At 40.9% G+C, this 288,358-nt stretch overlaps 5 protein-coding genes, 4 long non-coding RNA genes and 1 pseudogene across 36 annotated transcripts; 5 read left to right on the top strand and 5 right to left on the bottom strand.

The window, feature by feature from the left end:
• The first annotated feature begins 40,699 nt into the window (after window positions 1-40,699).
• LOC146235986 (uncharacterized) lies at window positions 40,700-42,222 on the top strand. Of its 2 annotated transcripts, none has more exons than XR_014740852.1 (3): window positions 40,700-40,835; window positions 41,610-41,778; window positions 41,887-42,222. It is a non-coding gene; the product is annotated as an uncharacterized LOC146235986 (long non-coding RNA). The 2 variants fall into 2 exon arrangements; XR_014740853.1 differs by having other exon boundaries at window positions 40,702-40,835; window positions 41,610-41,769.
• Window positions 42,223-42,264: 42 nt separating this feature from the next.
• hspa5 (heat shock protein family A (Hsp70) member 5) lies at window positions 42,265-47,443 on the bottom strand. The gene is made up of 9 exons (XM_084686244.1): window positions 47,284-47,443; window positions 46,692-46,840; window positions 45,031-45,262; window positions 44,774-44,911; window positions 44,558-44,670; window positions 44,080-44,470; window positions 43,721-43,958; window positions 43,346-43,513; window positions 42,265-43,228 (listed from the first exon to the last, which is right to left on the bottom strand). The coding sequence occupies exons 2-9, from the start codon at window positions 46,802-46,804 to the stop codon at window positions 42,666-42,668; spliced, it is 1,956 nt and encodes a 651-aa protein (XP_084542370.1). The 5' UTR covers window positions 46,805-46,840; window positions 47,284-47,443; the 3' UTR covers window positions 42,265-42,665.
• Window positions 47,444-59,114: 11,671 nt separating this feature from the next.
• LOC146235984 (uncharacterized) lies at window positions 59,115-60,947 on the bottom strand. Its single transcript, XR_014741005.1, has 2 exons — window positions 59,517-60,947; window positions 59,115-59,284 (listed from the first exon to the last, which is right to left on the bottom strand). It is a non-coding gene; the product is annotated as an uncharacterized LOC146235984 (long non-coding RNA).
• Window positions 60,948-63,152: 2,205 nt separating this feature from the next.
• LOC146235983 (uncharacterized) lies at window positions 63,153-72,103 on the top strand. The gene is made up of 2 exons (XR_014740851.1): window positions 63,153-63,315; window positions 71,588-72,103. It is a non-coding gene; the product is annotated as an uncharacterized LOC146235983 (long non-coding RNA).
• A 489-nt stretch (window positions 72,104-72,592) lies between these two features.
• On the bottom strand, window positions 72,593-74,755 carry LOC146235982 (uncharacterized; annotated as a pseudogene).
• Window positions 74,756-81,927: 7,172 nt separating this feature from the next.
• haus4 (HAUS augmin-like complex, subunit 4) lies at window positions 81,928-84,851 on the top strand. Of its 4 annotated transcripts, none has more exons than XM_084686229.1 (9): window positions 81,928-82,239; window positions 82,467-82,606; window positions 82,720-82,851; window positions 83,091-83,231; window positions 83,338-83,431; window positions 83,539-83,684; window positions 83,865-83,995; window positions 84,086-84,154; window positions 84,261-84,851. In XM_084686229.1, the coding sequence occupies exons 1-9, from the start codon at window positions 82,170-82,172 to the stop codon at window positions 84,442-84,444; spliced, it is 1,107 nt and encodes a 368-aa protein (XP_084542355.1). In that variant the 5' UTR covers window positions 81,928-82,169; the 3' UTR covers window positions 84,445-84,851. The 4 variants fall into 4 exon arrangements, with proteins under 4 accessions (XP_084542355.1, XP_084542356.1, XP_084542358.1 ...); XM_084686230.1 differs by having other exon boundaries at window positions 82,025-82,239; window positions 83,542-83,684; window positions 84,261-84,590; XM_084686232.1 differs by having other exon boundaries at window positions 82,025-82,239; window positions 83,542-83,684; window positions 84,091-84,154; window positions 84,261-84,472.
• Window positions 84,852-86,773: 1,922 nt separating this feature from the next.
• On the top strand, window positions 86,774-228,961 carry golga2 (golgin A2). 15 transcript variants are annotated; one of them, XM_084686544.1, is made up of 28 exons: window positions 86,774-86,921; window positions 88,462-88,575; window positions 109,860-110,018; window positions 111,160-111,209; window positions 111,577-111,640; window positions 111,763-111,825; window positions 118,640-118,720; window positions 122,678-122,716; window positions 123,839-123,901; window positions 134,109-134,202; window positions 134,337-134,443; window positions 134,684-134,742; window positions 134,849-134,990; window positions 135,086-135,175; window positions 145,449-145,556; window positions 145,660-145,747; window positions 146,122-146,258; window positions 147,529-147,747; window positions 150,959-151,072; window positions 155,578-155,802; window positions 163,369-163,465; window positions 163,634-163,725; window positions 164,220-164,412; window positions 166,748-166,915; window positions 194,313-194,419; window positions 194,534-194,726; window positions 197,515-197,817; window positions 228,592-228,610. In XM_084686544.1, exons 1-27 carry the CDS (start codon window positions 86,874-86,876, stop codon window positions 197,796-197,798), a joined length of 3,198 nt encoding a protein of 1,065 aa, XP_084542670.1. In that variant the 5' UTR covers window positions 86,774-86,873; the 3' UTR covers window positions 197,799-197,817; window positions 228,592-228,610. The 15 variants fall into 15 exon arrangements, with proteins under 15 accessions (XP_084542670.1, XP_084542669.1, XP_084542677.1 ...); XM_084686543.1 differs by lacking the exon at window positions 228,592-228,610 and adding an exon at window positions 198,101-199,581; XM_084686551.1 differs by lacking the exon at window positions 197,515-197,817 and having other exon boundaries at window positions 228,592-228,961.
• naa25 (N-alpha-acetyltransferase 25, NatB auxiliary subunit) lies at window positions 206,337-246,910 on the bottom strand. Of its 6 annotated transcripts, XR_014740892.1 has the most exons (25): window positions 246,812-246,910; window positions 245,354-245,439; window positions 245,042-245,180; window positions 244,852-244,970; window positions 244,586-244,660; window positions 244,362-244,469; window positions 225,990-226,068; window positions 225,327-225,438; window positions 225,121-225,210; window positions 224,862-225,034; window positions 224,636-224,748; window positions 224,343-224,550; window positions 224,128-224,217; window positions 223,118-223,298; window positions 222,877-222,976; window positions 222,617-222,768; window positions 222,414-222,539; window positions 209,305-209,545; window positions 209,102-209,225; window positions 208,828-208,893; window positions 208,627-208,724; window positions 208,402-208,512; window positions 208,089-208,217; window positions 207,803-207,987; window positions 206,337-206,584 (listed from the first exon to the last, which is right to left on the bottom strand). XR_014740892.1 is itself a non-coding variant. In XM_084686557.1 (24 exons), the coding sequence occupies exons 1-24, from the start codon at window positions 246,867-246,869 to the stop codon at window positions 207,865-207,867; spliced, it is 2,901 nt and encodes a 966-aa protein (XP_084542683.1). In that variant the 5' UTR covers window positions 246,870-246,910; the 3' UTR covers window positions 206,337-207,864. The 6 variants fall into 6 exon arrangements, 5 of the variants coding, with proteins under 5 accessions (XP_084542683.1, XP_084542684.1, XP_084542686.1 ...); XM_084686557.1 differs by having other exon boundaries at window positions 206,337-207,987; XM_084686558.1 differs by lacking the exon at window positions 207,803-207,987.
• Window positions 246,911-253,996: 7,086 nt separating this feature from the next.
• Window positions 253,997-285,261, bottom strand: osbp2a (oxysterol binding protein 2a). 4 transcript variants are annotated; one of them, XM_084686704.1, is made up of 15 exons: window positions 283,225-285,261; window positions 282,985-283,099; window positions 279,095-279,300; window positions 261,235-261,485; window positions 260,865-261,033; window positions 260,630-260,756; window positions 260,427-260,493; window positions 260,059-260,196; window positions 259,722-259,967; window positions 257,638-257,758; window positions 257,292-257,395; window positions 256,818-256,913; window positions 256,464-256,648; window positions 256,095-256,315; window positions 253,997-255,981 (listed from the first exon to the last, which is right to left on the bottom strand). In XM_084686704.1, the coding sequence occupies exons 2-15, from the start codon at window positions 282,993-282,995 to the stop codon at window positions 255,839-255,841; spliced, it is 2,085 nt and encodes a 694-aa protein (XP_084542830.1). In that variant the 5' UTR covers window positions 282,996-283,099; window positions 283,225-285,261; the 3' UTR covers window positions 253,997-255,838. The 4 variants fall into 4 exon arrangements, 3 of the variants coding, with proteins under 3 accessions (XP_084542830.1, XP_084542831.1, XP_084542829.1); XM_084686705.1 differs by lacking the exon at window positions 282,985-283,099; XM_084686703.1 differs by lacking the exons at window positions 282,985-283,099; window positions 283,225-285,261 and adding an exon at window positions 280,440-281,008.
• LOC146235978 (uncharacterized) lies at window positions 256,287-261,608 on the top strand. Of its 2 annotated transcripts, XR_014740910.1 has the most exons (3): window positions 256,287-256,935; window positions 259,732-259,919; window positions 260,061-261,608. It is a non-coding gene; the product is annotated as an uncharacterized LOC146235978 (long non-coding RNA). The 2 variants fall into 2 exon arrangements; XR_014740909.1 differs by having other exon boundaries at window positions 259,732-261,608.
• Window positions 285,262-288,358: the final 3,097 nt, after the last annotated feature.

The raw sequence follows: 288,358 nt of genomic DNA, 5'->3' as shown, positions 1-288,358 counted from the left end.
ATCAATGTTTCAGGATTTTAGACCTTTTTACCATTGCATACAAAATCGGAAATGCAATACCATCAAGAGCCACATGGGCCTTTGCTAAAGACCAAGGAATGAGTGGGGGCTTGGTCAGCCCACACTCTCCTGAAATGTTGCGTGTGCGTCTTGGCCGCGCGTGTGTCAAGGGAAGGCTGAGTGTGTGTGAGATTTTGGAGCACGCGCGGGGAGGAGCAAGGGAGACATTCATTGGAAATTTGCCTAGAAATTAGCCAAGCAAGCATGTTTCAAATATTCACCAAAAATCGACCTTTCATCTTACAGTCAACTTTTTCACAGATTTGTGTTATGAACATTCTCAAGAGTTTTCATATGAACTTGTGATTGAATCAGAGTATCAGTTTTTGAATGGCTGATGTGTAAAGCATAATTTTAGCGTTAGCGATAAGTTCAATTTGCTTTATATCAATCATTTTTTGAGATATGAATTTGCCTTTGCACATGGTAACATGTTGTAGTGTCTTCCTCCGATCTACCAAGTTTAGTGTTGATATCTCAAAGATTTGCTGAGACATGACTTCACATCCTGTTTGGCGGCTTTTCTGATGAATTTGATTGGCTGTACCGGACAGACGGTTATGAGGATCAAAATTCCTTTGATAACTTTTGTGAGGCTTGGTCTGAAGATCATCTCTGGTGATTTTGAAGAAGATATGACAAAAATTGTAGGAGGAGTAGGCTTTCAAAGGTTTTTGATAAAACCGGAAATGGCGGGAAATCTATATAACCGGAAATTAACGCCATGGTGTGCGTTGAACTCGGCTTGATCCAGGGAATCCAATGGTACCTCATTTTTGAAAATGAGTCATACGGTTCAAAAGTTGCGTGTGTAAACACAAGTCCAACTTTGACCCATTGGTGGCGCTAGAGTGGTCTAATGGGAGACATGAAACTTGGTGTAGGTATAGAAGAAACTGTCCTTAATGAGTGTGCCAAATTTCACAAAAAGTTGTCGATGGGGTCTAGGGGCTGCCATTGACTCCCATGGTACAAGAATTACAAATAATAAAACCACCAATAACAATAGGTTTCCTCCTTACGGAGGAATCCTAAATATAGCTGCAGGCAGCAATGGCGGGTTCCTCCTTAACATTGCAAACCATTACCAAATTGACATGACACAGACATGTATTTCACACATGTACACAATATTCCAAGACAATTGGATCAGTGGCTGATTTTAAGTCATTTTCAAAAATTCTTCACAAATTGTCACTGTAGAGAAATGTCCATGCTGCCGACATTGTGGGTTCTTGATACTCTTTTGTTCCCCATGAGCAATATGAGGCATGCGTACCAACTTTTAGAAATTTTGGACAAACGGGGTTAAAATGCTGTTGTCGTCGTTGTCATCTACCGCTTGTCTGGGGGTCGGGTCGCTGGGGCAGCAACCTAAGCCGGCCCCGACTTCCCTCTCCCCGGCCACTTCCACCAGCTCCCCCTGGGGGACCCCGAGGCGTTCCCAGGCCAGCCAAGAGACAGTCCCTCCAGCGTGTCCTGGGTCTTCCCCGGGGCCCCTTCCCAGTGGGACGTGCCCAAAACACCTCACCAGGGAGGCGTCCAGGAGGCATCCTGATCAGATGCCCGAGCCACCTCAGCTGGCTCCTCTCGACGCAGAGGAGCAGCGGTTCTCCTCTGAGCCCCTCCCGGATGACCGAGCTTCTTACCCTATCTCTAAGGGAAAGCCCGGACACCCTGCGGAGAAAGCTCATTTCGGCCGCTTGTATTCGGTCACCGCCCATAGTTCGTGACCATTGGTGAGGGTAGGAACGTAGATCGACTGGTAAATAGCGAGCTTTGCCTTTCGACTCAGCTCCTTCTTCACCACGACGGACCGATGCAGAGCCCGCATCACTGCGAACGCCGCACCGATCCGCCTGTCGATCTTGCGCTGCATTCTTCCCTCGTGAACAAGACCCAGAGATACTTGAAGTCCTCGGCTTGGGTCAATGTGCCTTTCATCAACCCCAAGTTTGCGTGCTACAGGTCTGTTGCTGCTTGTGAGTGCTTTCTGCACAGCTTTCTGTTTGAAAGCTAAAATATAAGAATGTTTTGGCATGCTAATTCAGATTTCTACAAAAAGGAGAGACACGCGCAGCTTCAATTTTACACTCAGCGTTTGTTTGACCTCCTTGTCTAGTTGTTTGTCTGCAGCGTTTAATCAAAGAAATATGGTATATGACAGCAATATTTTGTATGTAACTGGCCTTTTTAACATCACAAGTGGCCGCAGCTTTGCCCCTTATGGTCTAGGACTTCCCCTAGCTGCATTGCAAATCAAGAATAGAGCTTTTCATTTGGCCCAGTGGCAGACTGTCTGAGGTTGTCAAATGTCACCACTCATGGAATGCTTCTTGTCCAATAAAATAGACTTACTTGAATGGAACTAATTGTTGTGCACACATTTATATTCCAGTTATAAACAAACATCAACCATATTGTACATGGACAAAGTTGCTTCCTAAACGCATTCACTCTTATTTCATAGTTTTTGTGATGTCAAAGTAGAATAACTACATATGTGTCTTACATAAACATACACACTGAATTTTAAATCAATTGTAGTCAGTGTAGTTACATGTGGTAATATGTCCATGTCATTGTTGTGTTGGAAATGTATGTGAATGCTGGGTGGTTGACTATTTCTTATTGTATGATCTGTTTGAGATGTAAGCAAGGTAAATATTCCGTGAGGTCTTAAGATAGATAGCAGTTTTAGAATAAACAAATACTTTATTAGCAATGAACAAAATTTACAAGTTAAAGGCAAATGAATAAGTAAAATGAATATAAGTAAAAGAACGTATGTCGAGCACACTCATGCTGTTTGAGGTTGTCAAATATCACCAGACATGGACTTCTGCCTAAATTGACATGCACCAACTCAGAGCAATGAGTTTCAACAACCATCAGCACAGTTATTCAATTTGTTGACTCTACTCTTAATGCAAGACTATGTTAAAGTTATTGTCTGACATTCTTTGTCGGCAACTGTTTATGGAGGAACCATCCCTCAACAAATTGCTTTGGTCATGCTTTCTTAAAAGTCTAGTCCTTAATTTAGATGTGCCAAAGAAGATGATAACATGACCAAGCTGTGTTTGGTTGATTCAACTGTATAGTTCTGAAGAAGAAGAAGACCTTCTGTTTCTTTTAACAGTAGAATTAGCTGTGGCCAAACTAATCACAGAATGCCTACTAGTCTAAAATGTCTACTAGACTAAGGAGTGAAGGTGGGAGCTTGGTACTGTTGGGGCCATGTACTGTTATGGTTTTTGAGTCAAACAACTTGCTAAATGATTAAATGTCAAATCCAACTTTAAATGTATAAAAGAGAGAATTAAACCTAGAGGTTTAAAAGGCTACATTTGTTTAAACAAACTACAGACAGGATTTGGGGTAAAAGCTCTAGAAATTAGCCAAGCATACATATTTTAAATATTCACAATTAATCTACTTTTCATCTTACATTAAACTATTTTTCAGATTTGTGGGGGTGCCGTTATAGGTTCGAGAGGCTTTTTTGCTCCTCATGAGAAATAAGGCATATGTAATGAATTTCAGAATTTTGGGACAAATGGGATGCAAATGGCATCACTTTGAAAATTGACAATTGGGGGGGTGGCCGTAGGGCCACCTATGGATAATGGTGGGTCATTGTGGTGTGGTAGTTACTCATGGCCTATACCATCAATGTTTCAGGATTTTGAGAACTTTTTACCTTTGCATACAAAATCGGAAATGCAATACCATCAAGATCCACAAGGCCTTTGCTAGAAACTAAGGAATGAGTGGGGGCTTGGTCAGCCCACACTCTGGAGATGTTGCGTGTGCGTCTTGTCAAGCCCGCGCGTGTGTCAAGGGAAGGCTGAGTGTGTGTGAGGATTTGGAGCACGCGCGGGCAGGAAGAGGGGAGAGAGGATTTAGCCAAAAATCACTGAAATTAGCCAAGCATGTATATTTAAAATATTCACTAAAAATCTACTTTTCATCTTACAACCAACTTTTTTTCAGATTTGAAGACTAAACATTCTCAAGAGTCTTCACAAGAACTAGTGATAGTATCAGAGTATCCGTTTTAGACAGGTGGATGTGTAAAGCATTATTTTAGCGTTAGCGATAAATTCGATTTGCTTTACATCAGTCATTTTTTAAGATATTAAGTCAATTTTTCACATGGGAACATGTTGTAGTGTCTTCCACCGATATACAAAGTTTGGGGTTGATATCTTAAAGATTTGCTGAGATTTGACCCAACTTCCTGTTTGGTTCCTTTGTTGATGATTTGGATTGGCTGTACCGGACAAACGGTTTTGAAAATCAAAAATCCTATTGATAACTTTTGTGAGGCTCAGTCTGGAGATCATGTCTGGCAACGTTGAAGAAAATTCGACCAAAAATGTAGGAGGAGTAGCGAAAAAACGTGTTTCCTCAATCTTTATTGTACAGAAAAATCCAATATGGCGGCCGTTATAGGTTCTAGAGGCTTTTTTGTTCCTCATAAGAAATAAGGCATCTGTAATAAATTTCAGCATTTTGGGACTTATGGCCTGCAAATGGCATCACTTTAAAAATTGACATTTTGGGGCGTGGCCTGTAGCGCCACCTATTGTCTCACATGGCCCATGTGTGGTATGGTAGTTACTAATGGTCTGCAGTTTCAACATGCCAAATTTCTCAATTTTTTACTATTGTGCTCTAGGGGCTGCCATTGACTCCCATGGGTAAAACATAATAATAATAATACCACCAATAACAATAGGGTTCCCTCCTACAGGAGGAACCCTAATAACAATAGGGTTCCCTCCTACCGGAGGAACCCTAATAACAATAGGTTTCCTCCTTACGGAGGAATCCTAAATATAACTGCAAGCAGTAATGGCGGATTCCTCCAAACATCGTGAACCATTGAATTTTTTTTATTCTTGACAAATTGTAACTGTATAGAAAAATCAATGCTGCAGACTTACCAAGGGGATACCAAATCTGACCAATTCCAAATATAGCTGCAAGCAGCAATGAGGTGGCCAAGCAGTCAAATAACCCAGAAAACATTTTAGACATCCTCAGAAGAGGGTAACAAGTACACGCAGCAAGTTTGGTGTGAATCCATCAAAGATTTGCTGAGATACAACCCAACTTCCTGTTTGCTGGCTTAACGGCACATTTTGATGCCAGTAAGTGAAGGAAGGGGGCTTGGTGAGCTTATCCATTCCAGAAAGCCTTGTATCTTTATGCATTAAGGCGTGGCCTGTAGCGCCACCTATGGGTAATGGTGGGCCATTTGTGGTGTGGTAGTTACTCTTGGCCTATACTATTAATGTTTCAGGATTTTAAAAACTTTTTACCATTGCATATAAAATCGGAAATGCAATACCAACAGGATCCACATGGGCTTTGGGTAAAGTGTGGTAGTTACTCTTGGCCTGTACTGTCAATGTGTCAGGATTTGGAGACCTTTTTACTATTGCATACAAAGTAGGAAATGCAATGACACCAAGGTCCTCAAGGGCCTATGCTGATATTCAAGGAATGAGTTGGGGCTTGGTCAGCCCACACAGTCCTGATATGTTGCGTGTATGTCTTGCCAAGCCCGCGCGTGTCAAGGGAAGAATGAGTGTGTGAGAATTTGGAGCATGCGCGGGGAGGAGCAGGGGACACATTTCATTGTAAATTTCCCTAGAAATTAGCCAAGCATGCATGTTTCAAAGATTCACCAAAAATCGACCTTTCATCTTAGAGTCAACTTTTTCACAGATTTGTGTTATGAACATTCTCAAGAGTCTTCATATGAACTTGTTTGACTGGCTTACATGTAAAGCATTGCGAACCATTGAAAAATGTATATTCTTGACAAATTGTAACTGTATAGAAAAATCAATGCTGCAGAATTTCCAATGGGATACCAAATCTGAAATGCAATAACATCAAGATCCACAAGGGCCTTTATTTCAAGCCAAGAAGTGAAGTGCTTTAATCTTCACAAGAAGTGAAGTGCTTTGTGCTTTAAGGCGTGGCCTGTAGCGACACCTATTGGTAATGGTGGGCCATTTGTGGTGTGGTAGTTACTCTTGGCCTATACTATCAATGTTTCAGGATGTTTTTAACTTTTTACCATTGCATACAAAATCGGAAAAATATACCAACAAGATCCACATGGGCTTTTGTTAAAGTGTTGTTGTTACTGTTGGCCTTTACTATCAATGTTTCAGGATTTGGAGAACTTTTTACCATGGCAAACAAAATCTGAAATGCAATACCATCAAGATCCACAAGGCCTTTGCAAAAGACCAAGGAATGAGTGGGGGCTTGGTAAGCCCACACTCTCCTGAAATGTTGCGTGTGCGTCTTGCCAAGCCCGCGCGTGTGTCAAGGGAAGACCTATGGGTAATAGTGGGCCATTTGTGGTGTGGTAGTTACTCTTGGTATATACTATCAATGTTTCAGGATTTTTATAACTTTTTACCATTGTATACAAAATCGGAAAAGCAATACCAACAAGATCCACATGGGCTTTTTGTTAAACTGTTTCTTTGCCTATACTATCTATGTTTCAGGATTTTGAGACCTTTTTACCATTGCATACAAAATCGGAAATGCAATACCATCAAGATCCACATGGGCCTTTTTTCAAGCCAATACGTGAAGGGAGGGGGCTTGGTGAACCTATCCATTCCAGAAAGCCTTGTATCTTTGTGCTTTTGGGCGTGGCCTATAGCGCCACCTATGGGTAATGGTGGGCCATTTGAGGTGTGGTATTTACTCTTGGTCTATACTATCAATGTTTCAGGATTTGAGACCTTTTTACCATTGCATACAAAATCGGAAATGCAATACCATCAAGAGCCACATGGGCCTTTGCTAAAGACCAAGGAATGAGTGGGGGCTTGGTCAGCCCACACTCTCCTGAAATGTTGCGTGTGCGTCTTGGCCGCGCGTGTGTCAAGGGAAGGCTGAGTGTGTGTGAGATTTTGGAGCACGCGCGGGGAGGAGCAGGGGAGACATTCATTGGAAATTTGCCTAGAAATTAGCCAAGCAAGCATGTTTCAAATATTCACCAAAAATCGACCTTTCATCTTACAGTCAACTTTTTCACAGATTTGTGTTATGAACATTCTCAAGAGTCTTCATATGAACTTGTGATTGAATCAGAGTATCAGTTTTTGACTGGCTGATGTGCAAAGCATTATTTTAGCGTTAGCGATAAGTTCAATTTGATTTATATCAATCATTTTTAGAGATATGAATTTGCCTTTGCACATGGTAATATGTTGTAGTGTCTTCCTCCGATCTACCAAGTTTAGTGTTGATATCTCAAAGATTTGCTGAGACATGACTTCACATCCTGTTTGGCGGCTTTTCTGATGAATTTGATTGGCTGTACCGGACAGACGGTTATGAGGATCAAAATTCCTTTGATAATTTTTGTGAGGCTTGGTCTGAAGATCATCTCTGGTGATTTTGAAGAAGATATGACAAAAATTGTAGGAGGAGTAGGCTTTCAAAGGTTTTTGATAAAACCGGAAATGGCGGGAAATCTATATAACCGGAAATTAACGCCATGGTGTGCGTTGAACTCGGCTTGATCCAGGGAATCCAATGGTACCTCATTTTTGAAAATGAGTCATACGGTTCAAAAGTTGCGTGTGTAAACACAAGTCCAACTTTGACCCATTGGTGGCGCTAGAGTGGTCTAATGGGAGACATGAAACTTGGTGTTGGTATAGAAGAAACTGTCCTTAATGAGTGTGCCAAATTTCACAAAAAGTTGTCGATGGGGTCTAGGGGCTGCCATTGACTCCCATGGTAAAAGAATTACAAATAATAAAACCACCAATAACAATAGGTTTCCTCCTTACGGAGGAATCCTAAATATAACTGCAAGCAGTAATGGCGGATTCCTCCAAACACTGCGAACCATTGAAAAATGTTTATTTTTGACAAATTGTAACTGTATAGAAAAATGTATGCTGCAGAATTACCAATGGCATACCAAATCTGAAATGCAATACCATCAAGATCCACAAGGGCCTTTATTTCAAGCCAGTAAGTGAAGGAAGGGGGCTTGGTGAGCTTATCCATTCCAGAAAGCCTTGTATCTTTATGCATTAAGGCGTGGCCTGTAGCGCCACCTATGGGTAATGGTGGACCATTTGTGGTGTGGTAGTTACTCTTGGCCTATACTATTAATGTTTCAGGATTTTAAAAACTTTTTACCATTGCATATAAAATCGGAAATGCAATACCAACAGGATCCACATGGGCTTTGGGTAAAGTGTGGTAGTTACTCTTGGCCTGTACTGTCAATGTGTCAGGATTTGGAGACCTTTTTACTATTGCATACAAAGTAGGAAATGCAATGACACCAAGGTCCTCAAGGGCCTATGCTGATATTCAAGGAATGAGTGGGGGCTTGGTCAGCCCACACAGTCCTGATATGTTGCGTGTGTGTCTTGCCAAGCCCGCGCGTGTCAAGGGAAGAATGAGTGTCTGAGAATTTGGAGCATGCGCGGGGAGGAGCAGGGGACACATTTCATTGTAAATTTCCCTAGAAATTAGCCAAGCATGCATGTTTCAAAGATTCACCAAAAATCGACCTTTCATCTTAGAGTCAACTTTTTCTCAGATTTGTGTACTAAACATTCTCAAGAGTCTTCATATGAACTTGTTTGACTGGCTTACGTGTAAAGCATTGCGAACCATTGAAAAATGTATATTCTTGACAAATTGTAACTGTATAGAAAAATCAATGCTGCAGAATTTCCAATGGGATACCAAATCTGAAATGCAATAACATCAACATCCACAAGGGCCTTTATTTCAAGCCAAGAAGTGAAGCGCTTTAATCTTCACAAGAAGTGAAGTGCTTTGTGCTTTAGGGCGTGGCCTGTAGCGACACCTATTGGTAATGGTGGGCCATTTGTGGTGTGGTAGTTACTCTTGGCCTATACTATCAATGTTTCAGGATGTTTTTAACTTTTTACCATTGCATACAAAATCGGAAATGCAATACCAACAAGATCCACATGGGCTTTTGTTAAAGTGTTGTTGTTACTGTTGGCCTTTACTATCAATGTTTCAGGATTTGGATAACTTTTTACCATGGCAAACAAAATCTGAAATGCAATACCATCAAGATCCACATGGCCTTTGCAAAAGACCAAGGAACACTCTCCTGAAATGTTGCGTGTGCGTCTTGCCAAGCCCGCGCGTGTGTCAAGGGAAGACCTATGGGTAATAGTGGGCCATTTGTGGTGTGGTAGTTACTTTTGGTCTATACTATCAATGTTTCAGGATTTTTATAACTTTTTACCATTGTATACAAAATCGGAAAAGCAATACCAACAAGATCCACATGGGCTTTTTGTTAAAGTGTTTCTTTGCCTATACTATCTATGTTTCAGGATTTTGAGACCTTTTTACCATTGCATACAAAATCGGAAATGCAATACCATCAAGAGCCACATGGGCCTTTTTTTCAAGCCAATAAGTGAAGGGAGGGGGCTTGGTGAGCCTATCCATTCCAGAAAGCCTTGTATATTTGTGCTTTTTGGCGTGGCCTGTAGCGCCACCTATGGGTAATGGTGGGCCATTTGTGGTGTGGTAGTTACTCTTGGTCTATACTATCAATGTTTCAGGATTTTTATAACTTTTTACCATTGCATACAAAATCGGAAATGCAATACCAACAAGATCCACATGGGCTTTTGTTAAAGTGTTTCTCGGCCTACACTATCAATGTTTCAGGATTTGAGACCTTTTTACCATTGCATACAAAATCGGAAATGCAATACCATCAAGAGCCACATGGGCCTTTGCTAAAGACCAAGGAATGAGTGGGGGCTTGGTCAGCCCACACTCTCCTGAAATGTTGCGTGTGCGTCTTGGCCGCGTCTATATAACCGGAAATTAACGCCATGGTGTGCGTTGAACTCGGCTTGATCCAGGGAATCCAATGGTACCTCATTTTTGAAAATGAGTCATACGGTTCAAAAGTTGCGTGTGTAAACACAAGTCCAACTTTGACCCATTGGTGGCGCTAGAGTGGTCTAATGGGAGACATGAAACTTGGTGTAGGTATAGAAGAAACTGTCCTTAATGAGTGTGCCAAATTTCACAAAAAGTTGTCGATGGGGTCTAGGGGCTGCCATTGACTCCCATGGTACAAGAATTACAAATAATAAAACCACCAATAACAATAGGTTTCCTCCTTACGGAGGAATCCTAAATATAACTGGGGGAGTCAGGTGGCTGAGCGGTTAGGGAATTGGGCTAGTGATCTGAAGGTCGCCAGTTCAATTCCCAGCCACGTCAAAATGACATTGTGTCCTTGGGCAAGGCACTTCACCCTACTTGCCTCGGGGGGAATGTCCCTGTACTTACTGTAAGTCGCTCTGGATAAGAGCGTCTGCTAAATGACTAAATGTAAATGTAAATGTAAATAACTGCAAGCAGTAATGGCGGATTCCTCCAAACACTGCGAACCATTGAAAAATGTTTATTCTTGACAAATTGTAACTGTATAGAAAAATGTATGCTGCAGAATTACCAATGGCATACCAAATCTGAAATGCAATACCATCAAGATCCACAAGGGCCTTAATTTCAAGCCAGTAAGTGAAGGAAGGGGGCTTGGTGAGCTTATCCATTCCAGAAAGCCTTGTATCTTTATGCATTAAGGCGTGGCCTGTAGCGCCACCTATGGGTAATGGTGGGCCATTTGTGGTGTGGTAGTTACTGTTGGCCTATACTATTAATGTTTCAGGATTTTAAAAACTTTTTACCATTGCATATAAAATCGGAAATGCAATACCAACAGGATCCACATGGGCTTTGGGTAAAGTGTGGTAGTTACTCTTGGCCTGTACTGTCAATGTGTCAGGATCTGGAGACCTTTTTACTATTTCATACAAAGTAGGAAATGCAATGACACCAAGGTCCTCAAGGGCCTATGCTGATATTCAAGGAATGAGTGGGGGCTTGGTCAGCCCACACAGTCCTGATATATTGCGTGTGTGTCTTGCCAAGCCCGCGCGTGTCAAGGGAAGAGTGAGTGTGTGAGAATTTGGAGCATGCGCGGGGAGGAGCGGGGGACACATTTCATTGTAAATTTCCCTAGAAATTAGCCAAGCATGCATGTTTCAAAGATTCACCAAAAATCGACCTTTCATCTTAGAGTCAACTTTTTCTCAGATTTGTGTACTAAACATTCTCAAGAGTCTTCATATGAACTTGTTTGACTGGCTTACGTGTAAAGCATTGCGAACCATTGAAAAATGTATATTCTTGACAAATTGTAACTGTATAGAAAAATCAATGCTGCAGAATTTCCAATGGGATACCAAATCTGAAATGCAATAACATCAACATCCACAAGGGCCTTTATTTCAAGCCAAGAAGTGAAGCGCTTTAATCTTCACAAGAAGTGAAGTGCTTTGTGCTTTAGGGCGTGGCCTGTAGCGACACCTATTGGTAATGGTGGGCCATTTGTGGTGTGGTAGTTACTCTTGGCCTATACTATCAATGTTTCAGGATGTTTTTAACTTTTTACCATTGCATACAAAATCGGAAATGCAATACCAACAAGATCCACATGGGCTTTTGTTAAAGTGTTGTTGTTACTGTTGGCCTTTACTATCAATGTTTCAGGATTTGGATAACTTTTTACCATGGCAAACAAAATCTGAAATGCAATACCATCAAGATCCACATGGCCTTTGCAAAAGACCAAGGAACACTCTCCTGAAATGTTGCGTGTGCGTCTTGCCAAGCCCGCGCGTGTGTCAAGGGAAGACCTATGGGTAATAGTGGGCCATTTGTGGTGTGGTAGTTACTCTTGGTCTATACTATCAATGTTTCAGGATTTTTATAACTTTTTACCATTGTATACAAAATCGGAAAAGCAATACCAACAAGATCCACATGGGCTTTTTGTTAAAGTGTTTCTTTGCCTATACTATCTATGTTTCAGGATTTTGAGACCTTTTTACCATTGCATACAAAATCGGAAATGCAATACCATCAAGAGCCACATGGGCCTTTTTTTCAAGCCAATAAGTGAAGGGAGGGGGCTTGGTGAGCCTATCCATTCCAGAAAGCCTTGTATATTTGTGCTTTTTGGCGTGGCCTGTAGCGCCACCTATGGGTAATGGTGGGCCATTTGTGGTGTGGTAGTACTCTTGGTCTATACTATCAATGTTTCAGGATTTTTATAACTTTTTACCATTGCATACAAAATCGGAAATGCAATACCAACAAGATCCACATGGGCTTTTGTTAAAGTGTTTCTCGGCCTACACTATCAATGTTTCAGGATTTGAGACCTTTTTACCATTGCATACAAAATCGGAAATGCAATACCATCAAGAGCCACATGGGCCTTTGCTAAAGACCAAGGAATGAGTGGGGGCTTGGTCAGCCCACACTCTCCTGAAATGTTGCGTGTGCGTCTTGGCCGCGCGTGTGTCAAGGGAAGGCTGAGTGTGTGTGAGATTTTGGAGCACGCGCGGGGAGGAGCAAGGGAGACATTCATTGGAAATTTGCCTAGAAATTAGCCAAGCAAGCATGTTTCAAATATTCACCAAAAATCGACCTTTCATCTTACAGTCAACTTTTTCACAGATTTGTGTTATGAACATTCTCAAGAGTTTTCATATGAACTTGTGATTGAATCAGAGTATCAGTTTTTGAATGGCTGATGTGTAAAGCATAATTTTAGCGTTAGCGATAAGTTCAATTTGCTTTATATCAATCATTTTTTGAGATATGAATTTGCCTTTGCACATGGTAACATGTTGTAGTGTCTTCCTCCGATCTACCAAGTTTAGTGTTGATATCTCAAAGATTTGCTGAGACATGACTTCACATCCTGTTTTGCGGCTTTTCTGATGAATTTGATTGGCTGTACCGGACAGACGGTTATGAGGATCAAAATTCCTTTGATAACTTTTGTGAGGCTTGGTCTGAAGATCATCTCTGGTGATTTTGAAGAAGATATGAAAAAAATTGTAGGAGGAGTAGGCTTTCAAAGGTTTTTGATAAAACCGGAAATGGCGGGAAATCTATATAATCGGAAATTAACGCCATGGTGTGCGTTGAACTCGGCTTGATCCAGGGAATCCAATGGTACCTCATTTTTGAAAATGAGTCATACGGTTCAAAAGTTGCGTGTGTAAACACAAGTCCAACTTTGACCCATTGGTGGCGCTAGAGTGGTCTAATGGGAGACATGAAACTTGGTGTAGGTATAGAAGAAACTGTCCTTAATGAGTGTGCCAAATTTCACAAAAAGTTGTCGATGGGGTCTAGGGGCTGCCATTGACTCCCATGGTACAAGAATTACAAATAATAAAACCACCAATAACAATAGGTTTCCTCCTTACGGAGGAATCCTAAATATAACTGCAAGCAGTAATGGCGGATTCCTCCAAACACTGCGAACCATTGAAAAATGTTTATTCTTGACAAATTGTAACTGTATAGAAAAATGTATGCTGCAGAATTACCAATGGCATACCAAATCTGAAATGCAATACCATCAAGATCCACAAGGGCCTTAATTTCAAGCCAGTAAGTGAAGGAAGGGGGCTTGGTGAGCTTATCCATTCCAGAAAGCCTTGTATCTTTATGCATTAAGGCGTGGCCTGTAGCGCCACCTATGGGTAATGGTGGGCCATTTGTGGTGTGGTAGTTACTGTTGGCCTATACTATTAATGTTTCAGGATTTTAAAAACTTTTTACCATTGCATATAAAATCGGAAATGCAATACCAACAGGATCCACATGGGCTTTGGGTAAAGTGTGGTAGTTACTCTTGGCCTGTACTGTCAATGTGTCAGGATCTGGAGACCTTTTTACTATTTCATACAAAGTAGGAAATGCAATGACACCAAGGTCCTCAAGGGCCTATGCTGATATTCAAGGAATGAGTGGGGGCTTGGTCAGCCCACACAGTCCTGATATATTGCGTGTGTGTCTTGCCAAGCCCGCGCGTGTCAAGGGAAGAGTGAGTGTGTGAGAATTTGGAGCATGCGCGGGGAGGAGCGGGGGACACATTTCATTGTAAATTTCCCTAGAAATTAGCCAAGCATGCATGTTTCAAAGATTCACCAAAAATCGACCTTTCATCTTAGAGTCAACTTTTTCTCAGATTTGTGTACTAAACATTCTCAAGAGTCTTCATATGAACTTGTTTGACTGGCTTACGTGTAAAGCATTGCGAACCATTGAAAAATGTATATTCTTGACAAATTGTAACTGTATAGAAAAATCAATGCTGCAGAATTTCCAATGGGATACCAAATCTGAAATGCAATAACATCAACATCCACAAGGGCCTTTATTTCAAGCCAAGAAGTGAAGCGCTTTAATCTTCACAAGAAGTGAAGTGCTTTGTGCTTTAGGGCGTGGCCTGTAGCGACACCTATTGGTAATGGTGGGCCATTTGTGGTGTGGTAGTTACTCTTGGCCTATACTATCAATGTTTCAGGATGTTTTTAACTTTTTACCATTGCATACAAAATCGGAAATGCAATACCAACAAGATCCACATGGGCTTTTGTTAAAGTGTTGTTGTTACTGTTGGCCTTTACTATCAATGTTTCAGGATTTGGATAACTTTTTACCATGGCAAACAAAATCTGAAATGCAATACCATCAAGATCCACATGGCCTTTGCAAAAGACCAAGGAACACTCTCCTGAAATGTTGCGTGTGCGTCTTGCCAAGCCCGCGCGTGTGTCAAGGGAAGACCTATGGGTAATAGTGGGCCATTTGTGGTGTGGTAGTTACTCTTGGTCTATACTATCAATGTTTCAGGATTTTTATAACTTTTTACCATTGTATACAAAATCGGAAAAGCAATACCAACAAGATCCACATGGGCTTTTTGTTAAAGTGTTTCTTTGCCTATACTATCTATGTTTCAGGATTTTGAGACCTTTTTACCATTGCATACAAAATCGGAAATGCAATACCATCAAGAGCCACATGGGCCTTTTTTTCAAGCCAATAAGTGAAGGGAGGGGGCTTGGTGAGCCTATCCATTCCAGAAAGCCTTGTATATTTGTGCTTTTTGGCGTGGCCTGTAGCGCCACCTATGGGTAATGGTGGGCCATTTGTGGTGTGGTAGTACTCTTGGTCTATACTATCAATGTTTCAGGATTTTTATAACTTTTTACCATTGCATACAAAATCGGAAATGCAATACCAACAAGATCCACATGGGCTTTTGTTAAAGTGTTTCTCGGCCTACACTATCAATGTTTCAGGATTTGAGACCTTTTTACCATTGCATACAAAATCGGAAATGCAATACCATCAAGAGCCACATGGGCCTTTGCTAAAGACCAAGGAATGAGTGGGGGCTTGGTCAGCCCACACTCTCCTGAAATGTTGCGTGTGCGTCTTGGCCGCGCGTGTGTCAAGGGAAGGCTGAGTGTGTGTGAGATTTTGGAGCACGCGCGGGGAGGAGCAAGGGAGACATTCATTGGAAATTTGCCTAGAAATTAGCCAAGCAAGCATGTTTCAAATATTCACCAAAAATCGACCTTTCATCTTACAGTCAACTTTTTCACAGATTTGTGTTATGAACATTCTCAAGAGTTTTCATATGAACTTGTGATTGAATCAGAGTATCAGTTTTTGAATGGCTGATGTGTAAAGCATAATTTTAGCGTTAGCGATAAGTTCAATTTGCTTTATATCAATCATTTTTTGAGATATGAATTTGCCTTTGCACATGGTAACATGTTGTAGTGTCTTCCTCCGATCTACCAAGTTTAGTGTTGATATCTCAAAGATTTGCTGAGACATGACTTCACATCCTGTTTTGCGGCTTTTCTGATGAATTTGATTGGCTGTACCGGACAGACGGTTATGAGGATCAAAATTCCTTTGATAACTTTTGTGAGGCTTGGTCTGAAGATCATCTCTGGTGATTTTGAAGAAGATATGAAAAAAATTGTAGGAGGAGTAGGCTTTCAAAGGTTTTTGATAAAACCGGAAATGGCGGGAAATCTATATAATCGGAAATTAACGCCATGGTGTGCGTTGAACTCGGCTTGATCCAGGGAATCCAATGGTACCTCATTTTTGAAAATGAGTCATACGGTTCAAAAGTTGCGTGTGTAAACACAAGTCCAACTTTGACCCATTGGTGGCGCTAGAGTGGTCTAATGGGAGACATGAAACTTGGTGTAGGTATAGAAGAAACTGTCCTTAATGAGTGTGCCAAATTTCACAAAAAGTTGTCGATGGGGTCTAGGGGCTGCCATTGACTCCCATGGTACAAGAATTACAAATAATAAAACCACCAATAACAATAGGTTTCCTCCTTACGGAGGAATCCTAAATATAACTGCAAGCAGTAATGGCGGATTCCTCCAAACACTGCGAACCATTGAAAAATGTTTATTCTTGACAAATTGTAACTGTATAGAAAAATGTATGCTGCAGAATTACCAATGGCATACCAAATCTGAAATGCAATACCATCAAGATCCACAAGGGCCTTAATTTCAAGCCAGTAAGTGAAGGAAGGGGGCTTGGTGAGCTTATCCATTCCAGAAAGCCTTGTATCTTTATGCATTAAGGCGTGGCCTGTAGCGCCACCTATGGGTAATGGTGGGCCATTTGTGGTGTGGTAGTTACTGTTGGCCTATACTATTAATGTTTCAGGATTTTAAAAACTTTTTACCATTGCATATAAAATCGGAAATGCAATACCAACAGGATCCACATGGGCTTTGGGTAAAGTGTGGTAGTTACTCTTGGCCTGTACTGTCAATGTGTCAGGATCTGGAGACCTTTTTACTATTTCATACAAAGTAGGAAATGCAATGACACCAAGGTCCTCAAGGGCCTATGCTGATATTCAAGGAATGAGTGGGGGCTTGGTCAGCCCACACAGTCCTGATATATTGCGTGTGTGTCTTGCCAAGCCCGCGCGTGTCAAGGGAAGAGTGAGTGTGTGAGAATTTGGAGCATGCGCGGGGAGGAGCGGGGGACACATTTCATTGTAAATTTCCCTAGAAATTAGCCAAGCATGCATGTTTCAAAGATTCACCAAAAATCGACCTTTCATCTTAGAGTCAACTTTTTCTCAGATTTGTGTACTAAACATTCTCAAGAGTCTTCATATGAACTTGTTTGACTGGCTTACGTGTAAAGCATTGCGAACCATTGAAAAATGTATATTCTTGACAAATTGTAACTGTATAGAAAAATCAATGCTGCAGAATTTCCAATGGGATACCAAATCTGAAATGCAATAACATCAACATCCACAAGGGCCTTTATTTCAAGCCAAGAAGTGAAGCGCTTTAATCTTCACAAGAAGTGAAGTGCTTTGTGCTTTAGGGCGTGGCCTGTAGCGACACCTATTGGTAATGGTGGGCCATTTGTGGTGTGGTAGTTACTCTTGGCCTATACTATCAATGTTTCAGGATGTTTTTAACTTTTTACCATTGCATACAAAATCGGAAATGCAATACCAACAAGATCCACATGGGCTTTTGTTAAAGTGTTGTTGTTACTGTTGGCCTTTACTATCAATGTTTCAGGATTTGGATAACTTTTTACCATGGCAAACAAAATCTGAAATGCAATACCATCAAGATCCACATGGCCTTTGCAAAAGACCAAGGAACACTCTCCTGAAATGTTGCGTGTGCGTCTTGCCAAGCCCGCGCGTGTGTCAAGGGAAGACCTATGGGTAATAGTGGGCCATTTGTGGTGTGGTAGTTACTCTTGGTCTATACTATCAATGTTTCAGGATTTTTATAACTTTTTACCATTGTATACAAAATCGGAAAAGCAATACCAACAAGATCCACATGGGCTTTTTGTTAAACTGTTTCTTTGCCTATACTATCTATGTTTCAGGATTTTGAGACCTTTTTACCATTGCATACAAAATCGGAAATGCAATACCATCAAGATCCACATGGGCCTTTTTTCAAGCCAATACGTGAAGGGAGGGGGCTTGGTGAACCTATCCTTTCCAGAAAGCCTTGTATCTTTGTGCTTTTGGGCGTGGCCTATAGCGCCACCTATGGGTAATGGTGGGCCATTTGAGGTGTGGTATTTACTCTTGGTCTATACTATCAATGTTTCAGGATTTGAGACCTTTTTACCATTGCATACAAAATCGGAAATGCAATACCATCAAGAGCCACATGGGCCTTTGCTAAAGACCAAGGAATGAGTGGGGGCTTGGTCAGCCCACACTCTCCTGAAATGTTGCGTGTGCGTCTTGGCCGCGCGTGTGTCAAGGGAAGGCTGAGTGTGTGTGAGATTTTGGAGCACGCGCGGGGAGGAGCAGGGGAGACATTCATTGGAAATTTGCCTAGAAATTAGCCAAGCAAGCATGTTTCAAATATTCACCAAAAATCGACCTTTCATCTTACAGTCAACTTTTTCACAGATTTGTGTTATGAACATTCTCAAGAGTCTTCATATGAACTTGTGATTGAATCAGAGTATCAGTTTTTGACTGGCTGATGTGCAAAGCATTATTTTAGCGTTAGCGATAAGTTCAATTTGATTTATATCAATCATTTTTAGAGATATGAATTTGCCTTTGCACATGGTAATATGTTGTAGTGTCTTCCTCCGATCTACCAAGTTTAGTGTTGATATCTCAAAGATTTGCTGAGACATGACTTCACATCCTGTTTGGCGGCTTTTCTGATGAATTTGATTGGCTGTACCGGACAGACGGTTATGAGGATCAAAATTCCTTTGATAACTTTTGTGAGGCTTGGTTTGAAGATCATCTCTGGTGATTTTGAAGAATATATGACAAAAATTGTAGGAGGAGTAGGCTTTCAAAGGTTTTTGATAAAACCGGAAATGGCGGGAAATCTATATAACCGGAAATTAACGCCATGGTGTGCGTTGAACTCGGCTTGATCCAGGGAATCCAATGGTACCTCATTTTTGAAAATTAGTCATACGGTTCAAAAGTTGCGTGTGTAAACACAAGTCCAACTTTGACCCATTGGTGGCGCTAGAGTGGTCTAATGGGAGACATGAAACTTGGTGTAGGTATAGAATAAACTGTCCTTAATGAGTGTGCCAAATTTCACAAAAAGTTGTCGATGGGGTCTAGGGGCTGCCATTGACTCCCATGGTACAAGAATTACAAATAATAAAACCACCAATAACAATAGGTTTCCTCCTTACGGAGGAATCCTAATAATAAATATAACTGCAAGCAGTAATGGCGGATTCCTCCAAACACTGCGAACCATTGAAAAATGTTTATTCTTGACAAATTGTAACTGTATACAAAAATGTATGCTGCAGAATTACCAATGGCATACCAAATCTGAAATGCAATACCATCAAGATCCACAAGGGCCTTTATTTCAAGCCAGTAAGTGTAGGAAGGGGGCTTGGTGAGCTTATCCATTCCAGAAAGCCTTGTATCTTTATGCATTAAGGCGTGGCCTGTAGCGCCACCTATGGGTAATGGTGGGCCATTTGTGGTGTGGTAGTTACTCTTGGCCTATACTATTAATGTTTCAGGATTTTAAAAACTTTTTACCATTGCATATAAAATCGGAAATGCAATACCAACAGGATCCACATGGGCTTTGGGTAAAGTGTGGTAGTTACTCTTGGCCTGTACTGTCAATGTGTCAGGATTTGGAGACCTTTTTACTATTGCATACAAAGTAGGAAATGCAATGACACCAAGGTCCTCAAGGGCCTATGCTGATATTCAAGGAATGAGTGGGGGCTTGGTCAGCCCACACAGTCCTGATATGTTGCGTGTGTGTCTTGCCAAGCCCGCGCGTGTCAAGGGAAGAATGAGTGTGTGAGAATTTGGAGCATGCAGGGGACACATTTCATTGTAAATTTCCCTAGAAATTAGCCAAGCATGCATGTTTCAAAGATTCACCAAAAATCGACCTTTCATCTTAGAGTCAACTTTTTCTCAGATTTGTGTACTAAACATTCTCAAGAGTCTTCATATGAACTTGTTTGACTGGCTTACGTGTAAAGCATTGCGAACCATTGAAAAATGTATATTCTTGACAAATTGTAACTGTATAGAAAAATCAATGCTGCAGAATTTCCAATGGGATACCAAATCTGAAATGCAATAACATCAAGATCCACAAGGGCCTTTATTTCAAGCCAAGAAGTGAAGTGCTTTAATCTTCACAAGAAGTGAAGTGCTTTGTGCTTTAGGGCGTGGCCTGTAGCGACACCTATTGGTAATGGTGGGCCATTTGTGGTGTGGTAGTTACTCTTGGCCTATACTATCAATGTTTCAGGATGTTTTTAACTTTTTACCATTGCGTACAAAATCGGAAATGCAATACCAACAAGATCCACATGGGCTTTTGTTAAAGTGTTGTTGTTACTGTTGGCCTTTACTATCAATGTTTCAGGATTTGGAGAACTTTTTACCATGGCAAACGAAATCTGAAATGCAATACCATCAAGATCCACAAGGCCTTTGCAAAAGACCAAGGAATGAGTGGGGGCTTGGTAAGCCCACACTCTCCTGAAATGTTGCGTGTGCGTCTTGCCAAGCCCGCGCGTGTGTCAAGGGAAGACCTATGGGTAATAGTGGGCCATTTGTGGTGTGGTAGTTACTCTTGGTCTATACTATCAATGTTTCAGGATTTTTATAACTTTTTACCATTGCATACAAAATCGGAAATGCAATACCATCAAGATCCACATGGGCCTTTTTTTCAAGCCAATAAGTGAAGGGAGGGGGCACGGAGGAAACCTAATAAAACGCAGCTTCGCTGCTTGGCCCCTAATAATAATAAGAAAAGGTAGAATTACTTATGTGGCTTCGCCACTTCGCGGCTTGGCCACCAAATATAGCTGCAAGCAGCAATGTGGTGGCCAAGCAGTCAAATGACCCATAAAATACTTGAGAAATCCTTCTGTTAGGGTTGGTCTGATGAAAATGTGTGCCAATTCTGACAGGCCTTGTGTTAGGGACCTTACTCTTATGACTAATAAAAAGTTCACTGGAAGCATAAAGACATTTGACAATATCATCTTACATGGCACTGAGCTCTTCAGCAAGATGTTTATCCTTGCAGTTCATATCTGTGCACATTAAGGCATCCCTAGGCAATTCAACATCACTAAGTAGGCTGTCAGTTAATAGAGAATATCTGTGCATAACCTCTTTGGTCAATTTTTACCAGTCCAGTTTTCTTGAGGGAGCAGCATTACCCTTGTTGGCCAAGGGTACACTCTCAACATTTAGCAGCACAGCAACTGGAATGTGATCAGTGGTGGCCGGCCCATAACACATCTCTATACTTTCCGGTGAGTCATGAGCATCGGCTGTGGTCACAATATGGTCTAGCCAGGAAGTTGTGTGCCAGGCTTCACTTACATAGGTAAAAGTTGTATCAGGCAATAACGCTTGATATAATTAATTTAGTTTCATTACAGAACTGCTGCAGATGTTGTGCGAATAAACACTTATCTGACATTTCAGCATTAAAATCACCCATGACATAGACACAACATGAACTATTGTCCTCTATGAAGGACTGAATAAAAGCTAAACTGTTATGAAATTCATCCTCATGGTCATAGGATTCATATGGTGTGTACACATTTAAAATTGTAAATTTATTTTCATTATGATTAAACTCCAACCCAATTGCCCAGTCAACGTTAAGCCACACCACCTTTACCCTTGGGTCATATTTGATGTTCCACAGTATAGCCACACCACCAGCTATCCTGCCACAAACCATCCTCATGATGAGATCGGTAGTGGACTCTCCAGCACCATGACAGTTCTTGTGTAGGGAGTTCAATTTGTCCGGATCATGCTTTGCCATCCAGGTTTCTTGAAGGCAGACAATGTCACTCTCGTCCAGCAATGTGTCCACCACCAAACGTCTTGCTCTATCAGCAGCAGTATGTCCTACTCGGAGGCTACGAGTGTTGTAGGATACAACCCGCATTAATGATCTACCACGGACCCATCAGGGCAGCTGGCCGGTGTGTCTGTCTCCCTGGTCTCTACAGATAGGCCTACATTCACCCCAGCATCATGACTGAGCTGAAGCTCAGTACCCTGAGAGCAGGGAGTTTGCTCTGGTCTAGCTTTTTTGATAGTATAGACCAAGAGTAACTACCATACCACAAATGGCCCACCATTACTCATAGGTGGCACTACAGGCCACGCCCTAAAGCACAAAGATACAAGGCTTTCTGGAATGGATAGGCTCACCAAGCCCCCTCCCTTCACTTCTTGGCTTGAAATAAAGGCCCTTGTGGATCTTGATGGTATTGCATTTCAGATTTGGTATCCCATTGGTAATTCTTCAGAATTGATTTTTTCATACAGTTACAATTTGTCAAGAATAAACTTTTTCAATGGTTTGCAGTGTTTGGAGGAATCCGCCATTACTGCTTGCAGTTATATTTATTAGGGGCCAAGCAGCGAAGTCTTAGGACTGGGTGTCTATGGCAGCCCCCATAAGCGCATGGTCGAAAGTTTTGAAATTTGGCACACTCATTGGGGACAATTGGTTCAATTCACAAAGTTTCATGTCCCATACTCGGTCACCAACGCCAGCGCCACCAACGGGTCAAATTTGGACCTGTGTTTACACACGCAACTTTTGAACCGTATGACCCATTTTCAAAAATGAGATACCGTTGGACTCCCTGGATCAAGCCGAGTTCAATGCACACGGCGTCAATTTCCGGTTATATAGAGTGTCCGCTATTTCCGGTTTTATCAAAAACCTTTGAAAGCCTACTCCTCCTACAATTTTTGTTAAATCTTCTTAAAAATTACCAGAGATGATCTTCAGACTAAGCCGCACAAAAGTAATGGTAGAGCATTTTGATCCCCACAACCGTTTGTCCGTGACAGCCAATCAAAGTCATCAGGAAAGCCACCAAACAGGAAATGAAGTCATATCTCAGCAGTTCTTTGAGACAGTGACACCAAATTTGGTACGCCTACTCGGAACCTTATTCCTCCAAATATTGTGTCATGTGACTAAAAGGGGGCGTGGCCGGAAGCATAAACGTGTTTTGGCTAATAACTATTTAAGTGTTTACCTTAATAAAGTAATTTCTTTGTCTGTTGATGTCTTGTGAGATATCGAGCTTGACCATCGATAATATTTCATAACAACCGAATTGACGCGGCCGCCGTCGTCGTCGTCGTCGTCATCTCCCGCTTGTCCGGGGATCGGGTCGCGGGGGCAACGACCTAAGCAGGGAGGCCCAGGCTTCCCTCTCCCCGGCCACTTCCACCACCTCTTCCTGGGGGACCCCGAGGCGTTCCCAGGCCAGCCGAGTGACATAGTCCCTCCAGCGTGTCCTGGGTCTTCCCCGGGGCCTCTTCCCAGTGGGACGTGCCCGGAACACCTCACCAGGAAGGCGTCCAGGAGGCATCCTAATCAGATGCCCGAGCCACCTCAGCTGGCTCCTCTCGACGCGGAGGAGCAGCGGTTCTACTCTGAGCCCCTCCCGGATGACCGAGCTTCTCACCCTATCTCTAAGGGAGAGCCCGGACACCCTGCGGAGAAAGCTCATTTCGGCCGCTTGTGTTCGCGATCTCGTTCTTTCGGTCACTACCCATAGTTCGTGACCATAGGTGAGGGTAGGAACGTAGATTGACTGGTAAATAGAGAGCTTCGTCTTTCGACTCAGCTCCTTCTTCACCACGACGGACCGATGCAGAGCCCGCATCACTGCGGACGCCGCACCGATCCGCCTGTCGACCTCGCGCTCCATTCTTCCCTCACTCGTGAACAAGACCCCGAGATACTTGAACTCCTCCACTTGGTTCAGGATCTCCTCCCCGACCCGGAGATGGCACTCCACCCTTTTCCGGTCGATAACCATGGCCTCAGATTTGGAGGTGCTGATTCGCATCCCAGCCGCTTCACATTCGGTTGCGAACCGCTCCAGTGAGAGCTGAAGGTCACGGCCCGATGAAGCCAACAGGACCACATCATCTGCAAAAAGCAGCGACCCGATCCCGAGGTCACCAAACCGGACCCCCTCAACACCCTGGCTGCCCCTAGAAATCCTGTCCATATAGGTAATGAACAGAATCGGTGACATAGGGCAGCCCTGGTGGAGTCCAACCCTCACCGGAAACAAGTTCGACTTACTACCGGCAATGCGGACCAAACTCTGGCACCGGTCGTACAGGGACCGGACCGCCCCGATCAGGGAATCCGGTACCCCGTACTCTCGGAGCACCCCCCACATGAGCCCCCGAGGGACACGGTCGAACGCCTTTTCCAAATCCACAAAACATGTGTAGACTGGTTGGGCGAACTCCCATGTACCCTCCAGGACGCGGCCGCCATTTTGGATTTAATGGGAAAGTGTAAAAACCTTTTGCACGCCCCAAATTTTGTCCAATGTTTACTAAATTTGGCACAGATTATCTTCAGACGAAGCTTCACAAAGATGTCGGATGGATTTTCCATTTTCAAAACCGTTTGTTCGGTAGAGCTGATCAAAGGCGGCGGCAAAGCCGCCAAAGACACGTGAGAGCATAACTCAGCAAAAATGTGTCAGATCATCACCAAACTTTGGTTCCTTCTGTATCAGAGAGTCCACAGACAAAGCATGGTACCATCCACACCTTCCCCTACCCCCGACAAGGGAAGGGTCCTTCCCCTTTGTCCTTATCTCCCAGAGTAGGAGCTTCAAATTCCTGACCCAGCATGGGGTCAGGAACAGAGACCATGGTCTCACATTGTCAGAACAAAGGGAATTACTTGAAGGAACTTTCTTATGTGGACTTACAAACATTTTCGAAAGGATTACATGGCTCATGGACACTAATTCAAGGACAGTAGTCGATGTGTTATAATGTGTTTGTCTCATTTACCTAGAACGTTGTTAATTGATGTTTGATTATAACTTCCCTTCAGGTATAGTTAAATCAGTCAATCTTGGTATCAAAATAATTGTATCATACTAACAAAACCAGTTATGAACGTTGTATTGTTATATTCTGAAGTTTGAGCATTCCATGGACATTTGAGATAATGGAACTCAAAACTATCAGCCACTTCACACCTCTGGGCAGGTCCCAGGACAACGCCCAGGTGGAAGTAACTGACCAATGAGAGAGGTCACCTTCACAGGGATGACCCCCTGTTCTTTGGGGTATTTAACCCCCAAACGTACAATCACCCCCGCTTGTTCGTAGGATAAACTTGTGGGTGAACGCGTCACTCTCTAACCTATTCCTCTCAACCTGCACCTTCACTGAGCGCCCGGAACTTTGACGAGAGATTCCGATTCTGTTCGTTGGACATAACGAACCATTTGACTCCGTTCTTCAAACCGACAAAAGTAACTGCGATTTGCAATATTTCTTACTTGTGACATATTGGCATGTTGTGATTGAATTGTTGATGTTTGATTGTATTCTACAAATGATTTGACTAAATCATCGTTGGGTCAGTTTCCATTGATCGTCCATTGTTACTATAGAAGCCTCTTCCTATCTTCTCCCCCTCCCCTGCACACGCGCTCTACGCAACCATTGTGTAGCGCGCTCTCATTAGAATTTAGGCCTACTGTACTGCTTTAGCCCAACTAACCCATAACTTGTCTGGTATGTGTTCACTATACTTACATTCTCTTAAATAAATCATTGTGTATAATACTCGCTTATCTCTCACGTTATATGATCTGCTCTACTTTCATAGAATTTACTACTTAAGATTAGACTGATTATTACGAGTGCTATTATTCGATATTATTAAACAAGGTTTCCTCTGTCCCTTTCACGAATCAGAGGTGGTGCCCCCAAGAACTACTATACTTTATTAGCTATTAATAATAGCTAACTATTTATGGGAAGAGGCCCCGGGGAAGACCCAGGACACGCTGGAGGGACTATGTCACTCGGCTGGCCTGGGAACGCCTCGGGGTCCCCCAGGAAGAGGTGGTGGAAGTGGCCGGGGAGAGGGAAGCCTGGGCCTCCCTGCTTAGGTCGTTGCCCCCGCGACCCGATCCCCGGACAAGCGGTAGATGACGACGACGTATTACTAATCTTAAACGAGCAAACCACGCTATACTTCGTTCCCACGAGGAGCAGAGGAGGCCTGTGGTTTTATACCAGAAAAAAAAACATTTGAATACTCAGTACTCTTGAACACAAACAGATATTTCAACCAAACTTGGTGTGTTGCATGAGTGCAACAGGTTGTTATGACTAAATTGTTGCGCAAGTGCTATGGAGGCCATGTCCTGCTCTGGACTGCTTGGCCCCTCCATTGCTGCTTGCAGCTATATTTATTATTATTATTGTAATTCATCTCATGAACACATTGGTAAAAAGTTTTGAAATTTGGCCCAAACACAGACTGGCCCACATCAGACCATAGGGGGCGCCACAGGCGACGCCCAAATGTCCACTTTTCAGATTGGTTGCATTTCCACCCCATTGCTCCAATTCTTCTGAAACTCTGTGTGCATGCCTCATTTTTCATGAGGAACAAAAAAGCACCAAGGACCCATAAGGTCCGCCGTGATGGATTTTCCTGTACAGTGATAATTTGGGAAAACATTCAAAATTCCTCTTTTCTTGAACCAAAGGTCTAATTGACTTGGAATTTGGTACTTATATGTATCATTGACTTATTGAAAAATGTTACTTAAGGCAATTGAATCAAGTACAAAATGGCTGAAAGGGGTGTATTTATGTAAATGTCCACATTAACTCAATATGTTTGTGTCACTAAATCAAATGTCATTTTCAATGATGGTTTTTCAAACCTAATAGGCTTTAAGGTGACATCACCTTAGAGCTGTTTCAACTTTCGCTTATGACAGGAGAAACAGCTTACTTTTTTAGACAGTAACTGAACGTGGAAACACTCAACACTGAGATTAGCTCACTGGGCTAGGACGGCGACCTGCAAAGCGTAAGGTCTTAGGATCAAATCCAGCCACAGTCATTTAGCTCGTCTTAAATTTGAATATATGTTTAGTTAAACAGGATGACATCGTTCTGAAGTGCCATGTGCAATTTCACCTTAATATGTCAAAAGATCATTGAATTACAGCTGTTTAAACTTGGGCCGAATCGAACAATCCATGCTGCAGGAGAAACGGCTTCCTTTTTTGATACAGAAACTGACCAGAATTTCTCAGCCTTGCAGGTAGCTCAATGGGTTGAAACGTTGTACTGTAAAGCATAAGGTCACAGGTTTTAATCCAAGCACTGTCTTTTGGCCTGGAATAATTTTGATTACTTGTTTAGTTAAACTGGCAGACATCATTCTGAAATACCATGCACAATTTCATGCAATTTAACCTTGAAATGTCAACCATTTCTTAACCTTTGTCCCAAAGCTGACAAAAAAATAATACTCATATCACGCAGTCGGAGCACTGCTGGATAATCAGCGTCAGCACCCTTGGGTACCCAGCATGCAGTGCGGCATGTCCAAAAACGCAAAGACTTGTGGAAAATAGTTTGGTTACAACAGCCTTGCGAGGGATTTCAGTTGTTGTGTTCGTTCAATTAGATGTTTGTAATGTTATTGTTGGTTAGTTAATATAATCTTGTTGGTCACCCTGAATGTGTATGTTGTGTAGTTTAATCGAACCAGAGAGTCGGCTGCTAAACCGTTACAGGCTATTCTTGCAAGGAGCTGAATGTGAACGCTGCCCTAGTCCAATTTCCCACATGACTTTAGTTAGTTGTACATTGACTGAGAGTCTGGAATTGTTTGTGGCCAAACATGAAGTCGTTTTGCTCTCTTGTTGTGCAAGTCTCAATCTTCTGCAGTGTACATGTTTATAATATTTTGTCATTTTGCGAAGGAACCTGCATCGCTGCTTGCTGCTATATTTATTATTAGGTTCCTCCGGTAGGAGGGAACCTAGTGTTATTGTTGGTATTCTTCTTATTATTTTTATTCTCCTTGCGCCCCAATATCTCAAAAAGTCCCCGGTAATAAATTTTCTAATTTGGCGCATTGATACTACATCCAAGTGGGTACCCCCACACCAAGTATGGGCCACATCGGACCATAGGGGGCGCCACAGGCCACGCCCAAAAGTCCGATTTTCAAAGTGATGGCATTTCCACCCCATTGCTCCAATTCTTCTGAAACTTGGTGTGCATGCCTCATTTTTCATGAGGAACAAAAAAGCCTCAAGGACCCATAAAGTCCGCCATGATGGATTTTCCTGTACTGTGATAATTTGGGAAAACCTTCAAAATTCCTCTTCTCTTGAACCAAAAGTGAAATTGACTTGAAATGTGGTACAGATATGTATCATTGCCGTATTTAAAAACGTTACTTAAGGCAATTGAATCAAGTACAAAATGGCTGAAATAGGTGTATTTATGTAAATGTCCACATTGCCTCAATATGTTTGTGTCACTAAATCAAATGTATTTTTGAAGGATGGTTCAAACCTAATAAGTTTAAGGTGACACGCCTCTGAAGTACCATGCAAAGTTTCACCTTGATATGTCAAAATACGACTGAATTACAGCTGTTTGAACTTGGACCAAATCTGACAATGCTCGCCATTGGAGGAACAGCTTTTTTTAATTATCCAGTTATTGAACTTTGTGTATTCCATGCCTGGGAATGGCTCAATTGGCTGAGATGTTGTGCTGGTAATCAAATCAAATCAAATCAAATTTATTTGTATAGCCCTTTTTACACGCAAGCATGTCACAGAGGGCTTCACATACGCCCATAGAACTGCCCCTCAACTAACCTAAACCCTCAAGGAAGACAAGGAAAAACTCCCAGAAAAACTCCCAACGGGAGAAAAAATGGAAGAAACCTTGGGAGGAGCAATTCAGAGAGGGATCCCCTCCTCCAGAGATGGTTGGCAAGAGAGAGGAGCAGAACACAAGCTAAACATAGTCATACAGTGTCAATGGGTTTTGAAACACCAAAAATACATTGTTTGGCTTTATAGACGTTGGATGGGACCTGGAAACTCGCTGTTGGCCGTCATGGAGGCTGGTTTCCGGTTGACGACCTGGTCCAGCGTTGGTAGACCAACGACCAGGCAGGTCCTGACAGCTCAGACCCCCCATACCACAAGGGATGTGTGGGGGGGGACAGAGAGGAGAACAGGGATTAGAGAATGCCAGGAGCAGCTAACAGTTTCAGTCGTAATAGAATGAGATCCCCACCGGTCAAGTGTGGACTAGTGCAGCAATTTAACAAAGCTAAGAGGGTATTTGATGCAGCCCCACACACCAAGACAGCGACAGCCCCCCTTGGTTGGAACATGAAATCTGTTCCAGGGGAAACAACTCTAAAATAGGTTATATTTATACGAATAAGGATGAAAACAACCAGCCCCCCGTTGTCTCCAACTAGTAAACTATAACAATTAAAATATACAGCAACGGAACTATTACAGTAACAATATACAATAACAGGTTTACTTTATTTGTAACATTTAAATGGGCAGTGTGAACATAAGCTAAAATTACAATTTAAAAGTTACATGTGATACACACATAGGCAAACGCACACCCCAGGTTTACATAGAAAGTACACACATTTAACAATCATAGGATTGACTAAACAAGAACGTTTTTAATCTAGTTTTAAAGGTCGAAACAGTATCAGCCTCCCTAATTGAGACAGGTAATTTGTTACAGAGAAGAGGTGCTCTATATGAGAACGCCCTACCTCCAGCAGTTTTTTTCTTAATTTTGGGTATTACCAGATAGCCGGCATCTTGAGATCTTAGAGTCCTTGCGGGGCAATAGGGTGCAAGGAGACCGGAGAGGTACAGTGGTGCCAATCCATGTAGAGATTTGTAAGTTAGTAGTAAAACTTTGAAATCAGCTCTGGCTTGGATAGGGAGCCAGTGTAAAGAGATAAGAGTAGAGGTTATATGATCAAACTTACTTGTTTTTGTCAATAGTCTAGCAGCAGCATTTTGTACCCGCTGTAAATTTTTCAAGTAGGTAATTGGGAGGCCAGAGAACAACACATTGCAGTAGTCCAATCGGGATGTAACAAAAGCATGTATTAGTTTTTCAGCATCATCCTTTGAGAGGAATTTTCGTATTTTGGCAATATTACGTAGATGGAAAAATGCAGTTCTGGTGATTTGTTTAATATGGTACTCAAACGAAAGGTCTGGGTCCAATGTGACTCCTAAATTTTTTACCAACTGGCTTTGAGATACTTTGACACCATCTAAATTTAAGGTCAGATTGGATAAATTATTTCTGTATTTTTTAGGGCCGAAAATTTGAACCTCGGTTTTATCCGAATTAAGAAGAAGGAAATTTGCTGTCATTCAAGTTCTCAACCCGGAAACACATTTTTCCATAGCATGTGGAAATTCTCCAGGCTTTATGGACGTGTATAGCTGAGTATCATCTGCATAACAGTGAAAATTTACCCCAGAGCTTCTAATTATGTTTCCTAAAGGCAACATATAGAGTGAAAATAACAGAGGGCCTAGAACTGAACCCTGTGGTACTCCGTATTTTACAGTAGTGCTCCTGGATGAGCAACCATCATAGTGGACATATTGTGATCTATCAGATAGATACGATCTAAACCACTGAAGTGAAGTACCAGAGATCCCAACATAGTTCTCCATACGCTCCAGGAGAATCTCATGATCCACAGTGTCAAATGCTGCACTAAGGTCTAGAAGAACCAGAACAGAGATAGAGCCCGCGTCAGAGGCTAATAATAGATCATTGACTACCTTAGCTAATGCAGTTTCAGTGCTGTGGTGAAGACGAAATCCAGACTGGAGAGGTTCATAAAGCTGATTTGAGGAGAGGTGCTCAGTGAGCTGTTGTGCCACAGCTTTTTCTAAAATTTTGGAGAGAAATGGCAAATTTGAAATTGGTCTATAATTGCTAATACAACCTGGATCCAGGTTTGGTTTTTAAGAAGGGGCTTAATAATAGCTTGTTGGAAATTGTCAGGGACTTGTCCAGTTACAATAGATTCATTAATAATACTAAGCATGGGAGGTCCAATAATAGGGAGAAGTTCCCTACAAAGTTTGGCAGGGAAGGGATCAAGAAGGCAGCTGATGGGTTTCGAGGAATCTACCAGCTCGATGAACGCTTCCATAGAAATAGGGTTAAAGTGAGTAAGAGCCTCAACATGCAGCATGCTGCGTATAGAGTCAAATTCCGTGTTGATGGCCACTCCTCCAGGCCTAGTCTGTAGTTTGTCCCTTATTGCATAGATTTTTTGGTCAAAGAAATCTAAGAAATCATTGGGAGAGAGATCTGAACTAACACAGAGTGTACTTTTCTTAGAGAGTTTTGCAACATTATCAAATAGGAACTTTGTGTTGTGTTTGTTCTTACTAATCAATTTCGAGAAATATTCTGATCTGGACCTGATGAGGACTTGCTTGTACTCAATTTGGCTGTCCTTCCAGGCCAGGCGGAAAACCTCCAATTTAGTGGTACGCCACTTATGCTCTAATTTTCGAGTGGACCTCTTGAGTGCGGCTTTCCTCTGAATACCATGGAGCCATTTTCTTGTCTTTTCTTTTCCTTGGTTTGAGTGGGGCAACAGAATCTAGGGATAACTGAAGAACCAAATTCAGATCCCTTGTTTTAGCATTTAATGATTTATTTGGGACGTCCAGTGCTTCTAGTGCAGCAGGTAGAATATTAGCGGCTAGTAGAAATATTCTGGGTGCCTCCAAGGCTCTGGCAGAGATCCATTTTAAAGGTAACCAGGCAGTGGTCTGATAATATAGGATTGTGGGGGTGGACAATTATGTCACTAATCTTGATTCCCCGTGTGAGAACTAAATCCAATGAATGCGAGTGAAGATGGGTAGGTTTAGAAACCACCTGAGTGAGACCTGTGGAATCCAATAGAGCAGTAAAGGCCTTACTTAGAGGATCTTTTGGGTCATCCACATGGATGTTAAAATCACCCATAATTAAGACATTATCAGTATATGTCACAAGATCAGCACTAAAATCTGCAAATTCCTCTAGGAAGAGGGAATACGGGCCGGGGGGCCGGTAGTAGAGTAACTAAACTAAATGAGGGAGGGGGGGCAATAGTAGAAGAATTAGTCCTTTTTAGAGTAGTTGGTGGTTTCATGCAAATTATCTCAAATGATTTAAAGGTATTTACAGATTTTAGGCTAAGGTTGAAGCTAGCTTTATATATCATAGCAACACCGCCACCTTTCTTTGAGACACGAGGGATGTGTAAGTACGCAAAATCCGGAGGCGATGCTTCATTCAGGGAGGAATATTCTTCAGGTTTTAACCAGGTTTCGGTGAGTCCAATCAGGTCCAGGTTGCATTCAGACATCAGATCATTAATCAAAACGGCCTTTGGGGATAGAGATCTGATGTTTAGGAGCCCAACATTCCAGTATGGGTTTTTGGCAGCTTTAGACGTAGGTAATCCTTCTGAAAAGGTGGCACTGCTATCACAGAACTTAGTAGGAAGAGCAACGGGGGAGCAAGGCTGAATACATATAAAATTGGTATAATTCCTAATAATTGAGGGCCAGAATTTGGAAAAATGGCGGGGGACAGACACCGTCTCAATGGGAGAAACAACATCAGCATCCACGCTGGCTACACTACAAGCTGAGCTATCGGGCCCCCAACAGCTCACAACATGCCTATCAACATATCTATCAGACTCTCTAAGAGACTGTGGCCCGGCTTGTTCTAGTGAGTGTCAGGCCTGCTCTAAAATAGCTTCAATATTCCTAGACAAAAGAAAAGCACCTCTCCAGCTAGGATGGAGCCCGTCACTTTTCAACAAGCCAGGTTTGGCCCAGAAACGAGACCAATTATCTACAAATCCTAAACCCTGCTCTGAGCAAAAGCGAGCCAACCAGCGGTTGAGAGAGACAAGCCTGCTGTAGATCTCGTCAGTCCCCATAACAGGTAGTGGGCCAGAGACTATTACTCGATGCCGACTCATCTTTTGTAATCAAGGTTCAATACCAGTCAGAGGCATAGTTTTTTATTTTTTATTCTGACAAAACGGTTTCTAGTCTTCCGATAAATCCTCCGGTTGTAAAACATAGCAATACGTGTTTATTTGAGCCCATCACAACACTCCAATCATCTGTTTAGCGAGACTGTGTGAACCACTGCAAAACAAGCCAGGTTCACCCAAGTAGCTAGCTACGCATGGAGATAAAGCTAATGGTTATCTCTAATGAAGTAAATTGATTGTTCAGGTGGATCCCTTGTCTGTTGCACAAATTCATTTCAGTAACCTAAGCCAGGACACATCCCCACTGATGCTAGGCATGATTTGAAATTCCCTTCCATGACAAGTTATGGCACTCCAAACAACTAAAAAAAAAAAACTATAAGTTATTCTTACAGCAACAACCCAGTCATCCCGTTGTCCCATTTTTATACGAAATCTACAAGCAGTTTCAACGTTGGCTGAATCTAACAACGCTTACCACAGGAGAAACAGCTTACTTTTTTTATACAGTTACTGAACATGACACTTCTCAACACTGAGAATAGCTCAATGGGCTGGAATGGTGACCTGTAAAGTATAAGGTAGTAGGTTGGAATCCAGCCATTATCAGATTGGCCTGTCAATATTTTGATTGTCTTGTTTAGTTGAACAGAATCATTCTGAAATACCGTGTGCAATTTCATGCATTTCCACTTTGAAATGACAACCGCTTCTTAACCCTTGTGTTCTCCTCGGGTCATTGTGACCCATCAGTCATTGTGACCAACCTTCGTTTGCGACAACTTTACCGCATACAAAAACAAACTGAAGCATTTTCTTTTAACCGTTGGGCTGTCTCAGACCCCCCACATTGCGAAAAGAAAATTATTTTTATTTGCTTTTGTATTGAGTAAAATTGGGTAAATACAACGACGGTTCGTTATGAACCTTTTGGTCATGTGACCCGAAGGCAGCGCGAGGGTTAACCTTTGTCCCAAAGCTAATACTTTGGCCTTCTTACTCTTACATTCTCAACAGTTGGTGTGTAGCAGAGAGGATAGAGAGGCTGCCTTGTAACCTTATGTCCATGAGTTCAAATCCCCATTCAGCCTGGCCAAACATTAAGTAGTTTTGCTCTTTTGTTGTCCAACTCTTGATCTTCTACAGTGTACATATTTATAATGTTTTGCAGAGGAACTCGCATCGCTGCTTGCATCTATATTTTAGCACTAGCGTTGCTACTTGCATATACCTACAGCTGGCAGCTGTGTTCCGCTTAGCTCCTATATTCAGACCTAGGCCGGGTAAATTGTAGAGCTAGCTAACTACTACACTTCTGCTGTGTTTGCTTTCTACCTTTTTAAAAACGTATCCATCGCCATGACCTGTCACATGCGTCATTAATTCTCTTGTCTCCAAGAAGGAATGAGGCAATTAGCTACCTGCTGCCACCCAGATTACATTACTCTGCTCGTCATTTACAGACACTCGACAACAGCATATTATTTGCAGATACTAATAAATGTTTACTTTTTTTAAGACAACGTGAAATTGGATCATTTCTCACGGCACTGTGACGATCTCTCACGGCACACTAGTGTGCCACGGCACAGTGGTTGAAAATCACTGCTGTACAGTACATGCATGAAGCGCAAGATTAAAACAAAACATTTTATAAATATAATAACTAGTAAGACTATTTTCTTCCCCTTCCAGTCAGGTTCACGTTCGTTTTGAGAAATTCTTCATATCAACAGTGTACAAGTATAAATAAATACAAGGAAATCCTATTTAATAAATAGGCTACAAATCATAGATCGTCTAGCAACGGTGAAGATTTTCCGCTACATATCCGATTTTTTTTGTTTGAGAATCGATGCAGAATTTCAAAAAACTGGATGGACATAACATTAACCCATATTATTGGGGAATTAACACACGTGTTTTGGGGTTGAAAAATATTTGAGGATGTAAGAAAATTATTACAGATACAACGCCGACCCACCCTTCCTTTATCCAATGGGAATGGTGCTCAAAACGTCCAATACTGCCGCGGATGGGTTTACATTGGAGTTAAGGCTGATTTATACTTCTGCGTTTTTACGCACACGGGGAACGTCCTCTCCGTCAAGAAACACCCTCTGCGTGTCCTCGCAGAGCCCTCGCAGATCTCTGCATGTACCTCCTGATTTTCCTGACTATCCGTCTGTCCGTGCGTCTTTTCTTATATTTAAAAGGTACATTATTTACAGGGCATAGGGGCCGCTAAAACACTAGTGTAATGACTTAAAAGCACTGAATCTAAATTGTAATTAAAAAGTGCCGGCTAAAACAACAGGGTGATCATAAATACAGCAGTGTTAAAAAGCCATAAAAGTTAGTTAAGAAATTTTTAAAGGAGTGTTTTACAATGTGTCGTTAAATATGTGACGTGTGTGTGTGACTATGTGTGTTTGCGCATATATGACTATGTGTCTTGTGTGGCTATGTGAGTGTTTGCGTGTGAGTGCATTTAAAAGTTCTGTTCTTCAATTGTGCAGGACCGGGATGAGCTTGTCTGGCTTGCCTCTACCTGCCCCGCTGAACAAGCTTCGAGTCCCCTCCCTCCGGGGCCCAGCGGAGATCCTCGACCTGGGCAGCCATTCCGGCGCAGCCAGGCCACTGCCGCTCGGACCACTTCACATGGGGGGGGCCCCTTCCGTATGGCGCGTGGGATGTACCACCCAAGGGTCTCTGCAGCCAGTTCCGCCGCTGCCTGGGTGGACATCTCCACGCGCTTCCCCGCCAGCAGGTTCCTGGAGGTCCAGAGGGCTTCTTTGAAGCATGTCAGGGTGAGCCAGAGTTGGCGGAATTGTCCAGGTGTCATGGTTCTCTGGCTCACCCTGTAGAGCACCAGCTTTGCGTTTAGGACCTCCTCTGCCGGCAGGCACGGGGTTATCAGGGGCCTGGCTAGGATCCACAGGTCTCGAGCGGCACTGCACTCCCAGAGCAGGTGCCTCCTGGTCTCCTCTCCGCCACAAGTCGGACGCGGGCACCTGGATGTTGTCGCCAGTCTCCGGGAGTGCATGACGGCTCTGACCGGGAGGATCTCATGGGCCACCATCCAGAAGAGGTGTCGGTGCTTGTTCAGCAGGGCAGGGTGGCTCACGTTCCGCCAGACTGTGGCCGACTCACCCAGGGCGAGTCGGCGCACTCGGCTCACTTCCTCCCGTTCCTGCACAAGAGAGAGAACAGAGCGGTGTATGGTTAAAACAGTGAGTGGTTCTTTCTCTAAAATGTGTGTCTTTAAAAACGTCTTAATAGAAAGGTAGGCCGGGGAGAGGTTAAAAGACACTGGCGTCCTCAGGTCTTTCGGGATCCACTGCAGGTGCCTGAGGTAGGACCCCATCCAGAATCTGGTCAGGGCCGCGGTCTTGTGGTTTCCGGATGGGGTCGTCGCCAGTGCCAGGTGGAGTGCGGTGTACCGGCTACCGAAGAACACTTTAAAATCCGGGAGTGCCTTCCCTCCGTTCCGTGGCGCTCTCTTCACTACTTCTCTTTTCAGGCGCTCCCACTTGGACCCCCAGATGAAATAAAACACCATCCTGTCAAGGACTAAAAGAATGGGTTTGGGGGGGATAAAAACAGAACAGATCAATAAGAGCAAGGGTAAAATCACTGCTTTAATGATTAAAACCTTGCCTTCAAATGTCAGTCGTCTGAGTCCCCAGAACGTCAGTCTCTGTCGGGTTTTTGTCAGTACTCCCTCCCAGTTTCCGCTCCCTCCCCCCTCCCGGTCGAACTGTACCCCGAGGATGCGGAGGTCAGTCTGGGTCGTCGTCATGGGAAGCCTAGTCATGTCTGTCCCAACCGACGGTCCGAAAAGTCTCCCCTCGGTCTTGTCCCTGTTAAGCTTGGCACCCGAAGCGAGGCCAAACCACTCAGTCCGGTCCAGGGTCCTGTCTACTGATAAAAGGTCAGTGCATAAAATGTTGATGTTGTCCATATATAAAATGCACTTGGCAGTCAGTCCCCCAGTCCCCGGGATCCCCAACCCACAAATGAGTTGGTCCCTTCTCAAGATCTGCACCAGCGGCTTTATGCAGCAGACATAGAGTAAGGGGGATAAGGGACACCCCTGACGGACGCCGCAGTTAACTTCCACTGCTTTGGATAAGAACCTGTTAACAAGGATTTTGCTGTTAATGTCCCCATACAGCAGTCCCACCCAAGCTAGGAATGTCCCCGGAAAACCCACTTTTTGCAGTACCTTGAAAAGGTACTGGTGCGGGACCGGATCAAAGGCTTTCTCAAAATCTAAATTTAGGACTACTAGCTGAATGTTTCTTTCTCTCGCAAAACAGATGGCGTCTCTGATCAGTACCAGGCTGTCCGTGATCCTCCTTCCCGGGATGGCGCAGGCTTGATCCGGGTGGATCAAGTCCCCTAAAACACAAGACATACGAGAGGTTAAAATCTTGCTAAAAAGTTTACAGTCAACGTTTAAAAGAGTGATAGGTCGCCAGTTCTTAAGGTTTGTTTTGTCGTTTTTGTTAAATAAAAGGGATACAATGCCCATCCTAAAACTGTCAGGTAGTCGGTCGAGTTGTTCAAAGTCCTTAAAAACAGTCAACAGGTCGTGTCTTAAAATATCCCAAAAGGTCAAATAAAATTCCAGGGGGAGCCCGTCCTCGCCTGGGGATTTTCCTTTTTTAAAACATCTAATGTTTTTGTCCATAAAAGCACGGTGTTTACAACTGTTTTGTCTAAAAAGCTTAAAACCTCGTCCATGACATGATTAAAAACAACTCATCATAAAATTCCTCCAACAGCTGTAATCTGTTGTGTGTCAGATTTTAAAATCCCATTTTTATCTTTGATACTCGTTAAAACGTTGCTCCTGCTGATTATTTTCTTTAAAAAGTACCTGGTGCATTTTTCTCCTTCTTCCAGGTCTCTCTCTTTGCTTCTTAAAATCACTCCTCTGCTCACCTCTTCCGCCATTAAAACCATTTCTTTTTTCACCTCTCTTATTTCATCATTAAAATCCAACCCTTCCTGTGTAAGTTTAAAATACCTCTCCAACCTTCTCTGCAGTCCCACCATGCGTCTCTCTGTTTTCATTCTTTTTTCCCTCCCTTTCCGTTTAAAAAAAGTATGTGTCCTGTGTTTTACTATTTCCCACCACTGTGCTCGTGTTTCGAACATGTCCTGAAGGGTCTGCCAGTTCCTGAACCGCTCCCTGTATGACCTTGTTATTCCTTCGTCCTCCAACAGGGAGCAGTTCAGTTTCCACAGACCCTTCCCTACCGTCACACCCGAGGTTAGTGAAAGGGTGCACGTGAGCATACAGTGGTCCGAAAAGAATACCGGGGTTAATCTAGCATCGGTTGGGGGGGCGTCCCGAGTCAGTACGTAGTTAATGCGAGAGGCTCTGGTACCATCGCCACTGGACCAGGTGAAGCCCTCCTCTCTGGGATGCAGGGATCTAAAACAGTCAACTAATTTAAAATCCCTACAAAGTCCGTGTAATAAAACCGACGATCTGTCTACTTTAAAAAGTTCCCCAGCTCCTTTCCTATCCTTCCTTGATAAAACACAGTTAAAATCCCCTCCCACCACTAGGGGATCCCTCCCTAGCAGGTGGGACTGCAGGTCATCTAAAAGGTCGCACTTTTCATTCTTGCTGCTAAAACCATACACATTTATCAGTTTAAAATCCTTCCCTAAAAAATTCAAGTTCAGTAAAAGCATACGTCTGTTGTGTAAAACTGTGCTCCCCTTCACCAAGATGTGTGCATTTTTTATTAAAACCGCCACTCCATTGTTCCTGTTGTTATTTGATCCGCTCCATACTGAGGGTCCGTGGCTCCACTTGCTCTCCCACTGTTGGTAAAAGGTTTTAAAAGGCAGTCCACACTCTTGGATTAAAACAATATCTGTCTGTACAGTACTTAAAAAGGTTAAAATGGACTGGGCTCTAAAACCTGACTTAATAGATCTTACATTAAGAGTGGTGATTGTGAGTGCCATAAAAAGGATGAAGGGGGTTAAAGGGGACGTGCGCATTACTAAAACCAGGGAATTGGGTTGGGTCTAAAAGGGGTGATCAATAAAACAATAAAACAGAGGGGTAATAATCAACAGTTAAAGAAAGCACTAAAACCGGACCTACAAAATGTCAACACTCTCTTGTTGTGGGGGAGGCCCGAGCTCTCCTTAGGGGATGATGTGACCAGGTTTACATTTTTAAAAGATTTGGTTCGGAGAGCTAGAAGGAAATACCCTGGAAGAGGAATCTGACTCTTCAGAGCTCACTTCGGGCCTCCCCCTCTTCCCGGCGTGATCGATGTCAAAGGACAGATCTTTGTGTCTTTCTTCCGCCGGGAACTGGCCACATGGCATTAAAACCTTGCTTTCGCCACTTTCGGCCGAGTCACGGGAGTCAGAGGAGGAGGTGGCGCTGGCGGCCTCTCCTGGGCTCTCCCCCTCCTCCTCTTCGCGCTCTTCCTGCCTCCCGTGCTCGGCTTCCTGGTTTAAAATGTTTAAAACCGGGACCGTTCTCTGTGCCATTTCCTCCTCCTGCACCTCTTTTTCCGCTCTTTCTCTCTCCTTTTCCGCTCTTTTGCCCTCCGCCACTTTCAAAATGATCTCTCTCACCGCCTCCTCTTCCACCCTTTCCTTCTCCGCTTCCTTCTCTCTCTCCTCTCTGGCTGGTCCCGCCGGCTCCACGGACGCCTTGACCGTCCGGAGCTTGTTGGCGAAGGACTGAGGACAGTCTCTGAACAGGTGGGAGAGCTCGCCGCACAGGTTGCAAGCCCTCCCATTTGGGCACTCCGCAAAGGCATGCCCCAGCTCCCGACATTTCCCGCACACGATTTCCTGGCACGCCTCCGCGAGGTGCCCAAGCTTCATACACTTTCTGCACAACTTTGGCTGTCCCTGGTAGTGTACAAAGCCCCTGTTCTCCCCCAACACGATCATTGTCTCAACCAAACACAGATATCTTCAGGGTTCACAGTCTCATTGAACATTCTGACAATCACCACTTTTAGTGTGTTGTCAGTCAGTTTCTCCAAAACAAAGGAGCAGGTAATTTTCTCTCTGCTGTTCTCATATCTGGTCCAAAATTCTTTCAATGCGTTGGCGGAGCTAAAACTGACATCAAAGCCCTGCCCGGAGGGCAAGGCTAAGATGCAATTCAGCTCCGCCGGAGAGAACTTCAAGACCTTTTGCAGCAGGTTCCTGGAGAAGTCCAATCTGGACATCTCCAGTTTCTTCCCACCACCATCCAGTTTGAACAAAAAACGAACACTGTTGTGCCTCCTCATGCCGGCACGGGCGGCCGACATTCTGGAGGCACAGCAACAGCAACAACAATTAGACTAGGGAGTGGGGGTGACACAGCAAGAGGTAACAGGGGGGGGGGGGGGGGGGGCACACCAGCACAATAGGAGAGGGGAAACAAACTGGTCGGGGGGAGGGGTAGGGGAGGGGGGGACTTACAAAACAAGTGGGGGTGGTGGTTACAAACAACAACTGGACAATACAAAAACTACCACCAACACCTAAAAAAAAATTCCAAAGGGGGATTAAGGGACTGGCCGGGGAAAATGAAACCAAAACACTTAACAAGACTGAGGACAAAAAAAAAACTGAGGTAACAAATAAACTAACCACAAGATGGAGACAAACACTCACACTGACAGTACACGGAAAAACACTGACACTAATCAACAGGACACACCTGCCACCAATCGGAGATTGGCTAGGCTACACCAAACAACACTAAAAACCACAGACTATGAACAATTTACACTTAACAAACACTCTAGGCCCTAAATTTTTTTTTACAGTATCTACAACCTGATCCCAGCCTTATACACAAAGCAGGTAAGCCTGGGTGTCACCCTGGTCCCTCCCCTCATATGCTAAAATCTGGAGTTGCTGTATGGCGTCTCTGCTTGATGAGTCTCACACCTCATTGTGTAACTTACTGTCACATTGCTAGTCATATGTTGATAAAGGTCCAGATGTGGTCAGATGGTTGTTCTTCAGTATAAAGGGAATTGTGAAGCATTGTTCTGTGGATTCTTCATCTACTGAGGGCTTCTCCTCAGCTCTGCCTTGTCCTACTCCTCTGTCCTCACCTCTTGCTTTCTCTCTCTGGTTTATAATAATCATGGTAGAGTAGGTAATATTTAAAGCCTTCATTTTGTAACATATTTGCCATGTAATTGCTTTCATTCATTTACAATGTTATTAAATGTATGTTTCACTTAACCTTACTTTGACAATTCTTAATTGGATGTAACCGATAGATTCAAATAACTGCAATTCTGTTGGTATTGGCGTTATTTGGTCAATGTTAATACACTGTTCAGGTTCCCTCTTCCTTTAAACAATAGGGGTATAGTTTCAGTTGTTTGGCACATATGAAACCCCCCACAGGCGTCCCCGTCAGGCATGGACATGTAGTGGTAGCAGTGGGTTCCAAACTGTGCAACCATTGAGACATGGCAAAGATGTTCTACAGTGAAATATATTCACTGGACACCACTAATATACACTTCCAACACAATCCCCTAAGACCATGTAAGGCTTCTAACGTAGTTTAGTCCTCAAGAAACAAGATTTGAGGTTCATTTTGTGCAATCCCTTTTGAAGATTACAAGGCGTGACTTCTTCATGCGGTTAGGATGAAATGGGAAAAGCTACTGGCGAACGGAGACCTCCAGGAGTGGCTGCCCACTCTTGTAGCCCTGGAGAGGAACATCTACATTTTTGGAGGAAGGACATCAGAGGGGGCAAGCAATGCCATGCACAGGTTTGACTGGTACATGAATATCTATTCTAAATGAATGCTGTTCATTGACATGCATGCCCATGAGTCCCACTCCCAACATGACAAAGTAATGCTTGAAAATTATCCTTTTGAAATCAGAGGCAATGGATTCTCATGAAATTCAAGAGCGACCCTCCACACAACAGGCTGGACCACTTCATGTGCATCACCCTGGAAGGTGAAGGCCAAAGTAGAGATGTTAGCCAGGCTCAGAGTTTGGCAGAACCAGTCACTGTCCATATGGCCTGTGTGTTCACTGGTATGGACACCGAGGGTGTCATACGCAGCGACTGTTGTAATACTGCTCTCCTGACCATGAGAGCGTTACAAATTGTATGATTTGCATGTAATGTTGAACATGAAAGTCCTACCAAATGAAAAGCATCTTAAACTGTCACCTGCATTAATGAATGAATAAAACTCAGATTCAGAAAATTCGTAATCAAGAATGATTGTTTAGCAATTATGTAAGCAAAATTGTGTTTTATCAAACATTTATTTTAATGTCTTTACAGTAGAAAGGCTTTTCTACAATGACCAGATTCAATAAATAATTGAGCATTTAACATCACCCCAACATCCCCATCTATATAGAACACCACCCCACTAGAAAACCTTTTGGACTGCTTAAGAACAGCAGTATGGAGCCTTGTATATGGGCTGACATCTCCGCCTCACAACGAAGAGAAAATAAATCTGTCAAATACACACACACACTTCTGTTTGAGTCTTGCCAGAAGATTAACCATGGTTGCGTTTGTCAACTCGCCAACCGGTTTCACTCTTTATGTCCAATATGTACATCTGTGCCGCTACCAGAGAGGCAATGGCCAACAGGAACAAAGATGTGCATTAATTATTCACCCTTCCTGACTACCTTACAACTCGTCTTTCTCATCCTGCGTTTCTCCCTCGGGTGGAGGTCCACCAGCACTTCCATACAGCTTACTGATAATAGGCTGGACCACCTCCTCCAACTCTTTTTTCTTGGCCTGGAAGTCCTCTAGCTCAGCATCTTGGTGGGACTCCATCCATTCAATCTTCTCCTCCACAGCCTTTTCAATAGTCTCTTTATCCTCATCAGACAGCTTGCCACCCAGCTTCTCCTTGTCGCCAATCTGATTTTTCAAAGAATAGGCATAGCTCTCCAGCTCATTACGGGCATCAATGCGATCCTTCAGCTTCTTGTCTTCATCAGCAAAGCGCTCAGCATCATTGACCATGCGCTCAATGTCCTCCGGTGTCAAGCGGTTTTGATCGTTGGTGATAGTAATCTTGTTCTTGTTGCCGGTGCCCTTGTCCTCGGCAGTCACACGCAAGATTCCATTAACATCTATCTCAAAGGTGACCTCGATTTGGGGCACTCCACGTGGAGCAGGGGGAATTCCAGTCAGGTCAAAAGTACCAAGCAGATGGTTGTCCTTTGTCAGAGGACGCTCACCTGAACAAGAAAGTATTACAAGACATAATTGTGAAAAACATCACTAACTCACCAATAATGCCCTGCATAATTTTGTTAAATAGTATTAAAATAATATTATAAGTGGTTAAAGGTTACCTTCATAGACTTTGATAGTGACAGTGGGCTGGTTGTCAGAGGCAGTGGAAAAAATCTGAGATTTCTTGGTGGGCACCACAGTGTTCCTAGGGATCAACTTGGTCATGACTCCTCCAACAGTTTCAATACCCAAGGTCAGAGGGCACACATCCAGAAGAACCAGGTCACCTACACAAAGACACACTTGAAGTTAACATATTTCTGAAAAGGGAAAAGGTGTTTCCTTTTAATTTGAAACTACTTGTCTTACAGTCAGAGTTCAAGTAACACAAATGTTAAGTTTCACTACACTGCAGGTACAACCTTTAACCTAGCATTGTCTAGTTACGTTTTTTTAACCGTTGATAACATCCAAGCATGGTTTCTTTGGGCTACCTGTATCCTCCTCTCCAGATAGGACACCCGCCTGCACAGCTGCTCCATAGGCCACAGCCTCGTCAGGGTTGATGCCCCTGGAGGGCTCCTTGCCATTGAAGAACTCCTTCACTAGCTGCTGAATCTTTGGGATACGAGTAGAACCTCCAACTAGAACAATCTCATCAATGTCAGGCTTCTTAAGGTCAGAGTCTTCCAGCACCTTCTGGACAGGCTTCATGGTGGAACGGAACAGATCCTGGATGATGAAAAAAAGCTATTCAATGAGGTGCAGTTGATTTAGGTCATCAATTAGGAAATGTAAGTGTAATTGTGGTTTTTACGTACTGCATTTTGATGATTTGTGAAGACTAACATACCATGTTGAGCTCTTCAAACTTGGCACGAGTCAGAGACTCCGAGAAATCTTCTCCCTCAAAGAAGGACTCAATCTCGATGCGGGCCTGATGCTGGGCAGATAGGGCTCTCTTGGCCTTTTCTACCTCACGTCGCAGTTTCTGCACAGCACGATTGTCTTTGCGCACATCCTTGCCAGTCTTCTTCTTGTAAAGCTTGATGAAGTGCTCCATGACACGCTGGTCAAAGTCTTCACCTCCCAGGTGAGTGTCTCCATTGGTGGCTACAACCTCAAACACGCCATTGTCAATGGTCAGGAGGGACACATCAAAAGTGCCACCACCAAGATCAAAGACAAGGATGTTTTTCTCGCCATCCTTCTTGTCCAGACCATAGGCAATGGCAGCAGCGGTTCTAAGGAAAACAGGAGTAAATGATCAAATCATTGGTAGGTTCTAACCCTGGTCATGAATGCAGACCGTTTATGGAACTTAAACTTACGGCTCATTGATAATTCTCATCACGTTCAGACCTGCAATGACGCCAGCATCCTTGGTGGCTTGACGCTGGGCATCATTGAAATAGGCAGGGACAGTCACCACAGCATGGGTAACCTGGAAAACAAAACCGGGTGTGACATCAAGACAATAGGAACAAGTTTAGTTATTGTAACACAATCTCTCAGTTGTATATTAAAAAGGTTTAAACTTGTGATACCTTCTTTCCCAGGTAGGCCTCGGCAGTTTCCTTCATTTTGGTGAGCACCATAGCTGAGATTTCCTCAGGAGCAAACGTCTTCATTTGACCACCACCGATGTCCACCTGAATATGGGGTTTTGTCTTCTTCTCAATAATCTAGAAACATTGAATGAGTCAATAACCATTCACCATAATAACAAACCATTCCATGGACTACTTATGAGGGACATTGTCAATCATTTCCTACTGCTGTGAAACATGTTTTTAAGGTGCACCTTGAAGGGCAGGAACTTGAGGTCCTGTTGAACAGAGGAGTCAGCCCATGCACGACCGATAAGCCTTTTAGCGTCAAATACTGTGTTTTCAGGATTGGAAGTCAGCTGGTTCTTGGCAGCATCACCGATCAGACGCTCACCCTCGGCTGTGAAAGCCACATAGGATGGGGTGATGCGGTTTCCCTGATCGTTCGCAATGATCTCAACACGACCATTCTTGAAAACGCCAACACTGAAAACAAGGAGTACAAAACTAAATGTCATAACCACAATAAAAAATACTAATAAATGCATTTTTATACATGCTATAAAACAGGTTGCACCATAATGATTATTTGCACTCACAAACGCTCTAAAATATTTTGAGGTTGCACAGACAATTTCTGTAGCATATACAACCAAAACGGTTGCAATTTCAAGCCCTGTATCCAAATCTTAATTTAATCTTCAGTTACAAGTACCCTGACGTAGCTGGTAAATTTAACAACAGTCAAGCTCAAGTATTACAACGTGGAATCATGTCAGCTATTTGGAATTTCTTTAAACAATAAGTTAAACTGCTTATTGTAATATGTGTAACAACAATTTCAAGGGGAGGCACAATGGACTACAGCAAGACATCTGATAAAAAAATTTGGCTTCCACAGCTTGGAACTTTGTATCAGCTCCATGCACTAGTTGACAGCAAACTTTTCGGCAAAGCTTCTCAAGTTTGTCTGAAGTATTGGTCTTAAGAAAAAGATATTGGTTAACCTCTACAAACAGTAACGGAGCATTTCCAACAGATCAGACCTATTCAATTGATGGCCCGCGGGCCGAATCTGGCCCTTTAACAACCTCAAACCTGCCCTCTGATCATTTATAAATATGGAAGATAATTTTATGTATTCCGGTTTATCAACGTAACTCATGCTAGTTACAGAGCGCTGACGTCAGTTCACATTCATCAATCTTACTATGAGAGCCATACAGAGCTAACGTGCTAACTAAGAATCCTACAGCAGTTTAGGATAGCCCGATGACATGTGAGCGTCCTCTACTCTAAAGGAGGCACTGTAGGAAGTGTTGTGTTCTGGACAGAGCACATTGAAGAGAAATTCCCAAATTCAAGAAGGTTGGCAGTTATCCTGGCTACCCCTTTAGGATCAGCATAGATGTGGTTTCTCACACAATGCCATTAAAACGAACAATCAATCCTTTGACAAATGATCACTTTCACTGTCTGCGGATTGATCCGACCACAAACGAACCAAACTTCTCATCTCTTGTACAATACAAAATGTGTCATTTCTGACAGAAATGTTTTTTAAGTTTAATAAATGCCAATTAGGTGCAGTGGTGAGACTTGGGCTTCTTTCATATAAAAAAAAGAAACAAGCAAATTACAGCACTAGCAAAGACAGGCAAGAAGTTTAACTGAATTTATAGACTGTTAAAAGCATTATCATTGTGTTCTAATTTAAATACGTTATTATTCTCTCAAAGGTTATGGGTGTGTACATAGTTTGACTACAAGATAAAAAAATGTAATAAATACAAATGGTATTAGCAGGACAGCCCATATACTAGTTCATAAATGTTTTCAAACACAGAAATACTTCTATATAAAAAATGTAAGGCCCTTTTTACAGCAATTGAATAGGCCGGTAATGGATGCTTACCAGGAATAAGTGGTGCCGAGGTCGATTCCTACCACTGTCCCAACGCTTTCCCTCTTGTCGTCGTCGGCAAACGCGGTGCCGGTAACCAAAAGTACCACCCACAGTAGCCTCATGTTCAACTCTTCACTCAACACAGCAAATCTTGTGATCTATGAGACAACAAATAGTTTTTAATGAATTTTGCACTAGTAGCCAATTCAATTAGCCAAACAGTCCGCCCCTCACTAGCCCCGGTTAGACCAACGTAAAATAAATCCAATGGGTGGAGACGGTGAGACTTCCTAACTAGCAAGCTAACATGCGTGCGTTCATTTAGTATTACACTGGTGCAAGTCAAGCTTTAACATTACATAGATAATCTCTGTAAACCTAGACCACGTTAAAACGTACTTATTACGCTAGCCAACTACCTAGCAAATGTTACAAGCCGGTACTCCTTATTTGACTACAGTAGACTATTGTACGAAAGATAGCCTGTAATTACTAGAGTAGAACTAGCTACCTAGGTTATCTAGACTAAGTACAGTAGCCTACTGTAGGTGGAAAAAATCCAGCTGAGAAAACTAGCTATTACATGAGTTATGTCACATACCTTTATGGACAATCTTATTGGAGATCCCACTTCCTACTTTGTTTCACGGTCGGTGTTTTACTGTAAAACGCCAACAGAGAGACGTCTTTCCTGAATTTGCAGATCTGTAAAATGATCTTGAATGATTGTTGTGCGCCGTATATAAGCCGTCACTTCTTCCCCATCGTGGAGGCTTACTATTGGTCAAGCGGCAGTTTGTTGGAAGGATTTAATTGGTGCCAGCAGACATGCTGGCCAGCGCTGATTTGCACACGTTTGGCCAAGTTAACGTCATGACCAGAGCCTTTGAAAGAGAGTTTTTCAATCAAAACCTATTGAAAGAAAATGAACAGACAATATACATCTGATTGTGTGTGTGTTTGTGCGTGTGTTTGTTTGTAGCAGGGTTCGCATTTTATGTTCATACTCTTCCAACAGCATAACATGAACTACATCCTGAAGGAAAGGAAAGAGAAAGAAATAGAAGGACAGCAAACCCAGCCCAGTGGCCTTTTGCTGCAAGGCCACCTCATTCCATAGGTCAAGTTTATAACAAATACATTTTCAATAAGATGTATATATCTAAATCTCTCATCAATTATAACAACAGTGATATGGACATTGATACACTCTCAACACTTTCTCATTAGCCACTTTACACACTGTCACTGTCAGTTACTCTACTATTTAAAGTTTTCACTCGTTCGACATTCCCGGACAGCAATACGTGCAGGTTGAATACTTTACGTGTTGCCTTCCCGGTCTGTTAAAATTGATGCTAAATAAGTAATTTTACGAAAACAACTAGCTAGCTGGCACCAGCTGTCGAACAACTTTAAATAGTAGAGTAGAATAAACTGGTTTAAATAAGCCTAAATACAAAACTTCCTATACCTAGTAACCAGTATAGCAACCATGATAATTTCCTGCTAGCACACGTAGATATCTCAGGAATTTAAGGTCGGCATTGCGGAACGGCATTGTGACGTCAGGTAGGACAGTATTTGGCCCTAGGACACTATTTGGCTTGACAGTGCCAGCAGCCTCCTACCACTAACCCCTGCTCTGCATCCAGTGCTGGACCCAGCCTCCTGCTCTGCATCCAGTGCTGGTCCCAGCCTCCTACCACTAACTCCTGCTCTGCATCCAACGCTGGGCCCAGCCTTCTACCACTAACCCCGGCTCTGCATCCAGTGCTGGTCCCAGCCTCCTACCACTGACCCCTGCTCAGGATCCAGCACTGCCCTGTATCTAGCGCTGGTCCTAGCCTCCTACCACTAACCCCTGCTCAAGATCCAGTGCTGGTGTCATCCTCCTATACCTCCTGCTCTGCACCCAGTACTGGTCCCAGCCTCCTACCCCTACCTCCTGCTCTGCATCCAGCTCTGGTCCCAGCCTCCTACCCCTACCTCCTGCTCTTCATCCAGAGCTGGGCCCAGCCTCCTAGCCCTACCTCCTGTTCTGCATCAAGCGCTGGTCCCAGCCTCCTACCACTAACCCCTGCTCAGAATCCAGGAGGTAAACATAAACTATAGTTCATATATAATGACACTAACACTTCGCTGGGACTACATTTCCATAATTGTCTTGTTTTTGTATTTAATTTAGCCCAATGTTAAATAATTCACCATAATAATACTCCATGCGCAAACTACACTTGCAAATGATACTGTTGTTCCACATAATGTTATTGCCCCACAGACTGAGTTGGTGTAACCTAAAGTAAACACCCCCTACCCATCCACCATTACAGATGTTGAAGCCCAGCCACCGGGCAGGTTGAGCAAGGTCATCCAGGACCATCAGGAGGCGCATGCATCCAAGTACAACAAGACTCTCACCTCCGCACATGCTCACCTTAACAAGAGCAACAGAAAGCAGAGTGGACAGGTGTGTGTGTGTGTGAGACAGAGAGAGACAGAGAGCGAGAGCAAGTATGGTCGGGTTTTTTTTAGGTTTGTGTGTGTTTGTGTGTGTGTAGAAGAGAGACAGTCTGTATGTGAAATAATGCATTTGTTTTGATTATCTGTGTATGTGTGTTTGTGTTGAGAACGGGGAGGGAGAGAGGGCAGCAGATGCCCCTTTAGAGCGCCCTCTGGAAGACAATCCATGGATGCCAACAGACAGTCAGAGAGAAGCACAGATGACAAGGACCTAAAGCCTAAAACGAGGCCTCTGACAGCAGGTGTACAGACCCTTCATCGGGACGGAATAAAAAATACTGTAGAAATAAAAATACTAATTCTCTAATAATCTAGACACCAAAAATAATTGTATTACATAACTATTGATACATTATTGAATAATAATTTGATTACATAAATAAATTATAAATATTTATTAAGATGTTGATGTTACAGAGCTGTTGATTTAGGTTCCCTCACCTTTTTCTCCACAGCTCCACCCTCACCTCCACCACCTAACCATCACCTCATTTATTTGTGTCATTTGAAAAGTAAAGATTTATTATTATCAACTTTAAATAGTTCATTCATTACCATTCAGTATTCCTCTTTTGTTTTGGCAAGAAATTTACAATCTCTGTAGTTAAGGGCCCATTAGCAATACCAAAGAAAGATTTTTTTTACCGTGATGAGGATCCATTAGTCATCGAAGGTTCACTGTATCTAATAGCGGGCTACTCCAGCAATGCTTCTTGTGTGAGTACGGAACGATAACGTCTTATGCTCGCCTTGATATCATAAAGGTTATAAGCAGGTAGGTAGGCTGTATAACTCATAAATTCACATTTGGGGGATAATAAACATGTGGTGTGATTTATACAAGTTTTTAAAGTAATTTCATATTTAATAACTATATCATCTGCGCTACAACCAAAGTCAACAAACCGGACTACAAATATGGTGCCTATTATTGTTCAAACTTGTTGGCGGCGATCTGAAAAATGTAGTTTTCTTTGTAAACTCGTTATTCTAAACATCTTTGTCAACAATTACAATTAAAATGTACATACAAGCCATAAATTGTCAATACTCGACAAATCAACATTTAACTGTCTTTGGCCGCGTTTCCCAGATTCGATCGTTCTTAAGGATTTAAGAAGGCTCTTAAGAAGGGTTCGGCTAAGAAGGAGTGCTAAGATAGGGGTGTTGCCCAGACACGTTCTTAACTGCCTTCTTAAGATCCCGCCAAAGAAGCCTCTTAAGAAGCTCTTAGTGGAAGCTGTCCACCACCGTGGTGTTGAAACTAAATCAATCGATGCCAGGAAAATCGATTACCCACCACTTTATCAGCGCACGAATCACACACAACACCGTGTAAGGCCGTAATCATAATACATATTGGGGGGACACATCCCCCCCACTATTCAAATCTGGTCAAAATGTCCCCCCCAATATATTGATATAAAAATATAAATGTGCTACGCTACGACAGACAACCACGCACGCTGTCCGAAATTATCATAAAAAATGTAATTCGTACCCCCCAATGTTGACTCCATGGCTACGGCCTTGAGCCCTATACATGATAGGCTAGTTGATGTGTGATGGTAGTGGTAGTGGGTTTATTGTTGGGAGTAGTGGATTGGGATCAGTGTGCCATCCACGACACCGAATACCCGGGGGATCCCAGCCATGGCATGAAATCCATTGTGGACCTGGCGGACCTCGTCCCGTGTGGTGGGCATTTGGATGTGTCCGGGCATGACGCAAGATGTCACGGCTGCCACACCCCGTGAAACCGATGCCTTGCTGAGGATGGTGCCGTCCCCCACCACATCCAGGAAGCTCCCCACTGCGTAAAAACGCAACAAGGCCAGGAGCTGCACCTCCGGGTTGAGGGCAAAATTGCAGCGGATTGCCTTCCGGATGTGTGGGGACTCTAACGTGACGAGGCGTTGGATCTCCATACGGGGAAGCCGGTACTTGAACTGGACAGCCCGGTCCAACAGCACATTCAGTGGGGAGAAGTGCTGACGCACATAGGCATTTATAAACTATCTGGCTTCGCGCACGGCGACGCTGTTGATTAGCAGTGAGAATATGCTATATTGCAGCCATGGTGTCTCACTCGCGCGGACTTCAGCAACGCCTTTATATATATACTGGCAGGTGGAGCCTCGCTTGATGAGGTTCCAGCCGAGTTCAATTACACCTGTCATTTTCCCTGATATCTGTGAAATACCACAGGGTTGTTGATGTTTTTATATCTAATGTAAACTCATGCAGATGCCGAATGTTTGTGAAAACGTAATGAGTGATAGTAATGATGATTCATTTTATTTATGTAGCTACAGGAACACATGGGCAATTATTTATTTTTATATCGTTATTTTTCTTCTTATGCTATTATTTTTCTTGCGTCAGTGTTCTGCAGCTGTGGGCGCACATTTATCATCACGCATGGTTTAAGTATTCCTTTGTGTCAGATATAACTTTCTCTGACGCGGCTGCAGTGAGCGTTTGGTCGCTAAGGGTGTTAAGAGTGGGTCAGGCTGATCTTACATTTCCTTCTTAGTGAAAGATCTTCTTAAGCTAAGAACAGCTCTGGGAAACACATCCTTCTTTCACGGCGCTCTTAAGAGCGCTCCTAAGAAGGTTTCAGCGCTTAACCCTTGTGTTCTCCTCGGGTCATTCTGACCCATCAGTCATTGTGATCCACCTTCGTTTGCGACAACTTTACCGCATACAAAATAAAGTGAAGCATTTTCTTTTAACCGTTGGACTGTCTCAGACCCCCCACATTGCGAAGGTTAAAATATATATATATTTTTTTGCTTCTGTATTGGGTAAAATTGGGTAAACACGACGATGGTTCGTTATGAACCTTTTGGTCATGTGACCCGAAGTAGAGCTTCTTAAGGAATCTGGGAAACGCGGCCTTTATATGTAACCTTCACTTAGCACTATTTAACACATTATCTTTGAAAGGGAATACAACGGCACCTAGGAATGATTTGCTGGACCTGATGTTAGTTAGTGGTAGGAGGCTGCTAGCACCAGCGCTGGATCCTGAGCAGGGGTTAGTGGTAGGAGGCTGGGACCAGCGCTTGATGCAGAGCAGGAGACTGGGACTGGGGCTGGGGCTGGATGCAGAGCAGGAGGTAGGGCTAGGTAGGCTGGTAGGCAGGAAGCACACTCAGGGTAAGCCTACCAGGGGTTGTGGACCTGAAAGGCAGGCTGATAAATAGTTGTTCTGCTTTGAGATTTGAGGATGGTCTGGTCATAATAAACACTGATAAACATTGGATATGTCTAAGCATGTAATAGGGCCTACAGATAGATGTTGATCCTACATGTAACTGAATGCAAAAAAGGTGACTAACAACATTGGCATTAACCCACTAACTAACAACATTAGCTAGTATCAAGGAGAACTCTGACGGCCTTATCAGTCATTAATTAAAAACTCGCAAAACAAATTGCTCTGCAAACAACTTCTGACTTCAAAAACGTACATATTTTGACAAAGCTTGCTACATAAAGTACCTGTTTTGTTTGATGACTGCTCATTCATTTCAGATATAAATTGCGATTTGCGCGGGTGTATTTTTCTGAATGCCATGGAACATAGCCATGGAAACCCTCTTGACAATCGATTTAAAGAGCCAAAGTAGCACGAACTCTCTTCATTTGAGTACGTCATTTCCTAATTTTCTATCCGGTGGTGTCTCCAATAGGGTCCAATTGCAGTGCTCCTTCCTCCTCAGGCCCAGAGTACAGTGTTCATTTTAGGACATCCTCAGATCTCAGACTCAATTGTCAGACTCAAACAAAAAGTCGTCAAGTCTCAGACCAAACGTCGTCAGACTCAGGCTAAACGGCTTCAGTCTCAGAAAAACCTCTGTCATTCTCAGACAAAACGCCCTCAAACTAAATGCCGTCAGAAAAACCTCTATCATTCTCAGACAAAACGCTCTCAAACCAAACGCCATCATTCTCAGCAGTGCTTGAAGTGGAGAAAAAAGGTGCCGGTATTCTCTTGCATTGGCAAATCATTATGGAATTTGAGATTTCTACAGAGAAAAACAAAACTTGGATTGCTGATACAACAACAATTTATTGTTAGCCTATTGTTATTTATTAACAACATAAATGCATAGCCTCGGGAACAAATTTTATGAGGGGGGTGGCTTAATGTTGCGGGGCGGCAGGGACGGACTGGGAGTAAAAATAGGCCCTGGACTTTTATCCCGACCAGCCCACCAGAACCGGCCCCTGTATAGCTATGCCACCACAGCTGCCTGCTAATGCATGCATAATCTGTGTTTGATGTGATGCTAGTATGGGAATTTGATACTTAAAGGCCAACTTTTTTGGCCTTTATTTGAGCGCAAAATAGTTTTTTGAGCCTTGTGTAAAATAAAAATGGCTGTTTTTTAATTGGTAAAACCTTGCCTTGTGAAAGTTATGTATTTTTTCTCTTTATTTTTCAGCCCCACCCTTACGTTCCTTATCCTCGTTTTCCATCGTTATTCTTCTCCCGGTGTTCTCGATGGCCAGTCCGCTACTGCGGGGCTATTCCGCAGTGGTGGATTTTAAAGTCATATCATTTTAAATTCTCGTGCTGTCAGGGGGTGCTGCAGCACCCTCCTCGTTCCCGCACCCATACATAAATTTATTTATTTAAACAAGTTTGAAACTCATGATTTGTAGCCTACCTGATGTTTCTGGTTGGACTTAGACCTCTGTTGACGTGTCTAGCTCTGGCACACGCGTTCTTTTAGTGCCTTTCTGAAGCCAGGCTAACATAATTAGGCTACTTACAAACGAAAGTTTGTAAACTACTATAAACTACTATAAACTAAAGTATTTTAGTTTATAGGTTTGAAAGCAGCATTGAAAAAACTGTTTTACTCAGGCATCAGTTGATGCTGTCTAAATAACGTTTTCGAATCTAGCGTACCGGCACGCAAGAAAAGGTGCCTGTACGCAAGAAAAGGTGCCGGTAGCTTAAGAGTAAAATGTAGAGGTGCCGGTACTGCGTACCGGTGAGTACCGGCCCACTTCGAGCACTGATTCTCAGACAAAACGCTCTCAAACCAAATGCCATCATTCTCAGACAAAACGCCCTCAAACTAAACGCTATCATTCTCAGACAAAACGCCCTCAAACTAAACTTTGTCAGAATTATTTTTGCAAAGTTAGCTAGATGGGGGAGCTGCTGACTAGCTTTCTGAATTAGCTAAAGTAGCAGCTTTTAAAGTGAATACCATGGTGTTTCTGTTAACTGGTACAGCAAGAAAACTTACTTTTGATATAGCTAATACAAAATAGTGGTTTTCTGCAAGCTAGTTCACACATGTAACGTAAACCCATGTGTAGTCCTCCGGTTGCTATGGATACTGGAAACAAACTTTGCTAAAGAATCATAAACGTCATCAACACGCGGCGCACAAGGGTTTTCTGATGCCGTTGAGTTTGACGTTGTTTTGTCTGAGTCTGAGATCTGAGAATGTCCTAAAATGAACACTAGGTCAGGTGTTCATTTTAGGACATGGTGGAGTTTATTTGTAGTATCCATGGCAACCAGAGGACTACACAGGGGTTTACGTTACACGAGTGAACTAGCTTGCACAAAACAACTATTTTGTATCAGCTATATCAAAAGTAAGTTGTTTTGCTGTACCAGTTAACAGAAACAACACCATGGTATTCACTTTAAAAGCTGCTACTTTAGCTAATTCAGAAAGGTAGTCAGCAGCTCCCCCATCTAGCTAACTTTGACAAAAACAATTCTGACAAAGTTTAGTTTGAGGGCGTTTTGTCTGAGAATGATGGTGTTTAGTTTGAGGGCGTTTTGTCTGAGAATGATGGCGTTTGGTTTGAGAGCGTTTTGTCTCAGAATGATGGCGTTTGGTTTGAGAGCGTTTTGTCTGACAATTACAGACAGGGGCGGTTTTAGGCACGGGCAGACCGGGCAGCCGCCCGGGGCGGCATTTTTTCATGTCACGTGGGGGGCGCACGAGCATGAAAAAAAAAGAAATCTCTGCGCGGTTTTCTCTTATCGATCATTTCAGTTTGTGGGGAATTAGCATATTGGCGCCCCCTTCAGGCAGCTGCAGGCACCCCTGCTTGCCATGCAGCAGTTTCGTTTTTGTTTGTCGCAGCCAGGTAGTAGCGGTGCTTGTTCTGAGGGCGCTGTCGGGGGGCGGCCGACGGGGTAGGGGGCGGCACACGATTTCTTCCTCCCGGGGGGGGGGGGGGGGGGGTCTGAGACTTGACGCCTTTTTGTTTGAGTCTGACAATTGAGTCTGAGATCTGAGGATGTCCTAAAATGAACACCGTACCATAGCCTTTATTAGACATTAGGTGCATTCAACATGACCCGACTTCATGCGGCGTTGCAGCCGGCTGCAGGCGGCTGACTTGAAACAGTGAGTTCTGGTTAGACTTTTTGTCCGACTTGAGACAGCGCCGAGGATACGTCACTGTGACGTCGCCATCAAAGTACTAGTGAGATCGATACAAGAACTGCCGGCTGTGTAGCCGAGCGCATTTTCTCAAGAGCAACTGCACGGGTTCAAGTGATGACACAGCTATTTCATAATTGGCCAGACTCACACACAACAACTTTGTCGCGTGTTTTGTAATATTTGGACACCTTCAGTTTCGCCAACGCTCAAAAAAGTTTAATTGAATAAAAAATTTGTTGAAGAAAGTGTTTTAATCAGCCTCTTCACTAACGGAAAGACTAAGTTTAATTATAAATAAAGTAAAGTAAGCAAACAGCGCTTGATCGGCCATGACTGACATCAACGTAGCAAACCACAACAAGCTGGAATGTCCGACTTCACAGAGCCGTTTTCAACTCCTCCCTGACTGCAAGCGGCTACTCTCGCCGGTCGTTTCATGCAGCCGCAGTCCATGTCGAACGCACCTACTGTTTAAAGCTAGACCCGAAGACACGGAAGTGAAAAGATGGTCGCGTCCAGTCTTGCGCTCTCGCTTGCCTGCGCCACTGCGCACTTTTCATAGAAATGAATGGGGACGCCATCTTGGAAGACAAAAGTAGCTTACTCTAGTTATATTAACTCTATGGTTTAAATGGAGCCTGCCCACTCCCTATTTAGCCCCATTGTACCGAATTTTGTTGCAGTTCCAGCAGAGTTCCACTGGGAGTGATCGCGGTCGAGTGCAAAATGAATGGGAGTCTATGGAGCTAAACGGCTACATTTGTCTGTTTCGCCTAATTGTCGTTGACAAATCTCAGATTTGATTGTAGTTTTTGCATGTTCAACATAGATTACAGGTCAAAAGTTGAATGAACGAGTACTTATGTCCTTTCGATTTCTTACAGGGTAAGTCGCTGTTGCCCATAACACGCTAGCATTCTGCTAATGAATGCTGATTGGTTAGTGAAGGACTGACTACGACCAGAGATCCCGCTTGATGGCATCCGAAGCCGAACCAGAATGTCAGAGCATTAGCAACATTAGCAACAACATTACAACATTAGCAAGCCAAAACAGACATCTGCTGGCAACTACAAACATGGCATAACTAACAGTGTTATAGCTAATTCAACATTACGATCTGAAGGATCCTTGTGGTTGAACGGAATTATTGCCGTCCTGCAATACAGATACCGTGGTAACAAATAGACAAGTTTACGCGTCAAAACCAGGGGGGCGCCATAACTCTACACATATGCAATTTATTTCCGCCGGAAGGGGTTTGCACAGCGTCTGCCGGTGTAAACACAGCGATTTGTCTATGCTAGCTTGGGATCACGGTTCTACTACTTTGACATACTTGTCGTTTGACATTTACTACTGGATAAGTTGCCAACGTTGTCGCTTGTACTTGTGGATAACGTCGTCGCCATACTTTTAAGTACATTGTAGAGTAGATTTATAGTTATAAAGCCTTTGCCAGTCCATCATTTTGGAGCTTTTTAACATGGAGCAAAGGCAATGTCAGAAGATGACTAGTCGGTGATTCATTAGAACATTTGTTGTCTAGCTCTTCAATCTCTCAGCAAACTGTAGGCTAATTATTTGGCTAAAGGATGCCACACGTATCAGACAGAAGTTGTTCTATAAATTTGTAGCCCGACATTAAAAACATTAATAGTCGGTTGACTGATCGTGTTGTTGTACCCAGTCCAGGGTTTTTCCTGCATAGAGCAAATTTTGCCGCGCGCCAAAGCTGTTTTCCCGAGCGCCGATGACAAATCCCAAGCGCCAGAGACAAAAAAAGAAGAAAAAGCTGTGTTCATCACGCGTGTAATGCAAGTCAGCGAATATGTTCTCAATAGAGTATGATTCAAGTAGGCTACAGCCAAACCCTCGTTCTGTTTTGATCAATAGTAATCGAGTTGATAAGCTTGTCTTCTTGTCTGATCAATACGCAACTGTGAGGTGAGAATCAACAGTGGCCACTAAAATATCGTTCCGCTCCGAGGTCCAGCCCGACGTGGACGAATATACCTGTACAAATGCAAATGAAATTTCCACTCAAAATCCTGGCAAAAGTTTGATTTAAGATTTCAAACTCAGCCTCCATTGGTGTTCTTAACCTGGAATGATAATATATAGTGCAGTGTTTCCTCTATGGCAAAATTTCTGCCGCCACGGTATCAGAAACCAGTCTGTACAAAATTATTGAAATCACGCTGCAATCAGGAATTTTGGGCCCCATGGCAAAAATTCAAAGTGCCCCCCCCCCTTTTTTTGTGGCAAAAAGTGCCTTTTGTCGCCAAAGGGAATCAGTGCAAACGCCCAACGTCACAACATCAGCACACGTTAGCAACGACGCATAACTACAACGTGCATAGATGTAGTAAGACTGTTGCGCACAGTGCTACTGGCAGCATCATACATTTTAGTAATTCAAGACTTGCATGTACAGTAAGTAATTTCACATTAAATAATGTATTTAAACTCAAGCTTGTGTGGTGTGTCGAAGTATTTACCCATTAACTATTTACTAACGTGCTGGTTATTACTGGGTAATTTTCACTGGTCCTAATTAGGTAAAGACAGAAGACAAAACTTAGTATTTACCTGGAAACTTATAAATATTACTATTTAAATACCGCTGGTAGTAAGTTGGTATCTACAGGAGATATATATGGTAAATTATAATGTGTTATTGGGTAAATACCACTGCTACTAAGTATGTAAAGACGGCCAAGCTCCAGCAGAATTACTAAAAAAATACTTTACTATTACCCTGCAGTTACCTAAGGTTAATGTCGGTAACAGTCCACGTCTAATGAGAATATAACATAGTACTTTCCAATAAAATACATTTTCAGATACATTTATCGATGATGGCCTCATTTACTTGGCTGGTATACCTACCTCCGCGGGAAGAGTTTCCTCTACTATCATGGTAAATCTTCTTGGTTACTGGGTATGTTCCTGCGCATGTTTGGACTATTTACTCAGTAAGTAATCTGAAACTGGACTGTAAAAGGAAGCCGTGTTTGTTTCCATGGTGTTACCAGGTTCTTACCATATTCTTTGTGAGCGTATACCACTTTGTCAATGTTACCCTTAGTATGAACTTGTACTATACGTTCCAAGGCGATACCAGGTAAAACGGCTATGTACTCAGTAAGTAATCTGAAACTGGACTGTAAAAGGAATCTGTGTTTGTTTCCATGGTGTTACCGGGCTCTTACCATATTCTTTGTAAGCGAATACCACTTTGTCAATGTTACCCTTAGTATGAACTTGTACTATACGTTCCAAGGCGATACCAGGTAAAACATGGCTATGTACTCAGTAAGTAATCTGAAACTGGACTGTAAAAGGAAGCTGTGTTTGTTTCCATGGCGTTACCAGTCTCTTACCATATTCTTTTCAACTGTTCATTACCTTTTCCATGCAATAAACACAAACTTGGATTATGTTACTAAGAAAAACATGACACTTCACTCTGTAAATTGTAACATTATTTTAAATTAGAGCACTGTTTCCATGGCATGACATGAACAAATACAAAGGTTAAATCACAATTGCCCCAATGATGGCAGTCATTTAGTTTTCGGCAGAGGGTCATACTCCTGGTGCGCCGAACACGATAGCGGTGGATATCCTCTGGACTGTGAACTACAAGACAGATCATAAAAAGAAAATAAACATGTTAGCAACGTGGACGAGCAACCAGGCAATGTCGACTGAGGTACTGTAGCTGTCTAGCAATGTGCTAACATTAGCCTAACTTTATTTTCAAAATACATGTTATTAGCACAAGATCAAAATACAATCATTTAATATGCATTTCTATACTTTATCTTGACAAATAAATGATGTAATTAGGCTGTGTTATTTTGTGACTTACCTAGTAATGCAAGACTGCTGCTGGAGTTATAGCTCACGAAACCAACCAACTGTCGAAACCACTTATTGATGACAGAAACTTTTCAGAATAAAACCCGGAACTTCCATATATTAGTTGGCAGGTGATTGGATGAACCATCGGTCTATTATCGTCCATTACCTACCAGTAGAACGATGATTGGTCCAAAACATTTTGAGGCAAAAATTTGCTTTTTTATCTTTGCTAGCCATTTTAATCTCACGATGCGTGATATCTGCGTCCACAGTTTTTCTCGCTAAGAAAACGAAGCTACTGAGTGCTAATACAACTTAAACTCATTGAACATCTGTTTTAGTAGTATGACATTTACAAAAATATTACTTCAGAGGACGGCTCAAGGCGGTAAAAGCTTAATAAGAAGGCTCCAAAGGGAAAGGCTGCTGGCAAGGAAAAAACGATGCCCAGTGTGCAACCACTTCTAAAGAACCAAAACTACCACAGCATCCTTGGCTACCACACAGGATACACTCAGATAAATGTGGCAATCGATTATTCTGTATTCTAAAATAAAATAGGTAGAATCTTAGATAATTGTATACTATGTTTTATGTTACAGGAGCTGTAGAAAGACAAACCATAGGGGCCAAACTAATACTGACGTGTTCTATGAAGTTATTGAATTTTTTGTTTTTATGTGGAGGTTTGTAAAGATTTAACCTTTGTATTTGTTCATGTTTGGTCAATAATGTTAAAATTTACAGAGTGAAGTGTCACGTTTTCCTTTGAAACATAATCCAAGTTTGTGTTTATTGCATGAAAAGGGAATGAACAGTTGAAAAGGAAAGAGCCTGGTAACACCATGGAAACAAACACAGCTTCCTTTTACAGTCCAGTTTCAGATTACTTACTGAGTACATAGCCATGTTTTACCTGGTATCGCCTTGGAACGTATAGTACAAGTTCATACTAAGGGTAACATTGACAAAGTGGTATTCGCTTACAAAGAATACGGTAAGAGCCCGGTAACACCGTGGTAACAAACACTGCTTCCTTTTACAGTCCAGTTTCAGATTACTTACTGAGTAAATAGTCCAAACATGCGCAGGAACATACCCAGTAACCAAGAAGATTTACCATGATAGTAGAGGAAACTCTTCCTACGGAGGTAGGTATACCAGCCAAGTAAATGAGGCCATCATCGATAAATGTATCTGAAAAGGTATTTTATTGGAAAGTACTATGTTATATTCTCATTAGACGTGGACTGTTACCGACATTAACCTTAGGTAATTGCAGGGTAATAGTAGAGTATTTTTTTAGTAATTCTGCTGGAGCTTGGCCGTCTTTACCTACTTAGTAGCAGTGGTATTTACCCAATAACACATTATAATTTACCATATATATCTCCTGTAGATACCAACTTACTACCAGCGGTATTTAAATAGTAATATTTATAAGTTTCCAGGTAAATACTAAGTTTTGTCTTCTGTCTTTACCTAATTAGGACCAGTGAAAATTACCCAGTAATAACCAGCACGTTAGTAAATGGTTAATGGGTAAATACTTCAAATTATCGCTGTATTTACCACCTTGGTACCAATCGGTAATACCCAATAAAACACAAAACATACCCTTTACTTTCTATGTAAATACCTAGTACTTAAGGGACTGTAAAAGGAAGGGTTACCAGCTAGTCTACCTTAGCACAATTTACCCAGGTCAGCTTCTCCACCGTGCAGGGTTCTAGTCTAAGATCAAATGGTCGTATTTGGCATTACTGACAATGATCGCTTCCAGCAAACTTCTTTTGAATTAGCCATTTCCCAATACATAAATGTCAAACTTATTTACGATTTTTGGGGGCATATTTTCAGTTACCAGATGGTACTGTTTCAATCGCTTTTCTATCTAATACTGCCGGTGACAACGTTGTTAGAATAACTTGTTCAAGGGGGTTCAGCTTGTTTCAAAGATGGTGGTGATGACACTGTACCCAGCTAACAAAATGACGTCCCCAGGACGTCCCTTGTTTGCTGGGTTAACGCACCAAAAAATTGCCAACTGAACAATCATCATAGTTATAATAATTATAATGCCAATATTATTTCAGTATAGAAATGTTAGGCACCTTTTAGGCATGTATATCACAACATAGGCAGAACAAGAGATATATTTAATTGCTCAAAAAAAGTTACGATGGTGCCCCCCCCCAAAAAAAAATAAACTTCCCAAGCTCGCCGTGGGTACAGGTGTTTGTATCACCCGATGCATGACTCTCTGGATTGGCACCCCCTTGCGGGAGCGCGCGCAATTCAAAGAGTGAAGGATTTCGTCTTGATATCGCATCCAAAAGAAGGGGAGACAGAAGTCTCACATTAAACCGTCTTTGTTGTTGAATTCAGGAGAAGGATGTCTGTTATCTGTGTAAATATCAGATGCTATTTTCAACACAAAATCCTTAAAATTCGTCATTCAAACGGTAACGAACGCGAACCAACATTCTTGCTCCACGACATCGCATTCTGAGAAAATATACCCCAGTATATGATCATGATTATTGCTACACAAAATGTATTTTGTGTAGCAGGTTCAAAGTATATCACATGGCATAGCTCTTCATACTAATGTATAGGTTCAAAGGCATGCGATTTTAATGCAGTTAGCCTGTGCGTAGGGTGGGTTACACATACAGGTCGAAAACAAAAACCTTCTGATCCAGAATAAGCTATCAGCTGTCCTGAAAAGGGACCAAAGGTCCCATCAAATAATTCTTACAGTACACTGAGGGCACTAGTTTGATTAACCACAGTAAGTTTCAGGCATGTCACACTGTCCTAGTCAGGGTTAACAGGGGGTTCATTGCACTTACATCTAATGGAAAACCTGCCATGAAATGTTCTCCCCCCGCATACGTTTCTATCCTTCTACGCCAGCATTATGTACATTTAATAGCATCAATTGAATACCAATACATGTGTATGTATAGGGTGGACAGGTCTGAAAACAGAATAGTCCATGGTAGGTGAGGGATTATTATGTTTTATTTTTTCATTTATTTCATTGACTCAAACAATAAGAATAATATTTCCTATCTTAAAAAAGGATTTGATGGTTCTTTTGATGTTGATACATGGTTGATACATTGTTTTTAGTACTTGTCTTTTGTAGGCTAGGCATGTGAACCTTTGGTCCCTTTTCAGGACAGCTGATTCTGCATCAGAAGGCTGTTGTTTTCGACCTGTCTGAGTAACCCAGCCTACGCACAGGCTAACTGCATTAAAATCGCATGCCTTTGAACCTATACATTAGTATGAAGAGCTATGCCATGTGAAATACTTTGAACCTGCAACACAAAATACATTTTGTGTAGCAATAATCATGATCATACTGGGGTATATTTCCTCAGAATGCGATGTCGTGGAGCAAGAATGTTGGTTCGCGTATACCGTTTGAATGACGAATTTTAAGGATTTTGTGTTGAAAATAGCATCTGATATTTACACAGATAACAGACATCCTTCTCTTGAATTCAACAACAAAGACGGTATAATGTGAGACTTCTGTCTCCCCTTCTTTTGGATGCAATATCAAGACGAAATCTTTCACTCTTTGAATCGCGCGCGCTCCCGCGAGGGGGTGCCAATCCAGAGAGTCATGCATCGGGTGATACAACACCTGCCTTTTCCTTCAGTGGCCTGACGAACTTTGACAGTAGGCTAGGTCAACTATTCGAAAATTGCCTCAAAAAGACAAGAGGAGTCAGGGGCAGAAAAAAGAAAGAGAAAGAAACTGCGAGATGATGCCCATGCATCACTTTCAGGTAAGTCCATGTTTATTCATTGTTAAATATGGGAAATGTGCTGCTAATTTAATGGTTAGCCTATGCATACACCTCGAACTAGCTGACGTTATTGCTAATGTTAGCACACTCAAATATGTTAGGTGCAAGCTAAATTGAGATTTTACTGTTAAACATAATCTATACGTTTTACAAGTAACTGACGCCAGCTAGCTGTTACTTTACATTCTATGATGCTTTTATATTAAATGTATCAAATAGTTTTAAAATGAGTAATAAAGGTGGAGAGCTCCTTATTGGCTGCTTTGAGTTGTAAATGTTTAGGAAAACCAGGCTAATAAATGTAAGGGTGGGGCTGAAAAGTCAAGAGACAAAAATACATCAACTTTACTAGACAAGGTTTTACCAATTGAAAATCGGCTGTTTATTTTACATGAAGCTCAAAAAACTATTTTGCGCTGAAATAAAGGCCAACGCTTGCGCGTGTTGCGCGCTCGTATTAAGTCGGAAACTCCGTAACTAGCATCATTAAACACAGAATGTGGATGCATTGGCAGCAGGGTTGCCAGGTCTGTGTGACAAAACCAGCCCAATGGCCAATCAAAACCAGCCAAATATCAGAACTCAAAATATGCCCCTGCTAAACCATATACACTGCTTTTAAAGTCCAACAGCATTGCTTTCATTGCCAAATCTATTGTAATATCTACAAAGTAACACCAAATGTTTAGTATGCCAGCATTAAAACCAGTTTTTAGAAGATTTTCTCAGAAGACTGAGTGCATTAGGCACGTCTGCACACGCACAGTGCGTGTGTGCATGTGTGCGTGCCCCATGTCCATGTGTGTATGTGCTGATCTGGAGTCAGTTTGGTAGGATTTGGGCATAAATACATTATTTCATTTAAAATATAAATTTCTAGTTAAAGATATTAATGTAATTTGCATGCAAAATATGTCTACCCGAACCAGCGGACAAAAAAATCAACCCGCGTCAACACTTCAAAAGTAGCCCAATTCCGCAGGAAAACCTTTGACCTGGCAAGACTGATTGGCAGGGCAGCTGTGGTGGTGTATACGGGGCTGGTTCTGGGGGTCCGGTTCTGGATCAAAGTCCAGGGCCTATTTTTTACTCCCAGTCCGTCCCTGCCAAGCCCTGATCAACCACCCTCAACCAGCTGTTTATGGACAGATACACAGCAGAGAACCACCACCTCTCAATAGGTGTTACATTGTGATGCTGCTGTTGTGTTAGGCTATTGGTATTGAGGTATATGTATAGTAATAAAAAGTTAAATTGGCAAAAACAATCGTTTTTTTCGGAGGGTGGGGGTGGGGGCATCATAAAGGAATTATGCTTAGGGCACCAAAATGGCTAGCAGCGGCACTGTCACTTATGCTTCTAAACTAGCTGACTTCCATCAAAACAATCATTCGCGCGTCTGAAACCGGAAGCTTTCAAGGGCCAAACTTGGCGAATGAAAATTCTAGAATGTTCATCAAAAAAGGTCTATTGGTCGTAGCTCGCTAAGCTGTTTAGCAAGCTAATTTTCAGGCTAAGATAAACTCGCCTCTTTTTGGTTACTGGAAGCAACTTTCGATAAATCACCATAGGAAACATATCAATTAGCACCAACCTGCTCCAGAGCAGGCTAACGTAAGTGTAGCTTGATAAGCTTGCCACACACCCCGAAAATAATTGGCAGCTCCCTTTTTGAGAGACCCAGTTGACCAAGGAGATATAGGCCTATTCTAGTTCGATTAGCTTTCCATACCAATAGAGTTCTTCGAGATCGCCTTTATTTCACACGGATGAGTTCTTGTTTGAGTGATATCGATTCAGAGATATGTTTTGATCAGTTTCAGCTTGGAAAATGACCTTTCAGCGCTTGCGACAGTCACGGGTAGGCCTATTGTCAGAAACCGAGGTGAAGTTAGTTTCATATTCGACATTCGACATTCGTCTCACATTCGGAAGACGCGACTTTGCAGCGTCGAGTTAGGGACCGGGTGAAAATTACCCATACAATTTTGAAAAATTATGACATTTATAATATTTGTATGACTATCAAACCTAAAAAAACAGCAGAGCATTCCAACAATGTCTGTCCTACTTCCACACCCTTTACTTTTTCAATAAAACATTTTTAAATGATAAGAAAATTGATAATCTCTGAAAATAGCATGAAATCTTCACTAATCTCAATATCTTTTCCAGACTTGTGTCAAAAAATGTCAAATACACAGCAGATTATTCCAATAGTGTCTGTCCTACTTCCACACCCTTTGCTTTTTCAATAATGTTTTTTTAAAAATGATAGAAAATCACTAATCTCTGAAAATAGCATGAAATCCTTTATAATCTCAATAACTTTTTCAATCTTGTTTAAAAAAATCTCGAATACACACCAGATTATTCTAATAGTGTCTGGGCTACTTCCACACCCTTTACTTTTTCAATAATGTTTTTTAAAAAATGATAGAAAATCGCTAATCTCTGAAAATAGCATGAAATCTTCACTAATCTCAACAACTTTTCCAGACTTGTGTCAAAGAATCTCAAATATACACCAGATTATTCTAATAGTGTCTGGCGTACTTCCACAACCTTTACTTTTTCAATAATGTTTTTTAAAAAATGATAGAAAATCGCTAATCTCTGAAAATAGCATGAAATCATTGATAATCTCAATAACTTTTTCAAACTTGTTTCAAAAAATCTCAAATATACACCAAATTATTTTAATAATGTCTGGCCTACTTCTACACCCTTTACTTTTAAATAAAACCTTTTAAGAAATAATAGAAAATCACTAATCTCTGAAAATAGCATGAAATCATTGATAATCTCAATGACTTTTTCAAACTTGTTTCAAAAAATCTCAAATATACACCAGATTATTCTAATAATGTCTGGCCTACTTGCACACCCTTACTTTTTCAATAAAGTTTTGAATAAAATTCAAATTAATCGCTAATATCTGAAAATAGCATTAAATCCCTCTGAAATTTTATAGAAGACGAGTAATCATGTCATACAGGAGGACAGGATCACAATCCACCACAACGGATCAATTGACAATCTAAGCTGTCAAGTCTTAGGTAAAACACTTTATATATAAGGAATATTTTTAATCCAGTCGATACTGACCTGACTGACTGATACTGAGAGAGAGAGAGACAGAGAGAGACACAGAGAGAGAGAGAGACAGAGACAGACAGACAGAGAGACAGAGAGAGACAGAGACAGAGAGAGACAGAGAGAGAGAGAGAGAGGAGAGAGAGAGACAGAGAGAGAGACAGAGAGAGAGACAGAGAGAGACAGAGACAGAGAGAGACAGAGAGAGAGACAGAGAGAGAGAGACAGAGAGAGAGAGACAGAGAGAGAGAGACAGAGAGAGAGAGACAGAGAGAGAGAGAGAGAGAGACAGAGAGAGAGAGAGACAGAGAGAGAGACAGACAGAGAGAGACAGACAGAGACAGACAGAGAGAGAGAGGTATGTGTAAGATTACTCTGTTGTAACCCCTTGACACACCCCATCACTCAGTGTCTGCCTGTCAGAAAAATTGAAGATGTAACTGTTTTATTCTGTGTTCAACATTCCTTGTGTGCAAAGAGAGGCCTACTCCCAAACCTGGGCGAGATGGAGACGTAAACTCTGGTGACCATTTGCTTGACACCTATATGGCTGACACCAGAACCAGAGATTCAACTAGGGTTAATGATGCAAACACTCACTCACACGCGCGCAAGGTCTATGCAAGGGAGCCAATGAAAGAAGAGTTTTGAAGAAATTGGGATTTCCTATGTGCTTACATTATTCACTTATCAATAGAACTAGTCATTGGATACTAGTTAGTAAGTTCTCATGTAAACTTGCTATTAATAAGAGTAGATTGTGTCTATGTATCAGGATTAATAGATGTTCGGGGCAGGAGAAAGTACTGGCTAAACGTTCCTTGTCATGACTACAAGTAGGACAGACACTATTAGAATAATATAGTGTACATTCGAGATTTTCTGAAACAAGTTTGAAAAAATTGTTGAGATTGTCAATGATTTCATGCTATTTTCAGAGATTAGCAAATTTCTATCAATTTTTTTTAAAACATTATTGAAAAAGTAAAGGGTGTGGAAGTAGGACAGACACTATTAGAATAATCTGCTGTTTATTTGAAATTTTTGGACACAAGTCTGGAATAGTTATTGAGATTAGTGAAGATTTCATGCTATTTTCAGAGATTAGCGATTTTCTATCATTTAAAAAAAGCATTGTTGAAAAAGTAAAGCGTGTGGAAGCAGGCCAGACACTATTAGAATAATCTGGTGTGTATTTGAGATTTTTTGACCCAAGTCTGGAAAAGTTATTGCGATTAGCAAGGATTTCATGCTATTTTCAGAGATTAGCGATTTTCTATCATTTTTTAAAACACATTATTGAAAAAGTAAAGGGTGTGGAAGTAGCCCAGACACTATTAGAATAATCTGGTGTATATTTGAGATTATTTGACACAAGTCTGGAAAGGTTATTGAGATTAGTGAAGATTTCATGCTATTTTCAGAGATTAGCGATTTTCTATCATTTCTTAAAAGGTTTTATTGAAAAAGTAAAGGGTGTGGAAGTAGGACAGACATTATTAGAATAATCTGGTGTATATTTGAGATTCTTTGACACAAGTCTGGAAAAGTTATTGAGATTAGTGAAGATTTCATGCTATTTTCAGAGATTAGCGTTTTCTATCATTTTTTTAAAAACATTTTTGAAAAAGGAAAGGGTGTGGAAGTAGGCCAGACACTATTAGAATAATCTGGTGTGTATTTGAGATTTTTTGACCCAAGTCTGGAAAAGTTATTGAGATTAGCAAGGATTTCATGCTATTTTCAGAGATTAGCGATTTTCTATCATTTTTTAAAACACATTATTGAAAAAGTAAAGGGTGTGGAAGTAGGCCAGACATTATCAGAATAATATGGTGTGTATTTGAGATTTTTGACCCAAGTCTGGAAAAGTTATTGAGATTATCAAGGATTTCATGCTATTTTCAGAGATTAGGGATTTTCTATCATTTTTTTAAAAACATTATTGAAAAAGTAAAGGGTGTGGAAGTAGCCCAGACACTATTAAAATAATCTGCTGTGTATTTGAAATTTTTTGACACAAGTCTGGAAAATATATTGAGATTAGTGAAGATTTCATGCTATTTTCAGAGATTAACGATTTTCTATCATTTAAAAAAAAAAATATTGAAAAAGTAAAGGGTGTGGAAGTAGGACAGACATTATAAAAATAATTTGGTGTATATAAATCTGGAAAAGTTACTGAGATTAGCAAGGATTTCATGCTACTTTCAGAGATTAGCGATTTTCTATCATTAAAAAGAAAACATAATTGAAAAAGTAAAGGGTGTGGAAGTAGGCCAGACACTATTAGAATAATCTGGTGTATTTTAGAGAGTTTTTGAAACAAGTTTGAAAAAGTTATTGAGATTATCAATGATTTCATGCTATTTTCAGAGATTAGTGATTTATTATCATTTAAAAAAGTTTTATTGAAAAAGTAAAGGGTGTGGAAGTAGGTCAGACATTGTTGGAATGCTCTGCTGGTTTTTATTAGGTTTTATAGTCATACAAATATTATAAATGTCATCATTTTTCCAAATTGTATGGGTAATTTTCACCCGGTCCCTAACTCGACGCTGCAAAGTAGCGTCTTCCGAATGTGAGACGAATGTCGAATGTCGAATATGAAACTAACTTCACCTCGGTCTGTCAGAAATAATTTTATGGCCGTGGCTACACCAGGCACACTTGATAGTATGGAGTTGTGTTTTATTATTAGCGTGTTCGCTAAATCATAAATGGAACCATTTTTGTCGTGTGAATCTTGTAGAAAGCAATGACTGTACGTTTTACACGATCATAATATGTATATAACTGAAATACAATGACTTATCGTAACTTTGATTATGTTTTTGTATGTTTAAATAGTCAAACGCAATCGCTGCAACTGCACGATACTGTCGCATACGTTATCATGTTTGCTAATAATGTCAGTTATGTAGGCCTATATATTTTATAATTAAGCACTTTTTCTACTTTCTCTTTTTTTGTAGATTCACTACATTTCAATGTTGTCAGCTTGATAGGAAGTCAATAAAGGAGCAAGGCTAATTTTCCTGGCTCTTGGAAAGGAGGCTCTGTTAACGCTAGGAAGCACAACACAGAGCAGTACAGCTGTCAAAGTATAGGCTAACGTTAGCTACGTGATACAGTAACGTTAGCTAACAGTACAATACCTGTCTCTTCTGGCAGATGAGTGCATCTGAGGTATGAAAAACAGTGTTGCCAAAATCCTACTCCCCTTCTAACGTTTACATTTTTGCAACTAGTATCAAAAGCTTTTTATGGCACACTCTACAGGACATGAGGAGCCACCAAAATAATTTGGGGGTATGTCAGATCTTATAGCCCCAATATATGGGGGGGAGTAGGATTTTGGCAGGTATGATGAACAGTGTTGCCAAAATCCTACTCCCCCTGTAAGTTGAATTGCTGCATCATTAAATAGTTGATACAAGAAGCAGTTGGTTTTTAGGTTGTTAAATTGGTGAGGTAGCGTTGGTGAGACATGTGTAGGCCTAGGCTATTCATCTGCAAACCGTTTGAGTGTTTTTTTCTTACAGAATACATTTTCCTCACAAGACAAGCTTGAGTTTTGATATCTTGCATTTATTACACGGCTCTTCAGAATGTTCCAAAAAGTTCAGTTGATCGCTTCGGGGTCCTGTTCATCCCGTCGGTATTTGTATTACATTATCCGTTACATATGTTGTGGGGGGGGGGGGTTAGGTTAAAGGCCGATTTATACTTCTGCGTTTTTACGCACACGCACACGAGGAACGCCCCCTCCGTCAAAAAATGGCCTCTGCGTGTCGACGCAGAGCCCTCGCAGAGCTCTGCGTGTGCCTTCTGATTTTCCTGACTGTCCGTCTGTCCGTGCGTCTTTTTACGGATACCCCTTGGCTATGATTGGTCCTTATTAAGAACCGTTTGCATCAGGGGTGGGGGCGGGGTTGCCGTGACCAACAAGAGAACAGAATCCTTTGACCGCCATTGTTGTAAGTTTTTACAACTCTTATTTCAGCTAAACAGTACATGTAAATCAGCATCTGAATTAAAATGTGACGAGAAATGGGCAGTGTAGTTGCTGAAAATGTGCTTATTTTATTGATGAAATGGTTCATTTGTTCATCTGCTCCGACCTTTCGATAACCTAGCTAGCATTGCAGTGCAGCGTCATCTACTGTTCTGGCGGTGAATTGTTTTCAACACGCAGAGCCAACGGAGTAGTATAAATTCAACCAGTCCGTCCGACTCCGTGCGTGCGTCTGTCCGTTAACGGAGACGCAGAAGTATAAATTGGCCTTAACCCTATTCTACGGGGGGGGCTCATGTGTTTCCGTTACGGGCCTTGCTACGTCCGATTACAGAACCTAGCACCAGTTTGTTGAGCAATCATTTCAAAATAAAAGAAAATACCATATAAAACGGGAAATAAACAGGAAACAAAGCACTATTCGAAAATGGTTGCTAAGTCGTTTACAAAAACCTAAGACAAAAGAATTATGAAAACATATTTGCCGACCCAATTTTCATCCCCACGGGTGGGTCGCGACCCAAACTTTGTAAAACACTGGTGTAGGCTACCACTCTGTATCAGCAGTCATTTAATAATTCCATACACTTAAGCATTCTACCGCCCTTATACTGTTTGCAGAACATTACAAAGTGTGGTAAAGATAGACCAGTACATCACAGTAAAACATATTTATTGTATGAAAATTACACAGTTCTCAAATATATATGTATGGTTTTAATGAATGAACGCGAAAATTAGACCATCACGTAGCCTTACAAAAATTAACGACATTGAATAATTAACGAGGCTAAGTACCGCCAGAAACTACTGGTACATCGCATTCAGTTGGTTTAAACGGCTGCTATAATTTTAGCTGACCACTAGATCAGTCACTGTGCTCTCAAATTTCAATGCGCCAATAGTTCGGCTCTTTGGTTCGGCACAATCCGGAAGAAACCACCAAAGCTTCACAAGGCATAGTTTGCCCATCCATAGTAATTTCCTAACCTTCAGAAATCCCACACATTTGATTTTTTAATCGGCTGTTCTTTTGTGTACCTCTGTCTAATTCACTTATTTACTGGTGATTAGAACAATTAGGAAATCAACATTTTAATTGTCACATACCTCTTGTTATATCTGTTTGCTTCATAGCTGAGGATCAGGGGCATGTAGATGACCAAGATGGCCTGCTTTCCATCACACCTGCCAGATTTCTACAGTGGATCACAGGCCAAGGTCATGTTCCACTTCTTCCCTCAAAGAAGAAGGATTTTGCTGTAACAATCAAGTTCAACCATGCATGAGTGCAGACTTTGGCCATCACTGTGTGTGTTACCCTGTTGTTTCAGCATGTGCCAATAATATTGTACTACCTGTCAGACACATGAGGCCTTATGACCAGTTAAAAAAATTTCTCATTGAGGCTTTTCATCTGGGCCAACAGCTTCTTAATAATACTGTTTCAGGACTAATCATTCAAGAGTAAACATTAAATATTTGTTTAGTGACAGTACTGTAGAGCATTTAATACAACTAGAAATCCTTTACATCTCATTTAGATGTCTGGCTAATTGGCATCACAATGTCTCATTAATAAGTTGATACCATACTGCACTCACAGCAGTTCAAGAATGTACATGAATGTCAATAATAAAAAACATAAAGTTGTGTCTTCTGGTGTTAAACTGATCATGAGAAAAGATGTTCATCTACGGTACGTGATTTAGCAAATAGTTCAACACAGCCAAATAAATGTCTCGCCCATAGGAATCTGATGGTGCTGTAACATCAATAGTGGCCGTAAGGTCTGGCATGTCCTGTTTAGAGAGAGGACATTCAATGGGTGGGAGAATCACTCCAGGACTGGTCACACCTTGCTCGCTGGCAGTGTTGAAATGGAGATCTGCATCCTCAATTTCCTACATTTAGAATAAAAAAGTTACTTAAATCAGGGAACATGAATTTATAAAAGCAAGCAGATTTTAAGAAGATTATTATACTTTCATTAATTTGACACTGGTGATTGGAAACCACATTTCAACATAAGTTTTTTTAAACAATATAAAATGATGCTACAAAATTAAGTTGATCTTCTCCAATTTTAATCATTAGTGTAATATACAGTGGAAAATAGAATTATACTTAATAGCTTTTTCATAGAATACGTTTTTAGGTATTTCTTTACAGTGTTGTAAAGCTGTGTAAACAATGCTTGTCTAAATGTGTTTTAATAAATGAGAATTGATATTCTATGATAAAGGATTTGTGGCCAAAACTATACCAATCAACACAAAATTAAATTAGTACATCTGCCGGGTCTGGAGCACCAACAGGATTCTGGAGGAGCCCAATCATCCACAGTTGTTGTGGGGAGAGATTGTGCTCGTTTTTCTCAGAGGGTGATTATCCCACCCCACCCTGAAGACATCAAGATCCCTCTGCAGATGTGGAAGAAACACATGCTGGGCACAGAACAGCTGGATGCCGTTAGAAGGGTCTGGAACACCTTCATCCTCAAGGCTGTGGAAGTGTCTCGTAGTGCACATTTGAAACAGTCATCCAAACATCTCGCCACAAACATTCTATTCTGTTAAAAGAAAACAGCAAATTACCTTCAAGTTTGTACAGTATATTTGAACTTGTAACAAAAGATAAACACACTCTGGCTCATTTTAGTTTAATTCATTACATAACCTTGGAATAGAACACAAATATAAAGATGCCATCATTAAATAACCCAAATGTTCTGGTCACATACTAATCACCTGATCCAGTGTAAATGTTAAGTGACCAGAGATACTAAGGGAGTGTGCAGACATTTCTATTGGACCTGCAACTGTCTTGAGCACTTGACGTGTGACCACTTCACAGTACATAAAGAAAACATAACTTTGGTTGTGTACGCTCTTTCCTGATATGAAACTCCCCCTTTCACTACCCCTAATGGTGAACATGCATTGTGCTATGGCAACGTTTTCCACTCCTTGGTCACCTCTCACTCTAAAAAGAATGTGTCACACATAAAGAAAACACTATGGAATGAGTACCACAGTGGGCCACACTTTTTTAGACTTACCTTAATGGAAAGCCATACTTCTGCACACCCTCCAAGAAGAAATCAAGTCCAGTGGATGCTTTATTGTTGGTTGCTGCGCCCAGGTACACATCTAGTGAAGAAAATATCATTCACTGGGAATTAAATAAAAGCATTTTTGTAAAATCCAGAAGTAAAACCATGTCTGTCTTTTTGATAAATACCCCCCCAACTCATTTAGTCTTAAGTAATGATTATAGGTTAAAAAAAAAGAAAAGAAATTACCTTTTGTGAGAAGCCATCAATCCCTCCAAAAATAACAAGGCCATATCTGTTGGAGACAAAAAAAACACTAACTTTCACGTATCTAAACACTAACAATCACTTTCACGTATTTGTCTTCATTTTTTGCTGATACAAAACAAGTGTTAAAAATGGGACTGAGTTTGTAAAAATATCACATTATTAATTTTGTATGTATCTTACTGTATTGAGCAAAAATATTTGACCTACCTGATGAGCTTATGGTTTGTGTCGATATGCACCAAGTGTAAAGGACCTTGGACAGAATACGTCCTTCTTGCAACACACCCCATCCTTATCATTCTTGATAGTACACCAACATAGTCTACACAATGCATGGATGAATACACTCTGCTCCACAGGACACGGTGACCCAAGGCCTGCAGGATTCCTTTCATCATTCTGCACCCTACATGTGGTGTCCTAGCCTTCACTGACCTCAACAAATCATCAAGTTGTTCATCTGTTAGGTTACTGTAGCCCTGCATTATGGAAAGTCCATGTTCATGCATGCGCTGTTTAACTGTCCTCACAGATACACCCAGATGTGTTGCAATACACGACACAGGTAGAGACATTTCTACAAGGCTTTGTAGTTGCTGAGGAGACACAACATACTTTGGCTGTCCCATTTCTGCTTGCATCACTGGCACCTGACACCGGCTCATATTAGAGCTGTCATCTGCATTGACAAGTATTGACAACTCTGTCAATGCATTCATAACATCTTGCGGCATCTCAACCTGGCCTGACAATGCCCTAAAAAGGACCATCTCCTGGTTGACTACAAACTGTAAATAGTTCACATCCAGCGGAAGTCTCTGTGTGGCCTTGGACAGTTTTGTTAAAAGTGTCGGAAGAAGGTCTCTTTTCATTTGTTCCTAGAATAGAATAGACAAATACAACTTTACATTAATGCTCTGGCCTGATAAATTACATTTTACACACTAAACAGAGGTTAACAAAGACACTTTGTTACAGAGGTTACACTACACATTAAAGTAAAAAAAAAGAACTGAGCTTGACTGACTGTAAAAATACCAGCTACGTACAGTACTATCAGAGGATGTCTAATATAGAGAGAACTGCCACTCTCGGGAAACTTCCGGGTTCTGAACTGGTTGAAGTTCCATGTGAGGGCGCTAACGAGCAAGTGCAGAATGACTAGAGGTCTATGGAGCGGTACCTCTCAAAATCCACTTTTCTCAGGATAGAATTTTAAGTCTAGTAATTTGAATTCTGAATTCGAAAGGGGAGGCAAAAAAAATACACACTGCTGGCTGTTAGATTGTTTTAAAGTCGCCTTTCTGTTCTAAAAAGCTTTTGAAAATGTCATTGACGTCATACACATCGTACAACCAGAGCTACTACTTTACGGCAAGCTCTGGTCAGTTACTTTTTTCTCTCAGGGCATCGACAACACAGCTGACAGGTTAGGCTCTCCCTGTCAATACACATGCTAGAAAGAGTTTTGGCTAGCTAATGTTGTTGCTAATGTTGCTAATGCTCTGACATTCTGATTCCGCTTCGGATGCCATCAAGCGGGAGCTCTGGTCGTATCAGTCCTTCACTATCCAATCAGCATTCATTAGCAGAATGCTAGCGTGTTAACAACGATTCACCCTGTAAGAAATCAAAAGGACATAAGTACTCGTTCATTCAACTTTCGACCTATAATCCATGTTGAACATGCAAAAACTACAATCAAATCTCTAGACTATATTGAGCCTCAGTTACTTCTAATTGTGAAATAATACAAGCAACTATTAATTAGGGATGGGCGTGGTTAATCGAATATCCGGATATCCTAAAGTAGCTTAGTATTCGAATACTTTTTTCGAATACTTATGAGCTTAATTTAATATAAAAAAGTTATTTTTAATGAAAAAACGCTGCGTTGTGTTGAGAATTCTAATAGTTGTGACGTTAGAAAGGATGAAAACCATCAAAAAGGGTAGGCTACATGACCCTGCGTTCTGCTGCGAGTGTCCTTTCATTTCATTTGGCGCTACAAGAAGCATAGTGTACTGGCTAAGCAGTAGTGTACCTCGCAGCAACCTCAGTTCCTGCAGAGTCTATTCTACGCCGGCCAAAATCGACTCCGTACTCGCCTCTCCCCTGAGCATGTTTATATGCTAATTTTACTGAATAAAAATGCGTGTGGCTAATGGTTTTGTGGCTTTTTTATTAACCAGCAGCCACGTAGAGCTAGCGTAATCGGCTATGTTTGCATTGTGTGGTGGCGCACCGAGGATTCCGGTTCCAAGTTAATATCCAAGTTAATATGCAATATTTCTCTATGTGTGTCTTTCGTTTTTATCGAGGATAGCCTACCTAATGTGTTAAATGTCTTCCAAAGTATTTCACGTTTTAATTTCACATAGTAATAAACTCAGCGCTATTCCGCCAATTTAAGAGCCTATACGTCTGGTGATGCAGCGTTTTTTCAAGTTCATTGTCTTTTCGTCATGTTGATGAAATGATGTTTCATTTGTTTTCTTTATTCAACCCTTATTTAATCTAATATCTTAATAGTCCAAATTATTGCCAGAATGTGTTGTGGTTCATGTGTTGACTGTATGCTTTGCGTCATGTCAGGCTAATGACATAACGGAACCGCATTAATAAAAATAGATTGTCCGGTTATTCGAAAATAATTTCTGATACTATTCGAATAGTGAAATCAGTTCAAATCTCCATCCCTACTTTTAATGTTTTATTTTCAAAAATGCTCAATTACAATCACTAAACGAGCGGTTCTCCGATACATGGTTCTATTTCACTGTTTCAAAGTATCCATAGTTATTCACTACTAGTTATAGCAATATGCTATCGTTATCTTTTGTTTCTCTAAACGCTAGGGGTTTACATTAGCCTGGCTGCCAGCCCAACTTCTCCCTGCCCACAAAAACATTTGGTCGGGAAGTTGGGTCTGGAGGGTCTCGTATTGGGAACAACTACATAAAACCAGGATCTGGGTGGACCAATGAAATTGCCAGGGCGGGCTTTATACGATGATGGACAGATGATCAACAGTAACGTAATCAACAACGTCACGAAAGAGCCCTTGGGTTGAATTTGTTTTTCAACAAACAACATATTACATTGCTCTGATTGGTTGTAGGTCTATCCAATTGAGCGTAGAGGCATTTGTTTTACGAGTTTGGTTGAAACACGCCCCATAGTCACAGCCCAACGGAGAGTTTTCAGACTCATATTCTGACTAGAATTATGAGTATGACAACGTCAGGCCAGGTTTACGTAACAATGTTAAGTGTAAAGCTTTATTTTTATATGCTAAACAGTTCAAGACAGATTTTTGATACTTTCAAGAATCACATTCTATTTCAAATGACGTTAATTTTTGGAAATCTCAATGGGGTAATTCCATATGGCTTTCTGATGGTACAGAACGTTCTGCGGGAGTGGCTACATTAAAGAATAGGTTTTGTGTAGAGGTTTTACTTACAAAATGTGATCCAGCTGGACACTTTATATGTCAATTGATTAAACACAAGAAGTTGATTTTTATTATTTGCAACATCTATGGATATAACACAAAAAAGGAGACTGAAGACCTGACTGGTATCTTAGAGAATATTCTGGAAGACTGGTTGGTTAAATTTCCTTGTGCCATTCTGTTATTGGGAGGGGACTTTAACAACATTTTAGATTGTCATATGGATAAATGGCCTCCTGGTAAGCCAAATAGAATAATACTAGTCTCATAGCAGTTATGGATAGAATTTATCTCATAGACATATGGAGAAAAAAATATCCTGATGATAAATCATTCACGTGGAGTAATAGTACAGGTTCGAGTCAGTCTAGAATTGATTTTTGGTTCATCTCTGGGAGTCTGAACAAAGATGCTGTAGAGGTGGATATATGCCCAACTCCTCTTACCGATCATAAGGCAATATGTTTTTGTTTAAAGTTATCCAATTTGAAAAGTGGGACTGCTCAGTCAAGGTATTGGAAACTCAATTGCTCTCTATTACAATATGATGATGTCAGAACAGAAGTTTTAAATCAGATTTCTTATTTTTGGTCAAAAGCTAAAGAAGAATAACAATTTAGTAGTAATTGGGAGCTATTTAAATTTGAGGTGGGAATTTTTATATGGCTCTATGAAGTCCAAATCTCAAAGATCTGCCGAATTAAGGGTAATAACAAGGATTACCTTTTTGTCAAATAAAAGCCCAAATACTTTATTAGACGAGGAAAAGGTTGAGTTCGTTTTAATAACTATAAATAATAGTTTGAAAAGAGCTCATTCCAATAACCAGAGTATTAATAGGTTGAATATTGATGGGGTTATTACAGATGACTTCAAAGTGAAGTCCAATTATTGTAGCAATTTTTATACAAAATTATATAGCTCTAAGTTTTGCCATAGAACTGCGGATAATTACCTGGACTCTCTAAATGTTAAAACTATTGATAAGAGTCAAATGGAGATGTGCAATAAGATTATCTCTCTACAGGAGATTAAGAATAATTTGGATCTGCTAAAAAACAACAAATCACCTGGTACTGGTGGGCTGACGTCAGAATTTTACAAGGCATTTGCCGATGAACAAGCTCAGTTTTTATTGGAGGTCTTTACGGAATCCTTAAAGAAAAATTGCCTCCCAACTACTATGACTCAAGGGGTGACTGTTTTAATTCCCAAACCCAACAAAGACAAACTGCTAATTGACAATTGGCGCCCAATTTGCTTACTTAACAATGATTATAAAATTCTAGCGATACTTTTGGCTAAAAGACTCAAGATGGTGTTGACTTCTATTATTTTGGATTATTCAAACGTGATTGATGATAATGGTTTTATTTTGTTTAGGGATTTTTACAAGGCCTTCGATACTGTGGAGCATCAATTTATTTTGCATTCTCTGAGAAAGTTTGGATTTGGTAATTATTTTTCTATGGCTATTAAAACTTTGTATATGCATAGTAATAGTTCTATTCAGTTAACAGGCGGCACATCCCCTAGATTCGAGGTGTCTAGAGGTATATGGCAGGGATGCCCTACCTCCCCCTATCTCTTCCTTTTAGTAGCTCAGTTGTTGGCTGACCATATTAAAGCTAATGCTGTGAAAGGTATTTCTCTACTTGGCAGTGAATTACTATTGACACAGCTGTCAGACGATACCACACTATTTCTGAAAAATCAGTTTCAAATTCCTGCTGCTATAAAAGCAATTAAAGAATTTTCAGAGGCATCTGGTCTACATTTGAATGTTAATAAGTGTGAACTTCTGTCTATTAAGGAGTGCACTTCCTCTTCTTGGGAGTTTTTCCTTGGCTTCCTTGAGGGTTTAGGTTGTTTGAGGGGCAGTTCTATGGGCGTATGTGAAGCCCTCTGTGACATGCTTGCGTGTAAAAAGGGCTATACAAATACATTTGATTTGATTTGATTCTCTTTACAATATTCCAATTAAAGATGAAGTTCTCTATTTGGGTATTGTAGTTACCAAAGACCAACATAAGAGAAGTCATTCCAATTTTTCTCCTATCATCAAAAAATCTCAAAAAAGATTTAATCAATGGCTGTTAAGAGATTTATCATTGAGAGGTAGAGTGTTGATTACTAAGGCAGAGGGTCTCTCTCGTTTGACTTATGCGGCTTTGGCATGGCATCTGGATAATAAGCTTCTAAAGGAGATAGACAAAATGATATTCAATTTCATCTGGAAAAACAAGACACATTATATAAGAAAGACTGTTCCTATGGATTCTTATGAAAATGGTGGACTAAATGTATTGGATTTTGGTATTTTAAATAATACTTTTAAGTTAAATTGTCTGAAACAGTTTTGAAACCCCTCCTCAGTTTGGAATATGATACCTCTCCATGTGTTGTCTTATCTTGGTGGCTTAGACCTTTTTCTTGCTTGTGACTATGACAAAATTCCTGTGAAATTATCTGCGTGTCATCGACAGTTTTTTTTTGGCTTGGTCTCTCATATACAAACACATTTTTTCTCCTCACAACTATTTGATCTGGACAACAAGAACATTTTATATAAACATAAATCTCTCTTTTTGGAAAATTGGGTCTGTAATAATATCTTGCTGGTAGATGAATTATTTAATGAGAAGGGTCGTCCTTTCACTTATGAGGAGTTTCTTGCTAAATACAGGATTCCAGTCACACCTGGGGATTATGCAAAAGTATTTGGCGCAATACCCTATTATTATCCTATTACCTATTATTACCCTAGTATTTGTATGCTTTTTAAATCTCAGTCAAGGGTTACACTCCAAAATTGTCCCCTTGCGCATAATCTTGTTACAGACTCCCCTATTATGGAGGACCAAACCTGCCATATTTTTAAATGAATGAATGAATAAATAAATGTCCACATCCATGCATTTAGACAGAAATAAACGAATATATATATTAATTAATGCACAATTGTCAATCCATAGTTACATATATTTGACATTTATGTATTTATTTATTTTGTATTGATTTATTTATTTATTTATTCATTCATTCATTCATTTATTTATTCATTTATTTATTCATTTATTTATTCATTTATTTATTCATTTATTTATTCATTTATTTATTCATTTATTCATTTATTCATTTATTCATTTATTCATTTATTCATTTATTCATTCATTCATTCATTCATTCATTGTTCCCAATATGATAATGAGAGGAGGCCAGTAGGCGTGGAAACTGATGTTCAGACATTGCAATCAATCCAGAGCCATAGATTCAATCTAGCTAACCTGGGACAGATTGGCTGCGAAGCGCCCTGGAGCGCCACAATATACTACGAATGGCACGATGCTGTTCACACTAGACGCGCATTTCTCCACGCCGGTCACCAAGCCTTTCACCTTCTCTGAGATTTTCTTTTCTACATGTAAAGCTGACATGTACATAAACATGGCATAGGCTACAGGCTATTTAGGCAACTTGTTGCTCCAACAATAACCGTCGCAACGGCATCCCATTCCCAACATAACGTGGCAACGTTTGGGTTTTGTTGCCGTAGTCTTTGTAAAATATGTGCTATGGGGCATACAACTCCATTTAGGACTAAGCTACTTTTCATCTTCGATGATTAACTTTGTGTCGTCAATCTTCACAAATTTCTCTTCTGCTTGATTGGGGGCTATATGTCAGATTGTCTATCTCGCTCTTACACACAGGACAAATATGTTGGTTTGACAATCAACAATCAGGATTTTTTATTTTAAAATGTTTACGTTTTTATCGGGGTAAACACATGGTTGGTCGGTCAGCGTAGTGAAGTTGGGTGTTAAGTGATAGCCCACAACTAACGTAGTAAAATCTTTATAACATGTTTGTTTATCCAAATATCATATATGGTGAATTAAATCTTTGTTTTCAACAAGGTCGGCCAGCCTGTCCATGTAGGCTATGTTGTCCATGACAGCAAGGATGGATGTAAGGCTACATAATCGAATACAAAGCGTGGAAAACGATTAGCCAATGGTGTGTCAAATACCGCCTACCTATTTTGATTGACACATCTCATTAACATATTGAGAAGAAGAAATACAGGAATGAATGAATGAATAAATGAATGAATAAATGAATGAATAAATGAATGAACACATGCATGAATAAATGAATGAATACATGAATGAATAAATAAATGAATAAATAAATGAATACACAAATAAATACATGTAAATTATAAGGTAATATTGATTGACAATTGTGCATTAATTAGTACATGTATTCATTTATTTATGTCTAAATGCATGGATGTGGACATTTATTTATTCATTCATTCATTTTTAAATATGGCAGGTTTGGTCCTCCATATCCGCGAGCACGTTTCCAGGCAACTTTTCTTGACGTAAGCAAATAAATGGGCTGCTAGTTTACCCATTTCGGATTGGTTTCAATCTTTGCAAAAATCAGGAAAAATTCTTCTATGAAAAAGCTAGTAGTATGAGCCAGGTTCGAGAATCTAACAAAAAATATTGGGGGAGATAGTTTTCGATATGTTGACTGGAGTTAATAGAATAAAAACGACCGGACGAGTCGGGTAGAAAATCGGAAATGCAATACCAACTACATCCATCGGGGCTGTTGCCTCAAGCCGAGAGTCGAGGGGTGGGGGCTTGGGCTTAATAGGGAGTGGCAAGGCTCTCCTTAAACAGGCTCTGGAGATACTAACGCTGCCTTTTTGTTGCAGCTACGCGACTTGAGAAAGTTAATGGATTAACTGTATCTGGCCAAAGTCTGTTATTTACAAATGAAAAGTTAATCTGACCGTTTATTAATCCAGTTTTAGGGTCGTTCTTGCAAGCTTACTGATAGAACAGGAACATTGCGAAGTTTGCAATCAAAGCGGATAGTCAGCTAACGTTAGCTAACCAGTTATAGTAGCCTACTCGGTTATGTCTGCAAATGCTGATTCTGGGAGTGTAGGCCCATCACTTTGTAAAGTGGACAACTTGCATCAGCAAGGTAATTAAACCACATAATTGAAGTTACTTAGAAGTATTTGTCACCAGCTACTGTAGGTATAATGGCTTTGTTGTAAACAGCGCATCACATTCGTCACTGCTTCCAAATTGAGGCACAGCCTACATGTTATATCAAAAAGGTCTACATATTGTGGTTCAGGAGTCTTTTGTTCTTTAAAAAACACTTTTTGTAAAATTTAAGTTTGGTATTTTCCTATCATTCCCTAGTCCTTGCCTCCTTTCCGATGTGCCAGATGATACCGGAAGTCTTGACCCAGAATCCACGATTCTGCAAGCTCCTGGCAATGCTGTCACAGCAAGTGAAATGCCATGGTCTGACTTTCAAACTGGAAAAAGATTTGGAAATGGTATGCACAGTTAGCTAGATGCCATTTGTAGGTGTCATGTCACTGCTGGTGTTGCTATTAACTTGTGTGTGTGTGTGTGGGGTTGGATTTTGCTATTCATCATTTTTATTTAGGCTGAGAGAGACCTGCAGACACAGAGGCTGAGGTGGCTGTGCTCAGAGAGCCTCCACAGGCTACTACGAGAAATGGTCCTTGAGCACTGTGTCAGAAAGCACCTCTACAATGTCCCAGTTGAGGATGACATGGTAAAGTCAGTCTTTGATTTGGTACTTTCCAGTTCAATAAACAACTCTATATAACATGTTTTGGAAAGCCTGTCTTACGTAATCAGAAGACACATAGTCATAACTTGTTTTTTTATTTGCCCAAATAATATCCATTACACCCTTAGGACATTTTAAAGTGGACATTTGTCTAAAATAAAGCCTTATCCAAGTTAATTTAAAGTATTTCCTGCTAGAAAATTCTTTTTTTTCCTTTACAGTTCTATGAGACAATGGAGCATAATTTGTTGGTTGGTCAGTGTGTCAGGCAGCTGGACCTTACTGATTATTTTAAGCAGGACTCACCCCCACTGCTAGGACTGGATGCCCAGCAGATTCTAGACCTTGCATCTACACAGAAGGTCTGCTGTCTTTATTTTTGTGTCTCTTTATCTGAGTATACACACATTTTCTGTAATGTTTTTGTTTCATGCAGTATGGTACAGTTTTGTCCATTTTTTTCTTTAGGATTTGTTGAAAACAAGGCAAAGACTGCCCAGAGAACTGGAGAAGCATCTCCTTAAGAAGTGTTTCAGCCTTCTGTCCTACTATCACCCTGGGGGTATGGATAGATTGATCTTACATTACTTGTGAGGCACATTTTTGAATGACTGTATTTGACCCATGTGTGCTTAAATAGTGATTTAAGTTTATCCTCTCTTTGTCCAGAAGATGAGAGAGAGGGAGTAAAGAACATGAAGCTGTTACGTCTTTCTGGGCAGCTGGATGGCAAGATAAAAAGAGTAGTGTGTTTGAAAGAAAAGAGCTATGAGAGCGTAGCCCTACTGCAACAGGAGACGTGCTGCTATATCTCTGTAAGTTACACATTCACATACATCTATGCATATGACCACAATTTCTACCACAGTTGACACCAGTGTGTGTCTCCATATGGTTTGGTCACTTTCCTTTGAATTGGGATAGATCATCACTTTCACATCACTTTTCTTGGCAATTGTTGTCCTTACATCACTCACAATTGTATTTCTTAAAAGGAGCTGTTTGGGTGCATCCAAATTCTGCAATCTCTGATCCTGGACAACAGGTTGAAAGCACAGAAGAAAATAGATAAGAATAAGATTGAATACTTTGAGGCCAAATGTGAGATTGTCATCCAGAAGATCCGGTATGATCCCTAATTCTCACTTTCAATGATTACAGCAGTGTTAATCTTTTGGCCGAGTCAGTGGTCCTTTAACTTAACTGTATTATTCAGAGCAGAGATGATGGAGATTCAGTTGGACACATACACCGAAGACACACTATCAGCCCACAGAAAAATCACGTGAGTTGGGCGATCTGTGTACACAGGAGGAAAGGATTACCCACGTTTTCCATTCTCACTGCTTCTCAAACGGTCTCTCATTAAGATTGTTGTGTCTTTACTCCAGAGAGAAGCTGGAAGCAGAGCTGAAGGCCTCCCAGGGAGAGAAACATGCAGTAGACTCAATGTTGTCTTCCTTTGAATTCTTTGGCAAGGAATTTGAGGTTTTGGCAGAGGAGTACTCCAGACTGCGCCAGGAGATAGACACCAAGAATTGGGCTTTAAAAGAATTCTCCTACCCCACAAACTAGGGAAACTGTCAATTGACAACAACTTGCCAAATGCCTGTTTAGAGCTCAGGCCCAAGCATCAATTTATTCACAGAAAAAGAGAAGCAGTGAAAGCTGTTGTAGGCTAATTAAAGAAAGTTACTTTTCCTCTTAACTAAATGAGTTCACCCTACAAATTCATCAACACAATTGATTCATAATTTGGCAAAATATTTCCTTGAGCAGTTAAACTTATAGTATGTAGATTCCATACAGTATGCCAGTCATTTTGTAGTTCAGTAAACTTGACACATTCAAATCAAAGATTTGAAACTGTACTGATGAAATGCATGCATTAACCCCATCAATAATTTTGTATAAATGTTTTGGAATATATAATTCAAATTGGTACTGGATATGAGTTTAAATAAATCTAAATGAAATCAAAATGTGAGGTTTGACATTCCAAGACAGAAGAGCTAGTATCCCTGTGAAAAAAACTAAAGAATATTATGAACTTTTTTTTTTTTTGAACATCTCAGAACTGTGGATTATCAACAAAAAGTGCAGTTACAAATTTAAGCATCTCTGAATTAACAAATTAATCTCTCAAAATGGTTTGGTTAGCTTCCTTTGTAAAGAGCAGTTAGGTTGTATAATGCATACGGGTCAATCCTGTTAACCGGTGCCTTTTAATGTCCCCAGGAAATCCTACTTCATAATTGCTGTAAAATGTTACAAATGTTTATTCTAAAAGGCTTTAATTATAGGTTTAGGTCTTCCTTATCATATAAATAACCAAAAAGTGTCTTTAAAACAATTAGTTTATATTTTAACCACTTTTGTATTTTGTACACATGTTCATTTTGCCATGTTTTGCCATGTCCGCATCACAAATGATCAACTCTTACAATAAATATCAGTCGTTAAATAATAAAATATTCAAATGATTTGCTCATTATGTTGTAGACCAAGTTAAAATCTTTCTACTTTTACATATTTTTTATTAAAAAAATAAATGTTAACCCTTTTTGGGGAGATTTACTTTGTGTCCCCCCAAAAAAGTTCCACCCTGTTAGATTGTAGTTTTTCCCTCTTAAGAAAATAGCCTACACTTCCCATGTCACAAAGTTCATGAAATGACATCATTTCCTGTGGCAGGAATTCAACTTGGCCAACTGAAGTTAGTATGAACTTTCAGATTTATCTTTTTTCCAAGTTTCATAATGTCAACCTGTTTGTCACAACCTTAAATTTCCACCCTGTTAGGCTACTTTGTTAAGAAAATAAATAACATTTTATATTTTCAAATATGGTTTTATATAAGAATTAAAAGGCTGTGTACATATAGGGTCTAATGCTAGCTAGATCATGATCACTCACAGAGTTAGGGCTAACATAGTTAACAAAATTCCCCCCTGTTAGGTTCCACCCTGTTAGGTGTGTACAGCTAACAGGGTGGAAATATTGTTAGAAAATGTAGTAACATAATAAGTTGCATACAATATTTGTCATGTATTTGCAACAAGGGACATATAATGGACAAGTAAAGGTAAATATTGTTATGCCTTTACATTTTTTTTACTTTGTGATTGTTATTCATATGTCTTAACAGGGTGGAATAATGTAATGGTCCATGTCTGAACCAAATGCCCATAATTATTAATGTGCTAGTGCATGAGCTTGGCCAATATGTTTTCCAAACGGTTAAACATATCTCTTTCCTGATTAAATGTTAAAAACATGAAAAATAAATAATTTTGTTTTCAGAAGTTACCAGGTCCAAAAGGCACCGGTTAACAGGATTGACCCATACACTTAATGATTAGCGTGCCTTACATTATGCCTACTTGTATTATATTTGTTACGAGTGTGAGCTGCTGTTGTGCGTCCAGATAAGGTTTTTACATGGGGTGAATTTGTGTAATCAGTTTTTTTTTTGGCATGCATTTTCTCATAGGAGCTTCCTGATTGACAATTGCCCTGCCTCTTTTTGTGATGCCACACCAAGTTGTGTGATTTCAGTCACATAACATCCATGCTAAACCTAGAGTAAAAATGCTGTGGACTAGACATGGTCATAGCAGGAAAAAAACACACAGTGGAGTTGAGGTGTCCCACATTGTCCAATGTCCCAGATTACCCAAATTCATCCTTGGTCTGTTTTACTGAAGGTTTTATGCAGAAGTTACCAAGGGTCTTGGTCTATTTGACTCATTTATTTAAAATAATCAAATGACTGACTGGTAGGCCTCGGCATCATCGAAGGTCTCTAATAGAGTGCAGCATTTACTCTTAGTTTGTGGTCTGAATGATTACAGTGACCTGTGTCTAAACAACAACTACAGCATGACAATTGCTGTAGTTTTGTCACTCGGGAGTTTTAGCGCTTTTAGCGGCGAGATGTTTATAACACCACGCACAGATCCCAAAGTGATGACGTGGGGCGATTCGCCTGCTGGACGCGAAGGATGGCCGACCAAAGCAGACAAATCAAACTCGCAGCTGCCAAGAAAAAGGTGAAATATGTTATTCTTTTTGGAATTGGGCATGTTTGTTATATGTAATTTCGTGTTTTCAGGATGGGTTAAATTGTCACCACACCACCCTCTTAACTTGTAAGCAGCCGGACTCGCCATTCTCAACTCTCATTTACTAGCCTCCTCCGACAACCGATCTACAAGCACACTGCGCACGCAAAACGGGGGTTTTGCATGGGCCTCGTTTAGCATTAGTTCGCCTTCTGACGAATAAATAGCATATTTAGGACAAGTAGCTACCTAGATAGGAACTGGTAAGATTATGTTGACTAGTGCTACCTTTTTTCGTTTAAATAGCCTCTTACTCAGTTGTTTCATCTTGATAGATGACTAACGTTAGCTCTAGTTATTTAGCTAGAGCCACAGTAGCTACTTAATGTGATTAAAACTAGGCTAGCCTTGTCAACTAGCTAGCTAGGTACAGTCAGCGGAGTAGACGCAAGCTACTGCACTGTCAGCAGTCAGAGTAAGGTGTAACTTCGTAGGCTTGGCAGCCTAGCAAAACTAAAAGTGAACCCGACCTTAAACTAGCTAGCGTTAGTTTGACTTTCCCAATCTGTAACCAACATTTTCTCAGTGCGCCAGCGTTGTTCGAATTCGACCTAGTGCTGTAGATGGTCAGGGCTTAAGGGTTTAGGGTGCTTCCAACTTTTAAAAGTTGGGAACACCAACAACAATTCAGGAGCACCAACCAAATATTAAGGAGCATCACAACAAAATGTGTTATAGATTAATTTAATTTAAAAACAACACCAGCTCTGGGGCTTTACACATTCTGCCGCTAGGGTTTGAAATTTGGTCTCCTGCTCCTGGCTCTCTGTTACTCCTCCATCCATCTCGACAGTAAGGCAGAGGCATTGAGCTAGCTAGTTATTAAGCTATCAAACTAGGTATCGCGCTAGTTAGCGCCATGTCACGTGGTAACGGGGGCCAGTGACAGTGATTGACGGATAATTTTAACCAATCTGAATTAAAGTTATGAACGTAAAGAAGTTTAATTGATTATGTAACGTGGGATGGTGACTCTCAAATGCCTCCAAATATTTTTTGAGGTCGCACAGATTTAGGCAATTTCGGGAGCATATATAAATGTAATTTCGATATGCTTGCAAATTGTAACCAAAATGGACGAGCCCTGTTTGTGCGGTTTTGACATCTAAACGCCCCACTCACCCGTTATGGTCACAGTTTCAGTTTGTGACAGGGATTTAGTTACCCATCTTCCACCATTACATGTTGTTTAAGAGAAAGTGAAAAAACGAACCAATACTGGGCATACAGTGAGCACTAGCCCAGGCTTTGTATGTGTAGTTGTGGTGATCACTACATGGTTGAGATGAGATGGCATTCCCTGTAGCTATTTGTTGGCCCATGACTGCTATCTACACAGACACTTTCTCTTGTCATTCCACATTTCAAACAGCGAATGTGTGTGTATTTATCGAAGTAGTACAGTACCAACAGTTAGTTAAACATTCAGAGATACTATTGTCCCTCCTCTTTTTGCTTTTGTTGCCAGCTTAAGGAGTTTCAGCTGAAGAGTTCCCCAGCCAATGGAGGAGGAGGTGCAAAGAAGAGGAGAAAGATGAAGGGAGGCAATGAGCCCTTGGGAGACAGACACTGTCTGGACAATGTGAGTCATGACTGCCTATATGTTGATTGTATGCCCCTTCCTTCCAAAGTAAATTCCTTGTCTGTGCAAACTTTAATGGCGGTTAAACCCCATTCTGATTAAGGGGTCTATTTGAAGCCAACATGTAGCATTATTTATTTAACTATTCTCAACAACAATGTATATTAAGTACAACAATGAAGAGATGATAAAATATCACAAATTAAAAACAACTGTTTATTTTGTGGCAGGAAACATGTTTAACATATCCCACTCTCTTTTAGAAGTGGGTGGTATACCGGTATGAACGCAAATACGGGTATTGCGTTGTGCCATGATATGGATTTTGTATCATGGATATCACGATATATTAATAAATGTATTAGTAAAGTGTTTCTGTTTGTTATAAAATATAAGTCAAGTGATACTGCCTAGTGAACAAGTTCAAATTTGTATCTTATCAAAAAAACATGCAGCATGTGCTGCCCGCATTGTGCCAGCCAATGAAAGTCAACAAACAGGCTAGCGCAATTCCAGAGGAAGCAATCATTCATATCAGTAAACTGCTCTTGATGGCAAGCATTAATGATGTCTGAAAATAACACCAGTTGGGTTGATTTGCCAGAGAAAGAAGAATTGTTAAAAAAAATGTTTAGCCTCTGTCATTTGGAAATGATTTGGTTTTAAGTTATCCGACATCGACCAAACATTAGCCTACTCTGTAAGTTGTGTCGTTGAATTGTGCTGGCCAAAGGTGGAAACACTAGCAATCTCTTTCACCACCTGAAAGCCATGCATGTGCACGAAAATGAATCTACCGTTTGACAAATCCAATGCCAAGTTGGTTAGAATTGTGTAGTGTTTGTTTATTGTAGGCCAACAGAATCGAGTATTCAGCCATGTAATTACCGTCAGTGCTTACAAATTATACCCAGGGTTGCCACGGGTCTGGAAAGTACTTGAATAATAAAAAAAAAAAGAAATCAAGACCTTGAATGTGCTTGAATTTATGAAGAGGTCCTTAAAAGTGCTTGGATTTAGCCTTTTTCCCCCAGATTTATCACACGCTCCACCAGCTCCTTCTGACTTAATCCAAAAATGTTACACGTTGATGGTATGAAAAAGTCTGTCAGGGCTTTCAGTAAAATGCATTTTTTTATGATTCCCGTGATTGGCTGGTTGGTCTATATCAATCTGGCAAGGTTTCATCCTGATCGAATAGGTTTTCCTTTACTTACTCCCGGGTGGTGCCACTGCCATCTAATTAAGGTAAACCATTCAAGTATTTGTATAGTATGATGCTGGGATAGACTGGTATATGTGAACATCTATGTGAATTATTGGCCCTTAATTTTGAAATAATTTATCTTTGAAAAGTGCTTGAAATGTATCATTACAAAAGAGTGGCAACCCTGTATACCGTGATAAACATTTTAGGCCATACCGCCCAGCCCCACTCTCTTTCTTAGAGACGCAACACAAACCATAGCAGCCTATGCTGGTTTATTAATAACCGCTTATAAATAAACAAATGTAACTATTCTGCCGAATAATAGTCTTTAAATATTTGAACTTTAGACTAAATTCTGCAACATAAAAGGCTATAGTCAAAATATTGTTTCACATCTTTTTCTTTAGGTAGGAGATAAAGGACAATGGGCAATAAAGTGCATGGCAAAAAAATGATATATATATATATATATATTTTAAAAAAAATCGGCTCTTTTAATCGGCCTTTACAATGAGTACCGATCTCTGAGTATATACCGATCGATCAAAGCACCCTTAATTATTTTGTTTGTAAAAATCTTGATTTGATTTGGGGATAATGACATGGCTGGATAGCTGGCTAGTCTTGTTGTTAATATGGCTGCAACAACAAATCGATTAAAATCGATTATTAAAAGCGTTGGCATCGAATTTCATTATTGATTTGTTGTGTTGCGCAATTATTACACCACTCTATAAGTCGCGGAGATGTTTGGAGTATAAAAAAAAAAAGTTTAGTAGAGCGCAGAGCGGAGGTAGAGCAAAGACCATGTTAGAGACGTTGTTGACTAACGTTGTTCTGAAACACATGGTGGAGAAATCAGTACAACTTAAGTCATCCAAGGTGTGCAGCATTTCACACTAAATACGTTGAAAAGGTTTGTTAATTGACCAAGTTGAAGTTAGTTTCATATTCGACATTCGTCTCACATTCTGAAGACGCTACTTTGCAGCTTCGCGTTAGGGACTGGGTGAAAACTACCCACACCATTTAAAAAAATGTAGACTTGTATAATATTTGTATGAATATAAAACCTCAAACAGACACCAGAGTATCTTAACAATGTCTGGTATACTTCCACAGCCTTTACTTTTTCAATTAAGTTTCAAATAAAACAATATAAAATCAGTAATCTTTGAAAATAGCTTAACTTTTTTTTTAATTGTGTCAAAAAATCTTACATATACACCAGATTATTCTAATAAAGTCTGGCCTACTTCCACAACCTTTCAATTTTCAAAAATGTTTTAAACAAAACTCAAATAAATTGCCAATCTCTGAAAATGGCATTAAATCCACGCTAATATTAATAACTTTTTCAAAATTGTGTGCCTGTTTGTGCACATTCTGAAGATTTTTTGCACTGTCAGTTCTGTTTTTGAATAAAGGGTTGGAAATTGATGCTTAAAAAAAGAGAATCGACAGATTAATCGATTACTAACATATCGTTAGTTGCAGCCCTAGTTGTTAAACATACTGTCAAATTACAATTACTGTTTGGAAAATATGTCAACTTTGATGCGATCATCTCACATCCATTTGCTATTAAACTACAGTACCAGTCAAAAGTTTGGACACATTTTCCCCATGTACTGTACTGTACGCACACACGCATACACACACGCATACACACACGCATACACACACGCATACACTTATATTCACACACAGATACACATACAGATACACATGCACACACACACACACACAAGCATAACACAGGTTGGCAAAGTATCACGTTGTTCACATCACGTACAGTGCCAGTCAAAAGCTTACACACATTTTCCCATTCAATGTGTCCAAACTTTTGACTGGTAACCCAGATAGCAAACTTCATTGAAACTATGCTGAATCAACATTCCGCTGTCAATGCTAATTTCATTGCACCAACGTCAGACTCTGATGTTGATTCAACATCATTTTGCACCCTTATTTAATATTGAAACAACGTTGAAATCACAACGCAAAATCAACGCGATATTAATGGTATTTCCACCAATATTACTATTGAAACAATGTTGTAATCATAACCTAACTATAGATCAACATGACTTCCATGGTATTTCAATCGATATTAAACCACAGAAAGCCTATAATAGGTGAAAATGTCCTACTAACAGCCAGGATAAATGTTATGAAGGCTATCCTACACATTAGGTTTAAGTGATATATAAATGAAAAAAAAAAAAAACTTTCACTCCTGCTCAGTTTGGCGTCCAGCCCCACTGTCTGGGGCATAGCGAAGTCATTTTTGTATGGCCTGAGCAAATGCAAATTCTGAGATTCCTGTCCCCATTTGCTGAGTTAGGGCATCTAAAACAGAAAACATACAAACAAACACAAATTTATAACTTTCAGTTGTGAATTTTTATGCTGATGAATGTTCTCTGTGTAATCAAGTCTGCATTCAAACTTTACAACGTTTCACCGCATTACAGTTACGACCGTTTCTTACGTTAATTTGTTAAAGATTTGCCACAGCAACTAAGAAAAGTAGCCTCCTACATTGATATATCTAAACACTATCTCAAACTAACAAAGTGTAGCCTATCATAATTGTATTGTGCAGCGTCAAACTTGACATTTCTCTATTGAAAGTGGCTGGGCTGTCGATCACGCCGGTAGGCGAGCCTAGCTCTATGTTAGCACAGTTTAGCTCTACCAAAATGAGAAAATGACGATTCCCGACATAACCATTGGATTTTTAAGCCGGAATGTTTTGAGCTTGGTATGTATACCTATTTAAGTACAATGTTTTGTCATAACGTTTTTTTTTTATATTCACACTTCGGACGGGACTAGAAATAGCTCTAGCCATTAGCACTAACTTGCTACAGTACCAGTAGAGAGTTGGTAAATTGGCTATACACATTCAAGAATACAATATTGATGGAAACTTGACTATGACTGAATTGAATACAGACAATGTAAATAAACGATAAACGTCTGCAAATATTACATTTGGTACAATTGCACATTAGTTCAATATTCTGCTTACCTGATGTGGATCCATAAATGAGAAGAACAAGTTCATCTGACGTTGATTTACCTAACTATGGTCTCCCGGTCAACTATAACTCAATGACTTTTCGATCATATTTCCCGGTCAACTATAACTCAATGACCTTTTGATCATATTTCCCGGTCATCTATAACTCAATGACTTTTCGATCATATTTCCTGGTCAACTATAACTCAATGACCTTTTGATCATATTACCCGGTCAACTATAATTCAATGACTTTTCAATCATTGTTCCCGGTCAACTAGCTCTATAATCATGTTTTCATTTACCAGTCAACTATAATTCAATGACTTTTTAACAATGTTGCTGTTTACCCGGTCAACTACAAATCGATGTTAAATCAATTAATCAGGACAACTATAAATCACTGTTATTCCAATGTACCCTATGTTTCATCGATATTGCAATGGTGATTCAACGTTTATTTAGCATTGAGATTTCAATCTCAACCATTCTGATGATTTAGATGGAAAATCAATATTAATTCAATGTCGTCTTGCTATCTGGGAATGCATTTCTATTGCAAAACGCATGAAAACATAAATTAATGTTTGTTAAAAAAAAAAAGTTTGTAAAAAAAATAAAATAATAATGTTGGCAAATTACCATGGTATAAGCTGGATAATGCCCAACGAAGTGTAAAATAACATCCAATAATGGATGATGTGGAGGTGTTTTTTGTGACAACACTAATGACAACATTAAAGTTTATATTTAGCTAACATTAGCTAGTTACATGTAAGCGGGGAGACTGAACTAACTTCTTTAGCAGTCATATGATGTGTCCGCAAAATGACTTGGTGTCTTGAATGCAGGCAGCCGGGAAAATTTCAGTGTGCTCGTTTGAGTGAGGGTTCACACGTACCGTGAGGGGACAGAGGGGTGTGATTGACTGGGAGTGAGAGATGCTTTGCTAAAGCAACGGTGCAAAACACAATGTTAGAGATTTTCTGTAACGAGAAGTATATTTTCGGATCATTTTGAAACTATGGCAGGACAAATGGCGAGCCGCCACGGTCTAGCCAATGAATGGGAAACACTGGTTAAGTACTAAACTATGGTAAGCACCAAATAATGTTTTTTAGATAGGTACGTATGCAATATATTGTTGGAAAGGTTCGATTCTTGTGATTCTATTGATGTAAACCATTTCAAGATCGAGATTCAACGGTGGGTGGTACAATCATCGTCTTTGTCCGACCACTAACATGTCAACAAAGCGAAACAAAAGAGGAAACTCACCTAAAGACCCTCACAGTTTTCCAGTTGTACAAATCATCCCAACAAAAATGGTTGCATTGTCAATGTTACAACTTATCCAGACAAGTAAAATATTTTGTCCAAAACAATGTATTACATCCATTAATGACCATGGACTCATGTTGCATTATTCTAAGTGAAACTCCTGTAAACTTGGTCGTAACTTCGGTTCCCATGTAAACTGCACTCTGACCTTTCGATTTGACCCAATAGGAGCTTCCATGACCTGTCCATAGCCTTCTAAAGCAAACCAGGTGCCTCTCAAGATCTGTGTTCTACCCCCTCCCCCTCTTTTTTGCAACCAAAAAAAAGAACAAAAAAAATACACTTGGCTTCAATTGGTTCACAAGTAAACTGGCAGACCGTATAGCCAATGAAATTCTGAAAACGGCAATATGCAGGTTTAGGGGTAACTTTTAAAATATTAATTTATTGTGGTATTACTATATAATGCCACAAAGAATGAATATTTGATTTAATATATACCATATTCCTTCGATTAAACGCTGCCCTCAAATAAACACAGCCCTCGAATAAACGCTGCACCAAAATAATCAGAAAACGGATAATAATCAGAAATTAAAACACTGTATTACACAAATAAATCACAAGTGTACTATAATTCCCTCGAAGCACTTGCAGACACAAGTGGCTTTCTTGCTACAGGTTTATTTGAAGCTTCTCCAAATCCACCGTGAACTAAACCCACTAGCCTGACGTTGTCATACTCATAAATGTATTCAGAATATGAGTCTGATACCTTCTTCTCTTGCTCTCGACGAAGGCGGTCACATTCTTTCTCTCCCTCCCCTCCCCTGACCTTCCCTGCTTGGCTTCTATCGTATTGTCTTGTATATACTCGAGAGACTCTCTGCATCACTCTCCGAAGCAAGAAGCATGAAATTGATTAGCTGGTCTCTCAACGCAATTGACACCATCTTCTCAAAGAGAAGCTCGGGTTTGTTGGAACCTAATTGTCCTGACGGGACGTTCGCAGCTGGGAACTAGATGGACGCGTGGGATGGTGTGTTGTGTGCCTAGTGGCGCTTTCCGTGGAGGACGTTGATGGAAGACATCTTTCTATTCGGAACCATGATTACAGGCTTTCTGCTGATTGGACTGGGCTCTGGCCTGGTATATCGGGAAAATTAAAGAAACTGCTGCAGCTGTAAAAACCCTGTAAGGCTGCCTGACATGATTGATGCGGTGGGCAGAGCTGGTGGCACTCAGACTGTGACTTTACAACTCGTTCAACGCAATTGGGATAACATCATAGAGAAGCTAGACGCTCTGCAAAGGAAAGTGAACTGACTTGGAGGCCATAATGATGAGTAGATGTGGAATTGAAGGCGCCTACTGGACCAAACTACCCCAATCTTATCTGCCTTCAGTCCCGTAACCAGTTCAGACCTTAGCCAAGGCCGTTGCTGGAACAACAACTCCCCTGGAGAGCGCTGCAGTGAGACTATGTAGTCTCTTCCCTTCCTCCTCCCACAGACACCTGTGGATTGCATCTCTGTCTTGGGTCATGACCAGGGATGAAAAAAATAAAAAAATAATCCACCGGCCACTGTGGCTGGTGGGTTTCAAAATCTACCAGCCACTCAATGTTTTTACCAGCCACTTTCTTGTTTTTAACCGACAATGTGTAACTGCATGTGAAAATTAATACTACAAGATCTACAATACTTTTGCAGTTTATTTAATCTCAAGTCTCAATGAAACGCTGACACTTTATCTTTATTTCTTATACATACACAAACCACGAACTGATATACATTTCATTAAATGAGTACGGCAGATTAAATGACAAACTAACATTCCTTCATCCATCCTCCCCACTCCCAGTACAATTTACTCCTGCTAATCAGAATCAGATTCTGAAGTCTCAGAGATGCGTTCCTGAGCGTTCTTCCACGACAGGGCGAACAGCAGAGTAGCTAGGCTCTAGGGCTGCAACAACGAATCGATTAAATCGGTTATTAAAAGCATTGGCAACGAATTTCGTTATTGATTCGTTGTGTCGCGCGATTATTACACCACTCAATAAGTCGCAGAGATGTTTGCGTATTAAGAAAAAAGATTAGTTGAGCGCGGAGCAAAGCGGAGGTAGAGGAAAGACCTTACTTTGCAGCGTCGCGCTAGGGACCGGGTGAAAACTACCCATACCATCCATCCATCATCTGCCGCTTGTCTGGGGATCGGGTCGCGGGGGCAGCGACCTAAGCAGGGAGGCCCAGACTTCCCTCTCCCCGGCCACTTCCACCAGCTCTTCCTGGGGGACCCCGAGGCGTTCCCAGGCCAGCCGAGAGACATAGTCCCTCCAGCGTATCCTGGGTCTTCCCCGGGGCCTCTTCCCAGTGGGACGTGCCTGGAACACCTCACCAGGGAGGCGTCCAGGAGGCATCCTAATCATATGCCCGAGCCACTTCAGCTGGCTCCTCTCGATGCGGAAGAGCAGCGGTTCTACTCTGAGCCCTTCCCGGATGACCGAGCTTCTCACCCTATCTCTAAGGGAGAGCCCGGACACCCTGCGGAGAAAGCTCATTTCGGCCGCTTGTATTCGCGATCTCGTTCTTTCGGTCACTACCCATAGTTCGTGACCATAGGTGAGGGTAGGAACGTAGATCGACTGGTAAATAGAGAGCTTTGCCTTTTGACTCAGCTCCTTCTTCACCACGACGGACCAATGCAGAGCCCGCATCACTGCGGACGCCGCACCGATCCGCCTGTCGACCTCGCGCTCCATTCTTCCCTCACTCGTGAACAAGACCCCGAGATACTTGAACTCCTCCGCTTGGTTCAGGATCTCCTCCCTGACCCTACCCATACCATTTTGAAAAATGTATACTTTTATAATATTTTTATGAATATAAAACCTCAGACAGACACCAGAGTATCTTAACAATGTTAGGTATACTTCCACAGCCTTTACTTTTTCAATTAAGTTTCAAATAAAATGATAGAAAATCACTGATCTTTGAAAATAGCTTAATCCTCGCAAATCTTAAAGGTCACATGACATGAAAAGTTCAATTTAGGAGGTTATTTAACATTAATATGAGTTCCCCTAGCCTGCCTTTGGTCCCCCAGTGGCTAGAATTTTCAATAGGTGTAAACTAAGCCCAGGGTGTTCTTCTCCGCCTTGGATAAAATGAAGGCTCAAACGCTCTGTTTGAAAATCTGCTCCTTTTGACGTCACAAGGAGCCTCTGCACATATTTTCGCTGGAAATGCGCCGACACAACCTCTCAAAGTTTTGCATGTCTGCGCCAAACATTTCAGCCACCACTGTTTCCTTAACTTGAGCCAATACAAAGTTATCCTTGCTGACCGTCTGAAATTAAATTCTGGATCAGTAGCCTACTCCTTGGTCCAGCTTCAAACCTCGGACAAGTAAGTCAACTAACGCTATATAATTTTGTTGCTTGCGATATGGTTACCTAGCTTGCTACCCTTAGAATCTGTCTGTAACATTAGCTCTGCAGCCATCAGCTGAGGTACTGTCGCTAATGTAAAGGTAGATAGCATCAAGTATGTGTGGGAATACACATTCTGTAACGCAGTGTTGTACGCTTCGTTATGTGGATAACGTTCTGCTGTTGGTGTTATGGCGCGTGCGATATCCGCCTTTGCCCACATTGAAATGACTGAGTGTGCAGCTCTGCCAACCCGGGTTATCAGATGAGAATGGGCAAATTCGAGGCATCTTACAGCAACGGGTCTACGAGCCATTGCGATACATCCACTGTAAACATTAGCTCATGGTGCTCTCCTCCTCATTTAGCATTTAAAGCTACAGACACAGAAACAGCGCGTTCTGAGGAAAGCTCATTGTGGGACTACTCATGGTAATTCTGCACCAACGCTGAATTTCAGGAAAGAGACTTTAGATACAGTATTAGGGAACCACTAATTCCTATATAAAAGCATCCAAAAACAGCATGTCATGTGACCTTTAACTTTTTTCAAAATTGTGTCAAAAAATCATACATATACACCAGATTATTTTAAGAAAGTCTGGCTTACTTCCACAACCTTTCCATTTTCAAAAATGTTTTAAACAAAACTCAAATAAATTGCTCATCTCTGAAAATGGCATTAAATCCACGCTAATATTAATAACTTTTTCAAAATTGTGTGCCTGTTTGTGCACATTCTGAAGATGTTTTGCACTGTGAATTTGCACTGTCAGTTCTGTTTTTGAATAAAGGGTTGGAAATCAATGCTTTTTTGTTTAGTTTTTTTATCCGATTCATCGATTAATCGAAAAAAGAATCGACAGATTTATCGATTACTAAAATAATTGTTAGTTGCAGCCCTACTTCGCTCTGAAGGGGCTTATTTTCCCGATAATGACAACGGCGTTCTATACATTATCCTGGTTATTACACGGCTACTTGCCTAGAAAATAACTCAAAACAGTGAGTCTTTTTACAATTTGTTACCATTTGTAGTGTTGATCAGCAGAGAAATACTTCGCCAAAGACGTTGAACTTCATAGACATTGAACATTCTTTAGGCTTTAAATCAGCTGACGTCGCTAAGCAACGGAGTACGCTGGGGTTGAAAAGTTACCGGACTACTTGCGGAGTACTACTTAAAACGTGAATCTGAGGCAAAAAGGCCACTTTTCTTGACAGCGGTCAGTCATACATAGCAAACGTCTGTTATCGAAAAATAATTGACCGCAGAACGTTGGGAAGCACCATTCAAGGGAATGGGGCATTCTGCAGCATTAATAACAGCCGTGTAATTTACCACAGTGGCCGGCGCCACAGTGGCCGGTAGCTGAAGCGAGTTTACCCGCCACAACACAAAATCACCCGCATTTGGCTGGTGGCGGGTGCTAATTTCCATCCCTGGTCATGACCAAGGATGCCTCCATGGCAATACTAACTGCAAACTGAGAATTGAACTGATTGTGGCCAAGGCGAAGGCACTAACCCAGGCACACTCATACACTAAATTTCATCTATTACAGATATGCTATGACTACCCTTCCCCCATCCAAAGACTTCGCTTGCTTGTTCCCAGGTGTGGCTGGCGGTTCTGTGACCTGTGCCTATTGTGGCTGCAGGTCCAGATGCTGCTTGTCCATACCCCTCCCCCCCTCCCCGTTTGGGAAGCACCATTCAAGGGAATGGGGCATTTTGCAGCATTAATAACAGCCGTGTAATTTACCACAGTGGCCGGCGCCACAGTGGCCGGTAGCTGAAGCGAGTTTACCCGCCACAACACAAAATCACCCGCATTTGGCTGGTGGCGGGTGCTAATTTCCATCCCTGGTCATGACCAAGGATGCCTCCATGGCAATACTAACTGCAAACTGAGAATTGAACTGATTGTGGCCAAGGCGAAGGCACTAACCCAGGCACACTCATACACTAAATTTCATCTATTACAGATATGCTATGACTACCCTTCCCCCATCCAAAGACTTCGCTTGCTTGTTCCCAGGTGTGGCTGGCGGTTCTGTGACCTGTGCCTATTGTGGCTGCAGGTCCAGATGCTGCTTGTCCATACCCCTCCCCCCCTCCCCGTTTGGGAAGCACCATTCAAGGGAATGGGGCATTCTGCAGCATTAATAACAGCCGTGTAATTTACCACAGTGGCCGGCGCCACAGTGGCCGGTAGCTGAAGCGAGTTTACCCGCCACAACACAAAATCACCCGCATTTGGCTGGTGGCGGGTGCTAATTTCCATCCCTGGTCATGACCAAGGATGCCTCCATGGCAATACTAACTGCAAACTGAGAATTGAACTGATTGTGGCCAAGGCGAAGGCACTAACCCAGGCACACTCATACACTAAATTTCATCTATTACAGATATGCTATGACTACCCTTCCCCCATCCAAAGACTTCGCTTGCTTGTTCCCAGGTGTGGCTGGCGGTTCTGTGACCTGTGCCTATTGTGGCTGCAGGTCCAGATGCTGCTTGTCCATACCCCTCCCCCTCCCCGTTTGGGAAGCACCATTCAAGGGAATGGGGCATTCTGCAGCATTAATAACAGCCGTGTAATTTACCACAGTGGCCGGCGCCACAGTGGCAGGTAGCTGAAGCGAGTTTACCCGCCACAACACAAAATCACCCGCATTTGGCTGGTGGCGGGTGCTAATTTCCATCCCTGGTCATGACCAAGGATGCCTCCATGGCAATACTAACTGCAAACTGAGAATTGAACTGATTGTGGCCAAGGCGAAGGCACTAACCCAGGCACACTCATACACTAAATTTCATCTATTACAGATATGCTATGACTACCCTTCCCCCATCCAAAGACTTCGCTTGCTTGTTCCCCGGTGTGGCTGGCGGTTCTGTGACCTGTGCCTATTGTGGCTGCAGGTCCAGATGCTGCTTGTCCATACCCCTCCCCCCCTCCCCGTTGCAAGTCATGTGGTTCTGTAATGTTGTACAATGTATGTGCTTATGTGCTGAGGTGTTTTTTGCCTGTTCCCACACTGTACTCCTCTAGGAGCATAGTCTGGGGGTTGCCTTTTCTCTTCATGTTATGCTGAAATTTAACCTTGTCTTCCCGTCCTGTCTACCCCCTTGTCATGTTTGTGTATTAGAAACTGCAAGTGGCAGCTTGGATCTAAGACAGATTCAAGAAACCGCAGATAGATTGCGGCTAGTTTGGTTTGTTATGTTTTAGATCAACACGTGTATTATTGTTTTTGTTTTTGTTGATTTTATGTAAAGCACTTTGAGCTGCAATTCTTGTATGAAAAGTGCTATATAAATAAAGTATTACTTACGTGCTTACCTCTCCGTTAGGCTGTGAGTATGGGGCGTGTTTCAACCGAACTCTTAAAAAAATGCCTCTTCAATCAATTGGATATACCTACAACCAATCAGAGCAACGTAGTATGTTGTTTGTTGAAAATGAATTAAACCCAAGCGCTCTTTGGTGAAGTGGTTGATTACGTTACTGTTGATCATCTATCCATCATCATATAAAGCCCGCCCTGACAATTTGATTGGTCCAAACAGCTCCTGTTTGGACATACTTTTTCCCCAAAACTAGCGACCCCAGACCCAACTTCCCAACCAATTTTTTTTGTGGGCGGGGCTAGGTTGGGCTGGCAGCCAGGCTATAAACCCACAGTATAAAGAGAAAATAAAGACCACATTAGCTTCATATGAACTTACATAAAATGCACAGCATGTAAATAACGTTCACCAAAGTAAAATACGGACATAAAACAACATACATAGTTGGCTGCATGCTGTAGGCCTACAGGTGCTAGAGATTATAAACACATCCCTAAGAACTTTCGTCTTCCCGGATGCCTTCAAAACGGCTGTTGTAAAGCCCCTATTAAAGAAACCCAAATTGGATAACAGTCTACTTGCAAATTACAGACCAATATCAAACCTTCCATTTATTAGTAAAGTACTAGAAAAGAGAGTTTTAGTCCAAGTACATTTTCTTGAAGAAAATAACATCCTGGAAGTCTCGCAGTCAGGTTTTAGGAAATATCACAGTACTGAAACTGCTCTCACCAAAATAATTAGCGACCTCAGACTAAACTCTGATGCAAATAAAGTCTCTATCCTTATCCTGCTAGATCTCAGTGCAGCATTTGATACCATTGATCACGACATCCTAATCAATAGACTGGAAAAGCTTATTGGGTTCACGGATAGTGTATTGAACATGAGAACTGCTATGGGGTTGCTCAAGGAAGCTGCTTGGGTCCATTACTTTTTTCTCTTTATATGTTACCACTCGGCGACATAATCAGAGAACAATATAGCTGCAAGCAGCAATGTGGTGGCCAAGCAGGTCAGATGACCCAGAAGAAAGTTTCGACATCTAGTGACTGCGGTGTGCCTGGCTTCTTTTGCAGTGGCTTACAGTCTCGCTAAACAGAGTATCAGAGACATGACAAGCTTGTCAGCTTTGGCTGGATTGGAACATCTGACGTTGACGTTTCCAGGACACCAATTTATCCTAGTGAGCTATTCTCAGTGCTGGAAATCCCAGATTTCACTTACTGGGTAAAAATATTAGCAGTTTTTCCTGTGGCAAGCGTGGTCAGATTTGGCCCAAGTTTAAACAGCTGTAATTCAGTTCTATTTTGACATCACAGTGATAGTGGTCTGAAGATAATCTGTGCCAAATTAGCTGAATTTTTGATATCACCAAAAACGTTTTATTCATTCATTCAGAATGGCGGCCACATCAATTCAGCTGGTATCACTATTTAACATGTGTCGGACATGGGATCGCCCCCTAGCGGTTAGATGACACAACCTTTTGTGGACCTCTTTGGAACACCTGTACCAAGTTTGATGTCAATTCAGAAAATATTTCCTGACATATTATCTCACTTCCTGTTTTGGTGGCTTCATCCCCGACTTTGATCAGCTTTACCGTAAAAACTGTTTTGAAAATCAAAAATCCTGTGAAAGCGTTTGTGAGGCTTGATCTGAAGATAATTTTTTTTGCTTATTGCAGCGCCACCTAGAGGTGAAATGGCATTACCTATTTTGGACTTCTTTAGAACAGGGTCCCTAGTCCCTATACCAAATTTGGTGTCAATGCAGTAAAGAGGTGCTGAGTTATGACCTCTCTTCTTTTATGGTGGCTTGGTTGACGACTTTGAATGGCTGATGACTTTGATTGGCTGTTCCAGTCAAAAAGTGTAGAAAAAAAAAAAACGTGATGTCTTTTGTGAGGCTTGATCTGAAGATAAATGGTGCCAAATTTTTGCTGATTGCAGCGCCCCCTAGAGGTGAAATGGCATTACCTATTTTGGACCTCTTTAGAACAGTGTCCCTAGTCCCTATACCAAATTTGGTGTCAATGTAGTAAAGAGGTGCTGAGATATGACCTCACTTGTTTTATGGTGGCTTGGTTGACGACTTTGTTTGGCTTTTCCAGTCAAAAGGTTTAGATAATCAAAAAAACATGTGATGTCCTTTGTAAGGCTTGGTCTGAAGATGATCTGTGCCAAATTTGGTGAAGATTGGACAAACCTTATAGGAGAGGTAGCGAAAAAACGTTATATTCAAAACGGCGGCCACATCAATTTGGCCACATCAATTCAGCCACATAAATTTGATGTGGCTGTAACTAAAAAACGATTTCGAAAATCAAAAATCCATGTGATAACTTTTGTGAGGCTTGGTCTGAAGATCATCTGTTGCAATTTTGAAGAAGCTTCGACAATAATTGTAGGAGGAGTAGCGAAAAAACACTTTTCCTTTAAATTCAAAATGGCGGAGAATCTATAGAACTGGGTATGATGTCATAGAGTGCGTTGATCCAGGGAATCCAACAATTGGACAATGGGGCATATTGTTCAAAAGTAACATGTGTAAACACACCTTCAACTTTGACCCATTGGTGGCGCTAAATGGTTGGAATGGGAGACATGAAACTTGGTGAAATTGATGAGGGGACTGGTCCCAAAGTGTGCCAAATTTCACAACTTCTGACCATGTGGTTGGGGCTGCCATAGACTCCCATGACAGATGTGTAATAATAATAAATATAACTGCAAGCAGTAATGGCGGATTCCGCCAAACACTGCAAACCATTGAAAAAGTTTATTCTTGACAAATTGTAACAGTATGAAAAAATCTATTCTGCAGAATTACTAATGGGATACCAAATCTGAAATGCAATACCATCAAGATCCACAAGGGCTTTTATTTCAAGCCAAGAAGTGAAGGGAGGGGGCTTGGTGAGCCTATCCATTCCAGAAAGCCTTGTATCTTTGTGCTTTAGGGCGTGGCCTGTAGCGCCACCTATGGGTAATGGTGGGCCATTTGTGGTATGGTAGTTACTCTTGGTCTATACTATCAAAAAAGCTAGACCAGAGCAAACCCCCCGCTCTCAGGGTACTGAGCTTCAGATCAGTCATGATGCTGGGGTGAATGTAGGCCTATCTGTAGAGACCAGGGAGACAGACACTCCTGCCAGCTGCCCTGATGGGTCCGTGGTAGATCATGAATGCGGGTTGTATTCTACAATGCTCGTGGCCTCCGAGTAGGACATACTGCTGCTGATAGAGCAAGACGTTTGGTGGTGGACACATTGCTGGACGAGAGTGACATTGTCTGCCTTCAAGATATCTGGATGGCAAAGCATGATTTGGACAAATTGAGCTCCCTACACAAGAACTTTCATGGTGCTGGAGAGTCCACTACCGATCTCATCATGAGAATGGTTTGTGGGAGGATAGTTGGTGGTGTAGCTATTAGGGATGGACATAATTAATCGACGATCGATTATCAATCATTAAGAATTTTGTTGATGACATTATTTGTTCATCGATAAAACTAATGCGTGTTCTGTAACGTAGTGTGAGTCTTGAAGGAATGCAATGGATTTTGCTATGTGGCAGCAATTAAACAATTTACCAAACAAAGCCAATGTTTGGAAAAAAACACCACAGGCCTACTCAGTTACCGGCAAGTTTCCATGTATTTCAAAAGTTAACATGAAGAGGTCACAGCGAAGTGTAGCGTGAGACCCTTTTGACTTAAAAATGACTTTGTTCACTGCCAACACTCCTCCACGACTCAAATGATGTACTACTTGAAGAACGTACATCCTCAGTGTTAGCACGGAGGAGCTGCGATGCACAACGAGCAGAGAAAATTACCCAACGGATCTGCAAGTCCATCGAGATGGACATGCAGCTTTGTTAATTAGCCGGAAAAAAAATAGGGTCAGTTGTGTTTGAGTGGCTTCTAGCTGTCGGCTCCGCTTCTAGGAGTTACAGAAATAGTTGTTCTTCTTGTATTAGCTACAGATCTCAATACGGAAACACGCTGTGTTTTCTATTCACTGCATTTTAATATAGCCTATAAATAGTGAATTTTAATATAAAAATGTTAATGATTAATCGGAAATCAATCTTTAATTCTCCCGACGATCGATTGAGACAATTTAATCGAATGCCCATCCCGAGTAGCTATACTGTGTAACATAAAATGACCCAAGGGTAAAGGTGGTGCGGCTTAACGTTGACTGGGCTATTGGGTTGGAGTTTAATCATAATGAAAAGAAATTTACTATTTTAAATGTGTACACACCATATGAATCCTATGACCATGAGGATGAATTTCAGAACAGATTAGCTTTTATTCAGTCCTTCATAGAGGACAATAGTTCATGTTGCATCTATGTCATGGGTGATTTTAATTCTGACATGTCAGATAAGTGTTTATTCGCACAACATCTGCAGCAGTTCTTTAATGAAACTAAATTAATTATATCAAGCGTTATTGCCTGATACAAGTTTTACCTATGTAAGTGAAGCGTGGCACACAACTTCCTGGCTAGACCATGTTGTGACCACAGCCGATGCTCATGACTCACTGGAAAGTATAGAGATGTGTTATGGGCTGGCCACCACTGATCACATACCAGTTGCTGTGCTGCTAAATGTTGAGAGTGTACCCTTGTTGGCCAACAAGGGTATTGTTGCTCCCTCAAGAAAACTGGACTGGTCAAAATTGACCAAAGAGGTTATGCACAGATATTCTCTATTATCTGACAGCTTACTTAGTGATGTTGAATTGCCTAGGGATGCCCTAATGTGCACGGATATGAACTGCAAGGATAAACATTAGGGATGGAGATTTGAACTGATTTCACTATTCGAATAGTATCCAAAATTATTTTCGAATATCCGGATAATCTATTTTGTTAATGTGGTTCCGTTATGTAATTAGCCTGACGTGACGCAAAGCATACAGTAAACACATGAACCACCACACATTCTGGCAATAATTGGGACTGTTAAACTATTAGATTAAGAGTTGAATAAAAAAAACAAATGAAAGATCAATTTATTAACATGACGAAAAGACAATGAACTTGAAAAAACGCTGCGTCTTCAGACTTAGGCTCTTAATTTTGCGGAAAAGCGATTAGCCTATTATTATGTGAAATAAAAAGTAGGCTACATTGGACTAAATTAAACACATTGGGTAGGCTATCCACCATAAAAACGAAAGACACACGGAGAAATATTGCATATTAACTTGGATATTAACTTGGAACCGGAATCCTATAGGATACGTTGCGCCACCACACAATGCAAACATAAACAGCCGATTACGCTAGCTCTACATGGCTACTGGTAAGAAAATAAATAAGCCACAACTGGATTAGCCATACGCATTTTTATTCAGGAGAATTAGCATGTAAACATGCTCAGGGGAGAGGCGAGTACGGAGTCGATTTACGAGCAGGCCGGCGTAGAAAAGACTGCAGGAACTGAGGTTGCTGCGAGGTACTGTTTAGCCAGGACACTATGCTTCTTGTAGCGCCAAATGAAATGAAAGGAGACTCGCAGCAGAACACAGGCGTAGCCTACCTTTTTTGATGGTTTTCATCATTTTCTAACGTCACAACTATTAGAATTCACAACACGACGCGACGGTTTTTCAAAAACATTTTTTAAAATCAAACTACTCATAAGTATTCGAAAAAAGTATTCGAATACAAACTTACTTTAGGATATCCGGATATTTGATTAACCACGCCCATCCCTAATAAACATCATGCTGAAAAGCTCAGTGCCATGTATGATGATATTGTCAAATGTCTTTATGCTTCCAGTGAACCTTTTATTAATCACAAGAGTAAGGTCCCTAACACACGGCCTGGCTGGAATGAGTTTGTGTCTGAGCAACATGCTGCTGCTAGAGAAGCCTTCAGAGTCTGGTCAGAGGCAGGCAGATACAGATCTCTGTATCTATGCTCTGAAGGAGATAAGGAGGAATTGTATCTCCCTTTTTGTTTAATGTGTATGTGGACAACTTATCAAGCCAGCTGAATAAGACAAATACAGGCTGTCTTGTTGGTGAATCTATTGTCAATTATCTGATGATCTGGTCCTACTCAGCCTGTTGCAACAGATGCTATGGGTGTGCTCTCGGTATGACTTAGATCATCATGTATTTTCCAATCATGTCATTTCTGATTGGACAGATGACAACGATATATATCGACAGCGCTGTAAAATATATTCTCAGGCCAATATGTTATTAAGGAAGTTTTCAATGTGCTCAGATTCAGTTAAATGTTCCCTGTTAAGAACCTACATAACACCATTGTACACTGCTCATTTGTGGTCTATGTACAGGAAAAGGAGTATACAGATACTGAAAGTAGCCTACAATTATGCTTTTGGATTGCTACTTAATGTGCCTAGGTGACATAGTGCTAGTCAGTTGTTTGTGTCTAAGCACGTACCAACCTGTAAGGCACTCTTGAGACAACTGATGAATGGTTTTATGTGTCGACTGGACAAGTCTGAGAACTGAATAGTAGAGGCTCTGGTCCACCCTCTAAAGAGCTGCTATCGATTTACTTGGAACTTTAGATGACATTAGCACAAAAGTCTTCCTACTTTTTAATACACTGTATTATCCATGTTTATCTTTTTGTTTTTCTCTCTTTTATAGCTCTATGTCTGTTATTTTATATGGAACTTGGCTTCTGAAATAAAGATTTCTATATATATATATATCTATCTATCTATCTATCAATGTTTCAGGATTTGTATAACTTTTTACCATTGCATACAAAATCGGAAATGCAATACCAACAAGATCAGCTTTTGTTAAGTGTTTCTTTGCCTTTACTATCAATGTTTAAGGATTTGGAGACCTTTTTACCATAGCATACAAAATCGGAAATGCAATACCATCAAGATCCACAAGGCCTTTGCTAGAGACTAAGGAATGAGTGGGGGCTTGGTCAGCCCACACTCTCTTGCAATGTTGCGTGTGCGTCTTGTCAAGTCCGCGCGTGTGTCACGGGAAGGCTGAGTGTGTGAGCACGCGCGCTGAGGAGGAGAGGGAGAGAAGATTTAGCAAAAAAGCTCTAGAAATTAGCCAAGCATGTATATTTAAAATATTCACTAAAAATCTACTTTTCATCTTACATTCAACTTTTTTTCAGATTTGAATACTAAACATTTCTCAAGAGTCTTCATATGAACTAGTGATAGCATCAGAGTATCCGTTTTAGACCGGTGGATGTGTATAGCATTATTTTAGCCTTGGCGATAAATTTGATTTGCTTTATATCAGTAATTTTTTAAGATATTAAGTACATTTTCACATGGTAACATGATGTAGTGTCTTCCACCGATATAGCAACTTTGGTTTTGATATCTCAAAGATTTGCTGAGATTTGATCCAATTTCCTGTTTGGTTGCTTTGTTGCCGAATTTGATTGGCTGTACCGGAAAAACGGTTGTGAGGATCAAAATTATTTTCGATAACTTTTGTGAGGCTTCGTCTGAAGATAATCTCTAGTCATTTTGAAGAAGATTTGACAAAAATTGTAGGAGGAGTAGGCTTTAAAATGTTTTTGATAAAACCGGAAATAGCAGAAAATCTATATAACCTGAAATTGACGCCATGGTGTGTGTTGAACTCGTCTTGATTCAGGGAATCCAATGGTGAATTTGTATTATAGACTTGGGCTGAATCCTAATACTCCCCCTTACCCCTTACCCTTACCCCTTCCCCCTTAGTTTTGCGCGTTCCCGTGAAAGCTAGTGGTGTCCCAATACTCTTTTTGAGCTAGGGGTAGGGCTAAGACTTAGGGGTAAACACCCCTTAAAACCAAGTAAGATTGGGAGCTTACTTGAAACCTAGGGATTTGTGAATACTGCGCGACCGGCAACAATGGTGGCCAGATCCTCCAGAATAAATGTAATATTTTTGGCTTAATTAATTGATAAAAACATTCCAGTCTTGTTTTGTGTTATACACAGTCCTGAATATATATATATATATATATATATATATATATATAATTTGCAACCATTTTCCTAATTGAAACGTTTCTAAAAATCACTAGTTTGGTACGCTAATGTTACAGTGCTGAATTGCACAACAGTGCCGCAATTCTTTGACTAGCATGTCTACAGTAAACTCCGTTAGCAGCGGATTTTGTTTAATATCAGTGCATAACACTACTTGCTTTAGAGATATTGATACGTGCTAGATGACGTACCTGCAACCAAGTGGTGTCCCATTTTTTAGGGATATGTAGCCCTTACCCCTCAGTTTTGAGCTAGGGGTAAACTAATAGCTAGGGGTAAGGGGGAGCCTTGGGATTCGGCCTGGGACTAGGTAAGGCTTCCTGCTGTGGTCCCACTGTCTTCCAGCTATTACCTCCTACTAATAGGCATCTGCAGGCATCTGTATGCAAAACAAATTCAGGCTGCAATAAAAACTTTGATTTATTTTCGATTCTATTACTCAAAACCAGTAGCACTTACAGGGATTCTGACGTGAAAAAAACGTGTCAACTTTCACAAGAGACCAAAACTGTACATGTACTCCAAATTGTTAAAGAAAAGCTTTCAATTTCCTTTGGGTATGCCTTGTTAAGGAGTTTTAGGTGAATTTGACAGGATTGGTTAAAAAAGGATTGTAACACTAGTTGTATTAGCTTGAGTCAAATTTTGACCAAATACACATTGCTCTAATTCAGTAATCTTTTCACATCAAAGTGTGTGTCACCTGTATTAGGTCACCTGGCTATCACACCTATATGAGTGTCTTGTACGCCCCCCCCATGACTATAACAGCTGCCTCTAAATAAAAAGTGGAGTTTTTATTTATTTGCGGAGTCAGTTAACACAACCTTTGGTCTAAATATGAGTTGGCAAGGTAGTTCCGCTACCCTCATCTTATTTTCTAGGTTACCCCCACAGACATTATACTGTTGATTTCATCACATTCTATGCGTGTTGCCTCAGACTTGTGTTAATAGGGAGAACAGAGGGTCCCCGGTTACCCATCTGCTAGAGGAGTCAAGCACAGAGTTGGACACTGGCTTTCCCTTCACTGGCCCTACTAGCACTAGTACCAAACCTGCTTCTAACTCGGAGTGTGTCAGCTGTGACACTGACTTACAGGTGCGTAAATGCATGTGTTCTGCTCTCTCTGTCTTCTATCATCTACATGTTGCTTTGTTTTTTGCCACTGTTGTTTCCAGAATTCAGTTGCCATGTATGATCGCACACACACACACCATTGTCATTATGGATGGGCGATACGGCCTCAAATCCATATTGCGATATACATTGCAGCCTCTTGCGATATATTAATTATAATAGAACCATTTCAGAACAGGTTACAGTGTTTCCCACACAGAGTAATTTGTGGCGATGCGCCACAGAATCAACACAGGCCGCCACATATTGCGTTTCATCATAATTTTAACAAGTAGCGTATTCGTTCAGCAGCATTTACTTTCCCTGCTCTCCCTCAGTCTCTCTGTCACTCACGCATTTCTCACATACACACGCACACGCAGTCATAACGTCAGCACACGCTAGCAACAACGGTATGCAATGTCAGCGAGCCTTCAGCATTAGTAGGCTACCATAGCTACAAATCTAGAAAAGTTGGTGACTTTTCGCTAGGTACCTACGAACATGTCTTCATCTGCTAAACAAGCGGGTTCGCCATCGTTCTTTTGGTGATCAGTCTCACGAGCCCTACTTACCCGGCATCATGGAGCCGACCAAATACTTATTTAGCACTAGCGTTGCTACCTGGATATATGCAGAAATTGTTTACAATATTTTGAGATTTCAACCAGTGCTGCTCAAGCAGAAAAACAGGGTCAGGTAGAGAACGAGATAGATTCGTTAGCCTTTTAAGAAAGAGTAGGAGAGGATATAATACAAACATATTTAATACAAAAAATTAAAAAAAAATTAAAAAAAAGATTAATACAATGGTGCGTTGCAGCTCATGGCTCTAAATTTCACGGGTAGATTACGTCCTAAATGCATTTATCGCGATAGTGCAATAGAATTTAAATCTCTATTGTAGGCCAATTTTGTATAGTTTACATTGCATATCGTTTATATCGCCCATTCCTAATGGTCATCTCTATATATTTAACTGGTTCTATATATTTCATTGTTCCAAGCATTGTATGGTCTGTAAAATGGGCTTCAGTGTCGTATTTAAATGCCCCATCACTCTATCATATTAGCTCATTAGTTTTTCTCTCTGTTCTTCTGTCTCCTTCTCTCCCCTGGGCAGCACTGTAACTCTGGCACCAATGACAATGAGAGCTTGGTAGAGGAAAATAGGTGGGTGACCTCTTCAGCAACACAATTGTGTGCCCTAGAGCTGGGGGATATTGTCAATGTTTTACACCTCACCATATTTCTGGATATTAAAATACAATACATGCTTAGTGCATCTCTGCTTTAATTGGATAGACAGTGAAAAATGAGAGGAACTGTAGGGAGAGAGGAAATGCAGGAAAAGTTGTGATCTGGATTAAAACCCAGGCTAAGCCCTCCCCCAAAAAATTGAGTGTGGCACGCAGTGCATTGATTCGCTCAGCCCCTCATTATTTCCCAGTTGTAATCTGCGCCATCGGTTACCCCCAGAAGCAATACAATGGGTTTTACTGCAGTGTTGGTTTATTTATATCTTTTGTGTGTTCTCCAGACCCCTTACATCCACAGAGAGTCTGCGCCAGCTCTCCCAGCAGCTCAATGGCCTGCTCTCAGAGGTACGCAATTTTTTGGGATCCAGGCTATATAAAACTGTAGACCCCCCCCCCCCCCCCCAAGTGCACCAAATAAAAATATCAGTTAACTGACAAATCAAGTTTCTGTTTTTGTGGCATTCCAGGCATCTACAATTTACGTGAATGGTGACAGTATTCCGTCGCCTGTCAATCAGAAAAAGCTGGAGGTAGGAAACATGATTCTAATGTATGTACAATACATGTGTGTTATACAACTGATGAATAACTCTGGTAAGACGATAAAAGAATTGTGAACATAGAATTCAGCCAGATAGGAGCAACTTTGAAGACTTTTCCTTCACACTAGAAGCGCTGAGCCTGTTTTCCCTACTTAAAGTGCGGACAGGGGTCATACCCCCGAGTCTTCAGACAGGAATGTTGTTCCTGACATGTAATGATCGCTGGATGGCGCTTCTTGTATGTAGCTAAGGCAAGGTTGGATAATATTCCTTATATCATTCAGAACATTTACATTTGTTAGCTACAGGATGTCCCACACGCTCTTCCCCAGAAAATGTTTTTCTATGGTTCTAGAGTAATGTAAGCTAACGTTAAACTAGCTGATGCTAGCTAGTTAATGAGCCGTGCCTCAGTCGGTTGCATGCCAATAGTACTATTCAAAGTTTATTTCACCTGTGCTAAACACACTCTCTTAACTTGTTGCAACCAGAGGGTTACTTTCTCCGCTGCGTAAAACCTAAGGGATTCCTCCACTTTCTGTATTTGACATCATTGGCTCATACCGTAGCAACAGTACAAAATTAGAGGTACCGTGTTTCTTCGATTAAACTCACCCTCTTGCTACTTGACTTCAGCCACCTCTGTAGTGCTGACAATGGTTTAGGCCTACTGCTAAAGCTATGGGCCTCCCGTTGAAATAAGGATCAGGTCCGAAAGGCATGAGGATGTGAGACTGCTGCGGACATCTGATTGTATTCTCTTTTGGGCACTGAAGGCTCTTTCGCAGCTGGCAAAGCTAATTAACAGTGCAAGAATAAACTAAACAAGGAACAGTAGGCTTTATCTGAAATTGTCTTGATGACAAACAAAAGTATTAAGCGTTTTCTGCTCAGACTGGATTTGTAGGCTAGCTTGTTTGCATCTCTTTGTGCGTGACGAGTGCCGTAAAATCAAGTCGATCTTTTTGTGAGACAAAGCCACAGAGCCTCTCATAATATTAAAACAGACAATGTCTATAAAAGTAGATACAGGTAGGATTAGAAGAAGTACAGTTTGGTGATATGAGACAGGGGGCCCTGTAATGGGGTGACTCCCTGTTAAGACAAACTGTCATAGTTAGTATAGAAGTAATAGATAAAAGTTGCTCCCCTGAACCTTCACCATTGATGCAGAGGTGCCCAATTGTCCTCTGAGAGCCATCAACCTGTAGGTTTTTTTCACAGGCAATTACTACATTTTGGACCATAGGTTTCATATCCCTATAAATAAAGTATATTATTTATAATACGATTAGTGTATACTTTTTGTCCATCATAAACAGACGTGTTCAAATCAAAGTATTTAAAAATAATGGGCAATGTCACAACAAGCACACACAAACACCCTGTTCAACGTTAAATACACCCCCAAGTGGCCAAAATTTTACATTACAGCAGTAGTGCTAAACGTGACAAACATTTGCATATTTGTGGTCTCGATTTAACATAATTATTTATAGCGAAGTACTGGACACCGCATTAGCTCGCAATGTACAAATAATGTAAGTCTGGATAAGAGCAGAGAATCTGATAAGAGCATCTGCTAAATGACAAATGTAAGTCATATTTCCCGCCTTGGCTGGAAGCAGAGCTCTGTGACGCAGAACAATGGCGTTCTTAAAGGGAGCTTGACAGCTTCTCGGTGCCACAAAACTCAAGGCTTAAAGCGGTGGAACGTTTCAAAAAATTACCTAAAATCACGCCTAAAAACTGGATTTATGAGAAAACTAATAGAGGTAACTGAAATCTGACTTCGGATTAGTTTAAGTTACGTTAGGTTACATACGGAATTGAAAGAAAAACGGAGCAAAACTGATTGGAAATTTTTGGTCTGTCCTCCCTAACAGAGGCAGTGTAGCGTTTTACCTTCCCTAGCAACAAAAATCTAGCAACGAGCGTCAAATCTAGCTACTTTCCATTACTTTGGCAATCTCCATTTTCGTTGTTGAGCAGCAGCAAAATAACGAATTGTACGTCTGCTGTCATAGCAGCCAATCATGTTAACTCGCAGTCAAGCGACGGTGCGTCATTGAAATCTGCACTAAATGTATTATTTGCCTCTAACTCAGTCACAGGCGAGTTAAATTGAACAATTTACTATCCATTGGCTAATTAAAGAACATTTTTAGTCGCCCAGCGTGAAATGTGGTCGCCTATGCGTGTGATTTACTCGCATTGTAGAGGGTTGCAAATCTTCAGTCCATCGATAACAAAATGGACGAACTAAATGCACGCGTCAAATTCCAACGGGACATCAGAAACTGCTGTGTACTGGCGTTCGTCGAAACATGGCTCGTCCCGGAGATCTCCGAAACAGCGGTTACCCCATCGGGATTCAACATATAGGCTACCAACAGGACAGCTGATTCAGGCAAGCGGAGGGGTCTGTGTTACGGTTAACTTTCTATGGGCCACGGATGTAGTGGTACTAGCATCTCACTGCTCTCCTGTCCTTGAGCTATTAATTCTAAAAATCAGACCCTCCTATCTACCTCGGGAGTCTACTTCAGTCGTAATGAGTGCAGTCTACATCCCCCCCAAGCAGATAAGGCCACTGCTTTGGATGAACAGTATGAGATTATCAATGGTCCAATGATCCAAAGACTCGTAGAAAGACTGAGTTGGGAAATGAATGAATTGTTCGTTTCCTCTAGCTACCAGTACAGAGCCTATGCAGGTCACGTGAAAAATGATCAAAAGACTCGTAGAGAAATGAACGAATCGTTCGTTTCCTCTAGCTACCAGTACAAAGCCTATGCAGGTCACGTGAAAAATTATCCAAAGACTCGTAGAAAGGCAGAGTCAGGAAATGAATAAATCATTTCTGTTTACTTTGACGAGCCTATGCAACAGTCCCGATGCACGGCCACGAGAAAATGAACGAATCACTCTGAGCGGACTCGTTACTCCTGAACGAATCGTTCACGAACGACACATCACTAGTAAGTAGGGCTCGTGTACGGTGTTCATTTTAGGACATCCTCAGACTCAAACGAAAAGGCGTCAAGTCTCAGACCAAAACGCCCTCAAACCAAACGCCATCGTTCTCAGACAAAACGCCCTCAAACCAAACGCCATCGTTCTTAGACAAAACGCTCTCAAATTAAACGCCATTGTTCTCAGACAAAACGCCCTCAAACTAAACGTTGTCAGATTTTTTGTTATCAAAGTTAGCTAGATGGGGGGAGCTGCTGACTAGCTTTCTGAATTAGCTGAAGTAGCAGCTTTTAAAGTGAATACCATGGTGTTGTTTCTGTTAACTGGTACAGCAAGAAAAATTACTTTTGATATAGCTATTACAAAATAGTTGTTTTCTGCAAGCTAACGTCACTGTGTCCAATCCCGACCGGTTTTTAGCTAACATTCTGATAAAATGCCACTTCAAATATTGATAAAAAATGATTGTATCACGTTTTCAGCTGATTTACTGATTTCACGTTAAGCTTTAACTTCTTAACTTTCGAACTAAATATTGTAAAAAAAATTAGAGTTAGCTTATCCTTTACTAGAGCCGGTAAAAAGACGCTGGCGCCGGTAAATTAGCCGTGCGCTACCCTTGTCCAAACCCGACCGCACTTATACTCGTAGTAAACACTCGTTGCTGCTGTTTTTCCGGGTATATTAACTTGATCCAGGGTCACCAAACTTACTATAATGCTGTCAATATATACGGGGACAATAAGATATCACGCTTCGACATCTCCAAACTATGCGATAAAATCTCAATTTGACTGTTTACCACCACCTGCTGGATGTTTTGTTGAACTCTTCTCATGTCATAGTAAAAAGCGTCGCCCGAGCGTCACCCGAGTGGTCTTTCGGCTTTCTCTCATCAATGTAACTTTCCTAAATTATTTAGACATGTAAACTTCCATATATGTTTATGAAATTTGACACGTAGATTGTTTGGTATGCCTAAAATAATATTACTTACACTTTGCTAGCAATTGCAAAAGAAAATGGTGGCAAAAAGACCGGAAACTGGGTGTCCAAACCCCGTTCGGGTTTGGACAATAGTAGTTTACAGCGGTCGGGATTGGACACAGTGACGCTAGTTCACTCGTGTAATGTAAACCCATGTGTAGTCCTTCGGTTGCCATGGATACTACAAACTCCACCATTCTCAGACAAAACGACGTCAAACCAAACGGCATCAGAAAACCCTTGTGCGCCGCGTGTTGATGATGTTTATGGTTCTTTACCAAAGTTTGTTTGCAGTACCAAAGTTTGTTTGCAGGTACCTAGCAAAAAGTCACCAACTTTCCTAGACTTGTCGCTACGGTAGCCTACTAATGCTGAAGGCTCGCTGACATTGCATACCGTTGTTGCTAGCGTGTGCTGACGTTATGACTGCGTGTGCGTGTGTATCAAGCTCTCGGTTTGAGGCAACATCCCCGGTGGATGTAGGTGGTATTGCATTTCCGATTTTCTACCCGACTCGTCTGGTCGTTTTTATTCTATTAACTCCAGTCAACATATCTAAAACTATCTCCCCCAATAATTTTTGTTCGATTCTTGAACCTGGCTCATACAACTAGCTTTTTCATAGAATATTTTTTCCTGATTTTTGCTAAGTTTGAAACCAATCCGAAATGGGTAAACTAGCATCCCATTTATTTGCTTACGTCAAGAAAAGTTGCCTCGAAACGTGTTCGCAGATACGAACAGGGGACGAGCACAAAAGGGAACATCAGCAAATCGCTGATTTACCTGAGCTAAATCAGAACAAGGAGAAAGGGCTTGATAATCTACATTTGCTTGCCTTTATTGTAGCACGTTTTACAAATGGTTGCACACATACATGACGGTTGTTTGTAGAGTGTATGTCCGTTATTTTAAAGCAGATTTAACCATTTCGTAATGAACGTTATCATGCTCACGGCATGACAAACGTAATTATAGCATAATATAATTAGTTGTAATATCGTGGCATGTTACGGCGTCATTATTGATTGTTGACATGTTATTCTGGAGCAAAGACGAATATGAATAAATCATGTCTGATAGCCACAATATGGTCGTTATATTGTTATTTGTCACCACTAACGATGGCATTAATCATAAGCTAGTAATAGGAAACAACCCTCATCATCATTATAATAGTAACATAGGTTGCTATGCTTAATTTAGCTTGCTTTGCAAAGCTAGAACAATGACGGAGCCAGATATATAAGTTTACAGTTTTTTTAGGCTATCCGACACAATACAGCAGTCAAACTATAAACAAGAAGCAAAAAGAACAACGTATAGGCCCTGCACGTATAATACTACAGTACTAATAGTATTGATCTTCGTAACGTTCACATGTATCTGCTTCTTGATCGGACTTGTTGTACCACATTCTGACAGTTTTCTGCTATGCCTTAGCTCCAGCTCACAAGCTCACGACTGGTTGTCGCAAAGTATGACGTATACAGCTTGCACGAGTTTCGGAGCTAGGAACAAGCTTCTGCGCAAGTCCGGACGAGTTGGTCTGGAAAGATGGCGCGGTCCGTTAGGAGCTCTCGCTTGCCTCACTGCGCCACTGAACTCTTTTCGTAGAAATGAATGGAGACGCCATCTTGGAAGACAGAAGTAGCTGTCTCTAGTTATGTTAACTTTATGGTGTGTATGTGTGAGACGTGTGAGTGACAGAGACGGAGGGGAGAGCAGGGAAAGGAAATGCTGCTGAACGAATACGCTGCTTTTTTATATATATACATATATACATATATTATTATATATTATTATATATATATATATTTTTTTTTTATGTTCAAAATCACACTGGGCTAATATTTTGGTAATTTTTGGGTTTAATTCTGCCATATATATATTTTGGTAGATATCTTACTTATCTCAGTGATATAATATCTTAGATATCTCACGCTAGATATATTGGTAGTTCTAAAACTGGTTGTTGCCATCCTTGATTGTGATTGGCTATATCGCGTTCCATGCCGTTGTAAAATCCAGCATAACCTCACAGGTTGTCTCATAACATTCTTTAACATTCCATATTACTGTGCATCAAATATTTCAAATTGAAAAAGACGGCAAAGATGTCCATCTGGCTGTTGCGTGGCAACGATTTATGTAGGAACTATACTTTGTAGTAGCGAAAGAATTTGTAGGTTGTACCCCCAGGTAAGGGGGTTTTCGGATTTGTAGGTTGTACCCCCAGGTACTGTTCTAAAATCAGCGTAAACCACGGCCTCTTGGGGCTTATTGCTTAAATATCATACTTGGGCTTCATAACCTTTATCTGAATGACAGACTTGTGCAAGGGAACCCTTGCGAAATCTGATAGAAACGTGAATTGTAGCGTTGAAATGCAGGGGAAAGAATGGCAGAATTAAACCAAAATATTACCAAAATATTAGCCTAGTGTGATTTTGAACATAAAAAAAAAACTGGGTGATAAAACGCATATCTAAGAAAAGTCGAGAAAGCACGGTTCTGGAATTTGCGAAGATACAATAAAATTTATCTTCAGAAGTCAAATGACCGGCGCTTTTAGTGTTAAATCATGTTAATTCTTGAAATAGTTTATTCCCAAAATATGCTTGTCAACTATTCTATAGTTTTTATTTAGTTGGTTGAAGCATGTACAGTATCATAATTTTAAGTACAGTTTGTTGTGTTTTTTGCTTTTACATGAAGGATTTATAGTTTTAAACCTTCTCTTGTGTCCAACTATCTGCGTAAATTTTTTTTTATGTCACTCCCACAATCCCCTTTCCTTTTTTTCCCCCCCTTATCTTCAATGCATGATGAACTTCAGAGTCGGAACGATGAGCTAGCAGCCGCCCTGGACTCCAGCAACCTAGAAAACTTGCATCTCAATACCAAGCTTGACCAGCTGGTGAGTGAGGGAGGGATGGAGGGTGTGTGGGAAGGAGGGGCAGAGGAAGTGCAAGAGAAATCTAAGATGAGGGCAAGAAGTAAAGCACAGGATCATCACACTGGTAGAAACCACTAATCTTACCAAGTGTTCCCTCTTTCCTCAATCAGCTTGTTGCTGGAAAATAGAAGGCAAGTTAAAGAAAAGATTAAGTACATTTTACTCTACAAGCTCATCATATGGGCTCGCTATACATTTGCTTTTGCATTAACATCCTGTGCATATTCACTAACACTCCTTCACATATCATTTTGTATCCAATCATTTGTCATACAGAAATATGTTTTTACAATTGGAACTTCATCTGAACACCTGCATTTCTTTCTTGGTGCAAACAATGATCTAAATCAGTTTTGGCCCTAATGTTGAACTTCCAGGTGTCATTGGAAACTTAAAATACATTTTAAAAGGTTCTTATAGAGGATTGAATAACTTATACCAGTCAACAACTCATTTTCACTTGGAGTGTAATTCATCTGTGTTTGACCAACTTTTGTCCTTTTGGTCACGAGAGGGGGAAGTTGTGCAGGGCTCGACATAAACCTTTTGAGGCACTACATTAACGTTTCACTTGTCCATCCATAAGTCACTTGTATGGGTAAAGATTGGTCATTTTATATATATTTTGTTTATGTTGACGTTAGCTAGCGTCGGCAGCTGTGTACATAGCAAGCATTAGCAGAATTTGTATCAATTAAATGTATGGAGTTAAATATCCGCTAATATTCAACTGTAAAGTATACACCTTTTAAAGGATCCCTTGGTAAATCAGCCTCTGCTGGGTAGAAAGTGAAATTGTAGAAAAAATTCCAAGTTAAAGGTCACATGACATGCTGTTTTTGGATGCTTTTATATAGGCCTTAGTGGGTCCCTATTACTGTATCTGAAGTATCTTTCCTGAAATTCAGCCTTGGTGCATAATTACAGCCACTACCAGCAGTCCCACAATGAGCTTTCCTCAAAATGCGCTGTTTCTGTGTCTCTAGCTTTAAATGCTAGTGAGGAAGAGAGGGGTGGCAACATGCGCTAATGTTTACATTTTACATTCGATGTATCGCAATGGCTGGTTGCCCCTGTTGCTGTAAGATGCCTAGAATTTAGCCATTCTCATCTGATCACCCTGGTTTGCAGACATGCACACTCAGTCATTTCAATGAGGAGAAAGGCGGATATCGCGCGTGCCATAACGCCAACAGCCGGACAGTTATCCACACAACAAAGAAGTTTACAACACTTGCGATACAACGTGTATTCCCACACATACTTGATGCTATCTACCTTTACATTAGCAACAGTAACTCAACAGTTATCTGCAGAGTTTATGTTAAAGCCACATTCTAAGGCTAGCAAACTAGGTAAGCCATATACAGTGAAGCAACAAAATGATATAGCGTTAGTTAACTTACTTGTCCAAGGTTTGTAGCTTGACTAAAGAGAGTTGGTAAAAATCCATAATTTGATTTCAGCAAGGCCAGCTTTGTATTGGCTCAAGTTGAGGAAACAGTGGCTGAAATTTTCTCCAGCAAAAATAAAATTGAGATACTGGTTTTGCTGGGTGAAGGAACTAAAAAAATACTTTTGTTTGCATTTGTATATCCAAGCACGGTTATGCTTCATTTGTTTGCTAGCCATGAAGTCTCTCCAGGAAAAAAACGATATCGCACCCGCCCTTGCACGGTGGTAGCTCAGTTTCTCAGGGGCGGGCCAGCTGATCTGGGCGATCTGGTAAGAGAGAGGGGAGGTAACCTCAGAGATTTTCAAACAGAGCAATTGAGCCTTCATTTTCTCAATGGCGGAGAACAACATCCAAGGCTTGGTTTACACCCATCAAAAATTCTAGCCACTGGGGGACCAAAGGCAGGCTAGGGGAACTCATATTAATGTTAAATAACCTCCTAAAGTGAAGTTTTCATGTCATGTGACCTTTAACACCAACATTTAGTGGCAATATCCATTGTTATGTTGTTATGACCCAGGCGGGTGAAACAAATTTAAAAAGGGGACACAGGAGGCCAGACAGATGACATTACAAACTTGGTTTTATTTATTTTAGGAAATTCGCTTGTTCGTCTTATTTTCGCTGTACCAAACCCCCTCCCGTACCGCATAAGAAAAGCAAGTAACAAAGGAAATGATGGACCTGGTGAGCCCGCCAGAAATGAATGTAACAAAGGTGCGACAACGGGCCAACCCTGTACCGGGCTGTAGAAGCCAGCAACTAAACAAAGAAATAAACCGAAAACTAAACAGCCGGTCTCACCAGGCGACCAAAGAAACTAAGGCACACACTGGCTAACCGGCACCATCAGCTGCTGCTCACACCAGCGCTGAAACTGAGTGGCTTCGGAGCGGGAACAAGCAAGATCTCTAGACCGCCCTCTTAGGTGACCTTTAGAGGCTCCCGTGAGCCTCAAAAGATAATCGAACTCTCTCTTCCTAAAGAAACCAAAAAAAGGCGAGATGTGTAAACAAAATATAAACGAACTGCTAAAGTACAAAGAAACAATGAATCAAAATAAATATAATCCGGGGAAAGGTGCACCGGCACCTAACATGTCTACAAAATTATTGTTGTAGACATGTTTTACATATAGCAGCTTATAAGTTTAGCTAGCTTGCAAATCCTGATGTTGTTAGCAATATTAGCTAGCTAATAGCTAACGTTAGTTTGCTAGCTGTATATAACATTTCACTTGGTCTTGCAGCTGTTTGATTTACTGAAATTATCATGAAATGTTATGTTCTACTAGCCATTTGCCTACTTTAGCAAGTCACAGTCACAGTATTTCCAAGCCCTGATGGTGTAACTGAGACAACACAGTAAATAATTTATCTTTCAAATAATAAGCCCCTGTTCAAGTGTTGAGCATTAAGTTAGCTGCACTGTCTGTAGAGATCTTGGGACAAAGCCACTTTTTGTGTTTTGTTAATGCAGAATTCAGTAAAAAAAATCTACGTAATGAGTGGCACATGACGTGAAGTAACATGGCATTTTATTTTGTTTGAGTTTTAATTTGTCCAGTGGGGCAAGTACATTTCTCTTCCACGTGCCCTACAAAAAAATCCACTGGTCCCGGACAAGCCTGAATGTCGAGCCCTGTTGTGTATGTGTAAAGGGAGCACAGAGAATGTTAATGATAAATGGTGTGGAGGCGTTTCTCAAGGCATTCAAGTGAAGGCTCTAATTGAATTTTCTTTTGAAAGGCATATACTACATTTTGTCTGTAATATACAGTGGCCTACACACATTCTATGGAATTGTTTACCTTTAAAACATTTTGGAGATAAATGTTATGGCATTGAGGGAAGAAATCTTCCAGCAGATTAATTCTTTGACTAGCAGTGAATATAAAAAAAATGGACTCATAAAATGTATGTGTTTTGAATTAGGTTTATTTTTCTGTACATGGTAATCAGAGATGCTATTGGTATGTGTAAACCTTCTACACACTCTTTACTCACTGTTTTAAAAAGTAACTACTGACTTCAATAATGTGACTTAATTGTGCAGTAATTATATACATTTGTTTTATCTAGCATATAATGGGCATTAACATCTGTATAGGTTATCTAAAAAGGACTGACTGAATGTAGATATTTAATTTATTTTACTATGAGGCAAAGATGAGCATTGTGAAGAAAAATGCAAATATCTTCCAATTTTGCCAAGTGTTAACATGACATGTGTTTTGCCCGGTGCCATGATTTGAGATTATCAATTAGCACAGTCTTAATATCTGCAATATTTATAGTCTCATAGATTAACTGTAATGCCAAGCTGTCAGTCTAACCAGAAAATGACAGTACTTGCATCTCATTACAGTGAGATGTAAAAGGCATTAACTGCACAAAATATGAGCTTGGGTCACCAACATTGTCATGATGTCTTTGATTTCTTTCCTTCCTTTTGCCAATCAGACAAAGCAATTCCAGGAGATGACGGATCAACTTCAGAAGGTAACTCCTAACTGTTTCTTCATTCTCAGTCTTTACAAGGTTCCCACGGTAACCTTTCAGGAAAACCTGAAAAAGTCTTAACATTTGTTATTGTGATTAATAGGACTGGAGAAGTAATGGATTTTTGTTTTATTATTATAAAACGTATGTATCCTTGTGTGTACAGATGCCATCCCCAATTAGCGGCCCGGGGGCCAGATCCGGCCCACAAGAGCCAAATGTCTGGCCCACGCTGACAGCCTTAACTCTATTCATGCTGCCAGTTTTAATGCAAACTATCCAGAAAAATCTGACCAGCGCAAACAAAAAATTGCAAGCATGTTAACATCATACAAGCACTCGGTTTTAACTGTGTAAAACAACATTGGCACGAGAGCGCAACAGCTGCCTCGTTACCCGTTTCTTGGAAGGTTGCAAGAGCTAAGAAGCCATTGCAAACAATGTGCAATCGACATGGCTGCCGAAGTTTTAAACCAAGAGAAAAAAAAGAACAAAAATGTTGTTGAGCTGTTCCGCTGCAAGTTCCGCTCTCGGCTAACACGGCAACCAGAAGTGTTTTAGCGGAGGAGTGTTTTTCCAGTCTACTCACTGATTTGAGGAAAACGGAAGCATTCTCACTAGCAATAGACTTGTCCTGTGACCGAACCGACATGGATCAGCTGTGTCTATGTGCTGGAATTTTAGTTTGCTGACTGTTTGCACAGAATATGCTTTCAGGGCATTTCATAATTAAATAGTCGGTTTTGGACACATTTTGTTTCAAGAGTAGCCTAAATTGTTCTCTTGTGTGATTCCCAACACCACTACTAATAATTATAAAATCATAATAAAAGTAACATTTGCGCATACAACAGTCGCCAAAAAAAACCAAAAAACATGTTGGTTCTTGGCTTGGCATGCCTGACCAAAATTGGCTCTTTTGGTAATCTAATTCGGGAACCCTGGTGTAGAGTAATGTCTATTTGAAGGCCTGCTGTTGGTTAGCGACATTCATAGCTGGTCATGCAAATTCAGATTTTTGGTCATGAAAATTGGGTGAAGGTGAAAGGTTTCGGAAACCATGCTCTGCTTTCTCTAAAGGGTAGGGAGTGCCAATCTTAATTGTATGTTATTTTTCAACAGGAACGCAAAGAATTTGATCAGAAGTTTGGGAGAGAGCAAGGAGCAATGCGGGAACAGCTGCAGGTGTTAAGTCTCTCAAACACACACACACACACAAAAAGACGAATCATAAATATAGACGCAAGCAACGATTCCACTTTAACACTAGGGGTCATCTGACCCTAGTGAAAATTAAAAAAAAATATATATATTTTCGTACTCAATCAAATTCCAGGACCCTGCTTTCTTAACTTTCCATAGCGGTGCGTTTTATCACCCAGGCTATTTTGCTCATGTTTTGGTTAAAGTGCTGCCAGCTGCTCATTTTGCAAGTTTTTCCCTGCCTGCGTTTCTATCAGCAGATGTTGCAGGGGTTCCGTTCTTTCACCATTCTTAATGGTAAAATGCTAATATGTTTTGAAAAGCGGATACACATCATTCCTTTTGCCTATAGTAATTAGAGACATGGACAGACGACAGAGCTCCGTGACCCCTCGATGTGGCCGGCCACACTGTCTTCGCTGTCTTCAAACACGTCTTCTTCCTTCACAATCAAAGTCCCCCTTTTCTATACCCTGCCTAACATTATAACAGGCCACGCAATAAAATAGCTTACAATAGCATTGCTGAAATATTGAGGTATAAATTTGTATTTGACAACTTCTTAGATTTGGCTCCAATAAAGGCCCGTATTTTTTACAAAGAGTGTATGAACAATAAGCGAATTGTTAATCTTTTTGTTGAGCCGTGAGCAGCAGTTGGTACACCGTAAAGGAAGTTTTCCGACGACCCTGTATTTCTAGATTGATACGATTTGATGGATTGATACAAATTATTTATTCCAATACTACAGCCGTCTATACCTATGCTGTGACCCGTCTATACCGGAGGACGTAGTGCTACAATCGTTTGGCAGAGAGGTGGCGTTTACTATTCAGTCTTTTATAAACTTATAACATATGGCCATCTCTAGGCACCAATCAATCAATGTAGCTGTCCCTTGTCTCTTCTGTCATTGGCTCACTCCCTCAAAGAATACAATGTGTCAATATAAACGTCTGTCACATTCTTCTAACACAATACAGTGACAGTTGAAACCACAGAGCCTCAGGACCTGGGGTCTCATTTATAAAACTGTGCGTAGGATTCTTACTAAAAGTGTACGTATGCCCAAAAGCCAAAAATGGCGTACGCACACAAAAATTCAGATTTATAAAACCGTGCGTACGCACATCTGTACGCAATGTTTCCTTTATAAATCACAGATTACCCACAAGTGTGCGTACATGAATCAGCATTGTACCCCGCCCTGAACACGCCCATTTTTAACCATATATAGTCAATGCAAAGCACCTCATGAATGCTAATCTAGTATCTCATCATGACCCTGGCATACAATTGTTCTTTACAGTGAATCATAGCGCATGACAACTTCTCAGACACTGTTAGCCTATTGGTGGAGCCCGAAAACTCTGAAAATGTGGTGGCCGGTAGATCACCAATTAAAAAAAACTGCGGAGTGGCGTCAACTGTGGCAGTGATACTGCGAGTCGAGATACAATTTGAAAACAAAAGCGTTTTGTTATGAACAGTAATCTATTAAAGTCTGGACTGAGTGTAGCGATTGCGGGAGCTTAACGACTGTATTTCCAGTTTTTGACATATGAGGATATTTGCACAGTATTAAATAAATACATTTAGTTATACACTGTGTTCTGCAGTTATCTAAAGGTAGGATATGTGATGTTATCCTGTATTCCATGCAGTCGGGGAATCTCCCCCTCCTAAACTCCCTTAGTGGACAATCTGATGTTGAGGAAGCGCTGAATTTTTATTTAAAATTTGAGTTGGATTGTACAAGGTGTTTATGGAACAAGAATCACTCGGTACAAGCGCAAATAACACTGCTGGATGTAATCTTCATGACAATCATGAAATTAAATGGAAAAAAACGTGTGTGAGGAAAACAAAATATATAAATATTACGAGTAATGTTCTTCCCACATTCAATTTCTGCAGTCTGACTACAGTACGGTCATCTGCGTTGCCAATTCCAACTGTTTCCAAAATGTGCGTAGGCCTACGGAAGGGTCAGAGTTTGCGTGGAGGACTGCACATTCTCCCATCAAGTATTTTTTTTTAAAAATAAATCACAACCTTTGCGTGGAAAGTGGCATAAGCACATTTTTTGCCCAGTTTGCACAAAACGGGACTGAAAATGTGCGTTGGAATTGGCGACGCAGATGACCATACTGTAGTCAGACTGCAGAAAGTAAATGCGTGAAGAACGATTACTCGTAATATTTATTTATTTTGTTTTCCTCACGTTTTTTCCATTAAATGTCATCATTATCATGACAATTTAATCCAGCAGTATTATTTGAGCTTGTACTGAGTGATAATTGTTCCGTAAACACCTTGTACAATCCAACTCAAATTTTAAATCAAATCGCTGTCTCACCATCATATTGTCCACTACCGGAGTGCAGGAGGGGGAAATGCCCGACTGCATGGAATGCAGATAACATCACATATTCTATCTTTAAATAACTGCAGAACACAGTGCACAGTAAATATATGTATTTAGGATAATACTGTGCATATATCATCATATGTCAAAAACTGGAAATACAGTCGTTAAGATCCCACGCAATCATTACACTCTACATCCTCTAACAGTCCAGACTTTACTGTTCATAACAAAACGCTTTTGTTTTCAAATTGTATCACTGGCACAGTTGACGCCACTCTCACAGTTTTTTAAATTGGTGATCTACCGGCCACCAAATTTTTCACCAGAGTTTTCGGGCTCCACCAATAGGCTAACAGTGTCTGAGAAGATGTGATTCACCGTAAATAACAATTGCATGTCAGGGTCATGATGAGATACTAGATTAGCATTCATGAGGTGCTTTGCATTGACCGTTTATGGTAAAAAATGTGTTCAGGGCAGGGTACAATGCTGATTCATGTACGCACACTTGTGGGTAATCTGTGATTTATAAAGGGAACATTGCGTACAGGTGTGCGTACGCACAGTTTTATAAATCAGAATTTTTGTGTGCGTACGCCATTTTAGGCATTTGGGCGTGCGTAGACTTTTAGTAAGAATCCTACGCACAGTTTTATAAATGAGACCCCTGGTGTCTCTCCTGAATTTCTCTAGGTCAGAAAGTCATATAACTCCAGGAGGTATCTACCCCAAATGGTCAACTGTCCCTTTTTGGAATAGTCAGTTAGCTCAAGAGTAATTAAACCAATCTACTACAAACAAACCCCCAAGTCTTACAATCCTTTGAACTCAACTTAATTTTCTCCCCTTCCTTTAAAAGCAACATCTCCATTGTATCGATGGAAGGCCATAAAGATGCTCCACCCATCCTCCAGGGTAAACCGTCCCACAGAGGTTTCAGCACCTCAAATTAAGCAATAAGCCCCAAGAGGCCGTGTTTTGGGCTGATTTTAGAACAGGTAAGGGGAGTTGTTAGGCACAACACGAAACGGAGTGCCGATAACCCCCTTACCTGTTCTAAAATCAGCGCAAAACACAGACTCGCGGGGCTTATTGCTTTTCTAAAACTGTTACTACAAATGTTTGATATGGTTTCATAAATAAAAACAATTAGAGACAAAATAGTTTAATAATAAACCGTCATTCTTCCACCACTACAAAGTATAGTTCCTACATAAATCGTTGCCACGCAACAGCCAGATGGACACCTTTGCCGTGTTTTTTTATCTGAAATATTTGATGCGCAGTAATATGGAATGTTAAGGAATGTTATGAGGACAACCTGTAAGGTTATGCTGGATTTAATGGCTTGGAACGCGATATAGCCAATCACAATCAAGGATGGGAACAACCAGTTTTAGAACCTTACTTAAACTAGTCACTGGGTGTCCATTATTAATGAACAAAGGAGCTTTATAGTTTTTCCACATATTTATCCCAAAATTTCCACAACACCGCTACCGTGAATTTCTCTCCAGCGTGTGTTCACTGAGCAACAAACTGGATGAACTTCAGCTGCTGGTGGGGAAAACAGACTTTCATTTATCTTCCGTTTTGTGCTTCACGAAGACATGGCTGTGTGAATTGATCCCGGACTCTGCGCTACAACTGCCGAAATTCAACCTTGGTGCAGAATTATAGCCACCACGAGTAGTCCCACAATGAGCTTCCCTCAGAACGTGTTGTTTCTGTGTCTGTAGCTTTAAATGCTAAATGAGGAGGAGAGGCGGCACCATGCGCTAATGTTTACAGTGGATGTATCGCAATGGCTCGTAGACCCGTTGCTGTAAGATGCCTCGAATTTGCCCATTCTCATCTGATAATCCGGGTTTGCAGAGCTGCACACTCGGTCATTTCAATGTGGGGAAAGGCGGATATCGCACGTGCCATAACACCAACAGCAGAACGTTATCCACATAACAACGAAGCGTACAACACTGCGTTACAGAATGTGTATTCACCCACATACTTGATGCTATCTACCTTTACATTAGCAACAGTACCTCAGCTGATGGCTGCAGAGCTAATGTTACAGACAGATTCTAAGGGTAGCAAGCTAGGTAACCATATCGCAAGCAACAAAATTATACAGCGTTAGTTGACTTACTTGTCCGAGGTTTGAAGCTGGACCAAGGAGTAGGCTACTGATCCAGAATTTAATTTCAGACGGTCAGCAAGGCTAACTTTGTATTGGCTCAAGTTAAGGAAACAGTGGTGGCTGAAATGTTTGGCGCAGATATGCAAAACTTTGAGAGGTTGTGTCGGCGCATTTCCAGCGAAAATATGTGCAGAGGCTCCTTGTGACGTCAAAAGGAGCAGATTTTCAAACAGAGCGTTTGAGCCTTCATTTTATCCAAGGCGGAGAAGAACACCCTGGGCTTAGTTTACACCTATTGAAAATTCTAGCCGCTGGGGGACCAAAGGCAGGCTAGGGGAACTCATATTAATGTTAAATAACCTCCTAAATTGAACTTTTCATGTCATGTGACCTTTAAGATTTGCGAGGATTAAGCTATTTTCAAAGATCAGTGATTTTCTATCATTTTATTTGAAACTTAATTGAAAAAGTAAAGGCTGTGGAAGTATACCTAACATTGTTAAGATACTCTGGTGTCTGTCTGAGGTTTTATATTCATAAAAATATTATAAAAGTCCACATTTTTTCATTTTTTTTCAAAATGGTATGGGTAGTTTTCACCCGGTCCCTAGAGCAACGCTGAAAAGTAACGTCTTCCGAATGTGAGATGATTGTCGAATATGAAACTAACTTCACCCTGGTCAATTAACACACCTTTTCGACGTATTTAGTGTGAAATGCTCCCACACCTTGGATGACTTAGGTCGTACTGATTTCTCCGCCATGAGTTTCAGAACAACGTTACTCAACAACGACTCTCCGATGGTCTTTCCTCTACCTCCGCTTTGCTCCGCGCTCAACTAAACCTTTTTCTTAATACTCAAACATCTCCGCGACTTATTGAGTGGTGTAATAATCGCGCGACATAACGAATCGATAACGAAATTCGATGCCAACACTTAATAGCCGATTATAATCGATTTAATCGATTCGTTGTTGCAGCCCTAATAATGAAGTTGATTTGATGTTCAAAGTTTGTGCATATTTGCAATGTGCAAACAGTTTTGACATCATTAAAGACCTTTTTTTAAATACTTTTTGAAATTTAACCTTTATTCAACAAGGTGATCTGATTGAGAACATATTCTCATTTGCAACAATGACCTGGCAAAGACAAAGTGCAAATGTGCAAGACAACATAGTTACACAAAACTACAGGGCACAAAGTACAGATTGAGGTAGGAATTGAATGAAATACAAACAGTACATAATCCATATAGAGAGTGCAAAATTATGCCAAGATTACAGATGTGCGAGAAAGACAGGCTAAAATTGTAAAATGCCGTACAGAGCATTATACAGTATATTACAAGTAGCAGTGCAGATCAAAATGCAAGTCTGCCATGGCATTACAGAAATATAAGTAGGCAAGGTCAATGTGCGCATGATGGAAGAGAGCTAACACGTAGAATGAACGGTCAGTTGCTCTGACAGGCGTTTTTTTTTTAAGCATGAAAGGCTCTTCAATTTTAGTTTTTTTTTATTAATTACCATTCATTTATGTAACAAAATTCACTGATCTGTTCTGAAAGTTTCCACTTTATATTGTTGTTCTGTTAGCTAACCAGCATTTCATCGATAAAGGAAAACATAATATTTGTGCTCACCTGTCTACAAACAAACATCTATGTAGTGAAGCAAATGCACTTTAATAGAATTCAATACATTTTGCATAGGCAATATGTAAACTAAACTGTACTTTGCTATACATTTTATTTTTATTTTGGTTAAAACCATGTGATTAAATACTGCAAGGGAGCCCTTACGACATTCGTTGATAGAAAAGCGAATTGCAACCTTGAAAGCCAGGTAAAAAATGGCTGAATGTGCAACTGGCAGCAATTAAACAGAAACAGGAGAAAAATAGCTTTTTGACTTGCTTTTCCCGGTGTGATTTTGGAAAAGGAAGACTGGGTTATAAAACACACATATCAAGTTAAGAAAGCAGGATCATGGAATTTGATTGAATGCGAAGATATATCTTTTTCTCTTCACTGCGGTCAAATGCTTCTAATGATTAACACAAAAACAATCACACCCACAATGTGAAGACGTCAAAAGGTCTAGAATCATTCAAGGGGAATTTCTCTGCTTGAGCGTTCCAGGTTTACCAACATTCAGATTGGCATATCTTTTTAAACAATTTCGGACTTTAATGTATGACACATCATTTGAAAATTACAATCTGAACTTTCATGATCTGTAAAAAACTGAAAATGACCTTGGCTGACAGCAGCATCTGTTCACCAGATCCTGTCACATATTTTATCATGTAGCTAGTTGAGCGTTTACATGCGCACTCATCTAACCCCCCCTCTCAATTATTGAATGTGGCCCTTGAAGGATGTTATGAAGACTGAAATGTCTTCTCCAATCTCCACACAATGTATCTTGCTGATTGATAGCACACTAATACATCAGCTCAAAAACAATAAGGTTTCAGCCCATACCTAGCCTGGCTCTGCCCTCCTACGTACTTCCGCTCTATTTTCATTGTGCTTCTGTACTGCGTCTGGGCTTGAGGTATATTGGTCAGATGTCTCCAGAAACCTTTTACCGGTCCAATCAGCGAACAGAGGGAGTGGCTGAGAACGACAACGTTGATGTCCTGCGCTAGTTTGAGTTGTAGTTACGTAATGGCGGCGGAGAAAGATGCGAGCAAAGCCTTTCGGTCCATTGTGGCAACATTGCCGAATATCCAGAAGTTAAAGACGGAGCAAGAACGATCTTTGATCCCCATGGAGTTTGTTAGATTTTCCAGCTAGCTCCGTTAGTGGTGAAGGAGTTGGCTAAGGCGAAAGCTAACGATTGGTTATGCCAGATCCAGAGTGGCTCTGGGCAGATCCAATAGTTTTAAACTTCAACAGAGTACCCGCCTTCAAGGAAGTTAACACTTGTCAATGGATCGAGCCCAGACTCTATGTACAAATGCAATGTACTAGTCTGGTTCGGACCAGGCTAGCCCATACCGGCATAAATCCCTAATAACCTAACTCTCATCTCAAACTTTGTCAAACAATTCAAAGCTTGATAATCATTTTAAGACATAATAATATTGTGGGTTGAACATTGGAATGCAATCGTACTGAAACTTAGAACCAAACAAAATGCACATGCACAATAAAATGATCTAAGCAGCATAGACTTGCACCCCTGCTTTTTTTCCCTCAACCACAATGGGCCTCATTCTCGAAAGCAGTTAAGAAGAATTTAAAAAAGGAATTTCTTCTGAATTGGATTTAGGAAAAGATTTGGCATTCATGAAAGTTTTCTCATCTGGGATTTGTTCTGAAATTCAGAAGACTTTCCAAACTCGAAATTGCAGTCGTAAATCGGCCAGAGTTGTCTCAAATGCGATTCCTTAATCAGATATTAGTGCTGCCCCCTCCTCCCCCAGTTACTACGCACTAAATATGAACAAATATATTTTTTAGACTGCTACACATGTTATACATCAAAGCTACGATTCTTGTGCTTCCATTGAAATAAACCAATTCAAACCAATCAAGATTCACTCGCAACACCAAGTACCATCAACGTTTTTCTCCGGTGATCGTTGCTTCAGCAAAGTCACAGAAAAAAGTTACTACTTGCCTACGATTACTTCGGAATGTTCCAGGTATGCACACAACCCATCAAAACCTCATCTGCGTATTCCCAAAGGTCCAAAGTATCTAACCATGTCGAGAAGTTGTCCAAACAATGAATTATATCCACACAGCTGTGATCTTGTTGCTTCATTCTTCCTTCGCCAATCATTTTTATTTCAGTCTCTCACGCACTTTCGCTCATCGTGTACAAACGCGGGGGTAGTCTTAAAATGTCTGCTACACTCTGCCCTTTCGATTGACATCTTCTTTGACCCAATAGGAGCTTCCATGCCCCGTTGACAGCCCTCTAAAGCAAACTAGGTCTGTGCGTCCTGCCCCCCCCCCCCCCCCCCGCCCCCCCCACACTCATTCTAAACGAGTATTTCCAACTGGCTTCGTCTGGCTCTGAAATAAGCTAGTTAGCCTTGTAGCTTAGCGCTAGCTGTAAATAGTAATATCCCATTTGTTATGTTTTGGTGGAGCCTTCAAAATTAAAGTCGATTGCGCAATATGGTTGACAGAATCAGTGCCAATCCTGGGAATCAGATAAAGCACTCCAATGTGTTCATGCTTCAGTTTTTGTGTTTCAGTAATACTAATGTGGGATGTAGCTATTATACATGATAGTTCTAAGTACCACCTTTCATTAGAGATAACAATTATACCTTTTTATCCTAAGAATTTGACCTTGGTTACAAGGGTCATTCTGGAGTCTCCAAAAGGCCCTTTTAGAAAACGCCTGGATGAACTCTTATAAAAACGTGTCAAATATGAATATATTGTGGTATTATGTTTGACTTTTGATCTGAATTGGGTAAGGCTTCAACCTGTGGTCAAATTCTGTCTTCCAGCTAATACCTACCACCTCGAGGCCTCTTCAGGCCTCTGTTTTCACAACAAAATCTAGGCGGAAATAGAAACTTTCACTTTCCTTGTGTTCAAGCTTTTATTACTGAACACCAGTAGGACAGACAGGGGTCCTAACTTCAGAGTGTCAGCTTTCAAAAGAGACCATTTACATGCATGTACTCCAAATGGTTCTAGAACAGCTTTCAATTTACTTTGGGCTTGCTGTTTAGGCGTTTTTAGGCACATTTGAGAGGCTCCCAGAAAACCACAAGGATCAAAGGAATCACATTTAAGAAAACTCTGTTTCAAGTGTTATGAAGTTATAAGAAATCATTGGGGATTGCGTTCACATCAACTCTACAGACTATGCCAATCCGTTTTATCATTTAACCAATGAAGTCTTATATCCAAAATGCAAATTCTTGATATCAAGAATTGCATTTTTTATATCAAGAATTCGAATTTTGGATATCAACTATTCATTGGTTAAATCATATAACAGCTTGCCATATCAGACATCCTCGGATTTAAATAATTATAATAATTAAACTTGCTACGTATGCACACTGTTAGATCCCGTGGAGTACAATTCCACTGCTCCTCCTACTGGTATGATGTTGCACCTGTGCACCGGTTGGTTTTTGCTTGGACATAACTTGCCTTCCTGTTGCTTTCCTAATTGTGTAGATTCTGACTGCACACGTCACTGCTGTTGCGTGCCCTTATAAGGTCGGGGCGTGTATGTATGCAAATTCAGGAGCATGAGGACGCACTTTCAATTTAAGAAAACTATTCCCGGGGAGCACAGCTCAGATAACTTCTGCTGCGTAGGAACACATTTTCAAGCGTTCATGAATTTGGCGGATGTCTTTTTCTTACGTTGTTTTTCCGAAGCCTGTAAGAAACATTTCAGAAGAAACTTTAAAAAATGTTCGAGAATGAGGCCCAATATTTCCAGTAAGGTCTGTTTTAGTTGCACTGTATGGCTCAGGGTGATTTAGCATGTGCAATAATATGTCCTTTACTTTTTCAAGAAAGACCTTAAACTTCAGAGAACAAATTTTTTTTTGTCAAGATGCAGTTCATAAGATCTGTTTGCAAAATTTCAGTAAATATAAAATCTGTTAGTACATCAAATCTAAAATTGCAACACAAAATATCACTGAAGTGATAGTGAGTTATTTACATTTTTTGTCCTTCCAGGTACACATCCAGACAATAGGCATCCTGGTGTCTGAGAAATCTGAGTTGCAGACAGCATTGTCATACACTCAGCAGGCTGCTCGGCAGAAAACGGGTGTGTTAGTGTGCATGAGAGGATGTTGTTTATACAGCTTTGGTCATTCATTGCATTGTGTGTGTCTACGACGCATTCAATGGTGTGAGCTGATTGGTGTGAGCTGATCTGTCTGTGCATGTGTGCCTTTGCAGGGGATGCTGAAGAGCTGAGCAATCGTCTCCAGGCCACTAGGCAGAGAGTCTCTGAGCTTGAAAGAACACTCTCCTCCGTCTCCACACAACAAAAACAGTTGGAAAAGGCAAACACACACACATTCTCATGCTGTCACACAAACGCAATATGTTTTCATTTAAGTCAGGAAAAACCTTTATAAAAATCAAGGTTAATTTGTTTCTTTTTGAACAAACAGCTACCTCTGTGTACATGCAAGATTACGGAATGTGTTTTTTTAACTTTTGAATTACAAAAATGATATACAAATTTATATACAAAAATGTATTGAGGTGTTTATCATTCAATTATCATTCTTTTTTTGCAGCATCACAAAGAACTTGAAAAGGAGAAGGAGGACCTGAAGCTGGATGTGTCTAGACTCAAGTAAGTGCATGCATGCATGCATTTATACATTTATATGTGTTTGGATGTGTTTGAATGCTTAAGAGGGCGTGTGTGTCATTTGACTGACTGATGTTTCAATGTGCAGTAATGTGAGTGATGAGGCCAAGCAACAGAACTCTGAGCTGATAGAGCAGCTAAAGCTGAGTGTGAGCCAGAACAACACACTGAGACTGGAACTAGATGAGCTGCGCGAGAGGCTTGAGATGGCAGACACCATGCTGCAGCAGGTAAACACACATACCACTCATATACACACATTTTATGTATTTGTTTTAAAATTCTAAAAACAACTCCTCACCTCTTGTTAATTTTGGGTTTCCAGTTCTCTAGTCAGTCGGATCATTCCAATGCTAACCAACAAATACAGTTACTACTGGAGGAGAAACATCAGCTGGTGGCACACACCGCCCAGGTCTGTGTGAATGGCTATTTCGGTTTTTCCTGGTTTGTGCTAACAGGCATGTTCCAGTTGTTTTGACATATACACTATATAGACAAAAGTATTGGTAGACCTACACCTCATAAAGCGAGGTCAATACAGAAACCTTTTAGTGAGTTTGATGTGAAACACGACTGGCTTGCAAAGACCCATGTCATAAACACCAACAAACACATTTTGGACGCCATATGCAAGCCAACTCTAATCACCCAACAGCAGTGCCAAAACTGAATGGGCACATACTCCAAAATCTTGTTGGAAAGTGAAGACTCTTTGCACCATATTGCTGTGAAAGTACCAAGTTAATTTACAAATACAAGTTAAAGACAAAATCTAAAGTTTCTTTCAGATCTGTAAGGTGCAGGTGTCTGACACTCAAACTGAGCATCTCAGAGGCCTGGTCAAAGAATACAGGAATGAAGGGCAGTTAAATAGTATCTCAAAATGGCAGGTTTTACGCTCACTAGAAACGTCACAATCAACAGCCTTTGCAAGCACAGAAAGAAGATGCCGCATTCATGGTGCTAGATAGCTTTTGTTTCGTCTTTAGATAGGGCTCCTGGAAATGGCTTTGACGTTACTCTTATTTTACTTGTTCAAAGTTGTATGGCATTATACACTTTGGTTACAATCACTGCGTTTACATGGATTCGAATTACTGGCTTATTTGGACTGAAATAGAATTATTCTTTTCTTGTAAACACCTTTGTTTGAATAATTGCGGTCCAACTGCGATCTGATCGACACCCCAAGATAACTTGATCCGAGTCAGTTGATAATTCGGACATCGCATGCTTGTAAACGGTGAATTGGACTATGAACTGGACTCTGCATCTTTGCGCATGCTTGAGATCCCGTCGCACTCTCTCCCAGGTCTTAACCTGGAAATCGAAAACAACGCTAAGTTGTTTATGCCAGGCCGGCTCCCGGCAGCGACAATTTATCGTCTTTTTCGATTTAGAACCAAACACCGCGAGGCCAATAGCGCCGTTTACATTCACTGTACTCCTATTGTCATCATGCACGAAATGTAGAGGGACGTAGCTTCACCTTGCTCTCCGTTCGCCGTCTTTCTCGAAATGTTGTTGTTGTTGTTGTTGTTGGTAGTGGTGAAGAGGTCAAGCGGAAAGGGCTGTATCACCACTAGTTGTAATGAGGTGGTTCTCTTTGGCTCTTGACGGAGGCGGTCGCATTTCTCTCCTCCCCTTCCTGACCTTCCCTGCTTGGCTCTGTCTTGTCTTGTCTGTTTCAAGATACTCTCTCATCATCACTTTCCGAAACCAGAAGCATGGAATTAATTAGCTGGTCTCTCAATGCAATTGACACTATCTTCTCGAAGAGAAGCTCGGGTTCGGGGGAACCCAACTGTCCTGACGGGACGTTTGCAGCTGGCTAAACGATGGATGCGTGGGCAAATTGGCGTGTCGTGTGTCTAGCGGTGCTTTCCGTGGAGGACATTGAAGACATCTTTATATTCGGAACTGTATTTACAGGCTTTCTGCTGTTTGGAATAGGCGGTTGGTTTGTATATTGGAAAGTCAAGGAAACGGCTGCGGCCATCAAAAGCCCCGTTAGGCTGCCCGACCTGATTGATTCGGTGGGTAGAGCTGTTGGAGCTCTGATTGTGAACTTACAGCGCAATATGGATTACAACAGGGATACGTTTGCGGCTCTGCAAAGGAGGATCGAGGAGTTGGAGACCTTCCTGAAGGGTGGTCGTGAAAATTGAGTCGTAGCTACTCGTCAAAACAACTACACCAAATTTTAGGGGCATATGCGAGTGAAATAGTTGCACTGTTGAGCCCTGAATTGGCTTATTATTGTCAACGACGGAGACTCGCTACGAAGTTGTGGTGTGCTCACCAGATGATGGTCAGTCAGATTGACAGTCAAAGTACTGCTTTTTATCTTAATCTGATGCACAACGTTGAGGTGCTTTTTCATCGCTGTTGTTTCCCCCCCTTTACAAGAAATTACTTTAGAACATATATTGCACTTTGCTTCGTCTTTATCTTTGGCTTTAATAAAATGTAGCCAAGCCTTTGACCGTTTCGTGCGTTCTGCCATCGTAGCTAGCAACAAAATGATAAATGAAGCGAGGTAGCGCGTGAGGCAATAACATTATTCTTTGTTTAGTTTAAAGGCGGTTGGCAGGCCATTCAATTGAATTTAGTCATTTTATTAGTCAAACGTATGTTTGTGCACCAGCAATTTGATTTAAATAACATTACTTATTTCTCGAGACATAAGTCAACGTTACATTATATTATTTGGTCTTGATAGCGGTATCGATAAGCTTGGACCTTATTGATATTCGGGTTTTGAGAAATTTGGAACCGGGTCCTTACAGAACCAGTTCTCGATACCCATCCCTAGTTAGGGAGGATGTTCTCCTTTGGAGCAGTGTCTTATGTGTTACTTTTCAGAATTATTACGAGATTTATTTTCTTCACACTGCTCTCGTCTCACTTGGAGAGCAAGAAGGCTTGTGTTCTTCTGAAGGAGTCCCTTGAGGCGGTTGTCTCTGTGCTGGAGATTTCAGCTGCGGACGATGCCCCTGAGGACCCTACGGAGGCAGAATTTGGTCCCCAGGAAAGGGATCCTCTTGTGAAGGCCTTTTTCTCTCCCATTGAAGCTCCCTGACCTGTCGTCGGATGATGGAGAGGACGGCTGACTCCGGGGGGGGGGGTCAAAGGCAGAGGATACCAAAGACAGGCTAAATACACAAAAATACATACATAATAAGTAATAAAAATTATTGTATGGTATTAATAATGGGACTTATTCATTTTTTCTTTTTATTGTAACATTTTGCCATTTTCAGTTCACTCAGTAACGCGGTGTCTGCCTCCGTCCGTCCCATAGTTACAAAGCTCGAAATCGCCTGTGTGCCCTTGTGGGCCTCCGCAGCGCGACTGCCGTTGTGATTTCATGTGCTGCCGAACATAATTTTTCCCACCGTGTGCTATACTAAAATCGGCGTGATACACTTTGCTGCAGGCGTGGGAATTGTCGATGCGGCTTGCTGAAAATACATTTAATTCCTCCGGCATGCAACTTCTGTGCCTAATGTGATGCTAGTTAGGGGCTTCCACGCTTAATGCGAGCGTGCATAGCACGCAAGCTAATCTTTTGGGATGATTTGAGTGAAAAATCGTTTTTGGAGCTTTATGTAAAACAAACCGCTTTTTCCATTGGTAAAACATTGTCTAGTGAAGGTAATTAAGTTTACGTTTCTTGGCCTGGTTTTCCATCTTTATATTGTCTCTATTAGTAGCTAGCTTTCGATCTGTCAGTGTCACTGTTGTGGGCTGCATAGACATTCATTTGGAATAGACCAACCGTCCTGGTGGAAAGGGGGCCGTCCAACCGTGTTGCTGGCCAACCGTGTCGCTCAATCTTCTGCCGAAATTTGTAGTAAAAAAAAAATTATAAGGCAAGCGGCCCTCCGGCCCAGAAGTGCTTCGGTCCATCGTCAATTCTCCCAGTGCTCCCGATGGCCAGTCCGCTACTGTGTACTGTTAATTTGCAGCTATATATATATATTTTTTTTTGCCGTAGCACCACCTGAGACTTTAATTTCTACAAGTGATTCTGTATCAAAATTCAACCGTGTATTATACAAATTCTCCCGCCTACCTGCGTAGATATCAACAGCGCAACTATTGTAGGTTGCGGCAGAGAATGTCTAATATAGACGGGCTCTGGTTGCGGTCACAAATGGGTTGAAAATGTTATGATATGTAGCTATTATGTGAGTAGGATGGGTTTCATAGAAGATCTGACAACTGGACAACATTGAAATAATATATTGATGTGAATATTTATATAACGAGGATTGGCCACACAAATTACGGGAGTTTCACGGGAGAAATAAGAAAACGGGAGGGGGGCAGGAGATGGGTGTGAAATACGGTAGACTCCTGGGGAAAAAGGGAGTGCTGACAGGCATGGTTCCAACCGACCTGAGCCATTTGAGAGACTCACGAGTCATACCAAGTTTAAAATGGCAAAATGTGGCTCCAAATAACGGGTAGTTGAACATGGCATGTTTTCCATCTACACAGTTCACAACCAGAGGCAGAACATTTCAGAACATTTCTGTTTTTCATCTGATAGAACCTCTTCATGCACTTCTCATAGTCAGGTCCTTCAATGGCCACCTTGCAACACACATCCAAGTTCCTCTCCTTGTGCATGGGTGTCTTAACCTTTAAAAATTATACATTCATGCCTCAAGAAATTCTGGATTATTATTTATAGTCATGAATAGTGATGTTGTTCTCAATCATTACAATCTTGCATGCAGAAAATAGCCTCTCAACATCTGTGTTCTGAACAGGGACTGTGAGCCAATTGCAGCTGCAAGGCACAGGGTGGGCGACAGGTCAGATGATTCAGAAGATGCAAAACTACAGAAGTACCTCCTCCAGGGATTTGGAGGAGCAATTAATAAAAAACTCCAGGGAAGCAATTAATATAGCTGCAAGCAGCTATGAATGGGCCAAGCAGGACATAGCCTACATGGCACTTGTGCAACAAGCAGATAAAAAGCTATTGCACTCATAAAACACACCAAGTTTGGTTGAATGATATGTTTGCGTTCAAAGTGTTTTTCTGATATAGCGGCCACACATCTGTGAGGCTTGGTCTGATGATCATTTCTACCAATGTTGGTGAAGATCAGACCAGATTTTTGTGCTGTGAAAAGTGTTGACACTTTTCAATAAAATCCAATATGGCACTAACAGGATTGGTGACAAAGCGCAGCCCTGGCGGAGGCCAACCCCCACATGGAACAAACTCAACTGTGCAGAAGACCGGACACAGCTGTTTCTTTGGGTGTACAGGGATTGGATAGCCCTAAGAAGGGGGAACATCCTCACCCCGTACTCCCGCAACACCTTCCACTATCTCCCAGGGGAGGTCATATGCTTTCTCCAGATCCACAAAATGCATGTAGACCAGATGGGCATACTCCCAGGCCCCCTCCAGGAACCTTTCAAGAGTGAAGATCTGGTCTTTCGTTCCACTGCCAGAAAGGAACCCACATTGTTCCTTTTCAATCTGAGGTTCAACAATTGGCCTATCCCTCCTCTCCAGCACCTTAGTTAACTTTACCAGGAAGGCTGAGAAGTAGGGCTGGGGGAAAAAATCAATTCACATTTGAATTGCGATTCAGTCTTTTAGCAATTCACATCGATTCACAAATGTGATACCTCCGGTTCAGGCTGGTCCTCATCCTCAACACCTGCCTTTTTCAGTCGCGGAAAATACTTACGCGAAATACTCATCTGGATTGAAGCAGCAAACACTCAGTGTAAGAGTCAAATAAATTACATAACATTATTTATAATAAGTTTATTCGATCAGCTGCTACATATAGTGTTTTGACCTCGACAACCCAATGCATTTTACCGCAAACTTGCGACTAGTTAACTTTCTAAAGAAGGCGCAATTGCTTCTTTGCTAAGGGTCGGGACTCCAACATTAACACAGTGACAACATTGTATTCAGAATATAAAATAATGTTTTTAATGTATGATTGTGTAAAGGTGTTCGAGATACCAACATTTCTATGGAGCTAAATCAGGGCCAAATGTTTTGTTAATTCGAAAAACAAATTGTTAGTCAAAAAACTAAAGCGTGACATTGAAAATTTTCGTTTTGGTCGAAAACTTGAAAAAAAAAAAAAACAATGTATTCAAAGAAAAAAATTGTGTACCAATTTTTTTCAGGCTGAATAAAATTTTGATTACATTTTCCAATAATTTTGAGTTATTCATTTTCAGTTTTCACTTCCATATTTTCACATAGTTTCACATTTCATATTTTCAGATTTAAAGTTTTTTTTTTTTTACAGCTTCAAATTTTTTTTTTGTGAGTTTCAGGTATTATTTTTGTTTTGTTTCAGACTTTTGGCCCCGATTTTGCGTAGGGGGCGTGACTTCAACTCAGAGGCGGGAATTATGAATGACAGCCTAACAAAGATGCAGAAGACTCGGGTGTCCGCATGGCATCCAACACAGTCTCATACTTCTGCGTATCTATGACACAGGTTTACACATCTATTTTGCGTGCCATATATACACCAAATTGCTGTTTTGCGTGCAGTTTATACTCAAATTGCTCCCATCATTTCTATCAACACAAAATGCGTCTATCACACGCAGGCAGAACTTTATTAACTCTTTATCCATTATACGTCATCCTTCAGACTCAGATTTTACGGAGATTCACGATATTGAAGCTACCAAATGTATCTTTTATTGGTTTTCGTGGGGTAATTTTCACCTCAACCACCTTTAAATAACATCCAATAATTATTATTTACGCTTATTTTTTCTTTGAATACATTGTTTTATTTTTCAAGTTTTTGACAAAAACAAACATTTTCTATGTCAAGCTTTAGATTTTCGACTAAAAATTTTTTTCTTCGAATTAACAAAACATTTGGCCCTGATTTAGCTCCATACATTTCATGAAGTTGTGAATTTCACCAGCCGTCTTCTCTGCACCAAATAGGCCAAGCTTCCACGCTTCCAGGGATGATCTTGTTTTCATGGAGACAGACGCGGTGTGCACGGAGGGAAGGGGTTTGTGTGTGTGTGTGTGTGTGTTTGTGTATGTGAGAGAGACGCTTGAGTGACAGAGACTGAGGGAGAGCAGGGAAAGGAAATGCAGCTGAACGAATACGCTGCATGTTTTAAAAAGGGATAAAGAATAACGAAACGCAATATGTCGGCCGGTATTGATTCTGTGGCGCACCGCCACAAATTAGTCTGTGGGAAACACTGGTGTTGCATGTGAATGTTGGGTAAAGCCATTAACACCACTCATCACTCTGTCTTGACCCAAGGAAGTCCAATGCATCGCTCAAATTGAATAATATACAGTATATATCTTCTAAACACCAATGATTCAATATGTTACCACCTTGAAACATGTTCAACGCTATTCAGGATCCTATTTACTCTATTTGTGGTTTTTCATAAAGACTTGGATTAGACTTATATGGTAAATATTCAGTGTACATTAAAACGGAGTAGCAGGGGCACCGCCAGGAATTTTAGGCCCCATGACAAAAAATCTAATTGGGCGGCCTAACTGTCCCATCAAAAGTTTTACATAACTTTAATTAAAGGCTTGCAACTGTCTTGCTTCTTGTAGTTCAATACAAGTACTAGCACAATATTTACTGCTGGTGATTTGTACATGGAAGTCTGCATGTGTACATCATCATCTCTGCTGGCCAATGCCCTCACGAAAACCTCCCTGTCCCTGTCAGTCAAATCTGCTGGCCACAAACCTGGGTCAACATCCTTTTTATGACTTCTGTCTTCTTCCACCATGCATCTCTCATCACATCACTGTAACTGTCTTTCCCTTCTTCCTGTGCTTCCACACTTCTTCCTCCTTCTAGCTCTATCTGAGAGGGCCCTGGCTCTGTTGGATGTATACGTATGATATATACGTTTATTATATGGCAACAACGGTACAAGCTTTCTGATTGGCTAATGGGTAGTCATGCCAGACGCGTATTGCCCTCCTCAGCGGTCAATACGGCTCCGTATTGCGCTCTGACGTCATCTGCAAAATGAGCGACGAGTCAGCTGCTGAGTTTTACTATCCAGATGATGCTGAAAAGATTTGTCATCGAAACTGAGGATGAAAACTAGACTCTTTTAATCACTTGTCATTATTTTGTGTTGAAATTAAAGCCATTTTAGCAGAACCATTTTGTCCGCTTTCTATCAAAAGTAATGAGTTGCTAGGCAACACATGAAACACAGCGTGTGAAGACTTGAGAGCTAGCTACAATTAGCCAAGAGGTACCATTTATTTTCGTTTACAAAATGAAAAGAATCTAAAAATGCCATATAATAAAGTACTTACCAACCTCGACAGTTCGGTCATGCCGGGAAATATCAAACCTCGGCATTGTTCCAGCCTCAGTTTGATATTTCCCGGCATGACCTCACTCTCGGTTAGTAAGTAGTTAATATACTGTATATGTATACATATATACAGTATATGTGCTTACTGTAAGTTGCTCTGGATAAGAGCGTCTGCTAAATGACTAAATGTAAATTCAAGTATTAGTGCTGTCAGTTTAACGGCGTTAACGCAAACCCAAATTAACGGCGTAATTTTTTTTCTTCGCGCGATTAACGCTCTTTTTGGCCTAGCAAACTTTGTAGTTTTTTTCACATGCTGTTGCAACAACTACCGACGTTAGAAAAACTACAACACCACACTGGATCTAGCTAGACCGAAAAAAACAACAACAGGCGCGCCACAAACACTTGTTTGGCTTGCGAGCCGGCTAAAGAGTAGTAGCAGAGCCCGTTTACGGATATTACACATTCTCTGGTAGTAGGCTAACGTTACGTTTTTAGTGGATGGCGAGCGCGAGATGCCGAAATAAATGCCAATAAGATTCTGAATGGAGAGTTTACTTTTAAAAAGTTGCCAAATGGTTCCATTGACAAGACTGATCTGTGTGTTTTGTCGTTGTAAACTGAGCTATCATCACAGCACGTCCAGTCTGAAATACCACTTGATGGCCAAGCACACAGCTGATGCGAATTCTCCGCCCCCTCGTCAAAGCCAGGCAATTGCAATGTTGTTTTCAATAAAAAAAATATTTGCACGAAGCAATCCGAACCACTTTTCCATGTTGATAAGGGCATTACAATTTGAAAAAAGAATGTGACAAAAAGAAATCAAGGGACATTGAGAATAGATAAAAATGTGTGATTAATTGTGATTAATCGCGAGTTAACTATGACATTAATGCGATTAATCGCGATTAAATATTTTAATCGTTTGACAGCACTAGTAAGTATATATAAAAATATGCCAAATACCAATAAATGACATTAACACTACAGAACATTGACCCAAATTACCTCTATCAACACCACTTGATTACATACATTAGATCCAATTGAATTTTTTGGCTTCTCAAATAAATTGCCCTTCATGATGGGAATAATAAAGTCCATCTATAGATGTCATTTAACAGCCATACTTCAATCTAAATGAACGTATCAAACTGGATTATTTTTATATTGTCTGTAGTTTACATGCAGACTGAGGTAAGCTACTCCTGTTCCCAACTGTCCAGCATCCAGTACAGACAGTAGTTTTATTTATTTATTATTATTTCATGATGGTCATTGTCAGAAAATAATTAGTTTGAATTTCTTTCTTAAACAAATATTTGTTTCTTATTTGCTATGGAAAAAAGAGCAAGAGAGACAGAGAAATCCCCACAGACTCCCTGGAATGGTGCTAACTGGCATGTCGCTAACACAATGTTGCTCTCCTTCACTGGGACAGGGAGGGGTACAGTTATGGGGAGACTGGGATGCTGCTGACTCATCTGTTGTTAAGTCTGCTAAAAGGGGCAGGGAGTCGGGACAATGATTTAATATGAATATCTTGCTAAACGTTTCTGTGTACTGATTAAATGTTGGTGAAATGTAGGCTAACACAAGTCTGTAGCTAGCTACCTTATTTTACTATGGACAACAGTCAACAGGTTAATACCACAGACTACTGGCTACCCACCTTTCTTGGTGAAAAAAATGAGTTACAGATTGAAAACCTCATTTGTCTTTCCTCTCTTTTTTCTCTGACTCTTTTTAGAAAACCAGATCCATGTTTACTAGGCAACATTGTGATCACTATTTCTGGCGACTAGCCCATCTACAGACTGCAACTAAACACCGTCAGTGATAAGTGCTCTAAGGCAGGAACAGACCATGTCATGCCGCTACAAGGGGGTGGTCGGTCAATATGGATGTTCACTTTTTGGTCAATGGGAATATTTCACTTTTATAGCCAAACAAGTAAAAACAAAGAGATCATTAATTGTATTAATATATTTGAAATGTATACTCAATATACTCAATGATGATGGTTTATATGATATATAATATATATATATAATTTCATGAGCTTCTACCTGGTTTTGGGCCCCTGTCAGACAGCGGCCTTTAGAATTGTCTTAAACTTTTCCCCCCTATATGACGCCCCTGCCGAGTAGTCAGACGTATCAGTATATCTTTTTCTTCCATTTACTGTATGACAGTGGTCTGTCAATCCTGTTCAATAACATACTCCTAATGAATGTGTAGTTCTGTTACATGCTTGTCTGTGCCAACTGGCAGTTGTGTATTCAACTTGAATTCAAGCAGACTGGCAGGGGAAAATTCAGAATAAATCTGTTTTTGTGTAGCTGATGGAGTCAGTGGTACAGCTGCAAACAGAGAGAGACCGCTACAATGAGAAGATCCAAGAGGAGGGCCAAGTTTGGAAGGACAAGACTGAACAGTTGCTGTCTCAGGTCATCTAATGCAACTTTCTGAGAAAAAGCCTCTCAGCCATAACACATACTAACAGTATGTGTGAAACAATTCGATTGATGTTTGTCTGTGCGTCCTTTTCAGGTGGCCCTAGTTGCAGAGGAAAGAGACAGGAGAATCAACCAGGTCCAGGAACTTGAGGCTACCATTGTGGAGTTAAAGAATTCTGCATGTATGACCTTTAATCCACCAACTACATTTGGTAGTCAGCAATGTGTTGTGTTTAATATATATTTTTTGTTATCATTTTCAGTTTAGTTTTTTTTACACAACCGAGCACACCTTTTTTGAAGTCTTATAGAGACCCAATTTTTAGGAATGGAAATGCAATCATCCTTTTTGTTTGTCACAGTAATATTAAATAAACCAGATGCCATTTCTGCCTGGTCTATTCTTCTAAAGAGATTCTTAAACCAATCCAGGTAGAATGAAAGAGATTCAAATAAAATATGGCCATTAACAATGGACTGTTTGTAAAGCTTGTTATGGAGTGTATAACGTTTACGAAATAATTAAAACAACAGAAACTGTTTGCCTTATTCTCAGCGGAGCAGTCCCTGCAAGGCAAGGCCCAGGCAGACCCACTGTCCCAGGGGCCCTCAGAGAGAGAAATGTTCCTACAGGAGGCTCTGAGCAGCCTACAGCAGGAAAAGAAAGTCCTTGACATACACTACCAGGCTCAAGTGAGGAATACACCCACTCACTCTCTTTCTCTCTCACACATGCCAGGGTTCAACGTAAACTTTTTTTTCTCACTGACAGTATGTGTTGGTCTGAAATCTACTATCCAGGACTGAATCAAAACAATGTCATTATGTGCTGCTTTAGCCTATATAAAAGCATGATTTATGGTTGTGTGTGTTAGGCCCGGCACCACAAGAGGGCCCCCAGTTGTATTTGTAGAATTTCAGTATAACTTATCTGATCCAGTCTCTTCCCACTGCACAAACAGCATTAAAACAGTTGTATCGGACCACCATCAACAACGTTTATTATGCGTTATCTAGAGATTGAATGTAAACATATAAGCCTATTCATTAACATGTAGCCTAGATCAAACTCACAGCATCTCCACAAAAAAAAATCTCCACTTTATATTGTGTTAGTTTCTGCTAGTTATCTAGCCATAAAGAAAACCCTTCGAAACAAACTGATTCAACTACTGTGTCAGCCTTATCTATCTTATCTGAGAATAGGAAATTAGTTTATGCTAGGCTAAATAAAAGTATACCCAAAAAATCTAAATCATCAGATGTATTTTAGAAAGACTGTTTAACCTAAGTTTGCTGGAAATTTGTTTAGAGTAACTGCCAACTGACAATGTACGGGTTTCCCAGATTTGTTAAGAAGCTCTTAATGCTAAGAGCTTCTTAGGAGCGTTCTAAGAGCGTTTTAAGAGCGTTCTAGAGCGTTCTTAAGAAGGTCTTAGCATTGAGAGCTTCTTAACGAATCTTGGAAACCCGGACAATGTTGTCCAGCAAGTAGCCCAAGTAAGTTAATTCATGGCTAGCTAGGTACATCGCAAAAATGTAACTTTTCAGTTGAGATGCCATGTTTTGGTCCCGCTCTAAAATGCTAAATGATTGGTCAAAACAGACGTGCCATCAAATATGATTGGTCAAAAAGACAACACCGGTAGTATCACACACGAAGGGAGGAGAAGTACATAAGCATTTTTTATGGAATAAGCACAAATTGAAGCAGGAAAGGGGACAACCCAAACACTGACTACTTTTGTTTACTGGCCCGATGTTAGACTTTACTGGCCAATGGGCCAGCTTTAATGTTGAACCCTGCACACACACTATTGCAGTCTACTCGCCTTTTCTTACAATGACAAAACAACTAAAATGCACTTTTATAGTGAGTGCTAAAATACCATCATTACAAGCATCTCTCAGATATTGTTACCTCAATTTCATACAATTCTCTTTTTCCCCTCTGCTTCGGTAGCTGCGAGACAATGAGCAGCTCAGTCGTATGTGCTTGGAGCAGGAGGAACGTGTGGCAGAGCTGGAGAGGCATGCAGAACAGGAGGCAGGGGAAGCTGAAGACCGTCGGCGAATGCTGGACGACGTGCAGAGCGACAAGGCCACCATCAGCCGTGCACTAGCACAGAACCGCACACTCAAGGACCAACTGGCTGAGCTGCAAAATGGCTTTGTCAAACTGGTGAGACCTAGCAAGCTTGCTAGCTTTGTTTCCTAAATACCTATTTAAACAAAACCGCTCTTCAGTCATTGGTTCATACAACTGTCACATGGCTCTCCTTTCATTGGCTCCCTTGCATAGACCTTTGCATGCATGTGTGTTTGCCTGTGTGCATCCCTTGCAGTGGACCTTTACAACATCAACCCTACCCCCACTAGCTAACAGTCACCAGACCTAAGTCTCCCTTTTAGCTCTGTCAAACAGTATCTCCTTTAAACAAACCCCCAACTCTTCTTAGTCCTCAGCCCCAAGATAATTGTCTTGTATGTTACCTAAGCCTGGACCTTGCCTACAGTTTCATTTGGGGGTGGCTTCTCTACACACAAGGCTAAACAGTATCATTTCAGGGCTCTAGACTGACCAAATGGTCACATTTTGCGACCAGTTTTAGAGACAGTGCGAGCATTTTTTACAAACACTCGCGCACGTGCGACCTACAAATGTTGAATTCATTAGGTGTGCACAATGTCAGCACACGTTAGCAACAACGCATAGATACGACGTTAGTCAGACAGTGTTATCAGTGTTCCTTCTGTATTACTACCGTAGCTAAAAGTCATGGAAAGTTGAGGCAGTTTTTCACTAGGTACCTATAAACCTAGCTAAAAGTCTCGGGAAGTTTAGGCAATTTTTCGCAAGGTTCCTACGAACGTCGTAATCTGCCAGACAAGTGGGTTCCCCTTCGTTCTTTTGGTGAGCAGTTTCACAAGCTTTTCTTACCCGGCGTCATGGAGCCTAGCAACTAAATACTTATTTAGCACTCACGTTTGTCTCACTCTCAGTCGGTTTCAGCTCCAGACGTAAGCTCCAAGCTTACGTCTAAAGATAACGTTAAAATGAGACACATTAAGCACAGCCTCATGAGTAAGCTAATAATAATAACGCTACTAAACGAGACAAAATAGCGTTATAACATTTTGTCTCGTTTTTATTTTGTAAACTACATTTTGTCTCGTTTTTATTCGTCAACGATATTGCATTATACATTTAATTATAGTCATCGTTACATCACCAGCATTTACGTTGCGTCTCGTTTTCGTCACTTGATAAAGGTTTGTTGACGACGATATTTAGTCATAATTTTCGTTGACGAAAGCAACACTATCTGTAACAATGTCTGAAGACTATTTGAAGACCCAACGGTCATTAGACCCCTAACGGCGCTTAGTAGGGGAAAAACCCACCCCTTACTCCTCGGCTTGAGGCAAAGACTCCAGTGGATGTTGGTGGTATTGCATTTCTGATTAGGTACCCAGCTTGTCCGGTCGGTTTTATTCTATTAACTCAAGTCAACATATCCAAAACTATCTCCACCCAATAATTTTTCTATTCTCGAACCTCGCTCATACTACTAGCTTTTTCATAGAAGATTTTTGCCAAGTTTGAAACCAATCCAATATGGGTAAACTATTACCCCATTTATTTGTTTATTTCAAAAAAAGTTGCCTGGAACTGTGGTCGATTTACCTAAACTGACAGAGCAGAAGGAGAAAGGGCTTGATAATCTACAGTTGCCTGCCCTGCTGTTGCCAGGTGGCCATATGGTGGGCACACACATGAAATGTTGTTTATGTAGTTTATTCCCCTTATTTTTTTTTTTTTTTTGAAAGCAGATTAGATTTTTTGTTATAAATATTCTTACGTTCATGACATGATATAAAAGCAATTACTATATTATGTTAAAGTGTGAGAATAGACTTTTGACATGTCTGTCTGGTGCAAAATGAAGATTAATACATTAACTAACTACTAACCACAATATTGTTATGGTTATGCAATATTGTCGTTCAACACCACAACAATGTCATACAATAACAGTTTTGTAGGTTGCAGGCCACATTTATACACTAATGTTAAATTGAAGGCAAAGGAATCTTTTGTCAAAGTTACTGGGGGTCCAGTGAGTTGCTGATTGAGAAAGATAGGTCAGATGTGTTGTGAACACTTCCAAAGTTGGCGAATGTCAGTTTAACCCTTGTGCTGCCTTCGGGTTAGATGAGCCAAAGGTTCATAACGAACCATCATTTTACCCAATTTTACCCAATACAAAAACAAACTAAAATTATTTTCTTTTAACCGTCGCAATGTGGGGGGTCTGAGACAGCCCGACGGTTAGAAGAAAATGCTTCACTTTGTTTTTGTATGCGGTAAAGTTGTCGCAATACGACGGTGGGTCACAATGACTGATGGGTCGGAATGACCCGAAGATAACACAAGGGTTAAGCAGTGTTGGCCACAGGGCTGGAGTTGTGTGATCGCTGCAGCATCACAGGACAGCCAGGTAGATGGATGAACAGAAAGGGAAGGGACCAGGAACTTTCTTGCTGTCCATCGAAGGAAAGGGGAGGTGTGGAGGGGGGACAGAGAGAATTGAGCAGGAATGCAGAGGAGCATCAAACAGTTAAAATAACAGAAAGGGTGAGGTCTTCACCAGTCACGTATGAACTAGTGCATCAGTTTAGCAGACAAAAAGGGGTATTTGATGTAGCCCTAGACACCAAGACAGCGCCAACCCTCCAAAATTGGAACATAAAATCTGTTCCAGGGAAGAAAACGAAATAAGTGCCCTGTCCCCCGTCGTCTCAAGTTCAGGTTTACGTAATTTGTAAATTAAAGTTATATGATATCAATGCAGACAAAACGATACTTTATTTGAATTTAAAATTATATGATACATATACATAAACACACACTTGCGGTTTGCATTATTTGTAGTTATTTGTAAGTGTTAAACTAAACACAAGCACACACACAAACTACAGCTGCCATAAAAACTGTCCCTTTAAGACAGGCTGACTTTGCTCTTTCACATGCTTTGGAGTAAGAATTTTAATGTGGCACTTTGTCAGCGGTGGAGCAACTTTTCTACCATAGTTGTAGCAGTGCTAGTTAAGTTAGTTGGTTGGTTGGGAATACTTTTTGTAAAGGAAGATTACCCAAACCTGTGGAACTTGGAATAAACTGCTTTTGTACATCTTTTTTTACACCTAGTCCTGAGAAAGTATTTTCTATGCTTGCGGTTTCAAGTAACACCTGAACAACAATCACCAATCACACCAGTTATAGGGTGTGCTTGCTGTCAGCGTCTTGGGTTTTTATCTCTCCCCCCCACCACTTTATGTATTTCCTGACATAATTATTATATTGTTATTTCCTGTGATCCAATTCTTAGACTAATGAGAACATGGAGCTAACTAGTGCCATCCAATCGGAGCAGCATGTAAAAAAGGAGCTGGCAAGAAAAATGGGACAGCTGCAAGTGGACCTGCATAACTTCAAGGAGCAGGTGGGTGGGTGCACACACATTCTCACTCATGCACACATTTAATTGGTTAAGGGGTTACTGGGCATGAATAACAAATGTATTGTCAGCATCGTCATCCATCTTTTGCCTAAGCGGAGCCAGAGAGGATACCTATTTGATCCAAGATAGTGCTGCGAATGGCAGCCTTGGTGCGTGCTGTTTTGTCGCGTTTTGTCTTGTAACTCAGTGTTCTTCCAAGATTCCCTGAGTTCTCTGACAATGGACAAGCTCCTCAAGATCATGGAAACAACTACGGATTTAATTCCCACTTTTCTGCTTCCTATAGCAGAATTAGCAGACATTATAGTCAAAGCCACTCTCGGCTTTGTCCTCGCAGCGAAGCGTCGTAGGAGAGGTAAAAGGGTTGGTGCGACTTCAGGAAATCTCACCCATATACAGACCATTCATTAAATGCCCAACCAGAGAAGGGAACACTTTGGATCACTGCTACACTACAGTCAGTAGAGCCTACCCCCCGAGCAGCACTGGGGGACACTGACAATGCCATGGTCCACCTGATTCCTGCATACAGCCAGAAACTAAAGCTCTGTAAACCTGCAGTGAGGACATCAAAACAGTGAGGCTATGGAGGATTTGCAGGCATGCTTGGACTGTACTGACTGGGATATGTTCACAACTGCTACCAATAGTCTGGATGAGCTCAGAGGCTGTAACGTCATACATCATCTTCTGTGAGGACTGTGATGAAGAAAGTGTTTTTCCGTCTCTTCATAAACGGAGTGACTAAGTTCAGTTGAGTTCTGGATTTTAATAAGTATTTATCAATCTGCAGATTGGGAGAGAACCAGACCTCTGACAATAAATGACAACACAACACCAGGCTTAGGTCTCAATCAAGTCTCTCTCCGCTCTGAAGGCCAGAGGACCATCTTTTATAGGGCACAAGAATGTAAACATAGATAGTGACAGTCAGGCAGTAATGACGTTACAACAGTCTCAGAGAAAGAGATTCACAGCTCCCAACACATGACCACTCAAACTACAGAGTTCATAGTTGGAGCTCTCCTTGTAGTCATGACAAGGACCATTTAGCCAGTACTTTCTCCTGATCTCAAACATCTATTAACCCTGACACATAGACACAATCTACTCTTACTAATAGCAAGCTTACATGAGAACATACTAACTAGTATCCAATGACTAGTTCTCTTGATTAGTGAATAATGTAAGCACACAGGAAATCTAAATTTCTTCCACAACTGCAATATACCGACACGCACCAGGTTGATTTACAACAACGACAAACCCTGGTTCACAGCAAAACTCAGAAGGCTGAGGTTGGACAAGGAGGAAGTGTTTAGGAGTGGGGATTGAGGCAGATTCAAGGAGTTGAAGAACAGGTTTAGCAAGGCGGTGAGAGGCTAAACGACTACTCAGAGAGACTAAAACACCAGTTCTCAGCTAATGACTGCGTCTCTCTGGAGAGGGCTCAGGCAGATAAACTACAAGCACACCCAAATACATATGAGAGAATATAGGTTGAGCCTAGCCAGTTGGCAAGCACACCCAAATAAAAAAAATTAACGCTTACATTTTACGCCAACGCTTTACACATCCTCTAGTCTTAAAACAATACTCTGATTCAATCACAAGATCATATGAAGACTGTTGTCAATGTTTATTACACACCTGAGAAATTAAATGTTAGGTAAAAATCTGCTTTATTGTGAATATTTGAAATATGCATGCTTGGCAAAATGCTCGGGCCTCTTCCAATGACTGCCTTCCTTTCCTCACTTTGCGTGGTCCAAATTCTCACTGACAAATCCAGGCCCCTGACACGCGCAAGCTTGGAGCCACGCGCCTACATCCAAGGCTTTCTGGAAAGGGTGGCAGACTGTTAAGACATTCTGCGGCTAGTTTGGCCAAAGCTAATGTTAAGTCCAGAAGTCCAGAACTAAAGTTGAATCAACCGAACCTTGGTCATTTTTTCTTCTTCTTGGGCACAATGAAACTAAGGACTAGACTTACACTTTAAAAAAAAAAAAGCATGGGCCCAACCTGAGCATCAAAGCTGTGACTTTCAAAAGGATGACATTTTGACCCCATCAGGCCAAAATGTCTGAAAGTTGGAATGCATGTCTTATTGCTCATGGGGAACAAAAATGTCTCCAGAACCCATAATGTCTGCAGCATGGATTTTCTTCTACAGGGCAGCCCCTAGAACAGAAATGTAAAACTTTGTGAAATTTGAGACATTGAATTTACAGTCCACTATTAACTACTACTCCAAAAATGGCCCATGTGAGACAATAGCTGGCGCTACAGACCATGCCCCACTTTGTCAATTTTCAAAGTGATGCAATTTCCAGTGTAAGTCCACAAATTCTTAAACTTTGTACATATGCCTTATTTCTCTCACACCTTAAATTTTTTGCCTGACGATTACGCGAAAAAAATATATTGCCGTTAATCTATTCTCAAAGTAGGGTTGGGAGCTGGGTCTATACTACGCAAGCTATGATGACTTTCACCTTGGTATTTTAGCACGGATGTATACCTAGCAGAATTGCACTGTTTATTCCTTGTGTATGAAATTATCACATCAAATGTGACGTGCTAACACGGATGCAGCTATGAAGCCGCCTGGTTTGCTTCAGGGAAAATATATTTTTAAGAAACTTCCCAATGGAAACCTCGACAAGATTAAGGTTGTTTGCACCTTGTGCGGAATTAGTTTACTTTAGGAGTTCTTCCAGTCTCAAATACTACCTAAACGTAAAGCATTAGCTAATGCGGAAAATGCCGGGCCAAGCACTAATGTAGCGCAGGGGAAGAGTTGTCGTCAAACTACGTTACTATGTTTGAGTGCAACCGAGGCAAGCCGTCAGCACAGCTTTATCAGCCAAGCTAACTAATCTAATAAACAGTTAATAAACACAAGTACATCTTATTGAACATAATTTATTTTCATCACCAATTATCATAGTAGAACAGCTTTCTCAAGCAGTTTGTGATGCATTTTGGAAACAGGAGATGAGCCCCTAGTCTAATGCGCCACCTGGCTTGAGAAACCCGTTTTCAAAGACTTACTTTGTCATTATTTGGGTAGCACACATTCAAACGAGCCATTAACGCCAAGATTACAGTGATATTAATCTAGATTTAAAAAATGTATCTATGCCCACTACTACTATAATTATCTGCAAAATTACATGTTTGTGAATTCTATTAAGTGCTTTAGCTTTACAAGGGCGTTTGTGTTGACCGGTAAGCGCAATTTTTAAGTCAAGACATACCGGAAACAATAATTGTAATCGTAAAATGCAAATATGTTTTGTACAGCTGATAAACATCACTAATAAATGCATTTAGCATATTCACACATGAGCGAAACAAATCATATTATATGACTTTGATAGTTGACAACTATTTAGCAAATGGTCTAAACCATTTATGAATATAAGGTAGGCCTGAGGAGATGACGGCATGGGCTGTTATGGTCATTGGATTCACAAAATGTGTAACCGATTGGTCTTGAAGGCTCATTATTTATAATAGACGGACAGACTACAGGGCTCTGACTCCTCGATTTGGACGGTGTTGTGCCGGCCACACATTATTGTTTCCACTCTCTTCGACTTACTCCTTCACAATCAAAGTCCCCCTTTTCTTCTTAACATTATAACTGCCCACTCAATAAAATATCTTACAATAGCATTTCTGAAATATCGAGAAGTATAAATGAGTATTTTACAACCTCTTACATCTGGCTGCAATGGATGCCCATATTTTGTACAATGAGTGAGTGAACGTAACAAAAGCTGAAAACACAACAACATTAACACACAACACAGCGACATTAACAAAAACAAAACATTTATAAAAACGCTACATTTCAAAAACAATCTACTACTTACAACACAACAGCATTGGTTCACAGCACCAACATCAGCTGAGAACACCGCAGCATTAGCGGAGAACACCGCAGCATTAACCGAGAACACCGCAGCATTAGCCGAGAACACCGCAGCATTAGCACAAAACACAACAACATTTGCAGAAACGCTGCTTTTCAAGTTCACAACAAATTGTTCTCTTTGCACTGCCCCTAGTGGTCTGGAGAACGATTTGGTGTGAACTTGAAATGCAGCGTTTCTGCGAATGTCGTTGTGTTTTGTGCTAATGCAGCGGTGTTCTCGGCTAATGCTGCGGTGTTCTCAGCTGATGTTGCTGGTGTGAACCAATGCTGTTGTGTTGTAAGTAGTAGATTGATTTTGAAATGTAGCGTTTTTATAAATGTTTCGTTTTTGTTAATGGTGTTGTGTGTTAATGGTGTTGTGTTTTCAACATTTGTTTGCTTCGCTAATGTTGGTGTGGTGTGCACCCGTGGGCCACCGTAATTATGTGTCAGTAACAACGTCCCTGTCTGAAAACTCAGGGTTATTCAACCCCTATCTGCGCTAAAGGTAGGGAAATCCGGCTCGGTGCTTCTGGTGTTAAAAACCTCTTCTCCCTTCCCCAAGTTGGATCACAAGTCCAAGGAGTCGCAGGCACTGCAGGAACAGAGGGATCAGCTGTTGGCCTATCTTCAACAGTACTCTGCAGGCTACCAGAACCTGGCCACTGAGAGGGAGGAGCTGCACCAACACTACTTGCAGCACAGCCAGCTAATGGACCAGCTGCAGCACAATGAGGCCGAGGGACGGGTCCAGCTGGAGATGAACCAGAAGCGGCTGGAACAGACCCTGGTGAGAGGGATTTACTGTAATTGAATAATATGATGGGTATTATTTAGATGAAGATGAAGTAATGTTTAACCATATACAACCTCATCGTATTCTGTTATAAGGGTTTGTTGATGTTGATGAGGACATTGTGCCATCACATGTGAAATGTGGGTCCTAAGATAAAACAAACTAGTTGAACAATGCAGGGGAATTACCATCCCATCCCTGAGCCTCTCTCTTCTCTACAGAGTGCACAATAATGTAAGACTGGATATTAAGGAGCTATGTCAGCTGCTGCTGCTACATAGGATAGCTTTGATTCATGTAACAATGCATAATTATACGCCAATATAAGCAGGGCTCTAAAGTTTTGAAGACAGGCAAGAGTGACATTTCCCTCTCCCCCCCCCCCCATCAGGGTTTCAACATTAATGACATTTTTTCAAAAGTGACCTGTAACATTGACTATGCAAAACACTTAAATGTATTTAGTGCTAATACAATTATTCCGGGAAAGAGATGTTTATAATGTGACAATATGTCAGTCATTGTGTGATAACGAAAATATGACTAGGCCTAATATACGTAACAGGCGTGGGATTGCAAGCTCCGTGGGAGGTATCGGGCCTATATTAGTTTCGAACCTGCCACCTCTGACATCTCAAGCGCCACCACTACCAACTACGCCAACGAAAAGCTAACCATTGGTTGATGCGGGTGGCTTTTAATTACCTGAGCAGTTAGTTTCACCGATAAACACTGGCTACATTGATGGACTACTTGTTTATAGCAGGTGTTGTCAGTGAACAGGCTGTAAAACTGTTGGTTAAGTTACAGACACTCATAAAAAAACTGATGCTAATTATCTGGGAAACGTTTTCTAACAGCAGTCAAGTTGTCATTGTTTGTGTCAAACAATTTGTGAATTTGTTGTAACATTAAAACAGGAGATCATGACTGCTCAAAGTGATGCCCGAGCTACAGTGGTTTGCTCTGTAGATGAACGAAACTTTCGGAAGACGCTGTAGCAGAATCACGTGAAAAATTACAGGGTATGCTTTTTTTCCATTGGTTGTTGTATTAAATCTTACCCAGATACAATGGTGCTATTTTCCGATTGGCTATTGTGTAGACCCTTTCTTTTTTTTGATGCAAGGTAGCGTGACATGATGCAAATATTGCAAATATTATACACAACTGGATATATCTATTTTTTTACTATTCACAGGGCATTTCTCATTATATCCATTACTTCAAAAAGTCACGTTAAGTGAAAGGGTTTTCCCTCGAGCTTCACTCGCAGTGCACTGGCAAGAGAAGACAAACAATGTCATTTGACTTGGGGGCAGAGGGCGACGCTGACGTTATGGTGGCAAAATAAATGAACACAGAACTGGATGATATCGCAATCAAATGTTATTTAACATTACTAATGATGGGTTTATGGTATGCAGCTACAATAAAACAGGCTGTTGCCCGGGCAACAATAGCCCGTACCTGTGCATGTCCCTGTATGGAGTGCGGGAGAGAGCAGCGTTTAATGATTGGAAGTACCGACATTACTTTGAGTTTGACGCGGTAAAAAGTGACAAAAACATTAGCGTCCGCTGTACACTGCATGGGAAGAGAACTTTTATCTACAGCAAATAATGGTTTGTAAATCTGAGTATAAACCGCACTGGAATATATGCTGCACTTTATACAGGAACAATGATACCAAGCAATGCACGAGTATAGGCGATCTGACAGCATGCCGTTGTGTAACACTTGGGAAACAAAATTAAGTGCGTACGGTATGTTTTCTATTGCCCTGGAATTTAATAACTAATATTTTTAGACACGTGAGTTCTAAGTATTTCCAACGGTCCCCAAAGCGCAAGTTATTTTTCCCGAAAAGGTAGCTAGCTAGCTTTAGTTAGCTTTAGCTTGCATAATACTCATAGCAGTGCTACTACCATGCTAGTGTTACTATTTAGCCCTTTCATTAGTAAATTTTGAAGCCATACTAAAGCATTTGTGGCATAGTTTTTGTCCATCTGAAAATATTCAGTTTGAATGTTCGAAATCGCATATATGCAACGTTACGCTGTGAGACCTGCATTTGAACCATCACATATGTGATCTAAAAATATGCCTCCAAAACATAAATAAGCTTAATCTAGTTTTGAAAAACTGGCTAATATAACACATTTACTGGAAGCAATACTGAACAGTAACAACATCCCTGGTCTGAAGACACGGCGCTCATGTGACCGGCTATCTACGTTGTAAGGAGAAAGCACATTCAAGCACGTGTAAGAAAAAGCACATTCAACTTTGTCAGCTCTCTTAACCCTTAACACTCGCTCTATATCAGAACCTATACTCATTGATCCTGGTCCTTTTAGATGTTTATCTGCTCCAAATGACTGGGTTGTGAAATCAAAAGTTGGAAGCAAGATACCACTAATAAGTTTGTCCTTTGTGCACCTCCCCTCACCTGTCACTGAAGGTCAGTTACTGCTAACTTGTTGCTAGCCAACTTCCACTGAGGGGATTGTTTGAATACGCCGGTATTTCTATGTACAGTGGATATAAAAAGTCTACACACCCCAGTTAAAATGATCTGCAATAAAAATATTTGTCTGGGGGCGGGGTCCTCCAAATATACTAGTCTGTAATAGCAAGCTGTCATGAATATGTTTTCAAGCTTGTTGTTTGTCAACAATGTCAACATGACACGCACGCTTTTTATTTCGAGTCTTCGGGTCTGTAACTCCCAGAGCCCCAGACATGACAGCTGAAATTCGTAGTCACGAAATGCTAATTTGTGGCCACGAAATGCTATTTTCGGGATAATGATCTAGCCTACCTTTATTGCGGGCAGTTCAGTTATGTGTGGGGCACATAGGCTACCCAGCGCAAGCTAAAGGTGCAGTCATGGACATAGATGATTTGATTGTATTGTATTTTAGGCTTGTGAATGACCGTGGTAAAGTTGGTTTGAAGTTCGATATTTAACAGATATTCTGACGCCCAGTAGGCTATTGTGTTGTTTTAACTGGTGTTAGCACCGCTACGACCGGCCGCTTAGCCAATGATGTTGGCTGCCTAAACAACGTGTATGTTTAGGGACCATCAACAAATCACAAGTTTCAAAAGTCAATAGCTTCTCAACAACATGAACTAATACTGTTGAAATAATGTTAAACTGTTGAAGATGTATGCATTCATGCTGCAAAGCCTTTATTTTGTAAAGTTATTAAAAATAATTCTTTATTCAAAATAAACCTTCAAACTTCAATAGCTTTTTGGTCATGTTACCTATAATCCTCAAATTCATTTAAGTGTTCACTGACTATGCACATTTTATATATATATATATATATATATATTCCCCGAGGAGTATGCCCCGGACCCCCAAAGGGGTTCGGATCCTTGTCACCTTTTTCATCCCTGGTGAGTTTGCACCCCTTCTGGGGAACGAGGCGAACGACTGGCCCGTCTTAATTACGTGATATGCTGTTGTTATAAGCCGTTTTTTTTAATTTATTTTTTTATATGCCGTTGTTATAAGTCATTGAATAATACCTGACCAGCTTGGTCAACGGCCTGGAAGATGAAAATGGAAGACACCAGGTGCTGTCTGCTAGCATGGCTGGTCAGGGATTGTTTTCAAAAATTGTCGGTGCCAGTGTAAAAAGATCCACTTTTGTCTGCTTTAGAAGGGAAAATACAATAGACAACACAGTGCATCTTATTTCCATAAAAAAAGTTGCTTCCGTTTGAGCTCTTAGCTCTACTTTGCTGCCATCTTCACTTTATCTCGCGCCAGTCTCGCTCCAGTTGTTAAAAATGTATCAACATTATAGAATTACAATTTGACAACCACTCGTCACTCACTACTCAACTCTTGATTTGCAAACTGTGTGCCCTACGAGCTGCAAAGTTATTTATGCATTTAGCAAATAGCAAAACATATGAAGGATGTAAACTTTTATAATGCACTTTTATTTTTTCAATCAATAATTTGCAATGGCCCGATCGGGCCAGTGAGTTGCTAGTTTAACTGTCCCGACGTTACTTTTTACTGGCCCCGGGCCATCGTTATTGTCGAGCCCTGCCAGTTATTAGAGAGTGTGCACACTTATGCAATTCGGTAATTCTAGTTTGTTTTTCCCCTCAAAGATTTGTTTGTTTTTCAATTGAATTGTTCATGTTACAGGTCACATTAAAGGTGGAAAAAAGTTATGAATTGATTTATCTTTCTCAAATGTTTTTACATTTTAATTTTTTTTTCTCCTTTGACAAAACCTGGCATTTTAACGGGTGTGTAGACTTTTTATATCCATTGTATATTTGAGACTACACATTCGTAGATGTAGGCCTATGTTTCAACTATATGAAAACGGAATATGAGGTCAATCGGTTTAAATGAGTGAAAACAAGGCACAATTTTCTCTCTATCCATATGCTTTTAGTGCTGACGGGAGAGAAATGCCCGTGGAAGGCTAACTAGCTATATAGAGCGAAGGGCAGTTTGTAACGCTCAAAATGTACAGTAGTTCTAAAACAAGGGCACTCGTCGGACATAAATACAAACTGGAAAATGTTTGCTGAGCCCTATAGAGGAGACCTTTATGAACAGATTGTCAAAGTTTAGGTTGTGGCATTGGAAGTTCAGGTTAGTAGTTTTCACCAATTGAAAAATGTACGCTGTTCGTTGGCTTCCAGCGCTTTATTTATTTATTTTTTATTATTTTTTTAAACTAGTGTCGCGTACAACGTTATAGTGAGCTACACATACAGGTATCTAATGATTATTTCACCAACGAATCATTGACTTGTAATTAGGGCTGTGAAAATTAACGCTTTATGATTAAATTACAGGATTAATTCGTTATTTATGTTTAACGCATTTAACGTAAAATACCCACAATTCCACCCAATCTGCAACTTATGGATGAGAAGATCGTGTTCCAAAAAAACTACGATGGAACATCCAATAAAACCAAAGTGATATGCACACTCTGCGGAAATACGTTATTGCTCTGGATAAGAGCATCTGCTAAATGACTGAATGTTATCGTTTCACCGAAGCAATACCAGCCTAAAGTAACCTATACCACCTCAACGCGAAGCATGCATTGGTCGGCGAGGGGAGTTCAAGTAGAATGCGCCAAACCACCCTCACTGAACAGTGTAGAGCCCTCACTAAGTCTGCCTGTGACAAGGTGACTAGCACAGAGCCAAATGTATTGCAAAAAGCTGTAGACCGATTTATACTGTTGAGGACGAGGGGTTCACCAAAGTTTTGCGAGTGGCAACGGGTGACTCGAGCATCAAGGTACCGCAAAATCTAAGACGCACACTAATGACAAAAATTCGGAAAATCGGTAATATGTAATTAATCATGATTAATCCACAGAAACCTGTGATTAATTTGATAAAATGTTTTAATCATTTCACAGCCCTACTTGTAATGTCATTATCTAGAGTAATGTCATAATAAATCCTAAAACAAAAATGTATTTGTGAGGCATGTTTATTATTTTAACGACAAAAAACAAACCGCTGTCATGTGTTGTCCAACAGAGGCTAATGTCATGATGCTCACGCCTCACTGAAATTGCAGACAATAAAGTCAACTAAATATACCTGCAAGCAGCAATGAGGTGGCCAAGCAGTCAAATGACCCAGAAAACATTTTAGACCTCCTCAGAAGAGGGAACGAGTAAACGCAGCAAGTGTGGTGTGAACCATCAAAGATTTGCTGAAATACGACCCAACTTCCTGTTTGATGGCTTAACGGCACATTTTGATTGCCTGTACCGGGTAAACGGTTCTGAAAATCAAAAAATCATGCGAGGGCCTTTGTGAGGCTTGGTCTGAGGATACTCTCTGCCAGATTTGGTGAAGATTGGACAACATGTGTCGGAAGAGTAAAGAAAAAACGATGAATAAAAAATGGCGGCCGCATCAATTTGGCTATTATCACAAGTTATCATGTATCACACACGGGATGTCCCAAGATATCATGAGACAAAGGAATCACTAAATAAAAGCAAACAAATCAACAGTTATTGGCCAAAACACATTTTTGCTTCCTGCGGCCACGCCCAGTGATCCAAATATCCCTTCAAAATGTATAGTGAGGGTTGCTGTGACAATGATGTGTGCCAATTCTGGGGAAGATTTGACAAAAATTGGAGGAGAATCGAAAAAAGCCTTTTTCCTTAAGTTTCTAAATGGCGGAAAATTTATATAACCGGTCTGATGATAATGTGTGCCAATTCTGGGGAAGATTTGACAAAAATAGAAGTAATTGAAGCGAAAAAACGTGTTTCCTTAAAATTCAAAATGGTGGAAAATCTATAAAACCGGAAATTGACGTCATAGGGTGTGTTGAACTCGTCTTGACCCAGGGAATCCAATGAAACCTCATTTTTGAAAATCGGTCATACGGTTAAAAAGTTGTGTGAACACAACTCCAACTTGGACCCGTTGGTGGCGCTAGAACGCTCCAATGGGAGACATGAAACTTAGTGAAAATAAAGAGGGGACTGCAGGGCTCCAGACTAACTTTTTTACTAGGAGCACAGTAGCCCCTGACTGAAAATTTTAGGAGCGCAAGCAGAACATTTAGGGGCACACCTTATATTGACCTGCAATGCATTTATTAATGTAACTAGAGAGGCTACAATTTAGTGGCAATGGTTTAAACCCTTTTTAAGAGTGCTCAAGCACCCCTAAAGTAATCTCAGCACCCACAATATATTTGTAAAATATATTGTTTATTATCATTTGATGCTGGTAGTTCATGAAGAAAGGGACATCCTTAGTGTTTTCATTCAATATTTTGCATAATAATACATAAATGTATCATTCATGTTACATTCTCATTGGGGGCTGAGTCTGATCTTAAAATCGCCCCTGGGACAATTTCTGGGGAAATTGTGGGGTGTGACTGCGTCGGTTGCAGATGGGTCAGTTTTTTTTACTGTCATTTTTACAACTGATATACAGTGACACACCATATAAGCTTGAGTTTAAATACATTATTTAATGTGACATTACGTAGCCTACTGTACATGCAAGTCTTAGTTAATGACTTAAATGTATGATGCACTTTTCAATCAGTCCTCCGACACCACAACACGATACTTGCTGAGTATAACAGCACAACAGCTCAAACACAGGCAGGGATACAGTAGCAACACTAGTGCTAAATAAGTATAGCTGCTAGACTCCATGATGCCGGGTAAGAAAGGCTCGTGAAACTGTTTATCTGAGTTTGACACCCCTGGGCTAGGGAATCGGGCTAGTAATCAGAAGGTTGCCGGTTCAATTCCCGGCCATGCCAAATGATGTTGTGTCCTTGGGCAAGGCACTTCACCCTATGGGGGAATAATTATACTTACTGTAAGTCTCTCTGGATAAGAGCGTCTGCTAAATGTAAATGTAATGTAAATGTACACATGAAGCAAACAACTCTGAGGATTTCAGTGTATTTTAGCCAACCATCTTAGAATGCCTGACATGGCGGGTGTGTGTGTGTGTGTGAGAGAAAGTCAGTTTGTGTTCTTAGATGTTGGTTATTCCTGTCAGGAGACTCTGGAACATCTGACCAGAGACAACCAGCAGCTTAAGACAGAGGTGCAGGAGCTCAACAGCTCGACTTTGCCCACACCCCTCAGAGACCAAGGTTAGAGGCCAGTTATTGTCTGTGTCATTATGATAATACAATGTTGTCTTTAAAACATTGTCATTGAGATGTTGTATGAGACAACATTCAGAGGGTGTCTACTGTGTTTAAAAGAGACTTTTCTGTATAAACAAGTAAAATAATGTTACTTGTGGGTCTGCCACACAGGAGACGGAGTGGAGAGCCAATTGCCACAGGAAGTCCCTCAGAAGTCCTCCTCCATCATCCTACCAAAGGACTTTGAAAACGGGGAAGAGATGGTTAGGAGGACAGGCTGCCCATTGTTTTGCATATACTCATTGCCAACATTTAGTATAACCCCAGCTGAGAAAGTTCCAAATATTTCCAACAGTCCACACAGCGCAAGTTATTTTTCCTAAACCGTAGCTAGCTAGCTTAGTTAGCTGCCGGGCTAAGTTACCTAGCATTTTAATCTTAGCAATGCTACTACCATGTTAGTGTTTCCTAATAGCCTTCTATTTAGTACATTCTGAAGCGTTTGTCGCATGGTTATCGAAAAATTCAATTGGAATGTTCGAATCACATATTTGGGATGTTACACTCTGGCGCCATCTTTCAAATGCTCACACAATGTGACGCTACTCCTTAAAGGGTTAAGGACCTATTGTTGTTTATCCGTTTTGTATCCGCCTTGTATAAAAAAAAATCTTTCTTTTTTATTTAATCACGTATTATGTTTTTTGTTTTTTTACACTTCCTGTCTGCTGACTTTGTGTCGTGTGCTCTGGCCCAGGTGGAGATGGAGAGGGATGAGATGAGGAGCAGCCTGGAAAAGGAAACAAGCCTAGACACTCACCACCAGGCAGCAGAACTGAGCATAGAGCACCAACAACACAGTAACAGCCACGACTGTCACCTAGACTACAACCACTGTTCACATGACTATGAGCATGACATCAAACAAAGAAATAATCACAAACATACAGGTGAGCAACAGATAGGGTTCCATAGGCTTTGGAAGATACTGAAAGTTGAGAAATATATTTTTTATAAAAATAAGTCCTTGAATGTTTTTGAGAATGGATAATTGAATGTGTGTTGCTCAATGTTAAGTCAGCATGTCATGGTTGCATAAGAATTCCATACATGCATTTTAAATTCAGCGGACCATTTGTGACACGATCTCATGAAGAGGGTCCGTATTTTCTGCTTGGAACAAATATATATATTTTTTTTATGTTTAGTTTTCCTTTTTTTGTATATTACAAAAGTTATAGTGTTTAAGAAGTCACTCAATATAATAAACAACATGTTTAGGATCACTAAATACTTATAATTTGTTCTTGTTTACCTAAGCTTCGAGTTGAGCTGTGGGTACGTCATGCGTGATGTAATTTGATTTGCATCACGGTGCAGGCGGTTTTCCCTAGGCTATTTATAGCACAAATAGGGGGTCGATGGTCCCTAATGATTGCTGGATGGCTCTTGCACGCAGCCAAGGCAAAGTCGGAAACTGAAGTGGCCTTAGTCAATCTGTCATTTATTTCTGTGTTGATAGTCGGTGACTGTTTCATTAGAACGATTGTTGTCTATCCCTTCAATCATTCAACAAAATGTAATTTATTCAAACTTTTGACAGAGTGATGCTGGTCATAAAACATATTTTGTAGGCTATCAACATCTTGTCTTCCTCAGCAACAATCAATTAATAAAATGTCAGTCACATCCTTCTCCACAATGAACTCCTCGTCAAAGAACAGGCATACAGCTATCATGTTCCTTCCTATCATCAGCTTACTCCTAAAGCAATACAATCTAAATACAATGAGTTGAAACAACAGTCCCCTGAGACTTATAGTCTCAAACAGTCTTTATTATCCTTCCATTTCACAGGATTAGCAGCTCAGACCACATCATAATACTCCAGGGGGCATCCATCCCAAATAGTGAACTGTCTTTAGCAAAGATTGCCCATATTCTGTACAAAGAGTGCGTGAACATAACAATAAGCTAAATTACATGTTGTCTTGAGCTGTAAGTATCAGAATGAAATGCTCGAAACTGGATTTGAGTTGACAACGATGCAAGTACCTGAGACCAAATGCATTTATACACGATGCACTCAATTCTTAGAATGGGGGATGGCTATTGCACCTTTTCAAACAGCCTGAAAAATGCATTTACGGTTTACCAACTCAAAAAAGAAGAAATCCTGTGCACAACGCAATGTCCGAGATTACACTATTTATTATGTTTAGTCCGTAGATGTAAAGCAGGGGTGGGGAACCTTTTTTCTGCCAAGGGCCATTTGGATATTTATAAAATTGTTAGCAAAATTGAATAGGCTAAGCATGTAACATCAAGTAAGCCTATATCATTTCCTAACTAATTACACTTGGCTCTCATTTTTGCAATAGCCTTCTTGGACGTTGCCCTGAAAATAAATGAAGAACATTGCATGTTTTGCTAGTAGGATTGGATCTAATTAAACCATTGACCGTTTATGATGTCCCTTTGTGTTTCTACTTATGAGTGGGGACAACAACGCAATCAGTCAATTTTGATAATTTCGGGCTACTATATACCAACTGCAGTCTAACCCAATCTTAACGTTTGTGACATCCTTCAGCCAATAAACTATATTTTGCTGAATGATTGAACGAATAGACAACAAACATTGTAATGAAATAATCACCAACTAACAACATGGACATGAATGACAGATTGACAAGGCAAGTTAATTTTCTGACCTTGCCTTAAGCTCCATGCAAGAAGTGCCATCGAGCGATCGTTACGTGTCAGTAGCAATATCCCTGAAGAAGGTTCATTTGACCCCTAACAGCGCTATTAGTAGGGGAAAATGGCTGAACGCTTCTAGTGTTAAACAAAGTTTAGGCAACTAGCCCAGTTTAAAAATAAAAGCTCCAGAAGAACAAGACCCAGTTTTATAATAAACGCAAAAAAACTATACTGTAAGCCATATGGAAATTAAATTAAAACACCTTTTTCTTTTAAATTATATATTTTTAAAGTTACTTTATTTGTCTTAAATAATATAATCTACAATTTCTGTAGAACATTTTGTTAATTCAGCAATGATGATACAAGCGGGAATCAGATCTCACACTGCCATACGGCAGCTCGATTAAAAAAATCTTAGTCGACCAATAGTGTCGACCCGAAAATCGACTAGTTGACAGCCCTAGAAATTACTCGTCATCTAATACTGATTCTGAAGGTTGTCAACCCTTTAAAAAAGAGAAAGTATGCAGGATTTGGTGTTTGATGTAAATCTAACCGCGCACCACCTCTTCTCCCTAGACTTGGAAGGTGGAGTCCCAGTAGAAGTCTATGAGGCATTGAGGGTTTCTACAGAGAAACTTCAGATGCGCTTCACCTCCCTAATGCAGGAGAAGGCTGACCTGAAGGACAGAATGGAAGAACTAGAGCACCGCTGTATACAGCTGTCTGGAGAGACTGACACTATAGGTGAGACACCATTAGGACTGGGCGATATAAATAAAAGAATATATATCTCAGATGGGGGTCAGATGGCTGAGCGGTTAGGGAGTCGGGCTGTTAATCAAAAGGTTGTTGGTTCAATTCCCGGCCATGCAAATTACATTGTGTCCTTGCGCAAGTCACTTCACCCTACTTGCCTCAGGAAGAAGTTCACTATACTGACTGTAAGTCGCTCTGGATAAGAGCATCTACTAAATTAATGAATATCTCAATATTGTCAAAATGTTTACGATATTATATATTGCGATGTTTTCATTTGCATCTAAATACAAAAAAAACATGATTTTCTTTTGCCTTCATTAGAAAACAACAAAACAATTTAGATTGAACAGCTATTTTTACAAAGTACAAAATGTGTAGTGCAAATTTAAGCAGTTGCCATAACATGGTACTTGCAACTTGACAAAGTGGACCTCACATTCATGCAGAGGTCCTTATGTGACAGGACAAAAAGAGAGCAAAAGAGTGCCTGTGCAAGTGCAATTTTCAGTTTGTGCACATGCTCTTTGTAACTATTCTAGAGTCTCTGAACTCTGTGTGTGAACTCTCACAATTTGGGTCACCCACTAGATTTGGTTCTGTCATGTTTTTGTTTTTTTTCTTTTCAAATCTGGAGGTTATTGATGCATGTGTTTCTGACCATTATCCTATTTTGTTTGATTCTGAATGCTTTCTCCCGTCTTCTACTTGCCCTCAGCCTTCAGGTCTCTCTCGAGCTATTCATTCAAACACTGCAAATTTGTTTTCTTCACATTTTTCTTCACATTTTAATAATGATTTTCTGAATGAAACAGATACTGATGCTTAACTGAGATTGTATAAAGCATCGTCTATATCTATGGAAGCTGTTGCTCCGCTTAAGTGTAAAAATATGAAGGTTGCTGGTCAGCCGTGGTTAAATGATGTCACCCGCGCTTTCAGACAAGAGTGTCGAAAAGCGGAGCGAAAGTGGAAAAAAGATAGGCTACAGGTTTCTTTTGAGATTTTAAAATCAAGTCTGTTCAACTTTCAAGCGGCAGTAAAGAAGGCAAAATATAATTTATTTTCTCAATTAATTTCTGATAACGTAAAGCAACCAAAAGTCCTGTTTGATATGATTGACTCTATTCTAAACCCGACTACGACTATCCTATTTGAGACCTCTTTTGAGCTTTGTGAAGATTTTAAAAAAATATTTCACTCAAATTGATGGTATTAGTAGCTCCATTGTTCCCTATTGTGACCTATGTTGAAGAAACCTCAACTTGATCCAGAAATGTGCAAAAAATATCGACCGATCTCTTAACTGCCTTTTATCTCAAAGCTTTTAGAGAAAGTTGTTTTTTCACAGCTCCAGTTTAATTTGAATTCCTTTAATATCTTAGACAAGTTCCAATCTGGCTTTAGGTCATTACATAGCACTGAGTCAGCTCTGTTGAAGGTTAAAATGATATATTGCTTGCTTTAAATTCAGGTTCTTGTGTTGGGCTGGTTTTGTAAGACCTGAGCGCTAAATTTGGTACCATTGACCACAACATTATTCTTAAATGGCTAGAATACATGGTGGGTGTAACGGGCGCACTGTATTACAATGGTTTGCTTCCTACCTCAAAAAGAGGACTTTTTCTGTAAATTTAGGAAATGTTTCCTTGTCATCTGCGCCTGCTCTGTTTGGTGTGCCCCAGGGATCTATTTTGGGACCTTTATTGTTTTCTCTTTATATTCTTCCCCTTGGCCCTCATTTTTCAGAAGCATAACATTTCATATCACTGCAATGCAGATGATTTTCAGCTTTATATTCCAGTAAGGCTTGACAACACTGCTTCATTTGATGTGTTATTGGAATGTGTAGATGATATAAATAGGACAAACAAATTAGTGCTGTTATTAGAAGAAGCTTTTTCCATTTAATATCTATTGTATAGTTGAAAAATCTTCTTTCAAGCAAAGATTTAGAAGTTACATGCATTTCTAACATCATGATTAGACTATTGCAACTCTTTATTGTGGTCTTCTTCATGCTACACTATCTCGATGACTAGTTGTTCAAAATGCAGCTGTAAGACTTTTGACTGGGTCTAGAAAGAGGGATCATATTTCTCCTGTTTTGGCATCCCTTCACTGGATTCCCATTAAGTTTAGAGCTGATTTTAACATCCTTATGTTTGTTTATAAGGCGTTGTCTGGCTGTGCACCCACGTATATTTGTGATCTCATTGTGCCATACTGTCCTGCTAGGGCACTCAGATCTTCAAAACACTTGGATTTAAATGTATCATGATGTCGCTACAAATTAAAGGGTGATCAGGCTTTTTCTGTGGCTGGGCCAAAGCTTTGGAATGCTCTATCTTATCATGTGAGGTCTGCTCCTTCATTGGATATTTTAAAATCTACTCTAAAAACACTTTTTTATTCTTAACTTTTGGAAACTTTAAATTGTTGTTTTATGCGTAGTTTTACTATGCACTATTCACACCACTTTGGATCAATGTGCTTTATAAATAAACGTCGATTGATTGAGTCTAAGTATCTGAGTACTGAAGTCAAAGGCAGAGCTGCGTGCTTAGTTTGTGGAGAACAGGTTGCTGTGTTGAAGGATTACAATTTGAATTGACACTACGGGACTAAACACGTGGACAAATACAAGAACTAACTTGACTGATGCAGAGTGGGTGCGAGCCGCTGATGGTTTGCTAGTTAAGCTGCAGACCCTGATCATCATCTGTCAGCTGTCCTTCGCATATCTACCTCAGACATTTAACCAGACGTCAATGCACTTGTTCAAGCCCAAGACAGACTGGATTTTTCTCAATAAGAAAAACTGTACTAAACTGGTAAACATCTAAAGCACTTATTGCTTTTGTATAAGGTTAATAAATTGCTGAATACTGTACATCGTATGTATTTTTGTGAAGGTTTAAAGGTATGTAAAAAAATAAAAATACAATGACACTTGACATATATTTTCATAGCCTTATTTTCATAGCCTTTTTGTAACATGTATTACCTGTAGCAGCTCAAAACCATATAATTTACTTAAAAAAATAAATAATAAAGTAATCAAATTAATATTGAGCAGAATTAAGTACAGCCTATTGTTTTGGTCCGCCACAACAGCCCCAATTTCTCATGTGGCCTGTCGGGAAAATTAATTTCCCATCCCTGGTGTAGAAGCTGCAGTATGTGCTGATTGAGTCTTCTTCCACAACGACTTTATGTGCGCTGGTCTATAGACCTCCTAAGAGTGACAAAGCTTTTATTGTAGAATTCTCGAAATTCTTATCTCTGGTGGTCCCGCTGTATGACCGCTTGCTGCTGTTGGGGGATTTTTATATTCATGTGTGTTGTCCTGGTAAACCTTTGGTCTCTTAGTTTAATAATGTATTGAGTTATTGTGGTTTCACTCAGAATATTGCAGGTTCTACACATGTTTTTGGTCACACACTCGACCTGATTATGTCTTATGGTTTCCCCATTGAAAGTATTGAAATTAAGGATGCTAGTTTCTCAGATCATTTGCCTATTGTATTTAATATTTTTACGCACGGCCCTTTATCTACTGTTAGGTTCACTGGTCAGTATTCTCGTTTTATTAATTATACTACTGTAGCCAAATTGTCTGACATTTATCAGGAAAACGCGGCTGAATCATTGATCTTATCTACTGCTCAATACTGTTCTAACCTGGAGGAGTTGCTCTCATTATTCTACTCATCCTGCTTAACCATTTTGGACTCTATTGCTCTAATGAAGTTGAAACGAGCTAAAACAACAAAATCTTACCCTTGGCTAGATGATAATTCCCGATCTTTGAGGTGGGCCTGTCGTATAGCTGAGAGGAGATGGAAGAAGGACCGACATACTGTCTCTTATGAGATTTTTAATGACTGTTTGAGGAGCTTTCAGAGTGCATCTAAAATGGCTAGAATAAGATACCTCTCAGATTTAATTAATGCACACACTAATAGACCTAAGATTTTATTTGCTACCTTTAATTCTGTAATTAATCCAAGCTGTCATTATAAAGTAGCGCCTTCTGGTGAAATCTATGACAAATTTCTGTGTTTTTTCCTGGACAAAATTCAAACCATACGCTCTTCTCTTGATAAATCCCCTGTGGTTAATGTTCGACCTTTGGTTGCTGTTTCTACTGTTCTTTCCAGTTTCCAACATGTCTCCCTTCCTGACATGGTTAGTGGTATGAGGCCGTCCTCATGATATTGTCCCAGCGATAGTTTTGAAATCTTCATTTACATCACTTGGACTTAATATCCAGTCAATTATAAATTTGTCTCTGGATCACGGTGTTGCCCCTGCTTGTTTTAAACATACTGCTGTTCAACCTCTACTTAAGAAACCCAACTTGGATCAAGCCAGTCTGTACAGTTACCGACCTGTGTCTAGACTGCCTTTTCTGTCAAAATTAATGGAGAAAGTTCTGTTATCTCAACTACTTCCTTTTTTAAAGTCATCAGACATTTTTGAACTTCAATCAGGGTTCTCAGCTCACCATAGCACTGAATCAGCATTATTGAAAGTGTTTAATGATTTACTGTCTATTGTCGATTCTGGGAATAATGCTGTTATGATTTTATTGGATCTCACCGCTGCCTTTGATACGGTGGATCATGACATCCTCATTGCGAGGTTGGAACACTGGGCTGGGGTTAAGGGGACTGCACTACAGTGGTTCAGGTCCTATCTCACTGACAAGACCTTTTCAGTCACTGTAGATAGCTTTTCTTCTTCCGTAGCTCCTGTTTCCTCTGGGGTTCCGCAGGGGTCAATTCTGGGGCCGATTCTTTTTAATCTGTATATGCTTCTTCTAGGAGATATCATTAGGAAACACAACATCTTGTTTCATTTTTATGCTGATGACACACAACTTTATCTGCCTTTGAAACCCAATGATACTGTTCAACCTCTTTTAGACTGCATTTTGGATATAAAGAAATGGCTTTCAAGTAATTTTCTCCAACTAAACGAGGAAAAGACCGAAGTTGTTATTTTTGGTCCTGCTGGCTTGAGAGCTCATCTTGGTAACATGATTAGTAATTTTTTTCCTAGTGTCAGCTCTCATGTTAGGAACCTTGGGTTCATTATTGACTCGGACCTTGGGTTAGTCAAGCAGATTAACTCTGTGGTAAATAACAGTTTCTATCAGTTACGACTGATTTCCAAGGTTAAATCTGCATTGTCTTTTAAAGACCTTGAAACTGTCATCAATGCTTTTATCACCTCACGTTTAGATCATTGCAATTCCCTCTATAATGGTCTCCCCCAGTCCTCAATTGTCCGTCTTCAGATGGTGCATAATGCTGCTGCCAAAATTTTACCGTCCACTAGAAAGTTTGACCACATTACCCCAGTCTTTGCCTCTTTGCACTGGCTTCCTGTCCAGTTTAGAATACGTTTTAAAATGTTATTGTTTGTTTTTAAAGCTCTTAATGGACAGGCCCCTTCATATATCTCGGACCTTTTAAAATTGCACACACCCATTAGGTCACTGAGGTCTGCGGACAAGCTTCTTTTATACACTCCCCGATCACGCTGTGTACGCACACAGGGGCCTTTGCAGTTGCTGGTCCTAAGCTGTGGAATCAGCATCCCCTATCTATTAGGCAGGCTCCTTCATTGTCTGTTTTTAAATCTAGGCTTCAGACCCACCTTTATGTTCTGGCGTTTCCCACCACTTGACTTGTGCTGTTACTTGTTTTCTGTTGTTGACCTATGTATTTTGTTTTACTGTGTTTTTTATAGTGTTTTAATTTTTTAAAATTTTGATTCTGTTTTTGTGCTTTTGTTTGGCACCTCGGTCAGCCTTGCTGTGTTTTGAGTGTGCTTTATAATTAAAATGTACTTACTTACTTACTTACTAGAAGGTCAAGAGTTGGACAACAAGAGAGCAAAATTAATTAATGCTTGGCAAACAACAGGCTGAATGGAGATTCAAACTCAGAGTATGTGGTTGTAAGTCAGCCTCTATATCCCTGCTACACATCATCATCTGTTTTATGAATAGAAAGAGCAGAGTATTAGCTTTGGTACAAAGTTTAAGCAGCTGTAATTCAGTCATCTTTTGACATATCAAAGTGAAATTGTGCACGGTACTTCAGAGTAATGTCCTCTTGAAATCTGTTAGGTTTGTAAATTAATCAGTCAAAAGCATTTGCATTATTGACACATAGATATTGAGGTAATGTGTACATTTACAAAAATAGTCATTTTGTATTTCATACCTTATTCCTGATCACCCTATACGACATGTATCCTACACAATGAAAAACCCAGGCTTAAGTCAATTGGAGCTATGGTTTGAGGAGAAGATTTTTTGTAGGTTTTTATTTTTTTATTGTACAGCAAAATCTATCATGGTGGACCTTATTGGTCCTTGAGGCTTTTTTTGTTCCTAATGAGAAATAAGGCATGTACACCAAGTTTCTGAATAATTTAAATTGACATTTATTCATTTAGCAGAAGCTTTTATCCAAAGCGACTTCCAAGAGAGTTGACTTGTTGACTTGTGGGCGTGGCTAGTTGACTAATTGACTTATGGGCGTGGCCTGTGGGACCCCCTAAAGTCAAATGTGGCCCATATTTGATATGCGAGTACCCACTGGCCTGTAATGTCAATGTGCCAAATTGGAACATTTTTTACTTTTTTGATTTTTTTTATGTATCCGGGCGCAATGGCAGGTTCCTCCTTAACATTGCAAAATTGACATGATACAGACAGGTATTTCATACATGTACACAAATTCTTCACAAATTGTCACTGAAGAGCAGAGGTCTTCAACCCTGGTCCTCAGGGACCCCGTGTCCTGCACGTTTTAGATGTTTCCCTGCTCCAACACACCTGATTCAAATTGAATGGTCGTTAACAGGCTTCTGCCTAACTAAATAACGACCCATTCATTTGAATCAGGTGTGTTGGAGCAGGGAAACATCTAAAACGTGCAGGACAGGGGGTCCCTGAGGACCAGGGTTGAAGACCTCTGCTGTAGATAGAACTCCATGCTACCCACATTATGGGTTCTTGACACTTTTTGTTCCCCATGAGCAACAAAGTAGGCATCCCAACTTTGACATCTTGGCCTGATGGGGTCAAAACGCCATCCTTTTGAAAGTGACAACGTTGAACTTTTGACTCTGGTCAGGCCTATCATCCAGAGATCCATTCTTGAAAATCTTTGACTCAGGACTAGGAATGACATCACACCTGAGTTCAGGGTTGCCAGGTCCAGTAAAAAAGTTCAGCCCAACAAGTGCTCAAAACCAGCCAAATATTTTTTGGGTGTACAACGGAGGACTTACCACATTCATCCAATAGATGCCTCCATAGTTAAAATGTAAAAATGACTTGTGGATATTATTTTAATATTTTCCTTGTTTTCTGCTATTCTCACTTTTCATTGGTTCATTACAACAAATGATTTAAGCTTCCTATCACCACCGAACAGAGACGTAGAGCAACAATTACTTTATGAAAGTGACTTTATGACTGTCACTTTACCTCATACACTTTGCCACTTTAACACATTCAGTATTATAATTTGTTCTATATTATTGTATTCATCATATTTTATATTATATTGTATAGCCCTAGTATTTTATTTTGTAGTACATTTTCTACATTTTTATTTTGTTCATTATGTTTAAATGTTCACTGTATGCACCTGGCATTTTGTCGTGTCTACCTTCTGTGTGGAACAGATCAAGTCCGTAGGTCAATGTGGCACTTATTTATAGACACATGAAATATGTGCCACAGGTGAAAATTTTCCAGTAATTATTTGGCCATTTTGTAATATTCTTTATTGCTTCGCATCCTATAGGAAGAGACATGTTTCTTATTTTAAGTTAATCGGAGCTATGGTTCATGAGAAGATTTGTGTAGTTTTGGACAAATATTTATTGTACAGAAAAATACAATATGGTGGCCGTTATAGGTTCTTGAGGCTTTTTTGTTCCAATTTTCGTCGGAGGGTATTACGCATCCGTATTGACCTGTGAGTAGGTAACCTCACGGATGGCATGACTGTGCATCGGAACGCTCGTACTGTCGCTACCTCTAACTAATAGCCAGTAACGTCTTGTAGTACAGAACAATTACTATACCTGATATATACCGTAATCGTGATAAAACATTATTCATACCGTGATAGAAGATTTTGGCCATATCGCCCACCCCTACTGTCAAGTATCGCTTCAAGTAGACTTGTTAAAAACAGTTTTCCAAAAACAAATGTGAAGCTTATTTACATTTTTGGTGGCATATTTTCAGTTTGCAGTTACTGTTTGAATCGCGATTCCATCTGAAATACTGCCGGTGATAACGTTGTTAGAATAAGCGTGTTTCAAAGGGGGTTCTTTATTAATGAATGAATGCAATATGAGCAGGCTAAATGCTTGAAAATATCACTAGAAGGGAAAAACTTAAGGGACTTTTAAGTCAAAGAGGTTAGGACTAGGGATGGGCGTGGTTAATCGAATATCCGGATATCCTAAAGTAAGTTAGTATTCGAATACTTTTTTCGAATACTTATGAGCGTAGTTTGATAAAAAAAAAGAAGGTTTTATTGAAAAACCGTCGCGTCATGTTGTGAATTCTAATAGTTGTGACATTAGAAAATGATGAAAACCATCAAAAAAGGTAGGCTACGCCTGCGTTCTGCTGCGAGTCTCCTTTCATTTCATTTGGCGCTACAAGAAGCATAGTGTCCTGGCTAAACAGTACCTCGCAGCAACCTCAGTTCCTGCAGTGTTTTCTACGCCGGCCTGCTCGTAAATCGACTCCGTACTCGCCTCTCCCCTGAGCATGTTTACATGTTAATTCTCCTGAATAAAAATGCGTATGGCTAATGCAGTTGTGGCTTATTTATTTTCTTACCAGTAGCCATGTAGAGCTAGCGTAAACGGCTGTTTATGTTTGCATTGTGTGGTGGCGCACCGTATCCTATAGGATTCCGTTTCCAAGTTAATATCCAAGTTAATATGCAATATTTCTCCGTGTGTCTTTCATTTTTATGGTGGATAGCCCACCCAATGTGTTTAATTTAGTCCAATGTAGCCTACTTTTTATTTCACATAATAGGCTAATCGCTTTTCCGCAAAATTAAGAGCCTAAGTCTGAAGACACAGCGTTTTTTCAAGTTCATTGTCTTTTCGTCTAGTAATAAATTGATCTTTCATTTGTTTTCTTTATTCAACCCTTATTTAATCTAATAGTTTAACAGTCCCAATTATTGCCAGAATGTGTGGTGGTTCATGTGTTTACTGTATGCTTTGCGTCACGTCAGGCTAATTACATAACGGAACCACATTAACAAAATAGATTATCCGGATATTCGAAAATAATTTTGGATACTATTCGAATAGTGAAATCAGTTCAAATCTCCATCCCTATAGTTAATAGTATTGAATTTGGTGTTAATGTAGTACTACCTATTACTTCCTGCATAGCTACTTGTTAACAATGGACCATTATTCTAAAGTGTTACCGGCTGAAGTAATTGTTCAAGAATCTAACAAAGCTGAAGTTAAGGCAGAGTTGGCTGTTCCTGCAGGACAACGACCCGAAACAACTGCAATGTTCTGGAATTGCCATCCCAGTCCCCAGACTTGAATATAATTGAAAATCTATGGGATGACTTGAAGCGGGCGGTCCACGCTAGGCACCCATCAAACCTTACTGAGTTTAAGATTGAAAACTAAATGAAATATAAATACATTTGACTACTGAAACCTGTAGAAACCCCGTTGGTGCAAATCGCATCTTCCGAAAACAGGCTCAAAGATTTAATCACGGTTTATCAGGTCAAACAAAGAAAAATTAATCCTGTGCACAATGCAATGCCCATGATTAGCCTATTCATTCTATTTAATCCGTGGATGTAGGCTTAAACGAATGTATGACAAAAATTTACGCCAAACACAAAGAACACATGCTTGCAAGTTGGCACTTGTGAAACATTTATTTAAAGGTCACATGACATGAAAACTTCATTTTAGGAGGTTATTTAACATTAATATGAGTTCCCCTCGCCTGCCTTTGGTACCCCAGTATGGAAGCAAATCGTGACCAAAATTCAAATGAAAATGCATTTCCAGAAATGCATTTTCGTTTTCGTGTTCTGCCCGCAAAGAACTGCCCATAATCCGAAAACGAAAATGCATTCTGAGCGGCGCAGCAGAGTGACGTCAGTAGCCTCTCTTTTTCAGCTACCTGCTGACCGAGCTACCCATCTTGTTCGGTAGGGGGCGGTGTGCACATACGCATTGCATTACATGACCAAATTTGCCTAGAAATTGACTGAATTGCCGGCTATTTAGAGGACGCATCACAGATCATGGCGCTCCTTCAAATTGTGCATACACTGATAGAATTAGCTGAGCTGGTAGAAACTAATAATATATCTGAGTCTGATGCCCGTGACCGAGTAGAACAAACTGAGTTGCTAGTTGCTTGAGGAAGACCCAGATGGGATAGCACACATACTTCTTGCCGACGTCGGCCCGATGTGTATAAGATACGTCGGCAAGTTGTAGTATGGAGATAGTTGGTATTTGATCGAAACTGACTTCCAGATGATGTGTGGACGATGAATCAAATCACACCCGGCCGCAGTACAGATATATTCTGATAGATAACTCCTTATATGTTGCTAACTCCTTATATGTTGTTAAATAGGCTATGTCCAATCTCTCAGAAAGCAAATATTTCACTAACCATGACCGATATGAAATGTCACTTAGCAAATGAACATAGGCTGAACATTGACTTTGATAGGAATAAGGAGACAATGAAAAATATGCTTGACCATCCAAAATTGGCTATTAGCAATACAGTACTTGATTCAACCTGGATTTTCTGTGTGGGTATTATAATTAAGAGACACAATTGAAGTTCATGATTTTATATCAGGCTGGATGTTGATGGCATCAAGCTCTTAAAAGAACTCCAACACAGAAAAGAAAACAACGAAACATAAATATATAGGCTATGGCTTTGCCAGTTGTTCCACGTCTTCCATCGGTCTCCGCCGCCCTCCGAGTCTGTCTCGACTCACTTGGTAACAGTAACTGCAGATTTTGGCAAGGGAGAAGACACAAGTGTTTACAAGTTTCATAAGCACTTGCTCAATACTGTTCCTCCAATGAGCAACTGAGCTTGTGTTCTGAGGTAAAGTTCGGTCGTTCTGAAATCGTCTGCTTTTCCCTGTGAAAGCAAGCTGTTTCACCTTTGGCCTATTTCAGACAAAATCTGAATTTCCGCAATCTGAATCTGAATTTCAGCAATCAGAATTTCAAGAATCTGAATTTCAAGAATTTGAATTTCAAGAATCTGAATTTCAAGAATCAGAATTTTTGAAATGTGTATTTTTGGATCAAATAATTCCATTTAATTAAATTTGTCATACAAATAATTCAGATATTATATATTAAACAGCAAAATATTTCAGTTTTATGAAATTCGACACACAAATATTTCTTAACTTTCATATTCAAATTCAGATACCTTTGTCAGCTTTAGCTCCATACACTTTGTACATCTTTACTGTATCTCCCCCACACATAGCATTTCACTCCACTCACTTTCTTCCAACGTCAGAACCACACACCCCTGTCACAATAAAAGCACACAAGAAAATACCTTACAAGTATCAGCACAATTAGAGGGAGCGCCATAATCTGTGATGTGTCCTCTAAAGACTCGGCAATTCAGTAAATTTCCCGGCAAATGTTGTCATGTAAAGCAATGCGTATGTGCACACCGCCCCCTACCGAACAAGATGGGTAGCTCGGTCAGCAGGGAGCTGAAGAAGAGAGGCTACTGACGTCACTCTGCTGCGCCGCTCAGAATGCATTTTCGTTTTCGAATTATGGGCAGTTCTTTGCGGGCAGAACACGAAAACGAAAATGCATTTCTGGAAATGCATTTGAATTTGAATTGTGGTCACGATTTTGCAGCCATGTTCTTGAAAATGAAAAAGCATTACTGGAAATGCATTTGAATTTGAATTGTGGTCACGATTTTGCAGCGACGTTCTTAAAATGAAAACGCATTTCTGGAAATGCATTTTCATTTTCGAATTTTACATTTCAAATAAAATGTTGGTATCTATTTGCTGGGGCATATTTTGAAAATTAAATTTCAAATGTATTTTTCGTTTTCATTTTAATTAAGTGACAGAATGAGCAGTCTTAAAGAAGAAAATTAAAATGCAAATAGAATGATTGATTATTTGTTTTATTTATGAGTCAAATAATGCAGCCACATTCTTAAAATGAAAAAGCATTTCTGGAAATGCATTTTCATTTGAATTTTGGTCACGATTTGCTTCCATACCCCAGTGGCTAGAATCTTCGATAGGTCTAAACCAAGCCTTGGGTGTTCTTCTCCGCCTTTGACAAAATGACGGCTCAATTACTCTGTTTGAAAATCTCCTCCTAGTGACGTAGATAGGAACAAGGTTACCTCCCCTCTCCTGCTTTGCCCGCCCAGATCATCTGGCCCGTCCATGAGAAACTGAGCTACCACCGTGCAAGGGCGAGTGCGATATCGTTTTTTCCTGGAGAAACGTGACGAGCAAACAAACGAAGCATAACAGTTGCTCAGTGTTTGGATGTACAAATGCAAGCACAAATATTTTTTTTGTTCCTTCATCCGAGCCTCTGCACAACCAGTATCTTAATTGTATTTTCCCTGGAAATGCTCCGACACAATTCCCAAAGTTTTGTATGTCTGCGCCAAACATTTCAGCCACTACTGTTTCCTGAGCCAACGCAAAGCTGGCCTTGATGAAATTAAATTCTGGATTATTACTTAATCTCCTTGATCAAGCTACAAACCTTGCACCAGTAAATTAACTAACGCTATATCATTTTGTTGCTTTACTGTATATGATTACCTGCTACCCTTAGAATGTGGCTGTAACATTAGCTCTGCAGCTAACAGCTGAGTTACTCTTGCTAATATAAAGATAAATGGCATGAAGTGTGTGCGTGAATACAAACGCTGTAACGCTAGTGTTGTACACTTATTTGTTATTTGGATAACCGTTATGCTGTTGGTGTCATGGCGCGCGCGATATCCGCCTTTCCCCTCATGAAATTATTATGATTGTGAACCTCTGCAAACCAGGGTGATCAGATGAGAATGGGCAAATTCTAAGCATCTTACCGTAACGGGGCTACGAGCCAGCTGAGTTACTGTCGCTAATGTAAAGGTAGATGGCATCAAGTGTGTGTGTGTGAATACAAACGCTGTAGTGTTGTACACGACTTTGTTATTTGGATAACTGTTCTGCTGTTGGTGTTATGGATCGCGATATCCGCCTTTCTCCATTGAAATGACTGAGTGTGCACCTCTGCAGAAGCAGAAGCTTGTTCCTAGCTCCGCAACTAGCTGTATACGTCATACTTTGCGACAACCAGTCGCGAGCTTGTGAGCTAGAGCTAAGGCATTGCAGAAAACTGTCAGAATGTGGTACAAGTCCGATCAAGAAGCAGATAGCCTACATGTGAACTTTACAAATCAATATTAGTACTGTAGTATTATACGTGCAGGGCCTATACATTGTTCTTTTTGCTTATGTTTATAGTTTAACTGCTTATGTATTGTGTCGGATAAATAAACTGTAAACCTGAATATCTGGCTCCGTCGTTGTTCTAGCTTTGCAAAGCAAATTAAGCGTATACCTTTGTAACTATTATAATGATGATGAGTTTTGTTTACTATTACTAGCTTATTGTTAATGCCATCGTTGTGGTGTTAACTGACTTGAAGTTCTAACAATATATCAACCGTAACAATATGACGTTCAGACATGATTTATTGATCTTTGTCTTTGCCTCAGAATAACATGTCAACAATAAATTATGACGCCGTAACATGCCACGATATTATAAGTAATTATATTAGGCTATAATTACGTTTGTCATGCCATGAGCATATAGCGTTCATTACAAAATGGTTAAATCTGTTTAACCAGGAGTTAAAGGTCACATGAAATGCTGTTTTTGGATGCTTTTATATAGGCCTTAGTGGTTCCCTAATACTGTATCTGAAGTATCTTACACACTGCCATGCAACAGCACCAGATCACTCTCTAATGGCAATTAGGCAATCTGTCATTCATTTCCATGTTTGTCGGTGATTATGGATCTTGGCTAAAGAATGTCAAACACGTTGCAGGTTATAGACTGCAGTTGGTCTTGTAGCCCGACATATCAACATTTTATAGTTGGCTGACAAGATCGCGTTGTTGTCCCAAGTCAAAAGTATAAACAGACACACAGGGACATCATAAACAATCAATGGTCTAATTAGATCCAGTTATACTGGCAAAGCATGTCATGTTCTTCATTTAGTGTCAGAACACAGTCCAAGTATTGCCAAAATGGTAATTAATTATATATATATATATATTTTTTTTTAATTCTAAACTATAGACTTGATGTTAGCCTGTTGATGCTTAGCCTATTCAATTTAACAACTTTTGGAATGACAAGACCCAGTGGATAATATGTCCGAAATGATATCATACTGTTTGAGAATGTGCATTTTGGTTTCATGCAGGCTATTGTATCACTGTAACATTGAGACTTTCAAGTGTAGATGACGGGGTATGCAAGGGCAGTAGTGCATGTTAAACGAGAGTTGCATTTGATAAATCAATAGGCGGCCTATCTACTACAACTTGCCTGACAAATCATTTAGAATAGCTTACGTTTTGTTCCCTCTACATCTACGGACTAAATAGATTAAATAGGCTAATCTTGGGTAGCCTACTGCATTGTGCACAGGATTTTTTTTTTTTTCTTTAGCTGGTAACCCGTGGATGTATCTTTCAAAGATGCAATCCCATCCCTCCTAATAATCGATCGCGTTATGAATCAATGTATTTAGGCTCAACAGTTCCTTTCAAAGGTGTAGCTGTAGCTTACTCAAATCCCAACATTTCCCAACATTCCAAGCATTCCATTCTGATAGGTCTACTTACAGCTCAAGAATACATTTCATTTAGCTTACTGTATGCAGGGAATAGCATAACAGAGATGTGGTTTTGGTAGCCTAGCCGAGGTGGGGGTGGATAAAAGCAGTAGTAAATAAAATAGTCCAATGGTGTGTTCACACTTGGCAGGTTTGGTTCAATGAAAACAAATTTTGATGTGATTAATCTGTTAGCGGACCAAGACTATAGGCTATAATTAATATTTTTGGTCCCCATCAAGACATCCAAGAGAACTAAAAGTGTGAAAACGACAGTCATAAAATCTCCACCAGCAATGACCAGTAGCCTAATTAGAAAATATTTGGACCGTGCCCTGTCAATAAATAAACAGCAACTGTTTTGCCAGGATAACTAGATCTATCAGACCCTTGAATGTTTGAGACAATTTCATCAGCTCATTATATAGACCTACTGATCACAAACTGTACTTTGAGTATCCACTAGGGATGGGCATAATTAGTCGACGATCGATTATCGATCATTAAGAATTTTGTCGATGACATTATTTGTTCATCGATAAAACTAATGCGTGTTCCGTTGCGTAGTGTGAGTCTTGAAGGAATGCAATGGATTTCGCTATGTGGCAGGATTTAAACATTTTACCAAACAAAGCCAATGTTTGGAGAAAAAAAATGCCACAGGCCTACTCAGTTACCGGCGAGTTTCCATGTATTTCAAAAGTAAACATGATATGAGGTCACGGCAAAGTGTAGCGTGAGACATTTGACTTAAAAATTACTTTGTTCATTGCCAACACTGCAAAGCTGAGTAAATACAACTCCTCCACGACTCAAATGATGTAGGCCTACCACTTGAAGAACATACATCCGACCCTGGTTAGTGGCGGTGCATAGGCCTGTCGCGATAGTCAATATATTGACTTATCGCACGGTATATGGAAATGAGCGCAATAATTTTTGGTGCAGCGATATATTGCAACTGATCATTTTTATTTAAAAAAATTATGATTATATACATTTTTACAAAAGAACCAATATCACCAACATTTTAGTCGATCCCGCTGCCTCAGTCATCTTGTTTGCTTGACTAGCGTCTCCACAAACAGAGTGGACACCACCAGGTGAAGAGAAGGCGTGAACTCACTGTGTTATAAAGTATTCTGTTTCGTGACATCTACAGCTAGTTAGGAAGAACAAGTAAAAATTGACTTGGTTTCAAAGCCGCAATCTTCAGCTCCGGTGTGGGAACATTTTGACTTTAAGCCGAATGAGATGAGAGCCAATTAACATGAACGAGCCATTATGTCGACTTTGTTTAAAAACAGTGGAAACGAAAATAGGCAGCTAACCTAACATCTCACCTAGCAACATACAACTATCCCACCCAGTTTTTCAAACTGTGAACAACAACTGCAGCTGGAGCTGGAAAGGAGTCTTCCATACAGTTCTGTTACAGATGCCGTTTCCCGACAGTGTAAATATAAACGTGACAGCGCGAAATGGCGCACACTCACGGATAGCGTAACTCGCTATGTAGCCAAAGAGATGCAGCCATTGAAGACAGTCGAAAAAACTGTACTTACAAATATGCTGCAAACTGCTGACAAACACAGGGCTGCCAACTCTCACGCATTGGCCGTGAGACACACGCATTTCAACCATTTCACACGCTCTCACGCCACGCCTTGTATATCTCAAGCTGAAAAGGCAACGCCAACCAAGTAGCCCTGTTAACGTTGTAAACAATAAGGGATGATGAAGTGAAGCAACATAGACGCGCGAACAGCCGTGAAAACTCGCCTTGGGTAGGGGGGGGGGGGGGTGCAATAATATCGTTTATCACAATTAATTTTGGTGCAATATATCGCACAAGAAAAAGTAGTTATCGTGACAGCCCTAGCAGTGCATCCTGCTCTCGGTGTTAGCACAGAGGAGCTGCGATGCACAACGAGCAGAGAAAATTACCCAACGGATCTGCAAGTCCATCGAGATGGATATGCTACCCTTAAGTATTATTGAGAGCGAAGGTTTTTATGAAGCTTTGTTAATTAGCCGGAAAAATAACGAGGGTCAGTTGTTTGAGCACCGGCTTCTAGCTGTCGGCTCCGCTTCTAGGAGTTACAGAAATTGTTCTTCTTGTAATACAGATCTCAATGCGGAAACACTTTGTGTTTTTTCATTTTCACTGCATTTTGATATAGCCTATAAATAGTGAATATTAATATAACAATTTTAATGATTAATCGAAAATCGATCGTTAATTCTCCAGACGATCGATTAAGACAATTTAATGGAATGCCCATCCCTAGTATCCACTAATTCCCCTTACGTACGTTGATCAATTTTCATTGGTGATTTTATTGGCAGAAGACTCGCATACTTGTGACATCTTGTGACATCTGCTGATAAAGAATGGCAGCCTTGGAATGCAAGAAAAAAAGGTCCGAACACGCACCTGGCAGCTATTTACCAGTAAGCAGGAGTAAAATTAGCTTTTCCCAATGGGATTTTGAAAATGTTAATATACTGGGTGTGCAAAGATTAAAAAATTATATTATCTTCACTGGTTCAAAATGACCCCTCGGCACTTCTAGTGTTAACATGGCAAAAAACATATTTTATTGTGCGCGCAGAACATTGAGTTGGTCTGCCCCTTCTTGCCTCGCTGGAGTTCTCTCTCTCTCTCACTACAACTGATCCGTCTGTGAATAGCCCCCTCTCTTCGTGCATGATCTGAATTAATGCGCAGGACGAACAGCTTTTTCCCCTCAAAGATGGCCGGAGAATCATCCGGAGTTTACAAACGGTTCGGCCCAATCCCAAAGTTGACTTTGAGGCGCGTTCTTGCTAAGTCTGTGAAGGTTTACGGCTGTCCCACAGTGAAATCATCAAGTGCGCGAGGGCTCTTTTGCAAACATTTTGAGGTCTTTATCCACTCCTTTGCAGATCTTCTCCAAGTCATTACGGTTTCGAGGCTGACATTTGGCAACTCGAACCTTCAGCTTTCTCCAGAGATTTTCTATGGGATTAAGTTTTGGAGAGTCTAATGTGCTTCTTCTTGAGCCACTCCTTGGTTACCATGGCCGTGTGTTTTGGGTCATTGTCATGCTGGAATATCCATCCACAACCCATTTTCAATGCCCTGGCTGAGGAAAGGAGGTTCTCACCCAAGATTTGACGGTACATGTGACTGTCCATCGTCCCTTTGATGTGGTGAAGTTGTCCTGTCCCCTTAACAGAAAAACACCCCAAAATCTTAATGTTTACAACTCTGTGTTTGACGGTGGTGATGGTGTTCATAGGCAGTATTCCTCCTCCTCCAAACACAGCGAGTTGAGTTGATGCTCGATTTTGGTCTCAGCTGACCACAACACTTTCACCCAGTTCTATTCTGAATCATTCAGATGTTCATTGGCTTCAGACAGGCCTGTACATGTGCTTTTTTGAGCAGGGGGACTGCAAGGGGGCTGCAGGATTTCAGTCCTTTGAAGCGTAGTATGTTATCAATGGTTTTCTTGGTGACCATGGTCCCAGCTGCCTTGATCACTGACAAGATCCTCCTTGTAGTTCTGGGCCTCACCATTCTCAAGATCATTGCAACTCGACAAGGTGCGATCTTGCATGGAGCCCCAGACCGAGGGAGATTGGCAGTTCTTTGTCTTCCGTGTAGCTTGTATCATGTATCTTCCATTTGCAAATAATCGCACCAATTGTTGTCACCTCACTAAGGTGCTTGGCGATGGTCTTGTAGCCTATTCCAGCCTTGTTGTAGGTCTACAATCTTGTCCCTGACATTCTTGGACAGCTCTTTGGTCTTGGCCATCGTGGAGAGTTTTTAATCTGATTGATTTAGAGTGCTCCTAATCCAGTTTGTTACTTGTATAAAAGACACCTGGGAGGAAGAAATCTTTCTGATTGAAAAGGGGTCAAATACGTATTTCATTCATAAAAATGCAAATCAATTTATAAAAATGTTGACGTGTTTTTCTGGATTTTTTGGGTTATTTTGTGTCACTGTTCAAATAAACATACCATTAAAATGATAGACTGATCATTTCCTTGTCAGTGGGCAAATCTACATTTTTCCCGCACTGTAGTTAGAAATAAAAGTAAACATGTCAATTTAAACACGAAGCTCACTGATGGTTAATATGGACAGAACTGTGTGTAAATTGTCCTTTGATAATAAATTCCAAATATGCTTTCATTAGATTTGATCCGACAACATTACTATTTTGCCAATAATGCAGCAAAGTGCTCTCCTATTCCAATTTATAGCATTTTGAGCCCTTGCAGCCTCTTGCACTCAATCACTTACTAGGTGATGTTAAGTCTGAAGGGCTTAGGATTTAGGGGGGACATGGGATTGGGCCTTAGTATCGATAATTCTCCACAGAAATGTGGTCAAAACTGATACATTTACATTTATTGGGGTGTGCTTGCCTACTTTCGGAAACAGTAGTCTACTATTTCACTGAAGCATGAGCATCATGACATTAGCCTCTGTTGCCCGGGCAACACATACTACAGCGGTCTATGATGCATCTGTTTTCAATCGTTAAAATAAACATTCCTCACAATTACATTTTTGTTGTAGGATTTATTATGACATTACATTACAAGTAAACGATTTGTTGGTGAAATGATCATTACCTGTGGTTTCAAACCAGTATAGCTCACTGCAAAACTGTACTGTAGCCTATTCTAGTAGCTAAAAAAACATCTCCACAGCTGTTTCCAGTAGCCTATATAGGAAGTCAAACGGCGGCACATGTTCGACACTACCCTTACTTAAATCAAAAGTCTTTCAATAGGTGAAACTATCTGACTGGTGACTATTAACCTGAACTCCATTGCCACAGCCTAATTGAAAAATGAATGAAAGTAATATGAGTAGGCTAAATGCCTGAAAATATCATGAAGGGAAAAACTTAAAATGACGTTTAAGTCATAGCGATTAGGTACATTTTTACACCGGTCTGCCAAATGTATTTGTTTTGATTCAACTATGAGGTTGCTGATCACCATTCCCTCTTGCAGGGGAAATGAGAAGACAACTATTTCATTCTACTCTTCACTCTTAGTATTTTGAGTTGTAAATGAGCAGAAAAAAAATATTTATAAATAATAAGTAGGCTATACATTTTAATATAAAATATACAGAAATATCATTTGAAAAATGTAATTTAAATACAGACCCCTGCAACCAACGCAAGCAAGCACACCCTACAATTTCCCCAGAAATTGTACCCTCTCTAGTTCATTTAGGAGACGTTTTTATCTAAAGAGACTTCCAAGCGACTTACATTCAAGGTAAACATAATAATATTAATAGTGAAATACATTTGCCAAATATAACAATATGAGTCCAACGTAATGTTTACGTGCTCACATTACTTGTTGAACTGCCTATCTACACTTGCATCAAAACAATGCTAGGACCTAGGTTTGGGCTAAGCCCCTAATGTTTATAGGGTCTGGCTCTGCCCTTGCCTACCACCACAAATAGAATCAAATTATGTGGGAAACACTGCACTAAGTTATAATGCAGCCAGCACAGTGGAGACATACCTGTACCTGAAAATTTACCAACAGCATGAAACATTCAGAAGTCTTAGCAAACAATTCTTCTAGACATTTAATTTGCTTTCTTACACCCAAAGTGACTAACCAAATTACCCAAGCTAAGAGCTACCAACAACACAACAATCAAAACAAACACAACCTCAGTAATACACAATTAAACGATGCTTTCTCAAACGACATAAATCCCCCAACCTTATCCTTTTTGTGCTGCAGCAAGGCATGCTGGAAACCAAGAGCGTGTCCGCTACAATGCTATAGTGTTCTTATTGTGTTACACATACAAGTACATAAGGTTAATGTGACATTGATTTTGTTGTCGAAACAGTTGTCGGTTGCTCTTGTATGCATGTTTAAAGGTATATTTATAAAATAAGTATTGCTAAATACAAAAAAATAGGTAAAAGTTCCTACGACCTTCTGACTTGAATACATGCACCTTATCCATTACGCCACTGACCCTACTGTGTAATTGTAAGTTTTGTTTTTCATGATTTTGTTTCTGATCTGTCAACAGCGTATTGATTTTTTTCAAGTTTGCACAGCTCTAATTTAGTAATGTATTGATATATACAGGTGAAACTTTCCAGAATAGTTCAATGTCATGTCATATTCAAGTCTATCAAAGTTTCAAAACTATTGGTCAAAAAGGAAATATGTTTTCCTCTCCATGGCTATTGAGACCATATTGAAATGTACATAAATGCATACCATGCAGCCATTTTGTATTTAATTCCTTATCACCCTATAGAAAGGCATGTATCCTACAAATGCTAGTGCAAGATTTCTTAAGATTTTCTAAAATTGTGACTGTACAGAAAAATCCAATATGGCGGAATGAGGCATGTGTACCAAATTCCAACAATTTTGGACCATCGGGTGGAAATGCCAACACATTGAAAATGTGGGCGCATCCTATAGCGCCACCTATGCACCAATGTAGACCATTATTGATGTAGGAGTAATGAGTGGCATGTAGTATCAATCTGTCAAATTAGTAAAAATTAATTTAAGTTTTGAGGGCAGAGAAACTGAGAATAATAATAATACATATAGCAGGCAGCAATGGTGGATTCTTCCTCAACATTGCAAACCATTTCAAGACAATTAGAGAAACTGCTTATTTTAACAAATTGTGTGTATGTTTTAATTCTTCACAAATTTAGAGTAGAGAAAAATCCATGCTGCAGACATTATGGGTTCTTGAGACTTTTTCCCACTTCCCCATGAGCAATAAGGCATGGTTACCAGCTTTCAGACATTTTGGCCTGATGGGGTAAAAATGCCATCCTTTTGTACGTGAAAACTTTGTGATGTGGTCTGTAGGGCCACATATGCTCTGGTCAGGTGTTTGCATAAAAAAAGGTTTTGTCACTGATGCAGGGTGCAGCAGAGATCAATGTGAAACGGAAACAGAGAAATGCTAAGTATTTGATAGATATTCTATCTTCACAATCGACTCAGATAACGAGAAAGAAACACAGGCTGAAAAGGCGTTTTACAGACAAATATGCCAGCGCTAACTGTACCTTTCTCAGTTATCTACATTTTTACACCTTTCATGGTAACCTAGTGCTAAAACTGAGGGATGAGTAACGGTGTGTGGTGGGGTTTGCTCGTTTAAGATAGAAATACTTTACTTATAACAAAGTATCCCGTTATAATGGGACACCACCTTAATATTGGTTTTAGGACATTAAGGAATCCTATGTTTAATATGTAATAATCAGTCTCATCTTTAGTAATGAATTCTAAGAAAGTAGAGCATATCAAATAACATGAGGGATATCACGAGTATGATACAAAATGATTTATTTAAGAAAATTTACCAGAGAAGTTATGGGTTAGTCTTGAGTTCTAATAGTACAGTACACTATAATGAAAGTGCCACGTGAGAACAATTTCTACGCACGCTTGAGAAATTAGGCTCCAGAAGCTTTGAAGCTTCTCCTGGAAGATAAAATGGAAACCTGTATCTCTTGTCAGGGGTAGGAGAAGGGTGTGTAGTACCGTGTTTGTCTGTTTGCTCTGCGTTACAGGTGTATAAAATGATTAAATATAGCTGCAAGCAGCAATGGCAGATTCCTCCTGATTTACATGGTAGAGACATGTATTTCACACATTTATATGCATGTTTCCTTATTGCTAAATAACCAATAGGACAACATGTTTCCTACACATTTGTACCAAGTTTCAAGTCAACTGGTGCTATGGTTTATGTGAAGATGACTTTTTTGTAGGTTTTCCCAAATTTTCACCGTACATGGCGGACTGTATTGAATCAGAATCAGAATGGGATTTATTTGCCATGAAAGTTTGCACGGACAAGGAATTTGTTTTGGCAGGAAGGTGCATACAATTAACATATAGGAACCTAAAATTTAAATATGTGTACTATCTATACTAAGGGTATATAAAGTAGCAGTACTAAGTGGAATTAGAATTAAATAAAATGTACAATAAAATATAAGTTGCCGTTATTTACAATATAAAAATACAAATATTACAAAAAATACAAATGTTCAAGATACAATTTTGTAATGCAGTGCAAAATGCAGTGTGTTTCAAGCAGGAAGTCATTAGAGTCAGTGTGGACCCTTGGCCTTGTTGAAGAGGCCAACAGCGGAAGGGAAGAAACTTTTTTGTGAAGTGAGGTATTGGTCCTGATGGACCGCAGCCTTCTGCCGCAGGGAGTGACTGAAACAGGGAGTGTCCAGGGTGAGAAGAGTCGGCCACAATCTTCCTCACTCGCCTCAGGGTCCTTCGAGGTGTGCAGGTCCTCGAGAGTAAGCAGATTGCAGCCAATCACTTTCTCAGCAGTGCGGATGATACGCTGCAGCCTGCTCTTGTCCTTGGCAGTGGCAGCAGCGTTCCAGACGGTGATGGAGGAGGTGAGGATGGACTCAATGATGGCTGAGTAGAAGTGCACCATCATTGTCTTTGGCAGGCTGAATTTCTTCAACTGCCGAACTGCTCTGCTCTGTTGTGCTTTCTTAATGAGGGAGCCGATGTTCAGTTCCGACTTGAGGTCCTGGGAGAGGATAGTGCCCAGTTCCCTTTGAATCAGTTGTGCTGAAGCAGGGAAACATTTAAAAAATGCAGGACAGTGGCTCTCGAGGACCACCCATGGCCTATAGTTCCAATGTACTCAAATGTATAAACTTTTTACCATTGAGATACCAAATCGGAAATGCCCCGCCTCTTTCTTCCACACAGAATTTAAAACTACAGAAACACAAACAGCGCATACTGAGGAAAGCTCATTGTGGGACTGCTCCTAGTGCCTGTAATTCTGCACCAAGGCTGAATTTCGGGAAAGAGACTTCAGATACAGTATTAGGGGACCAGTAAGGTCTATATAAAAGCATTCAAAAACAGCATGTCAAGGGATCTTTAAAGCCAAGAAACGAGGGGTGAAGGCTTGGTCAGGCCAGCCTTGCCAGAAAGCTGAGGCTGTGTGTGTGTGTGACCCCAAGCTTGTGTCTGTCAGGCCTGGATGTGTCAGTTAGAATTTGTAGCACGTGCACGTAAGAGGGAGGCAGACTGTCATTGGCAGATGCAAGGGTCATTGGCATAGGCAAGCATGCATATTTCAAATATTCACACATTAATTTTCATCTTACATTCACCCATTTTTTGTTGTTGTTTATTAAACAACAAGAGTCTTCATATGAATTGGTGATTGAATCGGAATATTGGTTTACTACTAGAGGATGTGTAAAGAATTATTTTAGGGTTAGCGAAACATATTTCCTTAAATTTGACCATTTTTGGAGATGTGAAGTTGCCTTCGCACATGGTAACATTAGTGTCCTCATCATCGTGTATGGAACAGAAAGTCCATAGGTCAATGTGGCATTGATTTAAGGACACATTAAATGTGCAACAGGTGTAAATTTACCAATATGTTAAGAATACTAACAATTACATTAAGTTTTCCCCTGACAGAGGAACCTTAATAATAACTACAGAGGGTACCATTTCTGGGGAAATTGTGAGGTGTGCTTGCGGCAAGCAGATGGGTCCGTTTTATTACTTGAATTCTACAACTGATATTTCTGTGTATTATAAATAAGTATGGACCCAAATTATTTAAGTTTGCATACATTTAAAGAGCATACATGTGCCAGCCTCACATAGTTGAAAACTATGGGCAACTTGTGTAAAAATTGTCCTGACGATGACTTAAACTTCCCCTTAAGTTTTTAATATATTTTCTTAATATCTTTAAGCATTTACTCATATTGTATTCATTCATTCATTAATAAAGAACCCATTTGAAACAAGCTGATTCTAACAACATTGTCACGGGCAGTATTTTAGCTGGAATCGTGATTCAAACATTATCATCTGCGAACTAAAAAATATTGGCCAAAAAATTAAAGAAGCTTGAAATGTATTTTTGGCTAATATAATATGTTTACTAGAAGTGATCATTGTATCAATATCAATGTCTAGGGGGGTCATGTGATGTGGGTGGCTATCCGCGCTGTAAGTAGGGAAAACTCTTGCTTGTCTGCTTAAATCCTTCGGAATGGCATTGAGTTACAATGGGACCCATAACAGGTTATTTTCACAGGACTTATGTTCATCATTATACAGGGTGTTGATATCAAAGCCTGGAAATATAGCAAGCTACATGTTATCACCTGGCCTTTGCAGCTGTCTTGCTATTTTTGATAGCGAGCTATCTCCCAGAAGTTAATGAGCTAAACTAATGTTCTACTATTGGTAATCACACATGGGTTTATGAAGTTAGTGATGTTTGTGACTGTGGTTGCTAGTTAGCCACCATTAGCTTTACTTTTCTCCACAAAAAACAACAAAATAATGCCTAAACCGCCAAACTGAACATTTTCACAGATACAAGCGATGCAATCGGGACCAAGATGAACATTTTGACACCGACAACCATTTCTTTATTCAGACATTTAAAATGCCTCAGTATACCATTCCAGTGGGAATCTAGTGGGAAGGCTTGTAAGTCAATAGGTAGCGACCTAGACCAGTTAACCACTAGTAGTCCTGCTATGAGTGCTGCTACAAAGTATGGAGGAAGATTTGTGCCTAAATAATTAAAAAGTGAATTGTTACAATAAATAATTTAATGTAACGCACATAATTGTGTCCAAAGAGCTTATGAGATCAATCTTTGCACCAAACAGATTGTGTCCATATATTGTTTAACTCCCATGTAACATCCTTATAGAAGTCTGCAATGAACTGTCACAAGTTAACTTTATCATTTGATACCAGTCATATACTGTATTTCTTCGATTCAACGGCACAGCGTTTATTACACAATGATCATTTTTGGTGCAGCGTTTATTCGAGGGTGGCGTTTATTTGAGGGCCGCGTTTGATTACTAAGAGAAATTTATTGAATTGTAGCTTAGTGTAAAATTGAAGCATGCCGAAACATTCTTACACTTAGGCTTTAAAAATAAAAAAGCTGCACGAGGCATGTTTTGTGTCTGTATTTTACTTTGGTGATCATTAGGGTGAGGGTTTATTTTTCACGGTGGATTTGGAGAAGCTTCAAATAAACATGTAGCAAGAAAGCCACTCGTGTCTGCCAGTGCTTTGAAGGAATTATAGTACACTTGTGATTTACTTGTGTAATAAATAGTGTTTTAATTTAACCAATTAAATAACCGTTTTCAGAATTTTTTGGTGCAGTGTTTATTTTCACGATGTTCGTTTTTGGTGCAGTGTTTATTTGAGGGCGGGGTTTAATCGAAGGACTATATAAATATTTATATATATATATATATATGTTATAGGTATTTCTTTGATTAGTATACAAATGGGTGGATATCTTTGAAAATATCAATGACACCAACCATGTTACCAGCACGCTGTGTTCATACCTAAAGCTAGCGCTGATCTGTTTTAACTTCTCTTTCTTTTTACGTGATGAATGAGGTTAAGAACCAAAATTGGTTCAGCAGAAACACTTCAACAATATAGGCAAACAGTCGGTTCTTTGAATCTCGTTCAGTAAAATGAACAAATCTTTTTTCGAGTCATTCGTTCATTTCAGAGGGGGGGGGGGGCTATACGTCCACTGCAAACACTTATCATATTCTCATGTAGGTTAGTGCATGACATGTGCACCAGCAGACCCACAAGAGTTGGAGGACCCGCCGGCCTCTATAAGATTGCAAGTTTGGGAAAACTTTGGTTTCCCATTCAATTACAGTAGTACAGATGAGAGAGTGGTGGATAAGACGAGCACTGTGTGTCGGCGTTGTTCAGCAGTTGTGGGGTATGTGAGTGGAAATACATCTAACATGCTAACGCATATAACGCATCTGGATAAGAGAGTGTGTTAAATGACAAAAAATATCCAACGCCATCACCCAGGTGCGCCAATCACTGTAACGAGAAAAACTGTCCAACTTCTCCTCCCTACAGTGCTTAACCAGCCTTTAGATACACATACAAATAGGGCCAAAAAAATCACTGACTTAATCGGAATTTACATGTAATCTTCAATGCGCCCGTAGAGGAACCTGGTTTGTTTTGCTTTTCCCTCCGTTGTACAGAACTCGTACCGAACCGTAATGTAGGAACCAAACCGTGACTTCAGTGTACTGTTCCACCCCTATAACCAACACATGATGAAGACTGTTGTCCTGTCATCTGTTGGTTGGCTGTGGCATGGCTCATCTACCTGCAATAAGAGGGAATAGTTTGTTCCTGTAATGGTTAAAATACAGTATTCATGTTGAAAATGTTACAAAATTCTTAGTACTCCTAATCTCACACTCTCACGTTTCCAAATGAATTTGTGTGTGTGTGTGTGTGTGTGTGTGTGAATAGGGGAGTACATAGCCTTGTACCAGAACCAGAGAGCCATCATGAAGCAGAAACACATCGAAAAGGAGCAGTGCATCAGCATCCTTGCCCAAGACAAAGAGGAGATGAAAGTATGGTTCCAATACACACAAGCACCTCTTTTAAAGAAAAGGGAGCTGAATGGTATCCATTGCTAACCTGCTCAACCACAGACATAACATTCAAATTTTGCACTGCCACTGCAGGCCAAGTTGTTGGAGCTGCAGGACCTGGTGATGCGTCTGGTGGGGGAGAGGAACGAGTGGTACAGTCGCTACTTAGCCACCATAACAGACTTCAGTGCCAAAGCCAACCCCAACCCACTGCCTGGTGGAGAAGAGGCAAAAGAGGATCCCTTTGCTCAGAGCCACATGGAGCTGAACTCTGTGAACAGGCCAGGTACATACATTAGCACATACTATCTTGCAACTTCCACTTGCAACAGCAGTAATATTGTCATGGATTTATTTAATGGAATTTCCCCCTTGTCTGAAAGAATTGCAAGTTGAACACACTTGCATTTGGTTCTGCATGTCGGTGATGGTCATTTTTTATGAAAGTGCAGATAATAAATTATGTATGTAAAATAAAGTATCATCCATTGTAATTAAAACATATTTTAAAGGTCCTGTAAAGTGGAATTTAAAATGAGTTAAGTTCATCACACCACAGTTGTGAACTACCCATCCAAATTCGAATGGGAAAAAAACACAAGACAAGTATGCAGTCTTTTCTGCTTGAGACTGGGGGGGCATGTCGCCTGAATTAGATGAATCTCCGCCCCCTCAAATTCATTGAATTTAGCAACAGCAGCAACACTAGCTAAATCAATTGCATGTATCAGAACAGACCTACCTGCAGTCTAAGTGTTTTATGTATAAATTACTTTGTCTTTTCATCGTACCAGCTGAGTAACAGAATGCAACCGTCTGTGATCTGACGTAGATAGGTCGCTATGACGTAGATCGGTCGTGTTTTGGCTCCGCCTCTACAAAACCTGAGCTGAAAGCGGAAGAGAAACTGTTCAATGGTCCAACTCCACATTTCAGTGCAACAAAGTTTTCGCGCTTTGCACATGCTTTCAGGAACTCATTTCACATGTATGTTATGTACTGAGAAGCAAATCATGGAATTTGCTTTACAGGATCTTTAAGTAGAAATGCTTACTTGAATGTTAGATTCCTGAAATCAACTATTGAAGAAAATCCCCTTGAAAGACTTTGACCTTTTTCACACTTTATACAGGCAGCTTATGGAGAATGGGAACAATAATTGATTAACTATACCAGTGGTTCTCAAAGTGGGGGTCGTGAGACAGTGAGGGGAGTTGCGAGATGATTAGAGGTTGTGTTCGCGGCTTTGGAGAGGTGTTTTTGTCCTGGGCACAATGTACATTGTACAGTTACATTTTTGTTAGTTCGCGCAACTAATATGAAATAATGTGCATACCTCCATCCCTCAAAAGACGTCCTAAGTGACTCTGCCATTCTTGGGTTTCTTCTTGAACTCTGGGATTAAGTCAAATGATGAGTGTTACGCAAATACTTGTTTCTTTCTCCTCCCGATATGCAGATCGCAGTAATGCAAGTAACGAAATAAAAAATATATATTATTAACTGTAATGCAATTACTGAAGTTATCAACAGTAATGCGTTACATTACTGCGTTACAGACAAATGTAATCTGAACACAGTAACGCGTTACCCCCAACACTGACCATGTATGGGTAAAGGATGTAGCCTATTGAGTTGATAACGCAGACCAAATGGTGTTCATAAAAATCACCTACCAGAGTTCCCGCAGGGTCTTAAAAAAACTATGCACATCTATCCATTTAGACTGGATGTCTGCATTAATGTGTTTGTTATAATATGACTAGCTACGCAACATAGCAACCGCTAGGTACTTGAATTATATCCTTTACAACGAGCTAGATAGAAAAAACATCTGCTTGTGGAATACAACAGTTCATGCTTTCATCTCAAATCATTAATTGACATATCAATATCATCATCAATAGTATGTGTTTAAAGCTGGGTTAGGCAAGTTTTGCAATGCTAGCTATTTTAGCTTCTGTTTGACACGATTCAAACCAAAATATCAAAGCAGTAACGAGCATTGAGTGGAGGGGCAGAGTGCACGCAGGTAGGTTGATAAGTAGCCTGTCCAATCACAAAACTAGTCAGGGTACCCCTTCACGATTGATTGTGTTTATTACAGTATTGCAACACCCACAGATGCCAGAATTGTTTCATATTACCGTCAAACCTTTAGATATATTGGTTGCTATAAAGTTACTTTTGGCAGATATTACAAAAAAATATTTTCAACCATATTGCTTACCCTGGCTTTAACTTGTGGTTAAATATACTTTACTCAAAGTATACGCAAGACATCTGTGAATCGCAGCCTTGAAAGGCAGGGAAAAAATGGCCAAATGCGCAACCAGAGGAAAATTGCTTTAAACTAGCTTTTTTGATTTAAAAAATCATAAATTTACTCGGTGATAGAACACATATCTAGGATAAGTCAAAGCAGGAGCCTGGACTTTGAGTGCAAAGATATATATATATTTTTTTTTTTACTACAGTGAAATGACCGGCACTCTGCGCTTCTAATGATTAACACAAAAACAATAACAACCTGTCTGAATGCGTGAAAAAGTCTAGAATCTTTCAAGGGGGATTTCTCTGCCACAGCATTCCAAGTTTACCAACATTCAGCTATGCGTATCTTATTCAACTATTTTCAGATTTCAATATATGATACATTTTTGAAAGCTTACAATCAGCATTTTTACAATCTGTAAACATTTAGAAATTACAGCCTCTTTTCACCAGAGGGTGTCATAATGATGACTATGAAAAATCACTAATTTTGTTTTCTTTGGGTCAGCGCACATGTATTTCATTCTGCTAATCACATATAGCTGTGAAATTTAAAGTTGTTCTGACCGTCTCGTTGATAAGTTAACTTGGCTAACTGTTTGTTTTGACATCCATGTAAAATGACATTATGCAGTTGGATGAAAGTCTACAGAAAATGAAAATGTGCTACCGGCTTTTGCTAAGCAATGCTTTTCAGACATGAAAAGCTTGCATATACACAGCCTATCTCAGAACCCATACAAAATAAATTAACATTTTTCCATTTCTCTCATTACCTGGAAAACCTCCACCTTTCTCAGAAGCAATGGAGCACTGCACTGTCATTGATCCCGCCTCGTATCCTGCTCCAGGGTTCAGCATTAGCCTCACCCAGACCCAAGTCCCCTCAGTGGAGTTGATTGCGCCCAAGCCCCCTCACCTGCTGGGGGAGGATGTTACAGCCTGCCAGATCTTGAAGCTCCTGCAGGAGATCCGAAACCCCCAGGGGCCCACTCGCTCAACCCCTTTCTTAGGGGCCAACCCCTGCATCCCCTTCTTTTACAGGCCCGACGAGCAGGATGAGGTCAAGATCCTTGTCATCTAAGTCCCTGCTGATGGCACTGGTAGGAAAGAGGTGATGTTGAAGAGGTGGTATGTGTCCTATGAATCCTCACAGGTACAGAGTTAGTGAAGACAGTTGTGTTTTTGACTTGATACTCAATTTTGTCAGCATCTTTCCTCTTCCCCAGTCAGTCAAGAGACACACGTTTGTGTGTGGGTTGTTTGTTTTTTACTCTGTATTTTGGAGAGATTGACTTTCTATCTATCATATTCTTATTTGAGAATTTATAAATGATATTTCCACCTTTTCCTAATTCATGTCCTCTTCCATTCTTTGTCCTCCAGAACCCCAGTACATTTACAACCTCCATGATAAATCCTAGATGCAATAAAATGTCTCTGTAGACTTTTGTAGACAAATCAGCGGCAAATGCGGTTTGTTCTTATTTGTACTCGTAGTTTGTACTCACTGTGGCAGTTTTTATTTATTTATCAGACCCACATGCTTTTCCTGCCAAGAGCAAAAGGTTTGAATGTAGCAGATCCGTTTCACTGCATTCTTGTGAGATTGAATGGTGGATGGGAGTGTCTGCAAAGACTATTATTATGCCCGGGATTGCTGTGTGGGAGGGGGCAGCATGTACAGCAGTTGGACTAGAGGTGGGTTGGAGTCCCAGGGTAGAAGGATCTTTATCCTCAGTAGGCGTATAATAGAAGTCTTGGAAAAGTCAGAAAGGTGTTATGAAAACATTCTAAACTCTAGTATTTGGAGAAAGATTCGTTTTTTGGTTTAAGCACAGTTTAATAATGTCATGAAAGAAGACAATTATTTAAATGGTCCTAACCTACAACTATCTTTTCTATCCATCCTCTTTCAAAGAAGTAAACACTGAAGATCTGGATCTATACTGTAGAACCTAGCTTTTATTTATGTATCTGAATGAGCTAGGTAGGCCTTTATCCCACTTGTCACGATATGCATCTATGCATACTGTCCATATTTTGTGTCAGTGCACTCAGGGATGAGTGACATCAAGGCAGGGTCATCATCTCAATCCTTCTTTTCTGCTTTTTTGGTTGTTTCCCTTTCTTCATATCATGGATCCTTTGAAATGCTTACAAGGACTAGAGGAAGTTGAGATGTACTGTAGAAAGCTTTTGAAGATCACCGCTGTACCCTATGGCTGGACTGTAGTTTTCCTATAGTAAAGCCGCTCTATGGTCAAAGCGAAACCATGTGATTTTATAGGCTTTATATACTGCTGCCTATTCAGGCTGAGGTTTCCGTTTGTATCAAGACTAAAGAGATTAAACTAAACTGTGTGGGGGAAGAGTGCACAAATGACAAGTATGCATGCATGTAAATATTAACTGAGAGAGATGTATTAATTCTAATAATATACTGCATCAGGGAGTCTTCAGACAAGAGTGGGCCAATGTTCAATAGTTATTAGTTACTATAACACCCTACAGTTCTGGAAATATTCTTAGCAAAGTATTCATTAATGTTTTTTTTGATGCATCCATTTAGCATTACAGTTGAACCCATGTATGGAAGATCTCAATTAAGATGTGATCACCACTAAAATTGATTTTTTATTTAATTTTTTACTACATCACTGAGAGTTGTCATGATCATGGTTATTTGTATGACATCTTAGTTGAAGGGTACATAAGATATGCAGTTGTGTAGAAATGTGTGTGTTTACCTGGTCAACAGTGATGCAGCAACAATTATACCCTAAGCCCCAAAAGTTACTGGATTTGTTGTTTCTATTGAAATTGAATGTTCAACACTGTAATTAAATTCCTGATTTTCTTGTATACATATTTGTTTCGTTTTTCCTTTGAAAATATGAATTCCAAATTAAACCTTTTTTTGAGAGATGAGATCAAAATTAAATTAAAATGTTGTTCAAATATTTTATTAGCCCAAATGCATCAGCCTCCATTCATCTTCACAGTGTGTGTGACAGGTTTGGGATAAATGTATTAAGGCCACTGACTTTTGACCAATGACAGCTGGGGATGCTAGAGTACAAGAGTGGGGACTTGTGAGTGACCGGTGTCTGGCACGCCCTCTTGATTTATTGCCCGTTTGGACAGAATAAATTCAGCCCACAAAGGCCGTTGACTTTTTGACCAATGTCAGCAGACATATAGACAGTAGTCAGCTGCTAGTGGCTACTGTGTGTGATAAAGTGGGCAACATGATTGTTGACATGGCTGGCATTAGTGACATTTTGATTGAGGTGGATTATTGTCTTTCTCAGTAAAGCGATTTGGGACACACCGTCCAAACTTCCAAATTACACAATTATGTTTTGTATAAGTTGGTTTGAAAGAAAGGGCTGGCTAATGGCAAGTATAGCTACGAATGAGCTTTTCTGATGTAACTTGGTATCTCGGATGTCATTCTGCATTTGCTGCAGCGTGAACTATTGATGAATGTAGCCTATAATAGCCTACACTTTTTTAGCCCACCCAAAATCACGCTCAAATTGTATATTTTCCACACTACAAATGTTTTTTTTGTGTGCATTTTGAGCAAACTGGTTGGTGAAAGTCATCTAAAAGGTGTTTCTCTATGTAAAATATTTGTACATAGTGTAACTGTAACACATTATGTATATTCATTCTGCCATATGAATGCGTGCAGTTTACCATATTGCTAGCAGCCTAAACATAGAATACATAGTCCATATTATTTATGTTTCTGATCATCCCAGTGCTGTATATTTTTGTATGATTACAAAGATTTAAACAAAAATGTATCTGGCTAGTACCATCTTTGCCATCACCACCCTTTCATCTGTTTGTTGTCAAACAGACAATGCAAACCAGGGGCCTATTCCATAAAGGCCGCTCAAAAAAGCTAGACTTAAAGTCCTAAACCAGACTTGAATAAGTTTAATTAGTCAAGCGGGACTTAAGCGGTTCCATAAAGGCCAATTTCAGCTCACGCAGTCCTACTAATTCAAGTCAGATTTACGTAGGCAAGCTAATTGCGCGTGCACCCTATTTTTTAACAGCCCGAGAGGTAAAACATGGATCATACAATCCACTACGGCAAAAGCAATGCACACGGCCACATGACTTCTTTCAGAAAGAACGTCCCCTTTAAATCGTGTACAATGACAAGTAAAATGACACGCCGTGATTGACGTCATGAACGTAAACCTTCGTTGATTAAAAAATACCCTCTAAACTAATGTAAATTTACTTTTTTGACATTGTTTAAAATAAATAGCCAACTATTAATTAAAACATTATCCAGTAGCCTAGTGTTAACTTTTTAACATGGGTTTTGTGTCGGGGAAATGGGGGGCGGATTTAGGTTTGTTTTGCAATTGTAGGCTACTGTTAACAATTATATTGCTATGATAATTATACTCAGATAATTTAGATTGAGATGTAGGTCTATGCCTGATGCCTAAACATTTGAAATCACAAACTAACATCCATACATTTAACGGCTATGGTGCATAGCCTATCAATGCATTGTTCATCATTGTTTAATGCATTAGGCTAAATGTTGTAGCCTATGTAGGCTATTTACGTTGATTTTCTATCAATGTTGAACAGATGAGAATAAGAAAATGAGAATATACGTGGTAAATCATCGTCTTCCCGTTGGCTCAGTGTTAGGGACGTCTGGTTAAGCACCAAGTCACGCTAAGCCTGACAGTTAGTCTGACCCTGACCAGACTAGTTTCGTAGCCTAAATTGCCATAGTAACTGAGTTCGAACTACATTGAGCTAGCTTTATGGAACCGAATGAACAAGAAATGAGACCGACTAACTGACATAAGTCTGGCTTATTCGGTAAACTCGCTTTATGGAACAGGCCTCTGGACGCTAACAAATCTAGGTTAGCTGCACTTAGTTGCCAACTGTCAACGCTCACACAATTTGATTTTATGCTATGAGAGCATGAAAGCCAAGCGGGCACATGTGAATGCCCTATGAAGATTGAAGGTTGTTCAGAGAAACATGGCTTCCAACAGTCAAGTTCCTGATGGGATATAAATATAATTTAAAAGTCTCCCCCTCTCCTTAATCAAACCTATTGAGCAAAGTAAACTCACTTTTTGGTGCACCTTTGGTTTTCCTTTACAACTGTAACAATTGGTTATTAACAGATGTGTTGAATGTTGAGTATTTATTATATTAACCATGTTGTGTTTTATTATTATTGAAAAATAATATAAATAAATATAGCCACGTGTGGCATTTCCAGTGTCAAAGCATCCATTTACAATTCAGTACAACACTTTTAACAAGCGAACATCTAGCTAATTACAATAAATGACTTCAACATTTCTTTTAACCTATTTGGATAATATCAATTTTGTGAACTTACTGTGTCAGTTTCATGTAGCGATCATCACAGGCCATTTGCTATTCAACTCGCTAGACTACTATCTACTCCAGGCTGCAGCCAACAATGGCCGATAATTGGTGTCCAAGCTGTGAAGCTGCAAAGCCACCGTAATTGTTTCTACCTTTACCTATTATTAGGGTTTCTCCGGTAGGAGGAAACCTATTGTTTTGGTTAGTATTCTTATTATTATTTTTCTTCTCCTTGCGCCCCAATATCTCCAAAAGTCCCTTGTCATAAATTTTCTAATTTGGCACATTGATACTACATCCAAGTAGGTACCCCCACACCAAATATGGGCCACATTGGACCATAGGGGGCGCCACAGGCCACGCCCAAAAGTCAAATTTTCAAAGTTGTGGCATTTCCATACCATGGCTCCAATTCTTCTGAAACTTGGTGTGCATGCCTCATTTCTCATGAGGAACAAAAAAGCCTCAAGGACCCATAAGGTCTGCCATGATCGATTTTCCTGTACAGCGATAATTTTGGAAAACCTTAAGAATTCCTCTTCTCTTGAACCAAAGGTCTAATTGACTTGAAATGTTGTACATATATGTATCATTGACGTATTTAAAAATGTTACTTAAAGAAATTGAATCAAGTACGACATGGCTGAAAGGGGTGTATTTATGTAAATGTCCACATTGCCTAAATATGTTTGTGTCACTAAATCAAATGTATTTTTGAAGGATGGTTCAAACCTAATAGACTTTAAGGTGACATGCCTCTGAAGTACCATGCAAAGTTTCACCTTTATATGTCAAAATATGACTGAATTACAGCTGTTTGAACATGGACAGAATCTGACAATGCTCGCCATTGGAGAAACAGCTTTTTTTATTATCCAGTTATTGAACTTTATGTATTCCATGCCTGGGAATGGCTCAATTGGCTGAGATGTTGCGCTGGTAAGCAAAGGGTTGTAGGTTCAAAACCAGTTAGAGGCATAGTTTATTATTTTTTATTCTGACAAAACGGTTTGTAGTCTTCCGATCAATCCTCCGGTTGTAAAACATAGCAATGCGTGTTTATTTGAGCCCATCACAACACTCCAATCATCTGTTTAGCGAGACTGTGTAAACCACTGCAAAACAAGCCAGGTTCACCACAGTAGCTAGCTACTTGTAGTCTACGCATGGTAGAGATAACCATTAGCGTTATCTCTAATGAAGTAAATTGATTGTTCAGGTGGATCCCTTGTCTGTCGCACAAATTCATTTTAGTAACCTAAGCCAGGACACCCTTATCCCCACTGATGCAAGGCACGATTTGAAATTCCCTTCAATGACGAGTTATGGCACTCCAAACAACCTTTTAAACTATAAGTAAGTTATTCTTTACAACAGCAACCCAGTCGTCCCATTTTATAGGAAATGTACAAGCAGTTCCAACTGGCTGAATATAACAATGCTTACCACAGGAGAAACAGATTACTTTTTAATACAGTTACTGAACATGACACTGTTCAACACTGACAATAGCTCAATGGGCTGGGATGGTGACCTGTAAAGTATAAGGTAGTAGATTGGAATCCAGCCATTATCTTTTGGCCAGTCATAATTTTGATTTCTTGTTTAGTCAAACAGGCAGACATCCTTCTGAAATACCATGCGCAATTTCATGCAATTTCACCTTGAAATGTCAACCGTTTCTTAACCTTTGTCCCAAAGCTGACCAAAAACGAATACTCGTATCACGCAGTCGGAGCACAGCTAGATAATCAGCGTCAGCACCCTTGGGTACCCAGCCTGCAGTGCGGCATGTCAAAAAAACGTAAAGACTTGTGGAAAATAGTTTGGTTACAAAAGCCGTGTGAGGTATTTCAGTTGTGTTTGTTCAGTTTGATATTGGTTAGTTAATATAATCTTGTTGGTCATCCTGATTTTGTATGTTGTGTAGTTTAATGGGACCAGACAGTCGGCTGCTTTACCGTCACAGGCTATTCTTGCAAGAAGCTGAATATGAGCGCTGCCCTAGCCCAGTTGCCCATATGACTTGCTAGTTGTGCAGTGACTGAGAGTCTGGAAAGAGATCAACTCAAGAAGAGTTTCAAAATCCTATGAAATGTTAATACTCAGCCCTTACTAATTATAAAATCTCAGCAGTTGGTGTGTAGCAGAGAGGCCAGAGAGACTGACTTGTTACCTTATGCTCATGAGTTCAAATCCCTGTTCAGCCTATTTTTGTTGGCCAAACTTGAAGTCGTTTTGCTCTCTTGTTGTCCAGGTCTCGATCTTCTACAGCGTACATGTTTAATATTTTGCCATTTTGCGGAGGAACCCGCATTGCTGCTTGCAGCTATATTTATTATTATTACACATCTTCTGCCATGGGAGTCTATGGCAGCCCCTAGAACCGCATGGTCAGAAGTTGTGAAATTTGACACACTCTTTGGGGCCAGTCCCCTTATCAATTTCTCCAAGTTTCATGTCTCCCATTCAAACCCTGTAGCGCCACCCATGGGTCAAAGTTGAAGGTGTGGTTACACACGTTACCTTTGAACCATATGACGCATTTTCCAAAATGAGGTGTCATTGGATTCCCTGGATCGAGACGAGAAGTTCAACGCACTCCATGCTGTCATACCCACTCATATAGATTGTCCACCATTTTGTCCGCCCTATTATTAAGAGGTCCGAAAAAGGTAGTGTCATTTGAGCTCTAGGGGCCGCTACAATAGGACAAAATTGTGTTTTGACCAATAACTGTTGATTTGTTTGCCGTATTTAAGTGATTCTCATGTCTCACATCTTAGGAGATCCCGTGTCTGACGCATGATACCACTTGTGATACCAGACGAATTGATGAGGCCGCCATTTTGAATGAATGAATACAACTTTTTTCTCTACTGTGTATCCAATATACCCTCCAATGTATCCAATATTCACCAGATTTGGCACTGATTATCTAAAGACCACAATCACCTTGAGATGTCAAAATGGGACTGAATTGCAGCTGTTTAAACTTTGGCCAAATCTGACCATGCTTGCCACAGGAGAAACGGCTTACTTTTTGTATACAGTAACCGTACACAGCAATTCCCAGCACTGAGAATGGCTCATTGGGATAAGACGGGCTCCTTTGAAATGCAAGGTCGTAGGTTTGAATCCAGCCACAATCATCAAGCATGTCATGATACTGGTTTATCTGTTTAGTGAAGCCAGGTATGCCACAGTAGCTGTCTAGTAAAGTATAATCATAATGGTCACGATAATGTTTCATTCTCAGGGAATTTATACTCAGTCAGATTTATTGTGCTTTGTAGATATAATGATGCTACATCTTGCCAGCGCATCGGATTTCTTGCATCATAACGTCTGAACAGATTTGTCATAAATCACAAGGTTTGTCTCTTCTGATTCTACGTGGCATACCAAGTCAAAATATATCACATTGTCCTGTGTCGGCCAATTCGATTTGTCATAAAAACATACTTTTTTAACTCCTCGTTCGCCGTTGCTCCTATTTTCATGGACATGTAATCAAATCATTTTCAGCAAGTGACCATGGTATGGGTGGGATAAAACAATTTGAGGTTTCCATTATTATAAAATAACTAATGCACAGTGCCCATGATGACGTCAGTGATTTCTAGAATTATAGATGAGGGTAGTGCAGTGCCCATAATGCAGCTGGTGGACACAGTTCTTCTCAGTGGCTTTGATAGGCTACCTATATTTCTCAGATCACAATTGAAATTCTCTGTTATTTCGTAAATACTTCTTCAACCTACACATCTTTTCTACCGTATTTTTCGGAATTAAAACCGCGGCTTGTACCCCAATTTTACAGTTTTCTTGTCATACCTGCAAACTCTGAAGGGCTAAAAAAGGTGACACATTTATACACCTTGATCTTTTGACCTCGATCTTTAGCCAGGCCCAGCTCCATTTGCACCTCAGCCCAGAGTCAAGCTGTGCTATATAAATTTAATCCTTCTCTTTAAGCTCGCTCATTCCGGAAAACAATTGTCAATATTTTACATGCTGGACCAGGGCTACTTTTTCATGATCGGGTTAGGGTTTGCGCCAAGGTATTGGTAAAAAGCAAGGTTTTAAAAAGCTTAAGTTACTTGACCCCAGGTACGTTCAGCTTGACAGCTTCCTTCACCTTAGGTTTGCGACACGACAAGCACCAATAATCTTCTGACCACAGCTCGGAAATTCCTACCCAGTCAAAATAGTCACAAAACGTACATTTTAATTTACTTATTTTTTTTTATTTTTTAACTCCACAATATTCCAGTGTTTTTGTTTTCCATTTTCTAATAAAAGAAAGAAAAGGTATACAGGGTGGGATATCACTACAGATTGTCAACAACTTCTCCACACTATGACCTACTGTCAGTCCAGTCATCCTCTAGATGGGGCTTCCTTCAATCCCTTGGCTTCTTCAAATTTGAGCACAGGCATTTGTGTCTGTTTGCAGGTAAGAATTCACCATCTCTTTTTTCCATGACAAATAAAAAAAATAACATGAAAAAAATCAGTATACAGTTACTTCATTAAAAGAAGGTAAAATGCATCCATAATGGGCCATGTTCAGTGCGCCCTGGAGAATGTGAAAATTGCTACTCTCCCTTCTCAAGTTTCCTGTCAGGATCCATAATCTGTATAACTTTGCCAATTTGTGTGTCTATAAAAACCCTAATCAGGTTACAAATGTCATAGCAACAACATTACGTTTTTGGTGTACAATTTTTTATATATATATACACACAGGTTTGGCTTGTGGCAACTAACACCTGGTAAAATAGCACAAGAGAGTACTGACCAGTGTTCTACATACAGAGAAATCCACTGTTGATGGACATCAATGCAGCACACTTAAGTTCTTACCGACTTTAAATAAAAATGTAGCAGCCTAATTAAAGTGAAAAGTAATGTTGGCATTTAATCGCTGATAAAATCCATCCATTGAAGCTGATCCCAGTCTAAAAAGGTTCTTAACATATCTGTGCTGGGTAACTGGCTAACCTGATTGCTCACTATAAAAATCATTTCTGTCGAGGTACAAACACCATTGCCAGCATTTGTCTTTAGAAATGATGAAAAGAGTATTGTAATTTGAAATAAATGACTTTAAGGGGATTCTAACAGTATCAAAAAGAAAAACACAAAAGAAAAAATCTGAAGACAAGTTTCACAGCCACCAGGTGACAGGGTGGGTCTAAAATGTGTGTGTTTGCCAAGTGTCAGGTGTTGAAAGGTTAGTTGGGAAGCTTCAGTAAAAAATAAATATAAATGCAACACCCTGCCCAGGTCAGCAGAAGTTGGACAGACAAAAGTGTAGTGGCTTGTCCTTTTATTCTTGTTCAGTCAAGTTATTGTTGTATTTCATCTGCAGACTATGTACAATAATGTATTAATAGTTTACTTATTTTCCTATGGATTTCAGCGCTTTAACTTTGTAGAGCAGCTATGATCTTTTGTCCACTCATAATTGAATTATTCATTATCCCATGTAGTTCCAATGTTTTTGTGTTGGGAGAGCGGTGAGTCTCAGGGTGGGTGTTTGTACATGTACATGTGAGAGAAAATCCAAACAACAGAATCAGTATCCCAGCAGGGATATATGGGGGGGGAGATAGAGAGGAAAGAATAACAGGGTGTTTAAAGGGACAAGGATCAGGAAAAATGGGTGCCTATGTTTTTTAGATTTACAGTATGATGGTTGTGAGTCTTTCTGATGTCATCATTTTTAGGGTGATGGTGGTCAATAGCGTTCAGATCTTGAGGCTTTTTATAGTTTCTGCTCTCTTCTTTAGTAGATCTCCCAGCTCTTGCAGCGAGCGCAAGTAACTGTTCAGCACCTTGTCCATAGCAGCCTTAATGAAAGTCCCATCGTCCTGGACAACATCAAAGTCAAAGAATGAGGATAGATGGATAGATTTCTAGTTGTCGCCCTCCCCAAACAAACACACACACACACACACACACACACACTTACCTCTACAGTTAGACTGGCCAGTTTGAGGGACGTCAGGTTGGTTTCCTGCCCTCTGATGTACTCCAGGGCTTGGAAAAGGAGGCTCTGCAAGCTTCCTGACAACTCCTGGAACCCACATACCACTGCAGGCTGGAGGGGACAGATAACAGGTTGGACTAGAAGTTTCTTACTTGACAGCACATTATGCCCACCCAATTTTCTGCTAAGTCTGTAAGTTTAGTTTACTGGAGCAGTGCATAAGGGCTTTAGAAAAGTAAATGAAAACAAATAGTGTAAGTGGATTAAATTATAAATAGAAGAGATGACAATGCACCAGGGCTGTGTTTGTGTCCTTTTTCTTCTTTTTCTTCTTTTGAAGGTTGGATTTCAGTGGTCGAAGGATATTGGCACAGTAACTGGCTACCCAAAGGGTCAAGCACATCGTCTGAAAGACAGGGATGCAACCATAAGAGATTAGGGCTAACTCAATGGTTTTGGAAAACAAACATTTTAGAATTGCAAATTAGATGCATCTGTCATGTGTTAGTGAAAGTCTCACCTCAACAAAGAAGACAAGGTTTTCTAGTAAGGAGGGCTTGGTTTTTAACCGATTGTCCTTCATTTCCAATAAATCTCCTTTGCTCTTATTTAAGATTTCTGTAGAGACACGAGAAGCGCGGGGAAGGGAGGGGGGGTGTATATTAATTCCCATTAACAACCGTTTCTCTGGCTGCTGACGGGAACACCAGTGGTCTCTTACCTTGGAGCTGTGCAACTAATGATTTGAAACTGTTACAGATCTGGGTCTGCAGTTCTGAGGAGTCGTCTGAGTGGAAAAAATTGGAATAAAGCAAGCATTTAACTATAATGTTGATGACAAGTCTACAAGTCCCTCATTCTCTCCCTAGTCTTACCCTCTATCTTCCATGTCTGTCTAACCATACCTTCGTACCTCCAGACATCTGTGTAAGGCTGATAAGACAAGTCTAGCTACAATTGACCAGTCTTTCCTACCCTCCCAAGCTCCTCCTTACCGAGTCCAGCTGTCTCCAACTCCTGTAGTTTGACGGAAAGCTGTAGGGCAGCCGCTTGGCAATGGCAGCTCCCACTGGACAGTGCCTGCACCAGGCGAGTTGAGGGAGGGCCCAGGAATGGGTACTGGAACAGGACAAATGACTCAGATAAAGGACATTTCACAAATGTATACTGGTCTGCCCCGGTGTGTGGGTATTCTCACCTGTGTTGGTTTCTCGGCGATCTGGGCTGCAGCCTGTAGAGTCTGTTCCAACTGGGACAAGAGGTTGAGGCCCATGGTTTTGTCCATCACACCATTCTCATTGGTCTTGTCAGAGTTCCTTGGCGAGGGGGCATGCATAAGTAAGGCCAACGAAGCAATGAGGCGGAGTGTGAGAGATCGTATTCTCAGCCAGATGGACTCTTCCTCCACAGACAGACGCTTGTGCTCTTCAGTCAATTGTCTAGGAGGTGCACATGAGAAAAACATGAGAATACACACTCTACCATTAAGTTTGGAGTCACTTAGAAATACCTTTTTTCCTGAACAAAAAGACAATCTTTGGTCCGATAAAATATGAAGTACAGTGTAAACATTGTTAAAGTGGTTAATTACTATTTTAGCTGGAAACGGTTGATTTCTTACAGAATATACATATAGCCATACAGAGGCCCTTTATCAGAAAATATAAGTACTGTTTTTCAGTGGCATGTTCAGTTTCCTAATCCAAATTTATCATTTTAAAAGGATAATTAATCATTACAAAACCCTTTAGCAATTTTGTTAGCACAGCTAATAAATGATTCAAGAACCAACTATAGCTGCAAGCAGCAATGAGGGGGCCAAGCAGACCAAATACCTTTTGAGGCTTCGTCTGAAGATTTGGTGAACATTGGAAAAAAATTGTAGGAGTAGCAAAAAAACTGTCAGACTTGGGATCTACCATGATGTCACAAGACAAGACACATTTTTGCCTCCTGCTGCACCTCCCAGTGGTCACATTTGTTTTGATAAACACGGAAATAGCGGCATGGACTCAACTTTTCCCAGGCAATCCAGTGGTATTTCATTTTTTTAAATCGGGCATAGACTTAAAGTTGTGTGTGAACACACCTTCAACTTTTCTTAACTACATGTTCTTATGGTTCTTGCCTTTGGCACTTATTTTTGTTTTTTCACAATATGTGCTTCATGTTTTGGGGCTATCTTGTTGTCATTATCAGTGACCTCTGCGCTTTGTAAAGCTCTCTCTTGGAAGTCGCTTTGGATAAAAACGTCTGCTAATTGAATAAATATAAATGTAATGTAACTTTGACCTATTTTTGACGCTAGAGTGCTCCAATGGGAGACATAAAAAGGTGGTGAAATGGTGAAAAGGATAAGGGGACTGTCCCCCCAATGATACCCCCTTTCCACCAAAGTGAACCCGGGAGCTAGTTCGGAGCTGGTTCAAGAACGGAGCTTACCAAGAACCAGTTTGCTTTCCCACGGGCGAGAGCAACCACAGAGCCACGTCATTACGTCACTGTATACGTCTCATATTTCCCAGCAACGCAAGCGCGGTAGCGCCAAAAACAACATCAACAATGGCGGAAGTTTCGTTGCTGTTGTTGCTCATGCCAAACCTACATCGGCATCCAAACACGGCGCATCCGACGCGTTTGTTCAACTCGCCATTTGTTTAATCAATAAAATAAGCACATTTTCAGCAACTACACTGCCCACTTCTCGATACATTTTCATTCAGATTCTGATTTACAAGTACCGTTTAGCTGAAATATGAATTGTAAAAACTTAGAGCAATGGCGGCCAAAGCGTTTTGTTGGTCACGGTAACCCCGCCCGAAGCGGTTCTTTATTGGTTCGTAAACTAGACCAGCTCCGAAGTGGTGCTCGTTGCGAACCACGTACGGACCACTTTTCCGGTTCCCAGTCTGTCGAAAGAGAAAGAACTGGTTCGCGATTAGGCACCGGCTCCGAACCGGCAGCCAAAATGCGTTGGTGGAAAAGGGGTATGAGTGTGCCACATTTCCAACTTTATACCATACGGTTCTAGGGACTGTCCAATAGACTCCACTGGCAGAAGAGGACGCATAACAAATAAGATAAACAGACACAAGAAAATACAAAAGGTTGCCTATGCAGCTTTTCTGGTTGACCACCATTAAAACTGACCTTTAGACAAATTTAGTTTTGGAAGCATCAGCAATTTTGGGTTCAATTACAAGCTCAAAATTACAATTAAAACATTTTTGGTGCGGCGTTTAATTAATAAGAGAGATTTCGTGAATTGTAGCTGCAGTGCAACCATAGACAACTTTGTTGCTGGCATTGTGACAAATGAATCATGCAGCTAAAACGAAGGTTTCATTTACTACCGTTGACCTCGTCTTTTCTTTGTCTATGAGTGCGGAAACTCCCTTTCTCATCCATTAGGTATGCGTTGGTAGTACAACAACTGTCTCAAATACAAGTGTTCTATATTGTGTAGAAATCTGAAGCAGCATGCCGAAACGTTCATACACGTTAACATTCAAACAGAAAGCTGTGCAGAAAGTTACGTACAGTGCTCTGTGTAAATGAGTCCACCCCCTTTAAAAAGTAACATTTTAAACAATATCTCAATGAACGCAAAACAATTGTCCAAAATGCTGACAAGACTAACTCAAATTAGGGTGATGCAAAAATGAGTACACCCCACAACAAGTAGACTACATCTAGTACTTTGTATGGCCTCTAGGGCTGCAACAACGAATCGATTAAAATCAATTATTAAAAGCGTTGGCAACGAATTTCATTATCGATTCGTTGTGTCGCGCGATTATTACACCACTCAATAAGTCGCGGAGATGTGAGTATAAAAAAAAAAAAGGTTAGTTGAGCGCGGAGCAAAGCGGAGGTAGAGGAAAGACCATCGGAGAGACGTTGTTGAGTAACGTTGTTCTGAAACATATGGCAGAGAAATCAGTACGACCTAAGTCATCCAAGGTGTGGGAGCATTTCACACTAAATGCGTCGAAAAGGTGTGTTAATTGACGAGGGTGAAGTTAGTTTCATATTCGACATTCATCTCCTATTCGGAAGACGTTACTTTACAGCGTCGCGCTTGGGACCGGGTGAAAACTATCCATACCATTTTGAAAAATGTTGACTTTTATAATATTTTTATGAATATAAAACCTCAGACAGACACCTGAGTATCTTAACAATGTCTAGTATACTTCCACAGCCTTTACTTTTTCAATTAAGTTTCAAATGAAATGATAGAAAATCACTGATTGAAAATAGCTTAATCCTCGCCAATCTTAAAGGTCACATGACATGACAACTTCAATTTAGGAGGTTATTTAACATTAATATGAGTTCCCCTAGCCTGCCTTTGGTCCCCCAGTGGCTAGAATTTTCGATAGGTGTAAAATAAACGCCCTGGGTGTTCTTCTCCGCCTTGGAGAAAATGAAGGCTCAAACGCTCCGTTTGAAAATCTGCTCCTTTTGACGTCACAAGGAGACTCTGCACATATTTTCGCTGGAAATGCGCAGACACAACCTCTCAAAGTTTTGCATGTCTGCGCCAAACATTTCAGCCACCACTGTTTCCTTAACTTGAGCCTATACAAAGTTCGCCTTGCTGGGCGTCTGAAATTAAATTCTGGATCAGTAGCCTACTCCTTGGTTCAGCTACAAACCTCGGACATGTAAGTCAACTAACGCTATATCATTTTGTTGCTTGCGATATGGTTACCTAGCTTGCTACCATTAGAATCTGGCTGTAACATTAGCTCTGCAGCCATCAGCTGAGGTACTGTCGCTAATGTAAAGGTAGTTAGCATCAAGTATTTGTTAGGGCTGTCACGATAACTACTTTTTCTTGTGCGATATAGTGCACCAAAATTGATTGCGATAAACGATATTATTGCACACACGTCAATTGTAATTTTCAGTCCATTGTATGCCACTAATAATAATAATGATCCCCCCCCCCCCCAAGGTGAGTTTTCATGGCTGTTCGCGCGTCTATGTCGCTTCACTCCATCATCCCTTACTGTTTACAACGTTAACAGGGCTACTTGGTTGGTGTTTACTTTTTCTGCTTGAGAAGGTGTGGCGTGAGAGCGTGTGAAATGGTTGGAATGCGTGTGTCTCACGGCCAATGTGTGAGAGTTGGCAGCCCTGTGTTTGTCAAAAGTTTGCAGCATATTTGTAAATGCTGTTTTTTTGACTGTGTTTAATGGCTGCATCTCTTTGGCTATATAGCGAGTTACGCTATCCGTGAGTGTGCACCATTTCGCGCTGTCACGTTTACATTTGCACTGTCGGGAAAAGGCATCTGTAACAGAACTTTAAGGAAGACCCCTTTCCAGCTCCAGCTGCAGTTGTTGTTCACAGGTTGAAAAACTGGGTGGGATAGACAGTTATGTATTGCTAGGTGAGATGTTAGGTTAGTTGCCTCTTCGTTTCCACTTGTTTTAAACAAAGTTGACATACCGGCTCGTTGACGTTAATTGGCTCTCATCTCATTCGTCTTAAGGACAAAATGTTCCCACACCGGAGCTGAAGATTGCGGCTTTGAAACCAAGTCAATTTGAACTTGTTCTTCCTAATTAGCTGTAGATGTCACGAAACAGAATACTTTATAACACAGTGAGTTCACGCCTTCTCTTCACCTGTCGGTGTCCGCTCTGTGTGTGGAGACGCTAGTCCCGTCTACGCTTTCGACACAGAAAGCAGAGAAGATGACTGAGGCAGCGGGATTGACTAAAATGTTGGTGACATTCGTTCTTATGTAAAAATTAATGTAATCATTATTTGTTATAAAAATGATCAGTTGCAATATATTGCAGCACCAAAAATTATTGCGCTCATTTCCATATACCGTGCGATAAGTCAATATATTGACTATCGCGACAGGCCTAGTATTTGTGTGAATACACATTCTGTAACACAGTGTTGTACGCTTTGTTGTTATGTGGATAACGTTCTGCTTTTGGTGTTATGGCGCCGCAATATCCGCTTTACCCCACATTGAAATGACTGAGTGTGCAGCTCTGCAAACCCGGGTTATCAGATGAGAATGGGCAAATTCGAGGCATCTTACAGCAACGGGTCTACGAGCCATTACGATACATCCACTGTAAACATTAGCGCATGGTGCCGCCTCTCCTCATCATACATATGCACCAGATTATTTTAATAAAGTCTGGCCTACTTCCACAACCTTTCAATTTTCAAAACTGTTTTAAACAAAACTCAAATAAATTGTTCATCTCTGAAAATAACATTAAATCCACGCCAATATTAAAAACTTTTTCAAAATTGTGTGCCTGTTTGTGCACATTCTGAAGATGTTTTGCACTGTGAATTTGCACTGTCAGTTCTGTTTTTGAATAAAGGGTTGGAAATTATACTTTTTTTTTTTTTTATCCAATTCATCGATTAATCAAAAAAAGAATCGACAGATTAATCGATTACTAAAATAATCGTTAGTTGCAGCCCTAATGGCCTCCATGATTGTTAATGACAGCACCAAGTGTTCTAGGCATGGAATGAACAAGCTAAATTACTAAATGTAAACAACGTAAATGTTTAAATTAATTGTATACAATTATGACTATTACTACAAGTTTTTTACAATAGACTTACTCTATACTGCCCTGCGTTCATTGAGATATTGTGTAAAATGTTACTTTTCAAAGGGGGTGTACTACGCTGAGCACTGTACATGTGTAATAAATACTGGGGTTGTATTTAACCAATTTCCAACAGTTTAAAAAAAAATTTGGTGCAGCGTTTATTTAAGGGCGGCATTTATTACACAACGTTCATTTTTGGTGCGGCGTTTACTTGAGGGCGGCATTTATTCGAGGGCGGAGTTCATTAGAAGCATAACAATGGATTTTGCCACTAAATGAGTGACTTGGCATTATTTCTGGACATATTATCCACAACCGAAGTGTGTTACACAATTCTGTAAGATCGCCTATACTCGTGCATTGCTTGGTATTGTAGCGACAATACTCTTGGTACCCAGAATGCCCCACAGCAAGCTGAAAAGCTACGAAGTTAAGGGCATTAGCTTAGTTAGATAAGCAGTGTTCGGAGTTGCACATCTGTTGCACATCTGTTGTTGTGTTTCTTCTGTTTTGATACGTGTAATCGATAAATTACCTACCGTATTTTATGGAAAATAGGCTGCATTTTCTATAAGCAGCATCCCACCAGAATGGGAATTTGTGTTTGTAAATCTAGGCCGCGTCTAGGCCGTTCTGGAATACAAGCCGACTTTTTACTTATCCAGGAACATTCGTCATTGGACAACTAGACAACATTCCCATCAGGGTGAACACAAATTATGTATACTACTGTCTGTAGTTTAATGCTATGGTCTGTAGTTTACATGATTTGAGTGTTCACCCTGATGGGAATGTTGTCTAGTTGTCCAATGACGAATGTTCCTGGATAAGTAAAAAGTCTGTTTGTATTCCAGAGCGTCCTAGACTCGGCCTAGATTTACAAACACAAATTCCCATTCTGGTGGGATGCTGCTTATAGAAAATGCAGCCTATTTTCCATAAAATACGGTAGGTAATTTATCGATCCCCATGGGTAAATTGTAGGGTTGCAGCAGGCAAGAAGAGGAATATATAATATATATAATACAAATATATCCATTCATCCATCATCTGCCGCTTGTCCGGGGATCGGGGCGCGGGGGCGGCGACCTAAGCAGGGAGGCCCAGACTTCCCTCTCCCCGGCCACTTCCACCAGCTCTTCCTGGGGGACCCCGAGGCGTTCCCAGGCCAGCCGAGAGACATAGTCCCTCCAGCGTGTCCTGGGTCTTCCCCGGGGCCTCTTCCCAGTGGGACGTACCCGGAACACCTCACCAGGGAGGCGTCCAGGAGGCATCCTAATCAGATGCCCGAGCCACTTCAGCTGGCTCCTCTCGACGCAAAGGAGCAGCGGTTCTACTCTGAGCCTGTTACGACCCCCAGTCTGTGGTGTTGTATTTGGTATTTGTGTGTGTTCCCTGCTGTGCTGTTTGTTCCCCATAGGTGGCGCGTGGTGGTGCCTGCTTTGTGTTTAGTTGTGTGGATTCCCCTCTGTGCTAACCGTTGTCCTTTTGACTTGTTTTCCTTGTCCTGTTGTGTTGAGTTGCTTTGTTTGTAGTGTTAAGTGTTGTCCAGAACGTTTTCTTGTTCTTTTGTTCAGGTACTGGGGAGTAGTTTAGAGCTGCCCCGGGGTATACATCACCCGTAGGAACAAACTTACTGTCTATATACACCAGCTAGACCTGGGCAGACCACTGCTGTATTTTTGGTTAGGACACCTCATTCGTGTGTCAGTTGCTTTGTGTTTAGTTTTGGGAACTTATGTTGATTTATTTTCTTTGGTCCTGTCCAGCCCTCCCCTTTACCCTGTTTATTATTTTCCCCATTACCATTATTGTTTACTATACCGTGGTGGCAAAATAAAGCCTTAATATCCCATTGGTACCATTCGTTTGTGTCCTTAATCACATTCCTTGCTCTGCGCACCCTTTGCTGGCCTTTGAGGGTCTCTGAGCGGCGGCAGGGGTCAGGTTCCCTCCGTTACAGGCATAGGCTTTCAACAGAGCCCCTCCCGGATGACCGAGCTTCTCACCCTATATCTAAGGGAGAGCCCGGACACCCTGCGGAGAAAGCTCATTTCGGCCGCTTGTATTCGCGATCTCGTTCTTTTGGTCACTACCCATAGTTCGTGACCATAGGTGAGGGTAGGAACGTAGATCGACTGGTAAATAGAGAGCTTCGCCTTTCGACTCCTTCTTCACCACGACGGACCGATGCAGAGCCCGCATCACTGCGGACGCCGCACCGATCCGCCTGTCGACCTCGCGCTCCATTCTTCCCTCACTCGTGAACAAGACCCCGAGATACTTGAACTCCTCCGCTTGGTTCAGGATCTCCTCCCCAACCCGGAGATGGGTCGACAAATCAAAGTTTGAAGTGTTCACAATGAAGAACCTCTATGAGATGCAAAGTGAATGAACAGATATTGGAGTGATGCTTGACCCCATCTGTGAAGCATGGAGGCAATGTGATGGTATGGTGGTGATTCAGCAGTGGTAAAGTGGGAGATTTGTAAAGGGTAAAGGACATCAAGAAGAAGGAATGTTATCACTCCATTGTGCAATGTCATAGCCTGTGGACGGAGCTTAACTGGAGGCAATTTACTCTTAAACAAAGCCAAACAGGGCAATGACCAAAAGCACAGCTCCAAACTATGCAAACTATTTAGGGAAGAAGCCGTGTCTGGTGAACTGGGCACTGTTTTAAGTTGAAAATCAGAAAGTGTAATACTTAGAAAACAAGGACCCTGCAGTGTCGCATGTGAAGTTGTTTGGATACACGGATCACGACAACTAAATATATGAACACATTTGCCACCATGTTAAGTTGCACTAAACAATAGAGCCATGGATCTCGCAAGCCACCAACAGGCACTGAAGCCACAGCTGACAAGATCTTTGGAGACTTTGTGCTTAAGTTTAGATTTCCTTCCAAGTTGCACATGTTTTAGATGTTTCCCTGCTCCAGCACACCTGATTGAAATGAATGGTCTTTATCCAGCTTCCACAGAGCTTCATAACAACCCATTCATTTGAAACAGGTGTGCTGGAGCAGGGAAATATCTAAAACATGCAGGACAGGGCTCTCGAGGACCAGGGTTGTCCACTCCTGCCCTACAACAAGTGTTCAACACAGCGTTGTGACATGAAACACGTCTGCTAGGACCTGTTTAAAATGTCTGGCTCCGCCCCTGCCTACCACCACAAATAGAATCTAATTCTGTGGGAAACGCTGAATTACGATGTGCATAAGTGACGAGAATAGATGCGGAGGTTGATCAAGTATTTCAGAGATGACAGAATTTCAATTGTGATCTGAGAAAAAATAGGTACCAAAGCCACTGAGAAGAACTTGTCACCAGCTGCATGTGGGCACTGCACCATCTATAATTTCAGGAATGTGAGCATGTCACCAATTTTGTCATCTGCACTGTGCACTTTGTATTGTTAAAGTAATCTGTATTTGTGTGTTTCACTGACGTCTGAATCACTGACTGCATCACAGGCACTGTGCACTAGTACCTATAGTAATCCTAAATACACTTGCAGTCGTTTCATTTTTTTTTTCTTCCTGTGAGTTGTACGTATATAGACCTTGCAGATTGTACTTCCACCAGTTATTTTTGCTTTGCCCAAGACTTCTTTGTTAGCCAGATAAAGGGATGCAGACTGCTATCAATTTGTAAATAAAATGTTAAAACAAAGTGCAACAGTTGCTACTTTTACGTTTATTTACTTACTAAATTATTATATATTATGCTATATTCCTGTAATACTTGCAAGATGCTGGGCCAACAGTGCGTGTCAACTAGGCCCTATAACACTGGCATGAAAACATTGGCTGCGTTTCCCTGATTAGATCGTTTTTAAGGACTTAAGATGGCTCTTAAGAAGGGTTCGGCTAAGAAGGAGCGCTAAGATAGGGGTGTTTCCCAGACGCGTTCTTAACTGCCTTCTTAAGATCCCGCCAAAGAAGCTTCTTTAGAAGTTCTTAGTGGGAGCTGTCCACCCCCGTGGTATTGAAACTAAATCAATCGATGCCAGGAAAATCGATCACCCACCACTTTATCAGCGCATGAATCACGCACAACACCATGATATATTGATATAAAAATTTAAATGTGCTACGCTGCGATAGGCAACCAATCACGCTGTCCGAAATTATCATAAAAAATGAAATTCGTTCCGCCAAATGTTGACTCCATGGCTACGGCCTTGAGCCCTATAGTATAACATAGTATAGGGCTCAAGTTTATATGGGTTGTGTGATGGTAGTGGTAGTGGGTTTATTGTTGGGAGTAGGGTGGTGCTGATATCAGTGCTTGGTGACTGGTGGTGACGGGGTAGGGGCTGATAGACATCAAAAGAGATTGACAAGCTCCTCTTTGGTCTGGACACCACGACACCGATTACCCGGGGGATCCCAGCCATGACATGAAATCCACTGTGGACCTGGCGGCCCTCGTCCCATGTGGTGGGCATTTGGATGTGTGTCCGGGCATGGCGCAGGAGGATCGGTGTCACGGCCACACTCTGTGAAACCGATGCCTTGCTGAGGAAGCTCGCCACTGCGTAAAAACACAGCGCGGCCAGGAGCTGTACCTCCGGGCTGAGGGCAAAATGGCAGCGGGTTGCCCTCCGGATGTGTGGTGACACTAGCGTGACGAGGCATTGGATCTCCATACGGGGAAGCCGGTACTTGGACTGGACAGCCCGGTCCGACAGCACATTCAGTGGGGAGAAGTGCTGACGCACATAGGCATTTATATAAACTATCTGGCTTCGCGCGAGAATATGCTATATTGCAGCCATGGTGTCTCACTCGCGTGGACTTCAGCAACGCCTTTATATATAGACTGGCAGGTGGAGCCTCTCTTGATGAGGTTCCAGCCGAGTTCAATTACACCTGTCAGTTTCCCTGATATCTGTGAAATACCACAGGGTTGTTGATGTTTTTATATCTAATGTAAACTCATGCATAAGCCGAATGTTTGTGAAAACGTAATGAGTGATAGTAATGATGATTCATTTTATTTATGTAGCTGCAGGAACACATGGGCAATTATTTATTTTTATATAGTTATTTTTCTTCTTATGCTATAATTTTTCTTGTGCTGCAGCTGTGGGCGCACATTTATCATCACGCATGGTTTTAGTATTCCTTTGAGTGTCAGATATAACTTTCCCTGACCCGGCTGCAATGAGCGTTTGGTCGCTAAGAAGGCTGTTAAGAGTGGGTCAGGCTGATCTTACATTTCCTTCTAAGTGAAAGATCTTCTTAAGCCAAGAACGACTCTGGGAAACACGTCCTTCTTTCACAACGTTTTAAGAGCGCTCCTAAGAAGCCCTTAGCGCTTAAGAGCTTCTTAACGAATCTGGGAAACGCGGCCATTGCGAGTAATGCGGGGAAAGTTATTAATGTGTTTATTAATGAGCTCAAAGGATATTTTGCTTGATGTTTCTCACACCTCATTTTGACTACCTTTTGCATCAGTAGCCATGTAAGGGTGAAAATGTGGCCTGAATGGTTGTTCCTCACAGTTGATGGTTAAGTATAAAAGGGATTGTGGATGTTTAAAACCTGGGACAAATGGATATCCAGATTTATATGGGCTGGTAAGAGGCCAAGAGTAAAATATAAAACACTGCAGTTAAGTAAAGATGAGGGAGGATTATCTGTGCCTAATTTAAGGGAATACTTTTTTGCAGCGCAATTGAGGTTTTTAGTATGTGCATCCTGCCCTTTATACAATGCGAAATGGAAAGATATAGAAAATATCATAGAAACATTTCCAGTTCATGCTACATTAGGAGATAAAGGGAATAAATTACATCAAAACAGCCAAAATGAAATTATTAAACAAACATTGAATATTTGGTGTAAAATTGTTAAGAAGTACAACATGGAGGGAGATGCCAAAATATTAATCTGGCCGGCACTAGACCCTAAATTCAAACCAGGAACCATAGATGTCGGATTCAGACAATGGTGGGATAGGGGCATAACAGCGTTATGCACTTTGACCAAAGGGAATATATTTAAGAATTTTGGAGAACTACAGAAGGAATTTGAATTAGGAAATAGAGATTTTTACAAATATTTACAAATGAGAGATTATTATGATAAAGAGATCAAACCTGAATTATCTGAGGAAGGCAATGAAGTTATTAATGTTTTCATTAAAGCCTATAAAGAGGACAGTAAAAAAGTAATTTCCAAACTATATCAGGGTCTTCAAAAACAGAAAGGAAACAGTACTGAATATATTAAGCTAAAATGGGAAAAGGAATTAGAAATTGAAATATCCCAGGAGGATTGGCATTTAATTTGGGAAACACAACATTCAACAACATTCTCCAAGAGGTGGAGAGAATTTGGCTGGAAAAACCTGATCCGCTTCTTCATCACTTCATCAAAAAAGCGATTACAAGGAACTGGTACAAACCTGAGCCTCCAAGCCTTCAACAATGGAGGGATATAATCAAGGAGATCTTTACGATGGAAAGGATGACTTTTTCTCTAAGATCTAAAGGAGAAATTTTCCTCAGAAAATGGGAGAAATGGACTGCCTTTATATCAGAAGAATTGGACGCTTTTTCACTGTGAGAGTCTGTGGACATTTAAAGGTCATTTGACGTGGACATGTGGAATTATCTATGCTCAACTGTAGTGCCCCACGCTATGTTCTGTGTGTTGTTTGTACTTTGTGTAAACATTTAAAAATGCTATAAATAAAGAGTAAAAAAAAAAAAAAAGGGATTGTGGACCATTGTTCTTTAATTTTCCTTACTTTCTCCTTCTCTTTTGCTCTTCTACCTCTAGGCCAGGGTTTCCCAACCCTGGTCCTGAGGACCCCATGCCCTGCATGTTTTAGATGTTCCCCTGCTTCAACACACCTGATTCAAATGAGTCGTTATCAGGCCTCTTGAGTTTCGTGCCTGTACTATGTGACGCAGGTGCAGAGTAGGTCCCGTGTTGGTAGCTCAACTAGTAGGGTAAAGCGGACGTCATTTCATACACGTTGTACAATATGACGGACGTTGCCCAGGCAAGCAAAAGTAACTAAGGTGGCCAGGGCTTTTGCAAAAGTTAATAGGCTGCTAACAAGTCTCCTAACAAACACATGGAGACATTTGGTTGTACTACTCTCTGTTGGTTAGCCATGGTATGGTTGAATTAAAATTACAGTGTTTCCTGTATGTTGATTTTGGCATGGCGACCCGCCACGGCAAAATTTCAGTCGCCACGGTATCAGAGATATGGCTGTACAAAAGCCGTGTATCAGCAGTGATTGTTAAGAATGCATGTCGGAGAATAGCACGGACACACTTCACACCGCGACAGAATGCTTAGCCTATATGTCAAGATCGAATTAAGGCGACCGTGTACACGTGCTTTAGAGTGGCCTCCCTTAATCGATAGGCTACTTACCATTTACAGTAAGTTGTTACATCAAGTATTAATTGGCAGCATTTATGCCATTTACAACATACTTTGAGTGGAAGGGGTGTCTATAAGTAGCCTAACCTTATTGCTTTAGGGGAAATAGGATGAAAATATGTGCAATATTACATTAGCTATTAGACAGTAGCTAATGCATTAACCTGCTAAAAAAATCATTAAAGAAAGACTGATGTAAGAATACCAACTCCAACACCAACTCTTTTCATGGTGTATAACTTTATACACATGACTATAAGTTTGTTTGTGTCTGTTTTAACATACCTGTCCTTTGGTTCCCAGCTGGTGAACACAGTCAGGTCTCTGTTGTCCCTCATGTTGTCCCAAGGAATGTCATCCTCCTCTGGTGACATGCCCATGACCTTCACACTATCCTCCAGACTCAATGAGCTGAGGAGACATAGGAGGACTTTTAGCTGTGGTAAACAAACAAGCTTGTGTGCACATGTTCGTGTGTGGACACTCACATATCAGCCTCTAGGTAGAGGTCGAGAAGCATCCTCTCGGTGCGGACCTGAGCGAAGTGCAACGATTGGTTCAGCCGACTTCGGAAAGCAATGAACTCTGGGATCTTCTCGAAGGCTCCATATTTGTACGCCTGGATAATGTACTCTGAGGTCTGGAGCAAGAAAGAGAGAAGGATGGAATAAGGGAAGGAGGTTCAACAGAGAATTCCACTGCATGAGTCAGAAGGGTAACATGCTAATAGCCAAATAAAAACACGCACATCTTTCTGGTTGGAGTGGAAAAACCTGAGGGAGAAATTACAGGACTGGGAGGCAGCGGCAAATTGACCCAACGACTCAGCATAACGAGTTAACAGATACCTGAAAGAAAAACCAAAATAGAAAAAGAACAAGAGAGAAAGCCAACAAGAGTGTGAGCAAGCTAGCAAGCGAGAAATGTGGAAAGAAATAACAGAATATATACAAATTGCAAATGCACTTGGGGTGTGTTTGTGTACTGACCCTATGGTGTCATGCTGCACATGTTTGGCGTCAAGGCTGGAGTACAGGTCTACCACAGGTTCAAAGGCCCCAAGACGACAGAACAGGAGCAGTTGCAGCAGCTTGAACTGGGCGTTTGCTGGGCTGTGGGATAGACCCTCGTCTAAGAGCCCCAGGCACTGCCATACCATGTTCTCATCGCCTGCAACACACACACACACACACATCACCCTAAAGTCCACAATTTGCGGGTTTGATTGTAGACATGTAAAAACGTTTGACAATAATTCAGCATACGTTAACAGACACCTGAGAAAGAAAAAGAACAACCGAGAAAGGGGAGAGAAAGTGAACAACAGAGTGTGAGCGAGCGAGCAAGCATTGTGTTTGTGCACTAGGGATGAAACAGTTTCACAATAAACCGTGGGAAAATTCCCACATGGTTAGTGTTACCATTAAAAAACGTATAATAATTTAAACCGTTTTGATTAGCGCAGTTTTACAAATTCACATTAAATACTGTCCAGCATCAACCGAAGTTAGCAGTTAGCTATCTGACACAGGCATAAGATGCAACATGGTTTTTTGTGTGTGTGATAATATCGAGGAAGGTAGTGACAGCACTCTGGAGATTTTTCAGCCTTTTAAGGGCATGTATAGCGTTTTGCTCTGGCAGAAGAGCACTGGCAATTTTTATTAGCTCTTGGCCGCTGGCTAGATTAGTATCTTATACAATATTTGTGTTTTCTCTTTACTTATTTTATAACGGATTATAGAAGGATGTTTTAAACTCTCTGACTTGAGTGGCTATCTAGCTGAGAAGGAGCTTGAGTGACGACACCAGCGCCTTTCTGAAAAGTTCCCAAGTAGTTTCCAAGTAGCGGCCACAAAAAAAAGAAGTTGGAGGGCTCTGAATAATAAATAAAAATAAAAAAAAGGTGTATCACTTTTTCTCTAAGCATACACTCTCTCCTCATTGGTAACAATTGAAAATAAATGTTTCATCTCTAGCATGCACATTAGAGACTCACCTGTTTCAGTCCATAGGTCAATGTACACATGTGCTGCCATAAGGCAATACATGTCAGAGAACTGCAGCTCCGTCTTCAGACACGACTTCCCTACACGATCCGTCGGACACACATACACACGCAAATTGAGTGTGTTGGTGTGAGAAAGAGAGATACCATACAGTGAGAAATAAAGAGAAAAACTTGGAGAAACTTTGAGAAAATGTGGTTCCTACCAAACTGTAGCCCATGGTAATAGTGGGCTTTGAGCTCAGCGATGAGCCTCAGCTTCCCGTGTATGTCGAGTGTGTGGTGCACACCCAGTGCACGGGTCAGCTGAAACATACATTGGTGCCTCTGCAGATCCCGTGTTTCCCTTGGAAACACAAATCCCTCCTCCCTAGCTTCCCCCAATGGCACGAACTCTCCGAGACGGTTGATAAACTGAAGATTATTATTATTATTGTTTTGATCAGTTCACAAATTCTACCTCTAAGGAACACAATAATTGGGAGTATGTGGATGTTACCTGTACGTGTAGATCAGGGGGAATTAGATGCAGGTATATTTTAAGGTCGGTGATGCAGCAGGGTTTGTCTCCAAACTTCCCAAAGAATTGTGCAATTAGCTCTGTGGGATCACCTGCAAAGCCAATCAATGCATTGGATCACAAACCAGCCAATTACAGCTCTGTCAGCAACAGCAAAGGGTCAAATAAAACCATTCACAAAGGTGTGTCTGCGAGACATATGTACCTAACTGACTCTCCTCACAACAGCCCCTTGCTCCAAGTCTGTGTATGAGTTCCAGACGGGCGAGATAGGGTCCCCTGAGCGGACGAGATTGTTTAGCGTCCTCGACTGCAATCCTCTCTTGAATGAACTGTACCGCTTCAGCCATAGAGCAGTGCACTTTACCCTCCGCAGAACTGGGAAATGGACGAGACCAGCAGAAAAAAAAACAATTCAATGATCGTCACAATCATGCAAACAGCGAAAGACACCAACAACTTACTTGTCTCCCTCCTCTGGAGGGATCCATGACTGGTCCATCAGGTGGAAGAGAGAGTCAAAGTAGGAGAGATAAAACTGCCAATCATCTGGACTGGATAACAACAGACAAGAGTAGGTATAGGAAGAGATGTTAGATGCTAGTCATGCTACAGTATGTGAAAGAACTACACCAGCGAGAGTAGATAATCGATCAGGAGCACTGCTCACTTTTTGAGTAGTAGCTTACGAGCCAGGGCATTGGATTCCGGCCACTGTTGGAGTCGTTTGTACAGGATCATAGATTTAGTCTCTCGGCTCTGTAACTCGCTGGTCAGCTTCTCTACGGTAAGACACAAGCACAGGGTAAAGCCTAGTTTATACTTATGTCGCCGACACTTTTGAAATGGTCGCCGACGAAGACAAGTGTCGCTGAAGCTGCTGCATTTATACTTTGGCAAACACATAGCTATGGTTACATTGTTTACGTTTTGTAGCCTAGGTGATCGATCGGAAAAAAATGGCTGTAGCTAATTTTGAGAGGCATTATAAAGGTGTGGATATGTTCTAATTTGCTCTGCCAATCTCTCCTCTATTCCTTCCATTTAAAACAGCTGTTGAGCGTTCACTGAAAATTAAAAACAATGCAGTCAACGACGCGTGCCGTCTATCTAGCCAATCACACTTGCGCGACACTATGTGACGACATCAGCGCCAGTAGAAATTTCTCCAGGTAGGCGACACTTTCAAGCGACAGTTAAGTGTCGACCGTGATGCCATTTCTGTCGGCGACTTTTTCAAAAGTGTTTGCGACCTAAGTATAAATAGGGCTTAAGAGGTTGTGAGTAACTTGTTAATTTGCTATTCAGAATAGCACATGTACATGACACTTACCTCCCAGTGGACCCCTTACTACCTCTAGAGCTTCCACACACTTCCCCAGGCGCTCCAGGATCATAAAGTAAAGTTGTACCTACAGACATGCATTCAAATGATGATCATGTGAAGAAATAATGACACACTGAAATACATGTAGCAGATCTGTCCATCCATCAACATTTTTAAACTCACTCAGTATAAAAAACACTCAACTGTACCATTAATTTGCTAGCTTTTTGGTGGTGTAGCTGGCTAAAGCAGTGTTCATATAAAGCAGCTTTAGGGGGATACTGACCAGTGGCAGCTGGTGCATTTATTTCCAGGGGGGGCTATATATTGTGCTTCAAGATCCTAGCCTTGCTAGGGGGGTCCGGGGGCATGCCCCCCCGAAAAAAAAAGAAATCAATATTTTGGTGCATTCCTAAGTGTATTTGCTAATTTGTAAATTGAAGTGTTGAAATTGCACACTGTGTGTAGCTGCCATCAGAGAGGCAACTCTCATATTTGGTGGCCAAGCCGCGAAGCGGCGAAGCCACCTTAAGGGTTTCTACATATTATTATTAGGGTTCCTCCGGTAGGAAGAAACCTATTGTTTTTATTAGTATTTTTCTTATTATTATTTAATTTCTCCGCTAAATGGCCCAATAGCTCAAAAAGTCCTGGACCCGATTTTTTCCAATGTGGCCCAATGATACAACAGGTCACTCATTACTCCCAGACGGCTAGTGGCCCATGTGCCCCCATATGTGGCGCTATAAAACACGCCCAAAGTCTACGTGATTTCCCCAGCGCCCCATTACTCCAAAATGCCTGAAAATTGATATACATGCCTTATTTCTCATGGGGAACAAAAACGCCTCAAGGACCCATATTGTCAGACTTATGAATTTTCTTGTACTGTCCACATTTGGTACAACCTTAAACCCTTCTACTCATCAACCATAGACCCAATCGACTTGAAATTAGTTACAGATGTTTAGAATACATGTCTTTACATAGGGTGACATGGAGTAAGAAATGCAATACAAAATGGCTGAAAGAAGTGTATTTATGTAAATGTCCAAATTGCCTCAATATTTTTTTGTTAATAAATCAAATAGACTGATTGTTTTTCAAACCTAATAGGGTTCAAGACGACATCAATCTCTAGTACCATAAACAATTTCACCTTGGTATGTCAATATATTATTGAATTCAATTGAATTGCTCCACAGTGCTCACGCTCCAAATTCTCACAGACTCATCCTGCCCCTTGACACAAGGGTGACTACCTGTCCCGCTGTGCGTTGTGTCGCACAGCATTTTCAACCCTTGTTCCACACGTCGCATATTGAAAATGCTGTGCTGTACAGCGCAAAGAGGGACAGGTGGTCAACCTACTTGACACACGCGCAAGCTTGGCGAGATGCACACACATCCTTTCTGGAAATGGTCTGCTGACCAAGCCCCACCCTCAACCTCATCTTGCTTCCAATCGCAGCTCGCCGTTAAGAATATAAAAAAATTTGGGCGGCCATTGTTGTTTTCAACTGGAATCACCTGAAAGCCGTGTTGGAGGCAGCCACGTTCGGCAAGTCCTATTTTTACACATTTTAAGCTAGAATCAGTTATTGGGTTCGTGAAAGTACACTACTCTTGAATTATGGTAAAGGTTTGAGCACTTTGAGATCTTTAGATCGTGAGTTTGAAGTGACGGAAAACCGAACTCGAAAAGTAGCTAGCTTTTTCCCTCTGTGTAATTACTGAATCATGTCGGTTAACATCTCGGCGAATTCATCAAAAAGCTAGAGGGCAGCTTTTAGGAGAACAAGCAATTCCCCACAGACCTGTCAACTCAGAATTTTGATTTGGGTCGAAAAAGTCTTTGTAATAAGCCTGTGCGCCAGGGAGACCGCATAGGCTTAGGCGGCAGCCATGTTTTGGTCGCGTCATGTTCATAAGTTCACCATTTCACAGTTCTGTCAACACCAAAAATGTCGAGGAGGGCAGCCTTTAGGAGATGTGGGAATTGTGCTTTTAGCCAGATGCCCCGATTATTTTTGTGATTTGTGGAAAACTTGCAAGTGGAGTGAGACTGCGTCCCGAGGGTACATTGTTTTGACTTAAACTCAATGACAGACTCGGCTCGCTCACTCACTCACTGGCAGTGTGTAAACGATATCTTAATTCACTACATTTTAGTCCTAAAACGTCAGGGAGGGCTGCTTTTTGTAGAGTCTACTGAAGATAGCCAGTATATAGGATCCTTCAAAACAAGCCTATTTCATTTGTCATTTTCCTGAGAAAGTGACCTACGTTAGCCAGGCTAGTTTCACTCGGTCAGCGTATTGAAAGGTCTCTGACAGTCAGAATCACTGTTTACAGGCAAAGGTCGAGCTGGTCTTTGGTCAGATGTGTATATTGACCAGTTTGGAGCTAAATACTCTTGCCAGAGCCTGGAATCAAGCCAAATCTTTAGAGTTACTGCATGGCCAGGTCTCCATCAGTTCAACACATTTGGATTCAAGATCAAGTAATGCCACTGCATTTCACAGTCAAAACTGTAATTTATGTCAAGTGTAGATGTAAAAAGCTTCATTTTTCACAACTGACATGGATCCTTTCTTCACATTTACAGGTCTGGAGTTCAATAGAGGATGCTGAGAGAAAAACAGATCCCTTGCTGGACTACCCCTCTCTAGCTGGACAGCTTTTCTTCAGCCCTGACCCCAGGACAGCTTCATCCAGCTGGCCTGCCCTGACTGCCTGCAGGCCCTGCTTGCCCCTGCCTGTCAGCCCTCCAGAGACAGACAGTCACCCCACAGACACAGTAGCTCTGCAGACTGCTTTTTTGAGGACATTGATGAAAGTCCATGTCCCAGCATGCCAAGCTGCTGACTTTTAGTGTCTTAAGTAATGAAACCAGTTCAAGTTATAGACTTTTAACCTGAATCCAATGATTAGTCATCTGAATAAAAACCACTCAAGAGAAGTACTGCTTCTTGGATGATTTGTGCTCCACATCAGTTCATCTCACATTTGCCTTTGTTTCCATGGGATTCATGGAATTGCTAGTTTCTTCTCCACCATTGTGTAATAAAAAATATATATACTGTATATTTTTTATATTTATTTTGAGTTGTATTTCCATCGAAAATTTGGTCTTTAGTTTCAATTGGAAGTGTTATTAAAAGGTCTTAAGTCTTAAATGTAACTTGTTTACACCTGTAGACACCCTGTGAAGCCCCCACCCCCCACTCCAGAGACAGTTGGTGACAGAGAGGTGCAGACATTAAGTTAAACATAGTTATGCCTTAGGTGTAGAGTAAAAAATAGAGACTAATGGTAGATGTAAATGGATGTTGACACTCAGTTCTCTGGGTTGGTGCATGTCAGTTTAGGCAAAGGTTGTCTTTTAAACCTTTAGGAAAAGAATTCAGATTTGATTGGCACTCTCTCTTTTATACATTTATAGTTGGATTTGACATTCAACAGCCATTGAATTCATTAAGCAAGTTGTTTAACTCAAACAACCATAACACTGTACATGTGATATACAAAGCTGCAGTCAGATATGGCGAAATTGTTAGCTTGGATGTTATCTTGACATATACATAAGGTTTTGATGATGCGCACGCAGCTTCAAGGCAGAAAGACGCCTCCCATTTCAGGAGACTCCGAGACCTTAGCGCGTCACTAGCATCTCGTCATATCACACAGTCGGAGCACAGCTAGATCATCAGCGTCAGCGCCCCTTGGGTACCCAGCATGCAGTGCGGGATGTCAAATAGGCAAAGACTTAAAAAATTGTGCTGTTACAACAGCCGTGCGAGGGATTTCACTTTTGTGTTTGTTCAGTTAGATGTTTGTAATATTATTGTTTATCAGTTAATATAATCTTGTTGGTCACCCTGAGAGTGCATGTCGTGTGGTTTAATTGGTAGTGAGAGTCGGCCATTGTAAATTAATATTTGCAAGGAGTTGATCATGATTGGTGTCATAGAACTACTGCCTATGAGACTATTCTTGATTGTAAGATGACTATGGTTCTAGAAAGCGGTCTTCAAGCCATCTTTGAGAAACTCTGGAAACAGTGTTGCGATCAATGTGTTTTGATAGTGGGAGTCAAATTTTGGTCGACAACTAAACCTCATGCGTTCGCTATAGCATTTCTGGTTTGGCGGGACTTGCGCTAGGAGGGAGGTAAACGGCATAGATTGGAACAGTGTTCGGGTAGGTTTGTTTTTATATACGGTGAAATGGAATGAGAAATGTAATACAAAATGTCTGAAATGGGTGTATTTATGTAAATATCCACATTGCCTCAATATCTTTCTCAGTAAAACCAATATTATTTTGACTGATGGTTTTCAAACCTTATTGGGTTCAAGATGACACCACTCTGAAGTACCATCAACAATTTCACCTTGGTATGTCAAAATATGATTGAATTTGAGTAGTTTGAGTAGTTTGAACTTTGGCTGAATCAACTGGCTGAAACAACTCTTACCACAGAAGAAACAGCGTACTTTTTTAAACAGTAACTGAACATGACAATATACAACACTGAGAATAGCTCAATGGACTGGGACAGTGACCTGCAAAGTATAAGGTTGTAAGTGTGACTCCAGCAGCAGTCTTTTAGCCTGTTGTAAATTTGAATATCTGTTTAGTTAAACAGGATGACATCATTATGAAATACCATGTGCAATGTCATGCAATTTCACTGTGATATGTCAACCGCTTCTTAATCTTTGTCCCAAAGCTGACCAAAGCTAATACTGTGCCCTTTCTACTCATACAATGTCAACAGTTGGTGTGTAGCAGAGAGGATAAAGAGGCTGCCTTGTAACCTTATGCTCATGAGTTCAAATCACCATTCAGCCTATTGTAGTTGGCCCAATATAAAGTAATTTTGGTCTCTTGTTGTCCAACTCTTGACCTTCTACAATGTAATTTTTTATAATATTTTGCCATTTTGCGGAGGAACCCGCATCGCTGCTTGCAGCTATATTTAGGGGCCAAGCAGCGAAGCACCTATTGTAATTGGTAGTAGTATTATTAGGGACCAAGCAGCGAAGCTGCGAGGCACCTATTGTAATTGTTAGTATTATTAGGATTCTTCCGTAAGGAGGAAACCTATTGTTATTGGTGGTTTTATTATTTGTAATAATTGTGCCATGGGAGTCAATGGCAGCCCCTAGAACCCTTCGATAACTTTTTGTGAAATTTGGCACACTCATTAAGGAGTTTCTTTTATACCTACACCAAGTTTCATGTCTCCCATTAGACCACTCTGGCGCCACCAATGGGTCAAATTTGGACTTGTGTTTACACATGCAACTTTTGAACCGTATGACTCATTTTCAAAAATGAGGTACCATTGGATTCCCTGGATCCCTGGATACCCTCTTTTGAGATTGGAATTTTGATCCTCACAACCGTTTGTCCGGTACAGCCAATAAAATTTAGCAGAAAAGCAGCCAAACAGGAAGTGAAATCATATCTCAGCAAATCTTTGAGATATCAACACCAAACCTGGTATGATGACTCAGAACCCTCTTCTGAGGATATCTACACAATTTGGTGTCACGTGATCACTGGGCGTGGCCGCAGGAAGCAAAAATGTGTTTTGCCCAATAACTATTGATTTGTTTGCCTTTATTGAGTGATTCCTTTGTTTCATGATATCTTGGTACATCCCGTGTGTAAATCATAATTTGTGATAATAGCCGAATTGATGCGGCCGCCATTTTGAATTCATTGAAAAACGTTTTTTCTCTACTCCTCCTACACATGTTGTCCAATCTTCACCAAATTTAGCAGAGATTATCTTCAGACCAAGCCTCACAAAACCTAACACATGGTTTTCTGATTTTCGAAATCGTTTTTCCAATACAGGCAATCAAAATGTGCCGTTAGGCAAACAAACCGGAAGTTGGGTTGTATCTCAACAAATCTTTGATGGATTCACACCGAACTTGCTGCGTGTACTCGTTACCCTCTTCTGAAGATGGCTAAAATGTTTTCTGGGTTATTTGACTGCTTGGCCACCTCATTGCTGCTTGCAGCTATATTTGGAATTGGTCACATTTGGTATCCCATTGGTAATTCTGCAGAATTTATTTTTTCATACAGTTACAATTTGTCAAGAATAAACATTTTTCAATGGTCGCAGTGTTTGGAGGAATCCGCCATTACTGCTTGCAGTTATATTTAGGATTCCTCCGTCAGGAGGAAACCTATTGTTATTGTTAGTATTATTATTATTATTCTAGTACCATGGAAGTCAATGGCAGCCCCTAGAACCCTTATATAACTTTTTGTGAAATTTGGTACACTCATTAAGGACAGTTCCTTCTATACCTACACCAAGTTTGATGTCTCCCATTAGACCACTCTAGCGCCACCAATGGGTCAAAGTTGGACTTGTGTTTACACATGCAACTTTTGAACCGTATGACTCATTTTCAAAAATTAGCTACCATTGGATTCCCTGGATCAAGCCGAGTTCAACGCACACCATGGCGTTAATTTCCGGTTATATAGATTTCCCGCCATTTCCGGTTTTATCAAAAACCTTTGAAAGCCTACTCCTCCTACAATTTTTGTCATATCTTCTTCAAAATCACCAGAGATGATCTTCAGACCAAGCCTCACAAAAGTTATCAAAAGGAATTTTGATCCTCATAACCCTCTGTCCGGTACAGACAATCAAATTCATCAGAAAAGCCACCAAACAGGATGTGAAGTCATGTCTCAGCAAATCTTTGAGATATCAACACCAAACTTGTCATGACTCGGAACCCTCTTCTGAGGATATATACACAATTTGGTGTCATGTGATCACTGGGCGTGGCCGCAGGTAGCAAAAATGTGTTTTGGCCAATAACTATTGATTTATTTGCCTTTATTGAGTGATCCCTTTGTCTCATGATGTCTTGGGAAATCCCGTGTGTGACTCATAATAATTTGTGATAATAGCCGAATTGATGCGGCCGCCATTTTGAATTCATTGAAAAACGTTTTTTCTTGACTCCTCCTACAAATGTTGTCCAATCTTCACCAAATTTGGCAGAGATTATCTTCAGACCAAGCCTCACAAAAGCTTCACATGGGTTTTTTTTTTTCGAAACCGTTTGCCCGCTACGGGCAATCAAAATGTGCCATTAAGCAAGAAAACAGGAAGTTGGGTTGTATCTCAGCAAACCTTTGATGGATTCACACCAAACTTGCTGCGTGTACCCGATACCCTCTGGTTCGCAATTTTTGGAGGAATCCGCCATTACTGCTTGCAGTTATATTTATTAGGATTCCTCCGTAAGGAGGAAACCTATTGTTATTGTTAGTTTTATTCTTTTTTTTTTTATTCTAGTGCCATGGGAGTCAATGGCAGCCCCTAGACCCCTTCGACAACTTTTTGTAAAATTTGGCACACTCATTAAGGACAGTTCATTCTATACCTACACCAAGTTTCAGGTCTCCCATTAGACCACTCTAGCGCCACCAACTGGTCAAAGTTGGACTTGTGTTTACACACGCAACTTTTGAACCGTATGACCAATTTTCACAAATGAGGTACCATTGGATTCCCTGGATCAAGCCGAGTTCAACGCACACCATGGCGTCAATTTCCGGTTATATAGATTTTCCGCTATTTCCGGTTTTATCAAAAACCTTTGAAAGCCTACTCCTCCTACAATTCTTGTCAAATCTTCTTCAAAGTTACCAGAGATGACCTTCAGACCGAGCCTCACAAAAGTTATCGAAAATAATTTTGATCCTCACAACCGTTTGTCCGGTACAGCCAATCAAATTCATCAGAAAAGCCGCCAAACAGGATGTGAAGTCATGTCTCAGCAAATCTTTGAGATATCAACACCAAACTTGGTATGAAGACTCGGAACCCTCTTAGCCTATCTACACAATTTGGTGTCACGTGATCACTGGGCGTGGCCGCAGGAAGCAAAAATGTGTTTTGGCCAATAACTATTGATTTGTTTGCCTTTATTGAGTGATTCCTTTGTCTCATGATATCTTGGGACATTCCGTGTGTGACTCATAATAATTTGTGAAAATAGCCGAATTGATGCGGCCGTCATTTTGAATTCATTGAAAAACGTTTTTTCTCTACTCCTCCTTCAATTTTTTTCCAATCTTCCCCAGAATTGGCGTACATCATCAGCAGAGCAACTCTCACTCAGGCATTACTTTTATATTTGATATTCAAAACCGTTTGTCCGGTACAGCCAATCAAAATCAGCAACAAAGCAACCAAACAGGAATTTGGATAAAAACTCAGCAAATATTTGAGTTATCAACACTAAACTTGGTATATCGGTGGAAGACACTACAACATGTTACCATGTGCAAAGGCAACTTCATATCTCCACAAATGATTGATATAAAGCAAATTGAACTTATTGCTAACGCTAAAATAATGCTTTACACATCAGCCAGTCAAAAACTGATACTCTGATTCAATCACAAGTTCATATGAAGAAACCTGAGAATGTTTAGTACACAAATCTGTGAAAAAGTTGACTGTAAGATGAAAGGTCGATTTTTGATGAATATTTGAAACATGCATGCTTGGCTAATTTCTAGGGAAATTTCCAATGAAATGTGTCCCCTGCTCCTCCCCGCGCGCGCTCCAAATTCTCACACACTCAGCCTTCCCTTGACACACGCGCGGCCTTGGCAAGACGCACACGCAACATTTCAGGAGAGTGTGGGCTGACCAAGCCCCCACTCACCCTCAGCGCACGCTCCAAATTCTCACACACATACTGGCCCTTGACACATGGACAAGCTTGTGGGTTTACGGGTTTCTGTAAAGGGTGGGCTGACCAAGCACCTGCCTTCATTCCTTGGCCTAGTAGCCATTATGGACTAGTAGCCATTCAGTGGCTTATTTTTTATGTAGCTTAATTCAAAGTTAGCAACTTTATTTGTCAATCTTCTCAACTACCTAAACTCTCCAACCAACCAGAACTCGTGTATCATCTTGTTAGCTAATCAAATTGTTCGTAACAGGATCAGCTGATAGGAAAAACAACTTAAGTGACAATGTGTCAAGGAGCTAGCCTACATTCTGACTGGTTGTATCACAGTGTGGTATGGGAGCTGCACAGACAGGGACCGCAAGGCCCTACAAAGTGTGGTCCGTTCTGCTGAGTTCATCATCGGCAGGAAGCTCCCAGCCCTACAGGACATCTACCACACACGTTGCCTAAGGAAAGCCGGCAGGATTCTAAGAGACTGTTCCCACCCATCCTTCAGTCTCTTTACCCCGTTGCCTTCTGGCAGGCGTTACCGCAGCATCCGGTCGCGCACACGCAGACTGGACAACAGTTTCTACCCAAGGGCCATCAGGCTTCTGAATGGACTCTGATATGGACACTGATTTACTGCACACTAGTCACTTATACACTGTCACTTTAAGCTTCTGGTTGCACTATCAGTAACATTGCACTACTGTGCCTCACTGTACCGCCACCAGGCTCCTGTATGGTCATTGACATAGTCACTGATATGCATTTTGCACTATTGTATTGTACTCCACCTAGGTTAGAATAGGTTATAGGGTTGAAATAGGTTTTATGTGGCATTTAGGGCTAGTATAGTGTATTATTTATTGTTATCTGTAATTTAGGAAGTTTTAGTATTAGGGTTAGTATAGTCGATTATTTATTGCTATCTGTATATTTAGGCAGTTTCACTTATTTAAGCTCAGCATAGATGTAGATTATGTTCTGTGTACTTATATGTTATGTTATGCCAGGTGCTTGCGTTGTCTTGTCTTAAGAATTTCAGTGCCCAGTCTGACCTTGTGTTGTTCTGTGTACCTGACAATAAAAGACTTGAAACTTGAAGTTTCAGGCTTTGAAATAACAGTAAGTTGGTTGCTGAGCTTTAATTAAATATTGTCAAACCCTGTCAAAAGTAACACAACATTTGAGTTAGAGGTAGTTTTTAAACATCTGATGGTATAATGTGTTCAAGTTGGAGAGTGTAAGCTGTCTTGTTTCTTCCGCTTGTTGAGTGTACTGTAGATCGAGCTGGCTGGAGATGAGAGACTGAGCTGGCTGGAGATAGTAGACTGATCTGGCTGGAGATGGTAGACTGATATGGGATGGGAGATTTAGCTGACTAGTCCCTGAAGCTACTGAAGTGGTACTTTGCCTCTGAAGCAACCCGATCCCTACCACGGATATACAGTCAGAGGTTCTCATCCATTTGCCTCTCACCAGCAACTAGCAACTTGCCTCTCACCAGCAACTAGCAACTTGCCATATATGTGTGTATTACACGCTATACATTTTTACTTAGTCTCTTTCTGCTAAATGTCCGTTTGGTGTATGTTTCCCCTTTGCATATAATGCAGTTTAATGGGATGGCTAGCTCACTGTGATATACCAACTCTGGTAAGGCTTGAGCATAGGGCTCGAATTGTAGTTGCTGATTCCTCAGGTAAAGGTTGCTTTACGGCTTGTACCTCTTTGTATTACTAGACAAAAAGGAAGGAAAGAGAGTAGTTATTTTAGATCTCATTTATTGAACTATATATTTACTTATTATAAAAAAATATTCACATAAATGCACTTCCAATGAACGTAACATGAGTTGTGTGGTTGAATAGAGGGGGGCAGGATAATGTGTGTACAATCAAGAATACTTTGTCTTTCCTGCTACAGGCCTTCTTTGTCCTAACTGTCCACTGCCCTGTCCGTCCTGTCTGTGCCCTTATTAAGCATGCAATGTATGTCAACTGATTTTCTAATAAAATGTATGGTGCACATAGATTGTAACAGCAAAACTGATTCTGTAGTAAGTTATTTGTATACACTGACCCCACTGTACATTTTGCCATAACAAATATTGAATTTCATACAAAACTTCTGTTTTTAAAAACCTTCTGTAGCTTAGTTCAAAGTTAGCAACTTTATTTGTCAATCTTCTCAACTACCTAAACTCTCCAAACAACCAGAATAGGCCAAGAGTAACTACCACACCACAAATGGTGGTCGCTACAGGCCACGCCCTAAAGCACTTCACTTCTTGTGAAGATTAAAGCACTTCACTTCTTGGCTTGAAATAAGGGCCCTTGTGGATCTTGATGTTATTGCATTTCAGATTTGGTATCCCATTGGAAATTCTGCAGCATTGATTTTTCTATACAGTTACAATTTGTCAAGAATATACATTTTTCAATGGTTCGCAATGCTTTACACGTAAGCCAGTCAAACAAGTTCATATGAAGACTCTTGAGAATGTTTAGTACACAAATCTGAGAAAAAGTTGACTAAGATGAAAGGTCGATTTTTGGTGAATCTTTGAAACATGCATGCTTGGCTAATTTCTAGGGAAATTTACAATGAAATGTGTCCCCTGCTCCTCCCCGCGCAAGCTCCAAATTCTCACACACTCATTCTTCCCTTGACACGCGCGGGCTTGGCAAGACACACACGCAACATATCAGGACTGTGTGGGCTGACCAAGCACCCACTCATTCCTTGAATATCAGCATAGGCCCTTGAGGACCTTGGTGTCATTGCATTTCCTACTTTGTATGCAATAGTAAAAAGGTCTCCAAATCCTGACACATTGACAGTACAGGCCAAGAGTAACTACCACACTTTACCCAAAGCCCATGTGGAAAAAGTTTTTAAAATCCTGAAACATTAAAAGTATAGGCCAAGAGTAACTACCACACCACAAATGGCCCACCATTACCCATAGGTGGCGCTACAGGCCACGCCTTAATGCATAAAGATACAAGGCTTTGTGGAATGGATAAGCTCACCAAGCCCCCTTCCTTCACTTACTGGCTTGAAATAAAGGCCCTTGTGGATCTTGATGGTATTCCATTTCAGATTTGGTATGCCATTGGTAATTCTGCAGCATACATTTTTCTATACAGTTACAATTTGTCAAGAATAAACATTTTTCAATGGTTCGCAGTGTTTGGAGGAATCCGCCATTACTGCTTGCAGTTATATTTATTATTATTATTCTTAAGACTGGGTGTCTATGGCAGGCCCTAGAAGCGCTTGGTCGAAAGTTGTGAAATTTGGCACGCTCATTAGGGACAGTCCCCTGGTCCAATTCACAAAGTTTCATGTCCCATACTTTGGCACTCTAGCGCCACCAACGGGTCAAAGTTGGAGTTTGAACCGTATGTCCCATTTTCAAAAATGAGGTACCATTGGATTCCCTGGATCAAGCCGAGTGCAATGCACACCATGGCGTCAATTTCCGGTTATATAGATTTTCCGCTATTTCCGGTTTTATCAAAAACCTTTAAAAGCCTACTCCTCCTACAAATTTGGTCAAATCTTCTGCAAAATTACCAGATATGATCTTCAGACCAAGCCTCACAAAAGTAATCGAAGGATATTTGATTTTCAAAACCGTTTGTCCGGTACAGCCAATCAAATTCATCAGGAAGACCAAAAGGCAATTAAAAAAACGTGTGGCATTTGCCAAGGCCCACAGCCTGCTAAAAGGATGGACGCTGGAAAAGTGGCGGAAAGTGGGTTTCTCAGATGAATCTTCGGTGGAATTACATCACAGCCGCCGCAAAGATTGCAGGAGGCCTACTGGAGCGCGCATGGATCCGAGATTCACCCAGAAAACTGTTAAGTTTGGTGGCGGATAAATCATGGTCTGGGGTTACATCCAGTATGGGGGTGTGCGAGAGATTTGCAGGGTGGAAGGCAATATCAATAGCCTAAAATATCAAGATGTAATATAGCTGTAAGCAGCAATGTGGTGGCCAAGCAGGTCAGATGACCCAGAAGGAACTTTCGACATCTAGTGAATGCGGTGTACCTGGCTTCCTTTACAGTGGCTTACAGTCTCGCTAAACAGAGAATCAGAGACATGACAAGCTTGTCAGCTTTGGCTGGATTCGAACCTCTGACGTTGCCAGGACACCAACTTATCCTAGTGAGCTATTCTCAGTGCTGGAAATCACAGATTTCAGTTACTGGGTAAAAATTTGATTTGTCCAAAGTTTAAACAGCTGTAATTCAGTTATATTTTGACATGTAAAGGTGATTGTGGTCTGAAGATAATCTGTGCCAAATGAGGTGAATATTTGATATTTACCAAAAACAGTTCATTCATTTAAAATGGCGGCCACATCAATTCAGCTGGTATCACAATTTAACATGTGTCAGACACAGGATCGCCCCCTAGCAGTTAGATGACACAACCTTTTGTGGACCTCTTTGGAACACGGTCCTGAGCACCTGTACCAAGTTTGATGTCGTTTCAGCAAATATTTCCCGAGATATGATCTCACGTCCTGTTTTGGCGGCTTCATCGCCGAATTTGATCAGCTTTACCGAAATGTGAAAGGGTTTGTGAGGCTTGATCTGAAGATAAATGACAATTTTTTGCTTATTGCAGCGCCACCTAGAGGTGAAATGGCATGAACTATTTTGGACCTCTTTAGAACAGTGTCCCTAGTCCCTATACCAAATTTGGTGTCAATGCAGTAAAGAAGTGCTGAGATATGACCTCACTTCTTTTATGGTGGCTTGGTTGATGACTTTGATTGGCTGACGACTTTGATATGCTGTTCCAGTCAATAGGTTTAGATAATCAAAAAAACGGAGGGGAGGGGAGGAGGAGGAGGAGGAGAGGAAGAAGAAGAAGAAGAAGAAGAATACGTAGAAACACTTAAGGTGGCTTCGCCGCTTCGCGGCTTGGCCACCAATTAGCTACCTCTAACATTACCAACCATAAAAGGGGTCAAATTTTGCAGCAGGATGGTGCTCCATCACATACTTCCATCTATACATCAAAGTTCCTCAAGGCAAAGCAGATCAAGGTGCTCCAGGACTGGCCAGCCCAGTTACCCGACATGAACATCATTGACCATGTCTGGGGTAGAATGAAAGAGGAAGCATGGAAGATGCAACCAAAGAATCTTGATGAACTCTGTGAGGCATATAAGACTGCTTTCTTTGCTATTCCTGATGACTTCATCAATAAATTGTATGAATCATTGTCGAAACGCATGGATGCAGTCCTTCAAGCTCATGGAAGTCATACAATATATTAAATATGGATCTCAAAGCACCACTACTTCATTCACTTATGTTATGCAACATATTTTTGTATTTGAAGTAAATTATTTCTTTAATTTTCACATTACTTTCTGTAGACGACAAAACTTTTGTCTTGCCAATTTCTGACCTTTCTGTGTTCATTAAATGATCAATCTTCAGTGAAGCAAATTTATTTTAGTATATTAAACATAATTTGGGGGGGGGGTTTAGCTTTCATATGAGCCATTTCTAAAACCAATTGATTAATTAAAAGTCAGTCAATAGTTGTTTCTACAAAATGGATAAGTGACAAGACTTTTGTCAGGGACTGTAGATGTCGAAAGTTTCTTCTGGGTCATCTGACCTGCTTGGCCACCACATTGCTGCTTGCAGCTATACTTAGATATATTTTACTAGAGAATAATTCATTTTTCAATGAATGAGGAATGTATTTTCTGTTGGTGTATGTCGGTACATTTCTTGTTATGGATAGAACCATGGACAAAGGGGGAACCTATTTTTCTTTCCACTTTTAAATTGTTGATTGTTGCTGACAGGATGGGTTTGCCGGTGCACTACATCAAAAGAGACACACGAGGTGCTGTGCTGGTGGCATGTACGAGGTAGTTTATAAACAAAAAAGCCAACGCATAAAAGAAGTTACAGAAGTCAAATACGTTTTATTTTTAAGAATAAGCTGTCCACGTTTATTCCTCTAGAGGCCAATGAGGTGTTTGTCGTCTTAATTGCTTTTCTGTATGTGAACATGTGTAATTAGTCAATTAAGTGTACTTTTCGTATGTGTTTAATGTGCAGTTTATTATTTGTTTTGTATGTACAATTTGTTTATTCTGTGTAAAACACTTTAGAAAAGTAATTGAAGTTTATGTTTTTACTTTCTTAGTTCTGACGGCATTGTTGGGGAATTAACGCTACAATAAATGTCAGTTGAAACCGACAAACAACTTGGCCTTTCATTTAACCCGAGAGGAGTAACACTAAATGATAGTGTGTCTGACCACGCTCCTCATGTCAAACATTACAGGGATAATACAGAATGTAACAGTTTTAAATAAAGTGAAAAGGGCTTTATTCTGTATAATTCTGTTGTGAAACTCAACAATGTAGGTTATGTCTAGATAATTGTGAATGAAATCTGACAACACAAAACCCTGAGACAATAAACCTATGAACTTGAAATGAACACACTAAGGCATAATAGAACACAATTTTAGAAATTAAACATATACAAATTTAAATGTTATGTAAACTGACTCAAAGCCATATGACAGACTCCTTGTTTTTAACTTTTTTTGTGTTTAACTTTAGTACTGAAATTTTGCCCTTCTCTCCTTGACAGATGAAAATTTCTCGATGACTCTGTGGTTAAAGTTGGGGATGTTTTTGATGAGTTTCTTCTCCATAGAGAGCATGGCAAATGCATTGAGACGATCCTGTGACATTGTGTTCCTGAGGAAGGTCTTTATTCTCTTCAGTGTTGAGAAGCACCTCTTAGATTCAGCTGTAGTCATGGATTGTGATGAGGATCTTCAGCAGAGCCACAGTCTCCGAGAAGGTTTCCTGCAGGTTGTTCCCCATGAAGAGCTGGTACAGAGCCACAGCACCACTGCAGTTCTTGAACTCATCAGTGCTGTAGATGAGTGACAGTTCTGTTTTCAGCTTGTTCTTGTTCAGCAGTGGATAAGCCTCCATGGTGGTGTTCAGTGCTGCCTCAGGGAACTGTTTGTTGTACTGCTGGAATTTGTCTCCCTGCAGCAGTGTAGCACTGATCAGGTGTTTGGTGAATGCAAACCGCTGTTTTGCATAGCCCAAGATGGTGTCACAAACCTCTGTAGCTAACCTCTGAAGTTCACCTGGGCCCAGTGTGCGGCGTTTCTTGGCCAGCTGCTGCTCAGATACACTAGGTGTAGGGATAGAATTTCTGATTGTTTGTACGTTGTCTGTGAACTGCTGCATGATTCCCTGGACAAAGACTGAGTCTATGGTCAGCTTCTGAAGCTGACTGTAGAGAATGTCCACATGAGGCATGATGGAATGGAAGGGCTTCAGGAAGAAGCTAAAACTATCATTTTCCAGTTGCCTCACAAAAGCCCAGCTTCTCGCATAGTGGTAGGATCAAACTCGCCAGAGTCCCTGATAGCTTCAAAACACTCGAGGAGATCATCTTTGTGCTCAAACACAGTGTTCACAATGCGGCTGTGGAAGTTCCATCTTACTGTGCTTGCTCTCGGGAGTCTGTGTGCCACCACTCTTATCAAGCACGCTGGTTCTCTAGGGAGATCTTGAAAAAAAGGTGGAAAATCCAGCCAGGTCAGAGAAGAACTGACTAACTCCAGAAATGTGAGATGTCACCTGCTGCATGATAAGGTTGAGTTGGCGAGCATAGCAGTGGACATAGTGTGCATTTACATACACATCTTGCACCTTCTTCTGCACACCACCTGTGGCTCCTCTCATCACACTTGCACCATCATAAGCCTGAGCAATAAGCTTGCTCTTCTGGTCATCAGGGAGAATGGAGCTCAACCTATCCAGAAGGGATGTGGCAATGGAATCAGCTGTGGCTCTCTGGAGCGGTATAAACTCAAAAAACCTCTCTTGCACATCATGGGCTTTGTCAATGTAACGGATCACAAGCACCAATTGACACTGAGTGGAAATTTCTGTAGTTTCATCAGCCTGGATGGATAGAAAGTCCAAAAAAGTGATTTCTTCTCTTAAAACTGACAACATACAGTCAAGGAGTTCATTCTGTGCGGTCTTCGATGTTCCCTTAAACACAGTAGCAGTCTGCAGATGCTCTTGGAGAACTGCATCTAGTGATGCAACTAAATCTACCAATCCTCTAAAAACACCAGGATTTTCTGAGCTTTTACTCTCATCATGGCCACGCAGGGCTATTTCAAAGGCACCACAGAACTTTACACAGTCTATTATTTAGACAAGATGTGCCTTTTCAACCTCCTCATTGTGCTTACATATCCCCATACTGTAGCCTTCATCAAGTTCAGCAGATATGTTTATTTTTCCAAACATGGCTAGTCTCATTGCATTTTCCATGTGGACCCTTGTTTGCTCATGTTTTTTACTTTTTTCTGAAATGTGTTTCAGATCCCTCAATCCTGTCAGGGAAAACAAAATAAAGCATTTGTTTCTCCACAACCAGTTAGCCAACTTGTCTTGCTATAGCAGGTCCTTGAAAACGAGTGTATTTTCTTCCTCTGTCATTCGACTGTTGCTGAATTAATATGTCAGGCCGATCAGGTCCAAGCTCCTTCACTTTGAGCTTCTCTTGAAAGTTTATTTTTGAAAGGGCGTATTTTTTAGCGACTTTACTGAATTGTAAGTTTCCATCATCAGCTTGCTAGCTTTATAACATTAGAGCTCAATCGGTAGCTAGTTCAGTCAAAGAACGTATATTGACTATTGATTATAGTGCTTCTATACTCTTTGGTTCAGTTCTGAGAGAACACCATGACAACGTAAATACTACTTGTCTTGCTATAGCAGGTCCTTGAAAACGAGTGTATTTTCTTCCTCTGTCATTCGACTGTTGCTGAATCAATATGTCAGGCCGATCAGGTCCAAGCTCCTTCACTTTGAGCTTCTCTTGAAAGTTTATTTTTGAAAGGGCGTATTTTTTAGCGACTTTACTGAATTGTAAGTTTCCATCATCAGCTTGCTAGCTTTATAACATTAGAGCTCAATCGGTAGCTAGTTCAGTCAAAGAACGTATATTGACTATTGATTATAGTGCTTCTATACTCTTTGGTTCAGTTCTGAGAGAACACCATGACAACGTAAATAAACAACTTCTTAAATGTGTTGAGTGATGTGATTGGATGTGACAGACATAACAGGCCCTATCATAATGTATTTGAAAAGCCCTCTAGTAAATCAGCAGTTTGGGGTTCTGCGCCCCGACGAGGTCCTGTCTCTTGCATTGAGAGGAGCGAACTACGCATGTACAACTTATAGCGACAGTCAATGGGCTCCTTGAGCAAGTAACTTGCGCCCAGCCGGAAATACGTGGCCTATCAGCTAACTTTAGACAACGTAGATTTTTTTTCTTCCGCATTTTATAGCAGATTTAACATTCTATTAGCTATATATTATTGACTTTAGCTACTCATTAGACATGTTTTTCTTTCTTTTTAAGTCTTATTCAATAAGTTTCAGCTTTCAGGTTGGAATGTGATGCAGCAGTGGTGAGGCGGCGCCCTAGCGCCCTCTATGAGCCGGCCGCTGCTGATACTGACATCATGAAGTCATGTAACATCCACAAACAGGTTCTTAGCATCTATGGTTCAAAAACATGCCATTCTACCTCTGCCTCAGCCTCAATCTTGTCCTCCTTGACCATTTTCTCCACCATGCGCTCAGCAAGGGGCAGGAACATGGTCTGGGCCAGCTTCTCATCCTGTGCTGAGATTGCCTGAGAAAACACAAGAAGTACGTCCATGTTTAGAGTGATGACAAATACTGATTAATAAAATGCTGCAAATGTGTGTAATTAGGCTGTTCGTTTTTAGTTAGGAAGGACAACCATACCTGCATCACCAGGCTCATAACAGACCAAAAGTAATAGGGGTTCTTTGGAACAATCTTGTAGAGAGTCATTCCTGCCTGGAGAGAAGACCATAAATGGGTATAAAACCTCACAGATCCCACTGTTCCACCTTACTCAGACAATACTAATTCTGAACTAAACTCTATTTTATGGAGTACATAGATGTGTATTTCATTATTTCCATGTTTTTACAAGATTTCATTTAAGCTATTAAACATGTTCTTTTGTACAAAAATAAGACTCTAACCTGTTGCATCTTCTTATACTCCCCCACTCGAGCATAGGCCATGAATAAGTGAGAGTGATACTCCTCGCTCAGGGGAACCTTCTTCACTGCAGCCTCATACAGCTTTGTAACCAACTCAGCTACGCACACAGAGAAAGAGCATAACCACACATTTTCAACAGCTAAAATAATTGTGTGTGTGCATACTCACGGCGTTGCATCTCTCTGTACAGTATGGTAAGAGCCTGTAAGGAGTTGTCATCAGTGGGCTCCAAAGTGGCCACTTCCTGTGCCAGATTGAAGGCCTCATCTTGCTTTCCTGTCCGTTGAAGACCTATGGACTTTAGGACCTGGGTGAAGATAGCGGAGAGGATCAGCTATTAAAACAGCATCAATAGCAACGTTTTGCAAAGCTATGCTAGCCTGTGTAAAAAGTACAAGCCATTCAACACAATCCAGTTTCATCTGCAAGATCCTAACAACATAAAGGGGTCATAATGGAAATCAGAACAAGACTACATACCTTAGCACAGTGGAGATCCTTATGCTTCTTTAGCAGTTTGTCAGCTTGCTGGATTGCCATTTTGTTATTGCCATTGTCAAGGTAATCTGAGAAAAAGACAACAGATTCAGAGCACCAGCACATAGCCTACATAAAAACATGCAACCTTAGGTTACCCACGGTGTCCAAAGGAAGGATCGTTTAGTTTAGCAAAACTAGCAATTTTAGCTAGAATTTGGAAGGATTCAAACCTAAATATATTACCCCCTCCCTTCAAAGCCACTCAAAGCACAAGAACACGCTGCCTGACTACCACCAGGAGGTAGGCAGACAGACAAGTATCCCGTCCAATCACTGCAATCTGCCAAAATGCAGTCCGAACATTATAGTCGGTCTGAACTTAATGATTGGTCTAGTTTTTTACAGTCCTGTGATGCCTGCAGATTTCGGATTTATTTCATTTTACTGTCAAACCTTTAGATGTTGTGGTTGCTATAAGGATGGAAGGAACTTCATGTCAGCAAGGACAAAAAAAGTGTCTCAACAACATTACCGACCCTGCCTTTAAGACCATGAGTTATACACAACAGTAGCCTTTGGCCTTTTAGTATCGTCAAATAATGATAATATATCAGACCACAATGAAGGCACAAACTACATTTCCCCAGGTCACAATAAGTAGGGTCCAGAAAAAAATAAGTGTGCCACAGTGAACTGCTTATCTAAAATGAAGGGGAAAGGAGAGTGAAATGCCTAAAAGCTTTAACACTACAAGCTTAACTATGACTGAATGAAAATACGCTCTACCCTTAAACTTCATTACTAATAATTGACTCCCCGATTTGTCTTAAATCGCTGGTGTAGCTTGTCACTGCAGTAAACAACGATGTAATGTTGCTTACTAGGGCAACTAAGACACCAGATGAGAGGATGTTAGCTAATTAGCTATATAACTACGTTCGCTGGTTAACAATCTAGCTAGCTCTACATAGCTACTGCATCAACAGGTACATAGGTACATTATATATACATATTATCCCTTTCTGTGAGCAACAATTGCAACAAACAGTTCATTAACAAGTAGCCTAGCTAGCAGCATCAAAGTAGTTGTCAAATAAACCGAAGATACATGATTGAGACACCGTGGCAGATTCTGGTGTTGTGCTAGCGAGCTGAAAGTTTGTAGTTTCAGTTTGATCATTACGGATTACACCACCAGGTAATTTTACCAGTAAATTAGAAAACAGGCGCTGCTAACGCGTTGCTTCTATGAGCTATCTGTTGACTGACACACGCCAAGGTGCACTGTCATTCGGCGCTTCAGGGAAACTGTATCACTAAACGGGGCTAGCGCTTTAGGGGCCGCAGTGTTCCCCACCAGCCATCGAACGAAACCTGCCCAATGATGGGCACTATGATATGTTGCTAGAAACAAGTAATTAATCAGGCACTTATCAATTATTCCCTGTTAATCGTTACCGTAAATAGGCCTAAGTCTTCTGTCGTTAGGGTCTTGCACATGGCCTCTCGTCGCCATGTTGGAGGTTACATGGATAAATGTCGGAACATGCGCAAAAGCCAAGCTGACAATAAAGGAATATTTCACACAAATAAAATGTGTACGTTATTTTATTTTTTATCATTACTGTTTAAATCAGTTTAAATCTGCGGTGCCCCAATAAAATCTCGAGTTTGAGTTTGAACAATTTACTTTATTAGTAGTGTATTCGTTTAGATCGTTAATCCTAGAAAAAATGAAATGTATCTAAATGCAACGTAGTAGCCCAATCATATGGAAGCAAATCATGACCACAATTCAAATGAAAATGCATTTCCAGAAATGCATTTTCATTTTAAGAATGTGGCTGCATTATTTGACTCATAAATACAATTAGTAATCAATTATCCTATTTGCATTTTCTTCCTCAAGACTGCACATGTTATGCCATAATCAAAAAGAAAACAGAGCGGACATTGCATTTTCATTTTCGTGTTCTGCCCGCAAAGAACTGCCCATAATTCGAAAACGAAAATGCATTCTGAGCGGCGCAGCAGAGTGACGTCAGTAGGCGCTCTTCTTCAGCTCCCTGCTGACTGAGCTACCCATCTTGTTCGGTAGGGGGCGGTGTGCACATACGCATTGCATTACATGGCAAATGTGCCGGGAAATTGATTGAATTGCCGGGTCTTTGGAGGACGCATCACAGATCATGGCGCTCCTTCAAATTGTGCAGACACTAGCTGTTGTTTATCAATCCGAAGAACGCTGAGAACGCAAGTACATTCTTTTGAAGAACATTCTTGCAAGCGTCTTTGCGAGAATGGTCTTGCAAGGACGCAAGGACGGAGAATGAATTGAGACGGTTAAGGTTTTCCTGGACTCGCAGAATTATGATAACAAAGCTAAAAAATGGTCCCTCTACCTGTAATTTTACGTTTTCTGTAGCCCTTGCTAACTTACAGTACCTAATGTTAACTAGGTTATCGAAAAGTTGGAGCAAATTTACAAATTAGCCGTTTCATCAATAAAACAAGAACATTTTCAGCGACTACACTGTCTATTTCTCGTCACATTTTAATTCCGATGCTGATTTACAAGTAGTCTACTGTTCAGCTGAAATGTGAAAAGTAAAAAAATACAGTTGTGAGGTTTGTCCGCCTCGCCTGACATCTTGCAATGACTTCTGGGGAATCAGAAGCGTTCTCGCTGGTCAAGTCACCATCCGATGCATCCTCGATAAAAGGGGCGGATCAAGAACATTTCCGGGTATTTTTGGCGTTCTTGGTGACTTGTGTCAGAGAATGTCTAATATAGAGAGAACTGCCACTCTCTGGAAACTTCCGGGTTCTGAACTGGTTGCAATTCCATGTGAGGGCGCTAACGAGCGAGTGCAGAATGAATGGAGGTCTATGGAGCGGTACCCCTCAAAATCCACTTTTCTCAGGATATAATTTTTTGTCCAGTAATTTGAATTCTGAATTCGAAAGGGGAGGCCAAAAAAATACACACTGCCGGGTTTTAGATTTTTTGAAAGTCGTCTTTCTGTTCTAAAAAGCTTTTGAAAATGTCATTGACGTCATACACATCGTACGACCAGAGCTACTGCTTGACGGCAAGCTCTGGTCACTTACTTTTTTCTTTCAGGGCATCGACAACGCAGCTGACAGGTTAGGCTCTCCCTGTCAATACACATGCTAGAAAGAGTTTTGGCTTGCTAATGTTGTTGCTAATATTGCTTATGCTCTGACATTCTGATTCCGCTTCGGATGCCATCAAGCGGGAGCTCTGGTCTTATCAGTCCTTCACTAACCAATCAGCATTTATTAGCAGAATGCTAGCGTGTTATGTGCAACAACGACTCACCATGTAAGAAATCAAAAGGACATGAGTACTCGTTCATTCAACTTTCGACCTATAATCCATGTTGAACATGCACAAACTACAATCAAATCGGAGATTTTTCAACGACAATCAGGCGAAAGAGACAAATGTAGCCGTTTAGCTCCATAGACTCCCATTCAACATGCACTCGCTCGCGATCACCCCCAGTGGAACTCTGGTGGAACTGCAGCCAAATTCGGTACAATGGGGCTTAATAGGGAGTGGCAAGGCTCTCCTTAAACAGGCTCTGCTTGTGTTCTTTGGATTAGAACCGTACTTGGGCAATTAAGGTTGACGTCAAACGAGTTTGCAAGAACACAAGAACGGAAAAAATCGTGGATTGATAAACAGCCACTGATAGAATTAGCTGAGCTGGTAGAAACTAATAATATATTTGAGTCTGATGCCCGTGACCGAGTAGAACAAGTCACAGAGAGCTTGGCTGCATACTCTGCCGTCACAGACGTACACATTAATGAGGTTGACATAGTCAACCTCTCTTCAGTCCTGGAACGGCTGGATGCTGTGGAGCCTCAAATGGGACGGGAAACAGCTTGCTTTCACAGGGAAAAGTAGACGATTTCAGAACAACCGAATTTTACCTCAGAACAAAAGCTAAGTTGCTCGTTGGAGCAACTTAGCTTTTGCCAAAATCGGCAGTTACTGTTACCAAGTGAGTCGAGACAGAGTCGGAGGGCGGCGGAAACAGATGGAAGATGCGGAACAACTGGCAAAGCTATAGCCTATATATTTATGTTCCGTTGTTCTCTTTTCTGTGTTGGAGTTCTTTTAAGAGCTTGATGCCATCAACATCCAGCCTGATATAAAATCATGAACTTCATTTGTGTCTCAAATTATACCCACATAAAAAATCCAGGTTGAATCAAGTCACGCTAGTTACTGTATTGCTAATAGCCCATTTTGAATGGTCAAGCATATTTTTCCGGCCCATTTTAAATTGAATTTTGGTATCTATTTGCTGGGGCATATTTTGAAAATTACATTTCAAATCTCTTTTTTGTTTTCATTTTAATCAAGGGAAAGAATGAGCAGTCTTAAAGAAGAAAATTAAAATGCAAATAGGATGATTGATTACTAATTTCATTTATGAGTCAAAATAATGCAGCCACATTCTTAAAATGAAAAAGCATTTCTGGAAATGCATTTTCATTTGAATTGTGGTCACAATTTGCTTCCATACAATCAAGCAGTTTACGCTGAAAACACAAACAATGCGTGCTCGCAGAAATCCATGTCCGTGCGCGATTAGCCAATGCAGGGCAATTCCCTTGAAGGCCATATGGCAGGTTAACCACCACTGTCGATTAATGGGTACAAAAAGCACTCAAGATATGTATATTATTCAAGAAATCTCCAAATGGTGTCTCAAAATGGTGTTTAAGAACTGTTTTTGTCATTTTTTGTGTTAGCATTAGCATAATAGCGCAATTCGACAATGACATCACATTGGGGAGTCGTGGAGGAGAATAGCATCAGTCTACTAGAACTATGGCAACTGATCAGGATGAAGAAGAGGTGGCAAGAACCACTAATGTATATGATGGCCCGCAGGCCATCCGGTACTACCGGTAGCTCTATCTAGATCTGGAAGATATCATGCTAGCTATGGGCTAGCTATGGGCTAACTTGCCAGTCCCACCTGTAAAATCCCCCCAAGATCATCCCAAATTAAATATGTTCCCCAACCTTGTAAACACCTTTCCATTAGATGGCCCACGTTTTGATGGTACTAGCAGAGCCCATATTAGACATTCTCTGGTGTTTTTTCTAATCTTTTTTTTTTATTGCTCGAAAAGTACAAAGTATACAGATAATGGTACACAGGTACATTAAAATAAGATTGCCAGGGGTATTACAAAATAATTAAATGAGGTCCATATATTAAACGTTCTTAAGGCCTTTTTGTTGTGTTTTTCTTATCGATTTCAATGGTCTCCCCAAAGTGATGTAATGCAATGCATTGTGGGGAAAATAAAAATAATTGCAAAAAGTAGCTACGTTTTCATATTATATTGCGTTTTGTGACACCCAACAACATCAAATACAATGGATAACAGTTTAAATGTTTAATACCAACAAGCAAATAGCGCAAATTTGTTGGAACATTTACCTGCCATATGGACTTTAAAGGGGTGACACCGCGAGATGTAGGAGCGTCAGAGAATGTCTAATATAGAGAGAACTGCCACCACAGAATGACAAATATAGGGAGAACCATTGAATTCTGTCATTGGTGTCATACACATCGTACGATCAGAGCTATTGCTTGACGGCAAGCTCTGGTTACTTCCACTTTTCTCGCGAGGCATTGACAACACAGCTGACAGGTTTTCCCTGTCAATACACATACTAGAAAGAGTTTTGGCTTGCTAATGTAGTTGCTAATGCTCTGACATTCTGCTTCGGATGCCATCAAGCTGAATCTCTGGTCGTAGTCAGTCTTTCACTAACCAATCAGCATTCGTTAGCAGAATGCTAGCGTGTTATGGGCAACAACAACTTTTGTCTTTTTTACTTGTCTTCCAAGATGGCGTCCCCATTCATTCCTATGAAAAGTGCTCAGTGGCGCAGTGAGGCCATAGAGGGAATATAACTAGAGACAGCTACTTCTGTCTTCCAAGATGGCGTCCCCATTCATTTCTATGAAAAGTGCTCAGTGGCGCAGTGAGGCAAGTGAGAGCGCTAAATTGACCGTGCCATCTTTCCAGACCGACTTGTCCGGTCTTGCGCAGAAGCTTGTTCCTAGCTCCGAAACTCGTGCAAGCTGTATACGTCATACTTTGCGACAACAGAGTTGCAAGCTTGTGAGCTGGAGCCATAGAGTTGATAGGTGCGTTCGACTTCATGCAGCGCCAGCGGCGCCGACAGTGGGCTGCCTTGAAGCTGAGAATGCCATTGGCTGCTTCAAGTCAGCCGGGCTGCAGGCGGCTGCAGACGACACCGGCACTGCATGAAGTCGAACGCACCTAATATAACTAGAGTAAGCTACTTTTGTCTTCTGAGATGGCGTCCCCATTCATTTCTATGAAAAGTGCTCAGTGGCACAGTGAGGCAAGCGAGAGCGCGAGACTGGACGCAGCCATCTTTCCACTTCCGTGTCTTCCGGTCTAGCTTTAAACAGTGGCTCTTTTTTTCCCTAGCTCCGAGCAAGCCCCCACCCCTCGCCTCTCGGCTTGAGGCAACAGCCCCGGTGGATGTAGGTGGTATTGCATTCACGGTTAGGTTCCCGTGTCTTCCGGTCGTTTTTGTTCTATCAACTCCAGTCAACATTTACAAAACTATCCCCCCCAATAATTTTTGTTCGATTCTCGAACCTGGCTCATACTACTAGCTTTTTCATAGAATAGTTTTTCCAGATTTTTGCTAAGTTTGAAACCAATCCGAAATGGGTAAACTAGCACCCCATTTATTTGCCTACGTCAATAAAAGTTGCCTGCAAATATGCTTGCGGCAGAGCCTGTTTAAGGAGAGCCTTGCCACTCCCTATTAAGCCCCATTGTGCCGAATTTGGTTGCAGTTCCACCAGAGTTCCACTGGGGGTGATCGCGAGTGAGTGCATGTTGAATGGGAGTCTATGGAGCTAAACTGCTAAATTTGTCTCTTGCTTGATTGTCGTAGAGAAATCTCCGATTTGATTGTAGTTTTTGCATGTTCAACATGGATTATAGGTCGAAAGTTGAATGAACGAGTACTTATGTCCTTTTGATTTCTTACAGGGTGAGTCATTGTTGCCTATAACACGCTAGCATTCTGCTAATGAATTCTGATTGGTTAGTGAAGGACTGATACGACCAGAGCTCTTGCTTGATGGCATCCGAAGCGGAATCAGAATGTCAGAGCATTAGCAACATTAGCAACAACATTAGCAAGCCAAAACTCTTTCTAGCATGTGTATTGACAGGAAGAGCCTAACCTGTCAGCTGTGTTGTCATGCCCTGAGAGAAATAAGTAAGTGACCAGAGCTTGCCGTAAAGCAGTAGCTCTGGTCGTACGATGTGTATGACGTCAATTATATTTTCAAAAGCTTTTTAGAACAGAAAGGTGACTTTAAAAAAATCTAACAGCCAGCAGTGTGTATTTTTTTTTGCCTCCCCTTTCGAATTCAGAAATTCAATTTACTAGACAAAAAATTATATCCTGAGAAAAGTGGATTTTGAGGGGTATAGCTCCATAGACCTCCATTCCTTCGGCACTCGCTCGTTAGCGCCCTCACATGGAACTTCAACCAGTTCAGAACCCGGAAGTTTCCCGAGAGTGGCAGTTCTCATTCTCTGGGCGAACGATGCCTTGTGAAGCTTTGGTGGTTTCTTCCGAATTGTGCCGAACCAAAGAGCCGAACTATTGGTGCATTGAAATTGGAGAGCACAGTGACATCTAGTGGTCAGATAAAATTATAGCAGCCGTTTAAACCAACTGAATAAGATGTAGGCTACTTAGTTTCTGGCGGTACTTCGCCTCGTTAATTATTCGATGTCGTTCATTTTTGTAAGCCTACGTGATGGTCTAATTTTCGTGTTCATTCATTAAAACCATACATGTGTATTTGAGAACTGTGTAATTTTCATACAATAACTATGTTTTACTGTGATGTACTGGTCTACACCACACTTTGTAATGTTCTGCAAACAGTATAAAGGCGGTAGAATGCTTAAGTGTATGGAATTATTAAATGACTGCTGATACAGAGTGGTAGCCTACACAACCATTCTGCTTATATAGCTGTCTCATTCCTTACCATTGTAATATGTACTGTGAATCAGGTTTAGAAGGTTTAGAAGTGCGCCACAACTTTGAACCAGTTTGTGACGTCTGAAGCATTGAACGTCATCAAACACGTGGCATCGTCATTTGACACAAGCTCCAAACCGTTTTTTCGAAACTGTGCGTATTGGTTTTGCGCCACAAGCATCGATGCGTCAGTGCCATACGTCCCATCCCTATCGGCGAGCCTTCAGCATTAGTACCGTAGCTAAAGGTCTAGGAAAGTTTTGGCTACTTTTCGCTAGGTACCTATGGACCCGTCAAGTAGGTTCCCCCTTGTTCTTTTGGTGAGCAGTCTCAGGAGCCCTAGCTACTTACAGTGCGTGTCCACTGCAGCGACGCAAATCGCTTGCCATCGCTCGCTTTCCCACAGTTCACCACGCTCGGGGGCGTTTCAAACAGATGAATGTGGAATGTAGTTCTATAAAATCACTTGTAGTTGTCATGGCCAAGTGTGCAGAGTTGGGTTTACGTAGTTGCAACATCGATAAAAATACAACTTGTATACAAAATTGTTTAATAGACATACACGTTGACATGTGTAAAACACGTTTTACTATATTCCTCAGTCTCTGCTAATCTGTCGATACGACCAGGGAGTTCCAGCCGGGCTACTACTGTAACTAGCTAGAACAAAGTTACATCATGTGACGAGAGACTAAATTTGAAAGTACAGAAAACCCACCAGGAGCACCGACAACGTCGGCAAACCTGTGCCAGGCCTTTCTTTTTATTAATGTCTTTGTACAAATACAGGGACATATCGTACAGGACTGGATATACAGCAACACAGGCGATTAGCTTCTCCTCCATCTTAAAAACTGAAAGCTAGAAATGTTAACCATGGTTGCTACGTTACGAGAAAAAAGAAAACACAGCAATTGGCCATCGCTAGCGAAAATCGCTCCTCATTTGCATAAAGTTAAGAAAATCTCAACTCTGTCGCGTCGCTACCCACAATGCACCTCAAAAGCAATTCGCCTGGCTCGCATCGTGTCGCTGCAGTGTGAACGCAGGGTTACCCGGCGTCATGGAGCCGACCAGATAGTTATTTAACACTATTGCTACCAGAAATTGTTTGTTGTTGTTGTTGATTTTGTTAAGGTGTGAATAATTTTGGATTCATATTTAATATAATAAAGTTCTGTGTTATGAATTAACGAAGGAATTATTTTTAACTCCCCTCCCCCTGTCTGACATGAAACAATCCCCGCCCCCCGCCACAAATTGCTTTCTAATCTGTGGGAAACACTGAACTGTAATTCATACAATATGTTATTTCATTAGACAGGGTTTACATCCTGAAAGATTATTTCTGTATACACAGAATTCAACAACCCCAAATAGGAACACAGTCAATAGATGTAACACAATCAATATCTTTACCAATCGTGTGGGTTACAAGTTAATATATTATCCACAAAACTCATCTAACGATTTTGAACTGTACAAGTCCAAAGGTGCATGTGGTGTTAGCACACATGTGCTTATTCATGTTCAGCTAGGAAAAACACCATTGATTTGAATTCCTGTTTACCAGAGGAATGCACTCATGCTGCATTGCATATGGGGTGAGTTTCCCAAACGCACCCCATTTCATGTTACATATTTGCTATGTATATTATTAAGTCCAGGAGCCATTCAAGTTGTAGTTTTTAGTCTTTACTGTAGCTTAAATTTTTTTTTTTACTATATTGTTTTTCTGGCTTCTAGTAGTTGCTCTGGTCAGTCACAATGCAGAGTGAATGCAAACCTCTGAAATCTCCGGTAGGAGGAACATTCTGTTCAAAACCAAGAACAGGACATTCAACTGGCTCCTGTCATCAACCCCACCCACCCACCTTTCTCACACACACCTCCCTCCCTCACTCCCACATTGCCCCCAGCTAAAAGGCTTGACTACATATCTTAACCAATTAACTGACCCCATCAGCCTTTAAAACACGAGTTGCATTCACTTGTTAAATGACTATTGCTACACCTGCCATCCCAAAGGAACCTTGTGAAATAGATATTGGATCCATGCAATGTGTTTCTCTGACACCCTCTTTCTGACACACAGAATCTATTGATCACGCACACATACACAAATTATCACAAACTTAGTAATCATTAAGGTGAAGCTGGGGGAAACACTAGTAGGAAGGTAAATAAGGGTAAAAAAAAATTGTTTTACACTTGCAAATCTTTTTGACAAATTGACCTTCATACACAGGTGTTACGAAAAAAAAGTTTGTTTGTTCTGAGTCGTACATGAGTAAAGGGGAAGAAAGTGTGTTTATCTCAGTGCTTAATGTTTTCAGGGAGGGGCACACCGTCTGGGGTGCGGGGGGGGGGGGGATTTAGAAGATCTCTGGACATTGGCTCCAGTCCTGTATGTCCTTGGCCTCCCAGTACCCTCCCCTGTACACGTAACTGCTCTCTCCCGAAGAATCGTCTGTTCTCCTCTCAAACCACAGTGGCTGGTAGCCTTCTATTTCCTGGCCTGAGGGGGTCAGACACATACAGAGATTGATCAACATGCAATACTTCCATATACTCAAACATAAATGTATACTTTCTATTTTGACAGTGTAATTGTAATTGTCTTTCTCTCACCTTCCTCGAGAGCCTGGGTGGCCTGCGCCTCCCTTCTCTTCCTGTCTAGTCGCTGACACTCCTCCAGACGCTGTTTCTGGGTGTTGGCCTCATCCCACAACCCCGCCTCCATAAGGCGTTGGTCAGGCCGCAGGCGACTGTCTGTTGGGGCCACTCCGTCCTCTAGCTCATTCAGTGTCAGTGCCAGGGAAGAGAAAAAGTGCATGTTCTCAGCATTAGCCCTGTTGCGGTGGACAGAGAAGGAGAGCAGGAAAAAATAAAAGAGAGTGGAAATATAGATTGCCAGCATATCTGATATTACATAATGGCTGGGTGGTCTACATAAAGCCTAAAGTGAGTGTGCCGGAGTGACTAGCCAGCTGTTCTTACGGAAGAGGGTATTTTTTCCACAGCAGTTTGGGTTGGAGGGTCTGGTACACGGTCTTCTGTTTACCCTCTGATCCGCCACACCCCCGACTGCTTTCCACAATCTTTGCGCTTTCCATTTTGTCATCCCACGTGCCTGACAGGATGTAGTGAGCTATCCCCTCGCTGTTGGCCACTACCCCTGTAACCTGGAGATACGGGGAGATACAAGACACAACATCGAGATGAAGTGAGAGAGGGAGACAAAAAGAGAAAGAAGAGGACAGGTAAATATAGGAGGAAGACAAGAGAATAACTTCTTTTCTGCAGTGAGGATACAGAACAGTACACCGGAGTCCAATAGAGTACACAATGTACCTTGCGAGGGACGTCTCTGGAGAAGTAGCTGTAGGGAGAAAACTTGAGGTGGCAGGTGTCCTTGGTCCTGTGATTGGCAATTTCAATGTCCCCAGACTGAAGAAAAAGAAATCTCAAGGTAAAAACTACCTTCATACATAAAACATTCATAGTGTCATAAAATGCTATGAAAAACTAAATGCCATGGTCAACTTGTTATTCATCGTTCTGCTAAGTACTGTTGAGGTCACTGCATGAGTAAGAAAGAGAAAGAGATGGGGAGAAAGAGATTAAGAGACAGAAAGTGCAGTACAAATTAAGCATAAGACACCAATATTGGATTGGTTGTCTGTCAAACACGGTGAACTGATAAATCATGGGTAACCCATGTTGTCTGGGGGAAGCCACTAGGCTGATTCTGTCTAGTAACGGGCTGACAAAACAGACAAAGTGGACCAAACAAACAGAGACACTTAACGTCCAATACGCCCACACCTGGTCAATCCACAGTTTGCCCACAATGATGTTGTGCACTGTGGAGGTGATCTTGCTCCACACATAGTGGTTCCCACTGGAGTGGAACTGCAGGTGGATGCTGCCTACAGAGAGAAGGCAGGAAAGAGAAGTAAAACACAATTAAATCTTATTTGTATGCCCTCATTATACGTATAGCAATGTCACAGAGGGCTTTCCATAGAACTGCACCTATGATCTGCATAACAGGTTTTGGTATGGTATCAACCATAACAAATAACTCTATTAGCGTCAAACAGCCTATTCACATTGCTACTTCTGGACATAACCAGTGTTTGATGTTAAAAGTATGATGTTTGGGGCTCACCTAATGGCATGACAGATATGTACTTTCCCCGGAACTTGCTGTCAATGGTGATTTCCTGCCACAGGGTCCAGCCTCGTTGTGATGTCACATGGTGGGCAGCAGCTGGGGGGTGGTGGCTAACCTGAGCCGATATGAAGGGGAGAATAAGCACAGTATGCATATGTATTTATATGTGTGTGCATTTGCATGCGTATGTGTTCCAAGTGTGTGTGAGTACCCTTTCGAAAGGAAAACATATTGCCGTATATTGGAAAATATCATATGATATATTAGGCAATATATTTCCATATATGGGATTGAATATTTATATTTTACAATACATTGCAACATATTCAACATGAATATATAATATATGTGTTTATATATCCATCCAATATATGCAATTTTACATTTATAAATACCACCATAATGTATTACAATTTATATGGGAAAATGTATTGGTAATATATGTAAAGATATAGTGTCACATGTATGTTTATGGTAGAATATATTTTAAATATATGTAAAAAAATATAGCTGCAAGCAGCGATGGGGGACTCCTCCTTCAAAATGGCATAAAATTGTAAAATTGACATAAGATAGTTACACTGGGATTACCCCTTTGTTTACCAGCACAACCTCTAATCCGATTGAGCCATTCCCAGATCTAAACCTTGCCATGTTCAGTAACAAATATAATGAATAATAAAATAAGACGTTTCTCCTATGGCGAACATAGTCTGATTTGGTCCAAGCTCAAACAGCTCAAATGCGGTCATATTTTCACATATCAAGGTGAAACTTGATACTAGTTAGTATGTTCTCATGTAAGCTCGCTATTAATAAGAGTAGATTATGTTTGTGTCAGGGTTAATAGATGTTCGGGGTCAGGAGAAAGTACTGGGTAAATGCCCCTTGTCATGACTACTAGGATTATTAATAACAAGCTTACATGAGAACATACTAACTAGTATCCAATGACTAGTTCTATTGATTATTGAATAATGTAAGCACACAGGAAATCCCAATTTCTTCCACAATGGAAACTGTATTTCTTGATGGCAGTGACATCTTTAAGCAGGATAATGCACCATACCACAAAGCTAAAATGTTTCAAGAATGCAGAGCAGCCAGTAAACCGTTGTTCCGCTGCGAGGGCCAGCCAAACGTGCACGAATACACCTGTACAAATGCAAATGAAATTTCCACTCAAAATGCTGAGAAAAGTTTGATTAACGATTTCCAACGCAGCCTTCATTGGTATTCTTAACCTGGAATGATAATATATAGGCCTAGTTTAGGCACAAAGAAAATAAAAGGAAATTGCATAACACCTGGGAATAAATACATTGATTAGAAAATATAGATAAACTTGAATTTCATAATCTGTGTGTTCCATTTCTGATAACTGGTTAGTTCTAGATTCTATTGATATACATTTCAGTAGTTTGCATATATATGTAAAGAAGTAAGCCGTGATAATCTTTGAACTATACATGATAGCACAATGGGGCTTGGACTATTGCCATCTATTTTAATCTAAAGTAGAAGCAAAATGATTTTCTCCATTACTTATGAAATGGTAAAAAAACAAAAAAATAGATGTCTGCTAATAAGGTGACACGGTAAAACAGACTTTTTTGTTTTTCGTTTTGTTTTTTGGAGCACCAAAACCCATTTTGACCCAGGAAAAACACTGTAATGGTTTGAGGAACCCAACAATGAGTTGAAGGTGTTGACTAGGTCTTGAATAGGCCTCCAAATGGGATGTGCTGGACAAACAACACCGATCCATAGAGGCTCCACCTCGCAACTTGCATGACTTAAAGGATAAACTGCTAACATCATGGTGCCAGTTAACACAGTAAACCTTCAGAGGTCTAGTGGAGTCCATGCCTCGACGGATCAAGGCTGTTTTGGCGGCAAAAGGGGGACCTACACAATATTAGTCAGGTGGTGATAATGTTATGGCTGATTGGTGTATGTGTGTCTGTGTAAATATGTTTGATGTACTTGTAAATATGTTTTGTGTGTTGTGAATCACGGGCAGGTCATACAGTATTTGAGAAACAGACAAAAAACTTCTGTGCCTCTGATTGTCTAACCTGTTCACAGATGGAGCGATAGCCATATTCATCAAGGCGGTCCAGCTCATAGGTCTCTCCCAGCAGGGGGTTGAAGGGCTTTGCGGTGCGGTGGACAGTGGTGGAGTAGGAGGAGACAGAAAAGGCCGCCACCAGACACATCTGGTCCAAAGAAGAATCGCAGCGAGCTGCCCTATCCAAGATCTCACTATATTCCAGGTCCTCAGTCAGTCGCTGCAACATCGAAAGCGGCTCACTGAAATTGACCTTTAGGGGGGAAAACATTTTTTTGCATTGTGAATGAAAAATAGCATTCTTTTTTGGGAATGACAGCGTGTCCATTTCTGTCTTTTCTCACAGGCATGGGGATCTTGGATAGCTCCTTGCCAATGCAGTTCTTCATGATGCTCCACAGGTTGAGGGAGTAGTTTGGTTTATCTGGGATGCGGCTGCGTCGGGTCCTACATAGCTGCAGGTGGTTAGAACCTGACGAGTCCTGCGAAACATCCATAATAATTAAAAAAAGTAGTTTGATTCTGTCAATTTTTTGGGTTGCTTTGTATAGAAGAGTCTGCTAAATGAACTGTATGTAAATGTTAATGTACACAATCTTGACTAGGCTACTGCTCATATAGTCTCAGAGGAGAAGGAGTCTTATCCCTCTGCAGACTTGTCTCTCTTGAGTGTTGAAGTAATCTGGCTAAGATCATGATCATGCAGACTCACATTGTCATCGTGGCTCCATTCAGTAGGAACCCCTCCACTCATCATACTCTGGTTACTGCCTGAACGCCTGGGAACAATACACAATTGTTACAGATGTCAATTATATATAAATAGTAAAAATGCCTGTAAGGATCAGTGGAGCTGAAATCTTTAACTATGATTGTATGTGCCCATCGACAGTGATTTCCTCTTTATTGACTTACTTGTGCTGGGAGTGGTCAGTGGCCGTCACTGTGATAAAGGAGGGAGAGTCCTCCATGGCGTCAAAGAACTCTGTGTCTTCATTCTCGTCACTGTCATCCATCTCCTGATTGCTCCCAGCTCCCTCAGCTACACCACAGGTGGGTGTGTGCATGTGTCAAAAGAAGGAAGGAACGCGTGTCAAACAAAGGAATTTGTGTGTTCAACTTGTGCATGTCCAACTTATGCGTGTCTGACCTGTGTGTGCGCTGGGAGCCTCTCTCCAGGCTCGCTCCAGACTGTTGTGCTGCTTGGCTAGCTGCTCGATCGTCTCCTCCAGATGGTGGCGCTGTTCTCTTTCATACTGCAGGGCCCTCTGCCACCTACGGCTGTGTGTCTCTGCTACGTCCAGGAAGTCACGACATGCCTGCACACAGCCAATAACACAGATTAAATAAGCAACATCAGTTGCATTAAAGTAAAACATACAGTAAGTACACCTAATGTTAATATTATATTTGTATTGATGAGAGGATCAGAGTGGCTGGCTGGCTTTTGTCACACAGTGAGATGGACTCAGGTAAACAATAAAAACAACTCAAAGACAGCTGAGAGGCACAGTGCTCACGTTGATCATAGCATTTGAGGTGATTCGGAAGAGCGTGGCACGTTCGTTGACAGTCTTGAGTTTGTCGGTGCCATCGCTGGGGCCACGCAGGTCCTCAAGCTCGCTGAGGGAGCGCTGCAGAGCAGCACCGTGCTTGCCAATGAGCTCGTTGCAGGTGTTGAGGTCGTCCAGCTTACTGGCCAGGGTGTTGAGGGCCCCCTGGGTCAGGTTTCGGTCCTGCTGAAGCACAGGACCCTCGTCTCCTGAGTCATCTGCAACACCGGCCAGGAAGGACAAGCCGCCATTGTAAATAAGAATATGTTCTTAATGACTTCCTTGGTTGAATAAAGGTTAGATTAATTAAATAAATAAATGGACGGGGAAGCATTACACACCTTCATTAGTCAGACTGTAAGTGCTTTAATTCATACTGCCTCTGTGCTGTTAGGTTTCAATCAGTGCTCAAAGTGGGCTGGTACTCACCGGTACGCAGTACCGGCACCTCTACATTTTACTCTTAAGCGTACCGGCACCTTTTCTTGCGTACCGGTGTTGTATCACCCGATGCATGACTCTCTGGATTGGCACCCCCCCCGCGGGACAGTGAAAGATTTCGTCTTGATATCGCATCCAAAAGAAGGGGAGACAGAAGTCTCACATTAAACCGTCTTTGTTGTTGAATTCAAGAGAAGGATGTCTGTTATCTGTGTAAATATCAGATGCTATTTTCAACACAAAATCCTTAAAATTCGTCATTCAAACGGTATAGTAACGAACGCGAACCAACATTCTTGCTCCACGACATCGCATTCTGAGGAAATATACCCAGTATGATCATGATTATTGAGTAACCCACCCTACGCACAGGCTAACTGCATTAAAATCGCATGCCTTTGAACCTATACATTAGTATGAAGAGCTATGCCATGTGATATACTTTGAACCTGCTACATTTTGTGTAGCAGGTTCAAAGTATATCACATGGCATAGCTCTTCATACTAATGTATAGGTTCAAAGGTATGCGATTTTAATGCAGTTAGCCTGTGCGTAGGGTGGGTTACTCATACAGGTCGAAAACAACCTTCTGATCCAGAATAGGCTATCAGCTGTCCTGAAAAGGGACCAAAGGTTCACATGCCTAGCCTACAAAAGACAAGTACTAAAAACAATGTATCAACCATGTATCAACATCAAAAGAACCATCAAATCCTTTTTGAAGATAGGAAATATTATTCTTATTGTTTGAGTCAATGAAATAAATGAAAAAATAAAACATAATAATCCCTCACCTACCATGGACTATTCTGTTTTCAGACCTGTCCACCCTATACATACACATGCATTGGTATTCAATTGATGCTATTAAATGTACATAATGCTGGCGTAGAAGGATAGAAACGTATGCGGGGGGAGAGCATTTCATGGCAGGTTTTCCATTAGATGTAAGTGCAATGCACCCCCTGTTAACCCTGACTAGGACAGTGTGATATGCCTGAAACTTACTGTGCTTACTCATACTAGTGCCCTCAGTGTACAGTAAGAATCATTTGATGCTGGGATATACAGAACTTTGTAAAGATGTACCTCAATAAACATTAGTAACAAAGAAAATAACACAAAAGGAGTCACGTATTTATCATACACTAGATTGTATTGGTTATGCATACAACTACAACAGGACAGTGGTTGTCCTGTCAGCTCATTTGTACTGTTTCCAGAAATCAAAATACCTACCAGCAGGTAATATGGGACTGCAACTGCATTGCAAATAATAAAAGGTTTATATTATTTATTTGTATTCAATATCTTTAATTTTATAGTGTCTGTTATTCACAGAGTGTGTGCAGTGCACAATATGGGGCTAGTATGAGTAACCACAGCAAGTTTCAGGCATGTAACACTTTCCTAGTCAGGGTTAGCAGGGGGTGCATTAAGCCTGTCGTGAGATGCACCCCCCCTCTATTGTCTGTTTTGTATATCCTAGCATCAATTGATTCTTACTGTACACTGAGGGCACTAGTATCAGTAAGCACAGTAAGTTTCAGGCATGTGACACTTTCCTAGTCAGGGTTAGCGGGGGGTGCATTTTGTGACAAGAAGGAATGAAACAAGCCTGTCGTGAGATGCACCCCCCCTCGATTGTCTGTTCTGTATATCCCAGCATCAAATAATTCTTATTGTACACTAAGGGCACTAGTATGAGTAACCACAGTAAGTTTCAGGCATGTCACACTGTCCTGGTCAGGGTTAACAGGGGGTTCATTGCACTTACATCTAATGGGAAACCTGCCATGAAATGCTCTCCCCTTGCATACGTTTCTATCCTTCTACGCCAGCATTATGTACATTTAATAGCATAAATTGAATACCAATACATGTGTATGTATAGGGTGGACAGGTCTGAAAACAGAATAGTCCATGGTAGGTGAGGGATTATTATGTTTTATTTTTTCATTTATTTCATTTATTTAAACAATAAGAATAATATTTCCTATCTTAAAAAAGGATTCGATGGTTCTTTTGATGTTGATACATGGTTGATACATTGTTTTTAGTACTTGTCTTTTGTAGGCTAGGCATGTGAACCTTTGGTCCCTTTTCAGGACAGCTGATTCTGCATCAGAAGGCTGTTGTTTTCGACCTGTCTGAGTAACCCAGCCTACGCACAGGCTAACTGCATTAAAATCGCATGCCTTTGAACCTATACATTAGTATGAAGAGCTATGCCATGTGAAATACTTTGAACCTGCAACACAAAATACATTTTGTGTAGCAATAATCATGATCATACTGGGGTATATTTCCCCAGAATGCGATGTCGTGGAGCAAGAATGTTGGTTCGCGTATACCGTTTGAATGACGAATTTTAAGGATTTTGTGTTGAAAATAGCATCTGATATTTACACAGATAACAGACATCCTTCTCTTGAATTCAACAACAAAGACGGTATAATGTGAGACTTCTGTCTCCCCTTCTTTTGGATGCAATATCAAGACGAAATCTTTCACTCTTTGAATCGCGCGCGCTCCCGCGAGGGGTTGCCAATCCAGAGAGTCATGCATCGGGTGATACAACACCGGCACCTTTTCTTGCGTGCCGGTACGCTAGTTTCGAAAAAGTAATCTAGACAGCACCAACTGATGCCTGAGTAAAACAGATTTTTTACTGCTGCTTTCAAACCGAGAAATTAAACTACTTTCGTTTGTAAGTAATTATGTTAGCATGGCTTCAGAAAGGCACAAAAAGAACGCGTGTGCCACAGTCAGACACGTCAAACAGAGGTCCAAGTCCAACCAGAAACATCGGGTAGGCTACGAATCATGAGCTTCAAACTTGTTTAAATTAGGGATGCATGATCATATCTGCACGTCATCGGTATCCGCAGATTAAAGCTTCAACAGTTAATTATCGGCATCTGCAGATATGAAACTTTCTGCCGATGTACCTGGCCGATAAGGTGACCTGCAAATTATGCGCACGCGAAGCAAATGTTTAATTAAGCAACAAGCCCGTTGCGTTGTGCCTAACAACTCCCCTTACCTGTTCTAAAATCACCGCAAAACACGGCGGGCCTTAATGCTTTTCTAAAACTGTTACAACAACTATCTGATATGGTTTCATAAATAAAGACAATCTAATTTAGGAAACAAAATAGTTTAATAATAAACCGTCATTCTTCCGCCACTACAAAGTATAGTTCCTACATAAAACGTTGCCACGCAACAGATTAAAAACAGTGGACGGCCCATATCGTCTTTATAGTGCCTGCTTCATTCCATGCCTTTGCTAAAGCTTCGATTTCAGCCCCTGTCTTCTCTGCATGTCTCATTTATAAAACTGTGCGTAGGTTTCTTACTAAAAGTGTACGTACGCCCAAAAGCCTAAAATGGTGTACGTACACAAAAATTCAGATTTATAAAACCGTGCGTACGCACACCTGTAAGCAATGTTCCCTTTATAAATCACAGATTACCCACAAGTGTGCGTAAGTGAATCAGCGTTGTACCCCGCCCTGAACACGCCCATTTTTCACCATAAATAGTCAATGCAAAGCACCTCATGAATGCTTATCTAGTATCTCATCATGACCCTGGCATATGATTGTTCTTTCCGGTGAATCATAGCGCATGACAATTTCTCAGACACTGTTAGCCTATTGGTGGAGCCCGAAAACTCCGAAAATGTGGTGGCCGGTAGATCACCAATTTTAAAAAAACTCTGCGAGATGAGTCAACTGTGGCAGTGATACTGCGAGTCGAGATACAATTTGAAAACAAAAGCGTTTTGTTATGAACAGTAATCTATTAAATTCTGGACTGATAACGAGGACGTAGAGTGTAGCGATTGCACAGGGGCTTAACGACTGTATTTCCAGTTTTTGACAAATGAGGATATTTGCACAGTATTAAAGAAATATATTTAGTTATACGATGTGTTCTGCAGTTATCTAAAGGTAGGCTATGTGATGTATAAGGGATAATGTAAAGAACGCCGGTCTTCATCTGGAAAATAAGCTACACCCCTCCGCTTCGCGGAGTCTGTTCTGATCTGGTCTGTTCTGATAACAGACCGTTGCTATGAATAACAGACCGCTGTCAAGGAAAGTGGCCTTTTTGCTTTTGATTCACGTCTTTCGTAGCACTCCGCAAGTAGTCCGGTAACTTTTCAACCCCAGCGTACTCCGTTGCTTAGCGACGTCAGCTGATTTGAATACTTGTACAATCCAACTCAAATTTTAAATAAAAATTCAGCGCTTCCTCACCATCAGATTGTCCACTACGGGAGATCAGGAGGGGGAGATTCCCCGACTGCATGGAATACAGGGTAACATCACATATCCTACCTTTAGATAACTGCAGAACACAGTGTATAACTAAATATATTTATTTAATACTGTGCAAATATCCTCATATGTCAAAACCTGGAAATACAGTCGTCAAGCTCACATGCAATCGCTACACTCTACGTCCTCGTTATCAGTCCAGAATTTAATAGATTACTGTTCATAACAAAACGCTTTTGTTTTCAAATTGTATCTCGACTCGCAGTATCACTGCCACAGTTGACTCCACTCGCAGAGTTTTTTTAAAATTGGTGATCTACCGGCCACCACATTTTCGGAGTTTTCGGGCTCCACCAATAGGCTAACAGTGTCTGAGAAGTTGTCGTGCGCTATGATTCACCGTAAAGAACAATCGTATGCAAGGGTCATGATGAGATACTAGATTAGCATTCATGAGGTGCTTTGCATTGACTATATATGGTTAAAAATGGGCGTGTTCAGGGCGGGGTACAATGCTGATTCACGTACGCACACTTGTGGGTAATCTGTTATTTATAAAGGGAACATTGCGTACAGTTGTGCGTACGCACGGTTTTATAAATCTGAATTTTTGTGTGCGTACGCCATTTTAGGCTTTTGGGCGTACGTACACTTTTAGTAAGAATCCTACGCACAGTTTTATAAATGAGACCCCAGGTCTTTTTAAACTCTTTCTCCTCCATTCTGTTAATAGTCTCCCACCACTCCTCAAACGTCAGCCCACCCAGCAAATCAACATTCACAAAAAATGTTGCCATTCTCTTTACGACTAGGTTGCTTGCTACTGTGTAACGTCTTTTTTTATTTGAAATATTCGATGTGCAGTCATATGGAATGTTATGTTATGAGGACAACTTGAAAGGTCGTGCTGGATTTTACAACGGCATGGAACGCGATATAGCCAATCAGAATCAAGGATTTAGAAGTTACTATAAGCGCCAACAACATGATTCAACATGTTGGCTGTGAGGCAAGACTTCACAGTATCAAAGGATGATGGCAAAATGGCTATTTGTGGAATTTGTAAAGTGTCAGTGATGCGATAAATTTTAAGTTTACAGAGTTACAGTTGCATTTCTGTGCATGTGTCTAGAATGTGTCATTGTCAACAACACAGTTTAAGGAAACTGTAGTTGTTCTAGTTCAAGGAGGTACTGTTCAAGTATGAAAATTGTGACGTGAAAATATAAATAAATCTGCCATATTTGAAATCATTTCAATAGTTTTCATGAGTGAATGTCTATTTCTAAAATGATACAAATCAAGTTTTTAATGTCCCGTATCTGCAGCAAGTACCCCCATCATAACAGATTAATTCTCGTACAGGAGAGACTTTTCAATAATTAAAAAGCAGAGGTGTATATATCGGTATCCGCATCGGCAATAGGCAAAAAATGAGCTTGTAAATATCGGCATATTGAATATCGGCTAAAATTCAATATCATGCATCCCTAGTTTAAATAAATACATACACGTATGTATTGCTGTGGGAACTAAGGGTGCTGCAGCACCCCCTGACAGCACAAGAATTTAAAATGATATGACTTAAAAATCCACCACCGTGGCACAGCTCCGCAGTAGCGGACTGGCCATCGGGAGCACCGGGAGAAGAATAACTATGGAAAACGAGGATAAGAAACGGAAGGGTGGGGCTGAAAAATAGAGAAAAAAAGACATCACTTTCACTAGACAAGGTTTTACCAATTAAAAAAACAGCAATTTTTATTTTACACAAGCCTCAAAAAACTTTTGTGCTCAAATAAAGGTCAAAGGTTGGCCTTAAAGTATCAAACTCCCGAACTAGCATCACATCAAACACAGACTGTCAAGTTGTCAGAGTTTTTTGGGTGTGCTATTCCCCAACTTGAAAAAGGGACTGAGCTGTCTACATGGAGGTGTGGGTAACTGGATTCCACTCGAGTTGCTGAATGACTGAGTCCCAGGCAGTAGCTATGTTTCCACTTTTCCTTTTTATTTCCATTAGTCACTCAGCCATTGGCCATTTAGCAGATAGGTAAAAAACCTTCAAAGACAAACATAGAACACACAAGTTTTCAGCAAAATGCACACAACAGTACACAAACACCACCATGCGCAAAATACTGATTTCAATGACTAAAAACACAAACCAACGATGCAGGAGGAAGTAAGATTTAAAGTTCATTCTCTCACAGGCTGCCTCTCCAAACTTTGTAGACTCAGATCTCGCACAACACTCCACAAACAGCAGCACGGTTTGCTGCCGTTTCAATTACTCTCTCGTGCCTGCTTGGAGCCCAATTAGGCACCTAATATCCTCCTCTGCGTCGCGCTGATTTGACTTTGATTGACTTCAGCTGGTTAATCTGCTGCTCCCGATTTAAAGTGAAAGCGTCACCACCCTTTTTTTCCCAGTTTTTTTTTCCCCGTGTATACACAATTCTCTTAAAATCAAACAAGTGAAATTCTAAAACCACAGTTTGACTCGACACAGACTATGCATGCATTAGCAGGCAGCTGTGGTGGTGTAGCTATACGGGGGCCGGTTCTGGTGGGCTGGTCTGGATAAAAGTCCAGACCCTATTTTTACTCCCAGTCCGTCCCTGCCTCCCCGCAACATTAAGCCACCCCCCTAATAAAATATGTTCCCGAGGATATGCATTTATGTTGTTAATAAATAGGCTAGGCTAACAATAAATTGTTTTACCAGCAATCCAAGTTTTGTTTTTCAATGTGGAAATCTCAAATTCCATAATGATTTGCCAATGCAAGAGAGCTCCCCTGCTCTTGTGATGGTGGCCATTCTTATCACCCAGATTCCAATACATAATAAAATAAAAAGGTAGACAAAAGCACAAAAGTGCAGCTGAAGAGAGGGAGGCAGAGAGCAATGAAAAGCTCCTCAAAGCTCCCATCCGCTCTACCAGGAAACTGTGAATGAAAAATGGTTACCATGGGAACACTCGCACACACAAATGTGAAAGCAGTGTTTTTTTTAGCTGCAATGTGAGAAAAAAATTATGAAGCACTTTCACTTCCCCCTTCGCCCATTTTCCTGAGCTGGAATAAGCTGGACCATTTGTTTCAGGGAGCTTTGTGGAGGAAGAGACGAAGGGAGATGAATGCCCAGGCATCTGCCACCAGTGTAGACCGGCTCCTGCTACTGAGAGATGAGTGATCATCAACGTCACAGGGGACCCATACGTAAATCAGACAAATACAGAGGAGCTGTACTCCTTAGACCAGTTTCACAGTAAGCAGAACTCACAGCAACTCACTGTGAGTAGGTAGCTCACAGCTGGCGCTCATTCCTTAATGAGGCCCACGATAGTAGTAGGAGTAGTACTGGGGCCCGTTCTCCGTACGTCGCTTATTACATCCGAGATCAAATGACACATCCAAGATGACATAATCTTGCTAATCATGAATGAGCTGGCTAATTCGGTTCTTTGAACACCCATGTTGTTTATAATTGGTATAGCTGGATTGAGTTATGCGTTGGTCTAAAAAGGGGTATGTATCGATAGTAGAAACCTTGATCAGCAACGCTGCTATTGGCTGCTCACATAAGTCTATGGCTGCTCACTGTGGCCAAAAGGAGCACCCTGTTTTTCCGCAACAGAGCAACAGCTTGCTCGAAGGTTACTTAGAATTTGAAGATTTAATCAGAACGCCAGGGAACACGTCAAAGTCTGCAAAATCCAAGAACGAGGGCTGGCAAAAAGTAGCAGACCAAATTAAATGTATAGTAGTGACCACGTTAGATGTTTTATCGCTTATTACAGTAATTATTATAATTATTATCGCTTATTACAGTCATACTTTGTTTATCATCTTCAATGTCATAATGTGGTTTCAACAAATTTATGATGTAAATGACACCCTCACAAAAAAAGTATAGGCCATCTCTCAAAAAGTATAGGCTACTAGCATATCGCACTGTGCTTAAGGATCTAGCCTATCTACACGCAATGAACAATTAATTTTGTTTCATGTTAAATTCTGCTAATTATTATTGCACCTTCCGCAACAGGTTCCTGTAGTAAAAACGGGCAAGACATGGCTGTGACAGAAGTCCTGTATCACCTCTGCTTATAAAGCCTCAATCTAATCGTATTTACATAAAATAAACCTGCTCCCGAGCAGGTTTGAGCTTATGGACCTGTTGCTATGACAGCAAGTCCAGGATGAGCTTCGAAAAACCAAATAATCCAAGATAATGACAAATTGTCAACAATCAAATCCAGCTTACTGAGTCAGTGACGTAGGGAAAATGGGCCCCTGGAGGCAATTGTTTGCTGTTTGGGTAACTAATGCTTTAGGCATCAGTTCCAAAGATTCAGCGGGATATTGACGGTGATCAAGTGAGTTGGGGGGTCTAAACGCAACAGCAGTCGGTGTTTAGTGCCTGCCACTGTTTTTCCTACATTTTGGTTTATGTTTTGTTTTCAAGTTGTTTTGTTTGAGGAGTGGTTTGATGTGCTTACCTCGTGTGCTTTGGTCGTGTTGGCTTGCCGTGAATTATTTTTACAATGTCTATCATGAAGACCGTTTTATTTTAGGCCTACTATTGTGTGTATATTATTTTTGATACCACCGTCTCTGTTACGGTTCATTTGATTGGACAGGACGTGTGTAGGAAACTTAGCCTGAAGTTAAAGTATTCTCGACTGAGGGTCTCTCACCCCATTTGTGAGAGTGGCGTAGTCGGAAGCACCCCTCCACACAATATAAAAAAATATTTCCGAACAAGTTGTTTGTAGTGGATTTAGGCCAGTGTCCGAGCTGCTCATTGCTTTATTATCGAAATAATTTGAGACTTCTGTGGGGAGGGGGATTAATGAGCTCAGGGCCTCATTTCCTGACAGGATTGCGCCCATTTCAGGCGTAAAATAGCGGAAAAAAGACATAAAACCGTATTTACAAAGGCAGCGCAATTGAGTAAAAATGCTGATTACCGCTGCTGGGAGGGTATAAGGGAAAGTGGGTGTGTGCCGCAAAGAGATGGGAGGAGAGGTGTATTTCTTCCTTGTAACATGTTAATGTTAGCTGTAACTTCGAGAACCAATATTTCTATCTCCTGTTCGCTGAACATTCTTTTTCTTTTCCTCGAATCACCCATGGTGGCAGTAACATACAGGCGATTTTTCCGTCTTTTAACAGAGCGCAAATTAACACTAAAAAGGAGTAAGGCGCTGATTGCCCGACGGGGATCTGGTTTGATAAATACCACGCAAAATGTGGAAATACACCGTGCGCTATTTGCGGTTGGGCAAAGGCGCAGATTAGGATGTTATTAAATGAGGCCCTCAGGGGGGTAGGGATTAAATGTAGAGTTAAAAACACCAGCAGGCATCTGCTGGGACATGATCCATATACCTATATATGGTTCATATGAAAGGGGCTGTCAGGCTCCCTCAAGTAGTCTAAGGCCCCGTATACACGGAAGAAAAACGCATATATTTTCATGCAGTTTGGCCTTTCATTTACACGAAAACTGAGGTTTTATCAAGGAAAACGATCATTTCTAAAAACTACAGCCAAAGTGGAGATTTCTGAAAACTCAGTTTTTGTGTTTGCGTGTGCACTATCTTAAACTGAGTTTTAGGTTCTTGAACGTCACAGCAACTAAAAAAGCATCATGTCATGTGAGCGTCCTGTTTATAGTAATAGGTGCATTCAACTTCATCTGTTGAAATCCAACTTCAAACCAACTTTACCACGGTCATTCACCAGCCTAAAATACAATACAATCAACAACTTCAACTTCATGCAGCGCCGGCGTCGCCTGCAGCCCGGCTGACTTGAAGGAGCCAATGGCTTTCTCAGCTTCAACGCAGCCGGCTGTCGGCACTGCCAGTGCTGCATGAAGTCGAACACAACTAGCGTAATGAGGTCATTTATTTGTGAACTGCGTTACATTTCTGAATCACGAAATTCATTTGTCATCACATTTGTGAATCATTCAAACAAATGAACCTCTGATTGGTTTGCATGGCTTTATCCTTCACATTACACTGCCACCTACAGGTTTGGCATAGTTATGATGGCACTTGGGGGCGTATATGCGGGTTAATGTAAACAGAAACATTTTTGAAAACGTACTTGTGTGTACAACGTTATTTTTGAAAACGGAGGGGCAGAAATATTTGTGTCTGTAAATACCCTGCTATGTGTAAACGCAAGGGCGTAACCATGGTTTAGACATTGGGGGGGTCCAAATGAATATCCTTCCCCATATTTTTTCAGGGGTGCAAACTCATCAGGGATTAAAAAGGTGACAAGGATCCAAACCCCCTCGGGGGTCTGGGGCATATTCCTCGGGTAATATATAAAAGAATATATACATAATATATATATATATATGCATAGTCAGTGAACACTGAAATGAATTTGAGGATTATAGGTCACATGACCAAAAATATATTGAAGTTTGAAGGTTTATTTTGAATAAAGAATTAATTTTTAATAACTTGAGATGAAAATGAACAAAATAAAGGCTTTGCAGCATTAATGCATACATCTTCAACAGTTTAACATTATTTTGACGCTCCTAGTTCATGTTGTTGAGAAGCTATTGACTTTTGAAACGTGTAATTTGTTGATGGTCCCTAAACATACGCGTTGTTTAGGCATTGGCTTATCGGCCGGTGGTAGCGGTGCTGGTTAAAATAACAAAATACTGGGCGTCCGAATATCTGTTGAAATCCAACTTCAAACCAACTTTACCACGGTCATTCATACAATACAATCATCTCTGTCCATGACTGCACCTGTAGCTTGCTCTGGGTATCCCCACACAGGTATAGCAGAACTGCCCGCAATATAGTTAGGCTACGTCGTATCCCCAAAATAGCATTTTGTGGCCACGAATTAGAATTTCGTGACCACAAATTTCGGAAGTCATGTCTGGGGCTCTGGGAGTTACAAACCCGAAGACTCGAAATTAAAAGCGTGCGTGTCATGTTGACATTGGTTGGCGAAACAACAAGCTTGAAAAAAATATTCATGAAAGTTTGCGTTCGCAGACCAAACTACTTGGAGGAACCCCTTTTTTTTATTGCAGATCTACACGAATCATACAAATGACCTATTTTGGAAAAAAAACTGCGAATTTCGCCGAAAGGCGACGAGTTTGCAGTGCATCAGTTTTTGTTGTTACGTGCATTGCCTACCATTTATATAGGCCTATGAAAATGTGCACATTTAGAACATAGTTTTAAGGACTACATGGACCATTTGAATTCACATCTAAAGTATTAGCCTACTCCTCTCCAACAAGTTAGCTAACATTACTTTCTTTGCGCTCAACTGACTGACGAAAACGTTTTAGGTAACCATGACAACGCAGAACGACGCAAGGTGGATCGCAGAAGCGTACAATTATGAGGGGGGATACATACACTTATGTTTTTCTTAACAAACGGAAATACATTGAAAATAAATAAGACATAAGACCGATCCATTGACTGGGTTCATAAAAACACAACATATATTTTACATATTTTCTGCTGTATATTGGGGGGGACAGATTGGTATTTGCTCAATATTGGGGGGGACACGACCCCCCCAAAGAATGCGTGGTTACGCCCTTGTGTAAACGTGGCCTCAAACAAGGGTACCTCATATGTCTTTTATGTGCCAATGAAAGCACAGGAGTAATACCTCTGCGATATCTTCCAGATCCAGGCAGAAGGAACTGCAATATGCAGTGGAAGGATATATTCCAAATATTAAAATTAGCAACGAAGGGGAAACAACAAAAATCGAAACCAAAGCATACAGGTCTCAAGTAGCCTTGTCTGGCCAGGCACTTGAACAGCAAGCACAGGGTTGGGATACAGTACTCAGGAAAAGGTTGCCCACTCACAAAATTCTACGAAGATTACATTTAGTCATTTAGCAGACGCTCTTATCCAGATTACAATAAAATACGTTTTTAATGGCTTGTTGGGACGTTTTGTTCAACATTGATATAGTATTTTAAGCTCCTGGCAACTTGCTGGCGTTCGTTGGCTAGCTCAGCTTGCAATTTTACAGACGTTACATTAACATAAACATTAACATTTTGATTTTAAAATTAACACATTTGTTGGAGTGACTAGTTATGCACTAGTAGTGGTAATAATACTAGTTTACATGAACCATAACTGTTTGGGGATGTTCTCTCTCAACTAACATCTTAGATATCGTTCGCTAGCAGCTTAACACTGGCTACTGTACAGTACTTTGGAGCAGACATATGCTATGTGTGTTTGGTGCTCTAAATAAAGTAGGGACTGGGGTATCCCACCCTGTTTTATCCACCGCCGGCACCTTCCCTCTTGAGTCTTCGGCTTTGCAAATGAAAAAATACCACACCTCCCTCTAAACTTGGGATATCTAGTGTCAGATCAGTGTCAGCAACCATGTTGCTTCTGAGTCAAAGCTTGACAGACCTTCTTCTCTTAGTAGCGGTTGCTAAGGTACGATTGGACGAGGGCCGTTCTAGGGAGGAGTTTCAGGAACGGTCAATTCTAGTTGTCACTGAATACATCCGCACTGAGGAGTACAGTACCCCTTATGGAAAGAAAATATATTCACCAATATATGACTTGAAATATATTGTAATATATTATTTCCTATAACATATTCCAATATATTATATATGAAAATATATGGGATAATATATTGATGATAGATATGTATTATACACAATAATATATATTCTTGTAATATATTGCCATACATTGCAATATATTGCAGAATATACAAATGATTGCTGTTTTCATGAATATATAATATGTGGTTATATATCCCAAAATATATGCAATTATGTATTTATAAATAACCACCATAATGTATGCCGCAGTATATGGGAAAATGTATGGGTAATATATGTAAATATATAGTGTCACATGTATGCTTCATATATGGTAAAATATATTTTAAATATTTGTAAAATTAAATGGAAAGATATACATGAAATATGTATACATATATATTGTACAATGCATGTGTACATATATGAGAACATGCCCATACATGGTGATATTTACATTTGGTCATTTAGCAGACAATCTTATCCAGAGCGACTTACAGTACAGTACTTACTAACCCTAACCCTGTACTTAATAGGGACATACCCTGAGGCAAGTAGGGTGAATTGCCTTTCCCAAGGACACTGTTTCATTTTAGCGCTGCCGGGAATCCAGCAACCTTCTGATTAATAGCCTGATTCCCTAACCACTCAGCCATCTAGAAGGTATTCTAAAAATGTTGTCAACGGCAGTATTTCAAATGGAATCCCGATTCAAACAGTACGATCTGCTAATTGAAAATGTGCCCTCAAAAACTTTGATAATGACATTTATTTAGTGGGAATTGGCTAATTCAAAAGAAGTTTGCTGGAAGCGATCATTGTCAGTATACATTTCCGATATTTTTCCATATAATTTTACCTATATTTAAAATATATTCCACAATATATTAACCACATATCTGTACGTATTTTAATGTATATCTTTCCATATAATTAGAATTCCCCCGTCAGGGATAGGCTTTAAGGTGATACCCCCCTGAAGTACTGCAAAGTTTCACCTTGATATGTGAAAATATGACTGAATTCAAGCTGTTTGAGCTTGGACCAAATCTGACTATGCTTGCCATAGGAGAAACATCTTATTTTATTATTCAGTTACTGAACATTCCAAGGTCTTGATCTGCTAGGAATGGCTCAATTGGATGAGAGGTTTTTCTGGTTAACGAAGGGTTGATGGGTTCAACTCCAGACAGGCCTTTTTTTGGACAAAAGTTTCTAGTCTTCTGGGTAATCCCGGTGTAACTATCTATTATGTAAATGTTGCAATATTTTGCCATTTTGAAGGAGGAAACCGCCATTGCTGCTTGCAACTATATTTTTTACATATATTTAAAATATATTCTACCATATATTAAACATACATGTGACACTATATCTTTACATATATTACCAATAGATTTTCTAATATAAATCGTAATACATTATGGTGGTATTTATAAATATAGCAATGCATATATTTTGGGATATATAAACATATATAATATATTTATGTTGAATATGTTGCAATGTATTGTAAAATGTAAATATTAAATCCCATATATGGAAATATATTGCCTAATATATCACATTATATTTTCCAATATACTGCAATATATTTTCCTTCCGTAAGGGACATTATAGCCTACGAAAGCTGTTTATAATCGTCACTCAGTCAATAAGTCACACAAGATAGACAAGCAACAGATAAACACTCAGTTTAATCTCAACCAAGCTCTTCAAACTGAGGAACCTGACTGGACAAAAATGAACAATAGCCGTCTCTATTGAGGAACATGCCCCACGTGTTGACACTGCAACAGAGACATGCTCAACTCTACAGTATAGAGGATGCAAAAACATTGACAAATATCCAATTAAAGCTTTAGAAGAATCCAATTCAACAACATAACAAGCATTACATAATCACTTATCATTGCACTATGTTCAGTGCTTGCTGTTTTTCAGTGCTTTAAGCACCATGGGCAAGACATTTAAAACCAATGGAATAGGATCACCCTATGAAATTCCATTTAGTGACTAGGCTTTAATCACAACATGTGTTTAGCCAGAGAAAAAAGCAAAGCTAAGGGGATGAAGAGCCGGTGGTTTGCAGTGACAAACAATGTAGATTCGCAAACAACATCACAATTGTACATTAAGACACACACACACTTCTCTTTGGGGATATCTGGATGGAGGCAGAAGGCACACTTGAAAATTTCACACTTGAAAATAATAGGCTCTATAGGATAGATATACACACCCGCAGGTGAGACAAACAACTAAATCCTCTCCAAAAATACAATATCTGCCACCATCTGTTGTAGGTCACAATCTGAGTAAATAAAATCAAAAATAAGAACTGTCAAGCTCTGCTACAAAGAGGGTCTAGCATTACAACATCCCCCAATTTTGTGATAAGAACAGCAGGCTGCTGTTCTTAAGACAATATGTTTGTTTAATCACCAGTATAGAAGCCAATAGACTGATTTTGTTAGCCTCACTGAGTAATAAGCCCTACCTCTGATACAGAAGAAAAATACCCACAGGCAATACACACGATCACACACTCACCCACATATTTCCATTGACTAGTGTGGTGTCGTAATTCTTTTATACAGCTAAAATAATTTATTAGCTCAGTAGTAGCCCTGTCTTCAGAACAATTACAGGTCATTGATACTTACAGAGGAAAAGATAATAAGGAGGCAGCAATCATTTATATTTCTCTCTTATCCTTAGTGCCGACAGAGGGAAAATGTTGCCCTCTCTCCCTCTTTCTTTTTCTCCACCTGCCGCTCCTTCACCCTCACTTGCTTGCTCCCCCTCTTTCCCTCTCCCATTTGCAGAGTGGGGGGAGGCAGAGTCTAAATGCTGGAAGGTCACTCAGTCAGCTCTGACTGTCGTCATACCAAGTAAAAAAAAACTGGGATAGTAGGAGGAAAGGAGAGAGGAACAAGTTTGTAAGAAAAGATGACAATTATAGAGGTGTGAGAGGAAGAGAGGGTGGTAGAAAGAAAAATGGATGTATAGAGACAAAGAAATTGAGAGGACAAAATGTGCTACCATCACAAGGCCTACCCTAGCACTACCTGGCAGTACCACACCTAAACTATGCTAATTTGATAAGTAATTAGACAAATAACCAGCTTCATGGCATATAGGGGGATGGAAATTAGGCCTATATACACACACACATACATAAAAGGTTATATCATAACATATAAAGGTTGAGCAAAGGAATACAAATAAATGGTCTCTCCCGCAGAACCTTAAATTATTGACTGAGACAATATCCAATAGAATACATTTTTCAATGTATTCAACTTAAACCTTGTTTATGTGAGTCAGAGTAAAACAAGGGCACCCTCTTGTGGTCTGCCATTTTAAATATTCAGATAACTTTAGCGTGGATAATATTCCCTGGCATAATTTAACCATAACCTTGAGGTAAAGAAAAATGCTAACAAAGTATATTGGCATATTATTAGTGGTTCCAGTTGTTTCAAAATGTTACCCTGTACCATACTGTCATGTAATTCTGAATGTAACCAAGGCCCAAATAGCCCCAGATATTTTAACACATTTAATGTCCCACCAAAGAAAATATTTGTAAACAGTACAACCAACCATGATTATTTGCTGGCCTGGTTACAATCTTTTGAAATGTAGCCTTAAAGCCCTTGCACACTGAGTGCAAAACTTTTGTATGGGTTTTGTCGTAATCGTCAGCCTGAAAATTTGATGGCTCTGAATAGGCAAAAAAAACTTTCGAAAGTTTCGGAGGCAGTGTGTAAGCGTGATTGACATAACGGGAGGTTGTATTTATTTTTTAACGTGCAAACATTGACACAAATTTCGCACTCAGTGTGCAAGGGCCTTTAGGCTGCAGTGTGGGAAACAAAGATTAAAAATAATGTTTTTACACTATTTAGGCTAAAACACGCAGCGTATTTGTTCAGCTGCATTTCCTTTCCCTTCTCTCCCTCCGTTTCTCTGTCCCTTACACGTGTTTGTCACATACATACAGTCACAACGTCAGCACACGTTAGCAACATTGCATACATATGCCGTTCTAGTAAGACAGCTATATCAGCGAGCCTTCAGCATTAGTGCCGTAGCTAAAGATCTAGGAAAGTTCAGGGTACTTTTCGCTAGGTACCTACGAACATGTCTTTATTGAAGGTTCCCCTTCGTTCTTTTGGTGAGAAGTCTCAGGAGCTAGCAACTTACCCAGCGTCATGGAGCCGACCAGTTAAATAGTTATTTAGCACCCACCCCCCGTCTGACATGAAACAACCCACCCCCACCCCCGCCACAAATAGCTTTCTGATCTGTGGGAAACACTGAGCTGCCTTGTAAGGTGTCTGAAAATGACCATGAATGACAAGGCAACTTCTGATTCATTTGTGATAGGGTGTACCTGAAACCCACCATTCTCTAGATGTTCTGTTCACAGGGAGAGGATGACGAATGAAAAACATTGTTTTGCAGCAATGTGGTCATCTCTTTTCTCACCTGAATGATGCATCAGGTGTGTGGCATTGGCCTTGGCCTGCTGGAGGGCAGAGACCCAGTGCTGACACTCCACATCTGACGTGGCCTTCAGGTGGTAGCTGCGTCCTCCGCTGGTTAACACCAAGTGGCAAGTGTCTCCCACTTCCATGTGTGCTGTGGCAAGGGTGATGGTGCCCCGGCAGGTGTGTGCCATTTCTGCCTGTGTCCTATAATACAGGTTAAGAAACACAGGTTGTAGTAAATATGCTGAAAACTATAGTGTTCCCTAGTCCTGTGCACAGTACCGGTCCTAGCACATTTGGCGATTTATCACCTGCCCCCCCCCCTCCCCCAACCACAACACGGACATATGACGTGGCGCGGTTGGCGCCCTTTGCTGGTAATGCGGGAGGATTAATTAATAGATGCACTTGGGAAAATGCCGCCCCCTTCTTCATGCCGCCCTAGGCGGCTGCCTATGTCGCCTATAGGAAGGACCGGCCCTGCCTGTGCATGTATTTCCATTTCACACACAGTATTTCTTTCAATGGCTCTCAGTTAGTGTCAACTAAAACGTAGCTATCTTGTCCGTCATCCATGCAAGTGCTTGTGTTTGCATGCATTAGGCTAGACTAAGCATGAAATGTTGATTGGTAAAGTTACATAAACACGCTACGGAAAGCAGTAGGCCAAATGAGTGGTGTGTAGGGTAAATAGCTTTGTACTAATTCTGCAAATGCTCATGCATAAAAACAGCCCAGAACACAACAGGTCATCCATTAGGCTTAGGGTTTGAAGTGATCTAACAGCATGTGGACCCGCCCTTGGAGCCTAGAGGGGGTTATAGATGGAGACAGGTTTGTGGTGTGACATACACATTTGCTTGAATTTTTTTCATAGTCCTTGCTTTGCCCGACCTTTCTTAGACTGTTTCAATGGTGTAAACCCTCACTTATGCCTTCCCAACACAAGCTTACTGTGGGGCATAAACCTGAATACTCATAACCTCCGTTTACACAAAACAATAAACACACATTGACAAACACAAACAATTCTAGAAAGCGACAGTGCGCACGTCAAAGCTGCGCAACTTACATTTTCAAAATATTTAATTTGATAGGCTACTGACTGTACGGGCATGTGTAGAAAATGCTAATGAGATGCACCTAAATGAAACATTATCTATGTGGTAGCCTACAGTACTGCTAATGTAGTACAATGTAATAATACAGTATTATGTCAGCACACAGAATAACTCAAACAGATAACTACTAATTTAACAGTTAGAGATAGCTAGCTACCCAGAAAGCATGGTGATGATGCGACTAGCTGGCTTGCTAGCTAGCAAGCAATTACAATAGCCTACCTGTAATATGAAAGAAGGCCGTTGCTAAGGACGAACCAACGACGTTGGTAGCCCTTCAAGTAGTTGGTCCATTTAAATAGATAACCTTTGTAGGTGTCCGATCCAGGGGACGGAACCCCTGAAAGAGTAGGGGACGGTAAACTCTTCACTAGTTCACTCATTTGCCCCGCACATTAAACGGTCTCGGTTGGAGCCGGATGAGGCAACAACTGTAGCTGCTAGAGACCGCTGGAGGGATGCTGCTGATGCTGACTAGCAGTCATTCGGCTTTGCAAGAAACCCAGAATGACCATGAAGCACAGCAAGTAAGTAAAACAGCCAGCAGCCCTGTATCTAGTTAGAGCTAGTTCTTCGACTACAGATCCTGAACTGTTGCGAGAGATGCTGAGACCAGCACGCGAACAAGGATAAATAAGCGAGAGTCATTCACAATGCTGATGAAAAGAGTTGGTTCTGATGCAGGCAACGAGTTCGGATGTCCAATATAATGCTGGGGACACACCACAGGATAATCGGGCCGATTTCGGCCCTTTCGACAATCCTAGGTAACATATGTCCCGATTATCTTGATGGTTCCGCTGATTTTTATCAGATGTTCCCTTGGTGTGAGGTGTGTTAAGAGTGACCACACACTGTAGGAGCAAAACGGCTAAATCTAGGATTTTTTGTCCTCATGTTTGTGGTCTCTCACAGTTTGAAAATCTTATAAGATTAAACAAAATTGTTGTGTGTCCCCAGCATAAGCGATCGGCTGCACTGTCGACCATTTAAAATAGTTTTCCAATGCTGTTCAGTGGCGCGTTAACACGAAATCGGTAACAGTTTGTTTATTTTCATTACACTGCACTAGTGCACACAACCCGTGATGCATTCGGTGATTAAGATGTCTGTGGAAGACTCAACAGGGCTCTCAAGTTTGATCAAAAGTTTGACGTGATAAACCATAACTGTCAGCTTTTGGGGGAAAACATCTGGGAGACCGGGGGGTTGGAGGGTGCTGGTGATGTTTCTGACCGCTGGTCGGCGGCATTTAATTCTGTTTAACTCGAGACAACTATCAACTCGGCAGAAAACTTCCCTCCGTATGCCTACGCCTCTTCCATTGGGTGTGCTCAAGCCTTCGGCGAGCACAAACATTGTTCTCTCTCAAATATATTTGGTGGCCAAGCCAATAGTATGAACCTGCAGGGCCGGAGACCCCGGAGACCCCGGAGAGCTGCAGTTTCAGGACGCAGTTTCAGGACCGCAGTTCTAGGACCCTGACAGCGCAACTTACTGATGTCACTCAATCGCAATGATGTAGTTGAATGTTTTGCGAGAGGCAAGAAACAAGGAAAACTGGCATATGTGATGATGTTTGATGATGAGACAATTATATAGAAAGGTATAATATTTGAAAATATGTTCGAATAATAAAAATAGGATAATTAAAGTTTTTTCCCAACAGCCATCAGAACTCTAAATACCGACATGCACTAAACACTAAGCACTTTATTGACTACAAGTCACATACTATCTCAGTCACCTTACACATGTGCATAAACAAAGCTGTATTCATTGATGTATTTATTGAAGTATTTTAGTCTATGCCACTGCACTTTGTTCTACTCTTAATGTATGGGAGTCAGATGGCTGAGCGTTGAGGGAGTCAGGCTAGTAATCAGAAGGTTGCAGGATCAATTTCCCGCCGTGCCAAAAAAATGACGTGTCCTTGGGCAAGGCACTTCACTTAACACGACACATTAGGTTAACACACGCACACAACCCAGGCACACGCACTCCAATGGCAGTGAGGTTACACGGCAAGCCAAGGTCTAAGTGTAGCTAACTACAGGTACAACACTGCCTTAGACACTGACCATACTGCCGTGCAAAGGCAAAAGACCGTAACTTCAATTTTGTCGAAAATGATTTTTTTTCATTTTCGGAACATTTAAGGTCTGCTTTATCATGTGGCCAAATATCTTAAATGAACTCGTCTGTTTTTCAGAGAAAATAAGGTTGTTGTCTTCACCGTACCTTCCAAAAGCCTGCTTTGGCTTTAGAAATCTAATGCAGAATGCCATAACATCAGTTACGGTTCTTTGCCTTTGTTTTGCGGCACTCAAAAACGTTCAAATGGAGTTATGGTTTCAATTGAACTAATACGTAACCTAGCAACAATAAACACATCTAGCATTAGCTTAGCCTACTCGCTGGCATTCAACACCAAACATCCCAAACATGAGTCGTTTGTAAGTATCTTACCCTGGCAGTTAAATCAAAAACACTCTTGTCTTGTGAGTCTTGTGACAGGTATCCACGTGTATGTTACATTGGCTTATAAAATACAGAGTTTATATCGTGATAAGCAACTAAGTGAGCGAAGAAACGGAAGTTACTGTATTTTGCCTTGGCATGACCACTTATGATAGACTATGGTATACTACTGTAACTTCAAAATATGGGTCAAAAGTGCAGTTTAAGATCAACAATTTCAAAAATGTCTAGTTTAGATAATGTGTAATCACTAAAACATCAAACTGCTAGATTTCCAGTGTCCTACCTAAAATGCATTTGGCAGGACAACTACTTTGAAAGTGCAAAAACTTTGAAGTCGTTTTTCTCAGTTCTACACTTCGGCGAGTTACGGTCTTTTGGCTTTGTAGGGCAGCATACATCTACGATTAAAACAAAAAGTTATACAAAAATTTAAAAGTTACAAATAAGACAAGGATCGCAACTTCACCAGTCCATATGAATCGCTCCACTGTTCGCTCAACTATGTCACAGTACAAATGCCCACCAATGTCTGCTTCGCCAACATGCCCCTTTTAAGGGGCTTGTCCTTAATTGGTGTCAATTGTCCATTGGAGAGGCAGCTCAGCAAGGCTGGTCACCCATTGGCGGGGCCAGGGGCTTGGAAGGCGTGCGCGATGCTCGGCAGGTCATGGTCCACCCCCTTCCTCTGTTGGCAGCGATACTCCGAGAAAAAGACATCACAAACGTTACAATTACATGTATTACAATTCTAACAACGATGTTACCGGCAGTAGTAGCTAGACTAGCTACAAGCACCTTGAGCTACAATTCTTGTATGAAATGTGCTATATAGATAAAGTCTTACTTACTTACTAGTGTGTCTCCCGTAGCCCACTATATCGAAAATAATATTCTAGACACTTGTTGCACCGGGTTAGAAAGACATTAGCATGTAGCTCATTTTACACAATACATTAAGGATTAAAAAATGAACACCCATCTTTGCTATATTTAAAGAGTCAATTGTAGGCAATAGGACGTCTAATATTCCAGTTTGTCTAATTATGTGTAGGACCGTGTTTCTCAAGTGGTGGGTCCCGACTCCTGACCCAAAAGAGGATCGCAAGCTGGTGTAGGAATTCATTGCTGAATTAACTAAATGTTCTACAGAAATTGAAGATTACATTATTTAAGACAAACAAAGCAACTCTAAAAATATATTGTTTAAAAGAAAAGGTGTTACAGTTCTCCCTTTTGTTAATCTGCGCTTTGTTTTGGTTTGCTATTTTGCACATGGCACGAGCACAATTGGCTGCAGAACCACAAACTCTGCCATAGCCTACTTTGTCGGTGTTATTAGTCAAAATCGCAAAGACATCTGTGGTATGGAAGCATTTCATTAAAGTACATTTACATTTACAAAGTACCGGGTGACTCGAAAAACGTTGAATGCAAACTCTGCCAAAAACGATTTATTTTTCATAGTTCGACGTCTAATATGATGTAGCCTACCACCTGAAAAACGTAAGTTGGCCTAACCCTACTTCACTCATGCTAACGCGCTGCGTTGAATGAATGAAAATGAATATGCCTATTATAAGAATCACATCCAAATTGAACGACATTATCTTCTCCGGCCAAGACAACAAAATCTTTCTCTGTTGCACCGTTCCCCTCCCTGAGTCACCACCTTACCGCAGTGGAGGGGTTTGCATGTCCTAGTGATCCTGGAAGCTATGTTGTCGGAGGCTTTATGCCCCTGGTAGGGTCACCCAAGGCAAACAGGTTCCAGGTGAAGAACCAGACAAAGCGTGGCTCAAAAACCTACCATGAAGAAAACTTACAATGGTTCTCAGTTGCCCCTGCCCAGAAGCGGGTCACCGATGGCGAGCACCTGGTGGCAGGGCCTTTCCCATGGGGCCCGGTCGGGCACAGCCCGAAGAGACAACGTGGGACCCTCTTCCAGTGGGCTCACCATCCGCAGGAGGGGTCATGGGGGTTGGGTGCAGTGTGAGACGGGCGGCGGCCAAAGGCGGGGGCCTTGGTGGTCCAATCCTCGGCTAGCAGAAGCTAGCTTTAGGTACATGGAACGTCACCTCCCTGGCGGGAAAGGAGCCTGAGCTGGTGCGCGAGGTAGAGAGATTCTGGCTAGATATAGTCGGCCTCGCCTTGACGCCCAGCATAGGCTCCGGAACCTTGAGAGGGGCTGGACTCTCTTCCACTCTGGGGTTGCCCTTGGTGAGAGGCGTCGAGCTGGGGTGGGAATACTTCTTTCCCCTCGGTTCGGCGCCTTTACATGTGAACCGGGTTCACCTTGGCGGACGAGAGGGTAGCCTCCCTCCGCCTTCGGGTGGGGGGACGGGTCCTCACTGTTGTTTGTGCTTACGCACCAAACGGCAGCCTGAGTACCCACCCTTTTTCGAGTCTTTGGGGGGGTGCTGGAAAGCGCTCCTCCCGGAGATTCCCTCGTCCTCCTAGGGTACTTCAATGCTCATGTGGGCAATGACAGTGAGACCTGGAGGGGCGTGATTGGGAGGAACGGCCCCCCCGATCTGAACTGAGCGTGTTTTGTTGTTGGACTTCTGTGCTTGACACGGCTTGTCCATAACAAACACCATGTTCAGGCATAAGGCATAAGGGTGTCCATATGTGCACCTGGCACCAGGACACCCGAGGTCTCAGTTCGATGATCGACTTTGTAGTCGTGTCATCGGACTTGGGGCGAATGTCTTGGACACTCAGGTGAGGAGAGGGGCGGAGCTGTCAACTAATCACCACCTGGTGAGTTGGCTTCGATGGTGCGGGAGGAAGCCGGTCAGGCCTGGCAGGCTTAAACGTAATGTGAGGGTCTGCTGGGAACGGCTGGCAGAACCCCCTGTCAGAAGAAGCTTCAACTCCCACCTCCGGGAGAGCTTCGATCATGTCTCGGGGGGGGGGGCGGGGACACCGAGTCTGAATGAGCCATGTTCCGGACCTCCAATGTTGAAGCGGCTGACCGGAGCTGTGGCCGCAAGGCGGTCGGTGCATGTCGCGGTGGTAACCCTCGAACCCGGTGGTGGACTCTGGAGGTGAGGGATGCCGTCAAGCTGAAGAAGGAGGCCTATCAGACTTTATTGGCTGGTAGAACTCCAGAGGCAGCTGATGTGTACCGGCAGGCCAAGCTTTGGTGGTCGCGGAGGTAAAAACACGGGCATGGGAGGAGTTCGGCGAGGCCATGGAGAATGACTTCCGAACGGCTTCAAAAAGGTTCTGGACCACCACCCGGCAACTCAGGGGGGGAAGCAATGCACTGTCAACACTGTATACGGTGGGGATGGTGCGCTGTTGACATCGATGGGGGACATCCTAGATTGGTGGAAGGAATACTTCGAAGACCTCCTTAATTCCACCAACACGCTTTCCGATGTGGAGGCAGAGTTTGGGACATCGGGGGGGGGGCCCTTCTATCTCTGGGGCTGAGGTCGCCGAGGTGGTTGAAAAGCTCCGCGGTGGCAGGGCCCCTGGGTGAATGAGGCCCGCCCGGAGTTCCTTAAGGCGTGAGGGTCGGACTCGTGAGGGTCGGACTCCGTCAGGGCTGCCCTTTGTCACCAATTCTGTTCATTCCTTATATGGACAGGATTTCTAGGCGCAGCCAGGGCGTTGAGGGGGTCCGGTTTGGTGACCTCAGGATCGGGTCGCTGCTTTTTGCAGATGATGTGGTCCTGTTGGCTTCATCGGGCCGCGACCTTCAGCTCTCACTGGAGCGGTTCGCAACCGAATGCGAAGCGGCTGGGATGCGAATCAGCACCTGAAAAGGGTGGAGTGCAATCTCCGGTTCGGGGACAATCGAGTGTCTCGGGTTCTTGTTCATGAGTGAAGGAAGAATGGGGCGTGAGATCGACAGGCAGATCGGTGCAGCGTCCACAGTGATGCGGGCTCTGCATCTGTCCGTCGTGGTGAAGAAGGAGCTGAGTCGAAAGGAGAAGCTCTCTATTTACCAGTTGATCTACGGTCCTACCATCACCTATGGTCACGAACTATGGGTAGTGCCCGAAAGAACGAGATCGCGAATACAAGTGGCCAGGGTGTCCGGGCTCTCCCTTAGAGATAGGGTGAGAAGCTCGGTCATCCGGGAGGGGCTCAGAGTAGAACTGCTTCTCGGGTATCTGATCAGGATGCCTCCTGGACGCCTCCCTGGTGAGGTGTTCTGAGCACGTCCCATTGGAAGAGGCCCTGGGGAAGACCCAGGACACGCTGGAGGGACTGTCTCTCGGCTGGCCTGGGAACGCCTCTGGGTCTCCCAGGAAGAGCTAGTGGAAGTGGCCGGGGAGAGGGAAGTCTGGGCCTCCCTGCTTTTTTGTTAAAAAAGAAAAGCGTTTCAAATTTCAATTAGTCGATTTTCAGACGTTTTAGTTGAGTTTTGGTCAACAAATGAAAATCTTAGTCGGGGACAGCCCTATTAAACTGAACATTTCACTTACTTGACTGTAAAGATTCACTTTGTATATTAGCGCAAAGACAACAAAGCTGACTTGACTAGCTAGTTTTTCTTTAACTAACTGGCTACCACTATGGCACTAGCTGGTGACTGGACGATTTGTCAGTAGCAGTTAGAACCGAAGCTAGCTGTACTGTAGCTAGTGGTAAGTGCCAGAGGAGCGAGTGGTATGTGTCAGTGCCTCCACTGGCACGTGACAGTGGCTATTGGTACGTGCCATTGCCTCTACTGGCACCTAGTGGTACGTGCCAGTGGAGCTCGTGGTACGTGGCAGTAGCTAGTGGTACATGCCAGCATAGACATAATAAAGAGTAGACACCGCATGGCCGCCATCTTGGAAGGGGCAACCTCTCCACTCAGTGTAATCTGTTTGGCTGGGGCAATGAGCTGTCAGCCCATTAAATTAATCATACCGAATTGAATACCGAACTGATTCTTAGCCGGTTTGCTTTGCTGCAAAGGTCATACATGTAGCTATGATACAGGACACGGTTGTTCTTTTCACAAAATAAAACCAATAGTATGGTAATGTTACATTTTTTTCTACGAGTCTTTGGATCATTTTTCACGTGACCTGCATAGGCTCTGTAGTTAGAGGAAACGAACGGTTCGTTCATTTCCAGACTCGGTCTTTCTACGAGTCTTTGGATCATTTTTCACGTGACCTGCATAGGCTCTGTAGTTAGAGGAAACGAACGATTCGTTCATTTCCCGACTCGGTCTCTTCTACGAGTCTTTGGATCCTTTTTTCACGTGACCCCCATTGTATTTTTTAGTAGAGGAAACAGTTTCCTTATTCCCTTTCGTGTGGCCGCTGTTTTAGTAAGACGTGGATGATATTCGCTCAAGTCATCATACTGACTGGTTTTGTTATTTTCACTTTACATTTACACTTACAGTTTAGTGCAGTGTAATTGTTTGACGTGATAATTAAATGCTAGTGTGATAATACATGACCAAATCATACAAACTCATGATACATTATTTTAATGCAGGGATTTCTTTTTACATAGTATCTGCTGGTCCCCCCCCCCCCCCCCGTTGAAATGAACGAATGACTCGGAAAAAGATTTGTTCATTTTACTGAACGAGATTCAAAGAACCGAATCAGTAAAATGAACCGAACTTCCCATCACTACTGTAAAGTTGTTTGACTACCTCGGTGACTACCTCAGAGGCTGCATTTCTCCACCACGGCTTC

The sequence above is a fragment of the Hypomesus nipponensis genome, chromosome 22, assembly GCF_054491055.1.
Source record: "Hypomesus nipponensis isolate SF chromosome 22, ASM5449105v1, whole genome shotgun sequence".
Lineage (NCBI taxonomy): Eukaryota > Metazoa > Chordata > Actinopteri > Osmeriformes > Osmeridae > Hypomesus > Hypomesus nipponensis.
Note: the sequence above shows the minus strand (reverse complement) of the source record. Positions and strands in the feature narration are given on the sequence as shown.

Bases quoted from the DNA above. Each gene is read 5' to 3' on its own strand.
- osbp2a (XM_084686703.1), bottom strand. From the start codon at position 280,600: ATGAGTGAACTAGTGAAGAGTTTACCGTCCCCTACTCTTTCAGGGGTT. The intron at 261,486-279,094 runs GTGAGAAAAGAG...CCGGTGTTGCAG, and splicing joins ACACCTGATGCATCATTCAG to ATGACTCAGGAGACGAGGGT. The intron at 256,316-256,463 runs GTAAGAACAGCT...CCACCGCAACAG, and splicing joins TGGAAAAAATACCCTCTTCC to GGCTAATGCTGAGAACATGC.
- golga2 (XM_084686544.1), top strand. From the start codon at position 86,874: ATGGCCGACCAAAGCAGACAAATCAAACTCGCAGCTGCCAAGAAAAAG. The intron at 111,641-111,762 runs GTACGCAATTTT...GTGGCATTCCAG, and splicing joins TCAATGGCCTGCTCTCAGAG to GCATCTACAATTTACGTGAA. The intron at 163,726-164,219 runs GTTAGGAGGACA...GCTCTGGCCCAG, and splicing joins TTGAAAACGGGGAAGAGATG to GTGGAGATGGAGAGGGATGA.
- haus4 (XM_084686229.1), top strand. From the start codon at position 82,170: ATGTCTGCAAATGCTGATTCTGGGAGTGTAGGCCCATCACTTTGTAAA. The intron at 82,240-82,466 runs GTAATTAAACCA...ATCATTCCCTAG, and splicing joins GGACAACTTGCATCAGCAAG to TCCTTGCCTCCTTTCCGATG. The intron at 82,607-82,719 runs GTATGCACAGTT...ATTTTTATTTAG, and splicing joins TGGAAAAAGATTTGGAAATG to GCTGAGAGAGACCTGCAGAC.
- naa25 (XM_084686557.1), bottom strand. From the start codon at position 246,869: ATGGCGACGAGAGGCCATGTGCAAGACCCTAACGACAGAAGACTTAGG. The intron at 224,551-224,635 runs GTAACATCCACA...AATAATCTTCAG, and splicing joins CCCCTGATCTACACGTACAG to TTTATCAACCGTCTCGGAGA. The intron at 222,977-223,117 runs GTCAGTACACAA...TTTTTCTTTCAG, and splicing joins GTGCAGCATGACACCATAGG to GTATCTGTTAACTCGTTATG.
- hspa5 (XM_084686244.1), bottom strand. From the start codon at position 46,804: ATGAGGCTACTGTGGGTGGTACTTTTGGTTACCGGCACCGCGTTTGCC. The intron at 44,912-45,030 runs GTGCACCTTAAA...CAATGTTTCTAG, and splicing joins TCAAGTTCCTGCCCTTCAAG to ATTATTGAGAAGAAGACAAA. The intron at 43,514-43,720 runs GTAGCCCAAAGA...GTCTTTGTGTAG, and splicing joins ATCTGGAGAGGAGGATACAG to GTGACCTGGTTCTTCTGGAT.